This window comes from Lissotriton helveticus, chromosome 4_1 (genome assembly GCF_964261635.1).
Source record: "Lissotriton helveticus chromosome 4_1, aLisHel1.1, whole genome shotgun sequence".
NCBI classification, from domain to species: domain Eukaryota; kingdom Metazoa; phylum Chordata; class Amphibia; order Caudata; family Salamandridae; genus Lissotriton; species Lissotriton helveticus.
In genome coordinates this window covers 1,310,305,061-1,310,593,418 of record NC_136063.1, presented here as the reverse complement: position 1 = coordinate 1,310,593,418, position 288,358 = coordinate 1,310,305,061, and the positions used below count along the sequence as shown (strand labels likewise).

The 288,358-nt window shown below is 45.0% G+C and overlaps 1 protein-coding gene across 1 annotated transcript; it reads right to left on the bottom strand.

The window, feature by feature from the left end:
• Positions 1–104,181: 104,181 nt before the first annotated feature.
• Positions 104,182–249,138, bottom strand: LOC144827504 (uncharacterized). Its single transcript, XM_078685789.1, has 5 exons — positions 248,800–249,138; positions 237,252–237,398; positions 154,110–154,187; positions 123,393–123,506; positions 104,182–105,338 (listed from the first exon to the last, which is right to left on the bottom strand). Exons 1-5 carry the CDS (start codon positions 249,136–249,138, stop codon positions 105,114–105,116), a joined length of 903 nt encoding a protein of 300 aa, XP_078541915.1. The 3' UTR covers positions 104,182–105,113.
• Positions 249,139–288,358: the final 39,220 nt, after the last annotated feature.

The following is a 288,358-nucleotide window of genomic DNA, read 5'->3' as shown; positions in this document are numbered from 1 at the left end:
TCTCGAATATGCATTTTGACCTTCATGAATTTTTCTACTATTCATGAGTTACCTCTTGCATTGATTGTTTTCAATCCAGTTTTTTGGATTGTATTCATTCCTATAACTGTGTATTTTGATATTAGACTGCTAACTATAAGTGTTTATGCAAGTTTTCTTAGTTAAGTTTTGCCTATTTACATTATCTAGTTGCTTTGGATTGCTACTTGTGTCAGTTCTCAATCCCTATTTTACTGTTATCTGCTTGATATGGTTTCCTTTAGGTCACTGTTATTTCGAGTCACTTTTCTCTTTTCCTGACGTTTATATCTTCATATTTACTTTGTTTCTTCTCATATGTGTTGTTTTTCTCTATTTCTTTTATCTTTCTATTTCACTATCTTTCCTCCTTGTTACCTATATATCTCCTCTTCAGAGATATATTGTTTTATATACAGTTATAGTTGGTTTGTTCACTATATTGCTATTTTTAGAATATGCATATTGATCGTCACCCATTTATCTATTGTTCATGAGTTACCCTATGCTTTTGTTGGTTCTCATCAGTTTTTCTGACAGTATTCAATACTATTGATATTTCTATTGATTTTAAATTGCTACCTATCTGTGGTTATACAATTTTATTAGTTACATTAAGCTTATTTGTATTATCTTGAGGTCTTTGCGTTGCTACTTGTGTCTGTTCCCAAGTCCTCTATTACTGCTAGCAGCGTAATATTTTTTTGGGGCTAGTGATATCACTCAATTTTCCTCCTGGTGCGGGTCCCTCATTTGCCCTCTTCCACGTTCTCCCTAGTATGATGGTGGTCTTTTTTAGGCCTCCCCTTCTGCTTCCTCTCTCCTTCCTTTCTTTTTTCTTTTCTTCTTTTCTTCTTTCCTCTTTCTCTTGGATTCCTCACATGGCGTCTCCCTCAATGTTTCTTACGCTTAATGACTGGTTCCCTATTTGTATGCGGCTGCTTCTTTGTTTGTCATCCGTGTCGTCTTTTCTTTATCAATATGTATGTCCATGCCGGGTTTAAATGTTTTATCCCTTAATGTTAAGGGTTTGAATCATCCAGTCAAGAGGTCGAAAGTCTTAGATTACTGCAAATCTTTGTCTTCTGACCTGGTTCTTTTTCAGGAGACCAAGGTCACAAGTAGAGAGGCGCTGTCTTTGAAGAAGGAATGGGTTTCGGATGTCTGCTGTTCTGATGCCTCTGGCAAACGAAATGGGGTTATTACATTGGTTTCAAGAAATTCTGGTTTATCTATCCTTTCTTCTGAGCACGATTCTGAAGGTCGTTGGCTATTATCTAAATTGTCGGATGGTCATCATGATCTATACATGATGAATCTCTATGCTCCCAACGTTGATGATCCGACCTTTTGGAAATCTGTTACCAAAAAATTGCATGACACCCCGCACTCGGGCAATCTTATTGTAGGCGGAGATTTTAATCTACCAATGGACCCTCTTTTAGACAGGAACTCTGCATTTAAGTTTCGTCCTCCTAAATCTCACAAACACCTGCTTACTATGTGTTCCCTTACTCATCTTCAGGATGTATGGCGTCTTCATAATCCCACTGGTAGCGATTTTTCTTTCTTCTCTTCGCCTCATTCTTCCTTCTCTCGTATTGATTATCTCCTGGTTCATTCTTCTCTTGTTTCCTCTTCTTCTTCTCCGCTTATACATCCTATTTTGATTTCGGATCATGCTGCGGTCACTTTTACTTTGTCCTCCTTTGTCCCTCAAACGCGCGCTCGTTCGTGGAGAATGAATACCGAAATCTTGCAGGATGCCTCTCAGGTTGATGAGTTTTCTAACGCTATAGATACCTTTTTTCATGAAAATGAAGGTTCTGTCTCCTCCCCAATCGTTCTATGGGATTCCTTTAAATGCACTTTTCGTGGTCAAGTGATTAGATGTATGTCCAAACGGAATTCGGATATTAAACAGGAGCTTCTAGATTTATCATCTCAAATTAAAACTCTGGAAGCCACTTTTCGACAATCTGAGGATTCCTCTTGTTTACAGCTAATAAAACAACTCAAATACAAATATAATACTATTGTTACTTAAAGAGCTCATATTGGTGTACAGGCACAAAAATCTAAGAAACTGTTGTTAAAAAATCGTGCTGGGAAGATTTTGGCTGCTACATTAAAATGTCAGGATTTCTCTTTTAAGTCCTCGCAAATCTCGTCTATCACTGATCACACGGGTTCTAAAAAGTTCCAAACAGGAGAAATACTTGAAGTTTTTAGGGATTTTTATAATAAACTGTATACTCCCTCTAATGTTTCCTCTTTTGACCAATGTCAGGCTTTTTTACATTCGGTCCCGATTCAGTCGGTCTCTGATGATGATCGTACCTCTTTAAATAAGCCTATCTCTCCCGAAGAAATTGTTTCTGCAATCAAAGCTACTCGATCGGGTAAGGCTCCAGGCCCTGATGGTTATCCAATTTTATTTTATAAAACTTTTCTTCCTAAGATTGTTCCCAAATTACAATCTCTCTTTGATTCTTTTGTTAAGGATGGGTCTGTTTCGGGTACAGCTGCTGAAGCTACCATAGTAGTGATTCCGAAAGAAGGGAAGGATCATTCCGATCCCAAGAACTTCCGTCCTATTTCTCTCCTTAACATGGAAGCTAAGATTTTTGCAAAAATTCTGGCACAAAGATTAGAATCCTTTATCCCTCATCTTGTTCATCCTTCTCAAACTGGTTTTGTGAAAGGTCGGCTTGCGCGAGACAATGTACGCACTTTTTGTCATATTCTTGGTGCTGCCAAAAGATCTCAACTTCCTGCCGCGGCCCTAGCCCTTGATGCGGAAAAGGCCTTTGACAAGGTATCGTGGCCATTTCTTCATGCTGTTTTATGCTCGCACAACCTTGGCGGCTCTTTTATTAATATGGTAATGTCCCTATATTCTCAACCTAAAGCTAACATTAGAGTGAATGGTGCTACGTCGTCGTTTTTTAATCTTCGTCAGGGTACTAGGCAGGGATGCCCTTTATCCCCACTTTTATTCTTATTATCTATTGATCCTCTTCTTCGATTGATTGAGTTACACCCTGATATTAAGGGTTTTTCTTTCGGACCTCACTGTATCAAAACTGCTGCATATGCAGATGATGTTCTTATTTTTTCAGACGATATTGCCCTAGCAATTCCTGCTATTTCAAGTACCATTTCCCTTTTTTCATCGGTTTCCGGTTATACCTTAAATAAGGATAAGACGGAATTGTTTCCTTTGAATGCCTATTGTTTCCCTGCTCATATTGGTTCAGCGGGATTTAAATGGCAGTCTACACACCTGAAATACTTAGGAATTTATTTCTGTTCTACTCTTTATGCCACCACTGCCTATAATGAATCTCAGACTCTCCTGAAAGTCCGACGTCTTTTGGATACATGGTCTCCGAAGCATATTTCATGGTGGGGTCGACTCCAGACTCTTAAAATGATGATCACGCCGATTGTTAATTTTCTCTCATCTATGCTTCCGGTTAAACTATCAGACTCCTTTTTTCGTGAAATTGATGCTCTGACTTCTAAATTTCTGTGGAATGACAGACGTGCTAGAATGGCATACAAATTTTTGCGTCGTCCTTGCGACATGGGGGGTTGCAATTTTCCTGATTGGGAACAATATCAAACTGCCTTTTTGGCCTCTCAAGGTGCTTTATGGTTCTGTCCTCCGTCTCTTCATGTCCCTTCTTGGTTGCTCATAGAACAGGAACTTGCATCCCCTTTCCCTACTGCTTCTTTTTGCACGGCATCTACTTTACATATCCTGTTTTCTCGCTCTATCATTCTGGATACAATAGCAGCGGTCAGGAAATTAGACAAGAAGATGGCAATCCCTTTACATAAAAGTAAGTGGTCATCTATCTGGCGGAATTCCAAAATTAAACTCACCATTACTCCTAACCTCATGTCTTATTGGGCAGGTAAAGGAATCTCTCTTGTTAAACATTTGTATGATACTTCTGATGAGCCCTTACCTTTTTCACCTTGGCTCAACAGCATTCTTTAACAAATCTTGACTTTTATACCTTTCTTAAAATCAAAGTGGCCCTTGCCAAGGTTCGTCTTCATCCTACCTCTACTACCATTTCACTTTTTCATATTTGGATTAAATCTGGTCATGTTGCCTCCAAAATTTATAAATTTCTGTCCTCCTCTTCTCTACCTGCACAGACGGTTACCCAACAAAAATGGTTACGTCATTTTGATCCTGCCATCACGGATCATATTTCACCTGAGACTTGGCAATTAATTGGTAAATTTTCTCTTCGTAATAAAATTGCACCTTCTGTAATGCAATCTAAGTTTTTCTCTATGAATCTCCTCCATTGGACGCCTGTACGTCTTCACTCGCTAAGTCTTAAAGATGACAACCTTTGCTGGAGTTGTGGTCTGCTGCCAGGTGACTTCCATCATATGTTTTTTGGATGCTCTTTGCTTCAATCTTTTTGGAACCTAATTCATAAACATCTTTCTCTTATTTTTGGTATTGAGTTCCAACTCTCTTTTCCTTTAATTTTACTGGGCCCGCTGGCTGCCCCTACTCCTCTTCCATTAGATCCAATGGAATTACAGTTGTTGGATCTTCTTCTTTCTATTGCGGTGAAAATCATTCTTATGGAGTGGAAATCCTTCTCGTTGGTTTCCTATCATACATGGTGGGCTTGGGTTTCCTTTTTACGCAGTGCTCACACGTCGGTTGCTCGTGCTCAGATTTCTCCATCTATATCTAGTGGGGTTTGGAAAGCTTTGGATGATTATATGGAGTTGTCCTCCAAAGGGTTGGTTCCTCAGTTTCCTTTTGGTCTGTCTGTCTGAATGTTGTCTTCCAAGTTTCTGGGTTGATTAGTCCTGTGAGTATCCTTTCTCTTTTTCTTCTTCACTCTCTCTTTCTCTTTTCTCTTTCCTGTCCCCTACCCCCTTTCAGCTTTTCTCTGCTCTTTCTCTGCTCTTTCTCTTCTTTCCTCTCTTCTTTTATTCTCTTTCCTCCCCTGCCCCCACTTACACATTTGATAGTGATACGGTTGTTTAGTGCATTGATAGTCACTTTATTTAATCGGACTCTATGCTCTATAACAGGCTACCTTTCATTCTTTATGCATTTACTTTGTTTATTTCTCGAATTTGGCCCCTGATTGTATAGTTCTCGTCCATGAATTGTATCACTTGCATTGTATTTTGTTTCCTTCTACTCTTTATCAATACTTTCTAAATAAAATTTTCTTGAACACAAAAAAAAAGACTTAGGGCTAATTATTGTGTCAGGTGGAAGGCCCCCGACAGTTCGTCGGTGGCAGTCAGCCCGGCATCTGAGGCATCAGTATGACTGACATATTATAATACAGGCGAGGGGATTCCGCTCCAACTCTGAGAGGCTCAAGAAGCCCGTCGAGGCGGAGGGCGAATTGTAATCCCCAAAATGGAGGCGATGCTTGCTCAGTCACCACCGTGGGGATTATGATACACCTTTCTGACAGCCTTTTCATGTTGGCTCTGTCATGAAAAGGCTGTCAGAAAGGGTCTTTGGGGCCCCTCTCAGGGCACCTGTTCCCTGCAGCCTCCACTGTGAGGCCTGGGGGCACAGGTTCCTCCCCCAAACATCCATGCACCATGTGGCAGACACCCCATGGTGCCTGCCACACTGTGCATGGATGTTTAAAAAGTGTATTTTTGCTACTGCGGCTTGTGCTGCAGCCCACAGCACAAGCCACAATAGGAAATATACACTTTCTGGCCCCCATGAAGACAGTTGCATCTTAATTTGGGGAGCGAGACCGACGACTCCTTGTCAGGCAGTCCTGTTTCCGACATGATGCTGGTCAGACGCTCGTCTGACAGGCATCGTAAAGAGGCCCTTTTTCGAATGTTTCATGGTTCCAACATACTTTGGATTGCTTCAAGGGATTTGTATTGAATGCATTTTAACTCTGCATTTTTTGGGGGGCTTTTTGGACAATATTTTTGCCGTTATTGGTGGATGACTATTTTGGATACAGAGAAAGATCTGCAGCTACAGGACAGGTAGTTTTATTTATTTTAATTATTTTGGGTTGGAAATGTAATATTATATTGTTTGCGTAAATATTATTTGATTGTTCTTTGGAATTGTTTGTTTTTAATGTGTTGTAATTAATTCATAGAATGAATTGAGTTTGCTTTTAGTTTCTTGGTTTGCGATGTTTACATGTTTTTAAGAATAATTTATATAATATTTTATTTTTTTCAGTCTCCATTAATTTAAGAAAGTATATTTAAATCTTTGACTGATGTAATAACATATTATATTTGTTATTTTAAAAAATTATTTGTTATCTTGGTTCACATTTTGTCATAATGTTTGGGACTTTGGTTGGTTATTATTTATTTTCTCATATGCTTTTGGCTACTACTTCTAAGTAATCTATTCCTTTGTTATTTATGAAGATTTTGACTTTACATTGTAGCATTCCATAAATTCTTTTGGTTTCTTTGCTAAGTGTAGGGGCAATTTGGCTACCTGATTGCTCCATTCATACTTGTTGGTAGCTTTGCTCTTTTTGCCATACTTCTATAAATGTATAGGGTGTAGGTTGGATTCTGCCTAGTGTGGAGTGGAAGGCATTGTGCCATCTTTCCACTGCATTGTTTGTTTTGGCTTCCTGTACCAAGGTGCTGTCATAGACATTCCGGCATGGAATTTGGGTTGGCGTCTGTGTCTGGAACGATGCAGCCTGCCTACCCAAGTTTATTCGAAATAATCCATTAGGGAGCTTAGTTTGTTTTCTTTATATTAGTTTGTCTTCATTTTGCTGGTATTAAGGGCTTTATATTAGTAAATTGTAGCAGTTGGCTACCTCTGTGACTGGGACATAGGCTATCACTATCATTTTGTTTATTTGAAATGCAAATTGACTGTTTGTACAATATTCTACACTTAGGGGTCGATTAGGATGGCGGACGGAAATGGCTACTGTCCGCCATGGTGGGGGAAATTTTACTCCCGGCCGCGCCGCGGAGATTCCGCGTTTGGGATTAGGATATTCATGTCACGAAACTCCGACCGCGGCGGACGGATCATAACAAACACCGTCCGTGGTGGACGGAACACATCCAACTCCGTCCGCGGCGGACGGAGTCCAATGAACAACCACTGGCGCGGACGGAAATGACAGCGGAAAATAACACATGTACCGCCATACCTGTGAATACTCCGTGGCCGCAATTAGGATTAATCCGCCCGGTCCACGGAACTCACAGCCATCCACGTCCGCGGCGGAAAGAATGCTACGATCACCACAGCACCACTGCGGAAGGCCAACACGCACAACATCCCTAGCGGCAAACAAATGTCAGGAAGCCGACCGCTAGTCCAAAGCAAACATACCAACATTGACAAGGCCCCCCCCCCCAACATCAAGCACAAGCCGCCATGACACGTCCCAATTATCCAATAATGCACACTAGTCAACACGCCCACCTACCACCTGACTGCCAACAACCATTGAGACACGACTATAAAATGACACACACACGCTACCACAATCCTTTGCATCACAGCATTGCTGCTAGCAAGAGGCCAACATCGAGATACTGCAAACTCACATAGAAGACACACAACCACCACCCTACCACACCCACCACACAAACACCCACCACACAAATCCTACACATCACACACCACACACCTGCACCCCCCAACTCACTCAACTCACACACTGAGCACCACACACCATGGCACCCAAAAAAAAAACCAAATTCACGGAGACAGAGTTGAGGGTAATGGTAGATGAAATACTCCGTGTTGAGCCCCACATCTTCGGGGCCCAAGTCCAGCAGACGTCCGTGGCGCAAAAGAACCACATGTGGGACAGGATCGTCACTCGGGTGAATGCCTCGGGGACTGTGCCGAGGACGAAGCATGACATCCAGAGGCGGTGGCATGACCTGAAGACCAGGGTCAAGGGCATCCGAGCCAAAAACTTTGCCCGAGCAAATCATACTGGCGGTGGCACACCCCCGGAGCCCATACCCTACACCGATTGGGAGGAGAAGGTGCTGGTGATACTACACCCAGAGAGCCTAGACGGACTTGACGAAGGAGAAGAGACTGGTGAGTACAAACCAAGCACCACGATCAGCACGACATGGTCAGGCTAACACAACTGAGAAGAAACATCTCCTATGCCCCAACCCATGCAGGTTGGACACCAACTCACTAACATGTCCATGGCTCCCAACAGGCCCCCATGCTCACGGGGTGGGTGGTGGTGGTGGTGGAGGGCGGGGTGTGTGAGAGGCCCAAACTACAACTCCCAACAGGCCCCCATGCTCACGGGGTGGGTGGTGGTGGTGGTGGAGGGTGGGGTGTGTGAGAGGCCCAAATTACAACTCCCAACAGGCCCCCATGCTCACGGGGTGGGTGGTGGTGGTGGTGGAGGGCGGGGTGTGTGAGAGGCCCAAACTACAACTCCCAACAGGCCCCCATGCTCACGGGGTGGGTGGTGGTGGTGGTGGAGGGCGGGGTGTGTGAGAGGCCCAAACTACAACTCCCAACAGGCCCCCATGCTCACGGGGTGGGTGGTGGTGGTGGTGGAGGGCGGGGTGTGTGAGAGGCCCAAACTACAACTCCCAACAGGCCCCCATGCTCACGGGGTGGGTGGTGGTGGTGGTGGAGGGCGGGGTGTGTGAGCGGCCCAAACTACAACTCCCAACAGGCCCCCATGCTCACGGGGTGGGTGGTGGTGGTGGTGGAGGGCGGGGTGTGTTAGAGGCCCAAACTACAACTCACAACAGGCCCCCATGCTCACGGGGAGGGTGGTGGTGGTGGTGGTGGTGGTGGTGGTGGAGGGTGGGGTGTGTGCGACAGGAAACAGAAATGTCTACAAATGTACATAACCATGTAATGTCCACATCACTGACCAGCTCTATCTTGTCCCTCAGGTGATCGTCAACTGACTGGGGAAACCAGTACCCGGCCGCCAGCCTCGCCTCCCACACCTACAGGACTCTCTGCTGACGAGGACACAGGCAGCTCCGGTTCGGAGGATGGAGCGGGACCAAGCACGCAGCCAGGGCCATCTGGCTCACAGGGACTCCCGGGACCGACCAACGTCGCAAGTGTCACACCAGCGACACCTGTCTCTGTGATCTGCACAGTCCCCACCACCACCAGTACCACCAGTACCACCAGTACCACCAGCACCACCAGCACCACCACTCCTGCCGGTGCCACCCAGCATAACCCAGCACACAACGCTGGTCCATCGGCCCCACACACAAGCAGGGTGAGTGGGCCACAGGCAACGGGACATCAGCCAATCAGGCGAGCCACACACCGCCGTGCAGAGGAAGCACAGCTACCCCAGCCAGTGGCACAGTCCCTACAAGCCCTTGCCAGGTGCCAGGCGTCATACGACCGGTCCCAGGCAAACGCAGATCGTGCGCACCAGGACTCGGTGGACAACAACAACATCCAGCGCGAAATCTGTGGCATCCTTGGCCAGATGTTGCAGATCATGGGGCAGCAGGCAACGATGTGGAGGGAATGGGTTGCCCGGAACAACCCCCCCCCTCCACCAAGTGTCGTAGCGCCACCGCCACCGTCACCTCCGCCTCCACCGCCACCTCCGCCTCCACCGCCACCGTCACCTCCGCCTCCACCGCCGCCACCACCACCTGTGCCCCTGGCGACGGATGTGGCCCTTCAACAACCTGCCCTCCCAGCTGACTCTGTACCACCTCAGAGACGGAGGGGCCGGCCGAGGCAGGAAGTGGCTGAGAGCAGTGTTGGAGCGCCATCCACACGCTCCAAGAGGGGACGACCATTACAATGTCACCGCCTGTGCCAGACATACACCCAGCTAAGTATCCTGTCCCACAGACCATCATTCCAACTGGTCTGCTGGACTACCCTGACACCCCCCAATGTGGTGTCAGCACGGACATTTCATCTGCCATTACCTTCAACTCAAACTCCCTCCACCCCACTTACTTGTAAATATTCACCAGCACAGAAGCACAACCTGTAAATAAATAGCACTTACTCACACAATGATGTTTTGCCTCCATGTTTATTCACATGATTGCCTTCAGAAACAGACCTAAACAGGTTCAGGGATGACAGTCGTACATGATCATGGCGCTGCGGGAGTGACCTAGAGAAAATCAGAGACAGCAAACACACGTCAGGAAACAGATTCACACACATCACAACACAATGCACAGCAACATTACACAAACGACAACCATCACAAAAGCATGGGATGAGAGCACACACATCATGGAGACTTGTATGTCCAAAGAAATGAAGACACACATAAGCAACCATCACAAACAAGAACACCCAGCTGATTAACCCCACATCCACACAACACCAGCAAACATACATGAGGCATTGTCAACCGCCACTAGAGGTAGTAACTCACATTCAAGGGAAGTAGCGATCTATGAGCTGGCGCCTCTGGTCCACACCTTCCTCCTCACCACTATCCTCATCAGTCGACATGGGTGGGATGGGGGGCCGAGGAACTCCTTCGTCTTCAGGGTCCAATAGCAGTTCTATGTCATTGCGTACTGCCAGGTTGTGGAGCATGCAGCAGGCAATCACGATCCTGCATACTTTTCCTGGTGAGTAAGGCAGGGCCCCTCCGGTCTTATCGAGGCACCGAAACCGAGACTTTAGCAGTCCAAAGGTACGTTCGATGACTCTCCGTGTCCTTCCATGTGCATCATTGTACCGCATTTCACCCGCTGTTCTCGGATTACGTAGGGGACTGAGGAGCCAGGGCCGGTTTGGGTAAGCCGAGTCGCCTATGTAGGGGGATGACAGAGACAAACATCACAACAAGATATGGTGGGTACCCCATGCAACACAGAGATCACAAGAGTCCCCACTGCACACTCACCAACAAGCCACGCTTGACCGGGTCGCAGATTAGCCATGAGTCGTGGGACATTGCTGCTCCGCATGATGTGGGCGTCATGTGCAGATCCAGGAAATCTTGCACACACATGTGAGATGATGTTGTTTGCCAGGCACACCACCTGCACGTTCAGCGAATGGAAATGTTTGCGATTCCTGAACACTTGTTCCCGTGCCCGTGGTGGAATGATTGCGATGTGTGTGCCATCAATTGAGCCCACAACGTGAGGTATGTGGCCCAGGGCATAGAAATCAGCTTTGACAGCTGGCAACTCTTCCGGACGTGGGAAATGGATGTACTCATCCTTGTACAGCATCATAGCTGTTAAGACATCCCGAAGAACCGTGCTGAACATGGCCTGTGACATCCCCCCGGCATGTCCAACTGTATACTGAAATGTGCCAGTAGCAAAGAAATGGAGTACCGCCATGACCTTTGCAGTGGGTGTAATCGACCCAGGATACGTCCTACGTGGCTGCAGATGAGGAGACAATTGAGCCACAAGCTCCAGCAACCGACGTCGATCCAGCCGGAATTTCCGAATCACCTCCTCGTCAACCATATCCTCCAGCACAGTGTATGGCCGATGCACATTTGGAGCCCTCCTGTGTGGGAGAGAGATGTAACTTAGGTCAACTTGCAAACGACGCATACGTGTACAACTCCATCACATGTGAACCTTACTGACAATACTTCAGTCTGCACCCTAATGTTTAGTAGCCACATCACAGACACACATGCAACTGCATGCACACAAACGATAATTATACACACGCCATGTCATCAAGCACACATGCCAACACCAAGAATGATGTACATACGGTAATTACATGCATGGTGACACAACGTACAAAACACATACACGGAATGCATGTGTACCACCACCACTGCAGTCACCTCGCCAGAACAAGACACAGACAACAGATGCATAATTTGGCCACACAGCCGTGATGTACTGTGTAGTTGTGAAGATGTAAGAGCGTATGTAGGGTCACACCCGACGTCAACACGTACAAATGCACATCTGTTGCCCATTGTGTGCCCACCGATGGGCATTGCATGGACACACATGCTACATTGTATGACATATGACCTTTCCCTATCACGCTCACATCCCTCATGACGCAACTGCACACAACACATCACGGTGCAGCGTCTGACAAGATAACATAATTGGCGCCGCCATGGCGGTGCTCAACTTCCGCTACTTCCCAAAGGCCAGACGCGGCCAGCGGCCCTCTTCCCATTGGCTGCATGTGCGGGGACCGTCACGGGCACACATCGGCAACCGCACGTGCAAGCCTCAGGCACGGATGCTTCAGTTGCAACAATGTTCTATCACTGGCGCCTCCATGGCGGTGCACGTACTCAGCGGGGGAGGTGCAGGCCTATTCACCCTTTAGATGTACTCAATGGACATGCCAGTTCATGCCCCCCTTACAGTCACATTGCATCATCCACCGTACACCGGCCGGAGCGGCCGGGCCTAGGACGGCCGTGGCCGGCCATGTCCACAACCGCCGTGCCCGGCCATGAACACAACCGCCGTGCCCGGCCATGTCCACAACCGCCGTGCCCGGCCATGAACACAACCGCCGTGCCCGGCCATGTCCACAACCGCCGTGCCCGGCCATGTCCACAACCGCCGTGCCCGGCCATGTCCACAACTGCCATGCCCGGCCATGTCCACAACCGCCGTGCCCGGCCATGAACACAACCGCATGGCGGGCACGGCGGTTGTGTTCATGGCCGGCCACGGCGGTTGTGTTCATGGCCGGGCACGGCGGTTGTGGACATGGCCGGGCACGGCGGTTGTGGACATGGCCGGGCACGGCGGTTGTGGACATGGCCGGGCACGGCGGTTGTGGACATGGCCGGGCACGGCGGTTGTGGACATGGCCGGGCACGGCGGTTGTGGACATGGCCGGGCACGGCGGTTGTGGACATGCCGGCCACGGCCGTCCTAGGCCCGGCCGCTCCGGCCGGTGTACGGTGGATGATGCAATGTGACTGTAAGGGGGGCATGAACTGGCATGTCCATTGAGTACATCTAAAGGGTGAATAGGCCTGCACCTTCCCCGCTGAGTACGTGCACCGCCATGGAGGCGCCAGTGATAGAACATTGTTGCAACTGAAGCATCCGTGCCTGAGGCTTGCACGTGCGGTTGCCGATGTGTGCCCGTGACGGTCCCCGCACATGCAGCCAATGGGAAGAGGGACGCTGGCCGCATATGGCCAATCGCAAGTAGCGGAAGCTGGGCACCGCAACAACAGGGCCAGTAATTGGCCCATCTCACGATCACGCTTCCAGGGCTGACCAATTGCTGGCGACGTATGCCACTGACACGTGCTGAGGGCCCTATATATGTGTGTTGGGCAAAATGACACTTCCTACCCTGGGGACCAGTGCTGCCTGTTCACCTCGACCTGCTGCTGCTGCTGAGCTGACCACCGACTGCTGCCTGTGACCATCACCTCGACCTGCTGGTGCTGCTGAGCTGACCACCGACTGCTGCCTGTGACCATCACCTCGACCTGCTGCTGCTGCTGAGCTGACCACCGACTGCTGCCTGTGACCATCACCTCGACCTGCTGCTGCTGCTGAGCTGACCACCGACTGCTGCTCTAGTGCCATACTCCGTGATCTTGCCATGTTGAGAGGCAAAGAGATCCGGTCTCGACCCTTCACCGCCGCGGAGCTTGATGTCCTCGTGGACGGTGTACTCCGCAACTATGGACGCCTCTACGGCGCACCAGGACGGGTGGTAAGTGCAGTGTGGGACATGTTGGTGTGCATGAGGGGGCCAAATAATCAGGCCTATTTCTATCTTAGCTGTGTAGTGTGGGCTAGACATATGTTCATGATTGTGCATGGCTGCTGACAGTTACGTCTTGCCCCTATGTGTGTGACAGGCCACCTGTCCACTGACTGAATCCCTTTTGTCTCCCATCATGGTAGGTCAAGCTGCACCTTCGCAAGGACCTGTGGAGGAGCATAGCACGGGAAGTACGGGCATTGGGGGTGTGCAACAGACGACATACACACTGCCACAAACGCTGGGACGACATTTCCAGGCTAAGCAAGAATGTAGCGGAAGTAACACTGGGCCTGATTCCAAGGACGCCCCGTCTGGCCCGACGCTCCATGACCCCTCTCATGCACCGTATCATTGCAGTGACGCATCCTGAACTGGCCGAACGTCTGAGTGCCGATCAACAGCAAACTAGCGGTGAGCAAACTGTCTGTGTAGGAAACCTGTGAGTGCTATGCATGTATTGGTGCACAGAGACACTATTGAGTTCCGTGTTGCGTATGTATGTCTGTGATGCCATTTTGGTCCCATTGGTTGGTTCTCATTTGACATCCAGGTCCGCCATGTTGACACGCCACTTGCTTAGTAGTTGAGTGTTGAGGCACATCCCCTAGTGGTCCATGGCCCCATGGCAGAAAATGTGAGGATGACTGGTAGAGGTGGGCCATGTGCAGGATGAGGGCTACAAAATCTTTGTCAGCTATGTAATTTGCCAATCCTGTTCCTTCTGTACGTCAGTCTGCCCATGACTCACACATCTTTTATGTGCATTTCAGGTATGACAGAGGACACTCAGCCACAGACGGCGGAGAGTAGTCGAGGAAATGAGTCCGGCTCAGACTTCGCACACACGCAGACTGACACAGAGGAGGCCAGCGCCGGAGAGGGGGACAGGACCGTCCCTGAGGACTCGCATGTGGAGACACCATCGTCCTCCTCGTCGGACACTCTTGGTGAGCCTGCACTGTTGTCACAGACTGGGAGTGGGCACTCTTCACCTTCTGTCGGAAGTAAGCACACAGGGCCCACACTTCCACAAACTGCACCATGTACTGTTCGTGGCCGGAGGAGTAGGGGGAGCAGAGTGGCGTTCGGTGCAGGCACCGCTGCCCCTGCCACGGTGAGCCAAAATGCACTGTGTGCTGAGGCCGTTGATCTGCTGCGACAGCTGTGTGTGGGGCAGACCAATATGACAAATGCTTTCCAGGACCATGATAGGAAGTTGGGGCAGGTGGTGGCTTTCATGGAAGGGATGCATGGCGATCTTGCAGGTCTACACAGGACAGTGCAGTCATTGGCAAGCAGTGTGTCGTCTGCAATAGTACAGTCGCATGAACAGGGTGCTACTTCGGTTTCCCCATCTACACCACTGGATGTCTCAGGGGGTAGTGATTATTCAGAGCAGGACTCAAATACAGGTTATTGCACTAGAAGCAGCGTCAGACAGCACGTCAGGGCACGCAGGGCACAGACCCCATCCCCTAGATCAGCTAAATCTGTTCAATTAGACAACGTCAGATACACTGGAGTACACACACAGGATCCGCAAGTGTTGTTGGGGGACATGCCTTCAGGAGCTACACAGGCATTCAACACAAAAGGTACTCCCAAGGCAAGGGATACTCACATGTCCATGGACTGTACCTTGGACAAGGCCAGTCAGAAGACAAAGGCACCTACTAGGAGCAGGGAGACTCCCAAGGGCAGGCCCACAGCAGAGGAAAGGGACACTCCCAGGGACAGTGACAAGACAAAGGCACCTCCTAAGAGCAGGGAGACTCCCAAGGGCAGGCCCACAGCAGAGGAAAGGGACACTCCCAGGGACAGTGACAAGACAAAGCCACCTCCTAAGAGCGGGGAGACTCCCAAGGGCAGGCCCACAGCAGAGGAAAGGGACACTCCCAGGGACAGTGACAAGACAAAGGCACCTCCTAAGAGCAGGGAGACTCCCAAGGGCAGGCCCACAGCAGAGGAAAGGGACACTCCCAGGGACAGTGACAAGACAAAGCCACCTCCTAAGAGCAGGGAGACTCCCAAGGGCAGGGACACACACAGAGAGCAGGTGTCTACTGGAGACAGGTGCACCACAGACGACAAGTCTGCTGGCAGGAACAGGGCGGCGACCAGGGCACAGGCTACATCCAGAGACAACACTCCACCTAAGGATAAGGCACATCCTACGGACAAGGCATCTAGCATGGACAATGGCGCAATCAAGGACAGGCATACTTCACCCCTGGCTGCACTGAGGCTGATGTTTTCTACTAAACGCCAAACTGATGTCTCCGCCGCGGAGTCCCCCCATACCTCCACTCCCATCCAGGCCAGTCAGAAGCAGAGGAGGGTGTCCCCTGTTCTTGCATCCCCCATTACACATGATTCCGAGTCCAGGCGGCAGGCACAGAGCAAATGACAAGCAGGCTCCCGCACGTCCCCAGAAACCAGATCCCCGGCAGCAGATGCTCCACCTATGGTGGGTGGTGATTGTTTGGCGTCCCCACCACTTGCCAGTCCTGTCCTGTCCAGGGTGCACACACACATCCCTAAGAAACGCAGACACACACCATTGACACCTGGCAACCCCGATTTGGCTCTAGGTCAGCTATCCCCAGCTCCCAGGCCCACCCTGCCTCCAGGCCCATACAGCCCTGTGGCTCATCATTTCAGTTGTCACAGTGGCGCTGGTGCAGTTGACTCTCATGTATCAGATGGTGGCACAGTGTCAGTTGTGCCCTCTCCTGTTGCAGGTCCTGGCAGTGTATCTGGGTCTATGGCTCATGTGTCAGTTAGAAGATCTGTGGCTGTGTTGCACACTCCTGTTTCTGGTGCTGGCAGTCTGTCTGGGTCAGTGGCTCACGTGTCAGTGACTACATCTGTGGCTGTGTGTCACACTCCTGTTGCTGGTGCTGCCAGTGTGTCTGGGTCCGTGGCCCATGTGTGTGTCACTCGGGCTGTGGCTGTGTCTCACACTCCTGTTGCTGGTGCTGCCAGTGTGTCTGGGTCCGTGGCCCATGTGTGTGTCACTCGGGCTGTGGCTGTGTCTCACACTCCTGTTGCTGGTGCTGCCAGTGTGTCTGGGTCCGTGGCCCATGTGTGTGTCACTCGAGCTGTGGCTGTGTGTCACACTCCTGTTGCTGGTGCTGCCAGTGTGTCTGGGTCCGTGGCCCATGTGTGTGTCACTCGGTCTGTGGCTGTGTCTCACACTCCTGTTGCTGGTGCTGCCAGTGTGTCCGAGGCAGGTAGTTCACGCAGTCCCCCTGATTCTGTGATGTGAGGTGCTGAAGACTTCACTCAAATGTTATTTCACATGGTGTGTCCATTGAGAACTGCGTGGCACTGTTGTGGTTCCTGTGACGGGTTGGTAGGGACACGTACTTGTGCAGCCTATGATGTACCTGCTCTGTACTCTACAATGCCCTGTTGATGCTCTGATACTGCATACTGCCCTCTCGTTACCTGCCTATGATGTACCTGCTCTGTACTCTACAATGCCCTGTTGATGCTCTGATACTGCATACTGCCCTCTCGTTACCTGCCTATGATGTACCTGCTCTGTACTCTACAATGCCCTGTTGATGCTCTGATACTGCATACTGCCCTCTCGTTACCTGCCTATGATGTACCTGCTCTGTACTGCGCATTGCCCTGTTGATGCTCTGTTACTGCATTCTGCACTCTCACGTGCTGCCTCTGATGGAGCTGTTCTGTGCAATGGACTGTTGATGCACTTGGCCCCTCTCACGTGCTGCCTCTGATGGAGCTGTTCTGTGCAATGGACTGTTGATGCACTTGGCCCCTCTCATATGTTGCCTCTGATGGAGCTGTTCTGTGCAATGGACTGTTGATGCACTTGGCCCCTCTCACGTGCTGCCTCTGATGGAGCTGTTCTGTGCAATGGACTGTTGATGCACTTGGCCCCTCTCACGTGCTGCCTCTGATGGAGCTGTTCTGTGCAATGGACTGTTGATGCACTTGGCCCCTCTCACGTGCTGCCTCTGATGGAGCTGTTCTGTGCAATGGACTGTTGATGCACTTGGCCCCTCTCACGTGCTGCCTCTGATGGAGCTGTTCTGTGCAATGGACTGTTGATGCACTTGGCCCCTCTCACGTGCTGCCTCTGATGGAGCTGTTCTGTGCAATGGACTGTTGATGCACTTGGCCCCTCTCACGTGCTGCCTCTGATGGAGCTGTTCTGTGCAATGGACTGTTGATGCACTTGGCCCCTCTCACGTGCTGCCTCTGATGGAGCTGTTCTGTGCAATGGACTGTTGATGCACTTGGCCCCTCTCATATGTTGCCTCTGATGTACCTGCTCTGTTGCCCACACTGCCCTGTTGGTGCTCTGATACTGCATTCTGCCCTCTCGTTACCTGCCTATGATGTACCTGCTCTGTACTCTACAATGCCCTGTTGATGCTCTGATACTGCATACTGCCCTCTCGTTACCTGCCTATGATGTACCTGCTCTGTACTGCGCATTGCCCTGTTGATGCTCTGTTACTGCATACTGCCCTCTCGTTACCTGCCTATGATGTACCTGCTCTGTACTCTACAATGCCCTGTTGGTGCTCTGAGACTGCATTCTGCCCTCTCGTTACCTGCCTATGATGTCGCTGCTCTGGTGCCCACTTTGCCCATGCTCACGCATACACTGTGATTATTCCCCTATTTTGTACAATAAAGGTAGTCTATCAAGTCTCGTGGTCTGTCGTTGTCATTCCTGCTTGCGTACTACAAATGTGTATTCGTATATGCTTCTCATCAGTGGTGTCGGTAACATGACACTCCCCCTCCCTACGTCACGTCCCTTGCTGGTATTCCCCTCCAGACAGCCAATGGTTTGTGCCTTACCTGCGTCGTCGTCCATAGTGGGCCATGACTAGGACGTGGTGGATCGCGAAGAGCATCGGGAATGCGTGTAGCGCTGGGTCCATGGTGGTGGTCAGCTTGCGGTGGGTATCTCTGCTACGTCACCTATGTTCGCTGTTTGGATTCCGCCGTGTTCAGTCAGGTTGTTTTTCCGCTGCGGTTTTATGTGGAGTTTCCGCCATCTTGATTTGGGGGACGGTCTTAGACGTCAGTACGTACGGCGGGGCCTCCGGGATTGTTCCGTCCGCCACGTGGTCGTGTGTAGTTCGGCGGCGGTGCGTCCTTTTCCGTCGCGGACGGAAACTTGACACGTTTTCCTATCCTGATATGGCGGACGGAGTATCCGCGGCTGGCGGACACGGAAAGGGCTTTTTCCGCCTACTCCAGGGCCGCGGTGGCTCTTCCGTCCGCCATCCTAATGAGCCCCTTAGTGCAGATTTTTGGGGGTGTCTCCATATGCTTTGATTGAAATGATAGTGACAGCCTTGTATTGCTGTGTGGGGTAAATTTTTTAAATGGTTTGAATCATGGCTTGTTCAAAGTCTATGATTATTTTTTGGGGTTATAGTTATTTGCTTTTTGTTTAATGTAGTTCAAGAGGTCTTGGTAAGTTCTGCTTGGTTTGGAATACATTCTGAAGGTCCCATTCATCATCCACGTTTGACAATGTCTAAGTATTTGGGCCATATTGCAAATTTGGCAGTCTTGGAGCAGTCCGCCATGCCAGCATCCTGCTCCAAGATGTCAAACCCGCAGTCAGTCTGCCTGCTGGATTAAGAGTTGTAATCCTGGCAGGCAGACCTATGGCAGTGCCTTTCTAAAGGCCCATAGGAGAGCCTTGCAAAGGCACCACCGTGGGACCGACGCAGCACGTTCCTGCATGGACAGAAATGCACAATGTTGTGCATTTCTACATTTGCTGGAGCAGGGGGAGCAAAAATACAGAGGACACACCATGTGCCCTCCTGCATGCACCCCGTGCTCAGAGGCAACAGGGGGCCTGCAGGGCCCCCTTCCATTCCTCACCACCACAGTTTTCATTGCAGGCTCTATGCCAGGAAAACTGTGCTGGTGAGGAAACTCGTAATATGCTTGGCGGTGCTGCCACAGCACCACCAGCATATTGAGGGCCTCAGACCGCTGCAAGACCACCAGGGATAGCAGTTCCCTGGTGGTTGCAGTGGTACTATGGAGGTCCGACTGCCTAACTTGTAATAAGGCAGTCGGACCTCTAGTGCAGCTGTAGCCTCTAAGCCACCTTGGGTTTGGCGGCCCACCGGACCACCAAAATATTAATAAGGCCCCCAGTAAGTTATATTCTGTAGATAATATTATTATTCATTTATCATTATTTAGGTTATCATGTAAATGGAAAGGTTCTTAATGTTGTGTCATTGTTAAATGTTCAGGAATTACTTTGTCCTGATGTCTTCTGGGGGCAGGAGTAGTATTGCTGGTGGCTCTTTTAGTTCATGCAATTAAACATTTTAAATGGTAGTTGGCCTGTGATGTGTTCAGGATCTTTAGGCAGTATGGCCCTAATTGCAATGGCGGTTGGACGAGCATCCGAACCACCATTGCCCAATTACGACAGGACCACCTTGCAGGCAGTCGTAAAATGCTATTTTCTACTGCAGCTTGAGCTGTGACCCAGGAAATAGGCCGCAGCAGAAGCCGCAGTAGAGAAAGGCAGTTGTGCACATCCATGCACCGTGTGCCAGGCACCATGTGGTGCATGGCACAAGGTGCATGGATAAGTGGGAGGCACTACATGTGCCCCCTAGGTCACTAAGCAGTGGCCCACGGGGGATGGGGGCCCTATTGGATACCAAAGTCCCTTTCTGGCTGCCTTTCCGTGGCAGTCTTACTGCCATAAAAAGGCAGTCAGAAAGGGACATTCTAATCCCTACCGTGGTTCCTGCGCATGCACTGCCTCCATTCTAGTGATGGGATTCCTACCGCTGCCCGATGGGCTCCTTGAGCCTGTTGGAGGTGGCGGTCTTCACCCCCAACCGCTGGGCTCCAACCGCTGGTATTGTAATCTGGCGGTCGAACCACTGCCCTGGATGTCAGTGGGACTGCCACCGATGGCAGTCCCACCGACAGCCAAATTAGGCCCTTGATCTTTCAGGATTTTGCATGTGGGTTCCTGGGAACTAGTGCTTGCCTCTCCCATGTATTCTAATACTTCCATTAGTTCTATTTCTGTCACATTTGGGGGGTGGTTGTTCTCTCTTACATGAATTACAACATCATTGTTTGTAGTTGCCCTCTCATAGCATGTACTGGAATACTATTTGGTACATTTCCAATATATATTTTCTGTTGAAGCACTTTCTTTGGCTATAAGTGTAGGTCATGTGATTTAGTAACTGCTTTCCTTTCTGAGTGGTGATGTATTTTGCTGACAGTCATTATATCTGAAAGTAGTATAATATTATAAATATATGCAATAATTTAAGGTTTGTACATTTGTTAAATACATGTAAAATTATGCAATCACCTCAGTTTTGTATACTTACATGTATGTTCAGTTAATATGTTTTACACAGTTTTGCAGCCTTTCTATTGGGGGAGTTCTAATGTGAAGCAGGTGTTTTCTTTTCTATTGGATAAAAAAACATTAGTTTAATTTTAAATGTTAATATGTTTTACACAGTTTTGCAGCCTTTCTATTGGGGGAGTTCTAATGTGAAGCAGGTGTTTTCTTTTCTATTGGATAAATAAACATTAGTTTAATTTTAAATGTTAATTTGGTGGTAGTTTGCAGAGGTTCAGGTCGTTAGGTTAATTTTTACTCGTTATTCGGGTAAGTTGACAATTTTTCAATAATTTATGTATACTTACTTTATTTTGTCATTTTGTTGGTTTGTGGTAGTGATTTTTTTCTAGCAGATTATTGATTTTTCTAGTCGTAGTTTTGTCTTGTAGAAAGTATGTAACGAGATGGAAGTTTGAGAGTATTTTATTCATTAATTGTTATTTTATATTTGTAAGTTTATTAACAAGTAAGTTTTCGGTTAAATTTAAGTTTTACCTACTTGGGGCCTGACTACGAGTTTGGCGGTCTTCAAGCGGGCCGCCACGCCAGCGTCCCACCTGAAGACCGCCAAACTCATTCGCATGTCGCCTGCCAGATTACGAGTTTATTCGTGGTCGGGCAGGCGGTGCTTTCGAAGTCCCGTGGAGCTGCCTTTCTAAGGCACATATGTCATCCTTAGAAAGGCAGTGCCACAGGACCACCAAAGTGCATTCCTTCACGGCATGAACAATGCTTTAATGCAAAAAAAGATAAAACAAGATGAGTCCATGTGCATTATTTTTGCTGCATGCGTAAAAGTAGATGAGACAAATAATGTTTGCACCACGGCAAGCATGGGACAGACACATTTCCTACTCTTTCCTAATATTGCCAATTAATGTTGCAGTGTTTAAATAAAAAGTGGAGAAAAATAATTTTCTCTTCTTTTCAAGTGTTGCTGGGAAATACCATTTTGAATAGAATATTCTAAATGTGCATTGCTTTGTTTAAGAAATGTACAAATCTTTTGCCAATATTGACATTTTGAATCACTATGGTACCCATTACGATGGCGGTCGGACAAGTGTCCGCCCGCCATTCCTGCGGGCAGGTGTCCATCTAACAATGATTCGGCAGTCCCACCTACCCGATTAGGTAAAGACCGCCATGCAGGCGGTCATGAAATGCTTTTTTTGTTAAACATATCTTTATTGGCGTTCAGCATATACTTCGTATAGTACATCAAAAGCAGTATCCAAGCCATAATACAAAGCATTGCATCGTTAGAAATAACAAAGTTGAATTCATATATTCAGTCCAAGCCCAAGCCTTCTTGTGTAACAAACCTAGAGGAACAAGTACAGTGCCTGGTAATATAAAGGCATGGGGTGTCCCCACCTTAAGGATGTATATGTTCAACCCGTCTTTTTTTTGCGACAGGATTTTACTCTAAACCTTCCAACTAGAAAGGTACCCCAAAAACAAAAACCCACCCCCTCCCAATAAACAATGTGGGTGGTGATGGCGGCGTGTAATCGCGGAGTTTTATGGTCTATTCAGGCGGTATACATTTAAAATTGAAAGAGATGCATCCCCCTAACTGAGGGCGGACAGACAGCCAGAGGCAACCCTCATGTAAAAAAGGCAACCAGAGCTCCCCACGTGTATTCAAAACTTTTATAATCATCGCAGAAGATATCTGTCTTTCTCTTGAGACAGAGTAGTTTCCAGAGCCGGGAATGCCATAGTGACAGAGTGGGAGCTGCCTTTTTCTTCCATGCAGCCGCGGTTGTTACTTTCGCGGCCCCTATGCATGTCCACATAATGGCCATATCTGCCTAGGTTTGGTGTTCGAGAGCTGCATCACGGATGCCTAGGAGGACCCTTCTATGGTAGTTGGTATGGGATAGCCCAAGATGCTCTTAATTTGTGCTAGGATTTCCTCCCAAAATGGTCTTATTGTGGGACCGTCCCACCAAATATGTTGGAAATCGCCTAGTAATCCGCAGCCCCTCCAGCATCTATCAGATGTATTCAGAAAGATTTTTTAAAGCTTAGTTGGGTAGAGGCACCAAGCCATCAATGTTTTCAAGCGGGCTTCCCTGAGCTCCTGAGAGTGATTACATTTTGTTATATTTGTCCACAACCCGGCCCCTTCCTTATCGTGTATGTCCCTTTGTATTACCCCCTCCCACATAGCCATGTACCTAGGACATGGAGAGTGTGTGGATGACAGAAGAAAATTGTATAGGAATGAAATCACCCCTCTCATAAAACCTACCTTCTGCACAAATATCTCAAAACGTGTTCTCTCTCTTGTAGTCTGTTTGCGAATGGGAAAGGTAAGGGCCCAGTGTTGTAAAAAACTGTTTGCTACTGCGGCTCGTGCTGGAGATCAGGAAAAAGGCCACAGCACAAGCTGCAGTAGAAAAAGGCACTTTGCGCACATTCATGCACCATGTTCCAGGCACATATGGTGCCTGGAACGAAGTGCATGGATGTGTGAGGGGGCACTAGATGTGCCACCCAGGCCCTTTAGCAGTGGCCCATGGAGGACGGGGCCCTGCTTGGGGCTTCCAAAGTCTGTTTCTCTCTGCCTGTTCATGGCAGTATGACCGTCATGAACAGGCAGTTGGAAAGGGATACCCTAATCCTGAGCAGGCACCACCTCCATTGTAGGGTTAGAAATCTGCCCATCATCATGATGGGACCGCTGCAGTCCAACTGGCTGCTTCTCATGCAACGGTTGGACCGCTGCTTTGGATGGTGGGCAGACCTCCACCAACAGCCTGTTGGTTGCAGTTTACCCACCATCATAATGAGGAGCTATGTGTCTTACTAATCAAAATAGTGGCAGAGAATATGCAGTATAATTTTTCTTTCTTGCCTAATAAGCCACCTTTTCTTGAAACATAATTTAGTCATCCCTGCTGCATAATTGGGGCCTCCACTGCTTTATAATTCCAGTGGCCCAGCTCATATGAAACAGACTCGTCATTTGGTTTCATAACCTGTTTACTCTATTTTTGCTTTAGCGCAAAAGTTTCTCAGGGATAAAAGCTTCATAGTAATCTGTTTGTCCCCTTCAGTATTACATAAGCACACAATAAATGGTGCAAATGGATTGACCTGTTTTTCAAGCAGTGCACAGTTCCTGTATCCTTTATTCTGGACTTGAACAGTTTCATAAAGGCCTGAAGATATATATCCCTTTCACACCACTAGAGGTTAATTTGTTTACAGAAATACTAATTATGAGTATCCATACATGGTCCGCTAGTGCTTCTATATATTGCTCAACTTCGAATTATTTCTCTATCTTACTGTATGTTCACACTCTGTCTAAACTTTATAACAGGTTATGCATGTATCATGCCTTTATTTTTCATGATTCCACCGCATCCAATCGCCATGGTGACAACAGGGAGGGCTTTATACATGTTATAAATAAATAGACTAAAAATAAGTGGAGGAAATGAGCATGTGCTAAGAATGGTACTTAATTTTCTTGTACTGAACTTTTATAAATAAATAAATGGGTATTATAAAGATGTATTTTGTAGTTAAAATTTCGGTCAGATCACATAGTCTAGAATCATATCTTCAAGTTTTCTAAATAAATGTGTCTCTGCTGCTGTAAAGGAACAATGTAGGGTGAGGTATACTATTTCATTTCTTAAGGAACACATATTTAGAAATCACCATACCTCTTTTTTATTTGAATACTTTTTTTTAACTGTTAATGAAAAGATCAGAATAGCAATTATAGGAAAGAATCATAAGTTTAAAAATCATAAATATATGTCTTCAATAGGATTGTTTATCACAAGACAACTTATAATTTTTTTCACATTTCTTGCAGTATCTACAGTATAAGGATTTAGGGCCAAATTATGATGTCAGACTGACATATGTCCGCTCAACACTGCAATTACAATGCAACTGCACATTGTGCAGTCGCATACCCCCATTTGTTTATGGAAGCTTGAGACAAGCTCCCATAGAAAAATGGGAGAATCTGTTCATCCCTGCACAGCGTGGCAGGCATATCACAGTGCATGCCACACGGTGCAGGTATTAACAGGGGGCCCCCAACCGGAGGCCGCAGGATGAATGGGGCCCTGCTAGGAGCCTCTAATGTCACTTTCCGACAGGCTTTCTATGTCGGAAAGCCCGACATGGAAAGCCTGTCGGAAACTGACATTGTAATCCCTACGGTGGAAACGCCGTCCATAGGGATTACGTGCCGATCTCCAACTGGCTGACAGGCTCCTTGAGCCTGTCGGAATCCAGCCAGAATGACCGTCCGGTTTCAGTTTCGACCGCCTGCATTGTAATGTAGCAGTCGAAACTGAAACCGCAATGAGGCTCAGAAAGCCTCCGATCTGTAGTCAAAGGCTTTTCAACCCACATCGTAATGAGAACCTAAAGAGTGATTTCTGCCCAATGATTGTTGTTCCATTCTCCACAATACTGTAACCTAGTATTGCATTTCTTACCTTCATTACTCCAATTCCATTTTACTTCATACCAGTCTTTATATAGGTTTGGTGGAAGCCACTGACATCTCCCTTTTCCTGGTTAGTAGCTTGCTGTCTCAGGCTCTCAAGAGCAGGACAGCTCTTCCCTAGAGGGTCCCCCTGAACCTAGTAGCTCTGCCAGGTCTGCCCAAGTTTCTGGGGTTCAGTTCCCTATGGAGATGACAGGTCTTCTGCCCTGAGGAGAGGAGACCTTTGCTTGTGGCTGATTTGAAGTTCTTTTCCCATACGTCTTGCCTTTTTTTCATGGAGGGTTGGGGAATTATTCCAGGCTCCAACTCCTATTTTTCACTCTGTGCTTTTCACTATGCTCTTGTTTTTACACTCACCCATTCAAGTATACCCAGCATAGCTGCAAGGGTTTTTCTTCAACCTTAGCTCAGGCTGAGGACACCAGAGCATTTCCTAGCAGACAGGCTACAGGAATTGCAGGGGATACCACCACCTCCATATGGCCAGTAACACCTCCCCATTCTAAGGAGACCATTGCCAGGGGATGGACCTTATTCTGGTTGTCTGCATTGAGGACTGTGAATGTCTCAATAGTCAGATACTGTCCTGGAGACATCAGTTTTTCAGTCACCATAGGGACACTTGCATCTGTATCCCTCAGTCCTTCAACTTCAACCACATTAAAATGTGGCTGTTGTCTGCATTTCTCCAGGTTACTGGGTGGGACAGCCAGGGTAGCTACATTCACTCCACCCTCTGAGACTAGAGTTGGTTCATTGTACTCTTGGACATGGTCTTGGTTACCCTAGTCTTAAAACAGTGGTCTGCCTTCTTTGCTAATTCTTGGGGAGAAATTGGACCTTAGTTTACCAGGTACTGATGCATTTTTTCAGGAACACAGTTACTTAACAGATTCTCTTTCATAATAAGATTTTAAGGCCCATCATAGTCTTGCAAAATGTTACCTTTTACCCAGCCAACTAGTGATTTGACTGAGAAGTCAACAAAATCTACCCAGGACTGACTCAAGGTTTTGCGAGTTTCCCTGAACCTGATCTTAGACTCCTAAGTGGTAAGTCCAAAGCCCTCAATCTGGGTGTCCTTCGTGAGGTCATAGGACTCAGCATCCACTGTCAGGAGCCTATCCATGCACTTTCCTCAAAACAATTCCCAGAGTGAGTAGAGAGCCACAATACTTCTGACTGAGTTTTCTCAATGTACATGCCATCTCAAAGGCTGTAAATCATTTGCTGATATCATCACCCTCTACATATTTGAGGACAACTCCTTTGGGGACCTAAGGGTCAAAAGCTTCATCTTTCTCCCTATGCAAACATTTGCTGCCACCAGAGGTGGGTCCCAGGCCCTTCTCAGCTCTTTCCTTTGCTATAGCCAAGAGTTTAGCTTCTAAGGCTATCCTCTTGGCTAGATTTTGAAGATCAGCATCTTCACTATCTACCAGTAGGACTCCCAGCGGTGTTGCTATCAGTAGGGTCGCTGATGGAATCATTATCCTCTTCAGCATCCACCTCCCCTGACTCATTAGGGGTTTCTTTCCATGGCATGGTTCTATCATTTTTTGCAAGCAACTCTTGCAGATGTGCTTTAAGTGGGTTTAGACCCCATGGCAAGGTTCCATGCTTGGCAGACAAACTTTTGTAAGTGCCCAGGTTGAGCTCCTGAGAGAAACCTGCTGCCTCAGTCATGGTATTATAGTAGTTGAGAAATTAACAAAAGTTCTAAGTAGACTTTACAAAGGGCCTAACTAACTAAACACTTTAATTCTAAACAGTGTGGAATGGGGGACTTAACACAAGTCCCTAATAGTTACATTAAACAATTTAGAAAAAATCAAAATTGACAAGAAATATTTTTACCGAAAGACCATTTTGGATTCCTTAGTGGAATCACTTATTAACCAAGGGGTTCAGCAAATGTCAAATCCTGTATCCCGACCACTGCACCACCAATGTAGGACCCAGACCCTTTATATAGTGTACCAAAAAGAGGTATGCTGTGCAAAGAATCCAGGAATCACTTATTAGTGGAAAGAGGCTTATAAGTGGGCAGGGGCTTGTCCACTTTTAAGGGATACCTGTACGTTAACTTTATTACTAGTAAGTTTACTAGTAGTACACATACTAGTAGTAGATTACTTTTGTGAATACCAAAAAGTAGTAATATTAGACTTTTGGTCTAAGTTAGACTTTAGGTCTAAACTTAAACTTCAGGTCTAAAGTTAGATTTTAGGTCTAAACTTAGACTTCAGGTCTAAACTTAGACTTTTGGTCTAAATTTACCTTTATGAATCGGACACTAAGGGGTCACTTACGATCTCGGTCAGAAAGCATTCCGATGGAATCGGTCTTGGAATGCTTTCCGACCGAATCAGATCCTGGGAGTCTGACCGTCCAATTACGATGCATCTGTAGTCTTCCGGATGGAAATTGGTCAGAATCCTATTGAATTCAATGGGAGCCTGTGTTCCGAACAAATACAGAGGCTCCCATTGAAGAATGGGGTGGCTGGGGAAAATTGTGCACCCTGTGGCAGGCACCCCTTGGTACCTGCCACACTGTGCATGGTTAGAAAGGGTGGTCCCTTGGGCAACCCCACGGGACCGAATTGGAAGGCCCCGGGTGAATGGGGGCCTGCTACAGGCACCCAAAGCCAGCTTCTGACAGCAGATATGAGTCCGAAAATTCAATTTGGAAGGGCTGTCCGAATCTGCTATCGTAATCGCTGGTTCGGAAAGCTTATGAGTCGCTCGGAAACGCGGCCCGTAGAAACACACGTTTCGGCTCCGAACGACTCGAACTTTCTGAATGCCATTCTGTTTGGATTCGGAACTGATTCGGAAAGTCCGAACATCGTAATCTCTCAGTCAGAATGGTTTCCAAATAGATCGGAAACAAGTCTTCCGAATGCGATTCAGAGGCCTTCCGAATGGCATCGTAATCGACCCCTAGTTGTACAAAATAAGCACCTTCCAAACATAATGGGGCCTATTAGGAAGCTGCATTTCATAGTATGTTTTTTAATACTACAGTATTTTTACAAATGTTCTAGAAAATGCTATTCTAAATCTACCAGTGGAGTTTTAGTCTCAGCCTCTAATATCTTTTTCTGTGCAGAGATCTCCATCCAAATGCAGAGTCTCTGCACACATAAGTATACGTTTTAGTAGTAAATGTAGAAAGGACAAAAGAGTGGTTAGAAAATGGGGAATACTTACAACTAAGTGGGAGGGGTTTGGGAGGTCTATGGAGGGGTTTAGAGTGGGACGTGTTACAACCCACAAAGAAGAAATCCCATTGGTATTCCCAAACTGCCTTTCTGAAGGTACTAAAGCTAAAAAGGAACCCAGAATTACTCCAGGTCAGAGCTGAAGTAAGCCCAGCACCGCACAAGGCTAACCACTGATATTGCAACACCCACCCATGGAAAATAATTGGGGTAAGGACACAAAATAAAACCCAATAGTAAATTATGCTAAATTAAAATAAATTATGTTAAATAGTTTTTTTAATTTATTTATTTATTTATTTATTTATTTAAAGCTTTATTTATCATTTTCCAAATAAGAAAAAGCAACACAAGGAGTGGATCACATTCGCGGTGTGAGTCATACAATGAAACATATTCATTACAGCGAAAAGAGAACATGGCATGCATATCATATCTATCACAGACAACATGGCAAAGTAGGGTGATAAACGATATGGTTATACAATAATGTTTCAATTACGAAGAAAAGACAAGTATCTATAAGGATGAACGACTGGATCAAATAGCGAAGGAAACAGGCCAGAGTACAGGGGCCCGGGGACCGGTCTCGATACTCAAGTGTTCATGAGTGCATTTCAATAATGAGAGCAATCAATATCAGGGGATCGTGTCCAGGTCCAGTGGCGGCCTGGCAGCATGCACGTGTCGGGTAAGGTAGGCAGCGTCCCTCAGCCCACCCCCGTTGGAACCACCTGGCTCCCCAATTGGGACTGGCGATCAGCAGTGACCTTATCTATGTAGGTGTGAAAAGGGCCCCAGATGTCCAAAGGGCGTGAAGGGGCAGGGACCATAGTCGAGTACTCCACACAGTTAATGTTACAACTAGCCATGCTCCGGAGACAGAAGTTCAAGCTGGGGGATCGTCTGGCGCACCAAAGCAGAGAGACCTCTAGCAGAAAACCCAGAGCCGCCAGTTTGCGTATAGGACGTGGGAAATTAGCAACGTACCCCAGCAGCGCTATTTCGGGGGTGGGAGTCAGGTGAACCCCTAGTATTTGACTGAATGTAAGATGTACCTGGGACCAGTACTCGCTCCGCAAGGGACATGTCCAAGCAAGGTGGGCAAAATCGGCGTGAGGAGCCCTGCATTTGGGACATTGGTGTGGACGGTCAGGGTCTATCCTGTGGGCTAACGCAGGAGTGTGATAGAGCCGGCATAGGAATTTAAAGTGAATGAGTTTGTGTCTGCTATTTATCAAGACTTCTCGTGTAGCTCTGCAACACTGGGACCACTGGTCATATGCTATCGGTTTACCCAGATCACTCTCCCACGCCGTGCGAACCCTGGCGTCCAGTGCAGGAAGAGCAGCACTGCATAATCTGTATAGTCTAGCTACTAAATGTGTACCCGAGGGGTGCTGGACGACAAGCAAGAGAAGGGAAGCAATACAAACACCGCGGATTGTTGCTTCTGTGGGGAACGCAGCGCGCATCATGGATAACAGTCTGGTTAGCACAAAGGAGTCTATGAAGGAGCGGTCAGTAAAACGGAGATCGTCAGCTATAATGAAGGCATGACCATCAGGGAAGAGATCGCCGATAGTGCAGATGTTGAATTTGGATAGAGTCTGTTTGACAACAGCTTCCCCAGTTATAGGGAGCCAGTGCGCATTAGGAAGGGGGAGAGAGGGAGAATACAATATTTTCAGACCAAGAAGTCTACGTATCTTGTCCCATGCCCAACAAGTGGATGAGACTGTTTGTATGTCCTGGGGGCCTCAGGGAACCCCCCTGGGAAGAACTGTGGATAGCGGAGTTGGGAGTACCAGGTTGGCTCAGGCTTTAGATATAATATGCGGGCATCAGGGTGGAACCAGGAATACGTAAAGGAACACTACGCGACCAGGAAATACAAATAAAAGTCGGAAACGCCTAGGCCGCCTCTTTCACACGGGAATGTGAGCACTTGCCAGGACACACGCGGATTCTTGTCGCCCCAAACCAACCGCAAGAGTAGGGAACGCAGCTGGGAAAAAAAGGTCTTAGTTAGGGGGATAGGAATGTTATTAAAAAGGTATAAAAACCGGGGAAGCACGACCATTTTGATAATGGCGATCCTACCCGCCATGGACACCGGGAGGCGTATCCAGCGGTTGATCTGATCCTCTAGGAAGTCCAAGGCTCTACCATAATTTAGCCTGATAATGGCTACGGTATCAAGGTGTATATGGATCCCTAGGTATTTGACAGAGTCGCTGCACCATTCCAGTGGGAACGGGCAGTCCCATTTGGCGGTGCAAGGGGTAAGAGGAAAGATTAGAGATTTATGCCAATTTATGCGGAGACCAGAAAACCTGCAGAATCGGGCAATTTCCAAGAGTAGAGGTTCCAAATTGATGTGGGGCATTCTAACATAGAGAATCGTGTCATCAGCGTACAACGACATCAGGTGCGGGCCCGTACGAAACTGGAGGCCTCGGAACAGATGTTTTTCTTGGAAGTGTCGGACCAATGAGTCAATTGCTAATATAAAAAGCAACGGGAACAGAGGGCATCCCTTGCGTGTGCCGCGCGATAAGGGGAATTGTTCTGTAATGGTGCCGTTCAGGCAAAGCCGAGCTGGGGGAAGGGTGTACAATAGAGTAACTGCAGCCACGAAGCATTCTGAAATACCCATACGCCTCATGACGGACAAAAAAAATGGGCAATCTAGTGAATCGAAGGCCTTCTCGGCATCTAGCAAAATAGCGGCGGCCGGGGTAGCAGGGTCGATGCGGTGTAAGACCGAGAACAGGGTCCTTAAATTCAGGGAAGTGGAGCGATGAGGGACAAACCCGGACTGCACCGGCGATATTATGGATTCCATAAGGAGAGAAAGTCGTATGGCGATAACTTTGGCTAAGATCTTGTAATCGAGGTTCAGTAATGACAGGGGCATATATGAGCTGCACAAGGTGGTGTCCTTACCCGGTTTGGGGAGCAGAATTATTACTGCCTCTCTAAATGTAGGGGGCAGATACCCACGTTCAAGTGCCTCCGCATAAACCTCGACCAAACGGGGGACAAGCTCCTCTTTATAAGCCTTGTAAAAGTCGGCTGAGAAGCCATCTAGGCCGGGAGCCGACGAGCCCCTCAGTGCGTCAATGGCCTCGATTATACTGTCAGAGGTGATTGGTAGCGCCAAGAACTCCTGCATGTGTTTCTCAAGGTATACCATAGCAATCTCATTCAGATATGTGCCCTGGTCTTCTAGATCTCCAGACGCGGTAGATTTGTATAGAGTCTTGTAATAGGATAAAAATGTGTCGCATATCTCTGGTGTGGAGTGTAGTATGTCCCCCGTCTGACCTGTGATTGCCGTGACATAGGGTGAATGGTGCGGGGGCCTAAGTAGCTGCGCCAACAATTTACCGGGTCTATCTCCCTCACCGTATTGCCTCGCCGTGTATTGCCTGGACAGAAACTTCAGTTCCCTATCAGCCGCTTCCCGGAACTCAACCAACAATGCCAATCGCTGTGCCTCACTATCCGTGGAACGGTTGTGAAGTAGTTCGTCTTCTAGGGCTGCAATGTCTTTTTCAATGCGGGAAAGGGTGGACCTAATGTCCCGCAGGACTCCCACATGCGTGGCAATACAAACACCGCGGATTGTTGCTTTAAACCCCTTCCACAAGGTCGCCCAGGTCTCTACAGATCCCGTATTTAATTCGAAATAGTCCTCTATGGCCTGTCTGATTTACTCCGTGAACACCGGGTCCGCCAAAGCCCTCCCAGGAAACCGCCATTGCCTCTCGTATCCGCCTAATCTGGGAATCCCCAGCTGCAATATCACAGGTGAATGATCTGAGAGAGTGCGTGGCAGGGTAAGCAGGTTCTCAACCCATCCCGCGACCCCAGGTGAGATGAGCCAGTAGTCAAGTCTAGTCCATGTATTGTGGAATCCGGAGTGGTGTGTGTATTCCGGATTATTCGTATGTAACCGTGCCTCTAAATCTATAAGGGAAAAGTGATTGCATAGATCGAGCAGAATGGGACGTGATCTAGTTTTCATGTCAGGGGAGGAGGAGGTACTGTCTCTAGGGGGATTCATTAAAAGGTTGAAATCTCCGCCGACAATCAGATGGCCAGGGTCTATCGTTAGGAGCTTCAATAGGAGGTCGTGGAAAAAGGAGGGGGTATCGATGTTGGGACCATAGATTCCCACCAGAGTGACCCTGTATCCCAAGTGGGAGCCCAAAACAATCAGGAATCGGCCCCCATTATCCACTATAGAGGAGGATAACACAAATGGGACTCTCTTGTGTATAATAATAGCAACCCCTCTGGAGTATCTACTGTAGTGCGAGAAATACCGATGCGGGCCCCAATTCCTGGCGAGTGACTGTGAATCCAAGGGGCGTAAATGTGTCTCCTGTAGGAAGGCAACATCTACCCGTGACTAGACATATAATTAAAAACCTGTCTGCGTTTCAGAGTATCGTTAAGCCCTCTAACGTTCCAGGACATCAGAGACAGCCTGGACGGGCCTGTCTGAAGACCTAATCTGGCCATCTGGGGAACCACGACTCTTCTGTTTTAGAATGCATGCCAATAATGTGTAACTCAGGTGTATAACGTGATCCGCAATCATGAGAATAAACATTAATAAAAAAAAAAACACCCACCACCCCCCACCCAGCCTCACTTCCACCCCACAGAGGCATACCCCAAATGATTTCAACCATGTATAAGTAAAGAAAATCAGCGTGGAATTGACGTAGAGAACATACTGCATTATCAGAAGAAGCTCCATGAACAGAACTATAGCGGCATTCGCCATGGGGGGGGAGGCAATGCAGTGCAGAACGGGTAAGCCCGTCCATCAAGACATACAAATATCAAAAATAAAAATGAACAATCCTGCAAGCGTCAGAGAGAAACCAAAGGATGTTCGTTGAAGCAAGTTCAGCCAGACCCAGTCTCCGTAAAGAGTTCAACTCTACCATTGACGTCTATCTTAAGGCGTGCTGGATGGTGCATACCATACTTGAGGCCCAGGCTCCGAAGTGTAGCCTTGACACCATTATAATTCCTTCGGGCCTCCTGGACAATAAAGGTGAAGTCTGGGAGGAAAGATAAAGTGCTGCCCTGCCATGTCAACACACTCTTCTCTCGTGCCGCCCTAAGGGCAGAATCTCGGTCTCTGAAGTTCATGAGACGGGCGATGATGGGGCGAGGAGGCAGACCAGGGCGAGGTCGAGGCCCAAGAGATCTGTGGGCACGCTCCACTACAAATCCCTGAGTGAATATCTCCCTTCCAAACAGTTCTACCCGCAATTTTTCAACAAATTCGTCCATGCGTCCCGTCGATGTCGTCTCCGCAACACCAAGAATACGTATGTTGTTGTTTCGTCGACTACGTGCTTCGAGGTCTTCGTTCTTCACCGCCACCTCCTTGAGAATCTTTTCAACCCGTTTAAGCCTCTTCAGTGCCTTGGAAGCATTGTCCTCAGCGTCGGAGACCCTAGACTCGACCACGTCTAACCGACAGTCGTGGGCCTGAATCTTGGAGCCCATGTCCGCCATTTTCTGCTCCAGACTGTCGAAACAGCCATCTAATGCCTTAAAGCTCACCCTCATTTCCGTCATCATGGCCGTAACCAAGGAGGTGGTGTCCTCGCGGTCCGAGCCCTCCGCTGCACCTGAAGAGGAACCCTGGGGGGGGGGTCCGTGGAAAGCATGGATGTCTTATCAAAGCTGAGTTTACGCTGGTTAGGGTCTCTTTTCCCCATGATGGCAACAGGTGGGTGAATGGCGAGCAGAGGCTGTGTGATTAGAGGTAAGTGCACAAGAAGCCCAAGAGGGTATAGAGGCAGTGGGAAAGGCGGCTCGGAGCTATGGAATCCGAGATCAGGGCAGGCACTGCTGCTGGAAGGTTATTTCCAGTGTCGGCGGAGGACGTCGGCCCTAGCGCAGTAACAGCAAGGGGGTCACGAGCCCCTCCCGTGCGGGATTATAGCAGGCTCTCAGGCCCCTGAGTCCCCAATGAAGTGGGGCAGTATCCAGCGCAGAGTCGCAGGGCATGCTGTAGTAGAAGGCCCAGGGCAGCAAAATGGCACCGGTAAGTAAGAACAGCCGATGGTCAAGGCCCCAGGTGTCGTGAGAAGGCTCCAACAGCTCAAATATACACGGTGCGGCAAGGTGATTAGTCCCCAGTTGTAGACCGCCGGAGATTGTGGCTAACTTCCCAGCCACGCAAGGCCGCTGGCTGCACCAAGGCCCAGCCGATATCAGGGCGGGGCCGCCCTAAAGCCAGTGGGGTGCCGGCATCCGCAGCGCCCACCATCTCCCCCAGGCCACCCCCGCAGCGCACAGAATGCCCAGCACCGCACCCGGGCCCCAGCGGCCACAGCCGCAACTCCAGGCCCCAGCCCACCGTGCCGTCCAAGGCCTGAGGGCCGCAACCGCGTCCCCGGGACCCCGAACCGCAACGCTGCGGTGCCGGACATAGAGAGGGCGAGGGCCGGGGGAAGGGCGCCGAGATGAACGCGCCGACTGCTGCAGCAATAGGTGCCGGGAGCCACAGGGGCGCAGCAAGCGTGACGCACACTCACCAGCCGGGCGCAGTCAGGGAGGCCTCACGCAAGAGCCTCGGCTCACGCTCCCCTCCGCCCTATCTTCGGTGTCCTGCGGCAGCGGAGGCCAAAATTTCACACGCCGACGAGGAGCAGGATCGGCTGCAGGATGGTGTGTCGTGGTCCTCTCAAAATTGAATATTTACATAAGTAGCGCTGGAAACGGGCACCCGGTCGGCGGAGCTTCAAACAGAGGCGGCCATCTTAGTCGCCTCCGTGGCCACGCCCCCTTATGTTAAATAGTTAAAAATATAAGTACATATAATTTAATGTTAAGAAAAATATATAAAATGAACACATATTATTTATTTATTTTTGATCAAATTTATTTTATTGAGTTCAGAAATGCAATACATAATAGCATTTGTACAGATATAACGTTGCGGGTGACTTCCAATCCCAGTTGCTGCATATGCGTTAGATATCTGAGCATTGGGGACGGATGCCATGTGTCCATGTGAGCTCGTGAGATAGAAATCTGTCAAGACAATGCAAGCTAGAATTCCTGTACCCATACCTCCCTCGTGGCCCTCCCTAACCCCAACGGCCTCCTACCCCATGTGCCCTCCCCCCATTCTTCCCCCCTCCCTCCGGAGTGTTCTGATGAGTCGTCGGTGGGTGACTGAATGGACCTGATTTAAACAGTGCGCCCCGTATGGTCCGTCGTTTTGTGGAATTCATCCGCTAATCTGAGGACCCTTAGGTATTTTGGGCACGTAAGCTCGTTAAATTCTTGGGTTAGCAGGGAGACTAATGGCAGCCATGTTTCTTTAAAAGTGTCTGATGTTTGTGTGAGTGAGGCTTGTATCCTCTCCATCCCCATTATGTACCATAGCCGGTGAAGCCCCCCTGTGTGTGTAGGCTTTCGTGAGGTGCCCCAGAGTGATGTGTTGCGCTGCTGCCCCTATAGCCAGTTCTATCTGTTTCCCCCGTAGTGATTTGAGCGGGATCGTGAGTTTGTTAGGGAGACCTAGTATCGTGTATGCCTGGAAACGGGGTATCTCCGTCTCAAAGTAGGCGTCCCGGAGCACCACCTCCCAGTATTCCTGTACCTCTGCGCAATCCCAAAGTATGTGGAGCATGGTCCACGTGTGTCCGCATCCCCTCCAGCACGTGGGGTCTTTTCGTGGGTTACTCTGGTGCAGACGCTCCGGTGTCAGGTGCCAGTAATAGGCCACCTTTACCGCCGATTCTCTACTGGCTGTATTTCTAGCGGTGTGGTGCACCCGATAGAAGATGTCGTGCCATTCTTTGTCCGAGAGCGTGCGTCCCAGTTCTCGCTCCCATCGCCTCTGACCTGCTGACCGCGTCGTGGGTGGGGGGGAGCCAGCAGTTTATATAATTCTGTGATTGTCGGTGAATCTGTGGATTTGGTAAGAAGCCATTTCTCATACGGGGTGAGGGGGCAGCTCACGTGAGGTACAATGTCCTTGTGCGTAAGCCAGTGCCTGAGCTGAAAGTACTGAAAGCGTTGCGGTTTGTCAATCGCATACATGTCCCTTACTGTGTCCAATGTCATGAAGCCCTGTAGATCGAACAAGTGCCCCGCTGAGAAACACTCTATCTGCCGCCACTGTGGGAAGGAGCCTGGGAGCGTCCCAGGCGGGAATGCCGGGTTAATCAGTAGAGGTGTCATCGGTGATGGAAAGGATGTAAGGCCCTTAGGGACCACCACTGCATCCCATACCCGGAGAAGCGTCCTGGTAATGCGTGGTTTTTTGATGTAGGCCGGCCTATCTGGACGTGCCAGGAATGGGACTCTCCAGAGTGGCATGCCCGCCATGGCCCTGTCTTGGAATAGCCAGTGTTTCTCCGAAAGTGGCCGGGACCATTCTAAAAGGTATCGCATCTGCGATGCCTGGAAGTAGCGCTGTAGGTCTGGCACGCCTATCCCCCCTCCGCCGTCACCCGTGTGATCAAATCACGCCTCAGTCGAGGGCGTTTACCGGCCCAGATGTATTGTTGCATGGTGTCTTGCAACTTCTTGATCATGACTAGAGGAGGGGTGACCGGGATGGTCTGGAAAAGGTAAAGCCCCCTTGGCAATAGGGACATTTTGACAGCAGCCACCCGTCCTAGCCACGAGAGAAGTTGTTGTCGCCATCTCAAAATATCCCCTTGGATGCGCACCAGAAGTTTGGAGTAGTTCAGTTCAACTGTCTGGGCTGTTGTGGGTGTCAACTCAATCCCCAGGTACTGCAGTGCCATTTGTACGGCTAGCCCCCCCATCTGTAGCGATCCCCTGTTGGCCTGACGGGTGTTGCTTCCCAGGGGAAGAATTACAGACTTCCCTACGTTCATTTTGAAGCCCGATACCTTCCCGTACATCTCCATCTCCTTCAGAAATGCTGGAATCGATACCCTAGGATTGTCCACGGCGACAAGAATGTCGTCCGCGTAGAGGTTGATGGTCTGTTCCTCACCTCCAAATTTAATGCCCGTGATGTCTCGGTTGTCTCGAATGTGTTGGGCGAAGGGTTCGATGTAGATGGCGAACAGTAGTGGCGAGAGCAGGCAGCCCTGCCTCGTGCCTCATCTAATGTCGAACGGCTTGGAGCTTATCCCATTCACTTTGATCGTCGCCTAGGGTGACGCATAACAGCTGGCCACCCAGGCTCGGAATCTGTCCCCCACGCCAAACCTCGCTAGCGTTTTATCCAGATGTTTCCAATCAACCCTGTCTAACGCTTTTTTGGCGTCGACTGATAGCAGGGCCGCGTCTGAGGCGTTGAAGTGTGCATTGTCAATTACATGCATCAGGCGTTTGGTGTTGTCTGCACACTGCCGGGAGGGTACAAAGCCCGCTTGGTCTGGTTCTATTATGCATGGAAGACATGGGCCTAACCGCACAGCCAGAATCCCTGTAAATAACTTTAAGTCTAGGTTGAGGAGCGAAATCGGCCTATAGACCGCACACAGTGTCGGGTCTTTGCCTGGCTTCGGTAGGACTATGACGTCTGCCTCCAGCATCTCCCGTGGGATCGAGCCTGGGCCCTGGAAGGAGTTGAATAATTTCGTTAGTACCGGCACCAGGAGGGGGCAGAACGTTTTATAAAAGCCCGCGGAGAATCCGTTTGGGCCCGGCGCCTTCAGCGGTTTGAGTCTGGCAATCGCCGAAATCACCTCTTCCACGCGTATGGGGGCATCTAAAGCTAGGGCATTCGCTTCATTGAGGGCCGTGACGTCTACGGCATCTAGATACGTTGTCCCCACCTCTTCATCCAATGCTGGGTCAGCATAAAATGCCCTAAACGTTTCCGCAATGCGGTCGTCTTCTCGAATGTCTCCTCCCCCTTCTGCGCGGATGACCGGGATTTTGAAACGGACAATTTTTGCTTTGAGCTTACTGGCCAGCAGGCGGCTGGTCTTGTCCCCCCCCCACGTAGTACGTATGACGAAGGCGCAGTGCCGCATATTCTGCCCGATCTAAATCAAGGCTCGCGAGCTGCGCTCTGGCCGCTTTCAACTTGCGCCATATTCTGGGGGCCCCTGTCCGACAGTGAACCCTCTCCAGCTCTAGCACTTGATCCGCCAGCTCTTGGCGTCGTTCTTTCTGTTCTCTATTGTCTGCTGCCACGATCGCCAGTATTTCTCCTCGGACAACCGCCTTGAGCGCCCCCCAAACCGCCGTCAAGGCCACCTCCCCCGTGCCATTTCGGCTTAAATAATCTGTGATGCTCTGGGAAAGTTGCTGTGTGATCCCCTTGCGGGAAAGCAAATTCTCTCTGAGGCGCCATTTACCCCTATGCGACTGTGTACGTGGGACTATCAAGTGAAGGACCATCGCGTCATGGTCCGACAGGGCCGCTGGGGTGACTTCTACGTCTCGGACCATGGGGGCCAGTTCTGCGGAGCCAATAAAGTGATCTATCCTGGCGTACGTGCGGTGCACATGGGAATAAAAAGTGTACCCTGGGGTGTTGTGATGAATCTCTCTCCATGCGTCTACAAACCCCCTATCGGCCAGCCATTGCTTCCCTGCAGTGGAGAGAGCCCCTGAATCGACAAACCTCTGCCCTGATCTATCTCTCTCATTGTCCATGACCAAATTTATGTCCCCCCCTATCAAGATGTGTCTTGCTTCATTACCCATCACATCTGATAGCGCCCCTTTGAGGAAGGCCTCTTGTTTGGTGTTGGGAGCGTAGATAGACCCCACTGTGAACGACAGATTTCCAATAAAGATAGTGTGCGCCAGGAGTCTGCCTTTGATTTCTGCCACCTTATCTCCCACCCGTCCTTTGGAGTGTCTGGCGAATAAAAGGGCCACAAAATAGAATAGAATAGGGACCCCCTCTCAAATTCACTTCAGGTCAGGGAGTAGAGGGCGAGAACACACCATAACAAGAAAAAACTCCCTCACGACCTATAAATGCTTTATATCACAGGGGATACCTCCGATCACAAAGGCATACACAAAACATGTCAATACTCTTTTTTTTAAAATTTTACTCATTTATTTTATAAAGTCTTTTTTTCATTTCTTTATATTATTTCTTTTGGTACAAAAATTCGTTGGATATGTATTACACAAAAATTCATAAACAATATCTATCATTGAGTTCGAATCATCAGTATATATCCAGTACATAAAATCCACAAATGTATAAAAAAGCTACAAAAACAGTTCTAATACGCCAGGTAAAGAGCCATAACACACATACTCACACATGCATTCTAACCATACAACACATAAAAAAACAGACATTAAATCATCCTGTTGCATCGTATCTGTTGTCCAATATGTGACCATAGTCATTTGATCTAAATATGAAGAAAATGGTCAATGCGTTTCGGTGGAAGTACAGCAATGGAGACCACCTTCATCAGGACCCGCCAGAAACAATTCAATAAAAGGGCCACCCCTGCTTTCTTCTCTGTGGTGGAGGAGTAAAATTGATTCGGGAAGGCTCTGGATTCCATGCGGTGCCAATCTTTAGCCAGTAGGTGTGTCTCCTGGAGCAGACATATGGCCGCCCCAGAGTTTTCTAAGAAGGAGAGCACTGCCCTCCTCTTGACTGGATTGTTGAGCCCTTTTACGTTAAGGGTAAGTACCTGGATGGGCTCGTCATCCATACGGTGGTGTGTGCCCTGCCCCTCCATGTCCCGGTCCGATGCCACCTCTCGCCCCTGTGCCTACTGCCTGAATGAACTGAACACACCGGAACCCTCCCCCCTCCTTTGTCCCCAACTCCCTCTCCTGAACCCCCTCGTCGCATACCTCAAAGAACATCCCCTTACCCGCTCCCTCCCGCCCCTCCCATCCCTCCCCAACCGCAACTATGAATCCCCAACTGGTGAACATTGTCCCAGGCCTATGCAACAGCAGTCCAGGCCTGTGGTGGAGTTTCGAGTGAAGGGAAAATGTGGCAGTGGCGGCCTCAAGGCCCCCCTTCCGGCCCCCCCAACTCATCGCTATGTCCATGCATGATAACACCCCCGCTTATGTTCTCTCATGACCCGTCGTTCGTGTCTCTAGAAACTTCTTCTATCGCCGCTGCATGTTCTTGCACCATGGTCTCTTGGTCCGGTTTAAGGCCTTTTCTAGATGGGCGTCCACGCCTCACTTTCTGCCAGCCATCTCTTATTGTCGGCGGGGATTTCGATTGGGAGGGACGGACCCCCGAGTCGTTGCTCGTTGTGTCCCCTTCCAGGGGAATGCCCAGTAGGTTGCAAGTGTCTCGCAGGGACCGAAGCTGGTGGAGGGCCCCTTTCCATTTGAAAATAAGTCGAAATGGGTGCCCCAGGAATACGGGATCTCTTTGTCTCGTAGGAAGGTGGTAGCCACTTTGAATGCCCGTCGTTTCTGTAGGGTGATGGCTGACAAGTCTTGAAATAATTCCACAGTGTGGCCTTTAAAGTTAATGGGTTGCTTTTGGCGCGCCGCCTTCAGAATGCGCTCCTTAAGGGGATAATCTGGTAAGAAGGCTAAAATGTCGGGGGGGGTAGCTGGCGCTCGTCTTGCTATGCCCACTCTGCGGGCCCTGTCGATTCAGATCACATAGCCCTCGTCCTCCCCCAAAATGTCTCGGAATAGGTCCTGTAGTTAGGCCATGTGTCTTCTCCTTCCGCCTTGGATGGCACATTTCTGACCCGAATGTTGTTGCGTCTTGAGCGATTCTCCAGATCTTCCGTGTGTGCCTGCAGATCTGTTTACTGTTCATGGAGCCTGATAATTTCCTGCTGCAGGAGTTCCACCTCCTCGCTTCTGGCATGCCCGGTGTTCTCAACCTCTGCCACCCGTTCACCCAGGCCATCTATGTCTCGGCGCAGCTCTTTGTACCCTCCCGCCATGTCTTGCTTGAGGGTTTGAATGTCCTCTCGAAGAGAGTTGAATAAGGCCTCCATGAACGATTTTGTGGCTGGGGTCTCTCCTTCATCCCGCCCCTTCTCTTGAAGTTGAGTCGATGGCGTTGACTTATCGGGGCTCTTTTCCCCCTTGGATGCACCCTTTGCCAGCATTTCTGCGATGGTGCGGCCACCTCGGCGATGATTGGAGGACATGATATACCTCCCGTTCTGTTTCGGTGATGCCCCGTTTGTCCGTTATGACTCTCGGTATATCCTGGGTCTTGGCTGGTCTAAGAGGGGGGGCTGGGTGCCAGCGATATGGGTCTCGTTGTGATTCGGCGGGCCCCTCGGTTCACCGGCCTGAGATTCGTATTAGGGCTAACTGGGAACTTTCTGGTCCGGCCGCTATCAGTGCTGGGCCCGTAGATATACCCGTCTGACTGGCTCGCCGCCTGTCCGTTGATTGGTGAACCTCCGGTCGCCCGGGGCTCGATGGGTGCCCCTCAACCACATGCCCTTGCCCCTCTGGCCTGCTTAGTGTCCGCCCTGCGATGTTACTCCCCTCTAGCCCGGGTATGGTCTTGTGGGCGTGCAGTGTGTGCCGGACCCCGGACCTGCCTCTCGGTGCTGCCCGCTGTCGCACGGCCTGGTGCTAATGGGTCTCAACTTCTGGGTCCGGACCGGTTGCGCGCCGGGGGCTCGATTACCCGCCCCCGAGTTCTGTGTCCCGGGTATCTCTCCGGCCCGCTCCTCACCTCTGCACGGGGGTGCTGTCTGCCACCCGAAGTGGGCTTGTCCTCACCGGCGGGGCAGGCCCAAGCCGGGGCCTCTAGTAGTGCCGGGCCCCGGACCCGCCTCGCGGTGCTGCCCTCGGTTGGGGGGTCTAGCGCAAGAGAGCCTTAACCCCTAGGCCCCGACCTATTTCTCGCCGGGGGCTCGAGTACCTGCCCCTAGAGTGCTGTCCTCTGGGTGCCTCTCCGGCTCGCTCCTCACCTCTGCGCGGGGGTGCTGACTGCCCCCCGAAGTGGGCTTTTCTTCTCCGGCTGTGTAGGCCCAAGCCGGGGCCTCGAGTAATGCCGGGCCCCGGACCTGCCTCGTGGTGCTGCCTTCGGTTGCAGGGCTTGGCGCAAGGGAGCCTTGCCTGCTCCTCACCTCAGCGTGGAGCGCCGCCTGCTTCTCGAGGGTCGCTTCTTCTCCGGGCGTGAAGGCCCAAGCCGGGGCCTCGAGTGGTGCCTGTCGCCGCCCGGGCCGTCTCTTCGTCCCGCGGACCTCTCCCGGGCCGGTTAGCTGTCGGGCCTTTGCTCCTTTCGTCCCGTCCCTACTCCCAGGGACGCGGGTCGACTGTGCTGTGGCGACGCCGGTCGATCCGTCGCAGAGAGCCCCACCGGCTGCTATCGCCCGGCGGGCCGGGCCGCTATGATCCTTTCCGGGGCCGGGGACAGCCTTCTCCGCCGCCGCAGGGCCCGCACCTCCACTACCGGTGCGTGTAGGATCGTCTGGGCCCCTGGCAAGCAGCCCTCTCAAAGCAGACCGCCGGTGGAGCATTTCAGGGGGTGAAATATATTGCGTTAATGGTGTGTTGGGGGTTTGGGACGAGGAGCCTCTTCAAGACGCGTCCTCTCAGGCCGCCATCTTAGCCACGCCCTGCAAATTTGTAATGATATTATTTATTTTTAAATATGTTAGCATGCTAATTTGTAATAACATATTAATCTAAGTGAAGTTTTTAATAAAAGTTAAATAAAATATTTTAACTAATTCTATACATCGATTCTATTAATGTTTAATGCGTATAAAGATTTATTTTCCTTATTTGGTAATTTTAGTTTAAATGAAACTTCTGAAAAAAATAAAGAAGATAACTTAAGATAATTACAGACATTAAATATTTATTTTTCATTTAAGTTAATTCTGCTGTTTCATTTGTTTTCTTTTGTTCTACACTTATTTGTTAATTTTATTTTAACTTTTATTAATTGTTTTTGCTCAATAACAAAACAGACAGCCAAACATCAATAGATCAGCTCATCAGTTACAATAATATTTTACAGCAAAATGGAATGGAATGGAATGGAAATAGATTTGTAAAGCGCATGGTTACCCGGAGACGTCCCAGCGCTATAGAGCAGTCATTACAGAGGAGGAAGTGCTGAGTTAAGGGCCCGGTGGGAAAAGGAAGGTTTTGAGAAGCTTACGAAACCGCAGGTAGCTGGGTTCAGTACGCAACACAAGCGGGAGTGAGTTCCACTAGGTCGCTGCGTTAATGGAGAAGCGACGGCCTCCTGATTGCGCCCTTTTCACTCTGGGAACTTTGGCCAGACGCCCGTGGTTAGAGCGAAGGGTCCTATTGGCTTTATAGGGACATACTAAACCTCTCAGAATAGGCGATCCTTTACCCTGTAGAGATTTGTGGGCAATACACAAAGATTTAAATGTTATCCTCTCACGAATAGGGAGCTAATGGAGAGACCTTAGGGCTGGTCTAGCAGAGGAACGTGCCGATGAACCTGTGAGTAGCCTAGCTGCTGAGTTTTGGATACATTGTAGTTTGTTAAGGGTAGCTTCTGGAGCGCCCAGATAGAGGGCGTTGCTGTAATCTAGTCTTAAGAGGATTAATCCCTGAATGAGAAGCTTCCTTGAATGGGGAGGTAGGAGGGGGAGGACTTTTCGGGCGGAGCGAAGTAGGCCAAAGCATACGCCAGCCGTTTTTTTGGCTTGAGCTTTAAATGAAAGGTCTTGTTTGAGCCAAACCCCTAAGCTTTCAAATTTCATTTTTTGGAGGGGAAAAAGCCCCCATGCAGACGAGCCAAATGGAGTCAGATAAGGATGGCGGCTTATGTCCTAGGACCATAAGCTCGGTTTTGGCTCCATTTAATTTCAACAGGGATTTACTCATCCAGGCATGTATCTCGGAGAGACAGGAGAGAAGGTTTCCAGAGCATTGGTCCAGTTGAGTGAGCAAGACGACAAGTTGTGTGTCATCTGCGTAGGTGGCTACTTTAATCCCAAACAGGGTGACAACGTCTTCCAGTGGGGACATGTACACGTTGAACAAGGAAGGGCTCAGCGAGGAGCCCTGCGGTACGCCACACTGGAGGGGGATTGAGTTGGACCAAGCGCTACCTTCCCAAACCTGGAACGACCGATTTTTTAAAAAAGATGTTAGCCATGACAGGGCTGAGCCCGTGACTCCCATATTGGAGAGGCGCTGAATTTGGATACGGTGATTGACCGTATCAAAAGCTGCACTTAGATCCAGGAGGATCACAACTGCTGATCCTCCTGAATCCATGATACACCTAGCCTCCTCGATGACTGCTATTAGGGCAGTGTCTGTGCCCTGGCCTGGGCGAAAGCCTGTCTGAGAGCTACGTAATAGCTCATTGGTTTCCAGATAGGATGACAGTTGCTGGTTGACCATTTTCTCTGCAATTTTGCTAAGTCCAGGTAGCAGCGAGATGGGACGAAAGTTGGTAAAATCGGAAGGGTCCAGCTGAGGCTTTTTTAATAGTGCTTTTACAATGGCTTCTTTCCAGCTCGGGGGAACGATGCCTTGACAAAGAGAGGTATTAATTAAGTCAGTGGCCAGGGGAGAAATGGTGGAATCGATGCGTTTAAGAATGTACATAGGGGCGGGATCGCTAGGAGAGCCACTTTTCATTACCGCCAGGACTTTTCGAAATTCTTCCCCATAGACTGGAGCAAAGGTGTCCAAGTGGGGGGCAGGTGGAGGGGGCACAGGACTGTAGGGATCGAAAATGCAGTCCGTTTGGGGCAGGGTTTTTAAGATGTTCTGAATTTTACTGTCAAAAAAGTCCGCAAGCTGATTACATTTAACCCCTGAGATGTCCGGGACAGGCAGGGAGGGGGGGGGGGTTAGGAACCTTCAGGAGCTCCCTCACTATCCGAAAAGTTTCTCTCGAGGAGTTGGCCGAGGTTCTAATTTTCTCATCATAGAACGGCGCCTGGGCAGTCTTGAGTGAAGCTTTATAGGCCCTAATAGCTGAGCGATAGGCAGCTTTGTTATGGCTGGCCCAGTCTTTCCTCCAGGCGCGCTCTAGTTTTTTACACCCTTTCCTTTGGTCTCTGAGTTCAGAGGAGTAACAAGGAGATTTAAAAACTCTGCTCTTCTTGTCGACTCTTTTCCTCGGAAGGACAAAGTCGAGTGAGCTATCAAGCCACCTTGTGAAGTTATTGTCAGCCACCACAGGATCAGGATCGGGTAGGGGGGCAGTCTGCTCCAGTCTAAGGGTCCAGTTATCAAGGGGAAGCTTGGCCCAGGCTCTTTCCAGATTACGAGAAACCGGGGCTGAAGATGCGACAGGACCGACTTGCCAGGAGAATGGGACCAAAAAGTGGTCGGACCAGGGGAACGGAACAGGGGGGCTGGATTCAAGGAGGGGAATGTTAGAAAAAATTGGGTCCAACAGGTGTCCTTTATTGTGGGTGGCGTCTGTATTAATGAGTCCCAGCTTATAAGATTTGAGGTCAAGCTGAAGTTCCGCTGCCACTTTGTCAACGGGATCCTTTAAATGAAAATGTAGGTCTCCTAATAAAATTAAGTTAGCCATGATAGAGGCAGAGGCAATAACTGTTTCTAGTAGAGAACTACCGAAGTGCCCTGGGTTGCCCAGAGGGCGGTATACCAATAGGCCTGATAGGGATTGAGTACGGGAAAGTTGTATGAAAAAATGGGAGCTCTCGCAGGCGGCGATGCCGCTGTCCGTCATCCTACAGGTGATGAGATTTCTATAAATTATAGCTAACCCGCCCCCTTTGCCGATGGGCCTATTCTGAAATTGGATGAGATATCCGTGAGAGAGCGCACTAACATTGTCTGCCTCCGAATTTGGGGACAGCCATGTCTCCGTGAGGAACAGTACGTCAAGTTTATGGTCCTGGATCAGAAGATTGATCGCCAGGGCGTGTTTCAGCAGTGACCTGCAATTCAGTAGGGCCATGCGTGAGTGAGTCATGGGTGTTTTGGGAAGATTTTTACCCTGTAGAAAATGGGTACAACGGCCACACTGAGTATATGGGCCGTCTAGTCTATGTAGGAAGTGGCATGCCGGATTTTTCCTAGGTCTTAATTGCAGGAGGGCCTCGCGCGAGAAATTGATGGGGCACTTAGGAGAAACAAGCAGAGTTTTTTGCCCTAGGCCCGGCTGGGCGCGGACGGGCGCATACGGGCTTGCTTCTGGTGCACCCCCGCTGCGCGGACGGGAGGCGTAGTTCATTATATAGTACCGGGCTGAACTCGCCCACAGCACTAGCCCGCCAACCTCAGCCTCGACCTCCTCCCAAGATGGCGCCCGTCAGAGTGCGCCAGGGGGTCAGAGCCCGCGACCAGTGAGAGCCCTAAATCGGCCCCTGGAAGCGAGGGTGAGCCCCTAAACGACTGCAGGTGACGTGAGTGGGGGAAACAAAGTGGAAATTAAATATTGGTAATATTGCTTTTAATAAAATTAACTTTTTACTTTTCACTATAGTTTACCATAGGCAGAATCTGCAAATATAAAGTTTTTTAATGATTGCACTTGGGGAATGTTTGTTTGTTCAACTTTGGTATTTTTTATGAGAACTGATTGTTGGAACAAACATTACAGCATACCTGGTAATGAATTGAGTGAACGCGCCACTCAATTCAACAAAAATGAATCACAGCCAAATAAGAAAACCCACACACTAAACCTCTTTTCCAGCCTTCGTTATGTTGGAGATTGTGTTTGTAGGGTTTTTTCTTCTTTTGAGGAGGAGTATTATAGAGGAGGAGAAAGAGGGTTTACAGGCTAGAGATCAACATTTGTATGTCATTGCCAGATACCACTTCTCACCTCAAGTGATCCTGGACATGGTTGTTGAACGGGGCAGGAGTGAATTGCATCAACAGAAGAGTGCATCAACTCCACCACAGTTGCTCGCGGGAAGGCAAAGGGTGGCAAGGAATTCTATGCCGTTGTCCACTTTCCTTGTTGTGCCACGTGCAATTGACTTTGCCATATAGTACATCAGCCACCTTCCCACACAGCACATGTATTCTGCAACAGACACCTCTGGCAATCCATCAACATGCAGGCTCTCTGTGTTGCCAGGGGCTACCTCACTAATGTTTAAATTGCCTTTACTGGAAGCAGACATGACAACTACATTTTCCGACAGTCACCTCTTGCACATTGTTTGGCTACTGAGAATTTCGTTGACATGTAGCTCACTGGTAAGTAACAACACTTCACACTAGGCCTACATTCGTATCTGGAAGTGGCATCTCAAACATAATCAATAATCACTACAACACAATGCACACACTTTATCCTGACACACACTGCATGTAGGTAAGCATAATGTAGTACAATTATAATAGATGCCCCTCTGATGTAAAATCATGTTTCTTTTTTGTAGGTGATAGCAGGAATGTTCGCTAGCTCCATCTCTTCACGCCCTACAGACGTCCAGCCACAGTATCGCAGAAGAGGTGCAATAAGGCAAACATATGTTTATAAGCCATTATTAAATGCACTTTCGGTGACCACAAGTTGCTATTCAGAGTCTTGACCGTACAGGGGATGGGGTGCTGGTATCCGCCCCAGAAGTTGTGTTCAAAATTGATTTAGCCTGTTGTGTGTTGAACAACATCGCCATACAATGGGACTTACATATAAATGGTGGCCCTGATGTACAGCCAAATCCAGATACCTGGAGTTGGATACAGAACAGAGGTCATGTGAGGGATCGTATGGGCAATTAATTTTGTCCTTGAGCTGCTAGTTTAATTTCTGCATTATGTGGATGGACAGTCTTTTGTCAATGATAAATGGTGGCCATCTAACCTGTTCATTCATACCACCCTCAGAAAACTCTTTTTACTTCACATAATGTCTGTAACTAATATGTGTGCTTAAGTTTAAGAAAATGTGCACTTTTCATTTTCTCAAATATTGTAATACCTATCAAGACCAACACACGTCCACAATATCTCACATACTGAACTCATGGTTTAGGGCAAACATTCTGAAATGATAACCTAACACATATGCTAGACCTGGCCTTTCTGCAGGGTTATCCACAAAGGTTTTGCTGAATTTAGGATTGTGGGCACTTGTACACTGCTAACCGGTGCTAAAGTGCATATGTTCTGTACTCTAAACATTGTAACATTGGCTTATCCACAATTGGCATATTTAATTTTCCTGTAAGTACCTTGTACAGTGCACTGTGTGTGCCCAGGGCCTGAAAATTAAATGCTACTAGTGGGCCTGCAGCACTGATTGTGCCCCCCACTCAGTAGCCTTTTAACCATGGCTCAGGCCTTCCACTACAGAGCCTGTTGTTCGGTTCTAAACTGCCATTTCAACCTGGCCTGCTAACCTGCTTGCCAGGCCCAAACCTTCCTTTTTATTAAATCATCCCTTCTCAGATAACAAATCTGTGGAACCTGTATTACCAACCCTTTCACCTCCTTTGAATAGCTGATTCTGCAGATAAATTGTGAATTTTAAGTGTGAAGGAGGTGGAATTACCAACATTTTGAGTACAAAAGCGCGATAGTGAGATGTTTGTTAAAGTCTCCACATTGGCAGCATATGTACCAAAGGACAAGGTATTGCTAATTGGTAACAATCGGCCAGATTCACAAAAGTAGTCTGAGACAAAAACCTAACTTTACGACTTTCGGTATTCACAAAGGGCATTTCGGAGTAGTAAAGTTAGGAATCCTAACTTTAGTACTCCTAGATGTCCTTTGTGAATACCGAAAGTCTTAAAGTTAGGAGTTACATTTAAGTTTAAGAGACCAAAACTTAAGTTTAACTGGGACAAAATCCTAACGTTATGACTTTTGGTATTCACAAAGGGCATTCAGGAGTAGTGAAGTTAGGATTCCTAGCTTTACTACTCCTAAATGCCCTTGGTGAATTCCTAAAGTCATAAAGTTAGGATTTTGTCTCAGATTACATTTGTGAATTGGGCCCAATATGTAGATATACCTCATTTACCCATTGATTTAACAAAGTCTCTCTTTTTCACATTCCTTTTCAGCAGACCGGGGTGGGTAACAACCATCAGAGCTGGACCAGGGGCCAGAAGAGAGATCCTGAACTCAAAGGCTGGCGTGACCACTTGACACCACCATCAACTAACAAAACCTGATGCCAAGAGACTCTGGTAAGAGGATTAACAGTCACATGGGTAGCAGAGAACATGGGCACCACCAGCCAGGGAGAATATGTTCTTGGTTCTGCTACTGCCCTTGAGCAAGACCAACTTGTGGTGTCACTGCAACTTTTCAGACATTCACCCCAAGTTACAGATCTGGGTTGATTCCATCATGGAGCTTCGTTAGCCGTAAATTGGCAGGGTATGCCCAGACTGGGTCCCCTGCTCACTTTGCCACTGGAGTCAAGCTAGCCTTGCTGATGAGGGGTGTTACCCCAAAAACAGTCCCAGGATGCTTGATTCTGGTCCAGGGAAGACCTGGCTTGGCAGGTCGTGCTGGACTGTTCCCAGGAGGAACAGGGTCAAGACTGATTTGTATATGGCTGTGTCTGAACTGGTGTTGCAAAGTGAGCTAATGAATGAAGATGGATTATACTCAGATCTGTGACTGGGGTGAGTGTCTGAAAAGTTTCAGTGCTTCGTCCATCATCTCTTTGTGTTTGCTTTATCTCTAAATAATCTACTGCATCTGAGGGAGTCCTTTAAGTGAGTCAGCAATCTCAAGCAGGGTAGCCCACATAGCTCAAATATCCTGCCAAACATTACTTTGTTTGTTGTAAAAATGGTCCTCCAGTGGCCAGATTCAACCCATGCTGCCCCATGCATGGCCATCTGACATGGCCAGCAGGTTGACCAGTACTTTCAGGATTGGCAGCTTGAAGGTTGTAGGAGGGAGATTCATGAATGAGGATACTTGCTCTTTGCATTCACTCCCTGCTCTGGCTGCTGGTCAGGAAGCATGCGACTTTCAAAGACCTCTATCTTGTTCACACTGCCCTCCATCAGCAGCGGCCGATGCACTTGATAACAACCTGCCACTGGTATATCCCTAATAGTCAGCTGAGGTCTGTCTCTCTTAGGAAGGTGGAGGTACTGAGATTTGAAAAAAACAGGTCGGGTGGTACTTTCGGGTGGCTGCTGGCAAACCATGGAGCACCCTACCTGCCCACATTTCAAGTCTATCCTCCTATGCTGCTTTTCATAAGCATTTGAAAACTTGCCTCTTCTCCCTTCTATGATGGATAGGTTTGGTTGCCTCTACTGTAGTTGCTCTTTGCTCTGCTAGGGCTTTGACACCCTTGGGTATAATGTGCTCTACAAATTTTCAAAATACAAATACAATACTAAGGGCCTGATTCTGATGCGGGTTGGAAAGCTTCCCCACCTAGGGCCTGAATCTGATGCGGTTAGGAAGACCTCCTAATGGCATTTGCTCCTTCCAAATCGGATCGGGAACGACCCCGGGCCCAATTATGATGCAGTTAGGAACATATGCTCCAATTGAAGTCAATGGGAGTCCAACCAAATCGTATCGGGAAGCATCCGGATGCATTGTACTCCGTCGGTCGGACTGTCCCGATCCCAGTGGGTTGGAAATCATTTCCAACCCAATTCATTCGGGAAGCATTTCCAACCCGCATCAGAATCAGCCCCTAGGAGTGTGCTGTTCCTCAGATGATTGAGGGAAGAATGGAGAGGCACTTTCATGGGAGAATTTGTAGGAGATTGCATAGGGAAACTTATGATTTGAGGGATGTATAGAGATGACTACTGCGTAGGCAGAAGTAGCATTCCTGGAGACATCCTTTACAACGCAGGCGTTACAACGCAATGCCTTTACAATGCAACTATTAAAACGCAGATACATTTTCATTGCATGATTTTACAACGCTGCCCTTACAACGCATGTACAAGTACAACGCATGCTTTTACAAAGCATTGGTAAGTATTGTATGGGGAGTGTTTGTTTAACATTTTGAGAATGCATGTTTGAAAATATAGCAAATATTAATTTACAAATATTGCTTTTATTATGAATGTTATTATTATGTAGGTATTAATATTGTTATTAAATAGTTAATATTTCTGATTATGAGAATAATATATTTTCATAAATGGAATAGGTATAATTTCAGGCAAATTAATACTCAGGTATTAATATTCATACCAACTTTTTATTAATATTTAGGTATTAATGCTGTTAAATAGTTAATATTTCAGATTTTTTAGACTAATAATTGTTTTAATGGCATAGGTTTATTTTCCCCTAAATTAATACTCAGGTATTAATGTTAGCACCTTAGGAGCTTCGTAAACAAACCTCCCCAGTGCTGCGCTGTCCATTATCCAGTGCTGAACTGGACGTCCAGCGGTCGCACGCAGCACTGGGGAGGTAGTGCCCGTGACGACCGTTGGCCGACGGCAGCACTTAAGGGGTTATTACTAACATGTTATTAATTAGGGAAACGTTGTTAGAAAATATAAGTTTTATTTTTAGGAAAAAGATTAATACTCAGGTATTTATTTGGGTATTAAATAGCTTTTATATATGATAATAATGCTACTAATTATTTCATGGATTAGGTATAATTTTTGTAAAGTTAATATTCAGGAATTAATATTAATTGTAAGTAGTTATTTGTCAGGTAACAATGAATAGACATTTATTTATTAGTTATAAAAACAATAATATTGAAACATTGGTCATGAAAATATAGGTATTGAAATATTTTATTATTATGATGGGTACATTTTTTATGGGAAATTAATTGTATATTCTTTATTTTATTTTTTTAAATATAATACATTACATTATATTTATATGTGTAATTTAAAAAAAGATTATTTAGCAATTTTAATTTGTTTGGGATATAAATAAAATGTATACACAAATAGAACACATGTAATGTATTTATAACTATTTTAAAATTAGTTTTACATATTTATAATTATTGAAATAAATTAAGAAAAATATATTAAAAAAATACAGTACAAATATACATATATTTTATAAAAATAAAATTTGTATTTTATTATGTTTTGAAAAAGTAGAAATATATTTATTGTTAGTACATTGAAAGTTTTTTTAAATTATTTGTCCGAAATATAATAATATAGTTTTGGTTAAGGAACAACAGTTTGAGGCTTTATAATTGGCCAACAGTTTTTCATTTTTCATTGAAGAAATACTTTTGTGCTTATTTGTCTACATTTATTTAATCACGTTTTAACTATCTATTTAACTGTTCTATGTCTTTTTCTGTGGAAGAAAAAAATAATTCTTTATAATAATAGAAGTACAATGTTTACTTGTTTTTTGTTGTATATATATAGGGAAATTACCTTGCAATATGCTTTTCTCAACTTTTTGTGGTTAATTCGATATGTATTCTCTTGAGAATATTCTGGGTATTTTGTTTTTGGATGTTGTAGTAACCTGTTGGTGTATAAAAAAGAAGTATAAATATGTTTATTTTGTAAAAACATTTTTCATGTAGTTGGAAAATACAACATAATGTTTTACTGAGATACGTTGATGTTTTAGTCGGATAAGCAATTTATTTTTCATCAATATACAGTATTTTTACAGAGTTAGAAATTCTTTATATTAGAAATATTAGTTTTATCTTAATCTGTATTTGGTATCATTTTTGAGGGGTGCATGCTTTAGGGTAGGAATGGAAATATTAACCACACCTCTATCCAGCTTTTTCTCAGTGGCAAGCACCCTTTGGAGTAGGAATAGTAATTTTAACATACCAGTATCCTGCACCTTTCTTGAAGTAAGCAATTTTTGGAGTTGGAATAGTAATTTTAACCCCATTAGTATCCACTTTTTTCTGTGACTTAAGCATCCTTTGGAGTGGGAATAGTAATTTTAACATGCCATTATCCTGCACCTTTCATGAAACAAGCAACTTTTGGAGTTGGAATAGTAATGTAAACCCCATCACTATCCAGTGTTTTCTCTGAGGCAAGCACCTTTTGGAGTTGGAATGGTAATTTTACCCCACCAAATTCCAGCTTTTTCTGTGATTTAAGTATCCTTTGGAGTGGGGATAGTAATTTTAACATGTCACTAACCTGCAACTTTCCTGAAGCAAGCACCTTTTGGAGTTGGAATAGTAATTTAAACCCCATCACTATCCAGTGATTTCTCTGAGGCAAGCACTTTTTGGAGTTGGAATAGTAATTTTATGCACAACACTATCCAGCTTTTTCTGTGATTAAAGCATCCTTTGGAGTGGGAATAGTATTTTAACATATCACTATTCTGCACCTTTCCTGAAGCAAGCATCTTTTGGAATTGGAATAGTAATTTAAATGCCATCACTATCCAGGGTTTTCTCTAAGGCAAGCACCTTTTGGAGTTGGAATAGTAATTTTATGTACAACACTATCCAGCATTTTACAGGAGGCAAACACCCTTTAGAGTAGAAATAGTATTTTTAACATACCACTATCCTGCACCTTTCTTGAAGTAAACAATTTTGGAGTTGGAATAGTAATTTTAACCCCATTAGTATCCAGTTTTTTCTGTGACTTAAGCATCCTTTGGAGTGGGAATAGTAATTTTAACATGCCATTATCCTGCACCTTTGATGAAGCAAGCAACTTTTGGAGTTGGAATAGTAATGTAAACTCCATCACTATCCAGTGTTTTCTCTGAGGCAAGCACCTTTTGGAGTTGGAATAGTAATTTTACCCCACCAATTTCCAGGTTTTTCTGTGATTTAAGTATCCTTTGGAGTGGGAATAGTAATTTTAACATGTCACTACCTTGCACCTTTCCTGAAGCAAGCTCCTTTTGGAGTTGGAATAGTAATTTAAACCCCATCACTATCCAGTGTTTTCTCTGAGGCAAGCACTTTGTGGAGTTGGAATAGTAATTTTATGCACAACACTATCCAGCTTTTTCTGTGATTAAAGCATCCTTTGGAGTGGGAATAGTATTTTAACATATAACTATTCTGCACCTTTCCTGAAGCAAGCATCTTTTGGAGTTGGAATAGTAATTTAAACCCCATCACTATCCAGGGTTTTCTCTAAGGCAAGCACCTTTTGGAGTTGGAATAGTAATTTTATGTCCAACCCTATCGAGCATTTTACAGAAGGCAAACACTCTTTGGAGTAGAAATAGTAATTTTAACATACCACTATCCTGCACCTTTCTTGAAGCAAGCACCCTTTGGAGTTGGAATAGTAATTTAAACCCCACCACTTTCCAGCGTTTTCCTTGAGGTAAGCATGTTTTGGAGTTGGAATAGTTATTTTAAATTAACCACTATCCAGCATTTTATAGGAGATGTACACCGTTTGGAGTAGGAATTGTAATTTAAACATACCACTATCCTGCACTTTTTCAGAATCAAGCACCTTTTGGAGTTGGAATAGTATTTTCAACCCCATTACTATCCAGGTTTTTCTGTGACTTAAGCATCCTTTGAAGTGGGAATAGTCATTTTAAATACCACTATCCTGCACCTTTCATGACGCAAGCACCTTTTGGAGTTGGAATAGTAATTTTAAACCCACCACTATCTAGCGTTTTCTCTGAGGCAAGCATGTTTTGGAGTTGGAATAGTAATTTTATACACAACACTATCCAGCATTTTACAGAAGGCAAATACACTTTGGAGTAGGAATAGTAATTATAGCATACCACTATCCTGCACCTTATTTGAAATAAGAACCTTTTAGACCTGTAATAGTAATTTTAACTCCGCCACTATCCAGCATTATCTTGGAGGGAAACACTATTTGGAGTAGGAAGGGTTATTTTCAATTATTTCATATTTTGCATCATTTCAGAGGCAAGCATCTTATGGTATAGTAATAGTAATTTTAGCATACCACAATCCTGCATCTTTCCTAAGGATAGTATATTTTGGAGTTGGAATAGTAATTTTAACCTAATCATTAATTTGCATTTTTTGAGAGGGAAGCAGCTTTTGGATTTGGAATGGTAATTTTAAATCAACCACTATGCAGCTTTTTATTGGACAAAAACAGTATTTTGAGTAGGATTAGTTATTTTAACATACCACTATCCTGCACTTTGCTTTAGGCAAGAATATTTTTATTCGGAATAGCATACTTTATTTTCAGATTTTTTTATAAACATTACTATACATTTATTTAAAAACATAAAAAAAATATGTATAGTTCTAGTTACTTACTTTATATATATTGTCCAAAATAGAGTATTTTGCAATGTTTAGTTGGATTTTGAAAGTTTTCGAATCAACTGAAAAAAGTTAAAATACTTTATTTTAGTATTTTGGCTTATCTAGAAGTTGTTAAGTAGTTCAACATTTTTAGAGTTTGTACTTACTTCGTGTTTTAGAAGGCTTGCTTCGATGTTTGTCGTTCGCAGCAGTAAAACGTGTGTGCAGTCTCTGGTAATCAGGTAACTACAGTTTTTAAAATGGTGGTCAGCTTCTTTTATACGTTTTGTTGTGTTGCATGTAATTTGAAAGGAAAATATGTTTTGTGTGCAATTTTTCTTTGTGTTCTTAATGTGTGAGGATGTAAATAATTATTCTGTTATGTTAGTTTTCGTAATATATTTTTTTTATGTTATAACGCTTGTTTTGAGTATTTCCGGGTCAAAGTAATTTCACTGAAAGAGTTGTAAGACTTTTGTTTTTCGGAATTTAAAATCGGACGTTTTCTTTTTTGTGTTGATAGAAATTGTGTGTTATAGTGTTTTTGTTATGTGGACCTTTAAGATTTACTAGTGGTAGTTTGTTTTGTTTTATTATATGTATTAATGTTTGTTCATTTGTTTTGTGTTTATATAGTACATTTTTTAAAATGTTGGTTAAATGTATGTTATGTTAAAATATCGTACATAAATTATCTTGTTACTTTCAGTTTCATATTCATTTTATATGTGTTTTATATATTTTAGTAATGTTTAGTAAAAAATATTTTAAAAAACAAAACATTGGGGGGAAATAGTACTCGAATATTAACTTTATTACTCGAGTATTTTTTTAAAGAAGTGATTAATTTAATACACTATTGTGTTAAAAGTTTTAAATAAATGTATATAATTTTATTATTTATTATTTTTTTTATCGAGTATTAATTTCAATACTCACGTATTAATTTGCATGCCTATGTATTAATTCCCAATATCAACATTTTAATACATTTCCCCACCTAAAACCCCTATTTTCCCTGCATCCCGCTGCAGGAGTTTATTATACAAAAAAAGAATATATATTGCGTAGTAAAGTAAAGTCCACATTTGTAAAGCGCACAATCACCCGTAAGGGTCTCTAGGCGCTGGGGGGCCGTCGGGAAGATTAAGCGAGCTATTGCCCAGAGTCACATGGTGCTGGGCTGACCTGCCGCCGGAGCCGGGGATCGAACCGTGGTCCCCAGATTCCAGCGTCAGTCGCCCTGGCCGCGGCGCCACACCTCTTAGTAAAAGTATGCATTGTAAAAACGTGATGTAATGTCACTTTTGTTGTAAAAGTTGCATTGTATAAGCATGCGCTGTATTTGTTTGCATTGTAACGTCATATATTCTAGCATTCCTGGCTGCTCAGGCAATGGCTGTGGACATGCAATCCTAAGAGGTGGTTTTGGTGGAGCACTCCTGCTCAGTTACGAAATGGCCTTCATGGAGATTTGATGTGTTGTAGAACATTGTCCCACTCTTCGTTCAGGTCTCCTTCTCATTGACCAACTCCTGCTCTTGCTCCTTTTCTTCTTCGTGAGCAGTTCTGCCCACAGTTATTGCTGCTTGAAGGAGGATCCTATTCTCTCCTAAGACCACTCTCCATGTCCCGCCTGTTGATGGTTTAGCATTGTTGTCAGGCTCAATGTCCCTTGTACCAGGAAGAAGATAAAACACATCAAATCCGATTGTGTGTTTAGTTGTCAACACAGCCCTTTAAAAAACATTGTTATGTAAATAATGAATAAAGTTAGTATTGTGTGAGTCTAACTCAACATATGCTATTAAGGGTTGATCGATGATGAGATTATTACATTCAACAATGTTGGTGATTCCCTGTGCGGGCCCCCAAGGACTCCGGGGGGTAGGGGTGCACATGGCAGTTCCATGGACAACATGGCAGGCACTGCGCGGTGCCTGCCATGTTGTGCATGGAAGTGCACAGCATGCCTTCTTGCCATTGTGCTGAGTGCACCGCCCGCCACAATGGTAGTAATGCTGGATGTGCCCGCCATTGTGGCAGGCGCATCCTAATGCCAACATCGGGACCCCCGCCCTTATGGGGGGGGTCCCTTTTTCCGATGGGATGGCGGGCGGAAAAAGTCCGCCCGTCATCCTAATAGGGGCCTAGGTGTTTATTGTACTCATTTTATCGACCTCAGAAACATGAACGTCTGAGTGGGCCTGCTGGGTTTTGAACCTATGGTTATGAGGCCAAACACAGGGTTCTAGAGTGCATTAGTCCACGTACCCTATATTCTGAGACATTTCCCACATAATTATGGAATTCAACTTACATTTCATCATCTGATTAATACGATATAGATATCAACAACAAAAAAGTGTTTCTAGCTCAAATGAATCACTGTCTAGTTTTAAAAAACACAACATATAGCTCCCTGAAGTAGCAGACCTTTTGTTAAGGTCAACTGGCTAATTTTCAGTTGTTGATTGCTGTAGTCAGGTGTGTAACTGATACTAATGACTTCAAACTTTTGCTCAATCTGTATTGTCATGGTTTGGGTGGCAAAATAGTGAAATGATTCTGCTACAGAATGTGTTACATAACACTTCAGAATGTGCCTTTTCATACCACATAATTTGGTGTTCCACTGCTTCATAATTCCAATGGCCCTCACTATAGCCCTTATCTTAGAGAGATATGAGCTCATAGCACAATGTATCTTAATAGCTCAGTGGAGATAATATAACGATTATACTTCAGCACTCATAATATTTACTCCTTCATTCTTAATTCAATTTAAAGCAAAAATACAACAGGCATTTTTGGTAGCTCAAATCACAGGAGACACCGATAGTTAGGTTGTACTTGAAAGGTCTCAGATGAATAATTTATACGTTATTGGTTAGTTCACAGTGTTTTTACAAATACAATGTTTCTGATATGGTGCTTTGTATACATGAGCTAGACATTCTTCAAGGTAAAGTATTCATACATTGGTTATAAGTGCTAAACAATAAAATGTTATTCCATATGATAGTGATAGTCCAATTCTTGTTAATGTAGAAACAAAACAGCCTGGTGATAGAGAAACGTAACAGCCGACGTGTTTCGTTACATCCGTAACTTTTTCAAGGCTTAAATAGGTAAAAACAATGAATCCTCAAGATTTTTAGGAATTCTGGGGACTCGACAGGTGTCGCCGTTGTGTCGTGAAATCTAATGCTTTTTAGAGAAGCAGTAACAAGATGGTCTCCAAACTGGTGGCCGGGAGACCTGGGCCCCCAAACCGGTGGTAAAGAACCTAGGGGTAAAAATTGGCCAGAAATTTAACCTCGAGGAGCACGCCACCACAACCGCCAAGACCTGCTTTCATGTACTACGTTTGCTTCGCAGAGTTTTCCCCTTACTCCCGTTATCCACAAGGAAAACTCTGACTCAAGCATTGGTCACAAGTCATCTGGACTACTGCAATGCTCTGCTGATTTCCGCTAAAGAATCCTCCATCAATAGATTGCAAGTGGTCCAAAACACAGCTGCTCGACTGGTGACCAATGCTCCCCCAGAACACCCTCACTCCCTCTACTCCGCAAACTACACTGGTTACCGATTTGGAAAAGGATACATTTCAAGATCTGCTGTATGGTACACAAAGCCCTGAATAACGTAGGACCCAACTATATCGCAGATAAATTGACCCATTACAACCCCTCCAAGACCCTACACTCTGGGTCCAAAGAGCTTCTTTTTGTGCCTCGCATAAAATAAACCTGGCTGGGGGTGCATCCTTCTCCTATGTTGCACCATCTCTCTGGAATCAACTCCCCATACACATTCGACTTTCCTCCTGCTACTTATCTTTCAGAAGGCAATTAAAAACCTCGCTGTTCTAATTACTGGGCTTAGTTGTCTACAGCCGTCATAGCGTGGAGATACCCCGGTTGGTGTGATTCATGCGCTCTGTAACTGACATAAATAAATAAATAAAATAAATTTGCAAAATGATCGTCGCTATAAACAAAAATACAAAATAGTATCTTATTTGTGCTAGTAGTATCATTGGATATCTGTCAAAGTTCTGCAAACTTAGTGGACCAGTCCGAAAAAGAGGTGTGGGAGGCGACATAATAGAAGGTTTCTCGAGTCGAAGTTCTTGTCAGAGGTGGTTTAATCGATATGCAGGTAGCCGTAGGATCACAAAAATTGTGGCTTACCATGGGCTACGAAATGCCACTGTAAAGCGAAAAGTAATGTCAACTTGTGGTTAAGCGTTTTTAAACTCTGGGCTGTAATATGCCCCTGTAAGTAACTGGTGATGGTCTTGAAGTGTCCATCAAATGCGATTGGCTAGCTATTGGTGGGCTGTAGTATGCCCTTCCAAGTTTTAGTTAAGCATTATGGATTCTGGGATGTAATATGTATGCCTCTGTATATTCTGTTCACCACTCCGCTTCCTCACTCCACTCTGGTCCGTGTAAAGAGCATAAGCTCAGTGGAGTCCCTGTTTCACTGTGTCAAACTTTAGTTCCCCCCGGAAAAGGTTCATAGCGAGCCACTAACTGATGCTTGCCATTTTTCCTATCAAATTTGTTCATATCACGTGATCCCTATCAGTGCTAAATGACATCGGATGCATAGTTTGGGCTACATCTCATAGAATGAAATATTTGTGCCATCCCGTGTTCTGAAAGGTAAAATTGTGCAGACAAGTAGGTCTATTTAAGGAAGGAATTCCCACCACGTTTTTAAATTTCGATCCCACGCCTAATTGCATGTGAAATAGTTTTGTTTGAATCTGTCTGTGTTTTAATTGCAGCTGATGACGAATAAACATACAGTTAGTTAGACTTGCAGTTCCTATCACAAAGCAAATAAAATATTTGGAGGAGGGCGGCCGACTCTCTATTTTCCCATGAGTCACTGTATTATTTCCAACCTGTTACAAAAAATGTCTTGGTAGACTGAAGTAATGCCTCTTACAAAAACCTCTCTTCTAATTCGAAGACTTGCCTAAAATGATTGGAAAATGTGGCGTTTCTTTTCATGCCCTATTTTCTTCCTGTGTGAAATGTGCGTCCGCCAATAAATTGTTGTTGCATCCACAGAAGCCATTTGAAGAATGAAGAGGCATATTCATCATACTTTCACACAGCTCAATGCAGCAAGCCCCCTTGTGTGAAAGGGCAGGTATGTATTTAATACCATGCAGGTGCATTCCTGTCCTTTCCTTGTGCTGCCTCACTTTTGGCTGCCTACTGCCAATGCGGGCACCCTTGTGCCATGGTGCAAGGGTGCCTGCACTGGAAGCAGGGTTGTTTTGTGTAGAAATGTACACCTTCCTGCACAAAAACAATCATGAGAGACATTCTGCAGCAAACATAGAAAGAGGAAATAACAAGGAGAAATAAAATATATTTCTCCGTGTTAAGTCTCCCCTGGGGAGTCGTAGCATTTTGATGCAATGTACACCTTCCTGCACAAAAACAATCATGAGATACATTCTGCAGCAAACATAGAAAGAGGAAATAACGAGGAGAAATAAAATATATTTCTCCGTGTTAAGTCTCCCCTGGGGAGGTGTAGCATTTTGATGCATTCCCAGGTCTCCCACTAATGGTAAATCTGGGAATGCGCCATACTCCATGGATGGATGTGTGGGAACATCCACCAATGGAACGCCTCCCTGGGGCAGAGTAACTCAACGCAGTGATTTGCGCTGCGTTGCGTTACTCTAGAATAATCAAGTCATTTAGGGCCACGCAGGGTGGCCTAGCGTGGCTTGATAAATTAGACTCAGTAGCAGCATTGCGCTTGCACCCCCATGCGTGGTGCAAGGGCCACGCAACTCACTAATAAATGAGTGCCAAAATTGGTCCTGCAGAACTCATTACTTCCTGAACGCCTTCGCTCTGGAGGTTGAGCAGTGCCTGGGCCGAGCCGTTGAGAACCAGTAATTGCCTGTTGCCTGTTTTAGTCTTCATGACAGGTGTGCCAAGTTAAGTAAACCTCTAACAATGGTGCAAACACCGGAACATCCTTTTGGTTTTCAAATCAATGAAGGGAATCACAGCAAACTCCTGGAATTTAAGTTCCGCTGTTATGTCATTTCAATTCATTCTTCAATAATTAATGGAAACGTACAGTATGGAATGCATGTGCACTGATGTGCTTCGACCAGAACAAACTGGAAACTCTGAAGACAACAACGTGTTATTTTGCAGTTTTTCCAAAGTTGTTTTAACCAAGCGTGGGTTAAGACATGTTGTGAAAGCATTCTTTGCTCAAGGAAGCGGTGTGACTTAAACACTTTTTGGGGGGAGGGCAATTTACTTAAGAATATAGGGAACTTAGGGCCAGATGTACAAAGATATTGCATAGCAATTTCCAAATAGCCAATCATTGCGAATTGGTTGTTGGAAATCACAGATCAGTATGTACATATGATTTTACCCCCTCAATTTGTGGCTTGCAACTCGGTCACATCGTAATTTTGGAAATTGGTATTAGTGATTTCCAAAATTGCGACTGAGGTCGCAAATTGCGAACGCTATCGCAAATAGAGGAACAACACTTCATGGTGCTGTATAATCACCTCTGAATCAGGAAGTGCTTCACATAACATGCCTGAAGAGCAGCCTGAGTGAATGTGGAGTGGAGGTGGAAAGCAGCTGACATTTCATATTTTAATTTTGACTTCAACCCAAGCCTCATTAACACCAATGGGCAACCAAAAGTGCTGAGAAGGAGGCAGGAGACAGAAAGAGAAAACTAAAGTCGTCTGATAAGGAGCTAAAGATACTGATTCAAGATTGCTGACAAAATCATGAAGTGCTGTTTGGAAGGGCCTCCATGTCTGTCCAGGAGTCCCAAAAATATCAAATTTGGCCGGATATGCAACACAGAATCAATGCAGTTGGAGTAACCCACAGCTTCATTGATGAGATTAGAAATAGGCCTCGAACAAAGGAGAAGGTGGTGATGTGACTGTCTGAGTCCCGAGCAACAGGAGGCGGCCCCCCAACTGTACCGCCCCCCCCCTGCTCTGAAGTCCATGGTTGAGAATACCCTAGAAACTGAGGCTGACGTGAAATATGGAAACATTGAATCCTCTACACCTGGAACATCACAAAGTAAGTGTCAAATATTTACTATTTTCACTGTTGTAGCTTAAATCTATGTCTACCATTCATTAAAAATGTAGCATACATCAGGAGGGTGTTTTGTAAGGTACTAAAAAATGTTCCGTCATAGTGCATTATTGGCCGTAGAGTCAAAAATTAAGCATTGCAGTCAGTATTAGACATGTATTATTCTATTGCTACAGAAACTTAAACATTGATATGTCATCATATCAGTGATTACATAAAATGTAACTGTTTGCACAGATCTTCCTGGGGAACATATTGATGACACCAATGCAGAGGGAGTCAAGGACTCAAAGATGACGGTTGAAGAAACCATAACCATAGCCAGTCAACCAAGTACACTTCCTGCTCACTGTAGCATTGCTTCATTTTCACCACTGGCACCACTAATGAAAGATGACAATGTCACTCTGCCTAATAGTCCCACCCTACAGCCAGGTTTGAGGCAACAACAGCAGTGTGTCCCAGTGAATGTGGGCAGTTGCCACTGTGAGGCAAAACATGCCATAGATCCTGAAACAAATGGCCCGATGCTCAGAGGCCTTCAGGACTTTATGATCCAAATTCAGAGTCTGCAACATAAAACTAATGAACAAAAGAAGAATAACATTCAACAATGCATGTCATTTGGATTTCACACTTTTGGCATCCAATTGGTAACCATGAACACAAAATGTAAGTAAGCACATGGTGGATGATTATGGCTATCAAAGGTGTTGAGATCGAAGCACTGAAGTTAGAATTGATGGGTTAACCTGTTCCATTGGTAGATCGGCAAATGCCACTTCAACCTTATCCAGGCGAACAGTAACCCTGCAGTGGAAATTGGTCACTTTAGCGGGACTGTTGTAAGGGACTTAGGTAAGATAACTTCTGCAGTCGAGGTGCTACAAAATTCACAAATAGCAAGTGGGGTTGCAGATGCCCCTCAAGATAGTGAGGATATGTCAAGTGTAAGCAGCATCTCTGCTACTTATGCACATGTCCAGCGACGCAACAGCAGCCGTACTCCTGCTGGAGAAAAAGTTGATTCAAGCCATTTGAGACGTAGCTGCAAGAATCATTGAAGGACACAGATTAGTGTGTTTAATTATTTCTATATAATTGTCATTTTGGCGTTGCAGTCTACATTGCATTTGTACCTTTCTAACCAGTAGGATGTGATACTGTTAAAAATATTTTTGCAGTTCAAATATTTGCCTCCCAATAAAGATTGCTTTACTTTGCTGCATTGAGTCTGCTTTCATCATTTAATTGAGTGTACTGTCACATACAGTGGTGGCTGCTGCCATTTAAAGTGGGGGGGGGGGGAAGGGGAAATAATAAAAATTAAAAAGACTTACCAGACTCTGCTGTCGGCCATGGTGGTCCTCTGCCGGCTGCCTCAGTGCTCCTCTGCCATGCAGCACACAGAACAGACACAGATTCCCAATCCCAACGCTGCTCTCAAGCTATACCAAGCATGAGAGAAATGCCAGGATTGGCCTGAGCAGGCTGGTTTGACTCTCGCTCAGGCATAGGGAGTCTGTGCCGTTTCTCCACCAGCTGGGTTGGAGAAGCTAAAGCATTCATGTCTTTTTACAGGCCTAAGACTGTCCCAAACTGACATGCACACTTATGAGTGTGCACCACTCCTCCTCCCTGCCATGGCCCGGCCCCACTGTCGACTAGCATAGGCTCAGCCAGTAAAATAAAATGATAATAAATGTCTTTTAATTATCATTTTATTTTTGCTGGCTCGCAGTGAGGCAACGCTCCTCCGCCATTACGGAGGAGCCGCCGCTGGTCACATATCTTTTACCTTGATAAGTACTTTGCTGCAATGTGGTTCCATCTGCACCTCTCCTCCACTGCTGTGCTCTGCTCTTGAGGCAGCCGAAGAGGTGGCTCAGGATCCTAATCTTCATAATCAGTGACACTCATAGTGATCGGGGTACCTCACTTGGTAGCTAAGTTATACAATATGGCACTTGTTGTCACAATTTTGCAGGCTGTCTCAGGAGCATTTTGTTGAGTGCCTCCACTTGTGTGAAGGCAACAAAATCTAGATTTCAGCATGCCAAATGTGTGTTCTATCAGAGCCTTTATGGTCCATTGCAATATTTTAATGTTGTGTTTTGGATTTCCTCAGCATTCCTGGGTAGGTAAATGGACCTGTTAATAGTTTGGAGCATGGTATGTAGAAAAATCCTATAAAAACCTAAGGGTGCACTTTGGGGCACCCCGCCATCAACAGCAATTATACTCTGGTAACTGCAAGAGACCAAAAGGTGTAAAGAGCACAATGTAATAAAAAAGAACTGGCTCGTAGTTTGAAGCCTCAAGTTTGTGTTTGTGAGAAACCAATAGGTTTCTTGAGAAAACTCTCACCCACCAACCTAGTTCGTGGCATGCTTCATCATCGGGTCCCACCCAAGGTGCCGAGTGCACCATGGGTGTGCTGCGATGACTAAACTACAGTAGAGCGGGTTTTTTTGTGTAGTGTGGTACAGGAAATGTGGTGTTAAAACTATCTATAGGGTCCCTTTTATGAATTAATTTTAATAGTGAGCCCTATGACAGGGTTAAAAATAAAAAGATGCGGATATGTGTAGAGCTTTAGGTTTGGACTCAAATATCCTAAGGGTAGGTCTACATGTTTCACCCAGTCTATTTAGTATGCTGGGTTTCGGCAGGACCAGTGTGAAAAAGTGTATAAACCGGTCAAGATTGAGTCTTCCAGACTGAATTACGTAAAAAGTGTTGCACGTGCTAAGGTGCGGTTAAAAAAGTGGAGGGAATCCAGTTGTTTCCTCCTAATAATCCTTAGAGTGTGCCGTAGTGATCTGCAAAGGAAGTAAGACAAAACACAAACACAGACACATAAAACATATAGTTGTTTAAACATCAGAAATTCATGCACTCATGTGTGCCACATGCAGTGTCAGACTTGATCCTTAGATGCTCAAAGCGCTGGTGACAAAATGTTACACCCATGCGGTTTATTATCGGGTTGCATGCGCTACAGTGAGCTAATTTGCGGCATGGTGTATGGCGTCAGAAATTGTTAGATAATGCCATAGATGACATGAAACCCGCAAGGGGGCAGTGCCTGTAGTCACACGCTGAAATTCGAAAGTAAAGGGTTACTAGGTAAGTTCCCGGTTCTGTTTTCGGCATATCGCGCTTCCCGGTAAGTGAGCCTGGGCGCTCCACTTACTTTATCAAGGTCCACTGCCCTCTGCCAATACCTGTTGCACCTTGGTCCGGGATTCCGAGGATGCTTGGCCACTCCGGAGACCCACCTTAAATGTGCAGTCTTCCGCGCTCCATTCCCCATGTGCGCATGATCCCCTTGTGATGACGCGATCACGCACACACGGGGAATGGAGTGCGGAAGACTGCACATTTTCACTGTAGCGGATACAACCCGATAATAAACTGCGATGCACGCATGGGTGTAAAAGTTTGTGACCACTGCATAGATCGACTGAGGATCAAGTCAGACACTGCGTGTGACACATGAGTGCATGAATTTCTCATGTTTAAACAACTATGTTTTACGTATCTGTGCAGATCACTACGGCACAATCTAAGGAGTATTAGGAGGAAACAACTGGTTTCCCTCCACCTTTTTAACTGCGCACCTTAGCGCCTGCTACACTTTTTATGCAATCCGGTCTGGAAGAATCAACCTTGACTGGTTTATACACTTTTTCATACTGGTCCTGACAAAAGCCAGCATACTAAATAGACAGGCTGAAACTTGTAGACATACCCTTAGGATATTTGAGTCCAAACCTAAAGCTCTACACATATCCGCATCTCTTTATTTGTAACCATGTCATAGGGCCCTCTATTAAAATTAATTCATAAAAGGGACTCTATAGATAGTTTTAAAACCACATTCCTCTGTAGTTCAGGCATTGCAGCACACCCAGGGTGCACTCAGCACCTTGATGAAGCATGCCAGCAACTACGTTGGTGGGTGAGGGTTTTCTTAAGAAACCTATTGGTTTATCACAAACACAAACTTGAGGCTTCAAACTATGAGCCAGTTCTTTTTGATTACATTTATTCATATAGGGGAAATGAACTAGCTCCTCTTGACACTTCCTCTCTCTCATATTGATTTGCGTAAAGAGCACAATACCTGCACATGAGTGGGGATGGAATTGCTGTACAGAGTGCTGCTTTCCGGATGTGGTTTTAACATTTCAATTACATCTAATATCACTGCATTAATTAGACTGTATTTCACAAGTATTTTCTCCTCTGTCTTTTGGAAAATGGTAAGCCTGGCTCGGAATATCCTTTCCTGTCTCCTCCTCTGCTGAGAAGTCAGTAGTCCTACCCTCCTCGCAATCACATACAGAGCAGCTATTGCAGAAACCCCTGATGCATTCTTTGCCAGCTTTTACAGTTTGCACGCAGTTAACACCTGGAACTAATTGATGTTAAATTGCATGTGCAAAAGGACGTTTTTGTGGCTAGTCGGCAATCGCGACAGTCTCGAACATAAGCTTTGTGAGTCGCAATTATCGAATAGGTAATTGCAACTCACAAATTTAATTTGCAAAAAATACCGAGTGTCCAATTCAAAAAGCGAAAGTCTAACTTTACAACTTTTAGTATTCACAAAGGGCATTTACTACTCGTAAATGCCCTTTTCTGAATACCAAAAGTTGAACTTTATGACTTTCGGTATTCACAAAGTGCATTTACGAGTAGGAAATGCTCTTTGTGAATACCGAAAGTCGTAAAGTTACACTTTCGTCTCCCTTTACCTTTTTGAATCGAGCCCAGAGTCGCTAAACAGTCACATTGCTAAATACAATTTGCTAATGGCTTTTGTACAGCCAAAAAGTCACTTCTTCTGTCGCTAACCTATTTGCAACCAATTTGCGAGTCGCAAATCCTTTGTACATCTGGCCTCTACTCGTTTGCATTTACTTGCTATAAAAATAAGTACCTCGTCACTTCATCTGTGAGTAACAAACGATACATTATCCCTACATTTCTGGTCCTCATCCCATTAATTACTTTTGAGGTGATTACAGCCTTAGCGCAGCAGAAAATAACTGGATGTATGATGGAAGCTAAACTGCCCACCCATCTAAGCGCCATAAAAAGTGCAGTGTATGCAGCATTATTCCTGTTTGTTCTTCCTTGCTCATGCCTGAAGAAGGGCTGCTATCTGGCCGGTTTAATACTGGCATGACTGGCACTTTAATGCCCTCGCCAGTACAAAATTAGAAAAAACTCCTAAAGCTGACTTTTTTTCCTCATTATCAATACATACTTTAAACAGTAAATGTAAGAAGAAAACATTAGGTGGAGGAGGTGTAGTGAGATGAGTTTTTTCATGAACCGTTTTCACCAGGGATACATCACACTGGATGAATGGCTTGGGTTTTTTGTAGTTGTATTTGTACATTGTTGATTTATAATTTTACTCACTTCATAAGGTCCAATAAACTTTAATGAAACGGTGTGCACTTTCACTCTTGCCTTTGGAATGTATTTTTTCTGCCCACCCGAAAGTTGCACACACTGATGACTAGGATTAAAAGGATTTAAATGGACAGTCACATAAGAGAACTGCCTACCTCACAAGGGGGAGTTTTTTTTAACTGCCCCTGTGTAAAAAACATGACTGATGATGTTGTTTTAAGTTCAGCAAAAGGACAGCAGGCGATAAACGGTGGAATTAATTACAGACATTTCATCGTATAATTTGCCATTAAGTTATATTCCATGATTGACGTAATGATTAACATTCTTAGGGAGGGCAGTGTAATCGCGAAAATGGACCTGTTATTTCGGGGGGGGGTCCACGTGGCATAAACAAGTGATATACTTTAATTCAAGTGGCATGGCTTTCTTGCCTGTTAAAGCTGAGTATTCAAATACAGTGGGTTATGGGAAATGTAGGAACAAGACGGATGGCGGTACATACAATAGGTTACCGAGTAGGGGAGGGGTTACACCTGGCGAGTTTAAAAGGGAAGTGAGGGTTAGCGAGTTGTTGAATGATTGGTGAAAGTATAGAACGGGAAGGAAATGACGTGGCCATGCACTGCAGGTATAGCAGAACTTCATCGAAACTTTTGTTTATGGGGCTGGTCGTATTGGAGTAGAGTAAGAGTAGAGAAAGGCTTTGTATGCAGATTTGCATTAGAGCGTGGAATTCACGATTAATGAGGGGGAAGAATGGTCTGGGAAAAAGCCATGCGTTTCCAACAAAATCTTAATACTTCTGGGGGACATTGGGGAACTGGGATGCCCAAATGTCTAGGACACTCCACCTTTGTTACATTTCGGAATGGGTAGTGCAGGAAAGCTAAAAACACTGGCATTACATGGATCAAGCAGCGGCCTGTCACCCACTACCATGGCTGCCCCAGCATGAGCGACCCAAAAGCATCTACATCGCCACCCTAACTAAGGTAGTCTTAGGTGTATGGGACCATATAGCTCTCAAACGAGGTCTCAGAACCTTCCAGATCACTCACAACTAATCGCGCGTAACCCAGAACTCACCCCAGTGCTGCACCCCACTGCATTTCTTGATTGGGAAAAGGGAGAATGTAGAACTCTGTGAGATCTTGTGACCAGGGGACGGAGGGGGGTTCTCCCACGTATGCACCCCCTCGACCTCCTGTCCCCTCTGTTTCTCCACTGCAGCGCCCAGAAGACTGGAAAGGGGAGTCTCCATGTGCGTCAACGGCCAGATACGAAAGCAAAGGGGACTGTTACTTTAATTGGGCCGAGCTAGAGTATGGACACCCCCCCTGGTCAGCTGGTTCGGAGGCAGAAGTAACTACCGGCTGCCCCGGATCTCCTGTGTATTCGGTACCCGGAAAGGAAGAAGAAGCGTGGAGCAGAGGTGGAGACGAAGAGAGGAGAGAAGGCACGGAAGGCGCGCAGCAAGAGACCGCCAGAGAAGCGAACGAGGAGGTGAAACCACCGACTGGAGAGCCGGGAGGCCAACGTCAAGGCGCTTCGCCCAGCCACGCTTCAAGGGAAGTGTGGCTCTGCCAGGTACGTGAATGTGTCCTGGGTTGGGCGGGGAGGAGAGGTCTTAATCCTCCTTAGAGCACCCGACGGCGAATTCCCTGCACTGTTCCCCGATCCTCACAAACGCACCTCCGGCACGACGCAGGGCTCAGATGCACGTGTGTTTTCCTCACTCCCTTTCCCTGTGCACGTTATAAGACCGTGAACGCTATACTAAAGCGGGTCTCTTCTTTTGTTTGTTTCCCGAGACCCAGCGACCACGACGGACTCAAGAGTGACCACAACTCCCAGAAGTCCACGGGAGGGAGGCAGAACCGGCGTGGACCACCGTAAAGAAAGAAGTTCCCCGGCGCGTAGAGACTCAGAGCCTCCTTTACCCTACTATCGCAATGTCACGCCGCGAAGGCGATTACTGAAATCAATAAAGCCTCTGTTACCCAGACCTAAAGCACTTGTGTCCTCATCCATCCCGCTACAGATCTGTTCTCAGGAGACAGAGTAAAGTCGTATGAGCAATCTACACAAGACCATCACATATCTGAGAAAAACAATAACCAGTAGTACCAGCTCAGAGAAAAGGCATTAATCCAACCAACACCGCAGCAGCCACTAGACCATTCGCACACTTTGAAAAACGGATGAAGACTTACGAAGGAATAAGAGGACTAATCTCCAAAACATGCTACTCAGGACTCTAAACCCTGGACCGCCCTCAACCTACCAAACTGAATGGTTGGCGGACTTTGAAAAAATACATCCCCAAAGGACTGAGATCTCTTGTTGAAGGAACAAGGCTTTCAGTACAAAAACATTCAAAGACTGGTACCTGTGTATGTGAATGCATGTGTGCAAGTGAGTGTTTATTTAAAAAAAATTGTAAAAAAAATAAAAACAACATTGACAAAGCCAAAAGTCTGGTAGCCAGTGCCTTAACCATTGGCTTTTTCAATTTTTTTTCTCTTTCTCAATGTTCATTCATTTCCTTTGTGAGGCTGTTCATCAATCTTTTGTTTTACATATATTCTTCTACATGGTCTAGCTTAGCATGTTTAATTTATTATTGTTTAATCCATTTTTTTTCATTACCCTAAAAGAAGTCCTTATTTATGTAATTTATAGTTTTTTACATAAGGTGATAAAATGTGTTTTACCACATCACCTTCAGAAAATATACACAAAGGCCACTAGACGTCAAGGGATTTTATGGATCATCCAAGACTGAGGGTTGTATGAGGTTGAAAGCTGTCATCCTTGATGCAGATGAATGAGGGAATAGTGGTGTATGAGGGGGCATGTTTGTGAACCAGAGTGATCTTGGGCACTATGGTAGGAGAGATATGGAGAAAGAAAGAACTGCATGGTGGAACCTTTTGAGTTGCTCATTCCTCTTTATGCCATGGTAGAACCTTAGGCATGTTCACTGGGTGTGTCGTTGATATTAGGCTGGTTGCAATTCACACTGCTATACCTGGACACCTGTCGATAGTCATCATTAATGTATTCACAAGACTTTGCAGCCATGGTGGTTCTGATTCCAGCATGTCATTGGGATAGATCCCTGCTAGAAAAATGGTGGCCAGTTCTTAACATCTAGATCTTGTACTGGTAGTAAAAAATATTCATATTCCTGAGCCTACTAAGTGCAGGCTTATCCATGTATAGCTTGTAGCACAATAGTTCTACCCATGAAAAATCCCACATTATATTTTTGGACAGCTGCAATGGTGTGGCTCCCTCTAATGGAGCCGTAACCACCGCAATGTTCTGTATAGAACTGATTTGAGTAAGTTAATTACTCTGATCTACAAGGTGGCATATCAGAAGCCCCAGGAGCTAATTGGCCATCCTAGGAATATTAAGCATTTCTTGCCTCAGTTGTGGTTGCTCTGTGCAATCCTACCCAAAATGGCAGGAATGCAGCACAGGGGTGTGGAAGGCAGTGTACATGTTGCTTTTGGTGACACAAAGGCTTAATTACAAGGGTTATTGATTTTTGGTGCAGAGATACAGAAGGGCCAGAGTCCCCTCAGGCGTTTAGGGCAGGCTTTAGTCTGTCTCTGGGGAGCACCGGCTGATAAACCTGTGCTGCTGCAGGGGTCAGGAAGTGGGCTTACTGTGCTGCTGTCCACGGGCCCTGCCTAGGCAACATGCAATTGTGTCTCTGGACTGGAATAATCAGGGTAGAACTTTGGGGACCCAATAATTTCAGGATCCGGGGACACTTGGATTTGCAGATTACATTTTGCCACTCGTATTCGGAACCTAGGGGGTGGAGGAATGATGTGGGTGATTAGGGTAGGTGGATGCCCGCCCAGTCATATGAAACTCCACCTCCCTGATGCTTTCCCAGACAGAGTGGAAAGCGAGTTTGCTGCGGAAAATTTCAGACCCTGGCTGCTATGCAAACTCACTCAGAAAATGCCTCAAGATCTGGGATGCTGGGATGTGCTGGCAAAAACAGTGGTCATCCGCTGAGTATCCTTTTGGTGCTGCTGAAGAACACATCTAGTCAGGAGGCCTCAGGTGCAGGGCAGGAAGATAAGCTCTGGCCTCTGCAGTGAAGCTGCTACTAAGGAGGAAGGAGTAGTGGTGTAAGTAACTGAAGCTGCTGTCAAGAAAGAAAGAACAGAAGTCAGCAGCTATTAAGAGGTAGAAGAAAGTTTCTCATTAAAATATCCGTGTCAGGTGGCCTTTGGAATGAAACCTACCCAATACCAGATCCTGGATATTCGATAGGACCTTCAAAATATGTCCCAAACCATTCACTCATACACAATACATGGAGCATATGAAAACACAAATATCCCTTTCGTACAAGCTTTACTACCAAACAAACAAAGTAGTACCTATTACGAACACCTAAATAATATTAAGCAACATGTAAATAACTACTACCCTCACAAAATAATCATAGACTTTTAGCAAGCTTAATTCAAAAATTCTGAAAATATTATTCCCCCACACAGCCATACAAGGTAGATACTATCCTTTTAATTAAAGTATATGGCGACACCTCGAAAAATATACACTAAGGGCCTGATTATGAGTTTGTCAGTCCGTGAACCGTCCTGGCCGCAGTCTGACCGTCACAAGCTCGGCGGTCCTACCGGCGTATTACAAGATTGTCTAATTGCTTTTGCAAAGACCCTGGTTGAATCACCGACACCGCCATCCGCAGACCGCTGTGGCCAGGGAAATTCAGCTGCCATATGGCGGTACAGAGGAGTCTCACCATAGTCCATATTATGAGTTGGGTTTCTGGTATGTCGACCGTGGTGGTAGGACCGCCGCCTTCAGGGCTCTGGAAACGAAGGATTTGGGGTGCATACTCACCTCTTTTTAGGTTTCGACCTGGCGATCTGCGCAAGCAGTTCGCGCAGGTGAAATCTTTTGTTTACCATATTGGCTATTGGAACGTCCCCCACCTCCCATTGGCTAGCTCCATAAATGGAGGCTAGCCATTGGGAGCCGGATCTGTCCGTCAAGGCCGGACCAGATTCGGGGGCGTTCCCGCGATTTTTTCCCTCTCCGCCTCTGCGATGTCGTCATCGCGGCGGTGGGCGGAGCTTCGTTTTTTTCCTTCTGTGTTTGTTTTGGTCATTCCATGCGAGGAAGCCCAGGTGAGTGCTTGTTTTTTAGTGGTGGAGCACGTGAATTCAGTGTACGTTAGTTAAAAATACATGATGAAGACACAGGCCACGATCTGGCTGTTCATCAAGTGCATGGGCGCTAAAACTAATTTTTGCCCCTTTATTTGTAGTGAGGACTACGCAGTGGTTTGTCTGATGTGAAATTGCTCGGCTGATCCCCTTTGTTGCAGCATGCATAACTTTTCATTCTTTCAGTTCGACTTTACAGTCCGTTTTAATAATGTCCTTAAAACTGCGGGTGTTCAGTACCCAAACGGCCTAAATAGACTCGTATGGGCTAAGCATCTCGTGCCCCTCGTGAGACACTTGTAAAACTGCTCATAAGATGTGCAACAGGGAGTTTTTTCATGGTTTGGCATTTTTCGTAATGCATTACAGTTGAATTTATATAGCGCTTCATATCCTAACCGCACTGCAAAGCGCTGAAGAGCATCATAGAGAGTGCAGAGTGGAGAGTGCATAGAGAGTGCATAGGGAGTGGAGAGTGCATAGGGAGTGGAGAGTGCATAGGGAGTGGAGAGTGCATAGGGAGTGGAGAGTGCATAGGGAGTGCATAGAGAGTGCAGAGTGGAGAGTGCATAGGGAGTGCATAGGGAGTGGAGAGTGCATAGGGAGTGGAGAGTGCATAGGGAGTGGAGAGTGCATAGGGAGTGCAGAGTGGAGAGTGCATAGGGAGTGCAGAGTGGAGAGTGCATAGGGAGTGCAGAGTGCATGGAGAGTGCATAGGGAGTGGAGAGTGCATAGGGAGTGGAGAGTGCATAGGGAGTGGAGAGTGCATAGGGAGTGGAGAGTGCATAGGGAATGGAGAGTGCATAGAGAGTGGAGAGTGCATAGAGAGTGCAGAGTGGAGAGTGCATAGAGAGTGCAGAGTGGAGAGTGCATAGGGAGTGGAGAGTGCATAGGGAGTGGAGAGTGCATAGGGAGTGGAGAGTGCATAGGGAGTGGAGAGTGCATAGGGAGTGGAGAGTGCATAGGGAGTGGAGAGTGCATAGGGAGTGGAGAGTGCATAGAGAGTGGAGAGTGCATAGAGAGTGCATAGGGAGTGGAGAGTGCATAGGGAGTGGAGAGTGCATAGAGAGTGCAGCGTGGAGAGTGCATAGGGAGTGGAGAGTGCATAGGGAGTGGAGAGGGCATAGGGAGTGGAGAGTGCATAGGGAGTGGAGAGTGCATAGGGAGTGGAGAGTGGAGAGTGCATAGGGAGTGGAGAGTGCATAGAGAGTGGAGAGTGCATAGGGAGTGGAGAGTGCATAGAGAGTGGAGAGTGGAGAGTGCATAGAGAGTGGAGAGTGGAGAGTGCATAGGGAGTGGAGAGTGGAGAGTGCATAGGGAGTGGAGAGTGCATAGGGAGTGGAGCGTGCATAGGGAGTGCAGAGTGGAGAGTGCATAGGGAGTGGAGAGTGGAGAGTGCATAGGGAGTGGAGAGTGCATAGGGAGTGGAGAGTGCATAGGGAATGGAGAGTGCATAGAGAGTGGAGAGTGCATAGAGAGTGCAGAGTGGAGAGTGCATAGGGAGTGGAGAGTGCATAGGGAGTGGAGAGTGCATAGAGAGTGGAGAGTGCATAGAGAGTGCAGAGTGGAGAGTGCATAGGGAGTGGAGAGTGCATAGAGAGTGCAGCGTGGAGAGTGCATAGGGAGTGGAGAGTGCATAGGGAGTGGAGAGTGCATAGGGAGTGGAGAGTGCATAGGGAGTGGAGCGTGCATAGGGAGTGGAGCGTGCATAGGGAGTGGAGAGTGCATAGGGAATGGAGAGTGCATAGAGAGTGGAGAGTGCATAGAGAGTGCAGAGTGGAGAGTGCATAGGGAGTGGAGAGTGGAGAGTGCATAGGGAGTGCAGAGTGCATAGGGAGTGCATAGGGAGTGGAGAGTGCATAGGGAGTGGAGAGTGCATAGGGAATGGAGAGTGCATAGGGAATGGAGAGTGCATAGAGAGTGGAGAGTGCATAGAGAGTGCAGAGTGGAGAGTGCATAGGGAATGGAGAGTGCATAGGGAGTGGAGAGTGCATAGGGAGTGGAGAGTGCATAGGGAGTGGAGAGTGCATAGGGAGTGGAGAGTGCATAGGGAGTGGAGAGTGCATAGGGAGTGGAGAGTGCATAGAGAGTGCATAGGGAGAGCAGAGTGGAGAGTGCATAGGGAGTGCAGAGTGGAGAGTGCATAGGGAGTGCAGAGTGCATAGGGAGTGCATAGGGAGTGCATAGGGAGTGGAGAGTGCATAGGGAGTGGAGAGTGCATAGGGAATGGAGAGTGCATAGGGAATGGAGAGTGCATAGAGAGTGGAGAGTGCATAGAGAGTGCAGAGTGGAGAGTGCATAGGGAGTGGAGAGTGCATAGGGAGTGGAGAGTGCATAGGGAGTGGAGAGTGCATAGGGAGTGGAGAGTGCATAGGGAGTGGAGAGTGCATAGGGAGTGGAGAGTGCATAGAGAGTGGAGAGTGCATAGAGAGTGCAGAGTGGAGAGTGCATAGGGAGTGGAGAGTGCATAGAGAGTGCAGCGTGGAGAGTGCATAGGGAGTGGAGAGTGCATAGGGAGTGGAGAGTGCATAGGGAGTGGAGAGTGCATAGGGAGTGGAGAGTGCATAGGGAGTGGAGCGTGCATAGGGAGTGGAGAGTGCATAGGGAGTGGAGAGTGCATAGGGAATGGAGAGTGCATAGAGAGTGGAGAGTGCATAGAGAGTGCAGAGTGGAGAGTGCATAGGGAGTGGAGAGTGCATAGGGAGTGGAGAGTGCATAGGGAGTGGAGAGTGCATAGGGAGTGGAGAGTGCATAGGGAGTGGAGAGTGCATAGGGACTGCAGAGTGGGGAGTGGAGAGTGCATAGGGACTGCAGAGTGGGGAGTGGAGAGTGCATAGGGAGTGCAGAGTGGAGAGTGCATAGGGAGTGCAGAGTGGAGAGTGCATAGGGAGTGCAGAGTGGAGAGTGCATAGGGAGTGCAGAGTGCATAGGGAGTGCATCGGGAGTGCATAGGGAGTGCAGAGTGCATAGGGAGTGCAGAGTGCATAGGGAGTGCAGAGTGCATAGGGAGTGGAGCGTGCATAGGGAGTGGAGAGTGCATAGGGAGTGGAGAGTGCATAGGGAATGGAGAGTGCATAGAGAGTGGAGAGTGCATAGAGAGTGCAGAGTGGAGAGTGCATAGGGAGTGGAGAGTGCATAGGGAGTGGAGAGTGCATAGGGAGTGGAGAGTGCATAGGGAGTGGAGAGTGCATAGGGAGTGGAGAGTGCATAGGGAGTGGAGAGTGCATAGGGAGTGGAGAGTGCATAGGGAGTGGAGAGTGCATAGAGAGTGGAGAGTGCATAGAGAGTGCAGAGTGGAGAGTGCATAGGGAGTGGAGAGTGCATAGAGAGTGCAGCGTGGAGAGTGCATAGGGAGTGGAGAGTGCATAGGGAGTGGAGAGTGCATAGGGAGTGGAGAGTGCATAGGGAGTGGAGCGTGCATAGGGAGTGGAGAGTGCATAGGGAGTGGAGAGTGCATAGGGAATGGAGAGTGCATAGAGAGTGGAGAGTGCATAGAGAGTGCAGAGTGGAGAGTGCATAGGGAGTGGAGAGTGGAGAGTGCATAGGGAGTGCAGAGTGCATAGGGAGTGCATAGGGAGTGCATAGGGAGTGGAGAGTGCATAGGGAGTGGAGAGTGCATAGGGAATGGAGAGTGCATAGGGAATGGAGAGTGCATAGAGAGTGGAGAGTGCATAGAGAGTGCAGAGTGGAGAGTGCATAGGGAATGGAGAGTGCATAGGGAGTGGAGAGTGCATAGGGAGTGGAGAGTGCATAGGGAGTGGAGAGTGCATAGGGAGTGGAGAGTGCATAGGGAGTGGAGAGTGCATAGGGAGTGGAGAGTGCATAGGGAGTGCAGAGTGGAGAGTGCATAGGGAGTGCAGAGTGGAGAGTGCATAGGGAGTGCAGAGTGCATAGGGAGTGCATAGGGAGTGCATAGGGAGTGGAGAGTGCATAGGGAGTGGAGAGTGCATAGGGAATGGAGAGTGCATAGGGAATGGAGAGTGCATAGAGAGTGGAGAGTGCATAGAGAGTGCAGAGTGGAGAGTGCATAGGGAATGGAGAGTGTATAGGGAGTGGAGAGTGCATAGGGAGTGGAGAGTGCATAGGGAGTGGAGAGTGCATAGGGAGTGGAGAGTGCATAGGGAGTGGAGAGTGCATAGGGAGTGGAGAGTGCATAGAGAGTGGAGAGTGCATAGAGAGTGCAGAGTGGAGAGTGCATAGGGAGTGGAGAGTGCATAGAGAGTGCAGCGTGGAGAGTGCATAGGGAGTGGAGAGTGCATAGGAAGTGGAGAGTGCATAGGGAGTGGAGAGTGCATAGGGAGTGGAGAGTGCATAGGGAGTGGAGCGTGCATAGGGAGTGGAGAGTGCATAGGGAGTGGAGAGTGCATAGGGAATGGAGAGTGCATAGAGAGTGGAGAGTGCATAGAGAGTGCAGAGTGGAGAGTGCATAGGGAGTGGAGAGTGCATAGGGAGTGGAGAGTGCATAGGGAGTGGAGAGTGCATAGGGAGTGGAGAGTGCATAGGGAGTGGAGAGTGCATAGGGACTGCAGAGTGGGGAGTGGAGAGTGCATAGGGACTGCAGAGTGGGGAGTGGAGAGTGCATAGGGAGTGCAGAGTGGAGAGTGCATAGGGAGTGCAGAGTGGAGAGTGCATAGGGAGTGCAGAGTGCAGAGTGCATAGGGAGTGCATAGTGCATAGGGAGTGCAGAGTGCATAGGGAGTGCAGAGTGCATAGGGAGTGCAGAGTGCATAGGGAGTGCAGAGTGCATAGGGAGTGCAGAGTGCATAGGGAGTGCAGAGTGCATAGGGAGTGCAGAGTGCATAGGGAGTGGAGAGTGCATAGGGAGTGGAGAGTGCATAGGGAGTGGAGAGTGCATAGGGAGTGGAGAGTGGAGAGTGCATAGTGCATAGGGACTGCAGAGTGCATAGGGAGTGCAGAGTGGGGAGTGGAGAGTAGGGAGTGGAGAGTGCATAGGGAGTGGAGAGTGCATAGGGAGTGGAGAGTGGAGAGTGCATAGGGAGTGGAGAGTGGAGAGTGCATAGGGAGTGAAGAGTGCATAGGTAGTGCATAGGGACTGCAGAGTGCATAGGGAGTGGGGAGTGGAGAGTAGGGAGTGGAGAGTAGGGAGTGGAGAGTAGGGAGTGGAGAGTGCATAGGGAGTGGAGAGTGCATAGGGAGTGCAGAGTGGAGAGTGCATAGGGAGTGCAGAGTGGAGAGTGCATAGGGAGTGCAGAGTGCATAGGGAGTGGAGAGTGCATAGGGAGTGCATAGGGAGTGCAGAGTGCATAGGGAGTGCATAGGGAGTGGAGAGTGGAGAGTGCATAGGGAGTGCAGAGTGGAGAGTGCATAGGGAGTGCAGAGTGGAGAGTGCATAGGGAGTGCAGAGTGGAGAGTGCATAGGGAGTGCAGAGTGGAGAGTGCATAGGGAGTGAAGAGTGGAGAGTGCATAGGGAGTGAAGAGTGGAGAGTGCATAGGGAGTGAAGAGTGCATAGGGAGTGCATAGGGAGTGCAGAGTGCATAGGGAGTGCAGAGTGCATAGGGAGTGCAGAGTGCATAGGGAGTGGAGAGTGCATAGGGAGTGCAGAGTGGAGAGTGCATAGGGAATGCAGAGTGGAGAGTGCATAGGGAGTGCAGAGTGGAGAGTGCATAGGAAGTGGAGAGTGCATAGGGAGTGGAGAGTGCATAGGGAGTGGAGAGTGCATAGGGAGTGGAGAGTGCATAGGGAGTGGAGAGTGCATAGCGAGTGGAGAGTGCATAGGGAGTGGAGAGTGCATAGGGAGTGGAGAGTGGAGAGTGCATAGGGAGTGGAGAGTGCATAGGGAGTGGAGAGTGGATAGAGAGTGGAGAGTGGATAGGGAGTGGAGAGTGGATAGGGAGTGGAGAGTGCATAGGGAGTGGAGAGTGCATAGGGAGTGGAGAGTGCATATGGAGTGGAGAGTGCATAGGGAGTGGAGAGTGCATAGGGAGTGGAGAGTGCATAGGGAGTGGAGAGTGGAGAGTGCATAGGGAGTGGAGAGTGGAGAGTGCATAGGGAGTGCAGAGTGGAGAGTGCATAGGGAGTGAAGAGTGCATAGGGAGTGCATAGGGAGTGAAGAGTGCATAGGGAGTGAAGAGTGCATAGGGAGTGGAGAGTGCATAGGGAGTGGAGAGTGCATAGGGAGTGGAGAGTGCATAGGGAGTGGAGAGTGCATAGGGAGTGGAGAGTGCATAGGGAGTGGAGAGTGCATAGGGAGTGGAGAGTGCATAGGGAGTGGAGAGTGCATAGGGAGTGGAGAGTGGAGAGTGCATGGAGATTGGAGAGTGCGTGGAGAGTGGAGAGTGCATGGAGAGTGGAGAGTGCATGGAGAGTGGAGAGTGCATGGAGAGTGGAGAGTGCATAGGGAGTGGAGAGTGCATAGGGAGTGGAGAGTGCATAGGGAGTGGAGAGTGCATAGGGAGTGGAGAGTGCATAGGGAGTGGAGAGTGCATAGGGAGTGGAGAGTGCATAGGGAGTGGAGAGTGGAGAGTGCATAGGGAGTGGAGAGTGGAGAGTGCATAGAGAGTGGAGAGTGTATAGGGAGTGGAGAGTGGAGAGTGCATAGGGAGTGGAGAATGCATAGGGAGTGCAGAGTGGGGAGTGGAGAGTGCATGGGGAGTGGAGAGTGCATGGGGAGTGGAGAGTGCATGGGGAGTGGAGAGTGCATAGGGAGTGGAGAGTGCATAGGGAGTGGAGAGTGCATAGGGAGTGGAGAGTGCATAGGGAGTGGAGAGTGCATAGGGAGTGGAGAGTGCATAGGGAGTGGAGAGTGCATAGGGAGTGGAGAGTGCATAGGGAGTGGAGAGTGGAGAGTGCATAGGGAGTGGAGAGTGGAGAGTGCATAGGGAGTGGAGAGTGGAGAGTGCATAGGGAGTGGAGAGTGGAGAGTGCATAGGGAGTGCAGAGTGGAGAGTGCATAGGGAGTGCAGAGTGCAGAGTGGATAGGGAGTGCAGAGTGGATAGGGAGTGCAGAGTGGATAGGGAGTGCAGAGTGGATAGGGAGTGCAGAGTGGATAGGGAGTGCAGAGTGCATAGGGAGTAGAGAGTGGAGAGTGCATCCCCTCTACTTCTCTTCTATGGACACTTGTACTTCTTCTACTTCTCCACCAGCACAGTGTGTGTTTCCACTCGCCCGTGGCACTGGAGACTGAAGCACATCCTTCTTAGGGTGACAACCGTCTAGCTGGTCATTATGGACACTCTTTCCAGTTCTGTACTTTTATGTGATCACACTATGCATTATGGGGGGTGTAGTGTTGTTTTGATTCCATTAGAACACAGCTGAAAACAATGATTTGTAGATAAAAACTCTAGTCCCACTAAATCTTGGAAGTGCTTATTCACACACACACATGCATGCACGCACGCACATATGCAAACACACTCTCTCTCCCTCAACAGGTGCACTACCTCCTCACAAGCACGGACAGCAAGCGTCGCCTTAATGTGCCACCCCAGCACGGTTTAACCCCCTCATCTGTCAATTGGCCGTCTGTCACGTGACACCTGCAGACCAGACTCTGAATTTCTTCAGTGAAATCCAGTAGGGTACAATAGGTCTTACATTTGCAAGAGATTAAGCTGTTGGCAATGTAAATGACAATGCCATTTATTTATCTGTTTTCAAAACCAACACATAAATAAAAATGTTGTCATTTACAATGCCAATAGCTCTAACTTTGGCAAAGGCGAAACCGTTGCATTGTAAAGGCTTGTTTTGTTATTCCCATCAGAGTTTGACGTGGATCCCTTTCTCCAGGTCCCCACTTCACAGCAGCATCTTCACCTCTCTGCTGTGAAATACATGTATGTGCTTTTTGTACCATATACCCATTGCCTGAACTGTCCACATATGGGTCAAACTCCAGCAATGGGTAGGTGGTATTTTTCAACATGGATTATGCATATGTGTGCAATCCACACATATGCAGTCGAAATGCTCACACAGGCATCGATATGCATGGAAAACCATTCACCACCACCACTAGACATCTGCTGCCACAGCACGGACACCACGATCAACTTGTAATACAGCGGTCGGAAAACGGCCGGCACTCCAGTCTTCTAGAGGATGCAGCAGCAGTGTTCTGGTGGTCGGACCGTGAAACTCATAATCAGGCCCTTAGTGTAGAATACTCTACTAACATCTAATGCGCTTTAGAAATATACAATTTTAAAAATTATAGCACTAGCCTATGTCTCTCTCACAGGGATAGTCACCCACTGTAATTTACAAATAGAAAGCGCTTACCTACCAAAAACTACAACAAACTGTAATCTAACAAATTGAATCCTTTATCTTTTTTTTTAAATATTAACATAAATATTGAATTGCATCAGTGAAACAATTATATAAAATCACCAAGATATTAAACACTGATATAATTAAATATATAAAAAATATGTAGCAATACACTACAGACTAACATAAACAAATTGAATACATAACATCAAATCAATACAACACATATTGACAACGATTACACATAATAATAACATACACATAGCATAAACAATATATTATCACATTTCCCACCCACACAAAAAAAGTAAGAAGAACAACTTTCTGTTTTGTGGCTGCAGACCTTTCTCCATCCCCACATAACCAAAATAGGAATTCACAAAAAAGATACAAATCCGAAAGCAAAAAGCCCCAAAAAATTACAAACATATACACAACCCAATTCAAATCCCTCGTCGAGGCAGTCCAAAATCTGCAGGCTCCATACTAAACACAACAAAAAAATAAATCTTAGAAAAACTGTCAGTTTATAATAAACCAAAAACAGATTTAATTTAAAACAAAAAATACCTTAAAAATCCCATAGAAATCATTAGGGATTAAAAACCTGTGAAATGAACATTAAAGACCACCCGCATAATAGATTCTAGTCACAAATATACAAATACTCAAAACATGGGGTCTAATTACGAGTCTGAAAGTCGACGGACCGCCAGACTCATGAGGGCGCGGCAGCAGCGGTCTCCCAACCGCCCTATTATAATTAGGATGGTTGGACCACCATTTCCCCACTGGTGCCGCCAGGGAACTGCCGTTCCTTGGCAGTGGTGTAGAGGCAGTAATATACTTGACAGGACCGCCTAGGTCCCGGCAAGCTTATTAAAGGTTTCCTCTCTGTCACAGTTCCTCCTGTTTTCGTTTCCTGTGTCAGAGAGGAAACAAAGGGGGCCCTACAAGGCCCCCTGGTGCCTCACACCATGTGAATGCACACAAGGAGGCACGATATGTGCCCCCTGTGTCCTGCACACCAGTTCATGCCATGCAGGAACTATTTATGGCGTTTCCATTGCAGTGCCCATTTTTAGAGGCACCGCCGTGGGAACGCCAAAACAAGCACACCACACAGGAGGAAACTCCAAATCTGGTGTGCGGCCCGAACACGGCTTTCAACGGGCGGCAGTGGCGGGACGACCCGGCACCACACCGCCAAAGTTGTAATCAGGCTCTTAATCATCAAAATATCAATAACATCACAAAATTTACCATAAAACATTCATGCACTTACATCACATTTAAAAAAACAAAAATTGACAAAACAGTGCATAAAAAAACTCATCTATAAAAACAAAACATACTAAAACAACCCTATACCCCACTTTAAAACATGCATCCTAAATCCCTTTTGAAAAATCCTTAAAAATGGACATACCTGTTCGGATGAACATCAGCACCTTACTGCAACTTGGTTCCCTGGAAAAATAACCTAATTAACACAAATAGACTACAAAATAGAAGATAGTAATAAAAAAAATGTTTGGCAAATAAAAACCAAAACATTTCTATCTCCCTGTAGAAATCAATGGGAAATATAGTAAAAATGTTGAAACAAAAGTAATACATTTTTTAAAATGTTAAACTTGTCAGACAATATTGTAAAAATGTTTTAAAAATTGTATTGTTTAACTTAAATAATAGTATTAAATATATACAACTATTTAATATATACTAATTAAAAAAGTTAAAACATTGCAAAAAAATTCATTAAAAAGGTAATAAATGTGTAAAAATTGTGAGCAATGAAAATAAAAATTAAAAATGTACATTATACAAATATATTAAACATAATGTACTTCTGATTTTTACAGTTAAAAATTAGCAAAAGGATTTTTTACTTCACTTTGTAATCATTTGTATTTTACTATAAAATATATCTGTTAAAATGTAAAACTGAATAATAAGTTGCAAACTATAACAAAATAATAAATGTAAGCTATGTGTGACTACTTTTTATTATACTAAATGTTTTTTAAAAAGGCTTTACACTAAAGGGGTGACATTTACTATTCCCCCACCAATTTAAACCAACCTGAAAAAAGTGTTGGGCACTAAAGGGGTGACATTTGCTCTGCATCCTGACGCTTGACATGCACACTGGGAATGCCGGCACTGCCATGCCCTCCCATACAGTATTTGCTACAGAGGAGATCGCCAACAAGTTGGAGCCGGAGTAAAGCTCTTAATTAAAAATACAATTGCCCCTCCTAAGTACCCTATGCATTTGGAGGGGCTTTTGAGGTGGGATGGTTGGACCAGCACCCTGGTGACAGTCTTGTGCCTCACTGAGCCTCCGGAGCATGATGTGCTGCTCACCACAGGAATTTGTGAAGAGTTTGGGGCACGGCAGTGCCAGCACACAGCTTGTAGGGGACATAGCAGGCACTGGTAAATGGCACCTATTATGTGGACAACAAAAGGGGAGTGCAAATAAGGTCCCTAGCTCAATGACACAGAACTGTGAGGAAAGTGCACTGAAGGAGGTAATGGGTGGAGGCGGTGGGAGCGATTCAGCGTCACAGCGTGCAGAGGTAAGTGACATTTTCAGAAACAAGGATTTAAATGAATCGAATATACTAAACTTAATTTTGTATGTGCCAGCTAACTCAGAGGTCACTAGAAACTTTCTCGAATACACACGAAGGGATTCGTTTCTGCCAACAGTATAAACATGACAACTTATTTTCCCAAGAATAAGAATATATATATATATATATATCTATATCTTTCAGAGTCACGGAAACAATAGAAAAGTATTTCACTCAGTCAATCGTGCGTGCTTCGTTTCAACAGAGTTGCAGAGAAATAGAGAGACGGGTGTTTTCAATAAAAAGGTTTATTGAACAGTCTTCATTCTCATGCAAGAGAAGTGAACTGCTACAATCGTTATGCAGACTGCAAAGTATAATGTGTACAGCGAGAATAGTATTATAAAATAAAAGAATGGGGGTGGGGAGCACACTGCCTCACAGTCCCAGCACAGTTTGCCCCTTTGCATCCTGGTACATGCAGTACACAGTTTAAACTTACTTCAAAATTAGCTGGGGTTTCTCACCAAAGTTGGTGCAGACATTGCTGTATATCTCTAGACACGTGTTTCTGGGTTGAGCCCGTCTTCAGTAGAGAGCAGCAGTATTAGAGAGCAAAGAAAAATCATCTGGGGTTGCTAAGGGGCGAACTGTGCTGGGAGTTGAAGCAGTGTGCTCCCACCCCTTCCTGTCCAGTATTATAAAATAATACTGTAATAGCTTTGTATGATTTCTAAGCCATATCAAAACACATACATAAATAACATTGACTAAAATACTCAACTGGTGCTTCTAAAATAGGCCTACCCCAATGTACCTAACCTAAGTCTAGTACGCGGGAAGAAGTAAGTATTGTGTAGCATAGGTTTAGTTGTTTTTGCCAAGCATGTAAATGTAAATGTAAATGCACAGGAATTTATATAGCGCAAATCACCAAGCGGTTTCTAAGCGCTTGCTTAGGGAACCCGTCCTGGTATTCCCCTGTGAGATAACCCCGGCAGGGTATCTGCAAGGCGAAAGCCAGGCATCCCGCCGCAAGGGGCCTTTGTGGAGATTAAGCAAGCTATTGCCCAGAGTCGCAGAGTGTGAACCCGTGAATCCAGTAGGCACCGGAGCGAGAATTGTCGAGTCCATGGACATTTTAGGACTCAAGACCCCGCCGAGCCGGGAATTGAACCCTGGTCCCGGGCTGACCTCTGCTTCCAGGTCTGCCTCCTCTAACCAGTGAGCCACATTTCTACCAAAGGTTTCTCTAGGTTCTAATCAGTTCCATACCTTGGTCAGAATGAAGGAGGTCTGGTATCTCTGTCTCAGGACTCGATTTCCCAACACCACGCAAGGGGAGCCGGAAACACTGGAGCTGGATTCTCAGCAGGAGAAAGGCAGCCTCTTGATCAATGCGTCAGCTGGAGAGTTGGCTTCCTTCGGCACTTGCTGTAGCGAGCTGCATCGGGCAAGTAGATAGTCGAACTGCTCCGAACCACCGTGTCTTGCTAGAGCAAGTGAAGGTATATTTATACCTTGATAGTGTTTATGAATGCCATAGTTTGACGTAAAGTCGGACATATGAACATCAAGAAAGAACCCCTAGGGAATAGTTGTTCTTTGTAAAGTAACTGAGTTCTTGGACAAATCAATATTCAAGCAAGGGGAAGTTCCCTAACTGCTTGAGCCGGTTTTCCAAGAAGTCATTGTGACGTTTGGTATGGGTGGTAGTAGCCATGCCTGTATTTGGGTAGCATGGGCTATGCCTAAATAAGGGAATGATTTCTATGCCTATATAAGGGCAATGTGAATTGTACCTGAATAAGGGCATGAATCAGGAAAATTCACTCGGAGCTTAAAACGCCACACAACAGAAGTCTGATTGGAAAAGTGCAAAGAAGCACAATCGCTATAAAAGCCCCACACTGCATGATACAGGTGGCTCGTCATTCTCTAAATCAATCAAGGACTTTGTGGACAAACATTTCTTAAAAAGGCAAGCTCAACCTGAGGCTCCAGTCTCTAGAGAAATGACATCAAGTGGTACAAGGAATGATTGTTATCAGATTTCAGAATTAACGCCTTAACCGCGGCGGCAATTCCGCCGCGGTGGGGGCGGTCTAAAGGGTTGGCGGGGCTGCGACGGATCAACGGTCCATTGCAGCACCAGGGAAGGAGTGCTCCCTTTGCCATTGGTAGACAGGAGCACGGAAGGGGTTAAGACCTCCGCAAACAATCCAGATACAATGGACTGTAACAAGTTCACTTTACAATAAAGGTTGTCCTCTTCACCTCGGCTTTTCTCCCTATTAGATAATTGGGTGAAGCAAGAAGGGGTGGGGGCAGATGGTGGGTTGAATGAAGGTAAAGGTAAAGGGACTGCAAAAGAAAGTAGGGAGGAGCTCGAAAACACAGAAGATCAGCTCATGCCAGCAGTAACGAGGAAACTTGTGGATTTGTGCAAAATTCAATTCTAAATCTTGAGATTTTAGCGTCACCATCGGCCTCAATGCTGGACAAAATGCTGATCCTACAAAATCTTGCAAGGATTACTGGAGGTGACGGTGATGAACAATGACATTTTAAAATCACAGAAGGCATATTATAAATCATCGCAGGGGAATTAAAGCAAATAAAGGCCGATATGCCAACCGTAGGAAGGCCTGTCGATGAAAATAAGCAATTCTTGAGTAACGAAGACCGCAGGGTGGCGGAAGCGGCTATTTCCTAGTTGGATGGTGCTCCAAGTGTTATGTGTCCAAACATCCAATGTTGATAAAGAAACTGGGAGAACTAACTATATATAGGCAGTACATCCCTCGTACAATAGTTTTAGAAAAGGTCCAGGGAAGGGTACGAGGGAAGGGAAAAATGAGAAAGTGGCCATAAACACATTAAGAGAGTCAAAACAAAAAGCCAAAGATCTAAATAAGAAACCACATGGAGCCATTCTTAAGGGATCTAGTAACGCACACAAGGAGAAGAGGTTGGAAGGGGAAACTCAAGGAGTGTTTTGTGGAGCAACTCCCAACCTTCAAGCAAGAAAGAACCTGGAAATAACAAGGGGGCAATAAGTGCTGGAAATGGAGGCTCTGGTGAACTAGGGTGGGGAAGTAATGCAAATAAAGTAAAAAGGAATATTAGCAGGGTAGATGTAATTGAAAAAACCACAGTAGCAAAGGGAGGAGAAGTAAATAAGCTATGGGTTTATCTTGAACCTATACCAAAAGGGGGAAAAAGGAAAGAGAGTAAGGAAGTTAGTCCCCCTGAATCATGCTCATTTATTATACTCCTTCTCAAAATGCCCAAGTCTGAAAGCAGTAGGGTCAAAGGACCTCAGACAAATAGGGTTAATAAACAATTCAATTTCAAAGCTTTATTCGACTTCAGTCATAAAAGCATTTCCACCTAACACTATACAATAAATACTAAATCTAATACACAAAATATTTAATAAGTATTAAACAAGAAATCCGTCGAATACATTAGCTATTTATAGCATTTTTAAGAACCACCCTGGCTCATGCTCACAAGTCAAGGCATTAAAAACATAATAAACGAGATACCTCACAACATTTTTCCTACTAAGGTACGTGTGCGAATCACCCAGGCCCAGGCTAAAAACTTTGCAACAGCAATTGCAAACTGTGGAGTACAGTCAGTTTCCAGAATTCTAAGTGCAACAGCTTGGCTACGCGTCCCCAGGTTAAGACATACAGGTCTAATCCATTTGTGACGCGGGTTGGCATATAAAGGGCAGCAAAACAATATGTGTGAGACATGCTCAACTTTATCTTTACAGTGATAACAATGCCCGTCCCAAGATATAGATCATTTCTTTTTAAACGCATTTACTGGGAGTGATCCAGCTCTGAATTGAAAGTACAGCTTCCTGTCGTACGGCTTCTCGATCAAGTCCCAGTACGCTTCATACAAAGGAGCCATTTTTAAGTCCAGGAAGCGCCTCGTCAGCGAGGTGTTAGTCCCATTAGAAAAAGTTCTAAGGTTCACCATCTCCCAGTACATTTGTTTCAGCCTGATCTTTGAAGGGAAACAAGACACATCAGTATTACACCATAAGTGATCTAATTTTAACTGTTGCAATACCCCCCGTAGGTCTTTCAACCAGGCAATTTTATGGAATCGGTCTAATAGAACAATATCAGTCAATGCTGAAGCGTAGTGTGCTAGCTCTGGGGTCACCATTAAGCGTCTCCAATATAACAGTGGACGCAACCTTGCTAAATCTGCAATACTTTTCCTGCCAAGGTCTAATTTTAGACGGATGGTTGGCGTACTTTGTGGTACCCCTGCTAGCCCACGAAGGAACTTGTTTTCTGCAGTAGTCAGGTTTGTTAAATCACTAAGGCCCCATAGCTCTGAGCCATATAAGCTAGCACTTTCATCTGGTAGATTTCAAGAACACAGTTTACCGGCTTAGTCAGAGAAGCTCTATGTTTTAAGGATAATGCTCCTGCTAATTGTCTGAACTTCAATACAGCAGTGTCTATGTGTGTCTTCCATTTCAAATTCCCCTGAATTGTTATTCCAAGGTAGGTGAAAGCCTCTACCTGCTCAAGGGGGATACCTTTGAAAGTGATGACGCCTTTAAACAATGAATGATGGTTCATACACATAAATTTTGTCTTACTAGTATTCAGTTCTAGAGCTCGAGAATCACAAAACTCACCAAATGCGTTCACCGCCTTTTGGAGACCACTAGGTGTACGCGATAGTATAAGCGTATCGTCCACAAACATTAGTAGGGGAACATGTGATCCAGCTATTTTGGGGGCATCAGATGGGGACCTTTTCAGGAATTCTACAATACCATTTATGTATATCGAGAATAGTGTAGGTGCTAGAACGCAACCTTGCCTCACCCCACGCTCTACGGGGAAAGGCTCAGTTACTTCTCCCTGTGAGCCCCATCTAATTTTGGCGTAATTATTTTCATGCAGTCGCATCAAGAGCGTGAGAAGTTCTTGGCTTATCCCTGCGTCAGCTAGGACCCTCCAGAGCTTGTCCCTGGGAACCAAGTCAAAAGCTGACTTCAGGTCCACAAAGACAGCATATAGAGGGCTATTATTTAAAATGACGTTTCTCCAGTACAGGGAAATGAAGTAGAAAACCTGGTCAATAGAACTTGTCAGGGGACGGAACCCCGCTTGGAGTGGTGACAAGATATTATTTTCCTCTATCCATACTTGGAGCTTATTTTGCACCATTCGTCCCATCAGTTTCTGGGCTGAATCAATGAGACTGATGGGTCTGTAATTACTGGGGAGGGATTTGTCACCTTTTTTAAAAACTGGGATAATTTCCGCCCCTTTCCAGGACAAAGGTACTTCACCGCCCATCGCCACTGCATTTGCAAGCCACGCAAAATATGTACACCATATATTCCGATCATTTAGATAGACGTCTGCTGGTATTCCGTCCATACCTGGCGCTCTTCCCCTCGTTACACAGTCAAGGGCTGCGTTTACATCATTTTCATTAAACACTTCATGTTTATAGAAAACAGCCGGCGGCAGAGTAACGGGAACATGCAACTGATTTCGAGCATATTGGGGTTTAAAGAATTCTATCCAGTTATTAATGGCAACATTGTTTTGAGGGGGTGCGGGCAACCCTCCCCGATCCCACTTCACTATGGACCAGAATAACTTCGAATCTTTGGCTGCACATGCAGTTTTAAGTTCACCCCATAGTTCCTCATCCCATAACCTCTTAGCCTGTTTTTGTGTGCATCTGTATATGTCCCTTGCTTTCCTAATTGTGTCGGCGTTTCCTAGTTGAAGTTCTCTACTAAGATTCTGACGTGCCAGTCTACAACTTTTTCCATACCATCCCTGTTTACTTTGATGTTTTTTGCCTTTGTTATGGCCTGCTGGTTTTAGGAAAATGTTTGCAGTCTACAGAAAAGTTTTTTATGAGCCTCCATCAAAATGTCTCTGAAGTTAGAGTTGTTTGTGAGTAGTTTTAGGTTATTTACTTCCTCTCCTACTACTCTCTTAAGTTCATCTAGCTTCCCCTCGTCCTCTACTAGCTTTCCCCATTTTAGTTGCCGCTGATTGTTTGTACAGACTAGATCCAAGGTCACCCTCTCTTCCTCTAAGCCTATCACCCTTTCCTCTAAATAAGACTTGAAGGCCATACACAATGGATTATGATCGCTTTCCATTCTTTTTACTACAGTCATATAAACAATAACAAAGGGAATGAAGTAACATCGGTACTGTACTGTATTTGGGTCTGTTCAAGACAGTGCTTGAAATGGCAGAAAGTGAGGTATTAAAGGAAGGGATTAAATTCATACCAGAAACAGAAATACCATAAGCTGGCTACTCTAACAAAGCCTTTTCTGAGGTATCATGTAGCGTTGGTTCCAAGGCAGGTCATGCTGATTGAACAAGGGTACATGAATATTAGACAGTCAGATGGTAGCAAGAAGGAAGACCTAAAAATAATGTCCCCAAACACCAGCTCAGAAGGAACTTGGGGTGTCCGAAGATGTGAGAATAGATACGCGTTACTTTCTTCCAGAGCATATAGTGAGGACGGATGGTAGAGCGATATCGAGTAGGATGAAGAGTGGTTGCATACCCTGAGTGTCCTCTCAGGTATTATTTATAAGATTTTCAAAAATGTTATGCTCTGAAAGGTTTAAAGAGGTAATGGTTTGATATGAGATTGTATGTTTACAGGAAACCTGGCTGTGCGACGAGACATCGACAATTGATTGGTTTGTGCAGGTAAATAGAACAGCAAAGAAGAGGCAGCAGGGGCGCCCATCCGGGGGGTTATTTGTTTTTACATCTACCAAGATTGCAAAAAAGGTAATGCCAATAGGAGTAAAATGTGATTGGGTGGTGACCTGCAGAGTTCATCTTTATAATCCAGACAAGAGATATGATTGTATGCTAATAAATAATATCTACATACAGGTGGGGGAGTGCGAAGAGTGTGGGTCTAAACTTAGGGGATTTAAAGGAGGATGTGGAATATATGTGTTCTAATTTTCATAAAGATATTGCTATATTGATGGGTGATTATAACCATAAATTGGACTCAACAATATGTGAGCCCTTGTTTAAGGAGATATTGCTGTCTTTTAATATTAATACTGCTAGCTACCTCGCTAGTATGTTAGCTATGCGTGACATCGCATAAGGAAAATTCTTGGGCTCAAAGGGATTATTATATGTTAATGGGGGCAGGGATCCCAACTGGCCTGCATTCCAGACATTTAAAAATGCGTTGCCCCTTTACCCAATTGATTACATCTTTTTGCATGCCTGGTTCTTTGATAAAATTGGGAGTTTCCAGGTATTGCAAGTTGAGAGAAGCGACCATTATCCCCTGAAACTGGAAATAAGCATGGGGGTAACTAGGATTAGAGAAATGGTTTTACGCCTATAGATAGATCACCCAAAGCACCTCACCACCAGAATCATGGAGGAATGTCTGATGAAATTAGTTAATTTTCAACAGAGACAAGTGCTAATAAAAGCCCCCGTAAATTGAATAAAATGGTATGAAAAAAACAATTAGTCAGGTTGGTCATTGCTTAAGGGTAGATTTAAATTCTAACAGGAAGATGAAGAAAAGGGCCTGTGCCGGCACGAGGAAAGCTAATGATTGGTTAGACTGGGATTGTAGAAAGTTAAAGTCAGAAACGGAGTAAAAATCCTCAACACAAAGTTTGACCATGAGCTCTACGTCAGCCTCCAGAACACCAAAGAAGTATATAAAAACTTGTCAGAGATTGGAAAAAAGTATATAAGTAGAGCGGCTGGAGAAATTTGCTATAGAAACTAAAAAAGGTTAAAGGTTTTGGAAGCTCTTGCATCTGGGCTCAGGCAAAGAGATGGGGGCATTTAAATGTGTGATGGAAGGAGCAGCATCGGTTGAATATTTAAAAGACATCTATGGATCAGAGTTTGAGAGTACAAGTTCAAAAGAATGGAATGGGGTGAGTGAGGATATTAGAACCCAGTTTACTGTGGCCAATATTAAAAACACCACCTTAACACTGGTCCTGACTAGCGCGGCAGATAACCTCCTTGCCATTATAGTTAAAACTAGGGCAGACTGGTGGGAAAATTCTGTCACCAGAGGTTCCAAGGAATTTGAGCCAAGTGCCAGTTTACAGACAATTGGAAAGGGATTATCATTAGACTGATACACAAGAGGTGTAAAAAAAGGGCACTAAAGTGTACAGGCTGATTAACCTTCTGGATGGGGGGGGGGGGAATGTGCGCAAAAATAATCCTAGAGAGTCCTAAGGAATGGGCTAAATTATACCATATTGTACTCCCAGAACAAAGGGGCTTTAAGGAAGACCACTCCACAATAGATAACTGCTTCTGCTTATGTTCCCTTTGCTCTGAATTCTATGGAGCAAAGGGGCAGCTTATTTTGCTGCTTCATAGACCTCTGTGCAGACTTTGACTTAGTGGACCGGAATGGTTTATGGGAGACATTGGCAAAACAAGATATCTCCAAGAACCTTCTGGCACTTATAAAGGGGCTGCACTCACACAACCGGGCTCAGATAATTACGGACGCTGATAGGACTTTGACCCAGAAAATCCCAATCAACAATGGGCTGAGACATGGATGTGACTTGGCCCCCTTACTCTTCTGCTTGTTTATAGCAGACCTACCCTCAGCTTTAGCAGTTGCAAAGGGTGTAAGTGCCAAAATAGATGGAAAGCATATAGCATGCCTCCTGTATGCAGATGATCTTGTTATTATGGATCAGACGGAGATAGGCTTACAAAGGAAGCTGGATGTGTTCACAGAATATTGAAACAACCAAAAACTAGTGGAAAACTTGGAGAAGACTGAGGTATTTGGTTTTGGCAAAAGAAAATGCAAATTTTGGGTGGTACTTCGGATCCACGTGAAGTTGGTTTGTGAAGAGGTTACTGTGGAACGATAATATTGAATCACTTAAAACGAGAACCCTAGCATCAGTAAGTGGTCTAATAAAATGTAAAAGATATTATGGGGATATGTCCCTAAGGCCAGTTGCAACAGCCTAGGACCTGCCCTCAATTTCAGTATGAACTCGAGTTGTTAAGCTTAAGCACCAAAAGGAATTGGGAATCTGAGGAGGGGAAATATCTGAAAAGTTTATTGTCCCTGCAGAGGTCCTCAATGATCCAGACAATAAGAATGAAAATAGGTACTACGTCATGTAGTTATCTGCCACGGGCAGATGCAGTCAGATTCTAGCTACATTTCAATACAGGAGATGGGCAAAAGATATCTTTATGGTGTAAGAATGAGATTACACATAGTGAATTGAAGTGGGCTAAGTGTGTCAGGAGAAACCTAGAGGACATATGTAGGATAATGAGTCATAGGATGGGCTCCCAGAATCAGCATATAGAAACCACAAAAGTGAACTCCACATCTTTACAAAGAATATTGCCAGAGAACATGATAGGTGGTACTTAAAAAGTAAGCTTTCAGTCAAATTTATGCTTAACTCATGACAGAATCAGGAGCGGTTCCCTCTTGTGGATTCACTGCCTAACCTTCATCTCAGATATGAATTGTTAAGGCTGAGAATAGATATTAATCTGTGTTATAGCAGTGACAAGGCAAAAATGGTGATGATGGATGTATTGTGTAAATGTACCTGTGACTTGAATGTACAATGCAATAATCTACATAGCCTCTTGGATTGTTTAAAAGTACAGACCCTTCAACAAACTACTTTAAGACTGTTTAAAAAAAAGTATGGCACCCGTGATCATGCGCAAGCAGTGACACATTTAAAGGATATGCCCTATCTGGATTTTTCTTGTGCCCTAGGGAGGTTTGTGGGTGCTGTTAAAAGGCTTTTATTGATTTTTTAAGGAAAACAGCCTTTACAAAGAGCTTTTTACCACACTGTGCCTTTACTTCGCATTTTTTACCACGCATGTTTTTACAACGTTTATGTCTTTAAAACTCATGCCTTTACCACACATTTAAGGTAAGTTTGGAGGTGTGGGGGCTCTCCCCCACTAATACATTATATATATAAACAATGCATGGTTAAGGCATATGTTGTAAAAGTATATGCGTTCTAAAAAACGCGGGGTAGAAAATGTGATGAAAGGCATCCAAAGTATTTCCCTGCGTTGTTCTGTCATACAACTATTTGTTAGAGGGTCTGCCATTTTTAAGCTGGTTTTAACTTCTTTATGTAGAAATGGCAGTGTTTGCTATGTAAGCCTAGGATAAGATTGTATTCACATATATTGTTATGATTATGTTTTAATGAATTATATGAGAAGATTTTAATGGCTTATATAAGTGTTTCTGATGTCTAATTGTATATTCACATTTTTATGACAACAAATTTTGTGAGGTTTTATGCAGTGTAAAGGCCAATTCTTTTTGACTAACTGACTGATAGCTACTATTCCCACTCCAATCTAAGCCAACTAGAAGAAGGTGTTGGTCACTAAAGGGGTGACATTTACCATTCCCAATCCAATTTAAACTAACTTGAAGAAGGTGTTGGACACTAAAGGGATGACATTTACTAATCCCACTTTAATCTCAACCAATTGGTAGAAAGCTTTGGACACGAAAGGGGTGACATTTACTATTCCCACTCCAATATAAACCAACTTAGGGAAAGTGTTGGACATTAAAGGGGTGACCTTTACTATTCCCACTCCAATCTAAACCAACTCAATGAAAGGATTGGACACTAAAGGGGTGACATTTACTATTCCCACTCCAATCTAATGGAATTGAATTGAATTGAAAGTTTATTGAGGTTCAATTATTTAAAATCATTACATCCTGAGCACAGCAAGGATGGGACATAAATACAAAGTAAAAACCTGCAACTGTGCAGTAGGCTGAAAGCATTGCCCTACAAAGTAAAACTCACTGTAGTGTGGCCCTGTATGTGCAATCATCTATGACTCAGGAAAGGGCATTGTGCTTTCATTAGTAAAACCTGGGTTAAGACACAAGTCTATAATTCATCTTACTTTAAAATGCATATTCTCTTTTTTTTGTTTAACTAAAATGTCCACCTCAATATCAGTCAATCTTTTGCGGTGATTCTTGCCGCGTATAATTGATTTTCATGTAGGTACTGGCATCAATATATTTCTGGAATTCAGTACTCATCATGGATTTTTTTGGCTTTCCTGTTACTAATTTCATGAATTTCATAAAGCGTCAAACTAACTGGTATGATTCTCCTTGTAGAAAGGTAAATACAGCCCCCTCACATGATCTTACGTTTAAAATTCGAAATATTGGTCAGAGCCAGTAGCACCTTTGGGATTTCAGGATTTCACATATTCAGGTTACATGCATTAGAGTCTCTTATTATGCTGCACCATCTGCATTGTGTGTTGGCTACCCCCTCGCTTCGCCCGTACCAGTAACATCCTAGGGAGATCTGCCTGAAACGCATAATCATAAAGCCATACTTAGTGTGATAGGGGAGCGGCGAGCATAGATAGTCGGGAGGGGTGCCAAGATGATAACATTTTTCAGCCCAACTGCCAGGGTGTTTACATTTTAAATCCATTAAGTCCAGTTCCCCTGAAATTATCTTGGCTTGCTTTAAAAGCAGTTTTGCGATTGTAAAATAGCAGTTTTGCAATCATTAGCCAAGCTAAAGCATCTTAAATATGGTGTTGAATACTAAAGGGGTGACATTTACTATTCCCTCGCCAATCTAAATCAACTTAGGGAAAATGTTGGATGCTATAGGGATGATATTTACCATTCCCTCTCCAATCTAAACCAATTTGTGAAAGTTGTTGGACACTAAAAGGGTAAGCTTTGCCATCCCCACTCAAATCTAATCCAACTCAATGAAAGTGTCGAACACTAAAGGGATGACATTTACTATTCCCACTCCAATCTAAACCAACTTGTGGAAAATGTTGGACACTATAGGGGAGACATTTACTATTCCAAATGCAACCTAAACCAACTTGGAAAAAGTGTTTCACACTAAAGGGGTGACATTTGCTAATCCCAATCCAATCTAACCCAATTTGAGGAAGGTGTTGGACAAATAAGCGAGGACATTTACTATTTCCACTCCAATCAAAACCAACTTGTGGAAAGTGGTGGAACTAAAAGGGTGTCATTTGCTATTCCCACTCCAATATAAACCAATTTAGGGAAAGTGTTGGACACTAAAGGGGTGAAAATTAGTATTCCCACTCCAATCTAACCCAATTTATGGAAACTGTTGAACACTAAAGGGGGGAAATGTACTATTCCCACTCCAATCTAAACCAGCTTAAATAATATGTTGGACACTAAAGGGTGATATTTGCTATTCCCACTCCAATCTAAACCAACCTGGGGAAAGTGTTTGACACTAAAGTCATGACACTTACTATCCTCTCTCTAATCTAAACCAATTTGTGGAAGATGTTGGACGCTAAAGAGGTGACCTTTACGATTCCCACTCCAATCTAAACCAACTCAATTAAAGTGTTAGACACTAAAGGGGTTACAGTTCCTATTGCTACAGCAATCCAAACCAACTTGAGGAAAATGTTAGACACTAAAGGGGTGACAGTTCCTATTCCCACTGTAACCTAGACTAACTTGGAGTAAGTGTTTGACACCAAAGGGGTGACAGTTACTATTCCCATTCCACCTAAACCAATTTAAGGAAAGTGTTGTACACTTTTCTATTCCCATTCATAAATAAACCAACTTGTGGAAAATATTGGGCGCTAAGTAGTAAGATTTACTGTTCCCACTCCAATCTATACTAATTTGTGAAAAGAGGTTGGATTCAAAATTCTTCAAATTTTATACGTCCAATTCACATTAAATTTTATGTAAACAAAATATAATAAACTGAAATAAAAAATACAAAATTACTACTACACATTATAACATTTCATTAAATAAAAAAATATTGAAACACTCTATTGTAAACTACTAACCTTTATATAAAAAGTTTTATCTGAAATATTTAATCTTTATGTTATAAATTTGATGTCAAATCTCAATATTTATTTTACGATTTCGTACCATTCATACACTTAAAAACTACAATTACATGAATTTCAAATTACAACATTATCAATACAATTGTTTTTTTATTATGATATTTTTAAATATTAGATTTAAAAAGTTGTTTACAATATCGAAATGTTTGTAATTTTTTTATAATTATTTAAATTTAATAAATGTATTTTTCAAATTTTTATTTAAACATCAAAAACAAATTAAATTAAAGTCAAATTAAATACATTTATATTTATATATATTATTTAGTATAACATTACTTTATTGTATTAAATACTATTATAATAAAATAAAAGTTAAAATTCATTTTTTTTTACATATCTTTAACATTATTACATTACAATTTTAAATTTAAAGATATATTTTTTAAACTCCCTAACTGTATCCCTTAACAACCCAACATCCCACTACTATAAATATATTTCAATATTTATTTAAAAACATTAATACATTAGAATTTTTTTATTACTTTAAAATTTTTTTAAACTTAGCAAAAATAAAAGAAAATTAACAAAATCAGAAACACATATAATAAAAATAAATTTGGTACAGTACATCCTAATTAACAATACAAAAATAATATTATATACAATGATGTTTCCTACATTGATGTTTTTAACAATGATACAACACTAAAACGAATATTTTTCCTTTCGGTATTCCTGTCCACGATATATTTGAAGTCATAATATTCTTTACATCATATTTCTGTATCTCGATATTTAAGAACCGATATTTTGTTTAAACACCGTGAAAAATACCACAAAATGCAGTTTGTGGAAAGGCACGTAAGGTGGGTGCTTATGTGTGGCTCCAGTGAAGCTGGCAAATGTGTCCTGAGGCAAGGGAGCAGCTGACAGCGTCATCCCATCTTCGCTGTGATGGACTGCAGTGAAGGTAATGTCCTCTGGACGTGTGCATCAGGAAGGAGATCCCCAGCATGATCCCACACTTGAGAAGTCTAGGTTCAATCTTCACAGACGAGAGGAACCTGTTCTCCCAGGACAGCCCCAACTGTATGTAGCTTTCCACTCTTCTGATAAAGGCCCTAAGCAGGCAGAGGAGGCTTAGGCTACCCCGGTCCATTATAGAAAAGCCTACCGCCTCTGGCTGATCAGACTGCACACACTCATCCCCGCACAAATACTCTGCCACATAATAGTATGGCTGCTAGTGATTTGTGGGAGAGAGTGAACGAAAGGGAAGAGAGAGTGGCAGGCTTCCCTACCCCACCTGCAATAGTGAGTGCCCTGCATTGGGTTGATCATGACGGGGGAAACAATAGGCGGTGGAAAGAGGCACCCAGGAGTAAAAAGAAAGCATATGCAGGGGGTTAAAGAGAGGGAAACAAACACAAAACAGTGCAGGGCAAGTACAGGAGGGATTGGGTCACACGCCACTTCATGACGGGGTAGCAACAATCTGTTGGGTAGCCATCTCAGGGCAAAGGCATACCCCGCATGGACCCACAACAAAATACATTTGTGAAACTAAGTTTCTCTGAAGTGAGAAAGTGGGTGGCCATCAAGGGGAGCTACCCCCTTGTGTTCTGAGGTAGGAGTGGTTGCTAGACAGCTTAGCAAGCAAAATAGAAGTGGTTAGGTTTGCTCTAAATGTGTCTTAGGTCTCCTTAAGAGATTACTTTATGTTTTGATAACACCTATAGTCTTGGTTTTATTCACTGCAAAATGTATTTGGGCTTGATTTAGATTTAGGCAGACAGGTTACTCTGTCACAACGGTCACAGATGTCCCGTTGGCCAAAATATAAATCTAAATACTATGGGATTCATATTTATGTGGTCGGGATATCTGTCACTGTTTTGCTGGAGTAACCCATTTGCCAAAATCTAAATCAGCCCTTTGGTATTGTCAAAAGTCGCCTGCTGCTGCATTTAGGGTATTGCTAATTTTAGGTTTAAGGCCTTGGTAACTCGCAAATAACTGGAACAGTGTATATTTGCGGAGTTAATTGCCCATGGTGACATTCCTTTAGGGTGCATGATCTGCACCCTGGTTAGCCTACAAGGCCTCTTTAGGATGGGCTTCCTACGTGTCATTCCACCCGAAAACCTACAAGTATTAGCAAGTTTGTGCATGGTATTAGTTGTATGTGCATTAAAATTCCTCATTAGAGAAAGGACTAAGGGCCTTATTACAAGTTTGGGGGTTTATGGACCGCGGTACCCGTGGTGGAGGTCTGAACACCGCCACAATGCGGACCCACCCACAGTTCTATGAGTGTGGAGATCGGACCGCCACAGGACTGCTGCTACCACCAGGGATCAAGGATCCTACAGCAGTCTGGAGCACTAATATATTAGGAATTGCCTGTCCACTGCCCTTTTCATGGCAGTGGGCATGCCATGAAAAGGCTTGCGGAGAGGCAACACCTGACCGTCCTCGACCTGGGGTGCATGGGGGGCACATGCAGTGCCCCCAGTTCATGCATGGTGTGGCATGCATGCCACACTGTCTGGGAAGGTGCAGTCGGCACTCTGAGAGTGGCGGTCTACATGTTAGGCTTCTCTATGAGCCTAACAGACCACCACAGGACCACCCCCAGACCAGGATTTAACTCCTAATCTGTTGGGCGGTCACCTGGACACTTGAAATTGCATTGTGAAATGCAGACTTAAATCCTGCTCCTGAGTAAAACATGTAGATGTACTCAGTAATGCTATTTCCACCATTGGATGTCATAAGAAACATGGCATTTTGTTGCTTTTTCAAATGGCTGGACAGTTATTCAGAACATAGTTTTGATTAGCAAATATTTTGGGGGGATCCTTAATCTGTTTTATTGTGTCCATCCATGGGTTTGAGAGCTATACATATTGTTGCATATTCCACTCAATAGGAAATATAAGCACTGATCTGACCTTGTGAATATGATATTACACAGTACGATGGATATTACATTTATTATTATTGCTATTATTATCGTTATCATCATATCTGTGGTCTCCAGGTTGTCATGGCATGAAAGGTTTTTATTCAAACTTCTGACATGAGTTTTCTCAAATCTGCAGTGGTACACAAACTCGAGAGATCATTAACACATATCTGCTTCTATAATACTCTAACAAGTTACTCATATTTCATTTGATAAATGATTTGTATCTCCAGTGTTTCATGAATGTCTCATATCGCAAGTCTAATTTACTTCCATGTTTTAAAAGTTTTCATATTCCCCCATATAGTAAGGCTGAAAAATACCTTTAAATCCTTAAATTTGCATGGCTCACAAAGCTGGTGTATTTCACCACTTCACCATCTTGGGTGATTTCAATTTCCACCTCGAAGCCTCAGATGATCCGGATACTGTAACTCTAATCAATGACCTAGAGGCAGCTGGTCTTCTACAAATAGTTAAACAGCCCACACATGAAGCGGGACACACACTGGACGGACTTTTTACTAGTAACTTAAAGATTGCCATCACCAAGGTCATTCCTCTAGTTTGGACAGATCACGCGGCCTTATGTTTTTCCATTCCAACCAACTCTAACAATCCCCAGTCTATACCTTCTATACCCATGAATTTTAGAGATTGGAAAAACATTAATCTGGACCTTCTCGCACAGATAATGCGAGAGAGCCCTATGCCAAATGAACAAGATCCCGTAGTAGCCTCCGCTAACTACCTGAACAATCTAAAGGCAGCCTGTAATAAGCTAGCACCTAGCAAAATTTCTCACAGAAATAGAAAACTCCCTTCGGCTCCTTGGTTCACCGAGCCTCTCCGACTGCAGAGACAATACTGCAGGAATCTAGAAAGGCAGTGGCGTCGCCATTTCAATCCCTGCGATAAGACCACATACAAAAATGCTTTATCAAATTACAAAAAACTTATAATAGCAGAGAAAACCACTTACTACACCAACCAAATCAATCAGGCTAAAAACAGTACAGGCAAACTATTTCAGGTAGTTAACTACCTATCCAACCCCCTTGCACCTCGCCCAGAAGGATCACAGGCTCTCTCAGATGCCTTGGCCAATTTCTTTGAAGATAAAGTTAGAACTATCTTCACTACTTTCTTCCCGGACTCATCACTCACCTTCACTCCGCAAGATACCACCGAAACTGACCCAGTTTTTTCAATTTTTCAAGCCACCACGCAAGAACTTGTTCAACCCTTAATAGCCCAAACCAAATCGGGTTCACCCTTTGATCCTTGCCCTCCGGGCATTTGTAATCTCATTTCTGAAGCCATTGCCCCGTCACTATCCACCATCTGTAACGCAATGTTCACAACGGGCATTTACCCTTCTGTATGGAAGGAAGCTACCATCAAACCTCTTTTAAAAAAACCTACCCTAGACCCCCTTCTTCCTGCTAGCTACAGGCCCATCGCATGTCTCCCGTTCCCTGCCAAGATTTTTGAAAAAATCATGAACATCCAGTTGTCAACTTACATACATAAAAACAACTTGCTGGACGACACCCAGTTTGGGTTTCGACAGGGCCACGGAACAGAGACTGCACTCCTAAAAGCAGCGGATGAGATAAGGTCCACCATGGACAACGGAGGCTGAGCAATTCTGATACTCCTAGATCTCTCCGCAGCGTTCGACACGGTCGATCACGTCACCTTGATCGACCGTGTCGCGGCCATAGGAATAAAGGACAAGGCTAAAGATCTTCTTGCCTCATTTCTGTCCAACCGCCCACAAACAGTGAAGATGGGCAACTATACCTCTCAGACTTTTTCTTTACCTTGTGGAGTACCGCAGGGATCCTCGCTAAGCCCGACACTTTTCAATATATATGTGTCGGACTTGGCGAGGGTCATAAAATCCCACGGAATCTCACTTACTACATATGCTGACGACACACAATTAGTGTTGTCTGTATATAATGACGGCACTTCTGTAGCAGCCAATTTCCAAAACGGAATGAACGCAATAAGCTCCTGGATGTCATCCAACTGTCTAAAACTGAATTCTGATAAAACAGAAGTGATGACATTCGGGAGGCTGCAACCTACATGGTCTCCGCAATGGTGGCCGTCTCAAATGGGACAACCTCCTGAACCAGTGATCAAGGTACGAAACTTAGGCGTCATCTTCGACAACAAGATGTCCTTCCAGCAACATGCTAATGCAGTGGTCTCCTCTTCCTTTTACACCCTAAAAAAAATTTAAAAACTAATCCCTTATCTCCCTCCATCAGTAGGCAAAACCTTAGTCAGTACACTAGTCTTTTCTAAAATAGACTATTGCAATGCCCTCCTACTGAACGCACAACAAAGGGTTCTCAACAGACTGCAAACGGTGCAAAACGCAGCAGCCAGGACACTGCTATCCATCCCTAAGTTTGCATCTATCTCCCCTTACATCAAACAATTACACTGGCTACCTGTGAGAAGCAGGATTAAATTCAAGGCTCTATGCATAGCATACAAAGCTATCCACAACCAAGGCCCTCTATTCTTAAGACAAGCCTTCCGGCCGCTCGAACACCTCAGAACCTTACGCTCATCCACAGCCCATCTACTAAGAGTTCCTCGAACCCGAAGAGCTAATTGGGGAGACAAACGTTTCTCTGTCGCTACAGCCAAGTTGTGGAACACGCTCCCCTTCCACATTAAAACCGCGCCGACACTCCTCAACTTCAGGAAAAAACTAAAAACGTGGTTGTTCCCAGCCTGAATACTCCCCGATCCATTGGAAGTTCTGCAACTACAGCGCCGAGACACCCTTGAGGTATTTGCGCGCTCTAAAAATTGCTCAAATAAATAAATAAATAAAAGGAGGGAATGTTTTTTACCACATTTGGCATCAGAGCCGCCAATGTCATGCAATCCACTTGGGATCCCCGTTGGACCACTACCCACACTTTGCCTTCACAAAAGAACTAAAGCCCATCTGCACTGCCATCATTCACCCTGATCCTCAAAGATTCACTAACAACTGATAACTTCCTGGACCCCTTGAAACACGCCACCATCTTGCCGCTAATTAAGACACTCACTGCAGACCTATCCTCACCTGCCAACTACAGACCAATCGTACTGCTTTCCTACCCAGTAAAAGTCTTGGAGAAACTGATCAACAGGAGACTAACAAACCACATGGAAGGCAACCACCTCCTGCACAAAAACAATCATAAGAGGCTATTTCCTCTTTCTATGTGTGCTGCAGAATGCCTTATGGAGGCATACGTTTTTGGCACTGCCTCAGACTTACGATTTCACGTAAATCTGGGGCAGTGTCAAAAAGCCATGGATGTTGCTGGGAAAGCCCCCAGCAACACCCATGGAACACCCTTTTCACGCAGTTTTCTGCATGAAAGGGGCACCTATTTATAAGGTCATAAAAAGACATGTAACGTGGCTTTAAGTGGCCTAATAAATATGCCAGCCGCACATTGCGCCACCGGAATGCCAAAAAAGTGACGTTCCGGCGACGCAAAAGTGCCAGTAGAGCCTCATAAATTAGGCCCCTAGTATCAACCCTCGTTATGGCAATAATATATTTTCGGAAGTTAGACCCTGTGCCATCATTAGTCAGTGCGTAGTTTTTCAGTTGAGCTGAATATAAGTACAACTTTGTGTTGCTGTCTATATTAGTAATGGGCTCCCAGCTGTGCAACGAGGGCTTGGACTCTGAAGTCAAATATTTGATATGTGTTATCAGGCCAGAATATGGGGTTCTGATATTAAGTTTTTATTTTGAGGAGGCATGTGTAGTAGCAAAACAAACAGAATTTTCATTCATAGAAATCAATACAATTTGAAACACAGCTTTTGCTGACAAAAGCATAGAAAAATAACAATGTGTGCATGTACCACATGATGAAGAAAAATAACTCAGTGAGTGCATTTGTATCCTTTCATCATTCTCCTGCATGTACAGCATTTTTCCAGCAAGCACTTGATAATTGTCCCATAACTCCAGGAAAATCCCCTTCTCTGGTCTACAATCAGGACCAGACTTGGAACACAAACAAGCCCTGCAATTCAGTCGGACTGGCCCCGGAAGTGTGGGGTGGCGGGGAGTGCTAGAGTAAAGCACTGCTGTTGCTTTTGTTATAGGTGGCCAATATTGCAGCACGGCTTCTAAAACTGGTACCCTGTAAATAAAACGGACTCCACTACTCCAAAACCGGCGCCCACCCTTCCAGCCCACCGAGAAAATGCCCGATGCTCGCTACTGCCATTCCGGCCCTGTCTACAATACACGCAAACACACAGTTGCAGTTACTAGTCTTTATCTTATGCTAAAACAATGGTTCTGTGGCAAGCCAATATGAGGCCTTTACTACCAAGTTAGGTGAAGGTTAATTAATTAATCTGCACAAATAAAGAAATGTTCTTAAAACAGCAGTGCATCCACCACACCATATCTTTCTGTCTCAGTTGTCAAATTTGCATATTTCCTTTTGGAAAATAGTTGCTCTTCACTGTGGAAGAAGAAACTAGTCACTAGTCTGGTAGCAGCAAATTAACAGACAAGGTGAATATGGAAGGTTGCTTCGCTTTCTTTGCTGTCTCTTCTCATTTTGAGCACTGAAATCTCTTTAGATCATTTAGGCCTGCTGTACTTTTTAAGGTCCTTAAAAAGAAATTGAAAATATTTCAAAGCAGTTTCTTCCGGGTATTGCTGCGTTCCAAGGACTTCTCCAGCAGCCTGCTCCAGTCTTCTGTCAGAGGCAGTTTTAGTGGAACATCTTTCTCATTCGCATGTGGAGAAGTTGGAATTAAGATCCCGCGGCAGATTCGTGGAAATTGCCTTGGCAATAGCGTCTTTGAAGCTCTTATGAACATCAGGCGGTCTTCAAACGTCACTGGCTCTTTGTCTTCCTAGGGAGTAAAAAAATATAGTTTTTGTGTGAACCTTAGTTATTTACAGGCCCTGGCTACTTTTTCCCAGATTCTCTTTACTTCTGTTAGTGACTTTAAAGTTATCAATTTAAGAATGTAATGTATTGTGTATTATATATACGTAATATATGTTATGAGTAATGTCCCTAAAATTATAATCTGATATAGGAATGTGTAAACCCAGCATGCCAGATAACAAAGAATGTGATGGAAATGTTACAGATTTGGGCAGTGGAAAAAGGAAAAATAAAATGATAACGTAACGTTATTATCATTTTATTTTTCCGTACTGAGGTAGGTTTACGAGGCGGGGCAGGGCTGGGCTGTAGTCACAGCCAGCAGGGGAGTAGTGGTTGGGCCACTTAAGTGCGCATGACAATTTGGCCGGCCGTCTTGGGCAGGCCAAACAGTCATGCGCACTTTACATGTTTTCAACCAGCTGTATTGTACAGTCTGGATGGAGAACATGCACAGGCTGTCAGTCTCCATCTGAGCGCCAACCAATCACGGCGCTGCTGTCATGGTGACAACACAATCGTGATTGGCTTAGGGGAGGCAGCCGGCAGCCAGGTAAATAATTTTATATATTTTTCTACCCACTCCACCCATCCGTACTTTTCAGTGGCAGCTGCCATTGTGTTTGAAGCAAACACTCATTGTTATGGACAGCCTTTTGCAGCTATAGTAGTATTTTGCACAAAAATAATTGTATTTGACATAAATAATAATAATCCTGCTACATTATGGATAAATCCGTTAGCAGCCTTTAGAATACTTTGTACTTATGATCTGCGTTGTGTCTCTTCCTGTACTTATTTGTTATATCAGAAGTCAAGGTCCTGCTATAATTGTTTTTTTGCACCTAAACAATTACATTTTGCACAAATAATATGGATATTGTCATACGATAGTTAATTTCTGTTGTTTTTTTTTTTAGAAAATTTTGAACTGAAGGTTAGCGTATTTTTCACCTTAATAATTGTATTTTTAACAGAATACTGTCTTATTATAGGTAAACTCGTGATAGTGATTTTTAGAATACTTTGTACCTATGATCTGCATTTTAAATATTTAGTTGTTTATAGGGGCGACGAAATTCATTTATGATGTATCGAGGTTTTAACAAGTATGTTGTTTTGTTTGTTTTTTGAAAAACTTTTTATTGATAAACAGACATCAGCAGTACAATCACATTTCAAAGGAAGTAGTACTTCAGGCTTCACGGGAATAGTAGGTGATTCACGTTATACAGAATAAATTAGGGAAGGTCTAGGGTGAAGGGGGATCTTAGTTGCTGGAAAAAAAGGGAGGTTGACATATATCTCCTCGATAGGAGTTCCACAAGCCCCAAACACGGGTCTATTTCTTGGGACATCCACGGGCCACATATACCGTTTTTTCCCAAAACATTGCCCAATCCAAGTCTTTTTCCCAGTCCCGCACCATAGGAGGAAGCGACGCTCCCCATCGCTGGTCAATGTGTCTCTTGGCGAGCATTAGTCCCAAAGTGACCCACAGTGTCAGGCAGACATTCAAATCTGTTGGCCCCCAAATGTTTCATAAGCACCTGCGGGCTTCCATACTGAGTTGTACGGATAAGACAGTATTAATAATATCGTGAATGTTACGCCAATAGGGTTGGATCAGCTCACACTCCCGAACGATGTGAATAAAAGGACCCAACTGGCCACATCCTCGTCTACAGTCTCCCCCGTCAGCCCTCCCCATCCGTACCAGTTGAAGCCCATTACATATATACTGTGTAGGAATTTTAGTTGGACAAGTCGGAGACAAGCTGGTATTGCCACTACTTTAGGCGAGGAGACAGCCTCCTGCCACTCCTCATCGTCCATCTCAATGCCATCCCTGGCCCACTTCTCTCGAAGGGCCCGGAGGGGATCCGACATGTTGTTGACCAGCTTTTTCTATATCAATGAATTGGTACTGTCAGAAATATGGCCATCCAGTATTCTATCCTCTAGCGGGGAAGATTCAGGTGGTGTGGCCCTGGGCTGTAGATGAGTACGTAATGCATGTCTGACCTGTGTGTAGCGAAAGAGTTCCGAGTCGGCCAATTTGCATTGTTGCAGCAATACGGCGAATGACTTAATGTCTGATTTGTCCCACAGATCACATATATGGGAAATGCCTATTAGATCCCACTTGTGGAACCCCTTACTCTTCAAACAAATTACCTAGTTATTCGGAATCCCATAATGGTGTTGCAAGTGTAAGCTTCCGCCCCCAACCAAGGCATCTAGTGGCAGTGTACCAGACATGTACTGCGTGTTTAGTGGGACCCGTAAGTGTGTAGCGCCGGGGCTTAGAGTAGAGGGCTCTGTTGAAGTTCCCCCCAGAAAGGAGCCATCTATCCATACTGTAACCCGGGTCTCCTGGTTGGGCATAAGTACAGTGGTTGATAGAGGACAAGTGGGCCGCCCAGTAGTACAGTTTGATATTAGGAAGGCTGATGCCTTCGTCATACCAGTTCAAGGAAAGCTTACCGAGAGCGATATATGGTTTGCCATTCCACAATAGATCCCGTTGGAGGCCTTCCACTTCTCTAAAATAGGACGCAGGTATCGGGTCTGAAGAGTTTTGCACGGCATACAAAAACCGGGATGGAGAACATGCACAGGCTGTCAGTCCCCGTCTGACATCATTTTAAAAAGGGCAGCCTTCCCCAACAGGGAAAGGGGGAGCGATTTCCATCTGTCAATATCTTTACGCAGCCTGAGTAAGGGGGGACGCAAGTTAAGAGTGTAGCGGAGGGAGGGGTCTAATGAAAGAAAAATACCCAGATATTTGAAGCCTTCGGTGCATATTTGTATAGGACACCGCCGCGGTGGGATCGGCGGCTCTCCCGGCACTACGAACAGGAGGGACTTGCTCCAATTTATGGAGTAACCGGAGTATCTAGCAAAGATCGTGAGGATATCTAGGACCACGGTTAAAGATCTCCTCGGATAGGTCAAATAAAGGAGGATATCGTCAGCGTAAAGGGAGATACCGTCCTCTCATTCCAGAAACCAGCGCATGCCCTGAATCATCGGGTCTCTGTGTACCCAAGACGCCAATGGCTCCAATGCCAAGGCAAATAAAAGAGGGGATAGGGGGCAACCCTGCCTGGTCCACCTACCCAACTCAAAGGTGGATGATTTTTTATTGTTGACCACAACCTGGGCCAGAGGTTTGGAATATAATAGCTGCACCCATTGTATATATTTCGGGCCGAATCCCATTTTCTCCAACACTGCCCACAAATAAGGCCATTCAATTGTATCAAAAGTCATGGCGGCGTCTAAGGAAACTATGACTGCCGGCTCCAGGATAGAGCCTGCTCTGCCCAAGACACCATGCACCCTACGCAAGTAGAGTGCAGTATTGCGATGCGGAATAAAACCAGACTTATCTGGATGAACCAGGGTCTCAACCACCGTCAAAAGCCGGTTGGCCAAGAGCTTAGCCAGAATCTTGGGTTATGGGTTTAATAGGGATATCGGCCTATATGATCTGCAATCGGGTTTAGACTTCCCATCCTTGTGGATTGTCACAATAGTGGCCGTCCTTTGGTCTAGGGACAGGAGCCCTGTATTTCTAGAATCGTCATACAGGGCCCGATTCACAGAACTAACTTAAGACAAAATCCTAAACTTACTACCATTTTGGTATTCACAGAAGGCACTTACTCATTTTGGTATTCACAGAAGACACTTACTCATTTCGGTATTCACAGAAGTTAGGACTCCTAACTTTAGGACTCCTAAATGCCTTCTGTGAATACCGAAAGTCTTACAATTAGGATTTTTCTCAGTTTAGTAGTAGTAAAGTTAGGACTCCTAACTTTAGGACTCCTAAATGCCTTCTGTGAATACCGAAAGTCTTAAAATTAGGATTTTTCTCAATTTAGTAGTAGTAAAGTTAGGACTCCTAACTTTAGGACTCCTAAATGCCTTCTGTGAATACTGAAAGTCTTAAAATTAGGATTTTTCTCAGTTTAGTAGTAGTAAAGTTAGGACTCCTAACTTTAGGACTCCTAAATGCCTTCTGTGAATACCGAAAGTCTTGAAATTAGGATTTTTCTAACTTTAGTAGTAGTAAAGTTAGGACTCCTAACTTTAGGACTCCTAAATGCCTTCTGTGAATACCGAAAGTCTTAAAAGTAGGATTTTTCTCAGTTTCGTAGTAGTAAAGTTGAGAAAAATCCTAATTTTAAGACATTCGGTATTCACAGAAGGCATTTAGGAGTTCAAAAGTTAGGAGTCCTAACTTTACTACTACTAAATTAAGAAAAATCCTAATTTTAAGACTTTCGGTATTCACAGAAGGCATTTAAGAGTTCCAAAGTTAGGAGTCCTAACTTTACTACTACTAAACTGAGAAAAATCCTAATTTTAAGACTTTCGGTATTCACAGAAGGCATTTAGGAGTCCGAAAGTTAGGAGTCCTAACTTTACTACTACTAAATTGAGAAAAATCCTAATTTTAAGACTTTCGGTATTCACAGAAGGCATTTAAGAGTTCTAAAGTTAGGAGTCCTAACTTTACTACTACTAAACTGAGAAAAATCCTAATTTTAAGACTTTCGGTATTCACAGAAGGCATTTAGGAGTCCTAAAGTTAGAAGCCCTAACTTTACTACTACTAAATTGAGAAAAATCCTAACTTTTAGACTTTCGGTATTCACAGAAGGCATTTAGGAGTCCTAAAGTTAGGACTCCTAACTTCTGTGAATACCGAAATGAGTAAGTGCCTTCTGTGAATACCAAAATGAGTAAGTGCCTTCTGTTAATACCGAAAGTCTTAAAAGTAGGATTTTTCTCAGTTTCGTAGTAGTAAAGTTGAGAAAAATCCTAATTTTAAGACTTTCGGTATTCACAGAAGGCATTTAGGAGTTCAAAAGTTAGGAGTCCTAACTTTACTACTACTAAATTGAGAAAAATCCTAATTTTAAGACTTTCGGTATTCACAGAAGGCATTTAAGAGTTCTAAAGTTAGGAGTCCTAACTTTACTACTACTAAACTGAGAAAAATCCTAATTTTAAGACTTTCGGTATTCACAGAAGGCATTTAGGAGTCTGAAAGTTAGGAGTCCTAACTTTACTACTACTAAATTGAGAAAAATCCTAATTTTAAGACTTTCGGTATTCACAGAAGGCATTTAGGAGTCCTAAAGTTAGAAGCCCTAACTTTACTACTACTAAATTGAGAAAAATCCTAACTTTAAGACTTTCGGTATTCACAGAAGGCATTTAGGAGTCCTAAAGTTAGGACTCCTAACTTCTGTGAATACCGAAATGAGTAAGTGCCTTCTGTGAATACCAAAATGAGTAAGTGCCTTCTGTTAATACCAAAATGGTAGTAAGTTTAGGGTTTTGTCTTAAGTTAGCAATTAGATGAGTTTCCTGCAGTAGGATAACATCAGGGGCCTGGTGCTTTATGTATTGAAGGACCACACTACGTTTGATCTTGTCCGCCAGTCCACTGACATTGCAACTCAACAGTTTAATCCCACCGTCCCAACTTGTTGCCATTGCAAGTTATACAGTTCTCCATACCTGTTGCTGAGAATGCAGTACATGTTTCTACTTCCCCCAACCAATGATGCAATAGTATTCGCTGATGTAATAAATGCCATATAAACATAACAAAGCACCCCCTCCCAACAACCCCCCACCCCACTGCCCTGCACTCTGGGCCTCAAACTGCCCATTGAAAACTTGCAGATTGCCTGTCGCCCCAGAAAAGGTTCAAGAAAGAGAAGAGAGGGTGCGTGGCAAAGCACGGGGCCAAAGAGGGTCGTGCCATAGAGGTGCTCCGCCGACTGTCATAGCCCGCGACTATCCTATCTTTGATCCGCTTAAACCCTTGACAGTTTTGGAAACCGGAATACCAGTGGAGCCCATCCCGGCGGCTCCGGTGCTCGCAGCTCACCGCACTGCGGAGAAATTTGCCCCGGCAGTGGAAAGCCCAGCCGTGCCTGCCGCCACCCGGAGGTGGCACCGCGACGTGTGTGCTGGGGCGAGGTTCTTGCTCCCGAGCTGATTGAGGGATCTTCCAGCGTATACATGGAACGGCAGCACTCGTGCCCGGGGAGCGGTGACTGAGCTCCGGAGAGGCGCTGGAGTACTCAGATTGAGGCATGATAGGGCGTGTCCGCTGCGAGGAGGAAGATGGCGGCGGCGCAACCCTGATGAGGGGTGCCTCCTGTTGTTCCCTCAGTATTGGAAACTCTGTTTGCCCCAGGACTGCTGATACTCCACTTGGGGCCCGCGGCTCACACCCTCTGCTGGCTGTGGCCCCCCCGGTGAGATGCCTTTGGCTTCCCCCTCCTGCGGAGTGGTGGCGCAATAGTTTTACATTCCACTGTGTGCTGAGGCTATTGGAGGGTTGGCCGCGAGAGGCTGCTTGCAGACCCAGTACATCGGCCATTGACCTGTTGGGGGCCCCCGGGACACCGACACCCTCACCCCAACCTCTGTATCCTAAACCAGCGGAACACTGAGATCCAGCAAGTCGGTGCGGCTCTGTGCAGCCAGTAGCGTTTGCCCACGCGTCCTTAGCACAGCCTGGACAAGTGGCCCACTTCCTTGTTGGGGGATCGGCCCGGGGTGTGGAGCGTGCGCTGGCCCCCCCTTCTTTGATGGGGGGTGTCTGATGGTGCCCGGGGAGAGCTAGACACGTCCCTGTATCTACCCCCTTCCTGCCTTGACCTGCGATGATATTGCAGTTCGACGTGGTGGCTGGGGCATAGCTTCGGATTCCTCACTGGACTAATCGCTGAGGAGCAGGTGTCTGGCACCCCCGGGAGGGATTCCTGGGTCTGGTGGCGGCAGAGAAGTCGGGACCCTGTTGGGACATGCAGGAGCAGTAGTGGGGTGCATGGAGATTTACATGGTGGACATATTAGCCGTGTGGTGGTCACGGGGGAGGAGTGGCCCTGCGGGTGAAGGGTGTCCTCCGCCGGCCCTGTCTCCGCCGTCCTTGCCCACCTGCAGAAAGGACCTTGGTGGCCCTACCTGGAGACATCTCGCCGCCTTTTGTGACTTCTCTGCTAGAGCGGTGTGGAGCAGTCCAAGATGGAGCGCAACAAGACCATGGAGGCCCGCGGTCCCAAGACAACACAGTTAAACAAGCTGGACCGCTATACAGTCCCTAAGGAAAAGCAACAGGTCCGAGCGCCCAGAGACTCCGGAACCGGGGGACTAGGTGAGGAGGAGCAAGAAATCTTGCTCAAAGATGTTATGGCCGCCATCACTGGAGTCAAGACTTCTCTGGACACTGTGACAATTGAGGTTAACCTCATCAGGGCTGATATGGGCAAACTAAACGAAAAAGGTCAAACAGGTGGAACTCACGACAGTCAGCCTGGTGGATGATGTCTCGCAGCACCAGGGGGCGGTTAAGGAACTTCAGGACTTCCGTAAATTTACCGACCTCAAGCTGGAAACTACGAAGGCCGCCTGCATCGAAACAACCTGCACATCCTTGGGGTTCCGGAGAAATCGGAGGGGCAAGCACCGGACCTTTTCATCGAGGACTTCATCCTCAAACATCTGCAACCTACGGGCCTCAGTAAGTTCTTTGCGGTTGAGCGCGCCCACAAGATCCCGGGCAGCCGTCCGAGACCAGGCGCTCCCCCGCGGCCCATGTTGGCACGGGTTTTGAACTTCCGAGACGGATGTTATCTTCCAAAACTCCAGGGCCGGCGCCCCCCTGCGCTATGAGAATTCTGCCATTTCCTTCTTTCCGGACTTTACTCAATGTGTACAGCGACAAAGACGATAATTTATGTAAATCAAGCGCGTCCTTAGGGACCAGGGTATGAAGTATTCCATGCTGTTCCCTGCCCGTTTCCGGATTGAAGCGGACGGGCGAGTGTGGTTTTTTGATCATCCCAAGGCGGTGGCGGACTGGATCGAGAGCAGGGGAGCGAGAAGCCCGGCTGATCAAGGTGGAGGTGGCACTGACAATAGTCAACCGGCCTGAGAGGTCCCCGTCCGGTGATTGGGCTAGTACATTTTGCATTGTGCGGTGGGTGGAGGGAAAGGGTGTGGGGCTGTCAGTTTTCCTTGCCAACTGGTAAGTGGACTTACTTGAACGGATTTATTTGTCTTCTGTGGGTATGTGGTAGGTCTGTTTGGCTGAGACGGGCGGACTCTGTCTCACCCCCCTCCTAGGTTTTTCTTTCTTTATTGAACTTTTTTAGGGCGATAGGCACTCTGCAAGTTTTTCCTTTTTTTTCATGGGCAGTTCTAGGCCCAGAAGGCAGGGCAGCGGGGTGGGGGGAAGCTGGATGGGGTTGTTGACATTTTTGTTTGTGGTTTTGACTGCATCTGCAACTGTTATTGACACATTGATTGGGGACATGGCATGGCATTCAATGACATTCGTAATATTTGGATATGGCTTCAGTTGGGGAGAGGGGGGTTAAACTGTTGAGTTGGAATTTCAACGGGCTGGGGGACAAGATTAAACGTAGCGTGGTTCTCCGGTATATTGAACGACAAGCTCCGGACATTGTCCTACTGCAAGAAACCCATCTAGTGGGAAATACATGTAGAGCATTACATAGAGGGGGCTACGTCTTACTTGCACATGCGGGGTTCACCACGGACTCCCGGGGGGTTGGCATATTGATGACAAAATCATTTCCCCTGGTGGTGCAGGACACTTGGTCAGATTCTAGAGGACAGTATGTTGGAATCGCTGGCAAATGGGAGGGTCACCCCGTCACCTTCCTTTCAATTTATGTACCCCCGGGTCTTCAGGCAACCACGTTCAGGGATTTGAGTATACTGCTGCTAGGGGTCCCGGAGGGCCTCCTGGTCCTGGAAGGGGACCTGAATTCGGTGGTCTCTGGGGACCTAGATCGGCACCCTCCGCATGATCTCCCTCGATCGCAACATTGGCTGCCTGATTTCCTAGACTCCTTGGGACTGGTAGATGGGTGGAGATTTTTTCACCCAGACACATCTCAGTATACTTTCCACTCCGGGGCTCACGGGAGCTCATCCAGAATTGACTATTTTCTCTTACCCGCATCCCAAGTTTCACAGGTCCGGGAGGTCAAACACCTAGCTAGGGGCATCTCAGACCACTCGTCGGTGTGGCTTCAGCTGATGTTTGGTCACCCAACAGGTGGGACGGGTGGCCCCCATCAATCCATGGTATCTGTGTGATCCCCGATTTCAGCGAGAACTCATTTTGGCCATTGATAATTATTTTAATGAAAATGTTGGCTTGGTGGAATCCCCTCAGGTGCTATGCAAAGCATTTAAGACAGTGATACGGGGCCAGGCCCTTTCCTTAATTTCTGGGGAAAAGAATGAACAGCGCAGTGAGTTGGTGGCACTGGAGGCGGAGGTGGGGAGACTTAAAGCAGAGTTAGAAGTGGACGTCACTCCCGACAAGCTCCACCTTCTCAAGCTCAAACAACAGGACTACAGGGCGCTGGCGACAGACCAAGCAAAGATCATAGGTAGAGTGGTTCAGGGACTACTGTACGAGGTGGGCGACAAAGCAGGGAAACTCCAGGCCTGATTGGATAAGAAAGAGTGGGCAAACAGATTAGTGCCTGAACTCCGAGGGCCAGAGGGCAACTCCCTGACTGATCCGCAAGCTATTGTGGACTGTTTTGCGGCCCGCTTTAGGGATGTTTACACCTCGGTGGCTGTACCCCATAGATGATTCCCGCCAGATGCTTACCGATATTGCTCTACCTAAGCTGTCAGAGGTTGAACACGACCTCATAGACAGCGGCATGTCTAATGATGAAATAGCGGCGGCAATACGGTCGCTCAAGCCGGGTAAAGCCATTGGCCTAAATGGGCTACCCATCGAGATGAACAAGTTGAATCCAGACAAATTGGCCTCATACCTGAGAGCCATGTACGAGGACTCAAGACAAGTGGCTGCCATTAGATCAGCGTACTACCACTATAGTCACTATTCACAAGGAGGGAAAGCCCAGGACCGACTGTGGTTCTTACCGACCAATATCCCTGTTGAATGCAGAGCCCAAGATCCTAGCCAAGCTCCTTGCTACTCGCCTCTTAACAGTGATCGGGACCTTGGTCCACCCGGACCAATCCGGTTTCATATCACACCGTAACACAGCACTGAACCTGCGCAGGGTCCATGGGGTCTTGGGCAGGGTAGCTTCTATATTGGAACCGGCGGTTATAGTCTTTCTGGATGCAGCCATGGCCTTTGACACCATCGAATGGCCGTACCTATGGGCGGTTTTGTAAAAGCTTGGGTTTGGTCCCAAGTTCATTCAATGGGTGCAGTTACTATATTCCCAGCCTATGGCCCAAGTGGTGGTCAATAACAAGAAGTCGCCGCTTTTGGGCTGGGCAGGGGGACCCGCCAAGGCTGCCCCTTGTCCCCATTGCTGTTTGCCCTTACGCTCTTCTTCGGATCATCTGCTGGTGGTACCGAGATTCCAGAGAGTGAGGATGGGGGGCCGTTTGTTCAGTGTCGCGGCGGCCAAGCTCTGGAACTCGCTACCACCATCCTTAAGAAGCCAAAGGGACTTCCTCCCGTTTAGAAAAGCCCTGAAAACCCATCTCTTCCCCAGGGTTGTCTGAGCAGCGTTGTGGTGATACAGTTGATTTCAAGCGCCTGGATGCCCTTGGGGTGACAGGACTGCGCTATAAAAGTATACATACATACATACATACATACATACATACATACGTTAGAGCCACTGGCAGCTTGGATACGTCAAGACCTAATGATATGGGGTTTGCGTTGGTCTTCAAACTGGGCAGACCGGATTTCCCTTTATGCGGACGATATCCTTCTATATTTGTCCTCTCCTAGGAGATCCTTGTTAATAGTTTTGGATATCTTCACAATCTTTGGACGATACTCTGGTTATTCCATTAACTAGAGCAAATCCCTCTTGTTTGTGGTGGCGGGCGAGCCTCCGATCCCGCGCCGCAGGTGCCAACTAAAAACTTGTGTCGAAGGGTTTACATATTTGGGAATTTTCCTCTCTCTGGATCCCTCTCTTCGCTATTCCCGTAATCTCCAGCCCCAGCTAGTCCAGCTGCGCAAGGATATCGTCAGGTGGAAGTCGCTTCCCCTTTCCATGTTAGGTAAGGCGGCCCTCTTTAAAATGATGTCCCTGCCCCAGTTCCTGTACACCCTTCAGAACTCTATGGATCCAATACTTGAGTCCTATTTCTGAAAGGTCGAAAGTCTCCAACGAGACCTACTGTGGGACACATGTTTGGCATGCAGCTACTGCTCGCCTAGGCTGGAGACGAAAACTAACGCTCGCAACGCCACTATGGGATTCCGAGCAACTGGGTGACCTGAGAAAAATAAGGGGTTCGATAAATGGGATCTCATAGGTATTACCTGTATAGGGGATCTGTGGGACAAAGCTGACATCAAGTCTTTTACAGCACTGCAGCAACAATATAACATGGCTGAATCGGAGCGCATCCGCTACACACAGGTTCAACACGCACTTTGTCCTCACTTGCAGCCCGGGACCACACTGCTGGAATCAGCTCCATTGGAGGATTGAGTGCTGGATGGTCACCTCCCTGACAGCACTATTTCCCTGATATATAAAAAGTTGGTCAACAATCTCTCGGATCCTCTCCTGGCCGTCCGAGAGAAGTGGACTAGGGACGGCATAGAAATGGATGATGAGGAGTGGCAGGAGGCGATCTCTTCTCTCAGAGTCGTAGCAATTCCTGCCCGCCTTCACCTGGCCCAACTAAAAATCCCCCACCGTATCTATGTAACGGGCCCCCAACTGGTGCGAATGGGAAGGGTTGAGGAGGGTGCCTGCAGGTGGGGTTGTGGCCAGATGGGGACCTTCTTTTACATAGTTTGGGAATGTGCACCGATTCAGCCCTATTGGCGAGACATCCATGACATCATCAATACTGTTCTGTCAGTGCGGCTCCGTGTGGAGGCTCGTCGGTGACTCCTCAACATTTGGGAACCGACTGATTTGAATGTTTGCTTGACCCAGTGGGTAACACTGGGGCTAATGCTGGCCAAGAGGAATATTGCCCAGCGGTGGGGGGCTCAGGACCCGCCCACGGTACAGAATTGGGAAAAATACTTGGGTTGGGCAGTGTTTAGAGAAAAGACTGTTTATGTAGCACGTGGATGTCCCAAAAAATGGACTTGTGTGTGGGGCCCGTGGAATTCCTATCGTGGGGAAATATGTCAGCCTCCCCTGGATGACCCCCCGTCGCCCTAAGCCTTCCATCATGTATAATTGTATTTTGTAGTCTTACCTATCATGCCACTGATGCATGTCACAATGCTTTCTCTGTTTTACCATGCTAATGCTGATGCTTTATTTTTCTAAATAAAAAATGTTTACAAAGAAAAAAGAAAGAGAAGAGAAGAGAAAGGGGGAAATTAAAGCACTCCATATCCCGACCCCGAAAAGGTCAAATGTGATCCCACATAAGAGCATATACCTCAGGTCCAATTGAGTCCACGACCCCAACAATACAAAAACAGTAACCCCCCACCCAGGCCCACCCCCTTACAAGCCTCATTTACTCAGTTCAAACACCGCTGCCAAACAGATCACCATCTCAGGCTGGTCGACTGTCTGCATTCTCACCACCGCAGTGATTGGTTGGGCTCCTCACTCCACGACGTTCGAGCCATTCTGCTGCGACCTCAGGATGCTCAAAAAACCACGCTCTCCCCTCCGCCTCGATCCGAAGATGTCCCGGGAACAGCATGGAATATTTCAGTCCCCGCTCTCTGAGGTCACGTTTGACCAATAGAAACGACCGTCTCTGATGTTGCACCCTCTGTGTAAAATCCGGAAAAAAGGAAATATCTGCGTTTTTGTACCGGAGGGGCGTGCCCGCCATGGAATTTTGAAGGATAATGTCTCTGTCGCGATAGATCAAGACCCGTGCCATCATGGGCCGTAGAGGAGCGCCCGGTTTGGGACGGCCGCCCGGGATCCTATGGACGCGTTCAATAACAAAGAACTTACTGATGCCCTTGGGCTGCAAATGCTTCAGAATAAGGTCCTCCGTCCTGCGTTTCTTTAGAGACAGTATAGCGGTCAAATTTGTTAGTTTGCATAGCCTTCAATCGATGGGCCCCTGCGGTCTTACTGCGCTCCATCGCGACACCCTCCATGTACTACCAGCCTGCCCACGGGCACCCCGGCAAAGCAGCCACACCGTTGCCGACAACGAGCCAAGAGCTGGCAGATAATGAGGGTGCCAGTGTGCCCCTGTGTGTGGTCAATTGGCCCGCTCCAGGCCCACTATCAGCTAGTAAGAGATCCGCCCCTGTGCTGGTCGTAGAGGAGGTGGCGGCACCAGGGACTGTACTAATAGTCCCAGGTTAGTGTATTGGCAATGGGTCCTGTGGCTGGTTGCGGGCCTCTTCCTCACTGATGCAATAGGCCCCGCTACTCCTTTGATGGCAATGCAAGGGTCCTGCAGCCCCGACCCTGCACCCTCAAAGATATCGGGGCACCGCAGGACACCATGCCAGTGCAGCCGAGGGACCCCAGGAGGCAGCGTGGGGCCGAGGGGGCCTCAGTCTCTAGATGTAGAAGCGATCCTCTTCTCCCGACGGCTTCGCCCTCCAGACACGGCGCCACCGCGTGTGCAGGCCAGATCATCCGGAGCCCTGTCCCGGCCCCACGCAGCACTGTGGGTCCTGGCGTGAGCCCCCTGGCAGGCCCTACCTCCGCAGCGGCCGTATCTTCGGTCTCCGATGTCAGAGACCGACCGGAGTTGGCAGGTTCGTGTCCGCTATCATTCCGACAAGTAAAATTGCTGTTGGGCGGGCTGGATCATTTACAGGATAGTCATGAGGACGGGGTTGGTCCCGGAGCTGCGCTTTACGCGGCCATCTTGCCTCACTGCCTTGCCACGCCCCCCCAAGTATGTTGTTTTTATTTTAATTTTAATACATATCAAACTGTTAAACAAACAAAAGTTATAGTCAGGCCTCCGCCACTTTTTCTCCAATCATCCACTGGCATGCTAGAAGGGGCGCTTTCATGATGGCACTTTTGAGGGGCAGATGGAGCAGGCATGAGCTGGCGGAGGAGTGGGAGTGAGCTGGTACGATGTGGCTCATGCGTAATATTTGCCCTCTCCTCCACAGCACTGGGAGAGCATGGGGCAAAAAATAAAATCAGAAGTCCCTTTTCTGTTTCAGCATGCATGCAGCTCTTCGTGTTTCTGGCGCAATGGCGCTGCTCATTTCCTTGACCTTGCTTGCTGCCTCCCTCAGGCCGTCCAATGTCTCTACAAGCAAGGATTAAAAAATTCATGAAGACAATTTGAACCTCATCCATAGGGTCCGCCATAAAAGGGTTTTTTTAAGCAAAAAAAATAGTTTGCATTTTTTCCAAAGAAAAACAAAGGAGCCAGTTCTCTAAATGTTTGCCCTGGATTTTAGTAATTTCTAGCTGAGACATCAGGCAGGGCCAGGGAAGGTGGCAAGTAGGGACTTGAAATGCTGCGGTTGTATGACGTAACAACGCATGGAAATACTCTGCATGCCTTTACCACAAACTTTCTACCCTGCATTTTTTTGGAACATATATGCTTTTTTAACGTATGCCTTTGCCACACATTGTTTATATATTTATATATGTATTCATATATATATACAATGTATTTGTGGGGAGAAACCCACCAAACCCCCAAACTTACCTTAAATACGTGGTAAAGGCATACCCTGTAAAAGCATATGTGTTCTAAAAACATTTGTGGTAAAGGTACAACGTGGTAAAAACCAGGTTGTAAAGGCTGTTTCCCAAACCAGCAAGTGTTGTCCATCAGCTGCGAGCTGCAGAAGCTGTGGCACCAGGCAGCCCAGGAAACAAATGAGAGCAGACAAATATGTGACACAAGTCAATGTGGGACTGATTTTAGTGCTTTCCTTTCCTGCAAAAACAAATATAATTTCACGCCAGCATTGGGGGGGCTCTCAAGAGGGCAAAAGGAGGCAGTGCCATAACAGCATAAGGACAGAGAGACAGGACGGTTTGAACTAAATGACTGAAAAAAGGATTACCTCAATCTCATTACCAACTGCAGCTGCACTAAAGAATTTCAGCTACAACTGCACATCCACCAAATCCTGGGGGCTGATCCAAAATATGATGGACAGCCCATCGAGCCAGTGCTTGACAGAAACCAATGACTTAAGAGGCTGACACCATGGCCATTTCTGTATTTTATGACTATATGTTCTGTGCTGACATTAGGCCGTGTCACAACACTAAAGCTGTCTGGAGAAGGGCCTAAAACAGGATAGTGTGAGAGAACAGAGGTAGGAGAGGCAGGAAGAAGGGAGATAGCAAAGGTGATGGGTAAGAGGGCAAAGGAGAATTAGGGCCCGATGTAGGTCACCACATACCGGTCGGTAACGGCCGATTTCGGCCGTTACCGACCAGTATTTGGTGATTGAGATGTAGGGGGCCTATATTTTACAGAATCTGTAAATTTACCGATTCGGTAAATTTACCGATTCTGTAAAATACCTATTCGGTAAATTTACCGAATCCGTAAATCTATATGTAGGTGGCACAGGAAACAGTGCCACAGGCCCCTAAGAATTCTTTATTTACCATGTAATACTATTGCATGGTAAATAACGAATTCCTGTGTACATGCACATCTTTGCATGTACACCTGTGCCATGTGGCACACATACATGCCCTGAGGGCATGTTTGTGTGTCACACGGCACACAAGCCTGAATCAGGGGTGCAACAGGGTGTCAAAGTGACACCCTGTCCCCCTTGTCGATTCGGTAATTTTACAGAATCGGTATTTACCGATTCGGTAATTGCCATAGGTTCCTATGGGCCTCAAGGCCCATAGGAATCAATGGCAATTACCGAATTGGTAAATAACGATTCGGTAATTACCGAATATTCCTGAATCGGTAATTGATTCGGTAAAAATACATACATCCCGATTGCCAGTTCTTAAATACCGAATCGGTGTGATTCGGTATTTAAGAATCAGTAATCTGGGATTACCTACATCTGGCCCCTAGTGAGGTAAGGCAGAGGACTAAAATGTAATGGAAGAAGTGGGAAAGTGGGAGAGGGGTATTAATAGCAACGCCAAGAAAGTGGGAGAAAGGTAATAGAGTAACAATAATAATAATGAACAATTTATACCATATGTCAAACATTTCAAATGCTATAAATCCGAGATGTTAGTATTACCCAATTTCATGGTCGTAAAGGAGAGAAGACTGATCCTGGAATTAAGAGGGGAATCAGAAATGATTGAGAACGCTTGGGTCAGGAATACTATAGGAAACACACTTCAGATGTAAGAAAAGGGGTTGGAAAAAAGATAAAAGAAATAATGAGAGAAATAAGATAAATAGTAGAGGAGGGGATGAAAGGTGGGATACAGCTGGGACAGAGGCAGAAGGGAATTGAGTAGTAGGACAGAAGAAAAAAACACAAAGGCTCACTTTCAGAGATTGTTAGGAGGTATATCATTTCACGGTAAATATGTGGCAAGTGGTTTTCTGGGATTTGGATATGATTTTTGTATTTAGTGAACAGTGATTGATTCGGCTGCATTAGGAAATGAGGTAATAACATTTCTCTGCATGGGAAATCAATGCGTGTCTGCAACCAGCAAAATCTCGACGATAGCACTGCACCTTAAAATGCAAAGAAAATGTGGAAGCTCTGTCTCGTAGATTACTCTCCATTGAATTCTAAATTTGCAGTTATGTTGCACATTCTATTTGTGTGTGGGAATATTACTGCTAATGGACAAGCTCCCACTTATTGGGGGACAAAGTTGAGTCATTTAAAAGGAGCCAAAATAAGCATTTAAAAAATAAAAATACAATTTAAATGTCACACAGTCTGTGAATAAAATGGCACAAAAAGCAACAATGGCCGCAGAGTTCAGAATAGTGAAAACTTCAATGCCGAATTTCAGCAGCATTTTAAACAGCTGAAAATCTACTGTGAACTTATGAAAATTATTAAAGAGAAAATGATCACCATTGATCTTCATTATCAACACTTTAATTTGCACACAGAACTGACACTAGCACAACCATTCATGTCACAGATGCAGAGGTCAAAACAGGTTGCGATCCATAAGGGACAGTCGAAGGATGTTCAACATTCGTCTAGATTAAGGTCCTGAGTACGTTTGGCTGTCCATCGGACCTCGGAACCTGTGGTGGAGGTGCGGTGGTGGCTGGGATCCACCGCAACAGTGGTCCGGCCGTCATACTACGAGTACGGCGGTCGGACCATGATGGGACTGTTGCAACCACCAGGGATCCCTGATCCCGGGCAGTGGTGTGGTGCTGTGAGGTCACAATATGTTTGGTGGTGCTGCTGCGGCACCGCCCAGCATATTACGAGTTTCCTCGCTGCAACCCTATCCACGGCGATGAGCCCCCCATGGAAAGGGTGGTGATGAGGATACTCTGGGGGCCCTTACAGAGCCCTCTAGTGCCTCTGTCCAGGGGGTGGATGCAGGTGGGCACATGTTGTGCCATCCTGTATGATTACACCCCCAGTTCCTGCATGCTATGAAATGCATAACATTGTGTATGTGTATTTTGGTCCTTGCAGGAATGAGCTTTGACACTCCCATTGCGGTGCCTTTTTGAAAGGCACTGCCATGGGAATGGCAAAAAACTGATCGCCAGACCACGAGGAAAGTCGTAATCTGGTGAGCGACCCTGTTTGGCAGTCTCACTACCAAACTCGTAATCGGGCCCTAAAACTGACTCGCCCTTGAGAAAAGGAAAAAGCGGGCTCTCAGGTCATTTCTGAATCCTGGCTGTAACGATATTTAAACCATGTCACCAAACATAAGAACAGATTACCCCATCACTGGGTGGAGAGGCTGTATGACAGGTACGTTTTGCCAACAGTGAAGAACAGACAGGCACTGATCAACCACTTGGGGGAGGGCATCAGACCAAAATAGTGTCAGAGCTATAGAAAATTGACCTTTACCCAAGGATCTCTTCCAAAAGCAGCACAGATGTGTTTTCTACTCACAATATATCTAAGGCATCCACGGCGCAACTCTTGCAGTCCACTTTCCACTTCATGAGGACTCAACGTCTCTGGCATGGGTGGACCGTTCCTTCCAACCACTGACAACCAATTAGCCTGGAAAATGCAAACAAATAAAGAGATACGAATGTTTAGTCACATGATTACCAAGATAGGGGACTAGTTAGAGAGCTAGTGTTTTTTAGCCCAAGCCCTCATGGTTCAAAAGCAAGTTTGAGTTCCTTAATTGTTCTACACACAGAATTCTAGGCCAGTAATACGGGCATGTAGAGCACTAAAACAATGCCTGCAGTAAGCAGTTTATTACCAATTGATTGCTTGCAGCAGGTGAAATCTCCAGGTGCAATTCCACTGACCTGTGGTGCCCCTACTGAACACATAGGGGCATATTTACTATTGTTTCATGCAAAGCACGGCAGCAAGCAAAGCTGCTGCACTGCGTGGAACAAAGGCAACAGAAATGGAACACATCTACTAAGGGCTTGATTATGACTTTGGAGGTGTGGGGGCAGGGCTGCCACGCTGCCGGCCTGGTCCCACACCGCTGAAGTCAGTCCACAGCTGGCTGCCCACCAGATTACGAGATTTCTCGTTGTCTGGCAGGCAGTCCTTTGGCGGTCCCACGGCAGCGCCTTTGAAAGAGGGAGCGCCAAAGCCTGTTCCTGCAAGGCATGGACTCTGCAGTCCATGCTGTGCAGGACAGGGGGTGCATTCACACAGGGGGCACAACATGTTCCCCCTGCATGCATCTCTGTGGCCTGATGCACCAGGGGGTCCTGCAGGGCCCCTTAGTTCCCTCACGGCCAGCATTTTCATGGGGGGCTAATCGCCATGAAAAGGCTGGCAGTGAGGAAAATCATAATATTCTTAGCAGTGCCGCAACTTCACTGTCTAAAAACAAAGAACAAGGTGACCCTTATAGTCAGAAGGGACCAAGGGTAGTAATAAGTTATTAGAGACAGCGGTCCCTTTCAAGAGAAATAAATAGATATAGCCACAATACTACAATCAGGATTGGGTCTGCTCATGTACAAATGACTGATATTTAGAATTTATTTACAGACGTTAGAGCTAAACAATACATGAAAAAATTAAACGAGCAAAATGTGACGGGGATTTCCTTACCACAGGCATGTGACTTAAAAGTGACTCTTGGTGAAAGTACGAAATAACAATAGTCACAATTACAGAAGCATCTTATACTCCGTAAAATTATCAAATAAAGGTTGGATACCGGTAAGCATAAACAGAGCTTATGATTTAAAAGTGTGCACGCCTGGGCTGTATATTTATTACTGTATATAAAATGGAGAACATATGCTGTGCTTGTACAGTGTTAGAGTATGAAAGTAGCACCAGATGTATATAATAGGATGTGAGTGTGACTTAGAGAGTGAAGAAGTCTCAGGACACTTGCAGGTGTGAATCGAGGATGGTAAATTGTGTCCACGAGCATGGACAGAAACGTCTTGGTGGCCCAGATTTTAAGCACGTAGGACTAGCTTCTCAAAGGGCAAACTGTATGAAAGACTGTGCACACAGGAGGACTACGGTAGATGCGCTAGTAGCTGAGTACCAAGCAACTCACATACATGGAGGGGTGAGAGGAAGCTACCACTGTATCTCCTTCAGGAAAGAGAATAATGCAAGAACTAATAAGATAATAAGTTCTTAAGTGACTTTGGGGAGTGATGTCCTTTGTTTGGCTGATACTGTGCGCATGGGAGTACATAAAAGAGTATAACTTTCCAGTGAGGAGTTGTTATTCAGAGTTGGAGCTGAGAGCTGGTCTCTGAGCAGAGAGATGATCGTGTGCCGGAAGTGGTAGAACCCTGCAGTGCTTCTGCTCTGTATTGCACTGCATGGGTGGCAGGGAGTTGTCATCACTCCTGTTGGGAGTGACCCCGATAGGTCAAGGCCTCCAGTCTACAAAATGGGTCTGATCTGCGGGTGCCGAAGAGCTGGACGCCAATGTGCAAGGTCTAATCAAGCAAATTGAGGGCTATTTACCAGAGACAATCTGAGCCAAGCAAGTTGTCCCCAGAAGTTGCAACGTTCAGTGAGTAGCTGCTGGACCTGCTGTTCCAGGTGGGCAGGGCCTGCGGCCGCTGCAGGTAAGAGAGGCGGGGCGGCTGGAGGGTATTTCGAGAGACGACCATGAGAGGAAATTAAATAAATAATTCGAAATCCCCCCCAGCCAGCCCCACCGCCACACCGCTCTTACCTGCAGCAGCTGTGGCTAGCTGGACAGTAAGTTTGGTCAAGCAGCAAGTCACAGGGAAGGGTGGTAATATTACTAAAGATATGTAACTAGGTACAGTGATCTCCTTCGCACAGACACCGTCACATTTTTTGTACTTCTCTATTTAGAATCACAACCATAAGCTGATATCTAGGGAGAGTTGAGAAAGACTTTATTAGGAAGCTGCCCCACATTTGCCCTCAGGATTAGTTGTTGTCCCCTGACTTATCTGTTCGTCCAGCCACAGTACAAGGAAGACATATCTAGTATCTATAATGACATGAGGGATGGGTGATGTGCCCTCACATGAGTGTGTAAGCCACAGGTCAGACAGAGGGAGGAACAGAAAAGAGGTATAGTTTTTTCTCTAAGCATATGGAGTACTTGGATTTCCAGAAGCAGTGATTGGTCCCTTACATTTTGCATTGTGGTTACTGGGATCCTGTAAAACAATTTCTGCTGTATGGCACCATGCAAGATTGTGAGTGTGATTCTTTTTAGGAGTACTTTTGTGGATGTACATTCGCATAATAGAGGCATTGAATGAAAGTATTGTAATTGCATTTATATAGCGCTTACGACCCCTGACGAGGCGTCCAATCGCTTTTTCGGCGAGTAGCACGCTACTCCGGGACCCATAGAGGATTAGTGTTGAATTAGTATAGTGAAACATGCAAGTATATTTTAAGGGGTGGATAGGTTAGTCAGTTATTTGGCTTTGGAATCATAGCAAAAGGATAGAGGAGGAAAAAGGTTTGTATTTATATAACGCTTGTTACCCCTGATGGGGTGTTGAAGCACGCTACTCCGGAAGCCCATAAAGGATTAGTGGTGAATTAGTATGGTGAAATATGAAAGTAATGACAGTGGTGGATATTAGTCAGTCATCACACAATACACACTATGCCCAACATGCATGCATTTTAACAATTGACTTATAATCAGACACCTTACGCAAGACAAAACCCCCAGAAAGGCTATAGAAACGTCACCAGTATACATATTACACCCGACAATTTCCTATACTATAGGACATGCAGATTAGGCAAAAGTGATTTTGTACGGAAAAAAATTAATTCTACGGGACACTAGACAAGACCCCCAAATTACAAAGACTCTAAGTTACAAAATAAGTACAAAAAAGTGAGTTCAGCAGACTTGAAATAGAAACAAATATTCATGATCAAAAGTTACTTTAACCCCTGCCTCCAATGCTCTATTAACTGTGTATCCAACCTCAGGAAAAGGTGTTCCTGGTCCACCGTTACTTTATACCAAAGGCTCCCTAATTTTGAATTTTTGCAGATACAGACAGAAAACTATTTTAAGCCTATTTTTAAATGTGGATAAAAACAGATTCTGGATTCTTTGGAGTGATTCTAAATACTGTCCATCATGACTGATTGGCCAGTAGCTGTGCAGATTGACAGGTAGGGGGTTAAAAAAAGAATTTTCAGTAGATATGCACAACCTTGATACTAAAATGTTCATGTTTTCATATACGTGCATTGATTTATCATCTGTGGGTGGTCATATCATTAAAGCATGATGGCGCATTTATTGGTTACATAAATGTGGAAATATACTACTTTCAACTTCATTTCTTCGCAAAACCCAAATTAAATATGGATAAATATATATATCATTAGCAAAACCAAATACGTAGAAATAGAAATAGAAATGGCAAGAACAAAATACCATAACTGGGAACCCCAATTATACCTGAAAGTCATACACTGGACAAATATCAAAAGATGCATCCCATCTATGTTTGCACCACAATGTCAATGTAAATATCGGTGGAAAGGGATGGTACCCAGGGCAACTCTAATGATACGATTCTGAGGCAGTGCAGTTTCCTGCACAATTATGGGTTTGCCTCATTTGCCACATAACGCATCATCTGCTGCACAATATGCAGAAGTGAAGGTTCTAGCTGAAACAGATCAAATGTTACTAGAAGAAAAAAACGCTGCAGCAACTGTTGCTGCGAATTAGAAGGCCCTTTTCAAATGTTAACTGGGCTCTTTGTTGCTTATGGCTGTACTCACGTGCTAAACTGGTACTAATGGTGTAAAGTCCAACAAAAAGGAGGGGGAGATAGGGATCGTTATGATCCAGAGGGCTTAAATTACCACTCAAAGGGTGAGTGGGAGGTCCAGCCACAGACGGAGCCCTCGACAATGAGGAAAATAAAGGAAGACTGGGCCGTTCCTGGGGGGTCAGACGGTCACTGAGGTGCAGGGGGGAGTGCTCATTGGAGAACTACCCCAGGGTATCCATCATGTTGGATATAATGGCCTCACACACCCTTGCGAGTGTCATGCTTCATCATAGGCAATGCTCCTCGTTGGGTAGGCAGTGCAATTCCCAACGGGCAACACCTCTAGGAGGGGCTCTTTGGCGGAGATCTTTTTATCCAACTGCCTATGGGTGAAGTGGGGGTGTGGGGCCAAGGCAGTGTAGACGGTGAGGGTAAAATGAGGCAAGAGGTACCGGAAAACAACTTTATTCAGGTGGTCCTTTGCCTCAATTAAAATAAGGATTAGTCTGTACTCGCTGGAACTTAGGTTTCCACGTACGAGACAGTACTAAGGTGTAAAAGGTATGGTCAACATGTTTTTCGCTATACGTTCCTTGACATGCGATTCTTGTTTAACACTTTTTCTTGCCTAAAATGGGAGACAAATGAGACCGTTACTACAGGTACGTGACAAAATACATTCCTCATAGTGACCGTGAGCACACTGTGACATGGTGACATACTAGTGAATGTGCAGCTAGTATGTGAATAAAACCAAAGGTGGGTACTCAAAGTGCATAACAGGTAACTAGCCCCTTGCATGAGTATCTAAAGAACAATAAAAACATTTTAAAAACATTTGCAAGCAGCCGCATTCGCTCAAGGTAGGATACTAGAGCATCGAGTGAGACCAATGTACGATTTGACTCACCTTATAGTCAGAGTTTATATGTGTCAACAGTGCCCAGCGGGTCAGACATCAGGGGTGAAGTCAACTGATTATCTGTGTACTGCAAACAAATCACTGGTAGTTTCGGGGAGTCCAGCACAGTTTAGGGCACTCTCAGTATAAGGGTCGGGTGCCAGTATATATTCAGTGTGTGCCGCTTGTGAAGCGTGCGTATAGCAGGTGTCGGGCGGCGGAGTCTGTTCACGTAGCCTAATGGTGTAAAACCTTAGTCCATGCAGTATTAACGTGTAAAAATGACAAACTAATGAAGCAATACCATCACAAAGTGCACCGCATTATGATGCATAACGTGCCTTGTAGTGCTCCATAATTTAGTCAATCCTGCAACATAATTGGCTCCATTCCTGTTGCATAATTCAAGTGGACTTGCAGGTACCATATTGCTCCAACATCACTACGGGATTATTGGGGAGACTTAACCGTCCCAAATGTAATGGTAACTACGTGACGTGCACTGCCATACTTAAGTAAATACATTATCGCATGAACAAACTAAGGGGCATACACTACAGCAGGCCCAAGTCTGAATAATCACTAAGCTACGTGCACTATGTACAGCAGCGCCACATGCACTACTCGCACAGAAAAGGACTTTCCTCTGCCCAACAACTGAATCTGATCCCACTTCTTGCACCCAGCAAGACTTCTACTCATGCCTTACTTCCAAGAACCACATAAAACACACAAAGCCCGCAGCCTGCTCCAGAACCCTTAAGTCGGCTGAGAACCGAAAAAGAAAGGGAGTTAGGAGAACATATGGTAAAACCGCCAATCTCGAGACCAACACCTTCCACACAGCAACCCAATCCCAAGATACACAAGGTTCCCAATCTCCAAAGCACCCCTCGAGACCACAACTTACAACACCCCGCAGCATTCTTACACAGTTTCTGCTCCTTTCACCAGGTCACACCTTAAGCGCTCGCTTCCTTAACACCCACAATGTTCCTGCAACCACGAAGACCCTAAACAGCCATACTCCAAGCTCCGTACTCGCTGCTACCAGTAAGTACACCAAGCTTACACTTGGCAGTCTGCTAAACGCGGCGATCCTTCTTATCCTTAAAGCAAAGAGACTGTCCCTCATCAAACACAGTGCCTCCATTCTGCACAGCTACCCCTCACACACAAGTAAAGTCCCTGCCCACTCTGCATCCCACAACGCGACAAACCCCGCGTGATTCCCTACTGCCGCGTGCACCGACCAAAGGATACCAGCACCAACGCTTGAGCTGCTTCTTCTTCTTCGGCCTCATGTCGTCCACGCGCCGAGGGCCGCGTACTGCAGAGAAGGGGCAAACACAGAGCAGGCAAGACAGGGAGAAGGAACTGTGTCTGCTCCTGCACAGGTTAGCACCAACCAGAGCCACATAAGTAGGAATACCACCCCAGAGTTGATGCAGTGCACAAGTGTAGAAACTAGGGTTATTCTGACAACAGAAAAAACGTAATTGTGTCTCCAACTTTAAAGACAGTGCTGTTCACATTTATGTTACAATCAAATATATGCTATCTGTGTGTCATACAGATTTTTTAGAGTGGAAGTTTGTGTTAAAGGCTTTGAAGGTATTTTACATGTCACTATGCATATGTTCCCCTGAGATCATTTCCAGCGCTTTCTCCTCGGGTATCCGGAACTAAGTTCTAACATTTCAGTAGTCTGCCAGCTTTTACCTGATGCCACCTAAAAAGACAATCACTGGCAAAGCCAAGAGGTCTGCCCTTTGTTGACCAGCTGTAGAGCAATTGGGTTTGCCAATTCATGTTTCCTTTGGCATACTTTAATATTAGTGTACATTCGAGGTGGACAGCAGACGTTGGGGGCTCAAAGAGTTCCTAGGGATGGCAGGCACAGCGATAGAGATACAAGACAGTTCGAAAGCAAATGCAAAAACCTGTACGTTAGAGCTTTTTTTATCATCTGTGCACAGAGAAATAATGCACCTTCTTGAAGATCTCTCCAGATGCTGATAGGGCGGCTCAGTTGGTAAAATCACTGGGGCAGACAGTTTCAGTGCTCAGCAGGGCCACCTTACCCATCATCTGAGGTAAGAAGAATAGGGTGTGATACTAGTCTGGGGTTTGTGGAAGGATGATTATGAGACTAGGAAAGCGGAGCATATAGGTAGTCTATGGGGTGGGGGTATGCGGGGCAAGAAGCTGGTAACACACCCCCCGATGGGGCACTAAGAAAGCAGGAAGAGGAGAGAATCAGGAGTGAAAGAGAGCTATCCACCCTGGAAAACAATAGAAGGCAGCACTGCGGGTTGAAAGAAGAAGGAGGAAGCAAGGCATCATTTCTTCCTTATTTTACCTAGTGTGGCCTGGAGTCAGTGCACTCTCCATAAGCCGAACATGAGAAGCAGAGTATGAGAGAGGGGGTGACAATGAAGGAGAGGAGAGAACACAAAACACAACAGCAGAGTGAATAAAGGGAAGGGAGTGAAAGGAAAGAAGAGAGGATTGAACAAATGGAGATAGACAAAATCAGATAGAGGGATGTGGGGACAGACAGATGGATACAGAGACAAATAGAAAGGTACACAGATGGGTAAAAAGACAGAGGCGTGAGAATTGAAGAGTGAAAACATTGTGAGTGAGGGTTTACCCTGGGATTTTTCAGCTGCTCTCTGACAGAGTTCCTCATAATAATTATTCTCGAAGTCATAGTCTGTAGCCCAAGAAATGGAGAGTACTTGATAATAACAGAGCAGGATCTAGGCAGTGTAAAATCCATGCTAAATGCTGAACTACTCAGGTCTGATACAAGTAGAATGCTGTGTGACAGCTCTTTCTCCCCACCCCTTCCCATTAATCTTCAAACTGATTCACTAGTATAAAGCTGCATAAAGTAGTCCTTGTTCCGCGCATACAGCTGCATACATTTCAGGTTTTTGAATGTAAAACTGGTTCCAATGGCAGATTAGGAGGAATCCTTGCTATGGACGGCATGCATGACCTTTGCACAAGCAATGTCGCAGTCTACTCTCTGGTCTTCGCTCTGGTGTATTTACTATATGAGAAACCACACATGTGGCCTATACAGCTCCTGCTTCAGCACCAAGACCCCTCCCAGCTGAGTTGTGTGCTATACAAATACACATCGATACAAAAGGGGATGATGGACGGAGCGTTTGAACAAATCAAACACTCACCCCCAGTCAACTGATCTGGGTTTAATCCATCACCATTCTTTAGTTCACTCAGCCACCCCAGTTCAAACATGGCTATATGCAAATCAGTCTGACCCTGTGCCTCATGGGAACAGTACAGCCCGAACTGCCAAGCCATGACTTCCCTGGACCGGAAACAAGCATCCTGGGACCGGTTTCGGATTCATAATCCTCATCAGCCAGGCCATCTTGAATCCAGTGGCCAAGCGAACAAGGGACTCACGTCTGAGCATACCCTGCCACACTTAGGGCGAACAAAGCGATACAAAAGGGGATGATGGACGGAGCGTTTGAACAAATCAAACACTCACCCCCAGTCAACTGATCTGGGTTTAATCCATCACCATTCTTTAGTTCACTCAGCCACCCCAGTTCAGACATGGCTATATGCAAATCAGTCTGACCCTGTGCCTCATGGGAACAGTACAGCCCGAACAGCCAAGCCATGTCTTCCCTGGACCGGAAACAAGCATCCTGGGACCGGTTTCGGATTCATAATCCTCATCAGCCAGGCTATCTTGAATCCAGTGGCCAAGTGAACAAGGGACTCACGTCTGAGCATACCCTGCCTCACTTAGGGCGAACAAAGCGATACAAAAGGGGATGATGGACGGAGCGTTTGAACAAATCAAACACTCACCCCCAGTCAACTGATCTGGGTTTAATCCATCACCATTCTTTAGTTCACTCAGCCACCCCAGTTCAGACATGGCTATATGCAAATCAGTCTGACCCTGTGCCTCATGGGAACAGTACAGCCCGAACTGCCAAGCCATGTCTTCCCTGGACCGGAAACAAGCATCCTGGGACCGGTTTCGGATTCATAATCCTCATCAGCCAGGCTATCTTGAATCCAGTGGCCAAGTGAACAAGGGACTCACGTCTGAGCATACCCTGCCACACTTAGGGCGAACAAAGCGATACAAAAGGGGGGATGATGGACGGAGCGTTTGAACAAATCAAACACTCAACCCCAGTCAACTGATCTGGGTTTAATCCATCACCATTCTTTAGTTCACTCAGCCACCCCAGTTCAGACATGGCTATATGCAAATCAGTCTGACCCTGTGCCTCATGGGAACAGTACAGCCCGAACTGCCAAGCCATGTCTTCCCTGGACCGGAAACAAGCATCCTGGGACCGGTTTCGGATTCATAATCCTCATCAGCCAGGCTATCTTGAATCCAGTGGCCAAGTGAACAAGGGACTCACGTCTGAGCATACCCTGCCACACTTAGGGCAAACAAAGCGATACAAAAGGGGATGATGGACGGAGCGTTTGAACAAATCAAACACTCACCCCCAGTCAACTGATCTGGGTTTAATCCATCACCATTCTTTAGTTCACTCAGCCACCCCAGTTCAGACATGGCTATATGCAAATCAGTCTGACCCTGTGCCTCATGGGAACAGTACAGCCCGAACTGCCAAACCATGTCTTCCCTGGACCGGAAACAAGCATCCTGGGACCGGTTTCGGATTCATAATCCTCATCAGCCAGGCTATCTTGAATCCAGTGGCCAAGTGAACAAGGGACGCACGTCTGAGCATACCCTGCCACACTTAGGGCGAACAAAGCGATACAAAAGGGGATGATGGACGGAGCGTTTGAACAAATCAAACACTCACCCCCAGTCAACTGATCTGGGTTTAATCCATCACCATACTTTAGTTCACTCAGCCACCCCAGTTCAGACATGGCTATATGCAAATCAGTCTGACCCTGTGCCTCATGGGAACAGTACAGCCCGAACTGCCAAGCCATGTCTTCCCTGGACCGGAAACAAGCATCCTGGGACCGGTTTCGGATTCATAATCCTCATCAGCCAGGCTATCTTGAATCCAGTGGCCAAATGAACAAGGGACTCACGTCTGAGCATACCCTGCCACACTTAGGGCGAACAAAGCGATACAAAAGGGGATGATGGACGGAGCGTTTGACGAAATCAAACACTCACCCCCAGTCAACTGATCTGGGTTTAATCCATCACAATTCTTTAGTTCACTCAGCCACCCCAGTTCAGACATGGCTATATGCAAATCAGTCTGACCCTGTGCCTCATGGGAACAGTACAGCCCGAACTGCCAAGCCATGTCTTCCCTGGACCGGAAACAAGCATCCTGGGACCGGTTTCGGATTCATAATTCTCATCAGCCAGGCTATCTTGAATCCAGTGGCCAAGTGAACAAGGGACTCACGTCTGAGCATACCCTGCCACACTTAGGGCGAACAAAGCGATACAAAAGGGGATGATGGACGGAGCGTTTGAACAAATCAAACACTCACCCCCAGTCAACTGATCTGGGTTTAATCCATCACCATTCTTTAGTTCACTCAGCCACCCCAGTTCAGACATGGCTATATGCAAATCAGTCTGACCCTGTGCCTCATGGGAACAGTACAGCCCGAACTGCCAAGCCATGTCTTCCCTGGACCGGAAACAAGCATCCTGGGACCAGTTTCGGATTCATAATCCTCATCAGCCAGGCTATCTTGAATCCAGTGGCCAAGTGAACAAGGGACTCACGTCTGAGCATACCCTGCCACACTTAGGGCGAACAAAGCGATACAAAAGGGGATGATGGACGGAGCGTTTGAACAAATCAAACACTCACCCCCAGTCAACTGATCTGGGTTTAATCCATCACCATTCTTTAGTTCACTCAGCCACCCCAGTTCAGACATGGCTATATGCAAATCAGTCTGACCCTGTGCCTCATGGGAACAGTACAGCCCGAACTGCCAAGCCATGTCTTTCCTGGACCGGAAACAAGCATCCTGGGACCGGTTTCGGATTCATAATCCTCATCAGCCAGGCTATCTTGAATCCAGTGGCCAAGTGAACAAGGGACTGACGTCTGAGCATACCCTGCCACACTTAGGGCGAACAAAGCGATACAAAAGGGGATGATGGACGGAGCGTTTGAACAAATCAAACACTCACCCCCAGTCAACTGATCTGGGTTTAATCCATCACCATTCTTTAGTTCACTCAGCCACCCCAGTTCAGACATGGCTATATGCAAATCAGTCTGACCCTGTGCCTCATGGGAACAGTACAGCCCGAACTGCCAAGCCATGTCTTCCCTGGACCGGAAACAAGCATCCTGGGACCGGTTTCGGATTCATAATCCTCATCAGCCAGGCTATCTTGAATCCAGTGGCCAAGTGAACAAGGGACTCATGTCTGAGCATACCCTGCCAAACTTAGGGCGAACAAAGCGATACAAAAGGGGATGATGGACGGAGCGTTTGAACAAATCAAACACTCACCCCCAGTCAACTGATCTGGGTTTAATCCATCACCATTCTTTAGTTCACTCAGCCACCCCAGTTCAGACATGGCTATATGCAAATCAGTCTGACCCTGTGCCTCATGGGAACAGTACAGCCCGAACTGCCAAGCCATGTCTTCCCTGGACCGGAAACAAGCATCCTGGGACCGGTTTCGGATTCATAATCCTCATCAGCCAGGCTATCTTGAATACACATAACATAATTTTCATGACACACAGCATACAATAAGCAGGCAATCCTGAGAAAAGGACTCCGTGCGATATGCATCTGATGATTACTAGAGAGAAATGATCCGAAGTCACCAGCAAGTTACCTTGTGTCACTCTCCTCGTGTTTGCATTATTTTGATGAAAAGTTAACTAATTTTATACAGAAAGTAATGCTGTTGTCATGAAGGGGACAGGGCACTAGGACCCTGCAGACTCTGGAGAATTGGACATCACTTCCGTGAAGCTCATAGGCGAGGGAGAGGAGTTGGCCTAACAGCTAGGGCGGTCAACCTCGAATCTAAGGAACTGGGTTTGAGTATCGACAATGACGCTGAACACCCTGTGATTCTGGGCAAATCACTTAATCTCACTGTGTCTAACAAAAATGAATGTGTCCTCATGTAATGCAACTGGTGCTATGTAAAGCGCTCTGATACCCGATTCGGGTCAAGTTGGCGCTATATAAAACTCTGTCAAAAAAAAAAAATAGGAGGGCCAGGAAGTGGTGGAAACACACACTTGGGTCTGGTATCCCAGAATAAGAAGAGCGCCAAAGTTCAGGTCAGCCTGTGCTCCCTGTATGATGCACATGTAAATAAAAGTGGTTTCTGTGCGCCTCACTGATCTGTGTCTGATTCTAATTCCCCCACACTGTCTCAGGAAACGACAAAACAACTGACAATCAGTAATGGGATTCTGATCCACGTGTGCCAAAGGAAGCAGCCCACCTGTGTCAAAGTACTCCAAACACCAGCAATGATAAAGGAAGAAGTGAGCGCTCCATAGCATAGCTCGAGTGTCAGCACAGGCCCATATGGCAAGAAACAAAGCATATACACCTGCAAGTCCAAGCCACAGCACCAAACGTGAGCTTGAATGTAGTTTATTTCCCCGCAGTAAGAAGCAGTGAAAGAACGTCCCACAAGCCCATGCGGCCACTGTAAACATTAGCCATTTACAGAATGTGTCAAGAAAAAAGGACACAGACGTGAGGTCTCACAAGAAAGATCGCGTGAGACTAAGGGGTATATTTATAAAAAAAATCATGCAGCGCCCCTTGCTGGGCTGCACTATGTGATAGGGTTAGGGCAGGAATGCACCCTATTTAACACTATACTGTGCATTCCTATCAATTATCTGTACGGGTGCACAATGTGCTGCCTAGCACCAATGCAGGCACCCTTGCACCATGGTGCAAGGGTGCCTGCGTTGTAGGTAGGATTGTTTCTATGCAGGAAGGGACCCCTACCGGCACAAAAGCAATCTCCTGAGGTATTCTCCTCTTTCTATATGTGCTGTAGAATGCACCAGTGTCGAGTAGTCGAGGAGGTGCCAAGTCGTCATCGATCCGTGGATGGATGCGAGAGTCGGCGCCAATCCGTGCCGTCGATGAAAGCTTCAGTGTTGAACCACTTTGCAATGCAGGCGCTGTGTCGATGTCGAGCTGCGCTGTCTGTTGGCGTGGAGCAGCGCTGGCTGTAGAATTTCTGTCATCCAGCAACCGCTGCTTTGGCATTGAAGGTGATGTGTCGGTTCCAATCGGCGCAAAGGCACTGCTGTGGCGACGTTCATGTGGAAAAACTGCCAGAACTGACTTCTGAGGCCCAGCACTTGGAGGGGGCACTTCAAGCAAGGGTAGGAGTCAAAGAAGGCAGAGTCCAGCAGCACCAGCAGAATTGTAGAAGTATTGTGTGTCCATGAGACTTCAGAAAACAGGATGCAAGCCAGCAAGCCCTTGGAGATCATTTGGAGGGAAAGCAGAGTCCTTCCAGTAGAGTCAGGGAGCAGCAGGCAAAAGGGCAACAAGCAGAAAAGCAGTCCTTCCAGAAAAGCAGCGCAGTTGAGTCCTTCAGGCAGCACAGTAGTCCTTCTGACAGAGGGTCAGTTCAAGATCCAGAAGTGGCTGACTTTAGGGGGTCAGAGATCCAGTACTTATACCCAAAAGTGCCTTTGATGTAGGGGGTGACTTCAAAGGGGGGGGGCACATCTGCGCTTTGTGTGTGGACAGGACACTTCTTATTGAAGTGTATGTGTCAGCGCCTCCCATTCCTCCCTACCCAGGAAGACCCATCAGAATGCAGATAAGTGCTCAGAATGCATATGAGGCTCACCTTCCTGTGTTTGTGGTTGTCTAGAGGGAATGAACAAAGTGTAGCCGTCCCCCAACCCAGACGTGTATTAGAGACAGGCTGTCAGGCACAAAGAGCAATAAGTACTGAGAAATGTCCACTTTCTAAAACAGTAATGTTAAATCCAACTTTACCAGTAAGGAGGATTTATCATTACCATTCCATACTTATGAAACATCAAAAAGCTACTCCTCTCTGATCAGCTTAAAAGTGTATTAAGGAATTCCCAATGCTGGCCTATGAGAGAGGCAGTCCTTACAGTAGTGAACAACTAAATAGGCTGTTTGTCACTATCAGGACATGCAAACATAAAGGTACGTGCCCTACCTTGTATAGCACCCTTCCCCTAGGGTTACTTAGGGCCTACCTTTGGGGTGACTTATATGTAATAAAAGGGGAGTTTAAGGATTGGCAAGTAGTTTTAAATGCCAAGTCGAAGTTGCAGTAAATTGCACACACAGGCACTGCAGTAGAAGGCCTGAGACAGCTTTGAAAGACTTCTTTTGTGTGTGGCACAAAGAGTGCCTCGGCCCCACTAGTAGCATTCGAAGTACTGGCCCTGAGCGTATGGTATACCACTTTACAAGGGACTTTTAGGGGGCAAGCACTTTAGCACTGGTTAGCAGGGGTAAAGTGCTCAGGTTCCTAAGTCTAACAAAAATAATCAGCAAAAATGAGAGGGAAAAAGTGGAGGGAAAGACCACTCTAAGGATGACAGGTCTAGCAGCAACATTTAAACTGGTGATTACCGCATGCTTTTGCACCCTTGGTCTTGTGCACGGAGGAGGAGGAGTCGCGTTAGTGGTTCACGGATCACAGCAGCTCATTAGCAGCTCGTTAGCAGTCCCGGGAGTACTGGGAGCCGTGGTAGATGCGGCTATCGCAGAAAGGAACACGGTTAAGTGCGGAAGAAAGCCTCGAAGCCGCAACAGTATACAACAGTATACTGACAAAAGCGGAGAGAGAAAAAAAACAACAAAAAAAACAGACGGACTTTCGATCTGCCGATCCGCCGCGACGCTGAGACGCTGTGCAGGAGGAAGAGCGAGTGAGCAGCGGCGGCAAAACAGCGAAGCAGCAGCGGCAGTGAGCGGCACCAGTGTTGGTCCAGGCTCTGGTCACTCACATTACCGCCTTACTGCCTGGGGTTTCACTATATCGCCGTGCCATGTAAACCTCTGCACGCCACTATAACCCCTGCACGCCTAGCAAGCTCTGCATAGCCGGGGACTATTGATAAACATTACCTGCCTCCACGATCTCCACGATCCTGAGGCTGCAAGAGGTGACCCCGCCCTGCCCGGATCTGCCGGAACACGGGAATACGGCCTTTGGCTCTTGGCCCACGGACCCCACGGAGCAAGACGTGCGAGTGCGAGTGCGAGGCGAGAGCCGTGAGGCCAGCGGCATTCAATCGGACTGCAATCAGCAACCAGTTCCCTGAGCCCCCGGTGAGAGGGGGGGCCTCGGAAGTTTTCAAGTTGCCAAGGTGCTAAGCTGCCAAGCCGCCGAGAGTCCGCTGAGGCTGCTGAAAGATTTACTGGAGCCTCCTCTGTGTCCTGGTGTCCTGGAGCTGTACCAAGCCAGACCACAGAGCCATAAGGAGAGGTGAGTCCTGGGTTTTGGGACCGCGAGCGCGGCTGCCGTTAGAGGCGGCTGCCAAGTAAGAGCCGGAGGGCGGTGAGTCAGACAGGGCTGACTAGGTCAGACTCTGCCCGAGACCCGCCCTTGTGCGCTCCGCTCGCCCGCACTTCGTTTTGCCTCTGCGGTTTGCCAGCGCTACCTCCGCTAGAAGGGCTGGAAGGGCCTGGTCTTTCACAAAAGTTTCTTTGCAAAAGCTTCTTTTTAAAGCCTCCGAGCACCAGAGTAACAGAAAATCACAGAAAATCACTAGCAACCATCAAAAATCACCGGAAATTTCTAAAACTGCGGGCAGTAACAAGATTTCAAACTCATTAATCACCTCTTCTACACCTTCAACAACTAGAAGTGGCACCCGCTCCCTCTTCTCTCAGTAATGATGCGCACTAGGAGCAGCCTTCAACTACAAAATACTCACGTCCCCATAAGTCCGCCAAGCGCCAGAAGTCTAAGCTGCTATATCCACAAGAGGCAGGACGGGGCCCTCAATCTCCTTCCCGCCAATTGCATCTTGAGCGAACAGAAGAGGTGGGTGAGAGCCCCTCAAAGCCCTCACCGGGGCCTCAGAAGGGTGATAAAATGTCAATTACTTATACGCAACCTGCTTGTCCTCAAAATCTCCCAAAAATAAAAATAAAAAATAATAGCTCTGTCGATATTAGAGAGCACTTTTTTCGGATTAGCAAACTAAATCAATCTGTTCCTCACTTTCTACGTGACACGAATGCAGCATCCCCCCAACAATCAACAACCTAGTCAGCCACCCCTAACCTGATCTCGCTCTATCCCGAAATAATTATTCAATGCAAGATCCCAATCATTCCCACCGCTTCTGAGCTGGAAAAATCAACATTAAGACGCTCTGACCCTGATCCGACATTATCTCTGCTCCCCTCAGAGCTCCAACCCCCCAGCTAAGCATCACCAAATCACCGAAAAACTTCGCCCCTTGGCAGCGCCAGCTCTTTTTGCTCTGCCGTCCACTAAGAGCCGAGCCAGAGTCTCAGAGCCTGAGAAAGAATGTCCTACTCCAGAACTAGAAAATGGAAACTGTAAACATAATGACCAAAGCGTGGCACGTGGTAATGATGACTCTATAATCTGGGTCTCATCAACTAGCCCTATAACCAGGGCCTTAAGAATTTCACCATTGAAACTCGGACTAGAGCGTGAAGACGCAACAAGCCCATTGAAGGGCCTTTTGAATGCCTCTCCACAAACACGCAGTTTCGATCTTCCATTCACAAACATCTACTCCATTTCTTAGTGGGGTACCAGACTTTGCTTTTCTAAGAAACAATGTTCTGCCCGAGGGGGTCCACACAACGAGCTCCCTAAAAGTGCCATCAGTAACTAGCAGCGGCCGCAACGCCGCCTCCAAAGACTGTAGTTTCCCCTTAAGCCTTAATAAAAACAATTCAAAGGAACAAATTAACACATTCATCAACTCACCCCTGGATCATAATTATCCCATTGGAAAAAATCTACATGCAATGGATCCCGGGTACGAGGTCTCCCAATCCAATCCAGGAATGCTCAAAATTGAAGGACTTCTGGCAGCTACTAATAGAGCTCTGAGCGTAATGAACAGTGTTGCTCACATGCACGCCGATAAACTCGATACCCAGATATCCATTTTACAATTAGTCGCCGACTCTATAATGGGAATAGATTCAAAATTAGATCAACTAAACTCGCTAATACGAAGAGCGCAAAAAAACGTGGCCCACAATCATGCCCTTGACGCGAATCCGAGCATGGAACCAACTGCAAATGCAACTGCTCACTTAAATCACGTTCAAAGTAGCTGCATATGCGAGCCTCTATTAAAAAAACTTGAAACATTACCCAAAATTATGTCCACACTAATAGAAGACCTGAGGCTAAAGACCCAACCCAGATCACAGAGTCTTAGTACTCCCTCCATCCAATTCCGGATACCCCTAGACTGCCAGAACCTATCTCCAATGACTAAGGGCCCGATGTAGGTAGCCCTTTACCGATCGGAATCGGCCGAAAATACCGATTTTCGGCCGTTTCCGATCGGTAAAGGGCTATCGAGATGTAGGGGCACATTTTCGGTAATTTTACCGAATCGTTATCATTTCCGAATCGGTAAAGTTACCCAATCGGTAATATTTACCAATTCGGTAATGATGACGATTCGGTAGAACTACCGAAAATGCAATGTAGGTAGCCAATGTTCCATCAGCACATGGCCTACAGAATCGGTATTTTACCATGGAATACAAATCCATGGTAAAAAACCGATTCCTGTGTACATGCACATCTGTGCATGTACACATGTGCCATGTGACAGACAGGCGTGCCCTTAGGGCATGTCTGTGTGCCACATTGCACACATGCCCGTTTTGGGGGTGCTAGAGGGTGTCAAAGTGACACCCCCTGCACCCTTGTGAATTCTTTAATTACCGATTCGGTAAATACCGAATCGGTAATGCCTAATCATTCCTATGGGCTTCAAAGCCCATAGGAATGAATGGGCATTACCGATTCGGTATTTACCGAATCGGTAATTAAAGAATTGTTAAGGATTCGGTAACGAATCCAGATGTTGGGACCTACATCCCATTTACCGATTTTTGAATACCGATTCGGTAGGATTCGGTATTTCAAAATCGGTAAATGGGATTTACCTACATCGGGCCCTAAAACTGTCTCAATAACAATAGCATCGGCTCAAAATTGGAACAACTTCCGCTTAAAGCCGTATTTAATAATCATCTTGAACAGCCCTCCCAAGTACCTATGGATTCTGCTACCAATCCTCCTCCACAAACATTGAACGCTGCAAAAACAACTACGCAACCCAATATTGAAGCATGTCCATCTACTTCACCAAGCCATCAAATTTCTATAAGCAAGATCAATCAAGATCCACAGGCAGGAATCTTCCTATCCAGAAAGAACAAGAAGAAACTGAAGAAACTAAACAAAGCAAAGAAAAAGGGTAATGCGCTAACACAATGGCTCAGAACAAACACGGGCGAATCACCCACCGACCTGACTAATCAGGCCGAAAAACCAGCTGCACCCCAAAAAGACAAAACTAAAAACCAGGAAATCCCATCAACTTATGCGCAGCAAATAGTAGACTGCAAGTCTCCCGGCAATCGCCTGAAGCAATCTGAAAATTCCATTAAACCTTCTGATAAAAGTCCTCTCCTCACAGTTACTGAAACACACAATCTTGCTCCCCACGAGTCAAATCTAAAAGCAAGAATAACCATCGAGGAAATCTCATTGCCACGATCAGAAGAGGAAGAGAATTGCCATACAGCAAGCATGGGCATGGTTAGTATTGGTAATACGACCTTCTCCCCCCAAGAACCTCTAAAGGGAAGAGACTCATTAAGAGGGGCCTGCCCGTGAATTACAAAATCAAGCACACAAAACAACCTGGAGCTCCCGGCAACGACCCCGCGGTACCCAGTATTAATCAGGCTCCTTCGCAACAAGTCCCCTGTCCCGGACAACAACAGCATAGAAAAATACTGCTATATCCGGAGTATGAATCCCAGGGACAATGGGACATTTTAAATAGGGATAATATCCTAAAGTTATGCTCTAACCTGCCAGGCTTAGAAAGCGTGAACTCTATGGACATTGAGACAGTGGCCTTTATAGACCCCGCTCTGGGACAAAGAAACGAGTCTACATTGGTAACCTTCTTCAATCCAGAATGGGGGGAAACACTGATGAAGAACACAAAACAACTGAACGAATGGGGCATTCAAGCTAGCCCCTATATTGTTACCAATTACCCGTCTTTTTTAAAAATCTCACCTGAGATTACAATGACTACTAAAATCAGACAAGATTTAAAACAAGAAAAGCACTTAACACAGCCACCCCCGATGTTGCGGGGCCTACGACAGGAGCCAAAAACAGCTTTATGGATTGGGAATTCACTTCAAGTAACTGCCTCTACATCAGTGGGTTCACGCAAATGCATATTAAAACCGCAAAAATCTCAAGATTGGTCTTGGCTTTGCCAGGCGTTAGGGTAGTGTGCCGCCTCCTACCCATGATGACAACCTCTCTCACGAGAAAGTTCATCACTTAAACATACGCTCCGAGAACACCCGGGGTCCAACTAAGGAGAAAATAGAACGCTTAACTTCGGGCCTGCAGAAGACTCACGATGAGAAGGTTCACCATTTAAACATATGCTGTTGGAACATCCGGGGTCTAACAAAGGAGAAAATAGAACGCCTAACCTTAGGCTTGCAAAAGACCCATGACATCTTTGCTATCCAAGAGACTTGGGCCTTGGAAAATACCATCTGGGAGGATTTCACCGTAATAGAATCTACCACTACTCCATCTAAAGCAGGCGGTCATGCATCTGGGGGTGTGCTGATCGCCGTAAATAACTCACTGACAGCGAAGATAGAAACTCTCCACAGCGGAGCTGGTGATTATATTTTCATCAGAACTGAGATCGAGAGCCAAGTAAATGGGAACTCCAAGCAAAAATTGATCCTTGGATGTATCTATCTACACCCAACAAAAATGAGACGAGAGTCCACTTTGAATAACATATTACCACTAATGAATAATCTTGAAGTCCTATACCCAAATGATCTGTGGTTAATAATGGGCGACTTTAATGCAAATTTGATGGAAACCGATCTCACCCAATCCTCTCAAATAACATCACTTAACGTAATGTGGGCAATCCCGGAGATAAAATCCCAGTACCACCGAAAGGATGTCAACGGAATGAAACTAGCAACAAAGTTGAATCATCTCGGTTTGCGCATCCTTAATGGAAGGATCGTCACAGACCAACCGGCCGCATATTCTCATGTATCCTTTTCTCGAATGGCCACCCTAGACTACATATGGATATCGCTTATGGCTTTCCATCTGGTATGCCATTTCGCGGTAACACCGTCTCCTGATAGCGACCATGCTATTTTAACATGTAGTATTGCGCTTCGCACACTACACCGTCCAAACACAAATCCGATACGGTCAGCATCTAGTCTGCAGAATGTAAGAAAACTCCGATGGTCAGAAAGTAACCGGGATGCAATTGAAAAGGAGGTAGACAAGCTTATGACCGGATGGCCCCCGGCTGGTACTAGCCACGCGACAGTTCCCAGTTGGGAAATTATACTGACCAACTTTAGAGAACATTTTACTTCAAAACCCATAAATAATCCTTCAAAGGACATTTCAACTATGACAATCTTGTCAGTGCAAAAACAGAACACAATCATTGCAAAGAGTAAATTAAATAAGTTACAACGAACAAAGGATAATAATGAAAATGAACATAAACCTTTGAAGGAGGCCATTATGGCCACGCGAAAAACCTATAGGAAGGCTCGATTTTCCTTAAATAAACTGGAAGAAGAGCGGCATTGGGTAACAGCTTTTGAGATTATAAAATCTAAAGACCAAAGGAAATTTTGGAACTAGGTCAACAAGGCCAGTAAAGCTACTAAACCCCCTACCGCAACAAATATTAGCCCCGAGGACTGGGAGACCTATGTCAAAAGGCTCTACACAGCGCCGCATGACCAGATCTTCAATAGTACGGCCTCCCTTGATCATCTAGTCATTCAGGACGGAACCTTCCCCACCGCCAATATATTAACAGACGACATAACAAGAATAATAAAGAACATGCGCTCGGGCGGCACCCCTGGCCCTAACGGTATTCCGACCCAAGTATTTAAAGCCTCTGCTGGAAAATGGGCTCAGATACTGACCCCTCTTTTTGAAGCCGCAATATTGGACGGCCCCATACCGGTGTCTTGGCAAGGCTCACTTCTTGTTCCCTTCCATAAGAAAGGCTTGCGCACCAATCCCGACAATTATCGGATGATATCCCTTCTAGATGTGGACGGGAAGGCATACGCCAGCATTCTCCTAACTGCGCTCACTAGGTGGGTGGAAACTAGCAATCTAGTCCCCTTCACCCAAACCGGCTTTCAAAAAGGGTGCCACATCGAAGACAATATGATCTGTATTGCTCACCTGATGGAAACCAACCTAGTTGCAAAAGGGAAATCGCTACATCTTGGATTCATTGACTTTCGTAAAGCATTTGACAGCGTAAGCCGGCCAAAACTTTGGGAAAAACTTGCAAGATGGGGCATTCCGCAGTCACTACTGAAAGCATTAATTGCTTTATGCACTGACACCTGGGTCAAAGTGAGGGTTACATCAAGATGGTCCACCTCTAACAAAATCTATACCACCAGAGGTTTAAAACAAGGGTGCACACTTGCTCCAATGCTTTTCAACTTGTACCTCGCAGACCTCCCCGAATGGTTGTCACGCACCCGTGCTTTCCCTCCGGGAATAGAATCAAGGAAGATTCAAACTCTACAATACGCGGATGACACCATCCTGTTAGTTCAAACTCAGGTGGGCCTCCAAAGACTGTTTAATTCCCTCGCCCAGTATTGCAATATGAATACACTTGAAATAAATGTCAGCAAAACTAAAGCAATGATAATATCCAAGGGAAAAACCAAAAAGAACACGTGGTTTTTTGAAGGGAAGAGACTGGAAACTGTCACCGCTTATAAGTACTTAGGCGTGTGGATCGATCATAAAGGGAGATCCTCTGTGCACATAACTGAAATGCAGGCTGTTGCTCGAAGCTTAGAAGGGGCCTTCATAAGAACAAAAAGCACTTTGCACTCCCAGGACTTAGTACCATTAATAAAACTGATTACTGCAAAACTACTCCCCACAATCTCCATTGGCGCAATAATCTTCAAGGATAAAATGAATATTTGGCTGGACAGAGCGCAATCGTCTTGCTACCGCAGGGTTTTCCGACTGCCTAATTCAACTGCTCATGCCCAAATTAGAAAAGAATTCTTGCTATCCTCTCAGCGATGGATTATGAGTGCACGCTTCATTAGTTACTGTCTAAAAACGAAACATGCCAGCCTTCATACCGTAAAGAGATCCTTATAGTTGGTCTTCAGTAATCCAAAAACATCCTGGAATAAATACTTAATGTTATGCCTCGAATCCCTTAAAGCAAAAGACACATGGCTATCCTCATTGTCCATCGAGGCGAAAACAAAACTTTTAACAAAGCAAGCAAAAATTCTTTCACATGATCTTGATGAGCAACGGGTCAACCAGCTCTTCCATGGCTCCTGGGCCGCCAAACTATACACCTCGAAAACCCTTCCGTCGTACCTTGCTTCATCAGTGAAAGTTCATATAAAACTCCAATTAATGAGACTACGCTTCGGATTAATCCCGCTGATGGCATACATGTTTGGCCAAGGTTACAGGAAAGAAGGCCTTACACAATGCCGCTTCTGCAAACAGGACGAGGAAAATCTTATTCATATCCTGTGCATTTGCCGAAAACTCCGAGCCCAAAGAAACTTCTGGCTGCGTCCAATTTGGCTTTTACTAAACATCAGGACTTGTCAGGAAGCACTAGACGCATGCATGAGGGGAGACTCACCGCAGTTGGCAGCTCGTTTTGTTAAGTTTATCACAGAAATCAACTCCCCGAATTTTCCTTCTGTTAAAGCTTGAGCTCCCTTCTCCCCTATGACTTTCCTGCGTTTTTTTAACTTCATTTGCATTCTCTGTTTTAAATTGATTTTTATATTGCTCCCTTTTTAAACTTTTAACCCTCAAAAGTTATTTCCCTACTGTGTATCGTGCAATGATTTTAATTAATTGTGCAAATAAAATTTACTTACTTACTACCGCATGAAAGCGTAGTAAATTTGCCCTTTTGTTTCTACAGGCCAAGCCTGTCCTGAGCTTAAGAAGACACCACAGCTCCATCTTCTGATGTTCCCTAGTATTTGATAGCAAGTGATGAGACTAAAAAAGCTGGTAACTACTGCAAATTCCAAAAATTCAACAATGAAGAAGCAATACAACTGCGAATCATGAAGGGGGCTATTCAATAGTCTTTCGAACCAAGATCCTCACATAAACACGGAATATTATCAGAAAAGACGCTAGAGCGTCTTTTGCAGAATCATGGGAGGAATCAAATAGCTGCATAGACAAATGCTGACAACAAACAAAAATGACAAAACATGCTACCAGTGCAGACTGCCAACCCACAAACTGGCACCTGCCCAGCCATAGATCAAACATGTTGAGACTGCAACGAAGATAATCACTTTGTAAGCGTTTGCAGAATAAGGTGGATGAAATCAGAAAGAGGTTGACCTGAAAAGCCAAGAAAGAAGTCACACTGTCATGCAAGACAAATACAAGCACACCAATGCAGGACCAGGGACAGACTAATTTGCATATAGCCAGGTTCTGAGCTGGGATGGGGCAGTGAGCTAAATAACGGTGATGGATCAAGCCCTGATCTTTGGACTGGGTAAGAGTGGTCTGCTTAATTCAGACACTCTGTTCATCACCACCCCCTTTTCTGAATCGTTTTTGGCCACTATAGGTGTGGCAGGGTATACTCAGACATGAGTCCCTTGCTCACTGCTCCATCAGGATTCAAGCAAGCCGGGCAGACGAGGCTGAAATGCCAGAAACCGGTCCCCGGTAGCTTGTCTCCTTTCTGGTGAAGAATTGGCTTGGTAGTTTGGTCTGCCCTGTTCCCATGATGCACTGGGCCAGGGACAGACTAATTTGCATATAGCCAGGTTCTGAGCTGGGATGGGGCAGTGAGCTAAATAACGGTGATGGATCAAGCCCTGATCTTTGGACTGGGTAAGAGTGGTCTGCTTAATTCAGACACTCTGTTCATCACCACCCCCTTTTCTGAATCAATGCAGGACCTCAGCAGAATTATCACCAGAAGGAGAGAATGGCGAGCAGGGGTACCTCATGACTAGCTGCAGCACTAGACAGACAGCTAGAACACATTCAGATGTTGGAAAAAAGGAGATAATGAAATCAGTGACAATGCAGTTTTTCGTGGAAAAGCATAAAGCCAAGTTTGTGTTAAATAGTAGAGCCGTATGGAACATTATGCGTTCATCCAAGTGTGAAAAATGGATCACAAACGCGTAAAAATTGCCTAAACTACAGCAATGATATCCTAGTGTTTGGCCACACAAAAGAAGAACAGGACAAAAGAATGAGGCTCATGTTTATCATTTTTTGGCACAGCACAACACAGCAAGCCACCTTGCTGCTCTGTGTGAAAAGAAAAGGGCAGGGATGCCCCGTATTTAACATTGTAGAGTCCATTCCTGTCCTTTCCTAGTGCTGCGGCAATTTGGGCTGCCTAGCACCAATGCAGGCACCCTTGCATCCTGGTGCATGGGCGCCTGCATTGTAGTCAGGATTGTTTTGTGCAGGAAGGTAGACCTTCCTGCACAAAAACAATCCTGAGAAGTATTTTCCTCTCAGGAAAGAGGAAAAATGAGGAGAAATAAAGACACCTCTCCTCGTTACACCTCACTTAGGGAGGTGTAGCATTTTGACGCGTTTCCAGGTCTTCCATTAATGGCAAATCTGGGATTGCACCCCTAGCAATCGATGGGTGAATGCGTCGGAACACCCATGTTCCACCTATGGAACGCCTCCCTGGGGCAGAGTAGGGCATGGCAGTGATTTGCCATGCAGGGCCGAGCAAGGTGGCCTTGTGTGGCTTGAAAAAATTCACTCAGGTTTGACGTCGCCCTTGCGTAGCATAAGTGTGACGCACAACCATGATAATTTGACCCTAAATGAGTGCAAATGGGAGCCTAAAAAGGATAAACTCATTTTCTTTGGGTAAATATTTTCCCACAAAGGAATGCAACAAGATCCAACCAAGGTTGAGACACTCAACAAAATGAAAGCAACAGTGGAAGTAGCTGGTGTAAGTTCATTCCTGGACCTGGTGAGCTTCTACTCCCTCTACATCAAAGACTTTGCCACAGTACATACACCACTAAGAGAGCTTACACAGCAAGGCAAACAATTTGTGTGGACCTCAAAATGTGAAGAAGCATTGGCAAGCATACAGGATGAAGTAACATCCATGGATCACTCAGTTTACTTTGATGCCTTCCTATGCACAGATTTAACAATTGATGCCAGCCCAGTAGGACAAGCAGCCATCCTAGCTCGGCCGATATTCTTTAAAATAAATAATTGCATTATCATGCAGAAGCCTAACCGAGGTGGAAGAAGCTTCTTTGCCACTGGAGAAAGAACCTTTGGCCTTCATGGGGGCATACAAACATCACCAAATGTTCCTGTATGGAAAACGATTCATGATCATAATGAACCATCCAGCACTGGTAACTATCTACAGCCAACGATTCCACCACGAAAGAAAGGTGGTGAATATGATTAATGGACTACAATGTAAAAATCTTGACAAACAAGAGAAATAACACAACTCTGAAGACTCTAGGTCTCCAGACACCCTGTTCAGAGTGCCAGCCATGCACCATCACTGGCAGAGGAGTACATCAACTTTGTACTATGTCAGAGCACCCCAGTACAAATAACACTAGAGGAGCTGGTGAGAGAATCATGCAAATATAGCGCCATGGAAGAAGTAACAGCCATGATGAGAAGACAATTATTGAGGCACACCACCAACAACAGTCAGTACAAGATAGGGGTCAACAAAGATGAGATACTTGTATCCAAGAACGTGCAAGAGAAGCTGTCGGACACGGAGCAAGGGATACTCATCTATGGCACCAGGATAGTTATACTGCAGACATTATGTTGGTGAACTGTCAACCTTACACATAGGAGTCACAGATGGATGGTAGCAACCAAGAAGACACCCAGACAGAAGGTAAGGTTCCCAGGACTGGATCGCCAGGTAGAAGAAATGGTTCAAACCTGACAAAGCACAGGGAAGCCTTTAAGACTGGAGCAGTTACAAATATCTGATCTCCCTATGCAGTGTGGTCGATGTTGGCAACTGAATTCTATGGATTCTTGGACACTGGTTGTCATCAATGAAAAATCTTGTTTACCTCTAGAGCGTCAACTGCCTTTACATCAGAGGCAGCCATGCTGCCCATCCTGAATGACATTTTTGCAGCCTGCGGTATCCCACTCATCATCAAGACAAACAATGCGACCCCTTTCTCAGGAAAACAGTTACTCAAATTAATGACGGATGTATGACGTTACAACGCATACTTTTACTCCGCAGACCGTTACAACGCGACTTTTACACCGCATACCGTTACAACGCATAGCGCTTAGAGGTGCTGGATAGTGGTAAGTATAATTTACTATTCTAACTCCAGTCCCCGTGGACCCTAGGGAAGGTGTTGGATAGTAAATTATACTTATTCCCTATCCTAGAGCGCCCCCCAGCGCAATGCGTTGTAATGGTATGCGGAGTAAAAGTCGCGTTGTAATGGTAGTGCGGAGTAAAAAATGCGTTGTAACAGGTGTATACCATTAATGACATATCTGGGAATACATCATTGGAAAAAAACACAGCTATGGCCTCCAGCCAATGGAATGGCAGAATGATGTGATGGAGCAGGAATGAAATAACCACCACCACTGGTCATATGGACCTTTGCTCGTCGATAAAGACAGTTTAAATGAAGCAATCAATTTCATCAACCTTCTAGTATCAATAATTAATTTTGACATTTGTAAAGTCAATAAAGAGAATTTGAGCGAGTTAAAGGGTTTTTATAATAATTTTGTAAGTTCAATACATTTTATTTAGAAACAAATATTCTTTAGTTAATGTTCTTACAAATTCAAATAATCCATTAGTTGATATTTCAAAACAAGATGAATTACAATATTAGTGCAAATTATAGACACAATAGTAATAATGCAGCAAGTGTGTTCCATAAAGGAATTTCCCTGATCTAAATTAAGTTGAGAATAAGGTATCAGTTCAGAAACCCATAAAGAGTTCAGATGAGAGAATAGAATGCATAGGCATGACGTCTTTGCGCTTCAAATATAAGATATTTGTTAAGCTGGAAAGTGTTCTCAGCTATAAATCAGCAGACATCTAGCAAATAGGAATAGGCTTAAAACGTGATCTTTCATGAAGAGAGATATGGTCTCAAGAAACTCACAGAAAGGATCTCCAGAATGTGACGACCTACTCTAGAAACCCACACTAACATAAACACAGTGACTTATGAATTGAAACAAGTATCACATTTTCCATTCACAGCATCCAATAGGATTTCAGTAAACTCCTGGGAGTAGGTAAACTCCCCAGTTTCTCACGTCTTCAAAATAGGCCACAGATACAAGTCCTTGAAAGGATACTTCATCTACATTTTGCAGTTCAGTCTTCCGATGAATCATACTTCCGGTTGTCTCCTCCCCTCCCAGTGAGAAACTCATTATCAGTTGCCTAATACAAAACATTCATTAACTAACAAAAGGCTTCTGGAAAGTTATAGCATCTGCAGTGGAACGAAAATTACCTCATGCTAACAACAATTCTGCATGAAAACAGGCTTTTCAATGTTAGGATATAAATCTCTGTTAATATGGAATCAACTGTTAGACTAATTTTTAAGTCAGTATGTTATTATTTCTTTTGTATGCTTATAATGCTTAAGTATGATTGCCTTCTGCAAAATGAATAATAAGTATATTATTTAGCATAGACTTTTGCACTTTTCTGTTAAATGTTTTTAAGTTTGCAATATGAAGAAATTTGCTTCATCAGATTCATATCCACCATCAAGGAAGCAGTGCAAAGGGCCAAGCTGAAGCAAATATTAATCGGCCATGCTCTATGCAAAGATCTTTGTGACTGTTGCAACACACCTCACAACAGGGAGGTGCCCATCCAAACTAATACTGGGGACAAAAAGTAGGACGTGACTGCCACAAATAGAGGACAATGTCCCACCAGACCATGATGTTTTAGCAGTTCACAACCAGGAAGCTAAAGCAAAAATGAGACAGTATTAGAAAGCTGAGCAACCACATCTTCACTCAAACTGGTTGGCTTGGTGCTGGTACAGTTCTGATCAAGCTCCTATCAATTACAAGTGTCAAAGACTCCATGGTGACGGCCATGAATGGACCCTAATCCATAACTTGGAACAATTATCACTTCAAAAAGTCCCACATGTCCAAAGAAGAATGGCATGAACGTGAATACACCTGAGTGAGTGACAGACACAAAATTGACCAAGGAAAGAGTGAGAGAAACCGGTCCAGCGAAGCATGTATTCGCCGTAGGGAAGAGTCAGAACGAGTGACTGGAGATGACTTGCATCCAACGCGTCTCATCAGAAAGCCAAATTGGCTTATCTAAGAAATGCCAACAATGCAGCAACGAAAACCAGTCTGATTTTAATAAGGCATTCTTTACTTTCCCATCTCTCTCTCTCTTCTTTTCTGCATCTTTATTCTGTTGTAAAGGGGCAAAGATGTCATGGAGGCGACAAGAAACAGACTCTGGAGAACTGTACACCACTTCCATGCAGCTGGTGTGAGGGAAGAAGTGGGGGAAAGCCACACACTTAAAGCCAGGATCCCAGACGAAGAGGAGGGTCAAAGTTCAGCTCTGCCTGCACCGTCCTATGCTGCAAATCGAGATAAAAGAGGTTCCTCCACATCACCCTGACCTGTGTGTGGTTCTTCTTCATCTAAGCCTTCTTGTTGAGCAACAACACAACAGCTGTGAGGTGGGATTTGATGGCAGTTCTAATGAACGCAGCATGAGAGAGGGGCACAAGGACATTTTATGGCTGGGTTACTTCCGGACAGTGACGAAATGTGGAGCCCCCTGTATTGGCTGTGATGCACTGTTTTGATGATGATGGCACGCACACAGAGAAAAGTCTCCGCGTAATGAAAGACAACAGCCATATTAGAACAGTTGCTAACTTACAGGACTGAAAGTAACATTTAATATTTGTAAAGGAAAAACACACTTTCAAGGCCAAGAAAAATGATGTCAGCATATTTCTACATGCAAACTATAGACTTTACATAGTAAAATAATATTGGCGTTTATGCAATTTACAATTGGACCTGATAAGATTACAAGTGTACTGTTGAATTCTCACTAAAAGTTACAAAACCATCACAGTATCTCTTTGATGTTGTCAGAAAAATCTGAAAATACAACTCCCTCAGCTACCAGCAACGGCTTTGCCGAACAAGAACCCGTAGGCTTGGGAAAAAAATGTATGCCCCTGTGCTAGCCATTTTGGATATGCCGTTTTCACTTTCTACTAAACTGAAGTTATGATGCTCATACAACCCTCTTCTATTTCCACATCTTTCTCCTCACTGCCTGCTCTACAAACAGGGTTTGTGTGGGATGTAAAACGAAATGTAGCACCACAAGCCCAGACACAGAAGTGCATTATTTAGGTGGTGAGGACTGTTGCGCACAAGCAAAATGCTATCACTCGCATGTATAGTCATTATTTGAAGTAGCCTCACCCACTGCCAAGATGCTGTACACTGGGGTGGGCAGAAACCAAAGGTGAAATACAGGTAAAGTAAATAATAGATGAAGAAGAGTGCTGACCCTGAATGTATCACACACACGCACACACACACACACACACACACATATAATTATATTTGTTTTGTTTTAAAGATTTTTTAAAGAAAATTCAAGTGTGGAGAAACAGTCTCAGCTTTCTCAAAGGCTAGACCTAAAAAGTAGCATAATATGTTTTTGTCTTCCATTTTCTTTTTCTAATTAGGATTTTTTTTTTTAATCCCTTATACATTGCTGCACATTTACAAATATCTAAATCTGTGTTCCCACCCTAAACAATGTGCTCTTGCACCGTGTAGCTTGCAAATGGCTTGCTAATATAACCGGTTTGCAAGCGGAAAGAGTACTTCTGGGTTTATGGTGAGAATTACAAGCAATGATGCCCAACCGACTAATGTCTCAAAAAATTCATTAGAATGCTACTAATACTTTCGGGATTTGGGTTTTGTGTACAAAAGGAAGTCATTTTCTTAATCACGGCAGCATATCGGAGAAGCAAAACATTTCTCTAGGTTAATATGGCAAGTATGAGGACAATTGACAAAAAAATCCCAGGCACAGCCAGCGACTTTCATTCAGTCTGCTGCAATGTCCTGTTTACCTTGCTTGTTATGACTGGCACGTGCTCAATTTCCCACTGAACGTCGGCTCCTAGTTCACTCAGGCATTCTAGAACTTTCTGCCAAGAGAAAACACATTTTCAGAAATAATTTTCAATCATACTCAGAATGTTGCTATGTACTGTTTTTATTACAAACAATGCAAATATTTTAATTGCGGAACAAAAGATTACATCAGAAATTCTTTGTCTGCAAAATATTATAAAGAAAATAAAGTGCGTTGGTTATGAAGAGGAAGTCTATTGGATTGCAGTGACAAAACATTCTTGGACAGTTATTCGCAAAATTATGGATGCCTTATTTTTAACCATTTCTAGGGCTCTGAACAATTGCCCTAAAGACTTCCTTCTATAGCAAGTCTAGGCACACGGCGTTTACGTTTGTTTAGGGGACAAGGGCTGATTTTAGCACCAAGACGCTAGAACGAAGAAAAGAGGCTTTTTAGAAAGCACGATTTAAGGTCCACAAACAAGAACTGGGACAGTGTTTGATCTTCAGTGAGTAAGGATGCCCTAAACACTGTCCGTTTTGTAGTACAGTTGCACTAAGTAATGTGTTATTGGGTCGCACTTACAGCTAGATGCATCAAACAAAAATCTGCTTGCAAAGGGGCAGATTCTCAGAATCTGCCCCTTTGCGACCGGTATTTTTGCATTTGGGATGCATCATCCCAAATGCAAAAATCGCAAATAGAGAAATCGCTAAATTGCGATTATTTGCATTTAAGGAATCTAAAATTGAGATTCCTTAAATGCAATGCATGAAAGTTTTAATAATAGCGAATACGCTAATAGGGCACACAAATTACCATGAAGTACAACTTCATGGTCATTTGCAAAAACTTTGAAAAATGCACTAAAGTGCATTTTTCAAAGTTTCATGTTGCGCACACACATGCCCTAAGGGCATGTGTGTGCGCAACATATGTGCACAGATCAATTTCAGGGGTGCAACACGGTGTCCTTTGGACACCCCTGCACCGTTGAAATCGGAATCTCAATTTGCGATTCGCTAATTGCGAATCGCAAATTGAGATTGTCTTCCCATTCATTCCTATGGGCCTCTAGGCCCATAGGAATGAATGGGGAGGTATTCCTTAATTGCGACTCGCAATTTGCGAGTCGCAATTAAGAAATTCTAAGAACGCGCTTTTTTTTAGTGATTTCTTGATGCATTCCATTTTGCTCTTCCTTAATAGCGAATCGGTATTTTTCGCTATTAAGGAATTGCAAATTGGGTTTTTGATGCATCTGGGGGTTAGTTCCCTATTTATCAGGAAGTTGCACCGCATGTGCAGCACCCAATGGGCTGCATGTGTGACACAACCACTAAACACGATTTATCAAGCCACGCACGGTCACTTTGCGTGGCGCGGAGTGGCTTGATAAATCTGGAGTAACTCAATGCATCGCAAATCGCTGCATTGTATTACTCTGCCCCAGGGAAGCAAAATATGTTTATTTCTCCTAATTTTTTCCTGTTTCTATGTATGCTGAATTCTGCTCAGGGGATTATTTTTGTGCAGATCCCCTCCTGCACAAGATAAATCCTTCTTGCAACCCAGGCACCCTTGCACCATTGTGCACCAATGCTGGGAAAAGGCACAAATGTGCTGCATTATGATAGATATGGGGCATTCCTGCCCTTTCCCTGTCACATATTAAAGGAAGGTGGCTTGCTGCACTGCATGACATATTGAAAAAAAGCTCCTTACTTTAACTTCATGGCATCTATCTACCTTTTATTTTTTTAAGCAAATTTCGCTTTATATTTGCATCCGCTCCCCCTTTTTTTAAAAATACCCTGTGATAATCATTTGACACGTAAACTTACATTTTTCCAGAGACAAATTTAGGTTGTATAATCAGGGCCATTGGACTTATGCATCAGGGGAGAACTAACTTATGTGGCAGGGTTGGCAAAATTATGCAAAAAGAAAACACAAACTAGGCGCCATAATTCAGCACATTTTATGGATTTATTACTGGCTTATTTTGTCATTTTTACACAGGCTAACACTGTCTGGGCAAAGGTTTCAACTCACCACTTTAACACCCAATACCAGCAATAAGCAACAGAAAGAAGACTAGTCAAGGTTTGCAAAGGGTCTTCGACTGTGTGACAACATGGTTTATAGCGTTTTTGGTAACTTTTGATCGTTTGAGTTACAAACAATTTTCTTGTTAAAATCTACAGTTTATGCAGCAAATAATAGACTATGTGTCACATTCAGCAAATCCATAACAATGCGCAAAACGCCACATTCACAAAATTGCATAATTCTAACGGCCCTGTGTATGACAGGAGGTTTAGGTTGCAGTCGAGGGGACAGCATTACTGATACAGTATACTGTACCCCTCTGCACCACGCGCTTCCTTAAGTGTGTGAACCCGGTGCAGAGTGGGGCAGTGTGCCATATCACAGCAGGCACACAGTTCCAAGTGATGGTGCAAACCCGCAGCTAGGAGTAGTGCGTTAATGAAAGGCTGATGAGCTTTTTGAACTCTTAGGTCTGTCTTTCATTGCAGACGGCAAACAAGCCTCACATTGAAAGGGGCGCAAGGATCCTCCTGCCAGCTGGTGCAGTGGGTGACTGCTCCCACCTGCAGGGCCATGCCTAGATTGCCATGGGGAAACCCACATGCATCCATCCTATAGGGTGCTCTGAAGGGGTACACTGACTGTGCAGCACTTCAATATGGAGTAGTCAATTCTCCAACTCACTTGCTCTCTCCCTCTGCTTCCTCAGCTATCATGTGGCATGGATGTAAAGCATTTCCTCATTTGCTTGCGACCATGCATCCATGCAAATGAAGGCACACCACTTCAAGATTGCATCAGCACACACTTCATGTCAGAGTAATCTGTATTACAGAAGAGGCAGCACAAGCCTCAGTGGTCGCTTCTTTAATCCCGTTACTTCGGCAAGGGCACGTGATCAGGGAACATGGCGGCTGGCTGACGCCAGTCGGGAGACACCCTGTGTGAGGAGGAGAGCCTGGCCCTAGTTACGCGCTATCAAATGATGAAATGGGAGTTTTAGGTCTGCGTGGTTGCCGCCGCTAGTCTCTTAGTCCGTGACCTCCACCCTGAGGGATACTGCGTGGTTGCGGTTCGGCGGCTCCGTCTGGATCAATTTCATAAAAATGTACAACTTTGGATAAAGCCCCCTGTAGTCCCCCATAGCCCTTGAGACTGTGCGGTTAACTTGGTCTTTGGACGCTGTTTTATACCCCAATCATAAGGTAAGGCTGTATGGGTCCCAGTCCCGGGAATTTCTTTCTTACACCGACTGCTGAGCGAATTGGCTCCGCACCTTTTGGGCGTTGGAGCCGGGCGGCAGAGAGTTGGAAGAGACTTCGTATTACTGCCTTGTATGCGTGTAAGCGAGGCGTCCTAGCTAATCAGCAGTGGGAGAGAGAAGCAGAGTCTGTAACCTGGGGCTATTTAGAGAGTCCGGGTTGCAGGAACAATATGTTTGTTTGCTGAGTGTCCAGTGGAAAAACCTCAAAAGGGTAATGTCTCCTCAGTGGGTAGTAGTAGTAGTATGTACTTTATTCGATAAAATGTTATCATAAAAGTATAGACATCCTTTACAGTATAAAAAGAACCACCAATCCATTCGTACATACAACTGTGCGTTAAAATTACAAAAATATACTTTAAAAAATAATATATACAATAAAAGCAGAAATACATAACCACATAAAAACAGCGTACCATAAATCCATATAAAATCATCTATCCGGGGGTTTGCTTTATCCTTCGCATGTGAGTGTGCCAAGCACTGCCCAGGAATTTTGCTACCCCACAGACCATAACTAGGGAAGACGTATCAGTAATAAAAACCCGCAAGGCCATCTTATGACACCAAAGGCCCAGCTCCTTACATATTGGTTTTAACCATGACTTTCTTGCACCCCTGTATGCTGGACATGCAAAGAGGAGATGAGCCACAGACTCCTTAGGGGCTGCACACCCCGGGCAAGATTTTGCTGGAGAACTTGAATTATTCCACCCTGCAGTAATTTCGTTCACCGGGAGGGTCCCAAGCCTTAGTTTTAAATAGAGTGATCTATCCAGGGTTTTTTGTATAAAGTCAAGGAACGGTTCGAGTTTCCTTACGGGTTTGAACTCCAAGTACCGCTCTGTAAGGATACCCCCTTTGCCTCTACATATGTCCTCCTCCTGTACCCAGTCCCAGTATAGTTTCTTCATTACTTGCTTTGGGGGTGGTGTTTGGCTAGTCCATATTTCATTCAAACCTAGTTTTAAAACCAGCTGTCTAAGGTTACTCAACCACTTAATCTTGTAACCCGAGTTGAGTGAGATTAGTTCATCCAGAACAGCCGCATAGTTTGAAAGTTCTGGGGTCCTCCTAAGACGTACCCAGAAGAGTAGCGGGCGCAGATAAACTATGTCTTTTAATGAGCGCCTGCCCATATCTTGTCGTAATGGTTTTACCGGAGTAGATGTGGGGAGTGACACCAATTCTCTCAGGAACTTATTTTCTGATCTCACTAGGTCGGTTGTATTCTCGAACCCCCACAACTTGGATACATAGAGTGCCGAGGGCAGTGCTTGACCTTCATACACAGAGAGAGCCGGGGCTACAGGTTTGCTCGTAGACTCTCGCTGCTCCCGCAGGATCGCTCCAGATACTCGTTTGTGATTTAAAAGCATTTTGGCCAAATGGTCCTTCCAATTCATCCGACTAGTAACCCTTACCCCCAAATAGTCGAATGAGTCTACCAACTCCAATGGGGTACCATTAAGGGAGACATTATTCTTAAATCTCTTTGAAGGTGAAATGGCCATAAGCTTTGTCTTGAAAGTATTGATGGTAAGACCTCTATCCTCACAAAACGAGCTAAAGCAATCCAACAGCTTTTGAAGGCCAGAAGGGGTTTTAGAGATCAGGAGGGTGTCGTCTGCAAAGAGCAGGGTAGGTGTTTTTCCCCCGCCAGGGATTGGGCGTCAGCTGGGTCTTCCCTCAAATGGTCCACCACCCCATTCACAAAGAGGGAGAACAGAGTCGGCGCCATTACACATCCCTGACGGACTACTCTCCTTACGGCCACCCTCTCTGTCAGCTGGCCCTGAGTACCCCATCTAATCCTTGCATAATTCCCCTCATGTAATTTCTTGATAAATTCAAGGAGGGTAATGGGGAGGCTCATCTTTTGTAATACATTCCATAATCTAGAGCGTGGCACTAGATCAAAAGCAGTTTTAAGATCTATAAACGCAAAATACAAGCTGCCCTTCCCGATGGTCACGGCCTTCCAATAAATAGCAAAGAATCGAAAGACTTGGTCCATCGTGCCCACCTTCTGCCTAAATCCCGCTTGGAAATGGGAAAGGATGTTCTCCTCTTCTATCCAGAACCCCACCCTAGAGATAATGACCCTGCCAACCACCTTCTGGACCACGTCTATCAGACTGATCGGTCTGTAGTTGGCAGGGTCATCTCTCGCCCCCTTTTTGTACACTGTTACCACCTCCACCCCCTTCCAAGATTCCGGAACTGGGTGGCCCCTTGAGATCAGGTTTATTATTAGGGAGATGAGGTTTGCCCAGGTTGCAGGGTCGTTTAGGAGGAGATTACCAGGAAGCCTATCCATCAGGACCTGCCGCCTTTCCCGGGGTCAGGTGTTTAATGGCCGTTTTTACCTCAGTGATGGAAAAGGGGTCTTCGAGAACCATAAGTACTCTACCATCACTATCAAGTACTAGAGGAGGGGGACATAGCTCAACGACGCCACAATATAGATCATAAAAATGTGAGTGCCATTGTTGTTCCGTTATGTGATTAGTGATAGGTTCCGATCCCCCTCTCCTGGCTTTATTGATTAAATCCCAGAATAGGGAGGAGTTCTTCCTCTGGGATGCGGATTTAAGATCCTGCCAATGTTGTTCTTCCCATTCGCATTTAGCTAGCACTAGTGACCTAGCATAATCCTTCCTAGCCGCTCTAACTAGTGAAGGATTCTTTTTGAGCAAGGCTGCACTTAGCGCCTTCCATTTGCCTTTACATTGAGCCGTATACCAGGGGTTACTTGATTTTACCTGAGTATGGTTCTGTCTACCACTACTACCCTGTATAATAAAATATTGGCCCACTTTCTCTATTGCGTTTTTGTAAACTAAAGGGAAGGAAAGGCCCTGAGAACTGTCTGTCACAGCTGCAAGTTGCTCTAGGTCTACTATCATCTCTGCTAGGTGCTCACTAATCTTACTTAGGTTCCCTTCCTGGGATTGAACCCTATCCAATTTCAGTCGGCGGTTGGATTTGAAAGGAACAACCTCCTTAGTTTGCATTAAAGGGGCTTTGGTTCTGTTTTCATTTTTTGTTCCCCGCCTTAACTTTATACACAAGTGGTTATGATCACTATCCTGGGATGATATTACCTCCATATCAATGAAATCTCGCCACAGGTTAATGTCCAGTAAAATGTAATCTATTCTTGACGGGCCATTAAACCTGTTGAAGGTATTTGCCCCGTCTGGATCAGAGCTTGTCCTGCCATTTAGCGCTCTCAGGTTATGTTCCAGGGTCAGGGCATTGATCTGAATTGCCCTCGGCGACCATTTTCTAATTGGTGCTAACGTCAAGGCCGTTATGGACCATCTGGAATCTTCCTCCTCAATTCCCAGGGAATCTTCCCTGCTTAGAGGTTCAAAGGTGCAATTAAAATCACCTCCTACAATGGTTTTAGAAAGCGGGGGACTGTTAGCTATTTCTAACTCTAAAGCTGCTATTGTGTTTGACATTTGGGCCCCAACAGACCCTCTTGCATAAACATTATATAGGTCTATCTTACTGTCCCTATCTTGCCCTTGGATTTAAAGATGTAAAATGTCCTCAGCCACTGATTTATGGACAGTAATGTCCCAGTTTAATGTAATCTTGATCCAGACATGGAGGCCCCCTGCTGGTCTGCCCTTACCAGAACTTGTTGCGGGGGCATAAAAAGTTGAATACCCAGATTTATATACAGGAAGCAAACTCCATGTCTCTTCGAACATGCAGATGTCAAATTTATCGATGAAGTTATTCCAGTCTGGTATGACCATCTTTTTTTGTAACCCAGCAGTGTTCCAAGAGAGCAATTGTATCACCTTCCGGTTCATTACCGGGACAGCTGTTATAACTCCCTTATTCCCATCCCTCGCACAAGGGTTTAGCTCTATACTATCTGCGCTAAAACTTGTTAGCTTCTGAGGGGTACTACTGTCCCCATTACCCACCGATTGCCCTGTTAACATACTCAGACCGCTACATTTTTGGGGTAAGGAGCGCAGCCACACCGGGCGTCATTCAACCTGTTCCAACATACTGTACCTATTTCTTTGTGGGAATTGTGAAAGTAAGGGGGGGTACGGCTGGTAGACCTCCCAAGATGTTATTCCCTGTTGAGTTTTTGATGGCAAAATGTTCTGACCCTCCTCCTGTCGGATACCTCTATTCTGTCCAAATCTCCGATGGGGAGTGAGGTAGAAATATGATAGGTGCAGAGGGAAAATTTGGGTGTTTGACCAAGATGGCGACCTGCTGCAGATATATTCTACAAAAAACACAGTTGATGGACAGAATGTAGAACAATGTCATACATTCACCCCAGTACAAAGATCGGGGCCTAAATCCATCGGTTTTTTTGGACTCCACACCACCCTGGGTTAGACACTGGCTATATGCAAATCAGCTCTGACCCTGGGCCTCATGGGAACAGTCCAGTCCGAACTACCAAGCCACGTCTTTCCCAGACCGGAATCAAGCATCCAAGGACCGGTTTCTGGCTATCAGCCTTCATTCAGCCTGGATAGCTTGACTCCAGTTGTGTGGAGAGCCTGGGACTCACGTCTGAGCATACCCAGCCCACTCGGGGTGAAAATTGCAAAAAACACAGTTGATGGACAGAATGTGGAACAATGTCATACATTCACCCCAGTACAAAGATCTGGGCCTAAATCCATCGTTTTTTTTGCACTCCACACCACCCTGGGTTAGACACTGGCTATATGCAAATCAGCTCTGACCCTGTGCCCCATGGGAACAGTCCAGTCCGAACTACCAAGTCATGTCTTTCCCAGACCGGAATCAAGCATCCAAGGACCGGTTTCTGGCTATCAGCCTTCATTCAGCCTGGATAGCTTGACTCCAGTGGTGTGGAGAGCCTGGGACTCACGTCTGAGCATACCCAGCCCACTAGGGGTGAAAATTGCAAAAAACACAGTTGATGGACAGAATGTAGAACAATGTCATACATTCACCCCAGTACAAAGATCTGGGCCTAAATCCATCGTTTTTTTTGCACTCCACACCACCCTGGGATAGACACTGGCTATATGCAAATCAGCTCTGACCCTGTGCCTCATGGGAACAGTCCAGTCCGAACTACCAAGCCATGTCTTTCCCAGACCGGAATCAAGCATCCAAGGACCGGTTTCTGGCTATCAGCCTTCATTCAGCCTGGATAGCTTGACTCCAGTGGTGTGGAGAGCCTGGGACTCACGTCTGAGCATACCCAGCCCACTCGGGGTGAAAATTGCAAAAAACACAGTTGATGGACAGAATGTAGAACAATGTCATACATTCACCCCAGTACAAAGATCTGGGCCTAAATCCATCGTTTTTTTTGCACACCACACCACCCTGGGTTAGACACTGGCTATATGCAAATCAGCTCTGACCCTGTGCCTCATGGGAACAGTCCAGTCCGAACTACCAAGCCATGTCTTTCCCAGACCGGAATCAAGCATCCAAGGACCGGTTTCTGGCTATCAGCCTTCATTCAGCCTGGATAGCTTGACTCCAGTGGTGTGGAGAGCCTGGGACTCACGTCTGAGCATACCCAGCCCACTCGGGGTGAAAATTGCAAAAAACACAGTTGATGGACAGAATGTAGAACAATGTCATACATTCACCCCAGTACAAAGATCTGGGCCTAAATCCATCGGTTTTTTTTGCACTCCACACCACCCTGGGTTAGACACTGGCTATATGCAAATCAGCTCTGACCCTGTGCCTCATGGGAACAGTCCAGTCCGAACTACCAAGCCATGTCTTTCCCAGACCGGAATCAAGCATCCAAGGACCGGTTTCTGGCTATCAGCCTTCATTCAGCCTGGATAGCTTGACTCCAGTGGTGTGGAGAGCCTGGGACTCACGTCTGAGCATACCCAGCCCACTCGGGGTGAAAATTGCAAAAAACACAGTTGATGGACAGAATGTAGAACAATGTCATACATTCACCCCAGTACAAAGATCTGGGCCTAAATCCATCGTTTTTTTTGCACTCCACACCACCCTGGGTTAGACACTGGCTATATGCAAATCAGCTCTGACCCTGTGCCTCATGGGAACAGTCCAGTCCGAACTACCAAGCCATGTCTTTCCCAGACCGGAATCAAGCACCCAAGGACCGGTTTCTGGCTATCAGCCTTCATTCAGCCTGGATAGCTTGACTCCAGTGGTGTGGAGAGCCTGGGACTCACGTCTGAGCATACCCAGCCCACTCGGGGTGAAAATTGCAAAAAACACAGTTGATGGACAGAATGTAGAACAATGTCATACATTCACCCCAGTACAAAGATCTGGGCCTAAATCCATCGTTTTTTTTGCACTCCACACCACTCTGGGTTAGACACTGGCTATATGCAAATCAGCTCTGACCCTGTGCCTCATGGGAACAGTCCAGTCCGAACTACCAAGCCATGTCTTTCCCAGACCGGAATCAAGCATCCAAGGACCGGTTTCTGGCTATCAGCCTTCATTCAGCCTGGATAGCTTACTCCAGTGGTGTGGAGAGCCTGGGACTGACGTCTGAGCATACCCAGCCCACTCGGGGTGAAAATTGCAAAAAACACAGTTGATGGACAGAATGTAGAACAATGTCATACATTCACCCCAGTAAAAAGATCTGGGCCTAAATCCATCGTTTTTTTTGCACTCCACACCACCCTGGGTTAGACAATGACTATATGCAAATCAGCTCTGACCCTGTGCTTCATGGAAACAGTCCAGTCCGAACTACCAAGCCATGTCTTTCCCAGACCGGAATCAAGCATCCAAGGACCGGTTTCTGGCTATCAGCCTTCATTCAGCCTGGATAGCTTGACTCCAGTGGTGTGGAGAGCCTGGGACTCACGTCTGAGCATACCCAGCCCACTCGGGGTGAAAATTGCAAAAAACACAGTTGATGGACAGAATGTAGAACAATGTCATACATTCACCCCAGTACAAAGATCTGGGCCTAAATCCATCGGTCTGGGAAAGACATGGCTTGGTAGTTCGGACTGGACTGTTCCCATGAGGCACAGGGTCAGAGCTGATTTGCATATAGCCAGTGTCTAACCCAGGGTGGTGTGGAGTGCAAAAAAACGATGGATTTAGGCCCAGATCCTTGTACTGGGGTGAATGTATGACATTGTTCTACATTCTGTCCATCAACTGTGTTTTTTGCAATTTCACCCCGAGTGGGCTGGGGATGCTCAGACGTGAGTCCCAGGCTCTCCACACCACTGGAGTCAAGCTATCCAGGCTGATGAAGGCTGATAGCCAGAAACCGGTCCTTGGATGCTTGATTCCGGTCTGGGAAAGACATGGCTTGGTAGTTCGGACTGGACTGTTCCCATGAGGCACAGGGTCAGAGCTGATTTGCATATAGCCAGTGTCTAACCCAGGGTGGTGTGGAGTGCAAAAAAACGATGGATTTAGGCCCAGATCCTTGTACTGGGGTGAATGTATGACATTGTTCTACATTCTGTCCATCAACTGTGTTTTTTGCAATTTCACCCCGAGTGGGCTGGGGATGCTCAGACGTGAGTCCCAGGCTCTCCACACCACTGGAGTCAAGCTATCCAGGCTGATGAAGGCTGATAGCCAGAAACCGGTCCTTGGATGCTTGATTCCGGTCTGGGAAAGACATGGCTTGGTAGTTCGGACTGGACTGTTCCCATGAGGCACAGGGTCAGAGCTGATTTGCATATAGCCAGTGTCTAACCCAGGGTGGTGTGGAGTGCAAAAAAACGATGGATTTAGGCCCAGATCCTTGTACTGGGGTGAATGTATGACATTGTTCTACATTCTGTCCATCAACTGTGTTTTTTGCAATTTCACCCCGAGTGGGCTGGGGATGCTCAGACGTGAGTCCCAGGCTCTCCACACCACTGGAGTCAAGCTATCCAGGCTGATGAAGGCTGATAGCCAGAAACCGGTCCTTGGATGCTTGATTCCGGTCTGGGAAAGACATGGCTTGGTAGTTCGGACTGGACTGTTCCCATGAGGCACAGGGTCAGAGCTGATTTGCATATAGCCAGTGTCTAACCCAGGGTGGTGTGGAGTGCAAAAAAACGATGGATTTAGGCCCAGATCCTTGTACTGGGGTGAATGTATGACATTGTTCTACATTCTGTCCATCAACTGTGTTTTTTGCAGATATATTCTACTGCACGGGTGCTCCTAAAATGAATCACTACGCAGTTTCCCGCGATAGTTTTAGGCCCAGTCCCGATCCAGTCTACCCTTCTTACACACAGTATTTCACCAGAGGAGTTGGGAGGAAGAGGCCTGTTTGAGGTAAGCCATTGTATGCATTTATTTTTTAATTCAAAGTCATCCTCACTTTTTCCCTGACTTAGTGGGGGGACCCCAACAAGAACCACAACATATGTTAAGGACTCAGTCGGAAGATCAAGGGTGGGCAAAACTGATGGAGTCCCCTCCTCCGAACTATTTCTACTAGCTCGGGGTTGGCGGCTCGATGAATCTGGTCTGGTTTCAGTGGATCCCCTCAACACTGTGGTTTTTCCAACATCTGCTGTACCAGCCCTAGGCGGAGGTAGAACAGAGTCAGGGGAAGGATTTGCAGTTACCTGAGTCGATACAGCTGGAATATTTTTGCCGACTAGTGGAATTTTAGGGTCGGCAATAAAAATAGGCTTAACAGTGATAGGGTTCCCTGATGGACTGATCGACTGAGATCTCCCTAGGCCTGAGTTATTAATCGTGGGGATCAATCTATCAAGCCTAGATGTCAATGGTTTGAAATGAGAGCCAATAATCTGTTCAATATGAGCTTCAAAATCAGATAAGAGGTGTGTGACCCAAACAGGAGTTCCCAGATTGTGCAGAGGAGGTCCAGCGGCAACCTGCACACCATCAGGTGAAGTTGTGAATTTTTTAGCTAGTTTTTTATTTTTACTTTTCTTGCTTCTCAAGAGGGGTTTAGGAGCTTTTCTAGCTACAGAATGTGGAGGGGAATTAGAAACCTCTGGGATGTCAATTACATCTTGTGCAATTTGTGTACAGGGCAACTCTGCAAAAGAGCACATAAGTGAAGAACTAAAGTCAGGGGGATTAACAGTGCCAACAGAAAAATCCCCTACAGACTGGAGAGGAGGGATAGCCGGAGTGATAGATAATCGCTTCTCCGTATTCTCTATTGCAGATGCCACAACCCCAATCGTCTTCTGTAGCATCTTATCGATGGCGGTAGGGCTTGGGAGAGGTTGTGCTATGGCAGCCTGGAGCCTAGTAATGTGGCGAGAGGAAGCGGGCTTAGACATTTTGCCCTTGTCACTCATTAATACACTTGTGTTAGTAGGTCCCGCAATACACTATGCTTAATACTTCCCCCCCAAATATTCAAGAAAATCTGAAAACAAAATTAAGTTATTGGGATTAATGGTCCTACTACGAAAGATATTGAATAATTAAATCAATTTTCCAAGATGTTGTGGTTTTAAAAGTACCTTTACATATGGAACAGTTCCAGAAGAAAGTGGCAAGATGTTAAGGGGGTGGCCCAGCCCAGCCTCCTTCGGCCTCTGACAGCCCGCCCTTTTCCCCGGGCTTAGTCGGCGCGACCCGTGCGCGATCCCGTGACGCGGGGGTTGTCCGTGATTGTATACGCCTCCTGGCGCGGATGTTGGCAGCTTCCGGCCGCAAAGGCACCTGGGCGTTGTAGGCCCCGCGGTCCCCCCCCCACTGCGGCCGCGCTCTCGCTCTGATGGTGAGGAGCTGCGGCGGCTGGGGGAGACCGTGTACAACAATGCTGGCTCGGCGGGGAGGAGAACGGGCTTCTGCCTCTGCCTCCAGCAATGTCAATCCTCAGCATAGCACAACACACAAGCAAGGTAGGTAGGGTCAGAACTTAAATAATGACTTTCAAAAAGTGCCTTTTTAAAGTGTCCTGCAAATTATACTCTGCACATCACCCAAACAGATGCCAGCCGGGGTTAAAAATAAACAAATGTTCAATCAAACCGGTCCCCTCGAAGAAACCTGCTGACTCCGGGTCGCTCACCTCTCTGTTGGTCCTTAAATGAGAAGCACCTCGAGCCCCTTGTCCCATGCACCAGAGTACTCAGCAGGCTTTCTCACATGCTACACGTTTTCAGGTTTCCTGCTACACAGGATTGCAGACTGGTGACGTTTGGGATTCTCAAAGCCTTTCCATATTATTAGCGGAAAGCTTTTGCTAGCCACAGCTTCTCTTTTCCAAACGAGCCCCGCAATCCCTGGTGCCAGCATAAACCCAGGCATTAATCCAGAAAATGCCAATGAGTAGCAATCTTATTTTCCTTAAGTAAATAAAAAGAACCTCTGTGTTATCGGCTCCAAACTGCAGCCTCACGGCGTCTCAGCGTCTCCCAGCTCAGCTGCTGCATCAGTGATCGGCCCTGAAGTCTAACTCAGAAGAGAGTCGGAGCCAAGAGTTATTTTCTAAGTGAGGAAGGCTGAATGGAGAGTGAATTTCAGTCTTGGGTGGTAGTATCCAGGGTACATCACTGTGCAAGTTCGCCTTAGAAGGAGAGAGAGGTACCTGCGTCTGTTTGTTTCCCATCTGATGACTTAAAACTTAACAAGTGGGACACGAGTTCCAATACAAGAAGTGGAAGATCCTCGGCAGTAAGGAGCAGATATCAACTCCGGTCAGATATGGATAAAATTAAGAAAGGGAATACTAAGGAGAAAGGCAATGATTCTCCCCGAGTGGTGACGCCAAAAACCCCGCTTAAAAAGAACACTAAAAAATTGCCTATTAGAAAGTGTGGATTGAATAAACTGCATACAGCCTCTAAGCCAATACCCTACTCTCTAAGGTCGTATTTTAAGATAATGGGGCAGGTTGCTGGTTCTCAATTGACAGAGGAAAGGAAGGGAGGATCAGGTGGAGTTCATAAAACTGTATTAAACTTCGTAGGAAAAGCTGGTTCCTGTGACCAGTTGGGGATCCCACTAGGGCTGGAAAATCGTTTTTCTGCCCTTATGGAGGGTCAAGAGAATGTAGTGGAGATACTTCAGGCGTCTCCAGAAAAAAGATGTTAATGAGCTTAATGTGATTAATGGGGTTAATCCTGATTGCGCTGTAAGTACTGCCACTGTTGCCACTGCTCCCGCTGCGTCGTATTCCATTCAAGATGAAAGCAATATAGATGTTCCTGGTGGTCAATTAGGGGCCTTTTTGGCCATTTTCAGAGACGAAATCCTAGCCAAATTTGAGACTTCTGAAAATAATCAGGAAGAGATTCAGGTAATGGGGGAGATCCTGGAGCAGAGGATCGACGGCTTGGCTAAGCGAACTGAGAATCTCGATGAGGAGGGGAAAGCTTTGGGTGAGACCACTGCTTCTAATCTCAGAGAGATCGAGAAGTTAAAACAAGGGAACAAGGAGCTACAGCAGGATATGGAAAGGCTTGAACTCCAGGCTAGGAGAAACTTTATGCGCATCCTGGGAATTAATGAGAATGCTGAAGGGGCAGACGTAAAGGGTTATTGGGGGAGCTGCTCTCAGATAGAGAGGATATTGATTGGGCGAACGAACTCCAGAGGGTGCCTAGAGACCCATATAGGTTGCAGCCGGGAAGGAAAGCCCCGAGGAAGATTCTTGTCTGTTTCCATACCTATAAAATTAAGGAGCTTGTTTTAACTAGGGCATTAAAAGAAAGGTCATTAACATTTGGGGATTGTACATATTCAACTCGTTCGGATATGGGTAAAAGAACAGCGGAGCACCAGTGGCTGTTAGGCTCAAAGATGAATGAACTTAGGCTTAAGGGAGCGCAAGTGCATATGAAGTTTCCCGTGATGTTGAAAGTCATGTGGAACAACAAAATGTATAACTTTCAGGAACCGGAGGAAGTGGATGCCTTGTTAAAAATAGATGGGAGGAGCAGATTAGAGGGGAGTTTCCCTCAGGTTCTCATGAAGATAGAACTTGATAAATTACAGATAGGACGTAGTTGAGCTTTGTTGGCAAGTACAATTTTGTGATAGGTTAGGACAATGAACTAAGTCATTAGAGTAATAAGTAACCCATACTAAAATGCCGCAATTCACAACAATACGTAATATAAGCAATAGTGCCTAGTTGTGTAAACATGTAACTATGTAGATATGTGATTGTTAATCTTGAGCTAGGTAGACGGGCTCACCTTGTTAGCATAGGGGCATCTCGAAGGCGCTTGCGCCCTAATAGATAGTGGGGGGGTTCCCTGGTGGGGAGGGGCACTGTGTGTTGGGAGCATTTGGAAAAAAGAGAAAAAAGTAGGGTCCTCTACCTGTCGTCTTGTGTATATATATATATGTTAAACTCTTATGTCTTATGGTGAGAGGGTGGGAGTTTCTCCAATTAATAAATGAGTGAGAATTTAGTACATCTCATCTCATGGAATGTGAATGGGGCGAGGTCCATGTAAAAATTGGCTCGTATTATGGAGTTTCTCAAAAAATCTGAGGATAATATCATTCTTCTACAGGAGACTCATTAAGAAGAGGATGAATGTTTAAATATGTTTAAAATGGTCTTGGGTTCAGGACATTGTTAGCTCAAATCAGAGGGGTAGTACAAGAGGGGCTGCCATTATTATAAGATCTAACAGTGGTATTAAATTGGAAAGTCATTCTACAGACCCCTCCGGGAGGTGGATAATTGCCAATATTAAAATGCAGAATAGGGCAATGGCATGCGTGAGCTATTATGGCCCAAATCTAGATAATCCAGACCCTTTGATTAAATTTGAGGCCGCCCTCTTGTTAGTTAATGCCCCAGTGGTTATTGGAGGCGACTTTAATTTAGTTCAAAGTCCAGATTTAGACAGGACCTCAAGGAGAAAGTATAACATCCCTTTAAATTCAATGACTGTACTTAAAACTTTGAAGCAGGAATTAAATTTAGTCAATGTGTGGAGAGCTAAAAAAGGGAACGATAAGGGATACACCTTTTATAGCAAGAAATATGGCCATCACTCCTGCATAGACTACTTTTAATCGATCAGGGTTTATATAGAGAAGTTGAAAGGGTTGAGCATTTACCTGCTATCCTCTCTGATCATTCTGCTGTCTCACTCTCTTTGAGATTACAAGAAAAGAGAGGAGTTATGAAATGGACATTAGATCGGACTATCTTACTCGATCAAGCGGTTCAATCAAAGTTGCGGGAAGAGGCTATGATCTTTTTCCAGGTTAATATGGTTTCAGCAAAGATTCAGGTCCTTTGGGATGCCTTTAAGGCATTCTTAAGGGCGGAGATTACATCCGCTATGATTGGGAAGAATCGTAATTCTAGAAAGAGAGAAGGAGGATCTTCTTGAAAATATTCAAAGTAAGGAGCAGGAATTACAAAGGGCTTCCATAGAGTCCTTCTGCAGGGTTCCACTCCTTACTAAGGAACTTGAGAGTCTTCAAGCAGAATATAAGTGCGTCCTGGATAATATCTCATTAAGCAGATGGAAGGTTAGCAAACTTCCGAATTTTTCATATGGGGAGAGAAGTGGCAGGCTTTTAGCCTGGAAGGCTAAAACGGATAGAGTCCGAAATCAATTTTGCAGCCTGAGAGAGAGAGTTTCACTGGTCAGATTTTAGTCACCAATGTAGAAACTGGAGCAGAAATACGGGGATATATGGCCAAACTATATAGTGAGGAGATTGAGCCTGGGGTGGAAAAAATCAAGGACTTCTTGGAAAGTGTGGAGCTCCCATCTCTCAATGGGGATCAGAGTCTCTTTTTAACCTCTGGAATAAGCTAGGAAGAAATTCCAGTACAGCTGAGAAGGATCGCAAGAGGAAAAGCGGCGGGTCCAGATGGCCTCCCGATAGAGCTATATTTATTGTTAGAGGATAACATAATACCAGTGTTCAAGGAACTTTTTGACAGTATATTGAGGGATGGGGATGATTCCCCGGCATCATGGGATGAGGCTACAATAGTTTTAATTTTAAAACCAAATAAGGATCCGCTTGCTGCTGAATCTTATAGGCCTATATCCCTTTTAAACTCGGACTATAAGGTGTTCACGGGATATTGGCGACTAGGGTAGCAAAAATCATAAAAAGTCTTATTCATACTGATCAGAGGGGTTTCATTCCTGGAAGGCAGCTCAATGAGCTTACTGGTATAATGTTGGGGATAGTGGATTTGGCAGAATGCTATAATCTCCCAGTAACTATGGTGGCAGTTGACGCTGCTCAAGCGTTTGACCAAGTCCACTGGCCATATTTATGGGAGTCTTTGGAAAAATTTGGTTTCCCTGAGAATCTAATAAAAGCTCTACAGGCACTCTACAGAGTACCTAGAGCCAGAGTGTTAGTCAACGGGGAACTAACTGAGGGGTTCAAGATTATGCGAGGCACAAGGCAGTGGTGTCCGTTGTCGCCATTGTTTTTTAATATCTATATTGAACCTTTGGCGGCATCGATTAGACAAGACCCTACTATTTCCCCGTTCAAATATAATAACTTCGAAGCTAAATTAGCATTATATGCAGACGATTTAATCTTATATACACAGAATCCTGCAGTCTCTATCCCTAAGCTGTTGGCTAGAGCAGAGTCCATCGGGAACGTCTCTGGATATAGTGTGATTAGAGACAAAACTGAGGTATTGGAGTGGAATCAAACATCTGAGACCCCGGGGGTTAAATCCCAAATGTGATATCTGGGCATTCTAATTACTCAAAACTTAGCAAACTTTCCTATTGTTAATTGGAGAAAGATCAGCCATGAGGTGGGGAAATTATTGAATAGATGGGCAAATCTCCCTCTCAACGTATATGGTATGGTCAATTTGATTAAAAGGATTATCCTTCCAAAACGAACCTTTCTTTTTAATAATATACCTCTTCCATTTGATAAGATTGAGGTCGCAAAGATGCAGGGCAAGATTGGTAGCTTCGTTTGGGCATCAAAGGGTGCCCGTATCTCATGGAAAAGGCTTAGGAGGAGGCTAGAGAAGAGGGCCTGGCGCTACCTGATTTATGGGTTTATGTACATGTTTTTAATTTCAAAATTTCAGGATGCTATTAAATAAGCCAGATGATTCTGCTTTGGGCCTTATCTATGGAGCAATGTTGAGTGAAATAGGGGATGAGCAGGGGCAATTCTTTTTTAAATTCGGGGATCCAAAATGTTTCAAAAAGGGTAGATTTAAGATCTTGTTACAGGCAGTGAAAAATTAGGTCTATATACGAAATAAAATGGGAGTTTCTTATTATTCCGACTATTCTCAGATTTGGGGTTCCCCAGGTACCCCAGAATGTTTGGATGATGTGCTCAGTTTACCATTGATTCAAGCAGGTTTTTCTTGTTGGGGAGATTTAAAATCGGGTGTTGATTTGATAACGTGTGAATCTTCGACTTTATGTACTCAAGGAAAATTAACCCGATTTAAGTACTATCAACTTTCAGCTTGGTGGGTCAGACAGCAGTGGGTAGAGCATGAGGATGATACCTGGTTAACTCAGGCCATGAAGATGGGAAAAATTAACAAAGAGGTAGCTTTGTAGTAGTAGATTTTTAATCGAAGCAGAGGATTATATAAATGATGATATCCAAAAGCTATGGCAAAATGTTTTAGAAAATATAAACTTGAGTGAGGTTTGGCTGACTTCTTTTTCATTGCTGCGTGAGATAGTTAAACCTGCTTATTTCAAGCGTAATCATCTTTTTACTCTTTATCATGTCTATTGACCCCTGCGAAATTGACAACATTCTCTGGAACTCAGTATGTATGCTCGAGGTGCCAAGAACCCCAGGCAAATGACTGCCATATGTTTTTAACTTGTCCAGTGATCGCTAAATTTTGGATTGACATTGTTGAATTTTTGAAGCATGATACAGGATTTCGGCTAGAAATCACACGGTTACTTATTTTCTTTGGTTTATGCCAAGATAATATATTGGCTTCAAACAAAAGGGTCGCTGGATTAATTTTCTATGTTGTTTTATTGGGCAGGCGAGAAATATGTAAAACTTGGAAGTTGGCTGGCCCACCCCTTTTCTCTGAGTGTAAAAACAATATCATACAAACTAGTCAATCAGATATAGTATGTGACTCTAGAAGTCAGGAAAAGGTTTGGGTTTTGTTGGTTGACTGGTGTCAGAGGAACAGGATCCAATGATTAAGTCAATTATAGTTGTCGGTCCCGATCCCCCTCATGCGTTGTGTGTGAGGGGTGGGAGTAGAAGCAGCTATTTCTTGTGCGGAAAGACTCTATTTTTATCCTGCCCACAGATTGGGAAATGGAATATAGCTACAAGTTAATTGACAGGATGAGGACCACAAAAAATATATTTTTTTTTTAAATGAAATCCCGGTCCTTGCATTCCCCGTGCTTAATTTGAGCTGGTGGTTGCAATTGCTCAGCACCAGCAGTGAATTGCCAACACCAGCAATTATGACAGTCTGCCACATGATTGCACTGTTTGTTTTATTTAGAGAAAAACACAAGCTTTATTTAATAATCCAGTATACATTAAAATTGACTAATACCTGCCACCCAAGACATTTGTATAGTTTTGGGGCCCTAGAATATTCTGGAGTGCTGCATTTGTGGGAATGTGATGTTAGTAGTTGTGTTTGTACTGTCACCAGCACCGCTGGCCGGGGCAATGGGTAGTGCGAACTGCAATGACCTCCTGATGAGGGCCATGGCACTTATTTCTTTTGTAAATTAAGCACTGGCACTTTCTATTTAAGGACCCCGGGTTAGCAAGCGAATATTCATTGCGTAGGCCATGAGGTTGAGGGAGCAAGATTGTCACAAAGATACATATCTTTTTAGCAGGGTTCACAGCCTTGGTGTGGTAGTTATAAGGTGGAAGGAGAATGCTTTCAAGTTTGTCTAAAGAGGAGTTTAAGTTGTGCTCTAAAGTGAAAGATTATTACAGAGAATTGATAGTAAATTGCTTTTCTCTACACTGGAAGAAGAAGGGACTAGAACAGTGAGTACATTCAGTTTGGTCTGTCTTGGAGGTCAGTTAGGTTTGTGCAGTTTAATAGTGTCACATTTAGTGAACATGAGCAGCATTAAAGAGGCATTTATTTGGGAGGAAAATGATCCTGTACTGGGTTCTCACTTTGGCTGGTAGTAAACGTGTTTTATTTTCTAATCATAATATGAGTCTGATTTTGACATTCAGGACCTATTACAGCCAGGTAACATGGTACACTCTGAGGTTTCTGTAAAGGGTTTTAGTCTATTAACTTGATTACATGACTAGACTAATTTGGGTAAGTCGTGTTGGAAGATACAATCAAGTTTTTTTTTAAAGTATCTATATTTAGATATAGAGGGGCTTATTTACAAGCCCCTTGCGCCGCCAATACGTGCTTTTTCCCATATTAAAAGTGACGCACCGGCGGCGCAAGGGGCTTGCAAATAAGCCACAGAGTTGGCATGGGAATGAAGATTTAGGGAATAATTTAGATCTTGGCGGACGGGTTACCCTGTCACAACAGTGACGGATATCCCGTCCCCAAAATATAAATCCCATAGGATGTAATGGAATGTATATTTCGGCGGACGGGATATTTGACACGGTTGTGACGGAGTAACCCATCCGCAGAGATCTAAACCAGGCCCTACATCTTATTGAAGAGGAATGCAGGGTTTTTGGCCTGGTGGTCAAGAAGCAGGATGGGGAAAAACAGTGGGTCGAAATGAACAAAGATCCGTGGGTGAGATCTGATGTTTTGCCGATTTATCGAATCTTCATTTCTCTGGGGCTTTCAAATGGTCGGACTTGGCGCAGAATGGATCTTGAAAGCTGCTGATCTTTAGGTAGATTTGTTTAGCTCTATTAAAATGTTCCTTATTTTGTCCTGACCACTTGTTAGGTTTAGGTCTGCATTGTACTGCAGTGCACACAGAAAGAAATGAATAGATTTTTGGTTGAGCCTTTCCATTTGGGCAGTGTTTGAGTGAACCAGGAGCAGTTACATATTGCAAACATATTTTGTTCGGAGTGGCTGGCACTCTTCACTGCATAGTAAAATCCCATGCACCCCATGCATGATCAATAGTTTTAAGACAATATCAACAGATGCCAAGCACACCCCCTGCCCTTAAACATGGCATGTGTTTAGGTATATATCGCACATATACAGTTAAATATGTTTTTGAAAGTTTTCTGTCAGCTTTGTTGCATTTCTGGCACGCTACACTACACTTTCCTCCTCGTTCTTAGTAATGTCTTAGCCTGGTCATAAAGGCTCTAGTCACTAATTTCAAAAAGATTACCACTTTGAGTGTACCTCGATCATAAAACAGAGTCTATCAGGTATGCTACTCCAAAAGATTGTAGCACTCCTTTGCTCAATAATATACAAAATTACTGAAGGGCATGCATCATGAGACTTACTGCATGGGTCTCCCAGAACAATAAAATAAGAGAGTTGTCTCATGGACACACCGCCAGGGAGAATTGTCTCTTTAACTGCTAATTTAATTTAATTAGATTTAAGGTTACGGGTAAGACTAGCATTAGTGTTAGTTTAATTATATCTATTTAATTTATTTAATTTTATTATAATTTTAATGTGATTCGGTGTTGGGCTTGGTGTGATAATAATGCTATTGTAACCAATTGGCCATATTTTAATTTAAAGAAAATGATTTACGAAAAGAGTGGCACCGTGGTTAACCTTAAGGTTATTTAATTTAAATTACATTTATAAATAAAGTGATGTATCAACATTATTGTGAAGTTAAGGATATTATTTAATATTATAAAATAAAAGACTAATAAAGGACTGGGGTTAGAGGTAATATTAGTGTTAATTATTTCAATTAAATAAACAGTGTAAGTCTGGCTTTAGCCTTAGGTTAAGGTTACTTTTTATTTAAAGTCATTAACATTAAAAATAATTTAGGAATAGTGTTGATTTGTGGTTAGCAATTACATAAAATTTCATTTACTTTGATTGAATTATAGGGATACACTTCTTATGTGATGGGTAGTTAAATGATCAAATAAAATAAAATGTACACTTATTAAAGATCAAAGTAGAGATAGGTTTGAGGTACTGGGATCGAGGTAATAGTAAATTACATATAAAACTTAACTTGCTTATGTAATTGTACAGATGTAGTTTCTTCAATGCAGCAGTTACTCCAGTTACTAACACACAGACAATGAGCCTGTTTAAAGCGTTGACAAGTCTTAATCAGCTACTTTCACTTTTTCATTTACCTTTACTATTATTTTATCTCAATTAGTTTTGATCTAAGCAATCAGCACATGGGAATTTAATATTGTTTTACCAGATTTTAATTACAGGGCACAACAGATGTACACAGATTTGCACTTTTGATCGGGCAAAATAAGCAATAGATTCAATGGCTGAAGTGGGCTGACTCATTGTCCCGTGCTGTATGCCATCTTGGGCAGAAGCTAAATGTGAATGACACTTGAAGAGGGCTGACCCAAAGATCCAGAATGTATGTGCATATATGTATGTTTATAATTTTTTTAATCAATTTGTTTATTAGCAAAGTTTGACAGGCAACTAAACCGTTCAGTTATCCTAGCAGAGAATAGGTCTGACACCGTGAACATTTTCTATACTCAGGTTCAGTTATAGGAGGCAATCAATGCTAAAATTCTTCCCTACTAGGGTAATCTGTGAAATTCCATGTAACAAAATACATGTTTACATGTCACAGGTTTATACCAATCCATCCTTAAAGGCCTATTTACATAAGCATTTCATAAAAAAGAAATCAGGCCTACTGCCTATTTTGTAACTTTAAAAAAATAAAACAGATCAGACCTACAGCATCTGCCATAACTTTTCTTGATGAAGCAATCCGGCATATAGTCTTCATCACTGGATCATCACTATACCCAACTCAGGCCTATGTTATTGAGAATAAACTTTTCTATAGGGCAGTCATAGGCTATACAGTGAAAAAATTAAAAATATGTTCAAAACTACAGTTGGTTAAACAATATCCAAACCCATCTAAAAGGGGTTAACAGTCATCATCAGAATACAAATTGTCTATGCCCGGGGATTGCCAGAGAAGGTGGCTAACATTAAATGACTTGCCTACACCAGTAATTTGTGACATTCCATGCAACACAATACTTTGTCTGTGCCGTGTAACAACAATCCATCCTAAAAGGTTTATAGGCTTTAACATATGCTTTTCACAATAAATAAGCCAGGGTTGTTGTTTTTGTTCTAACTTTTCATAGTAAACCGATTTGACCAATGCTATCTGACATTCATTTTCCGAATGAGCTATTCAGGCCTACAGCCTTTATCATTGCCTAGACACTGTAACTATTTCAGGCCTACTGTAGTGACAACAAGCTTTCCCATGGGACAACAATCAGGTTTACAGTTATAAAATTACAAAATTGCGAAAAAAGAGAGTTGGAAAAAGTATATACAACCTTTCCTAGGAGTCCCTAACAAACATTCTCAGAGTGCAAATCTTTTACAGGATTTTCTACTGGAATAACCAACACCACAACTCTTGCCTACTGTTATTAAATGTGGGATCCCATAGAACAAAATACATTCTACAGGCTTTAAAACAGTGTAATAACAAACCACCCTTAATTGCCTTTTGGCAGTAACAAATTGTTTTATTTTTTGGAATAAATAAATCAGGCCTACTGGATTTAAAAAAATGTTCATAATAAACTGATCAGGTCTATAGCTTTGATCATTGACGTGTCACCATAAGCAGCTCACTCCTGATTTATTTAGCATCAGCTTTCTCACAGGGTAAAAAATGCAGTGCAAGCAGGGGCGTAACACAGGCCCACGCAGCCCCCCCGGTACGGGAGGGCCTCTAGCTCCAAGGGACCCCCTCGGCACTGCAATGTAGCCAGAGAGCTCCTGATTGAGCCCGGAGGGGGCCCCGCTAAGTACCGTGCAGGGAGGCCCCCTCACTTTTCGTTACTCCAGTGAGTGCAAGCATAATATCAGTGGAAGCACACAACTTCTATCCAATAAAATTTTGCACTCAAGGCAATCAACATGTGGGCAGAACTTTAGGAAAAAAGCATACCGCATAATTTGAGACACCCCAAAATGTACCTCAATCAGTCCCCCCACGATATACTGGATCGGAGGCGGCGTCAACCTCAATTTCACGCAATGTGTTCCCTCATTTGGACCCACTAAATACCTGGGTTCTAGATCAATGAAAAGTTCAGGAGTTTTATTTTAAAAAATTCAAAATAAACGGTAGAAAATTAATGCCACGAAGGCTCTCAAGTGCTGAGTTGTACAGAATAAGTCAAAATCAGAAAATATTATAAGTTTTAATAGGCACAAAATCAGAAAGGAATCTGTAGTGTCCCTATTAGAACAGATACGTCTTCTGGCTCACTCTTAAAATCGAAGGTTTTTATACACAATTCTTGCATAGAAAATTATAACTTTTGTAGAATCGTGTATCATTTATTCAGCAAATCAGAGTACACGAAAAATAACCGCCATTAGCTTAAAACCTACGAGCTAACCCACTCCATGAATAATTATTCAGCACCCTTTATGCTAATATCACCCAGAAATGTTCAAACAAAACAAGATACATTTATTTATTTATTTATTTATTTTAGGTTTTTATAGAGCGCGTAGTCACCCAACGGGTATCCCAGCGCTGAACCTCATGGTCCTGAAGGATGGAAGTGCGGGAGAGAGAGTGAATTAAGGGAAAAGGAGGGTTTTGAGAGATTTCCTGAAGCGCAGGAGGTTGGGTTCTGATCTGAGTTTCAAGGGGAGCGCGTTCCATTGTTGCGCTGTGTGGACCGAGAAGCGGCGGCCTCCTGTGCGGGCCTTTTTCACCCTGGGGACCACAATAAGGTTTTCATGGTCCGATCGAAGCGCTCTGGTAGGTTTGTAGGGTGTGATCCAGTTGCTTAGGATTGGTGGACCTACGTTGTGCAGTACTTTGTGAGCCAGGCACAGGGCCTTGAATATGACTCTTTCCCTGATCGGTAACCAGTGTAGTTTTTTCAGTGCGGGTTTGGCTGAAGTTCTGGCTGGGGTATTCGTGAGCAGCCGGGCAGCGGCATTCTGGGTTTTCTGTAGTATTTGGAGAGTGGCTTCCGGGGCTCCTAAGTAAATGGCGTTGCAGTAGTCCAGCCTGGACACAACTAGACCTTGGATCAGTAGTAGTCGGGACTGGAAAGGGAGTAGGGAAAGCACCTTTCTGCATGATCTAAGTAAGCCGTAGCAAGTGCCCGCCATTTTCCTTGCCTGCGTTCTAAAGGTGAGATCTTTCTCTAACCATACTCCCAAACTCTTAACTTCCATCTTAGGGGCAGGGGGTTCACCCATACAGATAGGCCAGATGTTTGGTGGAAGATTCTGTGTTTTATGCCCTAGGAGGAGAATCTCCGTTTTTGACCCATTTAATTTCAGGTCGGAGTCGCTCATCCATTGATGGATATTGGAGAGGCAGTCATGGAGATTGGAAGGCTCTAGCTTGGGGTGAGATAGAGTTACCACCAGCTGAGTGTCGTCAGCATAACTGACGATGGTGACTCCAAAAGGGGAGACCACCTCCTCCAGTGGGGCCATATACACGTTAAACAACGTGGGGCTTAATGAAGAGCCCTGTGGCACACCACACCGGAGGGGGATGGAGGAGGAGCGGCTTTCACCTTCCCAGACTTGGAAAGAGCGTTGGTGAAGAAAGGATGCGAGCCATTTCAGTGCTGTGTCTTTCACTCCGATGTTTTCTAGGCGTTGGGTTAGGACCTGGTGGCTGACAGTGTCGAAGGCCGCGCTCAGATCCAGGAGGACTACTGCCACTGATCCTCCTGAATCGAGACTTTCTCTGGTCTTCTCCACTGCCGCGAGGAGCGCGGTGTCAGTGCCCTGGCCTGGTCGAAAACCCGTCTGAGAGTTCTTGAGGAGACGGTTGGATTCCAGGAAATGAGACAGCTTTTTATTTACAAGTTTCTCTGCGACCTTGCCTATCCAGGGGAGGAGAGAGATAGGTCTATAGTTAGAGAGGTTCTCTGGGTCTAGTGATGGTTTCTTAAGAAGCCCTTTCACGACCGCCTCCTTCCAACTCATAGGGACTTCGCCTTGGGCTAAAGAGGTGTTAATAAGGGCGGTCAGCGGGGGTACAATGGTATGGGTGATGTCTTTGAGAAATCTTATGGGTACTCGGTCGCTGGGGGCTCTCCCCCATATAAATCAGTAGGCCTCAGTGAGGAAACAGAAGATGTGGATCCATGTTGTCAGTTATATGAAACCAGAGAAAGATCACCATGAATAGAACAAGATTTACTGTGGAAATATCTCAGTAAACTGCAGCTTGTGTACTGTGGAGCTTGTGGGGCAATAATGGGTGAAGAAGGGTAGCACAGGCACAGAGCGAGTGGCACAGATGACTTTCATGTGGCCTAGCTAAAACACATTAGAAAATGCACTTTTACACATCATAGAAATCTTGTTTCAGAAGCACTGGTAAAAAATCAGTTTGTACTTATGAAATTATGGATATGATTGCATACTGCACATTAGTGATGATGAACGAAAATGTAAATCCATAAAACTCTCTTACAGAACCAATACCCCTGACTCAATAGTACTTCCTATAGGATTTTTCTGTTGATCACATAAAGTTTGGTAACAGCTGTATTGTCAAACCAGACCTCAAAGTGGGCTATTCATGCTACTTTACCACATGATCATGTCTTCAAAATGTATTGCTCACTTTTTGAAACACTTTAATGCAACATATGTATAGCTGTGATGGAGGATGTTGGTATGTTAGGTAGGAAGGTTTTGGAATGGAGAAGTGAGTTAGATGCTGCAGAGGGTGAGAATTAGAGAAGAGGGAGTAATGATGGTGGCAAAGACAACTGACTGACACCACAATAGAAATAACAGAATGCAAAGGAAGAGATGATCATGTGGTAAAGAAGAGGTGCAGATTGAGAAACAGAAAAACTTGCAGGGATTTTGCTGAACACTATGAGATTCTGAAAGATATCTTGGGAAGGTAGAAAGCGATTCAGCTATGCAAAATGCTAATATTATCAATGGAGGTAGGTGTTATGAGTAGGATTGTATGGCTTCCTGTGTGGTTCAAAGCTGGCCTCTAGGTAATAACATGTTCAGAGTACTTTGATTTCCTCCATTTCTTAAGTAAGAAGGACATGCAGATTTGTAGGGTGCATATTTATTATGTAATTTATCATTGAGATTGGTGATGTGTGGGATATGAAACTATAAAGTATGTATTATGAATAAATGTATAAGTACAAAGAAGTAATTAAATACATCAATAGTGGCCTTACTATGCAGAGGGGGGAAATCACAGTGAATGTGGTGATAGAAGCATTTAAAGGGAATTTTATGGAAGCTATGGGAGAAGTGTTACTCTGTGTGGTGATCCAAATAGCGGTTCCCTGCCCGCAATTGACTTTTGCTGTCACAAGTGCTGGGGAGGGTCTGCGCCCCCCCCCCGCAACCTCATTCCTGATAGGGGCGGGCCGGAGCCAGTCAGAAATGCGCCATAAGACACGCCTGCAGCGCTCAACGTGGGCGATTCAACTAGTGGTTCCCTGACCACGATGGACTTTTGCTGCCACAAGTGCTGGGGTGGGACTACGTCACCCAGCGACCTCATGCCTAAAAGAGGCAGGGCCGGAGCCGGTCAGAAACACACTATAAGCACACCTGCAGCCTACAGCATGGGTGATTCAACTAGCGGTTCCCTGCTCGCAACTTACTTTTGCTGCCACAAGTGCTGGGGTGGGGCTACATCCCCCAGTGACCTCTTTCCTGAGAGGGGCAGGGCGGAGCCAGACAGAAACATGATATGAGCTAGGCCCACAGAATGGGACACGCCCGGGCGTGCGCCAAGGTGAAGACCAGGCCAAGACTGGCCCGTCTTCACCCAAGAAGGAGCCACCCCCCCCCATGTCTCCTTTGTCTGTCACATTTCTTCTGATGAGTCCTTTTTTGTTTTTTTTAGCTATAGCCAAGTGCAAATTGGCCGCAGGGAAGAACAGTGCCACTGTTAATCCTCAAGCTGGCACAGCGTTGCACTCTTTTCTGGCAGTACATGTAGTCAACAAGGAAACAGAACAGGCAGGGAGTCATCTGTCCCTTGAAATGGGGGAAATTCCTAGGTTTTTTTTAATCGAGTATGGACTTACTACAGTCTGGTACCACAGAGGTAGCCCCTTTAACTGTTCCAGCCTAACCCTTCTTGAGGCTCCAAGGTATGCTTCCCTGACGATCTTGGATAGGGAGCCAGCTATGGATGTGCTTGACTTACGTGTGACCGCTAGCTTTTGCGAACCATATGCTAGGAAGAAGAGGAAAACAAAAACGGTGTCTATCCCCGGTAACTCTATGAAACTGGGGCCTACAGCCCGCTCCTGTGCTAGTGCATGGAAATTTACTGACCCTAGTCTTCTGCAGGTGGAATTGGCAGAACTTACTAATCCTAATGCGAAAGAAGGGGGCCTAAATTATCTTGTGCGAACTGTTCTGGACCAAGTAAAAACCATAGTGGCATCCGCGATCACTCCCCTTGCGATCAGGAAAAGCTCCTTGGAAGGAGTTATCTGGGAATTGTCCTCCAAACTAAATCATTTACCATCACTTGCAGTACAAATGCAATCTCATGATCAACTACCTCAAAACAATGGACCTATCACCATTAACACTAGCTGCAATACAGATTAGTGGATCATGGAATCACCTGCTTCAACTGCAAACTCGCATTCTTTAGTACCAGGGGCAGAGGCTATGCCCACAACATGTTGTAACACAGCTGTTCCTAGGTAAATAAGGCTAGATGGGGCTAAAATTGCAAACAGACCTCAATCCCAGCCCCATTCAACACAAGTCCAGCCTTCTTTGAACCTGCCGATGTAATATCCCGACATGTGCTGGGCACTAGGACCAGCGCATGAGATTAGAAAGTGGGAGGGGAGCGGAGGACGGAAAGGGAGGAGTGAGGGGGCGTGTAGGGGAAGAGGCAGTGCAGGGTAGGAGTTAAGAGAAGAGGAAGAAAGAAATAAAGCTCCTGTCCTTTACCTATTGGTGTCCGTGTCATTGATGCTTGAGAAAAGACACTACAGCTGGTGATGAGGGAAGTGAATCCCTGTGTGCTGTCTGCCTGCACTCCAGCGTGTGTTCCGCTGTTAGGGGCCACGCTGAGCTGCGAGCCGGGTGCCTACCCCGGTCGCAGCATATTCGCCACGTCTGGCGCCTGCTCCGCTGCCCCGGAGCCCTGGTACATGCTGCTCGCGCTGGGAGCCCACCCCAGCTGCGCGTGCCTTGAGGGTGCATTGCTGCCGTCGTGACCCGGGAGCCCACCCCGGGCGCGTGATTTTGAGGGAGCTTGGTGTGGCTACGACGAATACCGGGAGCCCACTCCGGTGTATCCGCGTGACTGATGCGGTTCGTGGCTGTTCCTCATGTCTGCCGCCTGCGTGTGCCTCCAATGCCAGGTCTGGATTCCCTCACTGATTCTTTGTGCTAGTCGGTGCCTCTTTGCTTAACTGGCACTCGAAGTCTCGTTGCACACGAGATCTCGCCGGCTTACATCTTTAAGTCAGGCACCTCAATCAATCCCCTGCGAGCTAGGCCCGGCGGCCATTTTGAAGTCAGGCAGTGTTCATACAAATCCATCAAGCATTGGCAAATGCAACTGGGGAATGTCCAAACAACGCTCTACGGCCGCGGAAGGCCACATTTGAAGCTGGTAGATGGCCTGGTTGTCTGCAACTGAAAGTTCTACTCACTTACGTACATTGCCTCATTTCCTGTCTACAGAGATCTGTTGGGTGCAGGTGTTTTCGTTCTCTTGATTGGAGCTCAGCAAGTGACTGCAGTGTCTTGCAATGTCTGGATCGCCAACGTCTCGTCAGCGTCATGCCTCGGCTAACGCCTCCACAACGCAGCCGTCGTCCACATCTACTGGACACATGGGCGGACCCCATATTGGACTACTGGGGGTCTCCTTTCTACACCCACCGGAACCTCCGGTCCTCATTTCGGGAGGAGGTATGGGTGTTCGCTGGCAGGAATGGTTAGAAGACTTCGAAGATTTTCTGAAAGGGTCTCACGTGACCGACGAGGAACAACGGCTGATTGCTTTACATAACCTAATCGGAAAGGATGTTGGCCAGATCCTAAAGGAGCTCCCAGCTGACGCTGCCTCATCCTATGTCAATGTGCGGGATGCACTAAACCGGTAATTTCTTCACAAATGGAATGTTGACTATGAAAGATATACCTTTAACTTAGCTGCTCAAGAAAAAGATGAGCCCATGACACCTTCATCACGCGACTGAGGCGTTTGGCCTGCTACTGTGAATAAGACTCGTTTTCAACGGAAGACGCCCTGCGTCTGAGAATCATAGAAGGGTGTCAGTCTGAGTCGCTGCGCAGACGCCTACTAAAGAAAAGCTATTCCCTGGATGAAATAGAAGAAGTGACTCGAGTACATGATCATTATTAACAACAAGGGGTGGTGATGGACAGAGTCTCTGAATTAAGCAGAATACTCTCACCCAGTCAAGAGATCAGGGCTAGATCCAACACCGTTTTTTAGCTCATTGCACCATCCCAGTTTCAGAACCTTGCTGTATGCAAATTAGTCTGTCCCTGGCCCAGTGCATCATGGGAACAGGGCAGACCAGACTACAAAAGCCAATTCTTACACTGGGAAGGAAACAAGCTTCCGGGGACCGGTTTCTGGCATTTCAGCCGTCTTCGGCCCGGCTTGCTTGAATCCTGATGGTGCAATGAGCAAGGGACTCACATCTGAGCATACCCTTCCACGCTTAGGGTGGACAAAATTATTAACAACAAGGGGTGGTGATGGACAGAGTCTCTGAATTAAGCAGAATACTCTCACCCAGTCAAGAGATCAGGGCTAGATCCAACACCGTTTTTTAGCTCATTGCACCATCCCAGTTTCAGAACCTGGCTGTATGCAAATTAGTCTGTCCCTGGCCCAGTGCATCATGGGAACAGGGCAGACCAGACTACAAAAGCCAATTCTTACACTGGGAAGGAAACAAGCTTCCGGGGACCGGTTTCTGGCATTTCAGCCGTCTTCGGCCCGGCTTGCTTGAATCCTGATGGTGTAATGAGCAAGGGACTCACATCTGAGCATACCCTTCCACGCTTAGGGTGGACAAAATTATTAACAACAAGGGGTGGTGATGGACAGAGTCTCTGAATTAAGCAGAATACTCTCACCCAGTCAAGAGATCAGGGCTAGATCCAACACCGTTTTTTAGCTCATTGCACCATCCCAGTTTCAGAACCTGGCTGTATGCAAATTAGTCTGTCCCTGGCCCAGTGCATCATGGGAACAGGGCAGACCAGACTACAAAAGCCAATTCTTACACTGGGAAGGAAACAAGCTTCCGGGGACCGGTTTCTGGCATTTCAGCCGTTTTCGGCCCGGCTTGCTTGAATCCTGATGGTGTAATGAGCAAGGGACTCACATCTGAGCATACCCTTCCACGCTTAGGGTGGACAAAATTATTAACAACAAGGGGTGGTGATGGACAGAGTCTCTGAATTAAGCAGAATACTCTCACCCAGTCAAGAGATCAGGGCTAGATCCAACACCGTTTTTTAGCTCATTGCACCATCCCAGTTTCAGAACCTGGCTGTATGCAAATTAGTCTGTCCCTGGCCCAGTGCATCATGGGAACAGGGCAGACCAGACTACAAAAGCCAATTCTTACACTGGGAAGGAAACAAGCTTCCGGGGACCGGTTTCTGGCATTTCAGCCGTCTTTGGCCCGGCTTGCTTGAATCCTGATGGTGCAATGAGCAAGGGACTCACATCTGAGCATACGCTTCCACGCTTAGGGTGGACAAAATTATTAACAACAAGGGGTGGTGATGGACAGAGTCTCTGAATTATGCAGAATACTCTCACCCAGTCAAGAGATCAGGGCTAGATCCAACACCGTTTTTTAGCTCATTGCACCATCCCAGTTTCAGAACCTGGCTGTATGCAAATTAGTCTGTCCCTGGCCCAGTGCATCATGGGAACAGGGCAGACCAGACTACAAAAGCCAATTCTTACACTGGGAAGGAAACAAGCTTCCGGGGACCGGTTTCTAGCATTTCAGCCGTCTTCGGCCCGGCTTGCTTGAATCCTGATGGTGCAATGAGCAAGGGACTCACATCTGAGCATACCCTTCCACGCTTAGGGTGGACAAAATTATTAACAACAAGGGGTGGTGATGGACAGAGTCTCTGAATTAAGCAGAATACTCTCACCCAGTCAAGAGATCAGGGCTAGATCCAACACCGTTTTTTAGCTCATTGCACCATCCCAGTTTCAGAACCTGGCTGTATGCAAATTAGTCTGTCCCTGGCCCAGTGCATCATGGGAACAGGGCAGACCAGACTACAAAAGCCAATTCTTACACTGGGAAGGAAACAAGCTTCCGGGGACCGGTTTCTGGCATTTCAGCCGTCTTCGGCCCGGCTTGCTTGAATCCTGATGGTGCAATGAGCAAGGGACTCACATCTGAGCATACGCTTCCACGCTTAGGGTGGACAAAATTATTAACAACAAGGGGTGGTGATGGACAGAGTCTCTGAATTAAGCAGAATACTCTCACCCAGTCAAGAGATCAGGGCTAGATCCAACACCGTTTTTTAGCTCATTGCACCATCCCAGTTTCAGAACCTGGCTGTATGCAAATTAGTCTGTCCCTGGCCCAGTGCATCATGGGAACAGGGCAGACCAGACTACAAAAGCCAATTCTTACACTGGGAAGGAAACAAGCTTCCGGGGACCGGTTTCTGGCATTTCAGCCGTCTTCGGCCCGGCTTGCTTGAATCCTGATGGTGCAATGAGCAAGGGACTCACATCTGAGCATACCCTTCCACGCTTAGGGTGGACAAAATTATTAACAACAAGGGGTGGTGATGGACAGAGTCTCTGAATTAAGCAGAATACTCTCACCCAGTCAAGAGATCAGGGCTAGATCCAACACCGTTTTTTAGCTCATTGCACCATCCCAGTTTCAGAACCTGGCTGTATGCAAATTAGTCTGTCCCTGGCCCAGTGCATCATGGGAACAGGGCAGACCAGACTACAAAAGCCAATTCTTACACTGGGAAGGAAACAAGCTTCCGGGGACCGGTTTCTGGCATTTCAGCCGTCTTCGGCCCGGCTTGCTTGAATCCTGATGGTGCAATGAGCAAGGGACTCACATCTGAGCATACCCTTCCACGCTTAGGGTGGACAAAATTATTAACAACAAGGGGTGGTGATGGACAGAGTCTCTGAATTAAGCAGAATACTCTCACCCAGTCAAGAGATCAGGGCTAGATCCAACACCGTTTTTTAGCTCATTGCACCATCCCAGTTTCAGAACCTGGCTGTATGCAAATTAGTCTGTCCCTGGCCCAGTGCATCATGGGAACAGGGCAGACCAGACTACAAAAGCCAATTCTTACACTGGGAAGGAAACAAGCTTCCGTGGACCGGTTTCTGGCATTTCAGCCGTCTTCGGCCCGGCTTGCTTGAATCCTGATGGTGCAATGAGCAAGGGACTCACATCTGAGCATACCCTTCCACGCTTAGGGTGGACAAAATTATTAACAACAAGGGGTGGTGATGGACAGAGTCTCTGAATTAAGCAGAATACTCTCACCCAGTCAAGAGATCAGGGCCAGATCCAACACCGTTTTTTAGCTCATTGCACCATCCCAGTTTCAGAACCTGGCTGTATGCAAATTAGTCTGTCCCTGGCCCAGTGCATCATGGGAACAGGGCAGACCAGACTACAAAAGCCAATTCTTACACTGGGAAGGAAACAAGCTTCCGGGGACCGGTTTCTGGCATTTCAGCCGTCTTCGGCCCGGCTTGCTTGAATCCTGATGGTGCAATGGGCAAGGGACTCACATCTGACCATACCCTTCCACGCTTGGGGTGGACAAAATTATTAACAACAAGGGGTGGTGATGGACAGAGTCTCTGAATTAAGTAGAATACTCTCACCCAGTCAAGAGATCAGGGCTAGATCCAACACCGTTTTTTAGCTCATTGCACCATCCCAGTTTCAGAACCTGGCTGTATGCAAATTAGTCTGTCCCTGGCCCAGTGCATCATGGGAACAGGGCAGATCAGACTACAAAGGCCAATTCTTACACTGGGAAGGAAACAAGCTTCCGGGGACCGGTTTCTGGCATTTCAGCCGTCTTCGGCCCGGCTTGCTTGAATCCTGATGGTGCAATGAGCAAGGGACTCACATCTGAGCATACCCTTCCACGCTTAGGGTGGACAAAATTATTAACAACAAGGGGTGGTGATGGACAGAGTCTCTGAATTAAGCAGAATACTCTCACCCAGTCAAGAGATCAGGGCTAGATCCAACACCGTTTTTTAGCTCATTGCACCATCCCAGTTTCAGAACCTGGCTGTATGCAAATTAGTCTGTCCCTGGCCCAGTGCATCATGGGAACAGGGCAGACCAGACTACAAAAGCCAATTCTTACACTGGGAAGGAAACAAGCTTCCGGGGACCGGTTTCTGGCATTTCAGCCGTCTTCGGCCCGGCTTGCTTGAATCCTGATGGTGCAATGAGCAAGGGACTCACATCTGAGCATACCCTTCCACGCTTAGGGTGGACAAAATTATTACAACAAGGGGTGGTGATGGACAGAGTCTTTGAATTAAGCAGAATACTCTCACCCAGTCAAGAGATCAGGGCTAGATCCAACACCGTTTTTTAGCTCATTGCACCATCCCAGTTTCAGAACCTGGCTGTATGCAAATTAGTCTGTCCCTGGCACTGGGCCAGGGACAGACTCATTTGCATGTAGCCAGGTTCTGAACTGGGATGGTGCAGTGAGCTAAAAAAACGGTGATGGATCAAGCCCTGATCTGTTGACTGGGTAGGAGTGTTCTGATTAACTCAGATACTCTGTCCATCACCACCCCCTTTTTGAAATTATTTTGGCCACCATAAGTGTGGAAGGGTATGCTCAGACATGAGTCCCTTGCTCACTGCACCATCAGGATTCAAGCAAGCCGGGCCGAAGACGGCTGTAATGCCAGAAACCGGTCCCCGGAAGCTTGTTTCCTTTCCAGTGAAGAATTGGCTTGGTAGTTTGGTCTGCCCTGTTCCCATGATGCACTGGGCCAGGGACAGACTCATTTGCATGTAGCCAGGTTCTAAACTGGGATGGTGCAGTGAGCTAAAAAACGGTGATGGATCAAGCCCTGATCTGTTGACTGGGTAGGAGTGTTCTGATTAACTCAGATACTCTGTCCATCACCACCCCCTTTTTGAAATTATTTTGGCCACCATAAGTGTGGAAGGGTATGCTCAGACATGAGTCCCTTGCTCACTGCACCATCAGGATTCAAGCAAGCCGGGCCGAAGACGGCTGTAATGCCAGAAACCGGTCCCCGGAAGCTTGTTTCCTTTCCAGTGAAGAATTGGCTTGGTAGTTTGGTCTGCCCTGTTCCCATGATGCACTGGGCCAGGGACAGACTCATTTGCATGTAGCCAGGTTCTGAACTGGGATGGTGCAGTGAGCTAAAAAACGGTGATGGATCAAGCCCTGATCTGTTGACTGGGTAGGAGTGTTCTGATTAACTCAGATACTCTGTCCATCACCACCCCCTTTTTGAAATTATTTTGGCCACCATAAGTGTGGAAGGGTATGCTCAGACATGAGTCCCTTGCTCACTGCACCATCAGGATTCAAGCAAGCCAGGCCGAAGACGGCTGTAATGCCAGAAACCGGTCCCCGGAAGCTTGTTTCCTTTCCAGTGAATTATTGGCTTGGTAGTTTGGTCTGCCCTGTTCCCATGATGCACTGGGCCAGGGACAGACTCATTTGCATGTAGCCAGGTTCTGAACTGGGATGGTGCAGTGAGCTAAAAAACGGTGATGGATCAAGCCCTGATCTGTTGACTGGGTAGGAGTGTTCTGATTAACTCAGATACTCTGTCCATCACCACCCCCTTTTTGAAATTATTTTGGCCACCATAAGTGTGGAAGGGTATGCTCAGACATGAGTCCCTTGCTCACTGCACCATCAGGATTCAAGCAAGCCGGGCCGAAGACGGCTGTAATGCCAGAAACCGGTCCCCGGAAGCTTGTTTCCTTTCCAGTGAAGAATTGGCTTGGTAGTTTGGTCTGCCCTGTTCCCATGATGCACTGGGCCAGGGACAGACTCATTTGCATGTAGCCAGGTTCTGAACTGGGATGGTGCAGTGAGCTAAAAAACGGTGATGGATCAAGCCCTGATCTGTTGACTGGGTAGGAGTGTTCTGATTAACTCAGATACTCTGTCCATCACCACCCCCTTTTTGAAATTATTTTGGCCACCATAAGTGTGGAAGGGTATGCTCAGACATGAGTCCCTTGCTCACTGCACCATCAGGATTCAAGCAAGCCGGGCCGAAGACGGCTGTAATGCCAGAAACCGGTCCCCAGAAGCTTGTTTCCTTTCCAGTGAAGAATTGGCTTGGTAGTTTGGTCTGCCCTGTTCCCATGATGCACTGGGCCAGGGACAGACTCATTTGCATGTAGCCAGGTTCTGAACTGGGATGGTGCAGTGAGCTAAAAAACGGTGATGGATCAAGCCCTGATCTGTTGACTGGGTAGGAGTGTTCTGATTAACTCAGATACTCTGTCCATCACCACCCCCTTTTTGAAATTATTTTGGCCACCATAAGTGTGGAAGGGTATGCTCAGACATGAGTCCCTTGCTCACTGCACCATCAGGATTCAAGCAAGCCGGGCCGAAGACGGCTGTAATGCCAGAAACCGGTCCCCGGAAGCTTGTTTCCTTTCCAGTGAAGAATTGGCTTGGTAGTTTGGTCTGCCCTGTTCCCATGATGCACTGGGCCAGGGACAGACTCATTTGCATGTAGCCAGGTTGTGAACTGGGATGGTGCAGTGAGCTAAAAAACGGTGATGGATCAAGCCCTGATCTGTTGACTGGGTAGGAGTGTTCTGATTAACTCAGATACTCTGTCCATCACCACCCCCTTTTTGAAATTATTCGAGTACATGATCAGGCAGAAGAACACACCAAAAAGATGGAAGCTGGAAGAGGTGAATAACGAGAACAAGCATTTCGGCTCCAATCACGAACCAATAACAAGTCATTCCCTGCACGACAGCGCTCATCCAGATCCAAAGTCTCTTCTCAACATGCAAATTGACAACTTCGCAACTTAAGCCGATCAGACAAACGACAAGAGAATCAACTCAAATGTTATCGCTGCGGATATGATTTCCCTCACACAGAGATGTGTCCTGCAGTGGGTCAAAAATGCAGAAAGTGCGTGCGTGAGAACCATTTTGAAAATGTTTGTTGAGCTTCTCGGACAGATACCCGCAGAGACAATTACAGACAACGCAAGCAGACCAACACTCGTCACCATGCCAAAGCAGTGTGGGACTATAGAGATTCCTCAGCAGGCTCGTCGCAATCCAGCCGACAATCTCGTGAGACGTACCAATCTCGACGATCACACTCCAGTGAGTCAAGGTCGCTGTCAACGATATCTCAAGATAGTGATGAGTACGTGTGTATGGTTGCAGATCCGGACCGGCTGAAGAAATACCCCGACTAGATCTGAAAATTGACACTCATGGTGCCAATTTTGTCCTTGATAGCGGAGCATCTCTCAACTATATCTCTGTCGCATAGTACAAGACGATGAAAACACCACCAAGACTACATAAAGCCAACGTACGTGTGTACACATGGATGTCAAAGAAACCTCTTCCATGTCTGGGATATTTCCCAACCAACCTCACATATAAAGATAGAACTATTCAAGCTTACATCCACGTCATTGATGGTCCGGAAGCAGACTGTCTCCTTAGCCTGCCCACAGCAGAAAGACTCCGACTAGTAGACATCTTATACAAAGTTGATGATGAACCAGACATTGTGCACCAATTTACGAAATTATTCACAGGGCTCGGAAAACTGACTCATTGCAAAGTTCGATTACACATCAATGAAAGAGTAACTCCGGTTGCCCAACATCACAGGAAAATCCCATCTCACCTTCAACAGGCTGTAGAAGAGGAACTGCAAGACCTTCTCCAGGCTGACATCATTGAAAGAACATCTGGACCCACTCCATGGGTCTCTCCGGTGGTCGTTATACCCCAGAAAGGATCAACTAACAAAGTGCGCCTCTGTGTGGACATGAGAGCGCCCAACACCGCCATTGAGAGAGAAAGACACCCGGGACCTCACATTAGTGATATGATTGCGTCGCTCAATGGGGCACAGATATTTTCTAAATTGGATCTCAACAAATGATACCACCAACTGGAACTTCATGAAGAGTCGAGATACATCACCACTTTTTCGACCCATCAAGGTTTGTTCAGATACAGGAGACTCAGTTTTGGTGTTTCTTCGGCCCCTGAGATCTTTCAGGGTGCAGTTAGAAAAGTGATCCATCATGTGCCCATCACTTTAAATTACAGTGACGACATATTAGTTTATGGAGCCACCATGCAGGAACATGACACTGCGCTCGATCGAGTATGTCACACTTTATTGGAAGCCAATCTCACGTTAAATAAGGACAAGTGTGAATTTCACAAATCTACGCTGAAGTTCTTCAGACACATCTTCTCAGGTGCTGGAATGAAGCCTGACCCAGAAAAAATTGACGCACTGAATGACACACCGAGACCTAGAGATGCGGGGGACGTGCGGTCCTTTCTAGGCATGGCCAGCTATTGTGCACGCTACATTAAGGATTATGCCACCATTAGCTACCCATTGAGGAAATTGACCAAGCAAGGCTATCCCTTTCAATTGACCACAAGATGTGATGAAGCATTCCAAGCCATCAAAGGGGCAGTTGAATCTGCCAACAACCTAGCATATTTTAATCCCAAACGAAAGACGGAAATCACGGTGGACGCGAGTCCCGTTGGGCTGGGAGCCATATTAGCTCAGTACGACCACGGCAGTGACCAACGGTATATTGTTGCGTATGCCAGTCGAAGCCTTACGGACACAGAGCGTGCATATTCTCAACCGGAAAAAGAAAGCCTGGCGGTTGTCTGGGCCTGTGAACACTTCCATATCTTCATATATGGGAAACATTTCACACTGAATACGGATCACCAGGCATTGATAACGACCTTTGGGAATCCCCGAGCCAAAATGCCTCCCAGAATAGAACGCTGGGGTATTCGCCTTCAAGAATACACCTACACAATTATTCACAAACCGGGAAAGGCTGCTAATCCTGCGGACTACATGTCACGACATCCAAAGGTGACATGTGCATCCAATCCATCTCTCGCTGAGGAATACATTCATTTTGTTGTGGCTCAAGCCAGACCACCGGCAGTCCCCATTGAAGCCATTTGTGATGCCACAGATAATGATACCACTCTGCAATGAGTCAAACAGCTCATCCAGACAAACAACTGGAGACAATTGGACGAGTTTCGACCGAATAAACAGAATTATGATCATGAACTGTTGTCCTTCAGACACGTAAAAGATGAGTTGTCCCTCACCTCAGATGGCCTCATACTGAGAGACAAAAGGATTGTCATCCCGAAGCAGCTGCGACAAGGAGTTATCAATCTAGTGCACGAAGGGCACAGAGGCATAGTAGCCACGAAGAGGGCCTTGCGAGAACGAGTCTGGTTCCCCATGTTAGATCAGATGGTGGAACTAACACTGAAAGACTGCGCATCGTGCCAGCTAGTAAGTCGAGAAAATTCACCGGCTCAACTTAAAATGTCTGAACTGCCGGAGGGTGTCTGGCAACATGTTGAAATGGATTTCTTCGGACCGTTACAATCTGGCAAGTATGTCCTGGTCATAATGGACAAATACTCTCGCTTCCCAATTGCACACCTCACAACGTCAACTAGAGCGTCCACGGTTATACCCATACTTGATGAGGTCTTTGCAGCATAGGGCATACCCAAGGTAGTAAAAACAGATAATGGACCCCCATTCAATGGACAAGACTTTGCTGAGTTTGCCAAACATGTCAATTTTAGACACTGCAAAATCACTCCCCTGTGGCCCCAGGCGAACGGAATGGTCAAAAGGTTTATGGCCACGCTAAAGAAAACCATCCAGCAGGCTGAGCAGTCAAAGCGTGATGTGCAAGTAGCTCTAAATGAGGTGCTAAGGGCCTATAGAACCACCCCACACAGTACCGCTGGCAAATGTCTGGCAACACTAATGCTAGGCCGCACTGTGCGCACTCGGATACCTGCGTGGGAAGATGCAGCGAGTGACATGTCACCCGATTCTGAGCATGAAGATCTAGTGGGAACGGACAAACGGAAAAAGGAAAAGATTAAGGAATATGCCGACCGACAGAGAAAAGCGGCTAAGCCCTCCATCCACGAAGGAGACTGGGTGGTAGTACGACAGGACCAACAAAGGAAAGCAGACTGTCGATATCATCCATGTCCGCTGCTAGTGACAAAGCAAAAAGGACTATGATTACAGCTGAAGCAGAAAACAAAAGAGTCACTAGGAACGTGACGCATTTCCAGAAATGCACACCCAATGTGCGGGAATCATTGACGGCACCCCACAGCTTAGAGCCAGGAGATGCACCTGAATCAACTAGTGGATTCGACCTCCCATAGTTCTTGAGGTCAGAGATCAGGCGTCTCAAGATGTCCCTCTCCGACCACAACGGACAATTCAAAGACCAGCTCGACTAATTGAAGAACTGTAACTATGATGCTTATTTCACTGTTAACTTAGCACGCCTAGACATGGTTAAACAGTCAAAAATTTGTTAAGAAAGGGGGAGATGTAATATCCCGACATGTCTGGGCACTAAGACCAGCGCATGAGATTACAAAGTGGGAGGGGAGCGGAGGACGGAAAGGGAGGAGTGAGGGGGCGTGTAGGGGAAGAGGCAGTGCAGGGTAGAAGTTAAGAGAAGAGGAAGAAAGAAATAAAGCTCCTGTACTTTACCTCTTGGTGTCCTTGTCATCGATGCTTGAGAAAGGACACTACAGCCACCAGAATGTTGTCTGTATGTGGCGGTTCTGGCTGGAGTACAGTCTCTTTTATCCACTAGGAAGGAATAATATTTGGAACTAAAAAATAAAATACACCATTGGCTCTCACAGAACACTGCATTTGTCATTTCTGAGTATGATGATATACTATTGGTGGGGAGAATTGGATGGATTGGCCATTTATCTAAATCAATAGAGGGGGGGCTGTGTTGTCATAAACTGCAGGCACCATGAATGCCTATTTAAAACTAGTTGTAGGCCTGGCAATATAGGAGTAACTGGAAGCATTGTTCCATTGGGTTATTTTTGCAGGCCTCCCCTCCCAGCCCCCCTGGCCAGCTGACAAGGAGGAGAATACCTCACCATTGAACAGAAGCATTGAGTGTCTCTGCTGTCCCCAACCATAACAGATATCTGCACTTTCAGAACTGGATGCTAATGACTGACTTGTTCAATCCCCGGACCGACAGAGAGCCCCTTGTTTATTAAGTGTTAAGGAAGCAGGAATTAGTTCTACATTTATCTCGCACCTCGAAGCTGTTGACCTTCCACACCCTCTACCTGAAGTTCTTAACCTCTACTTTGATAATATGTTGCAATTACCTGTATCTGATTGCCTCTAATTCATTGTAATTTTTGCTCCTTGCGTGATCATTACTGTAAACTTTGTACTTGTGTAGCGCACTTATACCCTGAGGCATCTAGGCGCTGTACGCATACCGCTGTGGAACCCCGCCTGGCTTTTCCCTGTGAAGTGTCCACTCCTGGGCACCCCCAAGGTGAAGCCAGGCATCCCAGCGCTGTTGGGGCCGTTGTGGAGATTAAGCAAGCTGTTGCCCAGAGTTGCAGAGTGGGACCCATGATTAGATTAGGCACTGAGGCGAGAATTTATCAGGTCCGAGGAAATTGAGCCCAAGACCCGCAGAGGCGGGAATTGAACCCTGGTCCTGGGCCATACCTCTGCATCAGGGTCTGCCGCTCTAACCATTGAGCCACACTTCTCCACATTACCAGTGATCCCTTGTCAATCTTCTTATTAGGCTTGTCTCCTGGAATCTTGCCTCTCGAACAAACCGGCATGTCTTGATTGGTGATTGGTGTAGATTTGACATATGTATGTACCAGGAGACTTGAGCTATCACCCCCCCCCCCCCCCCCCCCCCCCAATTCCGATCTGTCTTTGCTTGTTTTGATCACCTGCATTTTCCTCTGGAACAAGGCCGGCCGTCTGGGGCCTTGCAATTTGGTTGAAAACCACCTTGGTATGTTCATCTAAAGTTATTGACATAGATTCTCCAGATATATTGTGTGTAATCTTCCAATTTTCTGAAGGGGGTTTGTTATGTTTATTCAACGTATACTGCAGGCACAAAGCTAGCAAGACCAACTTAGCTGCTATTGATGGTAATTAATGCCCACCTGCCATCTCTCCCAGCTGGTGTACTTTTGTGGCGGGTGGTTTAAGTTGCAATTTTGAACCCCTTGGCATTGCTACCGACATACTTAGTGGGCAAGAGGATGAAGTGTGCGCAGTCCCTGAGCTATCGCTCTAACTGGTTAAATATGGTCTGTTGTTGCTCTACAATTAAACAATTTCACTCTTAACAATGGCCTGAGAGCATGCAATGGGAGAACCCTAACAGACAGAGACGGGAAGAATACCCTTAACTGACAAGGAGGCACCAGCTGTATATATTACGTATTGATGCATATTAGGTTGTAGCCACAAGTAGTTGGCATGGAGGTGGTTTCCCAGCAGGATAGTGACCACACTGCTCTTGACCTCTCCCTGAGTGCACTGGGGACTAGTATTCAATAGGAGGCTATTACCAACTAGCAACTGCCGTAGACTGAAATGGAGTGTTATTGATGCCACACTGACTATCCAGACACAGCTATATGTGGTACTTGCCACAGCCTTGGAAGCAGTATTGGGCCTGTGAGGGAGCACTCTTTTAGTGGCCTCGTGAAAGAATTACACAGCCATTCATAACTCTCTGTTCTTCTCCCTAGAGGAGCTTTTCATGGTGAAGCCTAGGGCTCTCCCCAAATGAGTCCAAGTGGCCCAATAGTACAATGAGGTATGCAGGCACTCCCTGACAGTTGCTATTAAAGGTGGGACTAGAGTCTCAATCCAGGAAGCCAGGGCTTCTTACAAAGCCACACTAGCCAAGGCCAAGCGAGATTATGAAATGACCAAATGGGAGTCGTTACTGCTGGCAGTAAAAGGGGAAGACCACTGCTCATTTTGGCAGATTTTGGCTAACAGGTGCCCAGAACCTGCAGGCTCATTGTCTAATAATATAATGTCTGTCTGAGTTGATCATTTCACAGGTCGTTATGCCTGTGACTTGAGGTTGAATGAGTAGGACTATTTACTAGTTGCTGGAACTGCAGTGAGTCCAGTTAGTGGGGGCGTCAATTATCCACTGTACCATCTAGGGCAGCTTCGCTCAGTCAGGTTGATTGTGTTATTTTCCCCATCACTGTGAGCGAAGTTACCAATGCCGTTGGCTGGATTACCCCAGGGAAAGCACCAGAACTGGGCAAGGTACTAGGTGATCTGCTTAAAGCTGCAAAGGAGATTTGAAGTCCCTATTTTACCCTGTACTTCAGTAGCATTATGAATGGGCTATCAATGCCAGAGACATTGGCAGGGGCTGAGATCATCCCAATCTATAAAAAAGGCTCAAGGTCCCTTCCTTCCAACTATCAGCCAATTAGTCTCATCAACAACTCTCAGAAGCTCTTAAGTCGAATTCTGTTGAGCAGGCTACAAGACTGGATGGAGGATGCAGGCATGCTGACGCCCTTGAAAATGAAGTTTAGGGCATGGACTAGTACTACTGACCAAGCACTCTAATTGCAACTAATCTACTCAAAATACGTTACATTGGGGGGAGGTTGCCTCTATGTAATCTTTGTAAACCTTTGGTCAGCATTTGATATTGTTCCAAGGCAGGGCCTGTGGAAAGATCTAACTGATTTGGGTGTCCATTCCATATTCTCTGGGTGTAAGACAAGGGTGCGTTTTAGCTTCCACCCAGTTTTTGCTATTCATAAATTGCCTGGTGGCCCATTTCGAGCAATGCAACCATGATTCCGAGTCTGGTCAATAGGAAAGTCCCAGCTCTCCTGTTTGCGGAGGACACCTTGCTGGTCTCGCAATCCTGCATGGGCATCCAAACTTATTGGCCCAGTTTAGTGTCTTCTGCAGGCAGAGAGGGTTGGAGATCAACCTTAATAAAGCCAAGTACATTGTCCTGAACACATTACTTGATCACACGCAGTCTTCAACGGCATCCCCTTGGAGAGGGTCTGTAGATTTGAATATCTGCTGTACACTCTTAATGAGCATTTCGGATGGTCTCCCTAGATTCTGAAGTGCAAACATAGGACGGAGCATTGCACAGGAGGTATCGAGGGGCCTGCAGGGCTCCCTATTACGCCCAATAACCCCTGCACTATAAAATTACAATCTACAAGCTCTGGGGGGAGGGCATTATAAGTCGGGGAACTTTGGGGGCCTGAGAATGCAAGTGACATGGAGCTGGTGGAGAATTGTTTCATTCGACTGCTCACCAACCTCCTTGCTAACACCCCACGTGTCCCTCTCCAGCTAGATCTAAGTTTTAGAACCCTTGTCCACAGAGTAAGACTCAGACCATTGTTGTACTAGAGGAGAAGCCGGTCCTCTGCATATTTAGTGCCCTATCAGATGGGTTTAGATGACATCTTAAAACTCCCTGGGGCCATTAAGATCCCTTGGTTGGGGCACATCAAATGCTGTTTAACAGAGATTGGGTGTGAAAGTCTGAACTCAGAGACTGCGTGTAGTGTATCAAAGCCCTCACTCCAAGGCATGTACTGTAGATATGTGGATGGAGGGCTCTATAGGTCCAGGAGGGTGGGCTCTCTGACCTCTGCCTTTCTAGAGTTTAAAGAAGTTCACTCTTTGGAAGAGTACATGGATGCATTTGAGCTCCCGGTTGCTAGAACTCTGTGTATTAATTTTCGGATTGGGATGTTGCCACTTCGAACATTTACTGCAAAATGGTAATGCCCCCCTTCCGATTTAGACATGAGTTGCCCCTACTGCTCTGAGACAAATAAATGTGTAGATCATGTCCTGTTTTTTTTACCATATTATCATGCCTACAAGAGGATATGGATCGTGCTGCTATGTTGCAACTTGGGTGTTAGGGACTACTGAATTGTATCAAGGATATTCAGATCAAACACAGCTCAACCAATTTTATTTGCTGTTCCCTTTTCCTACTACACTTGTGGATATGTAGACAGAAAAGTAATGCTCTGGTGCCACTAGACAAGTCTTAGGGGGATTTGCACAAATTTTATATCTGTTTTATACAATTGGTTGCTATCACATACATTTTATGTTGTCATTTCACTATGGATTTAGACTATTTGCAAAATGCATGAACTTTATGTATTTTATTTTTCTTAGCACCTGAATGATTGCTTCTTATATGCTGCCAATTCCTGCGTCTCACGTGTTTTTTTTTTTTAACATTCTTTATTGAGATGATTTTAGTAGTTATATTGTATTGACATATCTTATCCTAGGTGCTTTTATGGCAATTGCAGAAATAAAGAGATTGGTTGATTGTTAATCTGAGGGGGTCGTACTTTTATTATTGCATTAAAGGTATCGGAAGTTGATAGATCAACAATGAGGTGAGTGGGTTAGTGAATTTGTTAGCAGAATTCAGTCAAGTCCACTTCTGCCAGTGTGAGTGTTCAACAAGGAATGACCCTTGAGAAGCTGGTTCAAGAGAGTGTTACTTTCTTTTATTTAGATTTATGTTCAGCTACCAGCAAAAATGATGAACATTTGATGGGTGAAGTCAATAATGGCATCTGCATTATCAAATAAATATTACATCCTAGATGATATTTACTGCTAGGAACTGAGATTGACAGGATCTACGTACAATGATAGCCGTATTGGCATTGAGTCTTTCCTGAGCTGCCACTCTGAAGTTATAGTTAGGATTCCTAGGTACAGGAATTCCTTGGATTTTTGCCGGTTAATGACTTTACCCCAGATTGGATAATCTCCACAATACTTTCCAGACCTATAGCTTTTCCTTCATTAGCATAGGATGCAAAGTTTTGTGATGATTGGTCAAAGGGGTACAAAGTTAAGGGGGGGGGGTGCGTTTTCCACCAATGCATTTTCAATAGACTTATTTATCAAACGTAGAGCAAAAACTGCTGAACGGATTTCCATGGAATTTGGAAGAATTATACATATGGTATACAGATGATCCTTTTTAGGTGCTGCAGGTAGGTAGGATAAGCATGTTTTAAAATATAAGACATTTTAATTTACTGACATCCATGGCTGCAGTAATTTCACAAAACATTTCGGTATTTAGCTAAACTCAGTGATACATAGCAATGACAAGGCATTATGTGATTTGCTAATGACCGCCTTTACAAAAGTTAAAGACAGCCATGTTGTTTTTAGTACACTTTGGCTGTGTTCTGGCTTACGCCCTTAGGTATAGGTAATTATTACGTGTTATATGTTTTCCCTACCTATTACCACTTTAGAGAAAATTATTTCTATTTTTAGGTCTCGTCCTTTACCATTCCCAAGGAATGGGAAATGGGGAGAATTCAAGTGCTCGAACTGATTGTCAAACCACCTTTTTTTCGTGGCGTTTTCTTCGAGTGCACGTACAGGCACGCGCTTTTGGCCCATACACTTTCATGGCCATCTGTTCCTGTTCCTCAATGTCCCTCCCACCCTTCGTTTGATCTTGCCGCGAGTTCAGGCTAATGGCCCTCCCCCAGCACAGAGCGCGCATCGTGGCCGCACAGCACATCAAAGGGCTTCTCCCAGCGTGTGCTGTGCGGCTTCTCCTCCCCTAATTATGTGGCCGGACGTACTTGTGTTTCCTGGCCGCTTCCCGGCCGCTCTTGTATTTAATTAGCAGCAGCAGCATTTCTCCTGCGCCAGGCCACATCAAAGGCTCTGTGCCACTTTCACCCACACAGCAACACTTACAGACACGCAAGCCCACTCACACCCACGCAAGCCCACTATCATCCACGCAACACCACACTCACCCACGCAACGCCACTCACCCAAGCAACACCACTCACACACGCAACCCCACTCATCCACGCAACCCCACTCATCCATGCAACACCACTCATCCACGCAACCCCACTCATCCACGCAACGCCACTCATCCACGCAACCCCACTCATCCACGCAACGCCACTCATCCACGCAACGCCACTCATCCACGCAACACCACTCACACATGCAACACCACTCACCCACGCAACCCCACTCATCCACGCAACGCCACTCATCCACGCAACGCCACTCATCCACGCAACGCCACTCACACATGCAACGCCACTCACCCACGCAACACCACTCACCCACGCAACACCACTCACCCATGCAACACCACTCACACACGCAACGCCACTCACCCACGCAACGCCACTCACCCACGCAACGCCACTCACACACGCAACGCCACTCACACACGCAACGCCACTCACACACGCAACGCCACTCACATGCGCAACGCCACTCACACGCGCAACGCCACTCACACGCGCAACGCCACTCACGCGCGCAACGCCACTCACATACGCAACGCCTCTCACACGCCCAACGCGACTCACACACGCAACGCCACTCACACACGCAACGCAACTCACACGCGCAACGCGACTCACACGCGCAACGCCACTCACACGTGCAACGCCACTCACACGCGCAACGCCACTCACACGCGCAACGCCACTGACACGCGCCACGCCACTCACACGCGCAACTCCACTCACACGCGCAACTCCACTCACACGCGCAATGCCACTCACACACGCAACGCCACTCACACGCGCAACGCCACTCACACGCGCAACGCCACTCACACGCGCAACGCCACTCACACGCGCAACGCCACTCACACGCGCAACGCCACTCACACGCGCAACGCCACTCACACGCGCAACGCCACTCGCACGCGCAACGCCACTCGCACGCGCAACGCCACTCGCACGCGCAACGCCACTCGCACACGCAACGCCACTCGCACACGCAACGCCATTCGCACACGCAACGCCACTGACACACGCAACGCCACTCACACAGGCAACGCCACTCACACAGGCAACGCCACTCACACAGGCAACGCCACTCACACACGCAACGCCACTCACACATTGTGGGTGCAGATTGTGGGTGCAGATTGTGGGTGCAGATTGTGGGTGCAGATTCAGAGAAAACTCAGCAGCACCACCACCATTGCAATGCAATAGGTCTCGTTTTAACGCAAATTTAAGCTATAGGCCTTGTAAATGGCAAAGCCTTTTATTTATGTTCCAAAAACCAGAACGCAAAAATAAAGGGCATAATCATTTACAATGCTAATAGTTCAGACTCGCGTTATTGCGAGACCTATTGCATTTTCAATGCTTGTTTTAAATACAGTTAAAACAAAAAATATATATATGTTAAAAATACAGTGTACTGCACTATATTTTAAAAATATAGTGTACTGCAGCATATTTCCAATGTTTTACATATTTAATTCTTAATAAAAAAAATTCAACAGAGTAGCGTGGTAATAACTGCGAATTACTGCGCTATGTACATTTTGTTTTAAAGCGCAGTTCTCAATGAAGTGCTGTAAAAATATATAGAAAAATATAAATACATTTATCTACCTTTTACCACTTCAATAAAGTGGTAATAGGTACGGAACAATAAAGCCTATGGCACACCTACATCTGAAGACCCAACCCAGAACACAGTGAAAGTGTGCTGAAAACTACAGGGATGCCTTTTAGATTTTGTGAAGACAGCCATTAGCAAATCAGATACTACCTTCTCATTGTCATATACCGCGGTATACCACAAAGTTCCCACAGTATTCCGCAGCACAATATATAAGTATTTTAATACTTATAACTTTAACAACACCTACACTATTTACACCTACTACCACAAAATACCATTTACACCTCATAATCTATATTCTAGCCACATTACATCTACATCCGTTTACTCATTTTCGTTCAAAGACTCTTTCAAGTAACACACTTCACTCTATGCCACTCTACTATAAACCATTACACTGTATGCCACTGCACTCTACGTCACTCCACTGTACAACACTCCATGCAAATCCACTGTATATTACTCAACTCTATACCACTCCACACCACCTTACTTCTCGCTATTACACTCTACGCCATTCCATTCTACAACACTGTAGTCTGCGTCACTCCACTGTATACCTCTCCACTTTACGCCACTCTACTCTATTTCACTATACTCATCTCCATTCTATGATACTACACTTTACGCCATTCCACGCTATGCCACTTCACTTTATGCCTCTCCAGTGTATGCCACTTCACTGTACAATATTTTACTGTACGCCACTCAACCCTATGTCACTCCACTCTATGCCAGTCCACTCTACATCACTCCAGTACATGCTATTACACTGTACACCACACCACTCTATGCCACTTCTATGTATGCCACTCGACTTTACGCTACTACACTCCACTCTACTCTATTCCACTACATAACACTCCACTTTATTTCATTCCACTCAACGTTATTCCACTTTACTTTACTCTACTGTATTCCTCTCCACTCTGCAGCACTCCATCGTATGCTTTTCCACTCTACGCCACTCCACTCTACACCACGCCTCTGTACGCTATTACACTGTGCACCACTACAGTCTCCCCACAACACTCTAGTACACTACACTCTACAGTATTCCACTCTGCACCACTCCACTCTATGCAACTCCACTGTACACCACTCCACTGTATGCTATTCCCCTCTTCACCACTCCACTGTACGTCACTCTAGTCTATGCTATTCCACTGTACACCACTACACTGTATGCCACTCTACTTTACACCATGCTACTCCATGCTACACCACGTCACTCTACTGTACACTACTACTCAGTACACCACTCCATTCTACCACAATCCAATTTAAGCCACTGCACTCTGGACCACACTACTTTGTAACTATTCCACTGTTCGCTACTACACTCTATACCACTCCAGTCTATGCCACTCCACTGTAAGCCACTCCACTCTATGCCACGCCACTCCATGCTATTCCAATGTACGCAACTCCATGGTAGCCACTCTACTCTATGCTATTCCACTCTATGCCGCCTCACTATACCATATTCCACTCTTTCAAAGCGAATACTATGCACCAACAGCAGCACTGGATAAAAACGAAGAAAAAATCCCAGTGGTTCAGGGTCACAGTTTTTCTGGAATACATATTCCAAACACTACACCCTGCTTGAAGGCTTGTCTTTAAAAGAAAGATTCTGACCGGCCGCCATGCCAACATTGCATGGTTGATTGCCTGGCATTATTACATTTTTTTCAATTGCTCCCGCCATGTCGGTGGGCGCAGCTTGAGTAAGAAAAGGCTGCCAAACCAGTGGCAACTTTTTAGATTTGGCAGACAGTTGTGGTGGCAGGGGTGGTGCCTCTGCTACCTCAACTTCTTTGCAGCCACTCGCCAACTATAAGCAGGCTCCAAGCCTTCTCTGGATGGGATGTAAAATCCCGAAGCATGTACTTATGCTGAAAAGAACCCACCTAGTAGTAGAAGAGAGCCTGAAGTGACGAAGTTATTGATCTTTTTTAAAACAACTACATCTACACACATAACTGCAAAGTCACACTATTCTAAAATGTGTTAATGCCCATTTTGCAAATAAACATTGCATTCGTTGTCACCACTACGGTGGGATTTCATATGCAAAACTTAATAAAAAGATTTGAAATAAGTAAATTAAATAAACATTTAATTGCACTCACATTCCCCCCCAGCATAGCATAAGTCGTGAAAGAGGGTAGGTTTGAAAATATTTGTTGCAAGAGATATGAATCTTTCCTTCCCCTTTACTTAGTATGTGCTTGAAGAGATCTCCAACTCATGAAGTGTAAATGGCTCCCACAAGCCCTCAGTTGCCCTCTTCCTGTACTTTATCCAGCAGTGATTGTGCAGTCTTGTGAGAAGAGAAAAATCTTAACCCCATACTGCACCCACGGTTTTGCAAGATGCCAGTTTAGTACTGTGACCCTTAGTTCAGCGAGAGAACTCTCAGTGGCCTGCAGCTATTTCCTCTTTGTTGAGATTCTGGGTAGAGTTCAGGGTAACCCAACAACTTGGCAAGTAATAATTTCTTCTGAGTCGCCACTTTCTTTAACATTCTCCAGCATGACCATCACCACCCTACTTCCTGCCATCCACTGATCTGGTGGGAAGGTTAAATGCGTTCCTATATATACAATAACTCCAAGACACTGAATATGTAGTTTGGTGGATAGAAAGTCTTCTATTAAGCCCCCTAAATGGCCCCCTTCAATCAGGGGTGACTGCAACAGGATGTGTAGGCTGGCTATACTCCAGGTATTCTCTGAAAATATTTTATATTGTCATCTCAAGGTGATGCACATCAATGGCAAATCACTGCTGTTGAAACGTAGAGACATCCACTGTGTTTCTATATCACTTATTCTGTCTTGTTCTCAATTACCCTAAGCTTCATGCTTATAACCTCCAGCTTGTTCTCAGCTCACTCCATCCTAGACCTTATGGCTTCACCTTCCTTTGGCATAGCCTATTTGAGATTCACGGCACTCCACTCTACGACACTCCAGTTCATGCTATTACTCTATACACCACTCCACTCTACGCCACTCTACGCCACTCCAGTGTATGCCACTCCACTCTACACCACTCCACTCTACGCTATTCCACTGAATGACACTCCACTCTACTCTACTCCACTATATGGCACTCCAGTTTACTTCACTCCACTGCATGCCACTACACTCAACGTTATTCCACTCTACACCACTCCAGAGATTCACTTCCCTTTGGCATAGCCTACTTGGCCTAAAATGGGAACTTAAGTGGAAAGGGATAACAACGTGGCTCTCTTACAACGGAAGAACTCATTTTATCTAATCACATGGATCCCCTATTCAGTTTACAGGTAGAGAAGGGAGTAGGAAGCTCAACAGGTGTATCTCGTTGGACTGCATATGCAGTCTATCAACTCATTAGGAAAACCATGTGTCTCGTGTTTCTCTCAATATCATTCCCCACATAGTGGCAGGGGTCTCTTTCTGTGGATGCCATGTGGAGCTGTCAGGGGTCACTTTACACAAAGTGGCTGTGTTGGTTGACGTGTTTCGTTTTGTCTTTGCTTATTTTTCTGTTGAATTATAGAGAAACAAATTACATATTCATGAGTGCTATTCATTCCTTTTGGTGGCAGTCAGTTTTGTTTTGCATCAGCAAAATTAATGCTCATGTTCCTTTCTATAACAAAACATATTAACTCTGATACTTGTTGCATAGCAGAACTTGTCTAAAAGAGAGCCATCTTGTTTACATTTGGCTCCTTATGCTAGACAACTTGTTTGCGATTCTGAAGGGGGAAGGTGGAAGGCATCCCATCCAAATTGTTAAGACATGGGGTGAAAGAAATTAAGGAAAATACTCGACTTAGCCTTAGGGCATCTAGATTCAGCACACCCTTCTAGGTCAAATATACAGAACAGCATTTTCGTAGGCTAAACATCCCACAGCAAAAGCACTGGTCTATGTTTCCAGGCCCAGTTGAAGAGTAAGGTTCTCAACCCCCCTAACCACCCTGCAGTAATAACACATTGAAAAAGCAGCTAAAGATTACATGGAGTTATTATAATAATAAACTCTGAGGTTAGGGATCTTGACCACACGTGAACATGGTCCTGTTTGGGTGGTGAATGCAAAATGGATGCCTGTTCTTCTTGCCCCCCACCCCTCTGTTGACAGTGTCAAATGACCTAGAAAGGGATAGGGTAACTTACAGATTTCCCCTGTTAGCAGGACCATCGTTAAGTCCAGGTCCTGGCTGCCAAAGGACAAGGTGCCATCGTGATACACTGTTTACCTATGTGTTTTTTTGTTTTTCATTTTCTTTTTTGATTCTTGTTGGAAGATTGAACCATGGATCAGATGGTCACGAATATAACTAGTGCGGTGACAAAAACATACATTTTCTTGTCCGTGTTGTATAAAACACAGCCTGTGCTGCTGAAAGTTGATTAGAAAAACGTACCCCTGCAACCAACTCTCGTGTGAAAATCTTGGGCTGGAAGTTAACATAGCCAAAACAAAATTAATGAGTTTTAACCCACATAGAACATTCAAACGGAGAGTAGAACTGAGTAACAACTACCTGGATCAAGTGAAATAAGTTCGTCTATTTGGGAGTTTGATTTATAAATACCCTATCTTGGTCACCACAAATATCCAAAAGCCAGATGGTACTGCAACACACAGGTTTAAACATATATAAAAGGTTGAGTACCTCACGGTTCAGACTGCATTTCGACTCGTGGCTTTCTGGTCCAGAATATAGACTAATGTTTCACCTCTCATGCTGCGTCAGTCATTCCGTGAGCTTATTATGCTTGATTCAAAGTCAGCAAGGGACTAAAGTTAGTGCTCTTAATGCCCCCCCAGCAAATACCAACAGCTGCAATATCGGAACCAAAGTTCGTAGCTTCCACCAAGATGCAAATAAAAATTCCCAAAAGAATCAAACATTAAGCAATTCAGATATCAACGCACTTTCAGCCCACTTCTACTTCCCTGAAAAAAAACACTCCCCAATAGAACTTAGGCAAGGGGACCCGCATGACATTCCAGTAATGCTCAAGGTCGAGGCTCTTCTCTCAGTTACCAATCAAGCCCTGAACTCAATGGCCAATGCTGCTCATATGCATGCAGACAAACTGGACGTTCAGATTAATATCCTGCATTCAGTAGCAGACTCAATAATGGGAATAGACTCAAAGCTCAAGCAATTAAACTCCCTAATACGTAGAGTTCAAAACAATGTGGAACAAAATCAAATCCCCAGCCTGAATCCAAGCTCGGATTCAAACGAAAATACAAACCTAAACTTAAATCAAAAACATAATGGCTGCAATTGCGATCCATTATTAAAAAAATTACTATCACTTCCGGAAATAATGTCCACTTTAATCGAAGACCTGAGGAAAGAGGCCCAGACCAGGCCTCAGAAAACACCTATTTCCCCACTCCCTCAAATTCAGAACAAGTTTACTATAACAAAAACATGCTCATACAGTGCAGAGCGTTCAACTTGTAATAAGAGTGGTACGAGAACGAATCAACAATCTCACGATGTTAAGTCAAGTAACCAACGATAACAGCCCCCCATCGCCGCTCAAGAGCACGTACCAGACACTCAATGAAGAGTCGATTACTCTGACAACGTATCGATTCTAAATTCCCTACCATCGAACGCCCAAGAAAAAATGACTTTACTTAACACTGAAACTGTGTTAGCCAACTCGTTGAGTCTTGCTAGGCCCCCAAACACGACCATATAAACCCCGATGGAAGGAAACCCCTTGTCCAGGAAGAACAAGAAGAAATTAAATAAAGCCAAAAAAGAGGGCAATGCACTACTACAGTGGCTAGGAACAAATAAGAGTGAACCAACAACTAACTCAATTCCGTCATCTGTAAAACTTGTCCATCACCATCAAGAAATTACGGAAAAATCGGATGCGACTTTAACTAAGGCCAACAATGATCATAATAACCCGCCAGATCAAGTGCAGAATTTAATGAATCCAATGGAAAAAAAAGAAATCACAAAGAGCAATAAAAATAAAAAATCTCACAGTAATTCCACCAAGATCAATGAAAATTCTATTAAACCGCTCAACAAAAGTTCTCTCCTCAACCAAGGTGTAAAAAAACCTACCGATCAGGACCTAAAGCATAAAGCAACAAATTACTATGATGTAATTCACTTGCCTAAAATAGAGGAGGAAACACCAAATACTGAAATACTCACAGAAGTGCCATCAACATGAGCTAAAACGTGGGACGAGTATGAAAAAAAACTAATAGACAAACCCCGGTCTCCCATGGAAAGATCCGAACACATGACGCAGTCCCCTCAAGAAATAGCGAGAGAAAGCGACCTCCTCACAGACGTTTGCCTCTCGAGTCTTAAATCAAACAACCAAGGCAACTTAGAGTATCCAGTTAACGAAAAGTCTCACACCGAGTCATTAGTGTCATGCCCTAAACAGCAACCTCTGAATAAATCAAAACCAAACTTTCGAGAGTTACCTTCCCTGCCTCAACAATACAAAAAAATACTACTGCACCCAGAATACGTATCTCAAGGAAAATGGGATATTTTAATGGGAGGAAACATTTTAAAGTTATGCTCGCAGCTCCCCGGACTAGAAAATGTAAAATCAACGGATATCGAAAGTGTGGCTTTCCTTGACCCTGAACAGGGCCAGAAAAACTAATAGACCGTGGTAATTTTCTACAATAAAGACCAGGCCCCAATCCTAATGAATAACAAAAAACAACTGAGCGACTGGGGCGTTCGGGTCAGTTTCCTTACCAACACTAAATACCCAGATTTCCTAAAAGAAAACATATGCAACTCTCCAACGGTCGGTAACAACAAACTAGTATTAAAACAGGACAAGAACATTCAGCAGCCCTCCTCAATATTATGTGGCCCTCGACCAGGAACAAAAACAGTGCCCTGGATAGAGAACCCACTCCAAATAATAGCATCAAAAGCGGGTGGACCATGCAAATGTGTACTCATGCCTCACAAATCTCAAGATTGGTCTTGGCTTTCCAAGGCCTTAGGGTAAAACACAGAAAACATTGAACGAAGAACAAACCAACTACGATGCAGCACACTAACTTAACATTTGCTCTTGGAATATTCAAGGGTTAACAAAAGAGAAAACTGAATGGCTAACCACGGGCCTCCAGAAGACCCAGGACATATTTGCTCTTCAAGAAACTTGGGCCCTGGAAAACACCGTCTGGGAGGATTTCACTGTTATTGAATCTCATGCTATTCCATCTGTTGCAGGTGGCCATGCCTCCGGAGGTGTGCTGATCCCCATGAAGAATACTCTGGTCGCAAAGCTATCACTGCTCTCTAAAGGCCAGGGCGATTATATTTTTATCAGCATCGAGATTTAGTGTCACGAAAAGGAAAAATTAAGACAACAAAAAATTATCCTCGGCTGTGTCTACTTGCATCCCTCTAAAATAAGAGGAGAGGCTACACTGAGAAAAATGATCCCCAACATAAACAATCTCGATGCTCATTTTCCAAATGATATATGGCTGATAATGGGCGACTTTAACACCAACCTAATGGAGGCCGGCTCCATCCTAACTTTTCAACCATCTTCAGTCAACGAAATGTGGGCTATCCCTGAGATAAAATCTCAGTTCCAACGGAAGGAAGCCAAAGGGATAAAATTGGCAACACAGTTAAACCAACTAGGCCTTCGCATTCTTAATGGAAGAATCGATTCAGATCAACCAGCGGCATATACTCATGTATCTTCCTCTCGAATGGCCACTCTGGACTACATATGGATATCAGTTATAAGTCTGGGCGAATTTTGCGAATCAGCGGTCCGCAAATTCGCGCGAAATTGAAAAAATCCGTGGATTTTCCCGCAAAAACGCTAATTTTTTTGCGATTTGCACCATACTTAAGTGGAGTACTTTCTAATGGCTAATCAGTAAGTGCTACTTCGTTGGGTAAATGTATCGTGCTTTTCCTACACTACAGCTGCGTAAAGGCCCAGAAGAGTTGTCTCCAGTGACCCTGTGTGTCTGTAACTTTGCCAACGCGCCCATAGGCGCCGAGGTCCCTCGAGTGAGCTGTCCATCACAGTGGGGGAAAGGGTGGTGAGAGGTTGCATAGCCTAGTGTGTGTGGGCTGGGGCCGGGCTTCTGTGTGAGTTCACATGCCTCTCGTTTAAAGGGTCAGAGGCCGATCAGTGCAGTAAATGAGGAGAAAGCAGTAAGTGCTACCTCGTTGGGTAAATGTATTGTGCTTTTCCTTCACTACAGCTGTGTAAAGGCCCAGAAGAGTTGTCTCCAGTGACCAGGTGTGTCTGTAACTTTGCCACCGCGCCCATAGGCGCCGAGGTCCCTCAAGTGAGCTGTCCATCACAGTGGGGGAAAGGGCGGGAAGAGGTTGCAAAGCCTAGTGTGTGTGGGCTGGGGCCGGGCTTCTGTGCGAGTTCACATGCCTCTCGTTTAAAGGGTCACAGGCCGATCAGCGCAGCAAATGAGGAGACAGCAGTAAGTGCTACCTCGTTGGGTAAATGTATTGTGCTTTTCCTTCACTACAGTTGTGTAAAGGCCCAGAAGAGTTGTCTCCAGTGACCCCGTGTGTCTGTAACTTTGCCACCACGCCCATAGGCGCCGAGGTCCCTCGAGTGAGCTGTCCATCACAGTGGGGGAAAGGGCGGGAAGAGGTTGCAAAGCCTAGTGTGTGTGGGCCGGGGCCGGGCTTCTGTGCGAGTTCACATGCCTCTCGTTTAAAGGGTCAGAGGCCGATCAGCGCAGCAAATGAGGAGAAAGCAGTGAGTGCTACCTCGTTGGGTAAATGCATTGTGCTTTTCCTTCACTACAGCTGTGTAAAGGCCCAGAAGAGTTGACTCCAGTGATCCCGTGTGTCTGTAACTTTGCCACCGCGCCCATAGGCGCCGAGGTCCCTCGAGTGATCTGTCCATCACAGTGGGGGAAAGGGCGGGAAGAGGTTGCAAAGCCTAGTGTGTGTGGGCTGGGGCCGGGCTTCTGTACGAGTTCACATGCCTCTCATTTAAAGGGTCAGAGGCCGATCAGCGCAGCAGAAGAGGAGAAAGCAGTAAGTGCTACCTCGTTGGGTAAATGTATTGTGCTTTTCCTTCACTACAGCTGTGTAAAGGCCTAGAAGAGTTGTCTCCCGTGACCCCGTATGTCTGTAACTTTGCCACCGCGCCCATAGGCGCCGAGGTCCCTCGAGTGAGCTGTCCATCACAGTGGGGGAAAGGGCGGGAAGAGGTTGCAAAGCCTAGTGTGTGTGGGCTGAGGCCGGGCTTCTGTGCGAGTTCACCTGCCTCTCGTTTAAAGGGTCCGAGGCCGATCAGCGCAGCAGATGAGGAGAAAGCAGCCTCCTGGTCACTGGAAGTACAGGGGTATTGCGCTCGAGAAACTCGTGGATGCCTAGACCCCCATCACGGATTAAAGCTAATTGTAGACGGTAGATCTGGGGAAAAAGCACACCTGCCTAGCATCGACCGTGCTCACTAGATTCTTGGGCTGATTATAACCTCTTCCATGCTCATGACGGCCGGGGGCCATCATGAGTCAAGGTGGGTGTGTGCGCATGACGGCCAGGGGCCGTCCGAGCTTCGCCCGAGATTGGAATGTCCCAGCACTGCTGCGGAATTCGCACCGCAGCAAAGGTGATAATGCGTGACTGAATTTGAGTTTCAACTCGGGCACCTGTTATCTGTAAGTGCTTCCTGCTGAGGTTTAATTTTAGTGACAGGAGCCTCGTTGCCTAATTGTAACTATTCTCTGACCCTTCTTCGAGGGTCAGAGCAGGGTCAGAGAATAGTTGCAAGTAGGCAACGAGGCGCCGCTCAGGAAGCACTTACAGGGTTACAGCAGGTGCCCAAGTTGAAGTTAATTTCTTTGTAACCATTTTGTAAATGGTTACAAAGAAATTAGGGCACCTCCTTTAACCCTGTAAGTGCTTCCTGAGCAAAATTCATCCCGCTCGCGGATTCGCGGATTTTGCCGCGATTTCATGCGATTCGCGGATCGCGATGTTGCGGAAAATCCGCGAGCGGAACGAATTTTACGCCCATGCTTAATCAGTTACTCACTTTCAGTTGGTACAACAGTTTTTGGTAACTCCATCATTAGAAAGTGATCATGCAATTTTAACGTGCAAAATTGATCTTTGGCACTCCCATCGCCCGAAAATTCCCTTGATTGGAAACGAATCCAACCTAGAGATCATAAGAAAATTGAGATGGTCCGAGGACAATCGGGAAATAATAGAAGCGAAGGTGGACGGCCTTTTGACCAAATGGGAACCGGTCTGTAGTAGTCATTTGACAGCATCTTCATGGGAAATTATTGTGGCCGATTTCAGAGAACAACTAGCCTTAAAGTCAACAAAAAGTCTAGACAAAGACCTTCCGGTCTCATCTACCCTCTCAGAGCAAAAGCAACTCATAATTAACACCAAATATAAGCTAAATAGGCTACAGCAAAATCATGCTAATAATGAAAGTGCATATAAATCTCTGCGGGGTGAAATATCAGCCACTCGAAAAGAATATAGGAAGGCCAGTTTATCCTTAAGAGTTTGGAAGAAGAACATCACTGGGCTGCTGCCCACAAGATTATAAAATCAAAGGACCAAAGAAAATTTTGGAGTTGGATAAACAAGGCTACTAAAATCGCTAAACCACCCGGTGCAACAAACATCTCTCCTGCCGACTGGGAGGCTTACATCAAAGTACTTTATACAGATTCGAATGGCACTAACTGCAATAGCCTTCCCATCCCTAATCACACTTATTTCCACGATGATACGATGCCAATTGCTAAGATAACCCCAAATCAAGTAGCGCTCATAATAAAGAAAATGCGTTCAGGGGGTGCTCCAGGACCAAACGGTATCCCCACCCAAGTATATAAAGCCTCTGCCCAGAAATGGGCCTCGATGCTGGCTCCTCTTTTTGAGACACCAATACTGGGTGGATCTATCCCGGTTTCCTGGCGAGGATTGTTACTCGTTCCCATTCACAAAAAAGGCTCACGGTCCAGCCCCGATAATTATCGGATGATAGCCCTCCTCAACGTAGACGGGAAGGCATATGCAGGTGTCCATCTATCAGAAAATTGCAATTTAATTCCCTTTACAAAAACCGGCTTCCGAAAGGGCTGCCACATTAAAGATAATTTGATCTGCTTAGCCCATATGATCGAGACCACACTAGCCACGAAAGGTAAATCACTATATTTGGGCTTTATTGACTTTCGGAAGGCTTTCGATAGTGTGATTCGCCCCAAACTCTGGGGAAAATTGGCAAAAGGGGCCATCCCTCAGCCTTTACTGAAAGCTCTTATAGCTCTACATACAGATACCTGGGTGAAAATAAGAGTCACCTCGAGATGGTCATCAACTAATAAAATCTTTACCAACAGAGGCCTAAAGCAAGGATGAATCCTTGCACCCTTATTCTTCAACTTGTATCTTGCAGACCTCCCTGAGTGGTTAGCCCGCTGTCGAGCCTTCCCCCCGAGAATTGAACTAACAAAAATCCAAACCTTGCAATATGCTGACCACACTATTTTACTCGATCAAACCCAGGTGGGCCTTCAAAGACTATTCGACTCCCTCGTCTTGTATTGCAATACCAACACACTGGAGATCAACACCACTAAAACCAAAGGGATGACAGTTTCTTCCTCGAAAACAAGAAAGAGCACTTGGTTCATTGAGGGGAAGGCATTGGAATTAGTCACCGTATATAAATACCTGGGTGTCTGGATAGATCGCAAAGGGAGACCGACCGCGCACATAACCGCAATGCAGGGTGTTGCTCGTAGTTTGGAGGGGGCTTTCATAAGAACAAAGAGAGCCCTCCATTCCCCGGATTTTGCCCCGCTAATAAGATTGATAGGCGCAAAACTCCTGCCGACAATAGCCTTTGGTGCTATAACCTATAAAGTCAAAATGTCCATCTGGCTAGATAAAGCTCAGTCAGCATGCTTTCGCAGAGTGTTTCAACTACCAAACTCGACTTCACACGCCCAAATCCGAAAGGAATTTTCCCTGTCTTCCCAACACTGGATTATGAGTGCAAGATTTATTGCTTATAGTCTAAAAACAAAACTAGCTAGTCTACACACTCTAAAGAGCTGTATATGGTCATCGTTTAGCAATCTCGACACATCTTGGAATAAATACTTGACCTTTTGCTTGGAAACTGTAAAGGCACAGGATATATGGTCAACTTCGATACCCATAGAGGCGAAATCCAAACTTTTGACCAAACAAGCAAAAATACTTTCCTATGAACATGACGCACAATCAGTGTTAAAGCTCTTTCACGGCAGTTGGGCTTCTAAACTCTACGCTCCAAAATCACTACCGCTCTATCTTTCATCGCCTATGAAACCTCATGTAAAACACCAACTAATGAGATTACGTTTTGGCTTAATCCCATTGATGGCATATAAATTCGGTCAAGGATATAAGAAAGCTGCCGCCACACAATGCCGCTTCTGCAAACAAGAGGAAGAAAACCGAATTCAAATCTTGTGCATTTGTAGTCGTTTACTAGCCCAACAAACTTTTTGGCTTCTTCCGATTTGGCTTTCTCTTAACATCAGGACATGCCAAGAAGCACTAGAAGTATGCATAAGGGGCAATTCATCTCAGATGGCTACTCGCTTTGTCAAATTTATGTCTGAAATTAACCTTTTGCTACCACTAGATGACCAAGAATGGATTCTAATTTTCAAAACTAATTTTCCCTTTCTTATGTGCTTACTGTTTTTACTAGAACTCGATTAGTGCTTTTTAAGTTTTAACCAGTGCCTGTACGAATTGCAATGATTTTAAATAATTATGCAAATAAAATTCTTAATCTTACTCTTACTCTTGATTCTAATGGAACTATACCTTGGCTACAGTACATCAGATGATGGTTAACTACACTAGGGAATACTGATTTATAGTCCAACCCCGAGAATATACAAAAAAAAACTAAACTGTGCAAATAGGAGATATTGGGACCATATAAATTCTCAGTGGTTAGGCTGTACCACTGTAGCGGAGCTAACTGGTAGAATTTTGGACTTAAAGGATACATTAAAAGGTGAAGAATTCCTGAATTGAATTAAACCCCCACCCCAGGCTAAAACTCTGTACCTAAAATGTAGGTACGGTACCCTATCAGTGAACGCGTTGCGCAGTGAATGGACGGGCTGCAATACTTCTTGAAACTGTCCCGCTTGTTTGACTGATTGTGAAACACTAGATAATGGTCCCAAGTACTCTGCTATCAGGAAGACCTGGCAAATACAAATCTGCTGCATATTAGCAACTAAGCACTTAAAGTATATTCTTAGAATCCTTGAGAGGTAAAGTACTGAGTGGCTGGTGTTTGCGTTGTCTAGATACTTATTGTATGCTTTGTGGCAGGGAGGCAAATGTAGAAAACACATTCTTATTATGCGACATGTTTAGTCTGGTCGTGAAGCCATTTGTTCCCTGCCAAGGGAAATATAATGTCTGAAGCTTTTGTAATACTAGTAGGGGTTATCCTACTGTTGATCATCTTCACAACTACCCGTTATGCATTTTTTAGTGTTAAAGTGAATATTCTGATGACTTTGCACAATGTTGTAGGCCTGTAGATTAACTGATTACGTTGCTCTGATTTTTATTACTGTTTTTATATTAATAAAAATGCATCTTTTGCACAAAGGTGGTTGACACAGAAATATGAAACAAGTATACAGACTGCTAGGGGCATATTATCAAGGGATTTATCTCCGCTTTTTTGGCTTTAAAAGCCAAGAAAGCAGAGATAAAATTATCTCCCTATCAGCAACAGGGTGCTAACACGCAAATTTGCATGTTAGCACCCCTTTTCTCTACGCTTCCCCTTGCATCTCTAATGAGATGCAAAGGGGGGATTCCAGAGAAAAATAATAGGAGAAATGTTGTTAAGCGACATTTCTCCTATTATCAAGGATGTCGCTAACCCTGTTCGTGATAAAAAAAGCAGCGCTAACAGCGGTTAGCACTGCTTTTTTTACACCTGGCTTTTTCCTGATTTAGCCATGATATCCTATGGAAGGTGGATATCATGGCTAAGCTTGTGAGCCCCTATCATCAAGCTAACGCCAAACTTCGAGAGATTATCGTTGGTTTTCATGCGATAATCTCTCATTTGGCAGATTTTTATCACTTCTGAGATAAACCTTGTTAATAGCAAGTTATCTCTGCGATAATTTCCGGCGATGCTTAGCATTAAACAATGTGTTGCTAATCCTCGTTAGCGATAAATATCGGTAATTGTTGGTAATATGCCCCCTAGTTATTTTAAGTTTCTCGATTGTTTCTGACGTATTTATTCTGGTGTACTTTCATGGTTTCTATTTTAACACCGAAAAAAGAAATACTACTACTACTTCTCAATAATACTTTAAATGCAAAATTACTGGCCCTTCTCAGTAGCAGTCATGTTCTCTGGAGGAGCGAGCATCCACATTCTATATTTTCATTGGAATCCCTTGGGTAGGCCAAGCTCTGCAGACCTGTTTGATACTTCAATGTCTGCAGAGATGGGAGTTTTGCTTACGGTGCTTTAATCCGCGTTGCCCTTTGTTGATGATGCTACGTCGTCAATGTTACTGTATATGACAACGCCATTTTCCTTAACCCTGCCTGAAGCCTTCCCACCTGAAAACTATGACGATAAACGTCAGGCGACTGCGTGGGCACGCTATTGAAATGACAATCTTTTTGTGCACTATGCCTCTAGGCCTTCTTGGTTACTAAAACGGTCTGCCCCTGGCGACGGCATCGGAAATATCTGTCACTATTTGCTGTGCCTAAGAACATTTCGTTTTCAGCTCCCATAAGTTGGAGTTGCACTTTCTCTCCACTGGCACTTTAGCATTCTCAGTGATTGTGCCTTACAGGCCCCAAATGACAGATCTTAGATTTGGAGAAGTTTCTGCAGGTGCAATTTCAGGAGGAGCTTTACAAATTAAATCCCAACTGGTACTGGATTTCATTGTTCGTGTTAAGGTTTTAAAGCTTTCACAAACCCAGCTTCTGCTAATTAATATGGAATCATTTGATCTTCAGCATTTAGTCATAGGCATCCTACAAATAAAAGTGGTCATAAACTAAAATTGATTTTTGAGAATCTTAAAAGAATTAAGTTAGACTGCCCCTGAATTGGAGAGGTCATTACACAGACCTTTGTAAAATTCCTGCGCCGACTATCTTGGGAACAGGTTTTTCTTAGAAGGCCTACATTTGGCACTTGACTCTGGGGGAAAAAAATCTTCTTTCTCATTAACACTCTTATTTCTTTGCTTACATGTATCTTTGGAAGACTGAAAAGAGCTATGTAGGATTTAAAACCCTGCCATCAAAAAGAACTGCAAAAATGGTATGCTCCAACTTTGCAATATATCAAAACTTCTATTTGCCTCCCTAAAGGGGGGTGACAGGTAATGGTATGATCCTGCCAATTATAACTGCTTATTTAGCGCCAAGTTATGCTCCCAAAGACACAAATACAAACTACGATTACTTCGTATTAAGGAAGACATACAATGCTAATTGAAAATAACTTTAAATGCTTTCAACATACACAGGGAATTACTCAAGATAACTTATGAGGATATATGTACTTTTAATAATCTTACCCACTACCCTCAGATTTGGAATTAACATCAAAACCTTTATGGATCCTTTCTCACTTTAAACCCATATCTAAAGGGATGTTATGCATCTTACTGAGGAAATCTGCAGTGCCACCTTTCCCTATACACACTCGTAAAGGGAATGGTCTCACATCTTGGTGAAGCCTTTATGCCCTTAGCACTTCCAGTTGAATCTCCTCTACTTATCAAAACAAGCATTGGCAAAGCTAGTATTTCTGGCATTTGTTATCAGCATTTTGTCTTTGAAAATGCTTGTTTTATTATCAGTTATGTAAAAATGTTTTGTAAAACTTTATTGTTGCAGGATATGGTTGGGCTCTCGCTATTTTAAAAGAAAGAGCACTGGCAAAGCCAATAGGTTTGGTGTTGACTGCTAGCTGTTTGGCTTTGTCAATGTTTGTTTTATCATAGTTTTTGTAAAATTATTGCTGGGGAGCTGCTTGCCCCCCACAAATAAACAAACACACATTACCATAGTTGTCCTTAGCACTGAAAGGAACCACTTTGTGTGTTTATGCGTAAAATGTATTGTAAAACGTTATTGTTGCAGGATATGATTGTTCTCACCATTATTTTAATTTAAAGCATCAGTAAAGCCAACAGGTCCGGCGTTAACAGCTAGCCATCTGGCTTTGTCAATGTTTGTTTTATCGCCGTTTTAGTAAAACTTTATTGTTAGAGGAGCTGCTGGCCCCCCACCAATTCCAAACACACATTACCATACTTGTCATTAGCACTGAAAGGAATCGCTTTGTGTGTTGATGTGTGCTTCTTGTGAAAGAGTAGAATACTGCCCCTCACACTGAAGTTAGTTAACGGGTTGGGTGGGATGGTCCATGGCATTACGCTGTACACTGTAGTGGGCGGGTGAAAATGTGAATGACGCAACAACAGACCAATGGATGAAGAGGACTAGCTGAAAACCCTTACAAATAAGTATACTAATAAATATATAACTTTAGTAAAATCAAAAGGTAGTGCCAGATCCAGGAGAACACTGTCTAAAACCAAAACACATTGCCATAGTAATTCCTGGCATTCCAGGGAGGGACTTTATGTGTGAATGTCCTCCTTGTGAAAGGACAGAATGCTGTCACACACAGTGAAGTTAACCACTAGCTGATATGGGCTGACCCATTGCCCCATCACATATGCTGTAGTGGGAGGAAGAAAAGTGAATGTCGCAACAACAGCCCAATGGCTGAATAGAGTAGGCTGAAATTCCCTAGAATTATATTATATATAGTTTTAGTAAAAATCAAAAGGTCCTGGCCAGCACCAGACCTAAAAACAGATCACTCAAATGTGATCCTCTCAATTAGTTGCTGTCCCATTTTGAAACTGCCCTTTCCTGGTAAGCATTGTGGCAGCTGGTTACAACTGCAGTACAAACCTTATTCAAGAGCAAACAATTTACCAATCTCCATTGGCAGGATTCTTTCCTGCTTCCATTGCTGAGTCCATTGTGATGTGATGATATTTATTTGGCGAGTCTTACTGGTGTCAGCACTCAGATTATTTTGGACCAGTCAATATCATTAGATGTGTTGACTACACTGCCCTACAACATACTGGCTTTACTGGGCATGCCCTTGACTATATCCATTCTTTTCTAGCAAGCCAACCTCAAGGGGTGGCTTTTCCACCACTTACCTCCTACTTTGTGCCTCTGTATTTGGGAGCCCAAGCATGGGTTCTCCCTCCCTCATTACGTTTGTAGGCCATTTTCTGTTCCCTAGGAGCTTTAAATGCTTATTTTACTCTTAATTTATGTGCGTAACCTGATGGCATAACAGATCATAGCAGAAGATGTGGTCAACAAGAAGTGATCTACCTACATTTGAACCGATTAGCTTGAGTTAAATGTGGCATGGGTAGCACTAATCTATTCCGGGGTAGGAAAGCACATTTGAGGTCTTCACCTGTCGCTCAGCTGCATGCCAGTGTTTTACCTCTACCAGATGTTTAAAGATCTGAACACTGGGCTGACCCTGTTTCCAGGGTTGAATTTTCAGGTCAAGACAATTTTTTATACATATTCCTGAGGAATATATCCTTCTGTATGCCCAATTATTTCAGGTAGCATCTATGAATCTTTTTTCCTCTACAAAGATTGATTATGGCAATGTGATATAAATGGGCTGGCCATCATATTCCTGAACCGGTCCATCAAATCTAGGCTACACAGGTTGCCTTCCCTCTCGACTTTGAAAGACAGATCACCTGTTACTAGCTCTGATTGCAGTGCACTGGTTTTTCTTTAAAGAGAGGGACACATTTGTATGGTGCATGAAGGCAGCTATCATTTAGTGTTTTTGATTCTTACTGTATATTTAAGTATTCGATCTCCCAATACAACTCTCTGTCCAAGTCTCTACTCTCTCAGGCTAATCATCAGCCCAGAATTCCACCAAATTAGCAAAGGGGTTTGTTCATTTTCGCAGCAAGCAGCCCCCTCTAGAATTCTTATCTCTATTCATCTAAGAAATTAAAGGTTTTGCCTATTATTGAATCAATGAAGCTCTTCAACTTGCCAAGATTTCACCCTTGTCAAGGAAGTAACTTCAACAAGGACCTAAGGGCAGTTGTGTCCTATACAAGAGACACAACAAAAGAGTCAGTGAAAGCTATCCATTTGGCACACTGCTCTTCTCAAACAAATGCAGAAAGAATTGGTTCGAATCACAAGGACCATCACAGGGAAATAACCCATCTCTTCTCCTTAACCTTTAACTTCCACTGATGGCTGTATTTCTTGATGCTATGCTTGGTAAAATGCATACATTTAGAGATGTCAATGTATCTGCTTGAGAGCCCCAACATGTTTGATTTCAGACCTGATGCATGAGGTGTGTCTAATATATCTTGGAGATTACCGATAAAATACTGCTTTTGTGTTAACTCAGTGCATCCAAAGCAAAACTAGACACTGCAAGATACGTGATAAGTTTTTAATTAATTCAAGATTATGAGAAAAGGTCTGTCATTGTCAAAGGCATGATTACCTACTATAGAACGCCCATCAAACACTCTCACGCACAGGTGAAACAAACCTTCAAGTAAATATATGGATAACAAATATTAGCAAAATACTTGTTACCCATTCTATTATGCTTCTGGGCCTGATGACGTATGGAAGAATGACCTCTTGTGAAATGTGTTTACTCAACACATATTTCCTTGCAGTGCGCATATACCTTTAATTGATATCACTGACCTCTTCCTGGGAGAAGTGAAGATAATGTTAGAAGGTTTGTTTGTCTTTGTATTAATGTTACACTAAGTCCAATGTCTCAAAAAACCCCTCTTCATGTGGCTACGGTACCAGTGCACAAGTTTTGTTTTGGCATCCACGTGAATTTTATTCAATAATTGTGTAACTTTTTATTTAGCGAAGGCCACATTCCAAATTCTAGACACGCTGGCACAGATATCGCAAATTCACTCTTCACATTGCCCTTCTATTAACATCATTACTGAGCTCCTGCATGCAATCAATATTCCAATTGGTGCAATGAGTGAAGCAATATTTGGAAAGCTCTGCCTGATTGGTGTACGTTTCTGTATAAATCAATTATGTTTAAGGCCATGAAAAAGGGCAGAATAGCGCCCATGCAAAAATGTCACACAGAAAGTTAAAATCTCGTGGGAGTTTGAAAACCCTTCGCATGGTATTTGCTATCCAGGACCCACATAGGAATGTACTCCTGCAAACGAGCGCAGTGTCTTTTCGGAGTGGGACAAGCACATGAAAAAGTGCTGCATTTTAAAGAGGTGTACGGGAAGAGCTTTTTTCAGATAAAAATAATTTCCCTGTGAAGAAAAACAAGCTGGGTGCCTGCTGACAATCCACAAGCTTACGCCTGAAATTGTGCAATTCGGCCACTTCCTGCGTAATCATCTGGTGAATTATGAATAGCAATGCAAGAGTAGGGCTTGGTCAAACATACACTTATTTATTTATTCACCCGTAGATTTACTTTTTCATTTGTGATTCGGCCCCTTAATACTAATCACCGCTGCAGTCAAGCTAGTACTTACGAACTGGAAGGATACCTCTAAAACGGCATACAAAGGGTGGCTCAACTGGATCACCTACCTAAGAGGAGCGGACACTCTGGCACTAAGATATTCGCCCTGGAAAGTCTCCTCTAGGAGCCTATGGGAAACCTAGGACAAGAACTTGATCCCATATGAACCACCGTAGGATAACGGGCACCAGAACGGGGGTATACCCCTAAGAACACAGTGGTGAGGGAAAATCCGGCACAGTTAAATGGAACTGTAATGACTGAAGAAACTATGTACCAATAGGCTATATGCAACCTTCATCATGTCTGTTAGGTAATGTCTGATTTGCTTCTGTCCTATCCTTCTTCTACACTTATTCATACTCTCATCTCCCCCTCTCTCTATCCTTATCCTACCACCAACGTATAACCAACAAAAGGGAAACTAGCCGAGATGTTTGCCATGAACTCCATACCTTGTATTCTCAGAGGCTGGTAGCCCATATAACGATTCCCATCTGTATTGTATGTATACAAATAGCATAAATAAATAATTAAAAATAAATAAATTATGTGAGTGAAAAATAAAAATAAACAATATATATATATATACACATGAAATTTTGATTTGTGAACCTTTCCTGAGAGAACCCATATATGGAATATTATGAATTATCAGGTTAGAAGGCACTTAAGGCGTAATCAGACCCTGTGCATGTGAATGCACATCATATCATAAGTTAAAATGCATTTGCAGAGAATGAACCAGTATTGAAAAAATTCTTTAATTTGATTTGTAAATAGTGTGAATATAACTTTCATATAATCTAAGTGTTATTATTATACACTTGCATTCAATATATTGTGGGTATTGATTTATACTTTGGTTCTATACATTTTGTTGTTACCATTATAAGATGGCCGCCGTGTAATTATTGGTGAATACTATGTGCCTTCTTCTATGTTGCTTAATGGTCAACACGTGACAGATGGTCACTGTGCTGGTGTTTAAATAATGTTGAAATGCCAACACTCGCTTACACTGACGAAGGCGGTAACGCCGAAACGCGTATGTAAGCTTATATTTTTTGCAGAGAATGAATTTGAATAAATAACTTGGCTAAACCACGAGATACTGGCTCTGAGTGCTCTCGATTAAGGTGTATCCCGAGGACTGGGGGATTCCGGTGTTTATAATATATATATATATTACCTACTGGCGGTCGCCAGTAGGTATATATAGTTAGGATTTTTTCTCTATGGGTTTTTTGAAAATTCTATGTCTAATAACTTTGGCGTTTGTGGACGGAATTGGCTGAAATTTTCAGGAAAATGGCACATTTTGTTTCTGAGCAGCCCTTGAAAATTTGGGGGGGGTTCGTCCAGTGGGGGCCGAGAAAAAAGGGGGGTCCCAAAACGTGTTTTTAACATTGAGTTTTCCATAGGGCGGTTGGCCTCACTTTTAGCCCGAACGGCTGAATGGATTTGCACGAAACTTGGCAAAATTGTAGGGACTGGTAGCCCGATGTGCCTTTTGTAGGTCTCAATATATGTGCTCCAGTGGATTTTGAGAAATTAACGTTTAAAAAAAGATATATATCTGTAACAGCGGACCGGGCAGCGGCCCAGGACGTGTACTTTTCGCGCAACGGAGCTTTGTGAAGCGAAGCTGATTGGTTCTCTGGCGTCTGTCAACATTCCAAACAGTCCGTAGCGGCCGCCATCTTGTCTCTCGGTAGGATCGAGAGACAAGAGGAGGCCAAAGCGAAGGGGCAAATGACCATAAGGGGGAATAGTAGATCCTCGCTGACCCCCTAGGTTTGATGTGGAGGTTTTAAAAGGGCCCCGCGGGGCAAAAAAAAAAAATAATAATAATAATCGAACGGCTGAATGGATTTGCACGAAACTTGGCAAAATTGTAGGGACTGGTAGCCCGATGTGCCTTTGCTAGGTCTCAATATATGTGCTCCAGTGGATTTTGAGAAATTAACGTTCAAAAAAAGATATATATCTGTAACAGCGCTCCGCCTCGCGTAACGGAGGTTTGCGAAGCGGATTGGTCATTCTGTCACTGGGCTATAGTTGGGCTACATCTGGCTGATATTTGGGCTACATTTGTTTTTTTGTGTGTCTGGCGGCCATCTTTGGGCTACATTGGGCTACATTGGGCTTCATTGGGCTACATTGGGCTACATTTGGGCTCCAACATATATATAGGCCAATGTAGCCCAATATATATTTTTCAAAGTTAATTTTCGTAAAAACCACTGGAGCATATATCTTGAGACATAGCAAAGGCACATCGGGCTACCAGTCCCTACAATTTTGCCAAGTTTCGTGCAAATCCATTCAGCCGTTCGAGCTAAAAGTGAGTCCAACCGCCCTATGGAAATGAAGGAAATGAATGTGTAATTTGTAATTAGCAAATAGCTAATCGCAAATTAGGAATGGTAAAGAATCGCTATTTATTCCTTAAAGTTCGCTATTTAGGAAATGCAAAAAACTTTGATGATACATATGGCGGTTCATCTCTAACAAGATAAGAAGCATAGGGATACATTTATGATGACTGGCGCATCACCAGGGATGTGTTAGTCATTCTGTGCCACTGTTCCGTCACCTATGGTGTGCTGCATTTACAATGCGGCGCATCATGGGGCAAAAACAGCACAGATGCGTGATGTATCTGTGCCGTAAAGGTGGCGCATTGCTGGAGTTGTATCGCAAGTGTGATGAAGCTCCAGCAAGGGTCGGGGGTGCCCCTGTCGCAGGGTTTCTGTTCTCACACAGAACTGTGGACAGAGGATTGGAACCTCGGCGAATTAGGGTGTCCCAAAACTCACGTTAGTAATCAAAAACTCCTTAGCAAGCTAGGTACAGTGTCACATTGGATATAACAAACTCTCAATGTTTAGACAATCCAGAATATGAACTTATAGTACCTCAGGATACGTGGAACTCATGAACAGTCGGTCGTTATATATTTCTTAGAAACCAGAACATGGAGTTAAGAAGAACACATGTGTATTTGAAATGTTTATTTACTAATGCCGTCTTCTGAGGCGTAGTATCTTAGTTATACAAGTACACATATTATCAGTAGCAAAATTACCAGCATAGTCAGTAGTACATAAAAAGCGAATGGTGACAGTATGTTAACATGCTGTAAATGAATAAGAGTTAGCAACACTTATAAGCAGCCGCGGGCCGTGGAGGGAGTTACGGTGAGGCAGGGAGGCGGGGAGGGGGAGAAGCAGGGTGGAGAATACAAGTACACATATTATCAGTAGCAAAATTACCAGCATAGTTACTAGTACATAAAAAGCGAATGGTGACAGTATGTTAACATGCTGTAAATGAATAAGAGTTAGCAACACTTATAAGCAGCCGCGGGCCGTGGAGGGAGTTACGGTGGGGCAGGGAGGCGGGGAGGGGGAGGGGCAAGGTAGAGAGGGCTCCACCCTGCTTCTCCCCCTCCCCGCCTCCCTGCCTCACCGTAACTCCCTCCACGGCCCGCGCCTGCTTATATCTCACCCTCCCTAATACACATATTATATTATTTGCTAAGAAGGTCTCTTTGTGTTGGTTTAGGGCGTGCCCATACTTTAGTGTCTTAGATTTGAAGGAATCACATCAGCATACACCAGCTCTCTCTTCATGTGAACCGCATCAACTGTTGTGTATGTGTGTTCGGCAAAGCAATATAAAACCCGCCTCATGCCCAGAATTGGCAGAAGTTGCACTTATGTTATGAGTATGAAGTCGTGGAGATCAGACCTCATAACAATTCTGTATCGTGTTGTTCTTGAAACTTTAGCACTCGCTGTACAGATATAGTTTAACAAGCAAAGCAGATAGTAGAGCAATAACATATTATTCTCATGTAAACCACGATGAACTACTAGGTGGAAAGCTAAAGCAACAACTAAGTGTCGTGTGCAGAAGTTGCAAAAAAGGAAAAATGGCGTTTAAACCGGTAATGAGCCCATGCTAACTTAACACGGTGTAAAGATATCCAGGACCTAGATGACACCTCCCCATGATCCGGAAACGAACTGAATAAGATAATAGAAGTGCCATCTCATGAGAGTAGATTGCAAGTTTATATGTGGACGGTCCGCAAGGTAAAGCATTAAAAACTAGGAAAATTTAATGCTAAAGAAAAATAAAACAGCCAAGTACTTTATCGAGTCTTAAGCCAATAGGCAAGGTAAATAATAAAAACTTGACAAATAAGTCAATGAATTGTCAATGAAATGCTAGTACTCAGCATATCAAACATGAAAAAGGTCTATGACATAACTGTGTATGCAAAATAAGCTGCAACAGCCTCCAATAGGAAGTCACCGTCTTCATCCGAAAACAGTTCAGCCATCCAATTTAAAAGCGGAAAAGAACATACGTGCTCTCCCAGCACCGGATCCTCTATCACCATCAGAGGACAGCTCGGTGGGTTTTCAAGAAAGCTCTGTTCCAAGAAAGACTGTGCTGCCGCCAGTAAATTCCAGGGACCAAGTAGTCCATGCATCAATGCCACAGCCATAATCCTTTCGCCAGGACAAACCAACTCGTGAGTAATGATAGGAGTCATCAGCTGATTAAAGTCGACGTCAGGAGAAACCGGTCCGCAGAGACACAAATCAATGGCCCAATCGAAATCACAGGTCAGGCAGTGAAATACAGGCTGGACACAGGTGAAGTAGGAGAATCGAAAAGATAATCCATATGCCGTGCTTAATATCGCCAACGGCATTGTGCCATAATATTCTAGCATGCGATTGCGGAACAGTGTCAGCAGCTGCAGGGTGGGAGGTTGCATAGGAGGGACATCCATATTTAAAAATGTAAAAAAGCACAAGAGCGTCCGCTGGTAATGCAAGTAAAAATGCCAATCCACGAACCAGAGTGGAGAAAATAGAATGAAAGGAAGCAGGGATGACTCCAAAGATTTTCTCAAATGAAGTCACGAGACCACTGGTAACAACTTTAAAAAAGTGCGCCAGGGTCTTTGTGGAGGATGCGTTAAAGATAGTCGGAACCATCTTGCTGAAATTGAAAGGCAAATCTGAATTAAAAGTATTCCTTTTATCGTAACAGTAAGTGAACGGGTTATTTGCTGCAGAAATGTTCTATTTCCTCCCACACATGAACATAGGGAGTTTTCAATCTGGCCACAAATACCAACCTTGGGACAGATTTCAACGGCATGGCAAGAATAAGAGCTCTTTTGTCTCAGAGAGAGGTGGCCTTGAGTTCGGCCCGTGAAACTTTCGTGCTTCACATAGCGAACACCCGTACAGAGGTGCAGACCCTTTTCAATTAACTCAGAACAATCTTCATTATTGAGCATCAAATAACTACCATTTTCCAACAACTTGAATGTGGGGATGATAGCAGGAACTGGCGTGCCTTGCAACACGCAAGCCATATTTGGTCGGTGTTTGTTGCATGAACCGTGTAACTGTATGTGCCTACACATTAGTGAATGATCTGGCGTCTCAGTGCATTCCTCTCCATTCAGATAAACTTCTTGATCATCTTTGAAACATCTGTATGTGTATGGAAGCGACCAGACCTCATGAAGAAAAGCACTACCTAAAGGTTCATAACGACCTATTGGTATATATTTCATACAATTTGAAAACTTATATAAAGCAAAAGGCAGCGTTATTAAACCGTGGATAAGGCACGTTGCCAAAAAACCCGCAATCCTCTGCTGATGATGTCACTGAGCATGTCATGAATGATGTAATATGTGACATCATCAGCAGTGGATTACGGGTAATAGTATCTCTAGTTTACTCCCCTATAGCTGTCTTTCTTTTAACATAAGTGTCTGTTTCCTTCCCTTATACTTACTGTTTTTGGTTCGCTTCTAGTTCGCGTACCGGCGAGCGAACTGGGAAGCGAACTAAGAAAAATAGAGGTTGGCACAGTTCCAAATATTGTACCAATTTTTTAATAACGGGGAGGTAGTTCTGAAAAGAACTTTTTTTTTTATTGTTTTTGTTGTTTTATATTTTTTTTATTATTTTTCGGAACATTTTTTTACTTTTTTTGAATTTTTCTGAGGTTTTATATTTTTTGGGGTTTTTCTTGGAGGGGGCAATGAAAACGATTCATTGTAAAGGGCTCAACAGGAGCAACAAAACAAAAAAAGAAGTATTTATTATTTTGGGCGTTTCGTACAAACTTGCATATGATAGTCAATAGCTCTGTTGATCAGAGTGATGCTTTTTTCTCCGTAGGAAATGAATCCATCGCAAAATACGCAGGTGTGTTTTACTTCACCAAATTTCCTTTGTATATTTGGCACCATCTCCCTGCCCTCTGGTCCTGTTACTTCCGGTACAACAGATCTTCTGGCCATAATAGGGAGATTATCTAGGTCGTTCCGAAACTGTGCAGCACTGTAGTTGTTAGGATGCCACCTAGTCATATGGCGATGCATTGTGTAGTTTCCGAAACTGTATTTTTTCTCGGTTCCTCTGGACAGTCTATCTTGACATATAAGGCAAGTTACGTATCTTGCATTTACTTTTTTCTGACCTTTGGGAATTTAAAAAAATTGCCAAATGAAGTTTTCTTTCCGGTGAGACGTCTTGGGCTGCTCAGGCAAAAACTGCCTCTCTTCGTGCTCGTCGTCCTGTTCCTCTTCTTCCTCTTCTTGTTGAATTATAACTTGAGCAGGTGGTCCACTCTTCCTTGGATGTGGTGGAGGTGGTGGGGAAGCACCAGCTGAAGCTACTAAAGAAGCCATTGCTCAGTGATCACAAAGGGTCTTTCTCTCACAATGATGAAAGTCAGAGTGAGGAAAGAAGGAGGGATTTTCATCATTTGGGAAAAACAAGAGTTCTCAACCAATCAAAAGTGTTCATTTTAGATTATATGACCTAGTCTTACATCATTAGGAAACCAAAAGTGAAATGAACCAATGAAAAGTGTTATTACCAAGTCACATGACTTGCTGTGTTTACGTTAAGCGCTTTGCAGGGCCTCACGGTTTGCTTCCAGAAACCTGCGCTTTGCGACTCGCTTCGCGTACCAGTTCGCTAACGTAGCACGTCATATGACGTATCACGCGACAACGTGGAACGTCATGCGGACGGGAGGCGTCACGATGTTGTTTTCTAACGCGGCACTTGCGGTAAAGAAACGTTTACCGGCTCGCGGTCTATTTCGCGGCATCAAGGTCAGCTAACGGGAAGCTTCCCGATTCGCGAAGCGGGAACGTAGAAAAAAAAATATTAAAAAAAAAAATTATTCATAAACATATAAAATATATTTTTGGATTTAAAGAAGAATACATTTTACAGCTACAGATATTAGCTGTTAAAAAACCAATGAAATTCACAGAAAAAACCATAGGTTATAGACCATATATAGTTAGGAATTAGCATTTACAAAACCTTGAAAATTCACTGAAAAAACCATAGGTTATAGACCATATATAGTTAGGAATTAGCATTTAGAAAACCTTATTTTACTCACACAAAACCATTGAAATTCCATATATAGTTAGTTGCACTAACTATATATCGCGCACCCGCAATCCACTGCTGATGATGTCACATATTACATCATTCATGACATGGTCAGTGACATCACTGATGACATCACTGATGACATCTCAAATGACATCACTGATGATATCTCATTTGACATCAATGGTCACATCAATGATGATATCATTAATGTGACAATACAATGCATCTCCTCACACTTTAATATAACCTCTGTTACACCCAGTGTTAAATACAGAGTATAATTTTTGAAACCATTGACACACCAATACTAGTTACTACATACGCACTCACTGATTCCTACGTCTACACACACATTCACTCATTCACCCATACAATCATTCATACATACAATCACTCATCTTTACAACACTATCATATGCACTCATACACCTATACAGACACTCACACTCTGCCACTCATCCATGGAGTTACTCACACACCTAGTCAGTCCTGTAAAGAATCAATCACAGTTCCATTTTCTAATCTACACAGTTAAACATAGAGTACCTTACATTTTCAAACATATACTAACACATACTTACTCTCTTATAGAATCACTGATACAAGTACACATTGATCTGCACAGAGTCACACACCTCCCAGCCAGCCATACACACACTCAGTCTCCCATACAAATACTTGTGCAACCAATCAATAACCCATATAGCTACTTATATAGCTACTGATCAACACATGCAGCAGCTTGCACAACAACAGACATGCTGATGCACACTTTCAGACAGTTTAGTCACTAACCCGTGCATTTAGTAAGACGCATTTAATCACTCACTCATACAGTCAATCACGCACCTACTAAAACCTTCATTCAGACACTTATACATCCACTCATTCTTCAATATGTAAAACATATTTAAACTTTACAGAAACACATAATCACTGGATGTTGTCATCAGTGATGTCATTTGAGATGTCATCAGTGATGTCATCAGTGATGTCATCAGTGATGTCACTGACCATGTCATGAATGATGTAATATGTGACATCATCAGCAGTGGATTGCGGGTGCGCGATATATAGTTAGTGCAACTAACTATATATGGAATTTCAATGGTTTTGTGTGAGTAAAATAAGGTTTTCTAAATGCTAATTCCTAACTATATATGGTCTATAACCTATGGTTTTTTCAGTGAATATATATATATATATATATATATCACAGCTCCAAACATCCACAAACGATCAGTTTGTATAGAAAGCAGCACACGCAGGGGGTGGTTCCTCAAAAGATTTTAATGGGGAACCTCACAGCATATGCATATGCTGACCAAGAACCTGATTAGAACCTGATTAATAATACAACTGAAACATGAGTAAAATGACATTTTTAAAATATTAGATGAAGATTTATGTCATGGACTATGGAAAGGCACTTACATGGGTCTACCGATATACCTTTTTAGGAGATTCCAAGTGGTGCAGAATGCGGCAGTCAGACTAATTCTTACCCTTGCTCCTAGAACTCACATGACCCCACATCTAAAATTGCTCCACCGGATCCCTATTAAAAAAAAGGATTCTCTTTAACACAATGATCCTAGCTCAAAAAGCCCTTCATGAGAATGTAGCAGTGGACTTGAGGAAGAGGACTTGTGCATCTGGCCCTCCCAAGAACCTACAGTCAACGTATGGCTTCTTAGCCAAAGTTCCCAAAATACGCCGGAACAGAACTGGAGGCAGATCCTTTTCCTACCTTGGCTCGTTGGCATGGCCCTTGGAGCTTCGGTCCATCTCTAAGCTATCCGTCTTCAAGAGAAAATTAAAGACCTGGCTCTTTCAACATGATGGAAGGGACGTTCAGTAAAAGCTCAGCATGCAAACTTACAAATTAGCGCCAGAACACTCCTTGGAGTATGTGTGTGCTTTACAAATGCCTTTTCATTCATTCATCATTGAAAAATACATTGAGTTAAGCATAAATTAAGAAAGAAGGAGATTAAAACGAGAGAGGAGTAAGTAAGGAATGAGAAAGGAAAGAAATAGTCATATACAAATTGAGAATGTAAAGAGTGACAGTCAATATATTCTGGTTTTGTGTGAACCACAACACCTTTACCACAACTTGCACCAAAAAATAAAGAACTATTTTCTGACGTTGTGGGACATAGTACTGGATTTCTTTACAAAAGGAGTGAGAGATGTGACAGAAAACAAAACTTTAAGACGTTATAAATACTTCCACCACATGATCCCTTTTAGACTAAGAGTTATTTTTTATGAACGTTACTAATTGCAATTCCACAAAGGTTGTGCCCATTAGCCGGGTTAGGAAGTGGTCTCCGTTTAATCTACCTCAGAGGGTACATAATGAGTCTCGGTTGTTGGGGGTAGAGGGAGAGGGTTACGCTGGTACTTGTTACCTCACACAGGGCCTCATTTACTATATTTTAATGCCCGGCAGCACAGCAAACCTTACTGATGCGCTGCTGTGTATCAAAATAGAAGGTCAGGAATGGGCTGTAAAAAAAAGATATGGCACATTCCTGTCATTCTGTCCTGCGCCGGTGCACAAACAGCAGCTGTGTGCCAATGCAGAAACCCTTGTATCATGTTGCAAGGGTGCCTGCGTTGCGGGGATGATTGTTTTTGTGCAGGAAGGGACTCCTTCCTGCACAAAAACATAATTGATAGCATTTTCCTCTTTCTATGCGTGCTGCAGAATGCAGCACATATAGAAAGAGGATAAAGCGATGAGACAAAAAGTATTTCCCCTCATTGTCCCACTCTAATGCCTCTCCTGGGGAGGTGTAGGATTCTGACACATTCCTAGCTTTACAAAACATAGTATGTCTGGAAATGCGTCACATTTCATGGATGTTGCGTGAAAACACCCACAGCAACACCTATGGACCGCCCCTTCCACGCAGAGTAATGTGTGAAAGGGGTCCATATTTACAAGACTATAAAAAGTCACGCTGGGTGACTTTATGTGGCCTTCTAAATATGGGCGAGTCCATTGCACTGCCAGTGCATCACAAAAAGTGATGCACTGGCGGAGCAATGGGCTTGAAAATGAAGCCCACAGTTTGGCTTTATGTGGACAGAACAGCCACCACAAGGCAGCCATGTTTGCTGACTGCTATAAACTGAACGGTTGGACGGTAGTGTATAAATTATATTTCTCCCACCATGAGCTCCCCCTGCTCAGAATCATTTACCTGCTTTATGTGAGCACCGAATAATTCCCTGACACAGGATGCTGTTCGCTTTTAAATAGGACTTCTGGTTTCAACAGGAAATCCTTGCCGCTAGCAGAAAAAGTCAGGAAACCTTGGTTACTTTCGTTAAGAGAGGAATTGCCTGATTTTCACCTTCTTTGGGTGATGTAATTAGCATTGCCCCCCACTAATGGATACTTCATTCTGCATATGTACTAAGACTAAGTCATTCAGCTAAGCTGCATCAACAATTTGCTCATATTCCAAGGCACCACAAGTAATATCAAAGAACAGAAATGTCTCCCAATTGGCCTAAATCGTCCCAGAACAATGGCATTTTCCACACCTCAGTAGTAGGAACTTTAAAAGGATTATCGAATCCACAAAAGATTCCAGGAGAGCTGAACACTGCGTCATTCATAAAGGGGAAACAATAGCTGTTTATGATGCTTCCTATAATAAAAAGCATTAAGAATAGTAGAATAGGCAGACCAATAAGAACTAGGGATACTTCCTATCCTATGGTCTGGAGGCTAATTTGTGTTGTCATTTGGGAAATGGTTAAGGCACACACCAGTCATTGGCAAAGGGATCTGTTGGAACTGCAGCACCTTTTAAATAGGCTTCTAAAGCAGGGAGAAAATTTTCTGTGCTAGTCGCAAATTCCTGGAATGTGATCCCTGTGGAATGTCAGGGTTACCAACTTCAGGACACTGGTGTCTCGTGTTTTGTACGTTTTCTACTCTGGTCATCCGTGCCAGCAGGTCCAACTTTGGGCATGTGTGCTACACAAGTGTTCCTAGTCCCAGTTTTCAACAGCAACCCCTTGTAAACTGGGTTTAGAGGAAAGAAGCACAAATCTCTCATATAGGAAGATCCCACTGGAGTGTCAGAGTATGGAAACCAATCCTATAAAAGCTGATTTAAAAATACTCTGATCATTCTAATGAATTCCACCCTGCTGTCATTCTACCCATCATAGGCACCCAGTCTGACAGGAGATGTGGTGATCCAGATATTACTGCAACAATCCTGTGTGAGGCCTGCCTGCACTTTTCAGTTTGGTGTCTCTGGTGCGGATTATATAACTCAGTGCAAAGTGTATCTGTTCACAGAAGAATGCAGCAGTGTGCTGTGATTCTGGCTAACTATTTTATGGCAAATGATCTGAACAACAGTATTTGCCATTTCATAGAAAGACCTGACCAGTGCCTTGACTATTACCCCAACGAATGTGCGGACGTGCCTGGAACACACTTCCCGTACCACAATACAAGCATGTGAAAAAGTCTTAGAATTCTTTATAAACATCTCAATTATGGTCAGAAGTATCACAGCCATTTCACTCATTCTGTAGTAAAGACACCACTGTAATTCTCTTCCACTTTTCTAAGATATGCACTCATCCTGGAATATCTGGGGTCCTGTGGCCTCCGAAATACCAACTAAAATGACTCAAGAACAGTATCCTGCATAAAGTATGATCAACTATTCTCATTGACTCCCTCTGAGATAAAACAATCCTGGCAAGGACTCTTAAATCATCACTCAAGACCATTTTTAGATGTTAATGGTGAAGACCTCGGACCACCACATTATGACCTTGGCGGTCGTGCCACCCAGGAACCGCTGACTCCACCACGTAACTGCCGTTACCTGTCGGTGGCGCGGCGGTCTTGAGGCAGTAATATGCTTGGCAGGACCACCGCTATTCCGCTACGCATATTACGACTTTCCTCACTGCCACTGATTTCATGGAGTTCTTTCCTCCATGAAAACAGTGGCAGTGAGGAAAGAAAGGCGGCACCACAGGGCCCCCTTGTGCCTCACTCCATGTGGATGCACACAGGGGGGCACCACATGTGCCCCCCTGTGTGCATGCACCACCAGTTCAAGCACTTCATGGACTTAACAGTCCATGCAGTATTAAACTTTCATAGGCACTGCTGTGAGAACGCCAAAGGAACCGTCCGCCAGTGACTAAAAAAGTCATACTATGATGGCCACTTCAAACGTGGGTTTGGCAGTGAGGTGGGCAGGCGGTCCCACTGCCGCCCTGCCAAACTTGTAATCCCGCCCTAAGAGATTTACTGTGAATTCCAAGCACTTCATGCTTTCAAATGGGATTGTAGCACTTCTTTGCCACTTAAGAAAGAAGACAGAATCTTGGAGTAGAAGTATTGTGTGTACAACCCATTATAATTCAAACATTATTATTTTTATTAAAAAAATGTAATTATTATTCAAACATTATTATTCTTATTTAGCAGACAGGCACACGGTCATCCATAACTGGATAAAACATAGACATGAATTTACCTTTTCACAATTCTCTCTGAATAACTTATTTCATGGATTGATGAAAGAGCAGACGAGGAAGAGGATTGCTCATATTTATTATATAGGACCACCAATTCTGGGTTCTCCAATGTAACAGGCAAGCCAACATTACCCTAACTTGAGGTAGAATACTCACTTTCTTTTTTAGCATAAAACAATAAGCAATGTTTGACTTCTACAGGTCTTCTTCCATTCATCTAGGAGAAGAGAATCTGCCTGACTCTTTTTGTAATGCGCGTGTCACAGCAGCTTATATCATCACCTCCCAGTCTCCTCCTCTCTCATGCCTGAAGGAAAAAACTCCATCTATACACTCTGTTGGGGAATGTCCTGGTCTTCATTGAAAGACCTGGAAAGCCATCTGACATGATGCAGACAAATGAGCAGGAAGCGAACTGGGTAGGAATCATTATATGAGTTTCAGCCAGGGAATGTGTAAATTGGGAAGAGTAATTAACATAGAAGGAAGACTATAGTACAAGCAAAGGGATTTTGTGTGGCAACATCTGATGAATAGAGGCAAAGACCTCACTAATAGGTAATGGTACAAGACAGAAGAGATAAGTGTGTTTCCAGGATGGGAATAAGTCAGAGGATACCTCCAAATTTCACTTTGGTATTTTGGAACAGGTTTCTCCATAGGAAAAGTTAAGAATACTTTTAGAAAGCTAGAGTTTCTTAATCCAAGAAATTAAGAAATGTACTCCAAACATAGGAGGAAATCTTCTAGAGTAGAGATCTGACTTTCTAAAGAAGCGCTTTGTGGGTGGGCACTACATGAAATAATTAATCATAGTTGAAGTGAACGATTGATATAACAGCTCTTTGGTAATCAGATACTTATGTAAAGGGCTGTAAATTGAGGTTTAATCAAATCTTTTTTGAGAAGAGCATCTTGCATACAGGGAATTGTTCAGATGGCAAAATGTGAACATTTTCAGTTTTACCTGACAGTATGGTTTGAAAGTTATTGCAAAAGAACAGCAAGAATAATATAGGAATAAGGGTGCAAAATATATAGGTATTGCGAGAATCTAATAATGTTTTTACCTGAATTCAGAAAATCTACATAGCTGCTTTCTGAGTGCTTTATGAACTAACGCGGTCAACTGTCAAACACAATCATTGATGAAGTCTTACATAAATAAATCTTAATAAAACCATGTTTTAACTGAGGAGTCCTACTTTTACTTTTTCAAAAGAGCAAAAGTGGTGCCTGCAGGTAAGGAAATGGGTATGCTGTTATAAATAGTTAAGGATGAGAACTCAAAAGAAGGATTGTATTGATTGTCAATATTTGATTATAACTGATTTTGCAAACTTTGGGAGCTTAACTGTTTTAAAAATCATTCAGCTCACAGAATACAGGGAAAAATTAAATGTTGTACCATGTAGGGATAGTCTTCCTCTGCCAACTTCTTCCTCGCTTTCTCAAAAAACGGTAATGTTACCATAGATCCTGGCCGATGAACAAGCAGCATTTCTCCGAGGTCCTCCAGGCCACTGAAGATTTCTCGCACCAGCCCAATTGCATTCTAAAAAGATAAATTCATGAAAACAAAATAGATGATTATTTAAAATTACAGGTGGATTTGGGTAAAATATAGAGAACTGGTTAGATGAATTTGATCCTGACATTCTAACTAATATGCAAAACCATCAGTATAATGATGTGAAGCCAGTTAGACTTTTCTACATTTTACTGTTTGTTCGAGTCATTTGTGTTATTGAAAATCCTAAATTTGAAGAGCTGCCAATATCTATTGACATCACTAAAACGCAGATATTCAAGGACAGTTTGTTTGAAGGTACGCTCAAAGATTTTAACCATAGGACCTTACTTGTCAAATTATTAGGTAATCTTACCCCCATTAATGTGGTATTTAACTCAAGTAATTTCCAGATCATGACCATATCATCCTAGAGCAAGACTGAAAATTACTTAGCGATTGGCACAATATATGTATGCGTAAATTACTATAAAGGCAGATAGACTCTTGTAGTTCTCTTTATCTGTGGGGTGAAGGAAATGGTTGAGTCACACAAAGAGCAAGGATAAAAAAAACTAGATCTCATGTTTTTTCTATGTCATCCAGGAAATAATTATTAGTTATCCTCCTCTAAATCCATTTATAGCTCCTTATTTGTCTGGTATATAATATAAAGCTCTATCCTTCCTATTTTGTCAATCATTTAAAATGTCACTCTTTTTGACATCAATGACAGCAACCCAGCTTCCCAATTCATGTGGAGACAACTCTGCTGTGGTACAGTTCCACTGAAAACATGGCACCCGGGGTGGAACACAGTCTGAATTTCATATTTAGCAATACCCCACTGTGTCTTTGCATTTAAATGGCTCTCATTTTTAAGCAAGACTTTTTAGCTGTTGGGATACACCCCAGAGACAAGTAGGGTGTCATCCATCTAACATGGGGCATGGGTTACAAATAGATTTATCTTTCAAACACTAAGGTCTGGAGTTTGAATCCTCAACCCTTCAAGAGACAGTCAACAGTTTACAGTTGTGTAAAATATGCCTGCTTTACAAATCTGTGAGTTTTGGGACAGAACATTTCTCTGCATAGGAACAGACGTGCACCCCTGCCCTGAGTACCCAACTATACTGATGTCTAAATCCCAAAAGCAGACTTTTGTTGTCATAGGCAAACACGAATCACACGTGTGCACCATGATATAGGCCTGTCTCACGGACTGCAGTCATGTTCGACTAAGAAGGGCACTCAAAGCGCTACCCTCATAGTGGTGGCAAGCTACTGCCTTCACCAGGAGCTAAGCAGCACGAGCACGGTGGTGGCATCATACCATGTAGTGATCAGTAGGAGTGAACAGGTCCTTTTTATTTCACCTGTGCCACTGAAATGAGGCCTACAGGCTCACTCACTTTTAAAGTTCTGCAGCTGTGTGCTTAACTCATCCTTGACCTACAAAAGCATTTTGACGCCTCGTCAGGGGTAGTAAGCGCTATATACATGTAATTACAAGAAAATGCAATACATGAGACTGGTGTAATGTGATTTGCAACGCAGAGGTGATGTATCTGCAATGAATGTATGCACGCCTGGAAAGGGTACAATACAGGAAAAATGCAATACTAAGCAGTGCATGCATGGTGAATCGTGTGCTGGATGTACATTTGCCTATAAGTTGTAAAGTACCTGAAGGATGCCATACTGTGCAGTGAATGCAGGACAAATGCATGTGCTGGGTGTATTTATAGCTGGGAATGGTACAATACAGGAAGAGTACCATGTATGCATGTTAAATGCATATTGTTAGACCTGGCATCCTTGGCGTAATTTCCCCTGACTTTTTGTCTCCTTGCCTGCTTTTTTGCAGACTTCATTTTTGCTGGTTTTAGTATTCTGGGCACTTTACCACTTGTATCCAGTGCTGAAGAGCATAGGCTCTGTGCTAAACATGGTATCATTGACTTATCCACAATTGGCATATTTCATTTACTTATAAGTGTCCAAGGCCTGTAAACTAAATGCTACATGGGGACTTGCAGCACTGATTATGCCACCCACTCAGTAACCTTTAAGCATGGCTCAAGCCTGCCATTGCAGAGACTGTGTGTGCAGTTTTAAACAAACACTTCAACCTGACAAATTAAACTAATTGCCAGACCCAAACCTTCCTCTTATTACATATAAGACAACCCTATGGTAGGCCCTAGGAAGTCCTAAGGGCTGGGAGCAGTGCATTTAAAAGTTAGGACATGTACTTTTGAGTTGTACCTGTCCTGGTAGTGAAAAACTGCTAAATTTGTTTTTCACTACTGCAAGGCCTCTATCTTTCCTATAGTTTAACATGGTATTGCCTTGAAACATATTTTACGTGTAATTTCCCTTTTGGAGCAGATAGAAAATTGGAGTTTGGTCTCTCTGGACTCACAATATAAAAGCACACCTTTTAGTAAAGTTGTTTTTTAAGTTGCTGGTCTGAAAATGCCCCTTTTAGAAACCACCCTGTGCCTCTGCCTGTCTCTGAATACATGTCTGAGTTAGGTTGACAGCTGGGCTTTGTGCATTCCCTCTAGACAGTCACACAAATAATGCTGGGGTGTGACATTTGCATCCTGATGGGTCATCACCAGGTTTATGGGCGTTCCTGAGGTACATGGGGAGGGAGTAGCTGACACTTGCACCTGAATAGGGCTATGCCTGTCCCCACACAAAGAGCTGCATACTCCCATGCAGTGCATCTGGAGCCAGAGAATGAACAGCCGGGACCTAGCTAAATTTGTGTTTCACTACTGCAAGGCCTCTATCTTTCTTATAGTTTAACATGGTATTGCCTTGAAACATATTTTACGTGTAATTTCCCTTTTGGAGCAGATAGAAAATTGGAGTTTGGTCTCTCTGGACTCACAATATAAAAGCACACCTTTTAGTAAAGTTGTTTTTTAAGTTGCTGGTCTGAAAATGCCCCTTTTAGAAACCATCCTGTGCCTCTGCCTGTCTCTTAATACATGTCTGAGTTAGGTTGACAGCTGGGCTTTGTGCATTCCCTCTAGACAGTCACACAAATAATGCTGGGGTGTGACATTTGCATCTTGATGGCTCATCATCAGGTTTATGGGCCTTCCTGCGGTACATTGGGAGGGAGTAGCTGACACTTGCACCTGAATAGGGCTATGCCTGTCCCCACACAAAGAGCTGCATACTCCCATGCAGTGCATCTGGAGCCAGAGAATGAACAGCCGGGACCTAGTGATGTTTCCCCAACTTCAAAGGCACATTTGGGAATATGTCCTTGACCCTTGACACCCCCACTTCAGTTAACTTTGGGGTCCTGAGGACACTCTGCAATGAGGAGGAGATGTGCTGCTAGGAGAGACTTCCACTTTAATACTTGCTTTGCTGTGTTGGATTGCTGCCTGCTGATTGCTGTGTTGCCAGGAGGGACTGCCACTTTGCAACTTGCTCTACTGTGTGGGCCTGCTGCCTCTTGCAGTGAGGGAGGATTGAAACTGCCCTCTACAACCTTTAAACCCAAGAACTCCAAGGGCTTATTGGCTTGCTCCCTGTTTTTCAAAGTCTCAGGGCCATCAAAGACTTCGCCGGCACCCACACCGCAGTAGTTGCCTTTAAGATTCAGCACTTACAACTTTTTCTGATCAACACGTGCTCTGAGGTGCAGGTGAGCCCTGCACTCCGTGCTTGGTTGCCCAGATGGCACGCACCTGTATTCTGGGCTGTCTTACCACTGGTGCACAGGAATTCCTGGAGCACGCTTGCAGCCGCTGGCTCTGCCACTGGGAGCACCAGCGCACCATCACCCAGGTAAGGGACCCCAGACAGGATTGTCAAAGCCAACCAGTCTTGAGACAACCAAACACTTACTTTTCTCTGGAGGAGCCCCAGAGATCCTCCTGTCACTTCAATAGCGCAACTGTGAGCGAGAGACTCTTCACCCACTGAGTGCTGCAGCCAGGGCCGCATGCGGCCTACTCACCTGAACTGCACTGCATCCGCTGTAAGCGCCCATGGGCAGGGCGTTCTCAGGAACTCTGAATTCTTCACACTAGTCAATGCAGGTAAGACTGAGGTCAGGCCTATCTGCCCTCAGGAAACTTGCTGCTAAAATTAGCACGGTGGCACTAGAGCACTATTGACTTTAAGTTAGAAACATAGTGGAATTTTGAGACTTGGACTACTAGTGGGGCATATGCCTAATGTTACCAATAATGAAAGGGGAATAACAACGATGGCCAATACCAGGAGTGAGTGGGACATGAAAGCACAAAAGAAACACTAGAACCCTGATCTTGAGGGACAACTATGTAGTTGTTTGTAGATTTTAGTATATTTCCTTTGTGTGGATAGCAGTAGAAAAGAAAAGAATTCTCTTTTTTTCATAAAAGCGAGTATTTTGCTGGACAATGATTTATTGCTGCTGCACACATGTTGAGTTGTGAGCCTGTGTTCACTATGCTAGAGTCACCTCCCCCGAGAAGGGAGTCTCGGACTGCTCGGACCACACTATCTTGAGAGTCAAGTGCAGAAGGGAAACTTGGCCCAGTAGCTCAGAAGCTATTGTAGGTACAGCCCTGGGACATCAGGAGTAAAAGCCTCAACATCCACGAATGGGCCCAGTAGACCCTCCGTGCCCAGTGGTCCTCTAAAAGTAGTTCTGATAGTAAGCATCTTGTTGATCTCAAAATGTAAGCCCTACTTACTGAGGAAATGTATTGTACTCACAGGCAGCAAGAAGTAAAGAAAAAACAGTATTATTATTGTTATTGTTATTATCTCCTCATTTCTTCCTCACTCTTACTCTTGAGGAGCCCGTCATCTCCCACAGATTCCCATTTGTTAGTCCTCTTACTCTTTGTAGCCCAATAAGAAAGAGAATGCCTACAACATATAGAGCTCCTCTTACTCTCCATGAATTCTGTTTTGTGAGTCTGTTTCATAGGCTGTGCTCTAAGTCCGCGAAACTCCAAATCTACTGTATTACAAGAATAAGCGAGCATTGTATTTCCAGAGGGCCTTGTTTCAGAGCAGGAGGTCCGTCTGAGCTTGTCGCCTCATCCAGTTAGCATGAATCAGGACAGGGCAGGAAGCAGTGCAGGTGGAATGCCAATGCTACTTTGCATGCTGTTTCAGGTGAGGGCTGGATCACTCTAGTCTGCTTTCCTGAGCGTCTACAGTGGAGATATCTGGGACACAATGAAAGTCACCGGTGAAGGAGGAAGATTTACACATGGGTAGTTAAGCACAAGACTATGCTTCAAGCAACATTTTATAGTAGAGTGCCACCTATGGGCATAAGCATAGCAGCATCCTGTTTAAAAGGGATATTGCTTGGGGAATATTTTGTCTGTTATACATCTTTTGGTTATAGTGTTCTAAAGTGGTGCTGTCTCATTCACATGACGGAGGGGAAGAGAGCATCAAAGAGGAGACATATTATCTCATCACCATTTGATAATGAGACTGTTGAGAGGTCCAGCAGGTATCTAAGTAGGAGGTCTGTTCACTTGCAAGATGCGGATTAGGCTTATAGAAAGTGTGAGGTGGAGAATATGATTAAAAAGCTGTTGAAGGTGACTGAGGAAGCAAAGCAGAGGTACCAAGGGAGAGAGTGCCTCTTCTTCTCGTTTGTCTTCTCCGGAGCCAGGGCCTACTGCTATCGGAAAATAAATGAGAAGAGAACAAGAGGGGAAATTCGGTCTCATTAGTGGAGTAATTTGGATTTTTTGTCGATGCAGAAGATCAGGATGTTTTCCTCTATGTGACAAGCAATCTAGGCCTGCCAACCCTTTGTATGAAAAAGTAAAGTTCTTAACTTTAAGGAGTGGAAGGATCTTGATCACCTGATGATATCTTAGGTCATGGAAAAATGATACCTACTCGAAGCCATAGGTTAAACTTTATGTCATGCTGTGAAAGTGGACGCAATGCTGGCAATGCTACAAGGGAAATCATCTGTAAGTCCTGATTCTTTTCTGTCTGGTATTGTAGACAAGAAGACGGATGTGTCATTCAAAAACACTTATTCAGCTATAAATGTTGCCATGAGAGCAGGCCTTTATTTGGTGTATGTTGTCCAGTCTACAGTTTAAGACACTGCAGCTCTAGCTGCAGATTGTAGCAGATTGTTCAGAAAATGTTAGCCAGCATGATCCAACAATCCAGGTTCCTTTCTGATGCCATTCTGGTCTTGGGGCAATGTCCTTGACACCTGGTGTTGGGATGCGGCTTGGCCAGGCAGCAGCTTTGATTGAGAGACTGGAAAGCAAATATATCTGAGAAAGCTGTGGTATTGAAAATACCCTTTTCAAGAGAAAAAGTGTTTGGGGATCAATTAAAAATATGGCCTCACAGGCCTACATGGATAAGAAGTATGCATTTCCTTATAAAGGGATGAATCGAACTTCAGTTTCTAACTTCTCATTCTAGGATAACTGTAGGCAAGCAAAGATTAAATGTTTTCTTCGAAAAATATTTCTTCCTCTTCGTATCAATCATGTCAAAAGAACCTGCACTACTGACTATATGTCAGTCGAAGCATCAGAAAGTCCAGTTGGAGGACGAACGCAAGAGTTCCTTCATTCTTGGATAGAGGGCTTCACAGTATCAACAGTGTCGAGTATAGCGTCAAATTCCATCCAGGAATCATTGGCATCCAGGCCTCCAGAACCAGTATTTAACCCTTCACCTGTTCCAAAGAATGACAACAAATAAGAAGTACTATGGAAAGGAATCAGTATTGTTGTCAAACAAGCCTTTGGTCCAAGTGCCAATGTTGAGCTAGGGTAGGGTTCATCTCAATTCTGGTTCTGGTGGAGAAGGCGTCAGGGGGATATCGAGCAAGAAAAGGGGGGGCCTCAATAAGAACCTATATTTCTTTTTAGAAGAGTAAATCAAAACTATTTAAGACAAAGATGCCATATAGAGACAAGATTTAGATTATTTTTCAAACATATAGGTTTATTTAAATATTTTTATCGTTTTTTCTCAAGATTTTTTAAAGATATATTTGTACACTTATACATAACATTGTCAATGTTTCAGGGAATGCCCTCTGTTGGCAGTGGGTAACAGTTAATCTCGCTAATCAAACATACTACCATTCATGCTTCCTTTCATACTTATCTTACTGGTTTTTAAAAGGAGAGGAAAACATACTAAACAATATAAACACTACATCAAAAGAAAATTTTACAAAAAACAAACTAATACAAGTGGCAACTCAGAGGTGTACTTATTGGGATACTTGTAATGGGGTGGTTGGGAACATTCAACTAGTTAAGGTGGAAATAACCAGTTCGTATCCGAGAACAAAAAATGTTATATACCTTATCACTTGTCCTTGTGACATAGGATATATAGGTGAAACATCCAGAGAATTCCGGACTAGACTGTCGGAACACAAATCTGCCATTAGGACACAGAAGACCAATGCCCCCATGGTATCTCATTTTGTCCAATATGATCACAGTGAGAGAGACCTGCGATGGCAAATTCTAGAACGTGTACAAACACCTCCTGGGAAAGACCCTACAATCTATCGGAAAAAACGAGAAACTTTCTGGATCCATTTTTTGGACACTGTGCGATTCGGGCATAATGAGGAAATTTCATGGATAGTCACCCTTTAAGGACACAGCTGCCCCAGAAACTAAATATATCTTTAAAAAATCTTGAGAAAAAACGATAAAAATATTTAAATAAACCTATATGTTTGAAAAATAATCTAAATCTTGTCTCTATATGGCATCTTTGTCTTAAATAGTTTTGATTTACTCTTCTAAAAAGAAATATAGGTTCTTATTGAGGCCCCCCCTTTTCTTGCTTGGTTTACTGTCTCCCCCCTCTGGACCTAAAAGTATTTGGGAGAACTCTTTCTTTGTAGTCAGGGGGATATCGACCAGTGCTGGATTTCAAGAGGGTAAACAAACAGGTAAAAACAACTCATGTCAAGATGAATTCTGTGTAAACCATTAACCTTCTTCATCAGCCAGGAGAATTCATGGTGAAACTCACTGGGGTGCCGAAGTGAGCTACAGAACGATGATGGATTCAGCCCAGATCTGTAACTGGGGGTGAGTGTCTGAAAAGTTTCAGCGCTCCGTCCATCATCTCCTTGTGTTTTCTTTATTCACCCTAAGTTGACTGGGTATGCCTAGACGTGGGTCCCTTGCTCATTTTGCCACTGGATTATCGCTAGCCTGGCTGATGAGGAGTGTTACCCCGAAACCAGTCCAGGATGCTTGTTTCCGGCCTTGGGAAAACCTGGCTTGCCAGTTCGGGCTAGGCTGTTCCCATGAGGAGCAGGGTCAAGACTGATTTGCATATGGCTGGGTCTGAACTGGGGTGGCGAAGTGAGCTAAAGAACGATGATGGATTCATCTCAGATCTGTTACTGGGGATGAGTGTCTGAAAAGTTTCAGTTCTCCGTCCTTTGTTTCCTTGTATTTGCTTTATTCACCTTATGTTGGCAGGGTACGCCCTGACGTGGGTCCCTTGCTTACTTTGCCACTAGATTCAAGCTAGCCTGGCTGATGAGGCGTATAACCCAGAAACTAGTCCCAGCATGCTTATTTATGGTCCAGGGAAGACCTGGCTTGGTAGCTCTGGCTGAACTGTTCCAATGAGGTACTGGGTCATGACTGATTTGAATATGGCCAGGTCTGAACTGGGGTGGCGAAGTGAGCTAAAGAATGATGATGGATTCAACCCAGAACCTTGTGTTTGCTAGAAAATGTTGTGACCCTGTCTCAAGTAGTGAGGTAAAGATTTAAGATTTCTTTCAGAAGGGGTTTATGTTGTGTTCGTCTGTGTCACCCTAAAAATCCAATGGTCGGCAATTACAGCATTCAGGGAGCCATGGGCTGGGTCTGAAGATTGGAGTCTTATGTCCGTAGAATGTTGAGATGTTTTTCCTTAGATAGACCACCAGCGAGGAAGATGGTAACAGTTTGGAATTAATTATTGGTTTTAGCTTCTATCCAGAAGCAGCTAATTAAGCTTTTGAGTATGGTGCCCTTAGACTTTTTGGCCTGGAAATTGTTTTTTTCCTGGTGGCAATTACATCTGTGACAAGCTGGTCTTTACTATGGGACCTTTTTTCCTCTCCAAAGTTAGCTCACAGTTGTCTGTTTCTTTTGGCCTAGTCCATCGAGGTAATTACATCATTGACACCCTCCCTAAGGATGTGAGAGAGACAGGTCATTACGTTAGGAAATGCACTAAAGGAATTGCAGGTTCCAGGGGGCATATAAGGAAGGCTGACAAGGGGAGTGGCTACATCATGGGCTCAAGCAAATGGTGTTCCTCTGGATGAAATGTGTAGGATGGCCACATGAGTTTCCACAAATTAACTTGTCAAATACTATTGGTTGGAGTTTGGAGATACGATCGATCAATCAATCAAGAAGGATTAATTAAGAGTGACTAATCATCCACCAGGATATTTAGAAACTGAAGTCCAAGCTGCTCTGTGCATCAGTTGAATAGCCAGATCTTGAGTCCTGTTCTGAACTCCTGAAGAGAGGGTGACGTCTGGAAATGGAGGGGGTGGCTGTTCCAGGACTTTGCAGCGAAGTGTGGGAGAAAAAGCGTCCTCCACTGTTGTTTTGATGTGAGGAGTGTGAGCTAGGGTGAGGGAGGCCGATAGCAGGAGTCTGGTGGGCTTGTGGAAGATCAATCGGTGGTTGGTGTGTGCTGGTCTTTGTTGTGCAGAGCTTTGTAGGCGTGAGCCAGAATCTTGAATAGGCATCTCTTGTGGACGGGGAGCCAGTGAAGTTTCTTCAGATAAGGGGTGATGTTGGCGCGATACATTTTTATTCAAAAGTGTTAAAAAATCTGCTACACTTGACCTTAGTCCTCCCCGTCGCAGTCAGCATTACTTCCCTCTCTCCCTACAATGGGTCCTTTCCTTTATTTCTCAAGGGATTCAGCTTCAGTATGAAGCAGGATCTTGAGGAAGTGAGTCCAGCTATGTGGCGAAGGGGAGGGCAGAGGATGAAAGAGAGACTTTCATTTCACAGTACACATTGGAACAGCTGTCTCCGGAGGCAGAACTGCCCAAATAGTTCAGACTGAGATTGGGAAGACGGGTCTCGGACTAATGAATGTTGTAGACATTCAAGGACCTTGCAGTGACATACCTTACCCACAGCCAGCTCGGAGGAGTGCAGTGCTGCGTCTTACACACAGGCCAGAGGTGTGCAATAGACATGCCAGCAAACTCAGACCAGGACAAAGAGTTAACTCCACCAATATCAATAATATGACAACTAAACTAAGGGGGAGATTCTCAAACATTTTGCGCTGGCATAGTGTCACAAAAGTGAAGCTAACCAGCACAAATATTTTTTCCTGATTCACATCATAGTGCAAAACGCTGCTTTTCATTACTTTGCATCAAGGGGCGTTACAGCGGTAGTACATGGGCATCCCATGCAACCGCCCATGCGTTTTTTACACTAGACCCTATCACCTAACATTAGTAGACAGGGTTCAGCACCCAAAATTTGTGCCACTGAAAAGCTGGCGTTAAAAGGAGGAAAGCTTGTTTCACTTGTCTAGTCATGGTATTTTGCACTGGAAGTGTATTAAATCCTATGGTAGACTCAGGCACGCACCCTAGCACTATGGCGCTAAGGTGTGTCCCTGGAAAAGGGAAGCTGAAATCAGCTTTGGCGCGAGGGAGAGGGGAGGAGAGAGCCACATCTCTGTGAACATGGGGCTCTCCTGCTCTCTCCCTGTCATGCAACGCAGCGCGCCACTTTTGGCTGCTGCGCTGGGTCCCGTGACACCTTTGAGAACCTGGGCCTAAGTTTGATCTCAATTCAGAGCCCAACTGGCAGGTTGAGAGCTTTATCAACCAAACAAAGGAATCCCTTTAAAAGTAGCAGGCCCATTGAAATGGAAGGTGGAGTCCGTCAGGAGATGGCAGTAGGTTTGTTTCTCATCCACCATTGGGAGGATACATTTTGAAGCTCGTGGGCAGGAGGCATGAGAGCCAATTCCACATCTGGGCCTCGCTTGATGGGCACGCATAAGGATATCGTATTTAAAAGCTATAGACTTCTACAAACGAACACATTTGAGAAAATGACAGTGAAAGAAAATTAGGATGTCACGACAGATGCAGCAGAAGTTGCAGTGGTGGATTTAGTGAATACGAAAGAGGTAAGAACAGTGATCAAACGGTTTGTCTGGATTTTCTTGAAGGATAGAGAAAAGAAATGACTTTACAGCGTGATCCACAGAGGACAAAAAGAGGTCAGAAGTGGGGTCGACTCTGCAAGTGACGTTGGACGGTTAACCAACCTCCAGCATCCGATGCTCAAAGCCACGATTTCTCGTTGCAGATCAGGTGAAAATGCCTTTTCACAAAGCTACGGAAACTGTATACCTGTCTCCTCCCTCCTCCCTCGTCGTCTCACTTACCTACCTGGTGATGGGCGTGAGAGGGATGCAGAAGCAGGGCCCGCTGGCAGGGGGGCGGCTGGTCCGGCTGCTCGTCCCACAGTACAGGGGGCTGGAGGAGGCTGCAGGCCCGCCGGAGGGCGGCGGCCACCGGTGCCGCGTCCCGCCCCAGGCAGAGCAGCAGGTGCCGGGGCTCCAGTTGCAGGCGCTGGCGGAACAGCCCCAGCAGCGCCGCCCGGTACTGGGGGCCGAATCCCGGCCACAATGTCTCCTCCCGCTCCGCCTCGTCTGTCTGCGGTGCGGTTCCACCGCCGAGGAGGCCGTGTGACTGCACCGCACCACACAGCCCGAGCCTGGCTGCCATCTCCCGCACAGAACACTGCAGGCAGGAGACGGTGACATGGGCTGGCTGTGCCCTACTCCAGCAGGCAGCGTCATGTCACTAGGAGACGGCGAGAGGGGAGGGAAGGGCCGAAGGGCCCCAGGGCAGGAGCCGTGGTGAATCATGCACAGCTCACCACGGGCACCACACACAGCTCACGGGTCTATGGACATTTCTTTCCCGGCTCACACAAAAGCCACAAAGCGGTCTGCTGAGCCTTACTTAGTTTCTACACAGTCCAAGCTTCACGCATATTTTGTTCTTCCAGAAACCAATCTCTGGATGACAAAAGTTTCATTCTAAGACATTGGCAGTGCTTTAAATGGGCAGGTCCTGGCAAGTACTGAATTGCCTGCACTTGTTGTATTTTAAAAGAGTGCCTGTACTCGTCAACTGAGGTCCATCCAGTACTTTTAATAGGAGAGTACTGGCGCTTCTAAGTAGTAAAAAAAAGAAATACTCTGGGTTAGTGAATATAGAGCTGATTAGAGGGTAGCAACAATTTTGTATGTGTCTCCGTTGCAATCACTAGACATATAAAAGCCTCTGATGAAATCAGAACCATCATGGACCAGGGAGGAACGGCCATTTTAATTCTTCTGGATCTATCCGCTGCATTTGACACGGTCGACCATGCTATTTTGGTCGACCGTGTCACAGCTCTGGGGATTGACGGTTCGGCTAGAGACCTTATCTTATCTTTTCTGGCCGACCGCACTCAGACAGTTAAGTTGGGTAATTTCTACTCTCCCGTCTCTGCACTACCATGTGGAGTACCACAGGGCTCCTCGCTAAGTCCCACGTTATTTAACATCTACGTAGCGGACTTAGCGAGGGTAATAAAGGCCTATGGGGTGCGATTAACCTCCTACGCAGATGATACCCAACTGGTGCTGGCGATCCACAAGAATGGCACAGCAGTGGCAGCCAATTTTCAGGAAGCAATGCTTGCTGTCAGTACGTGGATGTCCTCCAATTGCCTACGGCTCAACTCGGATAAAACCGAGGTTATGACCTTTGGCAACCTCGCCCCAGAATGGTCCTCCATCTGGTGGCCCAAACAATTGGGCTCCCCACCTGTCCCAGTGGCGAAAGCGAGGAACTTGGGAGTCATCTTCGATAGCAAACTAACCTTCAACCTTCATGTTAACAAGGTTGTCTCCTCTGCCTTCTTCATGCTAAAGAAAATAAAGAAACTGCTGCCTTATCTCCCCTCCTCCGCCGGGAAGACCTTAGTTACCACTCTGGTATTTTCCAAAATGGATTATGGAAACGCCCTCTTCCTTAATACCCAGAAATCTGTGCTGTCAAAGTTACAGTCGGTACAGAATGCGGCTGCTAGAACTCTTTTAAACATCCCTCGCCGCCAGCCTACTACTCTTGCCATCCGCCAGCTTCACTGGCTCAGAGTAGAGAGCCGTATTAAGTTCAAGGCCCTCTGCATTGCCTACAAGGCAGTGCATGGAACAGGACCCAAATTCCTGACTGAGGCACTCCAGCTGTACACCCCCAAAAGACTGTTGAGATCTGCCAACACTTGCCTTCTTCCTGTACCTCGCACCAGAACGGCAACTTGGGGAGACCGTCGCTTTTTAGTGGCCACACCAAAACTCTGGAACCTTCTTCCATTAAATATCAAAAATGCCCCCAACCTGATGAGCTTCCGGAGGCTCGTAAAGACATGGTTATTTGACCAGTGAATTCTATTATTATGGTCCTGTTAGCTCACACATGCGCCGAGACACCCCAGGGTATTTGTTTGCGCAATAAAAATCACAAAAAATAAAAAATAAAATAAATAAAACATCCCTACACATGCACTAATTTGTTGAGGCTTGACAGCGCCTTAAGGTGACCAGATTTTTAAAAGTAATAAAAACTGGGACAGGCGAACAAGCCAAACATAGAAGTAGGACTAAAGGTATGGGTGTATCTTACTCTCTCTCTCTCTCTTTAGTGTGTGTGTGTGAGTGTGTATATATATACATATATATTCACTGAAAAACCCATAGGTTTCAGGGACATTATAGTTAGTTGACCATTTCACTCTTACAAAACCATAGAAATTCCCCAGTTATAGTTAGTTCAGCCAACTATAACTCACGCCCTCACAATGCACTGCTGATGACATCACATATTACATCATTCATGACATGGTCAGTGACATCCCTGATGACATCATCCAGTGACTATGTGTTTCTTTAAAATGTAAATATGTTTTATCTATATATGCCATGGTGTATTGAAGAATGAATGAGTGTATAAGAGTCAGGATGCATGATTAAGTATGTGGGTGACTGACTGTATAAGTGAGTGATTAATTGTGTCTTACTTAATGCATGTGTTAACGATTGATACAGACATTCACACAGTTTAGGTTGTCAGATGGTGTGTAAGTGGTTCCATGGTTTGGTTAGCAGCTAAATGAGGGTCTATATGGGCTATTGATTGCTTGTCTGAGTATCTGTATGGGGGCCTGAGTGTCTGTGTGCGTGGGTGGGGGCTGTGACTCTGTGCATAAATGTGTGAGTGGATAATTCACTGCGTATATGTGTTCAAGTCTGTATCTGTGAACGGCTGTATGGCTGGGTGAGTTTGTGTATGGATGTTTTGTTGAGTGAATGGCTGCCTCAGTGGTACATGTGTGAGTAACTGCATATGTCAAAGGCAGTATATGTGAGTGTTGGACTGTATAACTGACTATATGTGAGAGTGAGTGATTATGAGAGTGCCTGTATGGACCAGTGTGTGCTTGTATTAGTTATTGTATTAGAGTGAAAGTATGTGTTAGTATATGTTTAAATACGTGAGGTGGTATGTGTATAACTGTACAGGTGAGTAAATAAAAGTGTGATTCATTATTTCCATTACTAACTAGGTGTGTGAATAACTCTATGAATTAGAGTCGGTGGTGAGTGTCTGTACAGATGTGTGAGTGGATATGATAATGTTGTATTGATAGCTGACTGTATGTATGAGTGACTGTATGGGTGAATGAATTGATGTGTGTGTAGACATTGGAATTAGTAAGTGGATATGTACTAACTGGTATTGGTATGTTCATGGTTTCTAAAATTGTAGTCCGTATTTTACAGTGGGTGTATCAAGAGTTATATAGGAGTCTGATGAGGGGCATCAGATTGTCACATGGATGATGTCATCAGTGATGTTACTGACCATGTCATGAATGATGTAATATGTGACGTCATCAGCAGTGGATTGAATGGGCGCGAGTTATAGTTAGCTGAACTAACTATAACAGGGGAATTTCGTTGTGTATGAGTGAAATGTCCAACTAACTATAACATCCCTGAAACCTATGTTTTTTTCAGTGAATTTCTAAGGTTTATTAAATGCTAATTCCTAACTATAATGTCTATAAAACCTATGGTTTTTCAGTGAATTTCGAAGGTTTTTTAAATGTTAATTTAATATTTTAATATTTATAAAAACCTATAACTTTTCTAAATTTTATACAATATTTTGCAACTTTATTATCCTTTTTTAACTTTTAAAATTATGTAATATTTTATATCTTCCCCCAAAAATATGTATATCATTTTTTCATTTTTTTTTAGAAAACTAAAGTCCTGTACCGGTAGTCTACCAAGCTCCTTCAGCAAGCAAATCTTATCCACCATATTGAAATGATGCGCATTTCGTATCCGATGGGTTCGCGTAACAACATATTTACGTTTGAGGTCGTGCCAGCTGCTAGTTTGGTATGCGACGGGTACGCAGTACCAAGCCGCGCATTACGTCATCTACGTATGGGGTCACGCCCTCTGAACATTGCATATGCGATGAGTGCACCCTGCCAGGCCATGTCTTACGTCATAGACGTACTGTGTCACGCCAGGTACGCCATTCCCTCATTTTTCTTTACTGTCTCAAAGTATATGTAAATAACTTTAAAGTGTCTATGAGACCAAGTGATAATCTAAAATATATTAAACATTTATATATTTCTAACTGTAATAAACTTATATTATAGTTAATATATTGTCTCAAAATCGCGCCGGGTGTTGTCTCCTTGCGCACTGAGTGCGCAATTGTCATGTGACATTGAAAAAAAGCATTTCATTAGTTCATAACATTTCCCATTGTAGCAGTTCCAAAACGCCACCCATTTTTAGTCATTCTCTCTACAGGATTTGATGAGACACACCTCTCCTGCTTAGAGAGATTTTTTGAAACTTTTTGCTATGTACACATATCTTACACTACACACAACATGCAACCACCATCTTCATCAATATTCATCATCTGTAAAGTAGCCTTCCACCTGTGACAGCCATACACCTACAAATTACTTTACCGGAGTTTTCCCCACTACCAGAGGTAACATGCTTGCATACGCTGTCTACAGCACAATGTAATGTATTACGGCCCAGGGGCAGTATCATGCATAGATAATGAACACACGGACACAGATAGATAGTGGAAGTGGGTACGGGCACGTGCGCTCGACACCTTTTCATTACCAGGGTCACATATCCAGTGACTTCTGTGGTGGATGCGTGTGGAGTGAGTGTAAACCAGAGCTCAGGGAATGGTTGCTGCTACCATCAACTACAACAGTAATCATTGGACCACACACAGACATTCAATAATAAAAAATCAATAGTTTGTGCTGCAGTAAAGTAGGGACAGTACATGTGAAATAATACAGAAAAATATTCTATGGTAAAAGAATCACAACTTGTGGTATACTGAGACACAATCAATAGATCTGAAATAATACACAAAAATATTGTATCATAAAGGGTCCATCAGTTCTAGTGCACTCAGATAGCCACATCAAAAGCATTCAGCCTGTGCACAGCCAGCGATGATGCGTGCTGCGGGCGGGCCGTACTAGGAGTAATGTCTGTTACCATCAATACAGCATCATCTGCAATAGCGACTTGATCTGAATTGTGAACCATGCTGTTTGCAGTGTAGGCCAGAGAGAACGGTCAGCAAGGGCCCACAGCAACGTAAAATGGACTTGAGCTGTCCAGTTTGTAATAAGCGAAGCAAAAAAAAGCATGTGCGGAGCCTGGAATGATACATATGTATGGTGCAGACAGAGCGCACTGGAGCAATGTCTTTTTCTACAGGACTGCGCCAACTACAATAGCGACTCGATCTCAAATATGAACCCTGCTGTCTGCAGTGTAGGCCAGAGAGAAGGGTCAGCAAGGGCCCACAGCAACGTAAAGTGGACTTGAGCTGCCCAGTTTGTAATACACGAAGCAAAAAAAAGCGTTTGCGGAGCCTGTAATGATACGTATGCATGGTGCAGACAGAGAGCACTGGAGCAATATCTTTTCCTACAGGACTGCGTCATCTACAATAGCGACTCAATCTGAATTGTGATCACTGCTGTCTGCAGTGTTAATTGAAGGCAGTACTCACACAGACAACCATGAATACTTTTTCTCACTTCCTCTTCACAAAATACAACAACATACATTACAGAAAACTCTGCAATAAATAAATCAAAAAATTTGAATTCCGATTTCTGCTGTCCACAGTGTAGACTATTCAGTGTTCCTTTGGACTTGCAAGATGAATTTGGTCATTGTAGTAAACCTATAAGTCATCTAAAAAAAATTCTTCAAGCAAGTATATTAAAAGGATATTGTGTATATTTCAATAGACATTCTAGTTACTTGACTACTGGATTCTGTATTTAAACAATCACCACTCGATCTCAATTGTGAGCCCTGCTGACCGCAGTGTAGGCCAAAGGCACTATTCATTAACGTCTCACAGTCACATACCGTTGAATTCGAAAGCATGGAGTTGGTTGTACCAGATCGGAGGGGGTACACAGAAATAATCACAGACTTTAACTTCTGACTTCACTGATCGGATCTGCTGTACCGCGGTGTACTCCACCGACTGGTGTCAACTAAGCACAATAATCATGTGCAACAGTTAGCTACGCAAGCACATAGTCTGATGCACCTCAACGGAGGGAGTTCTATGAAAACCAAGCAGCAGGTAATATATGACATCGTCAATTGTGGGATCAAGACACCGTTCCACTGTTGGGACCTAGAGTTGGTTGCACCTGGTCAGAGGTGGTACACAGAAATAATCACAGACATTAACTTCTGACATCCTCAATCATAGAATCAAGACCCCGTTTCACTGTTCAGACCTGCTGTACCGCGGTGTACTCCACCGACTAGTGTCAACCAAGCACAATAATCATGTGCAACAGTTAGCTACGGAAGCAGAGTGTGATGCACCTCAACCAAGGGAGTTCTGTGAAAAGCAAGCAGCAGGTAATATCGGACATCGTCCATTGTGGGATTAAGACTCCGTTCCACTGTTGGGACCTAGAGTTGGTTGCACCTGGTTGAAGGGAGTACCTACATCTCCACTCTCAGATGCAGTTCTAACATCGTCCCTTGTGGGATCAAGACACCGTTCCACTGTTGGTACCTGTTCGACTACTCTATTAGTAGTATACAGAGCACTGTACGCTGCTGGGCCGCAGGCTGGGCGCTGTGTACTTGTGTCATGGTAGCCAGCATTGATCGCAGGAGCCTCTCGAGCTTTCAAACCTCGGCCCAAGTGCTTCCGCCGGCAGCGGTGGGCCCTTTTTCACATACGGCGGTGTCGAAAGGTGAACTGTGGGGCATATGTGCGTAGCAGCGGCCATGACGGTTTCTGAGTACCAGCAGGCTGAGAGCATCATTCACGCAGCCACCTTCGCTCACAGCATCAGCCTCGTGGCAGTGTAAGCTGCGCAGACGTGGCAGACACATTCGCCATTCCATAAGAGAACCACACCCAGAGAAACATGCCTTTTATTCATACCTCTACGCTAGCCTTGCGTACGCCGAGCCAGCCCACTATGCTAAAGATATGGGGGGAGGGGCACGTACGCGCTATGTTTCCGTAATCTTCCCTGCTGACTGCACTATCATGGTAGCATCCACTTTTCACTTCCTTCAATACACCATCAGTGTATGTTGACATGTACCTGTCTGTGCTCTGCATACTCAAGTCTGTCCGGCACATCCCCTCAACACTTTGCATTGTATACTTTTATAATCGAGAATCACTTGCCACCTTCGCGCATACTTTGCTCCCATCTCTCCCCGCATTCTGCATTGAGTGGCAGAGGTGCCATGCCATGTTTGCTTTGTACATGGCTAGCCACGGTTCCCACAGTATGTATTGTTGTTGTGTCTGCTAGGTGTACATGTTGTTTGTCATGTTGTATGTGAATATACAAGGTAGCACGATTATACACGAGAATGGTTTCTCCCATTTACATATCGCTGTCTTAAAGAGCATACAGAAGTTTTTTCTCACAGGTAAAAACTGCGACCACAATGGCAGTCATTCATTGCTATCCAAGAATGTCCAACTGCACAACGCCTCTAAGCTTACAGCCCTCATTCTTGCGTGCTTTCTTAAAAGCATGCCAATTCCCACAATTAGACCAACATTCACACAGCTTTCTAACGGCAGTTATATACTTCTCAATAACATTCACTCCTACGAAATGTGAGCTGGCATACCCTATGTCCTTACTGGTTCAAACCAAGTAACTTCCTGTGGCAATGTCTATTCCCACCCACGCAAAGTAACTCCCAAACTTCAACTTGGCCTTCAATCCCTACTTTGAAAACAGATTTCATTAAACTAACCAAACTGAAAACGCTTTTGTTCAGAAAAGAAGAGTCCCTCACATCTGCAAAAGAAATGTATCGACTGCAGATAGCACAAACTTCAATGACATCCTTATGTACATATCTGATCTCCGCAGGCCGCTGACTCCGTTATTCGAGACATATCGGCACTTTACACTCCTGTCGGGACTAGCTTTAAATACCACCAAAACGCATTTATTTTTCTTCATGGATCAGGGGGGCACTACTGACGTGGAAGTTGGGGGCACCAATATTCAAGTTACTCAGTCGATATTTCGGTATCTAGGCATTCAAATCTGAAGACATGCTAGAAGGTAACTTGAACAAAGCAATCAGGTCTTTGAGGTCTAGTGTCATTTTTCGGACAGTGCTACCAGTCTCTGTCACTGGCAGAGGAGCCATAGCAAAAATTGTTCTTTTACCACGTCTACTGTATTATTTTGTGAATTTGCCGCTACTGGTGCCACAAAATACTTTTGAATTGCTAAACTCTTTGGTCAGGGACCTTATCTGGGGGAAGGGCAAGCGACGCATTAGTCTTAAGAAACTACAAGTGGGTACCCGGACGGGAGGCCTAGGAGTACCAGATTTTCGTGCTTATTACTACACTTGTCAATTGCAATGGTTATCATATTGGACGGCGGGACGTAATTTGCAGGAAATTGATTACGCAGACACAGACATTGATAGCGGGGTATTACATGCTTTACTACTTCCGGGCAGTAGGACCCCAAAGGACCTCCCCCTCTTACTACAAACTGCGCTAAGAGGCTGGAAAGCGGTGCTGCAGTACACAAATACAGCACAGGTATATGCAGGCAACATACCATTATTAGGTATTCCACTAACCAGCGGTAGGCTCACAAAACTCAAGCTGACGCCCTGGTTGGATGTGGGTATCAGTACCGTGGCGGAATTGTTCAGAGAGGAGATGTTGATGGATCACGACACGTTTATAAACGAGACTGGCGCCCTGGCACATTTGTACCTAATGCACGCAGCACTCACTAGATGCATTAAAACACACTGGGCCCCACAGAGGAGACCACCCCCCGACAATGAATTGATCAAAATGGTGTATTATATGGGTAGAGGACGCCACTTGATTAAGTGGGTGTATGCTGGTATTAGCTCCCACACGAGAGCACCCTTGCATGCGCTGAAGAATTTTGGGAATTATACATGGGGACAGGCCTGTCGGATAAAGAATGGTCTATAATACTGGAACACACCCGATAAGTCCCGAGGAATGCCAAGTTCAAATTTATCCAAACAATGGTGTTACATCGTGCATACTTAACGCCGAACAGGCTGGATAAGATGTTTCCCCAAACACAGCATTTATGTCCGAGATGTATGTAAGAAGGGGCGTGCTTCATACACATGGTATGGGAATGCCCAAAGATACGGGGATACTGGGATGCGGTTCGGAGACTGACTGGTGCGGCTGCACATCTCGCTATTACTGACACACTGGGGGAGTGCATTTTGGGTCTTCATACTCACGTATCTACACACAAGGTACAATACAGATTCATAAACCTTGGACTTACATTGGCTATTCGTAACATCACCATGCGATGGAAATCACGTAAACCCTCTGAAGTGTGTGCTTGGAACACAGAATTACTGCGCTGGGGCGGAGCAGAAGGCACTGCACTGCGTAGAGAAGAGATTAGAGGTCTACGTAAGACACAGATTTCTCTTGAATGGGAAGTCATGTTGGAGGGGTTGAGGTCCCATAACTCGGACTCAGAAGAATAAAATGTGGGATACTTTATCGACGTCGAGGCCCATACCACGCGTATGCTACGGGACTTATGGTTTTTTCTTTTTCTTTCCTCCTCTTTTGTCACACCTTTGTATGCGCAGAATATATACAGATAACTGTGGGACTGGCCAATGTGCGTTTATATGTATATGTAATGGACGGTTGGAGATTGAGACCTTGGGGTGGGGGGTAGTTGGGGAATTGTTAGCAGATTAGGTATATACAATGCTGTGCACTATGGGACTGGAAACATACTGTGGAGGAAGATGTACAATAAGTGTTGTGAAGCAGAAATATGATTTTGAATTTGTGTAATGCGATATTTTACATTATGTACAACATTGATTACTATAATACAAATCATATGCTGGGGCATAACTATGTATGTCCATGAAAGAAACTCCAATAAAATATGTTTAAAAAATAAAAAAAACATTTGAGGAACATTACTGTCCCTTTGAGGATATGAATTGGATCTCTTCACTTTTCTCACACGATGGCAACAATGACCTCTTGGAACATTACGCATCTCAAGCCAATGAAGAACTTCCGGACTGCAATCTCCAAGACTTGTAAGAAACTCACATTATTCTTGGATTGATTTTTTAAATCTTTTTTGGCTTTTTCCTTAAATTTTTTTTAATACACTTCAATTGTACTACTTTCATATAATAACTTTCTAAGTATGCTCACGCATTTGAACTCTGTTTTCATTATTGCCCCTTACGTCTCCACTCTAACCAGGGATGGGTGATGTATGGCCTATGCAAATACGCTATTTACTTGCTAAATTAGCCTATAGCTGACATCCATTTTGAAACTGTGTCTATTCTTTGTGCATATGTCTCTCTGCCTGCCTGTTATCCAGAAAGCCCTTTCACACAAATTTACTCTTCCTCAGCCTGTGCTCACAAGCTGCAGAGGAAGATAAAAAAACACGACATTCTTTAGGAGCTGGTTGGCACAGTGTGATAATCGTATCCTACCTTTATTTTCATTATACAATTTAGTCATTCATGTCTAATAGCTATTGTTCATGTCGCATGGAACTGTAACATGTAATGTGGAATTCACTGATGGAGGAGCTTCAGTTTGAATACAGCAGAAGCGGTTGGAGTTTGCCTCAGCTCGATGCCTTAGCTCTTTGCACCAGAATGTTTTTTTTAAACAGCTGAAGACAATAATGTACGGTTTGATCAGAAGGGTACCGAATGTGCTTCTCAGAAGCCCAATGTTTGTATGCCTCCTTTAAAGTTCCAATGTGGGTAGAACTATTACCAATTCTGACACACACCAGATTGAATGTACTGTACAACGGATTCCTGACTGTTCTACTGTTGATAAATTTGTGTTACAAAAAAGCAGTACCAGGGTACCTAAAAAGTTTGATGATTACATTTTGGAAATTCTTTTTTTTCTTTGTTTTCTTAAAGGATACATGTGGTAATTGTATTCTACCTTTATTTTTCTTTTAGAATTTAGAGTCATTTAAGTCTAATAGGTATTGTTTATGTCACATGGATCTGTAACGTAATGTGGAATTCACTGATACAGGAGCTTACGTTTGAATCCAGCAGAACAGGTTGGAGTTTGCATCAGCTGGATGCCTTAGCTCTTGCACCAGTGGGTCCATTTATGGAACTTAGATAAAAACGCTTTTTATATAACTTTCAAACTCCATCGCTTTATTACACACAGCCACGTTCTTAGACACACCTGATTTCACTATTTGTCTGCTGTGGCATGGCAACATTCTGCATTATATTCTTCACGATTATTTCTTTATTCCTGCTTGATAAAACACTACCTTCGAGTCTTCTGACCTGTAGAGGTGAGTAGTTTGCGTCCCACTTCCTGTATAGTACAAATCATACTAACACTACTTACACAGGTATGCTACAGCGACCAATATCCTACAACGCCCACAGCTCATCACTTTACAGCAATCAGCTCACGGCTTAGGCTCACGGTTTCATCCCCGAGTCTTCAGACCGGTACCAGTGAGTAGTTTGCTTCCCTCTCCCGCTATACTCTAAACGCATACTAACACCACCTGCATAGCTATGCTACAGCGCCCATTATGCTACAGCGCCCAGAGCACATCAGTGTACAGCACTCAGCTCATGCTTTAGGTGCACGCTTTCATCCCCGAGTGTACCGGCCCCTCACCGCAGCACCATCTCACAGTGGGCAAAACAGCACTTTCACACCGGTACGGGTAAATACTTCCCTCCTGCCAGTATGCTAGAGCGCCCAGAGCACATCAGTTTACAGCACTCAGCTGACGGTTTAGGCGCACGCTTTCATCCCCAAGTGTACTGGCACCTCACCTCAGCACCATCTCACAGTGGGCAAAACAGCACTTTCCCACCGGTAGGGGTAAATACTTCGCTTTCGCCAGTACGCTTCAGCGCCCAGAGCACATCAGTTTACAGCCCTCATCTCATGGTTTAGACTAAAGCTTTCATCCCCGGTAGGGGTAAATACTTCACTACCATCCAAGCAGACTGATTGGGTCACATTACCAGGGTATGCGGCAGCTTTTCATGCTTTTCTTACACACTCAATCTGCTCCCATTCTGAAAGCACTCTAAGGCCACAAATAGCCATCATTTAAAATAAAAATAAAAATACATTATGTGACGATTTGTGTGAGCATCCATATGTAATCAGAGGAGCAGCAAACAACAGGAGAGATTCCATGGTGGAAAGTTTGAGTATACAAGACAGTGGAAGTCTTTTATTTCATAAATATATACTCAATTGCTACTCCTGTAATTTCTCTTTACATATACTCTTCCCACTCATTGACACTTTCTTTCACTAACATACTCAGTATGGTATGCTCTCCCAATAGCTGGTGTTCCAATGAGAATTAAATAAATCACTGCAAAATATCATCAAGGTTTGCGATGTTCACCGAAATGCTTTATGTAGAAGTTCAATGTGCAGAGTATGTATTGGTAGTGGCCAGACCTGCCAACTCACACAGTGCTGCCATATGTCACATGATATAGGCTCCCTTCACACAGTCTACTGATGAGGAGCCGAAAACACATGGTGGCAGGCAAGGCGAGAGAGAAACCACTGCAGAAAGTGGATTATCAGCTCATCTTTTGAGACTGAAAGCAGGCAATGTCCATTAAGGGGTGTGAAAACACCCCAGGACATCACCAGCAGCCTCAACAACCTTTATATCTCAACTTGGGGGAGAGTAAGGGTATTCAGCCCTGAGGACACAGCTCACGGTATACAACGGTTAGCACGCATTTTTTACAACGCGGTACTGTTACCACGCTACTTTTACCACGCAAGTCGGTACAACGACTTGCGCTGGGGGCGCTCCAGGATAGTAAATAGTTTAATTTACTATCCAACTCCTTTCCCTAGAGTCCACGGGGACTGGAGTTGGAATAGTAAATTAAAAAATTTACTATCCGGCGCCCCTCCACGCAAGTCGTTGTAACGACTTGCATGGTAAAAGTAGCGTTGTAACGGTACGTGTTGTAAAAGTACGCGTGGTACCGTCATACATCCCAGCTCACAAATATTATAGCATATTGTATTAGTGCAGTGCTAAAAAAAGAAGGGATGTCATCCCTGAACCCCTTAACACAGAGGTAAACTACTTGAAAACAGGCCCCTAGCATACGCAATAACAGATAAAAACAAATGGGTCATCCAATAAAATATGCTCAGTATCACAAATATGCGAAGGCAGGTTCTCCACATATGGTTGTAAAAATGAATCTACATATTCGGAAAGTCTCTCTGTTGGTCTCCTAATACCGGATACAATGGGTCTTCCCTGGGGGAAAGGTAGATTTCTTGCGAATCTTTGGAAGTGTGACAGACATGGGTATCATGCACTATCAAGTAGCTTTAATATGAGTGTTTCAATGGATCGGGAAATATCGCAGAATTGTTTAAAAACCTTAAGATGAATAGTAGTAGGGGGTGCGACAAAGAGGGAAAGTATGTGACATCATTTGTATTTGCATTTTATGCACTTTTGTAGGGGGTGCGAACATTAACCAAACATTTCCTAGGGATGTGGGGCATAGAAAAGGTTGGGAACCCCTGGTCTAGTGACTGACTAGAATGGCTGAGTGAGCAAAACAATTGGATTGGAAAGGAATCCAGCCAATTACCAGCAGCTGAGATTAGTTCAGACATTCAATTGAACGGATGAGACATTGAGGTAATTAAACTAAGTTCATTACTCCACCACCAACCGCCAGGTCCCGACAGCAACTGCCTAACCAGGAACCTTACGTACATTCCATCTCCAAAATACATGCATAACATTATATAGCCCAACATACTTCCATTTCTTCACAATTTAAAATAATCAAACTTTGATAACCTGAAAATCGTAACAACATTTTAGACATATAATCACAAAATGAACATGCTAAAAAAATCAAACCACAATAATTAACGTGCACCCTACAACCCTTCAAACCCAATCCTGATGGGAGTATATATGTCAAATAATGTGAAATCAATTATTACATAACATAATTTTGAAATTTTATTGAACTGGTTCTAACTCTATGAGAAAACCTTATTTGACTCTGGTTGCAACTTTTCCCATCATAATTCCATGGTTGACTTTGGTCAGAACCCTTATCATCATGCTTCTCTGTGCTCACACCCACCTTCTCACACACATACATGAACATGACGTTATGCACCAATCACACTAAGCTCTTGTTCCACACTTTTTCATTTTTTTTTTTAAACTCTTTTTATTAACAAGCTCGAGAGACCATGCCATACATAAGCAATTGCCACATGTACATCAGGTAACAAATACAGAGAACTGGAGACAACACATTCAAATACAGAGGTATCAGGTGTGCTTACCCCCATCACATTGCTAATCCCCCACACCCAGCCCTCTATACGTCCACACGGCGACCACACTTTTTTCAATTTTTTGGCACAACCCCAACTTTTATACACTGTTTCCTCGGCCCTCTGGCACCAATCAAAATCTTGTTTCCATTCCTCCATCTGCGGGTGTGAGGGTGCCCCCTAATTCCTTGCGATATTTCGCTTCGCTATGCCCGCCGACAAAGCCAACCATAGTCCCACGTATCTGGACCGGTCTGCCTCAACTCTGATCATTAATAGATGCCATTTCAGGTCTAGTGGCACAAACTTCCCTACAACCTCTGACATCATCTCCGTGACTCCCCTCCAAAACCGGGACACCTCAGGACAGCTCCACAATATGTGTATAAAGGTCCCTTCCTCCCCGCATCCCCTCAGCATAGCGCTGTGAGTGCCCTGCCCTAGGAGAAAAGGTGAGTGTGCTGTAGTACGTGCGATGAAGGATCTTAAGCTGCACAAGACAAAATCTGGAGTGCATGGCAACCTCTCTAGGGCTCTGAATCACCTCCTGCCAGTCCTCATCATCCTTGTCCCCAGGTCTTTAACCCATGCTTCCCTGAGAGCAGTCAGGGGATCAGGTATGTTGTTTATCAATTTTCAATAAATCGTGGATGTTGACTTGCCCTGAATAGGCTCCAACAGCAACCTGTCTTCTAACGGGGAGTAGTCTGGGATGGAAGCCCTCTTTGGATACGTGTGCGCAGAGCATGCAGGAGTCGCAGCTGCGGGTATCGTGGTGAGCTACGCAAATCATATTCGTCTTGGAAATATTCAAACGTGCGAGGAGAGTCCCCCTTCCACACATCTCCCAGGTATTCTATCCCTATTAATTTCCATCCCTTAAAACCTGACATTGTGGCCCTTCCCTCAAAGGATCCCCCACCCACAGCAGGGTCTTCCTTGTCAGTTTCCCAGCCCAGCACAACAGTTTATTGGCTTCCCTCCAGCACGGGATCACCACTTTGGTGTGCTCCGGCCATTCCGGTCACGATCGACCAGAGTACAAGAGGGGTTCACAATTTTCTTTGGGCATGACTGCTCTATCCACTCTATAGGCCGGCTCCTCCACCCCCACATACACCCAGTTGTTAACGACCTGCAAATGAGAGGCGCAATAATACAGCCTAACGTCTGGCACCACTATACCTCCGTCGCAAACTCCTCTTTGCAGCTTATGCAGCGCGATTCTCGACGTCCCTCCCTCCCATAGAAGCGTCGGCAATTCCAGTGATAAGCGCTTGAAGATAGTCATCTGGACCGGAAAAGGGGTGTTTTGCAGAGTGTAGAGGAGCCGTGGTAGCGTCATCATTTTAAAAAGGGCAGCCCTACCCATAAGAGAGAGAGGGAGCGTGCGCCAGTGACTGATATCTGTGGACAAGAGAGTTATTTGAGGGCCCAGATTTCTGTCTAGGAAGTCCTTCTGGTGCCTCGTGATGTGTCTCCCCAAGTATTTAAAGCCCTCTAGCACCACTAGCGCCGAGCACCCACATGCTTTCATTCTTGAGAACCACTACAAGTTCCTTCTATTACTTCAACTGAAAGGGTGATGAAAAGCAGGAAAAATGTTTTGAATATGACCAGGTTTCTTGATTCTTGTCCTGTTTCCTGCTTTCACAGGCAATTCATTGTAACCTCTGACAGTACTATATCTCTTTTGTACTTCACATCTCCCATCCACCACATTGCTAGTCTTTGCAGCATCAACACACTTCTTGTCCATCCATTCTTTGTTCAGTTTGGACCTGGCAACCCTTCCTCTTAACAAAGTAAAGGTGACATTTCTGTGCTAATATGAGGTGTAGTCCTCATGGCCCAAATCATATCCCTCACTGCAGACTTCCATTCCAATCCATTCACCAATGCCAACTGCTGTTGATCTTTAATGATGCAAATAATCATCCCCAATAGACTGTTGCTACGGGCATGATACAAAGATGTTCTTATGTGTTCGATGTCTAACAAAGGGAGGGACTGAGAGTGCATCAAGGTCCAGCATACTTGCTCCAAATAATCTAATAAATGTCTGTGGGGTGTGCAGTTACTGAATAAGAATGAGTGTCTATGTGGGTCAACGACTATTCCGTAGAGTATATAGTGAGCGTGACCCTGCAAGAATCTAATGTCCTCACACACCTGGATAGGTGCCATGCGTCATCATAGGGCGTTTGCTTCTCGCCGGGCTGGGGCTGCAATGCCCGACGGGCACCCTCAATGGGGGCTCTTTGTTGGAGATCTTCTTGTCCGCTGTTTGGTGAAATGCAGGTGTGGGGGCTTAAGGAGTAGATTGGTGTTGAGGTGTGAAGGTGTGAGGTTAAAAATAGGGAAAGAGGTACTTCTCAGGAAAAACCTTAATGAACAAGTTCTCCTACCTATATTGCAAATGTGTGGTGCTATCTATTGGACTTTAGTGGGCCAAATTCTCGGTGGAGGATTTTAATCAAGCCCTAAGTAGGGATGGTCAGCCTGGGGGCGAAGACATAGAAACAGCGGTCTTCAACCTGAATCAGCGCATCACTGAAGCGCTTGACCAGACAGCCCCACTCTGCCGCACATCCACATGTGATCGGAAAGACCGTTCAGCCCCATGGTTCAGTGCTGAGCTGAGGTTAACAAAGGCGGATTGTAGGCGGGCAGAAAAAGTCTGGAGGGTGTCTTATGATAACATGGCTAGGGAATTGTTTCTGGAAAAAAGGCGCCTTCACCATAGGCTGATAAAAAAGTCTAAGGCAGCCTACTATGCTGGACAAATCCAGGGGGCGGAAAATTCCGCCAAGGAACTCTTCGGCATCTATAAATCCTTGACCTCGGTTAATGTACCTACAGAGCCGGAGAGTTGTTCAACGGAGTCATGTGATCGGATCGCCGAATATTTCTCCGCTAAAGTAGAGAAGATCTACTCGACTTTCCCTAATCCACCGACAGGGTCTGACCTTGAGGTAGCACTGGGGGACACGGAGACGGCGGGGCATATCACATACTTCCGCACTCCTCCTCTGGAGGAATTAGTAGTGATGTGCCGCTCTGTCAAATCAGGGTCCCCGTGGGACCCGGTGTCGCCAAAACGCTTGGCAGATAGTCTGGTAGTCCTGGAGCCTTATATAAGGCACGTCCTCGACGTCTCTTTCGGATCAGGAAAGCTGCCTGAGGGGTGGAAACAGGCGGTGGTGCTCCCGCTCCGGAAGATACCCCACTTAGGCTTCGAGGTACTAGAGAATCTGAGGCCCATCTCCCTCCTGCCTTTTCTATCCAAAGTGGCGGAAAAGGTGGTCAATACCCAAATAATGAAGCACATGGAAGAGAGGGGACTGCTCCATGCGACGCAGTTTGGTTTTAGGCCACGACACTCTACCGAGTCCGCCCTTCTTATGGCTACGGAACATCTGAGAGAGGGTGTGGATGCAGGCCAAACTATGGCCTTGATCCTGCTGGACCTCAGCGCGGCGTTCGACACTGTAGCGCATAACATCTTGCTACAGTGTCTGAACAGAGGTGGCATCTCTGGCACCGCGCTGAGATGGATCCATGATTTCCTCAATGGGAGAAGCTTTCGAGTCAGGCAGGGAGACTGCTATTCAAGGGGGGTGCCTCTGGGCCAGGGCGTACCGCAGGGCTCGTCATTGAGCCCAACCCTCTTTAATATGTATGTCGCGCCTGTTGCCTCGATTGTGGAGAGCCATGGCCTCCAACTGGTCTCTTACGCCGACGATACGCAGTTGGTGATCTCCCTGTCGCACGCGCCCTGTCTTGCCGCCGATGGCTTCCGTTCGTGCATGAAAGATCTTGCCGAATGGATGGCCATCAATTGTCTGAAGCTGAACGGCAGCAAGACAGAGGTGCTGGTGGTGGGGAGAGCCCAGTCTGCCTGGTCGTCGGCATGGTGGCCATCCTGCCTTGGACCAACCCCAACCCCCTGCCAAGAGGCACGCAATTTGGGGGTGTGGTTTGATGCGGGTCTTACTTTTGGCCCCCAGATAAATAGGGTGGTGGGAGTCTGTTTCGGGATTCTGAAGAAGTTGAGGAAAGTCCTTGACTTACTCCTGATTGAAGCCCGTCAAACCCTGGTTCATGCTCTGGTGACAGCCAGGGCGGACTATGGGAACCTGTTGTACCTGGGGGCTCCAGAAAAAAGCATGGCTCGCCTGCAAGTGCTGCAGAATGCAGCAGCGCGCTTGATTCTTAGACTGCCTAAAAGGGCGCCTTCTAAGGCGGCCCTTCAGCAGCTACACTGGCTCCCTGTGAGGAGGAGAGTGGAATACAAAGCCCTCTGCACCTGTCATCGCATCTTGAATGGCAGGGCACCCGACCCTCTGACTAAATTGATCGAAGTGTACAATCCTACACGTGCGCTTAGATCCACAGGGGGCGGCCTACTGAGGATCCCGAGAATCAAGAAAGCCCGCATGGGAGGTAGGTCCTTTAGATGCCTAGCGGCAACTAACTGGAATAAACTGCCAATGGACCTGCGCCTGGAACCGGAGGAGGCTAGGTTCCGAGCGAAACTTAAAACATTTCTCTACACTAAATAATTGTCCGCTCAGTTTCTGTGTCCCCTGTTAGCTGCCTCTCCCACTTTTAGCGCGTGGACACGCCGGTGTGCGTAATCGCAGCGCTCTACAAATGTCCCAATAATAATAATAATAATAATAATTAGATAGCTATAGGTCAATATGTTTCTAGCTTCCATGTAGTCATAACAATGATCTAGTAGCTATTCATCAGGACCATTATCAACTCAATCTACTTAGTGATTGGAGTTTTAATATATGGGTTCATTGATTTGTTCCCAATCACACATACCTTTGTTTCGATACTGATTTGTGATTTATTTAGTGATGACATGTAGTTCAAAGACACATTGTACACAGTAAAAATACAATTCAACATTTCCAATTCATTATTTCCAATGTTGATTCTGATTCAAAAATTGTGAAACACATGCTTATTTAGCTACACCAAACGTATACTTATTTGTTTGCATCACTCGCATGCTTCCATAAATTCCAAAAATGCTCTTATCTCTCTCAACACTAACTGGGTACCACTGTCAGCCACCAATTCTTTAGGATTCCCTTCCTCAAAAATACTTTCTTGAAGAAATTAATGGCCACACTAAAATTCACACTCTCAACCAATTTGATTTTTTGACACTTGGTAAATCAATTAAAGCACAGGCATATTTCGGCGTGATGCTCAAAACACCTTACGGCCCGGATATGTCAAAAGCTAATTTACGCCATGGTGAATTATCTGTGACTATGCGGGTAACGGGACTGGGCCAAGTCACCTGCGATTTGTCATAACACACACGCACAACAATCTCTGACAAAAAGATCGACAGCCATGTCAACTCCAGGCCACCAAACATCCTCCTGTGCCCTACGCGTCATGGTACGAATTCCAATGTGACCTTCATAAGTTAAAGTTAAAACTTTGTCACGCAATTCTGATGCAACAGCCCACACCTACATAAAACTCCATTGGCAACTGACAACTCAACAAACACTCTTTGATATGGAATTAGGTTCCTTCAAATCTCTTTGGCAGCCGGCCAACGACTGGTGACAAATTCCATAACACTTTGTATTTCGCTGTCACTTGCTAATGCTTCCATCCCTTTTCTTTCAGAGTGGGTTCCACTCATAGCAATTTTGATAGAACTTACTTCACACACCATTTCTAATTCACCGATCATTTCACCATGGGACTCAGACTCATACAATGGCAACCTAGAAAAACAATCTGCAATAAAATTCCTAGCACCAATCACATACACCACAGCTTGTTCTGAAACTCTTGCAGCAGTCTATATTGCCATTTGACAATGCAAGGCGTGGCTCTCTCACCACCACTCGTGCTAAATAGGTCCACCAACGGTTTATAGTCCTTTCTTAATATAAACTCATCACTGCAGACAAAATTTCTGAAATATTGCACACCCCAACACAAACCTAAAGCCTTCTTCTCTATGGTGGAATAAATGGCCACCACTTGCAGCTGACCCCTTGAAGCAAATGCAATGATTTCCTCATAATCAATTCTAAGCCTTTGCTTGAGTACCGCACCAAAGCCCAAATTTCTGTCATCGGTGGAAATTATGCAGATGTCATTCATATCAAATGGGTTGAAAGGGAGAGCTACAATAATTTCATGTTTAATTCAATCAAAATCTCACAAACACTATCTCAACCATACTTTGAGTTTTTCTTGAATAAATCACTTAAATACACTGTTCTACTTACAAATTTGGCATATTATTTTAATAAACTCCAAAAAGATCAAATTTGGCATTTATTAGTGGGTTTAGGCGCCTTCTCAATTGCTTCCAAAGTTTTGACTTTAGGTTCTACCCCTTCTTTAGACACATGGTGTCCTAAATAATCCTCTCTATCCTGCGCGAATGTGCACTTACCCTTCCTTATTGTCAGCCCACTGGATATCAATATGTAAAGAACATACCTTAAGTAATTGTCATGTTCATATCTGTCTTTCCCATAGACCAAAATATCATCTTGAAAATAAATTACTCCTGATATATTCTTGAACTAATTATCCATCAATCTCTTGAGAACTGCTGATGCGGACACCATACCAAATGGCATCCGAATGTAGCGATACACACCTTTGGGTATTACATAGAAAGTGAGATGTCTAGATTCTCGATACAACTCTACCTGGTGGTAAGCAGCTGGCATGCCCAAAAATGTAAAAAACACCTCTCACTTAAGGGTTGCTAACTAATATCGAGCAATTGTTGACGATCAACCCTTATATTAGCATTCAGATCCTTTAAATCACCACACAATCTCAAAGACATGTCAGATTTGTACACCAAGGCAACAGAAGCAAGCTATTCTGAACTTTCTATAGGTTCAATGATGCCCAAATGACACAATTTCTCAGGTTTTGATTTCAGCTCATTCTGTAGCCCCTTGCATGCCTTTTGCACAATTGCTCAGATATTTTCTCTCAAAATAATGCGGTGTTGTAAACCCGTCAGTTTGCCTAAACTTTTTTTTTACAATATCAGGATACTCACTTACCCACTCACTCTCGCACAGCTGACCAACACTCAAATAATTAGGGTCACACACTTTTTTCCTTGAAATTCCCATATCAGGATGATTTGGATCGAACACTATATTCAAATCTCCTTGTTCATTCCCCTCCAATTAATTGGATCCATCTTTCACAACATACACCAGTCCCTTGGTGGAACTGCCTTCAGGCTCCAATGTGGTGTCACATTTATCCTCAACTTCTACTCTCTTTCCCCATAAGCAAATATTCTAATACATAATGCTTGTAATTGTACCCTTTGAAACTCACCAAAATCCTTCACATTAATAAGTGTGAAGGGAGAACATGAATTTGACTTTGATTTTGTCTTTGACAGCAATTTCACACTCAGAAGACCTCCTCCTGCGCAGCTCACTCTTAGTAGATATTTCCACAATTTCGGTACAGCCATGCTCTGGCAATGACAAGATCAGTATACTATTGCTACCTTCACCGGAAAAATATCCTCCTGTGATTTTATTATCACTGAACTATGAGAATTTTCTCATGATGCTTATTTGGACACGCATACAAAATGTCTGTTCTTTCCACACTTAAAGCAGGTCTGATTAAAAGCAGTACAAAACTTGGCACTGCCTAAATGTGATATACTGCCACAACGGAAATATAACATAACATATACTTTTATTTACAGTTACATTTGGTGCTGGCAATAGGCATTTTCTGTGGAAACTTTTCACCCTCTACTTTAGATGACTGTTTATTGGATTGTTTAGAAATTTGTTGAACCTCACAAGGTCTAGCCCTACTGTTAATTTCCTTCCTGCACTGTTTAAAGTGTTCATTATTTCTGGTTAACACCAATGCTGTTTCTAAATTAGGATAATTTGTGGCTAGAAGTCTTTCCTTAAACTTCCTATCAATGGTCCTTTCTATCAACTGGTCATGAATAATTTAATCCTTAAAGTACTGAGATTTGTACGTGGATGCAAACGCGCTCAAAGCGGCTACGAAATTATCAATGGATTCTCCAGGAAGTTGTGAATGTTGTAAAAATGTATGGCGCTCCAGCTGGTATTTTTGGGGGGATTAAATCTCTTATCAAGGGTTTGGAGGATAGATGCACATTCATCCATAACTTCAAGGGCATCCCTTCCCTCACCAGTATTCGTACAAACATTAGCCATCCCTGGTGGTAGTGTTTTCAAAATGTTCCTACCGTCAGGGCCCAAATTGTATACCAACAGTGCTTTTTTATAATTTTTTAGAAGTGGATGTGTCAATTGTTGATTGCCTCCAAATATGCTTCAAACGATTCCCTCCACCATGGCTAAGTGAGTGGGTAGTTCCTGGAACAGGTAAAAATGGTGCAGGAGCTGCAATTTTATCCATGAGCGTGACCTAGCGTGGGTGACTTGCAGCCAATCACTTTGCTATATTATATATGACACTGGTCAAAATCTACTCATCAGGGTGTGGTAACCAAGTTAAGGTGTGCCTTTCACGTTGGATGTGGGCTTAATAGTCATACTTTTTTTTTAAATAAATGGCAAGAAACTGAAACCTGATATCCAGCAAAATCGCAATATTAAAACTAAGCAAGGTGTGCTTATCACTGTAGATGCAGGCTTAGTGTTCACACTTTTTTTTATTGTGGCGAGAAAACAAACTCTGATATCTAGCAAACTCACAGTTTCAAAGCTAAGCAATGAAACACTGCCCAACCCACTAAAATGGCTGCTAAAACATAGAAAACATGAGCTTCTATAGCAGGTAGGGCACAAATTCCATCCCACATCACAAAAGGGGTGCCAAAACGTGACATACCCAAGGACGCGCCTATTTATAATGGAGGTTGGACATGATGCTTACTAACGTAGATCTTCCTGTGATATGCCGCGGGAAGAAAAATATCTTAAATTCACTATGCGTGGTAGCAGAATCAGCGGAACGACATTTGCCAATCTGAAGGGCCAGAGTACACAGTCCACACGGCGCCACATACCCGAATCCTGAACCCAGCCACAGGAAGACACATACAGTGTCAGAACCTCTGCAGGATCACAGAAAATATTGGACACATTGAGGTAAGTAAGCCAAGTTTATTATTCCGCCACTAACGGCCAGGTCCCGGCAGCAACTGCCTAATTATGAACCTTACATACATTCCATCTTCCAATGACATGCATAACATTCTATAACCCAACAACAATCCATTACTTTTTCTCTGAGGGTGCCACATGGGCATTGCTTAGGAAGGGAAATAATGTGGAGCCTTCTGGACCACTGCAGTGGATGTCAGCTGTTCTTGAAAGCATTGGACCCACTTTTATTGAATGCATATGGTTATGCATGAAGGAGGTGAACTATATCAGTGCAGCGCCACTAAACTAAGCTTAAGTGGGCAGCATAGTAATGAGCACCTGGAGGTCAGCGGTCTAAAAGGTGGCAAGATCAAGTAGGATGCACAGTGCACAGGAATATCCTGTTCCTGGGCAGAAAGGAGGTATTTCCTGATTTTTAACAGGGTGGTTTCAGTGTTCCTGTGTGGTGTATATTCAAACTTGAAGCCACTGATGAGATAATTGGACTCCAGGGGGAGGACATTTGGTGGGACAAAATGGTATTGAGCAACTTTGCAGCACATGGAAGGTCCAAGGTCTAACTCTAGTTGGCTAGGAGATCAGAATCTTCTGTAGGTTTGTTTAGAATAGGTCCAATTGTTGCATGTTTGAAAGAAGCCAATCACAAAGTTACTGCTGGTTGGTAAGAGTGCTGGAAGCCCAAGTCTAATGACTTTAGCATTGGTGATATCCCAAGATGGAGATGGCTTCTTGACGAAGTTCGTGATGTTCCAAACTTGGGATTCAGAAGCTGGAAAAACTCACATAGAGTGGTGACACTAGAAGTGTTAGATTCCTGCAGATTATGCGATAAATATCCCTCTGAGGTGCCAGCGATTAGGACTTCAGGGAGTAAAAACTATTTCAGAAGAATGACAGCATGAGGTTAGAGCAGAGATCTGATGAGATCAGGTAAGTTACTCGAGGCTCTTAAACACACCATTTCCTTGAAGGTGCAAAACAGCTCTGATGTAATGATGAACACACATTAAATAGTGTGAAAAGGTGTTTATTGACAACCAACAGGGAGACAAGTTGTTCAAGCAAAGACCAAGTCGTAACTGCTCCAACTCCTCACATCACATTCTACTTCAATGACATAGGTACATTCTAGCAAGGAATGTACATTATTAAAGGAGAAACTACAACATATCTCCCTTATTATAATAACAAAAACAATTTTGAATGAAAACAAGAAACAACATTTTTTAAAAGAACAAAGCAAGAAAATTAGTACTAAAGGACAATTCACTTAGAACAGTAATCCTGAAGATACAAAGGAGATCTTCTAACTCTAGTGCTAGTGTTGCGAAAAGAAACATTCTGAGGTAAGTGATTGGAACTTTTCACTACAAATCCTTCAGTGCCAGATTTTACAATACCATCCCCCTTCGCACACTTTGATAAGCGAGACATGCTCCATATATCTCCACCAGCAAGCATAACTACATTTTTCATGACCTTAATAATGCGCCTAGGCCCAAAATACTTTGATTCACCCTTAGGTGACAAAACTGCTTTTTTAATGTAAACAAAATCACCTACTTTCCAAGAAACACTCTTTGTACTTTTTAAAGAATCAAATCTTTGTTTGTATTTCTCCTGATAGTTCTCCATTCTTTCATCTTTGAGCACACAACCTCTGTCTTTGACCGAAAGCCACAAAGGATTAAGCTTAGAGCCAGCAATTCTACCTTTCAGTTTCTTAAAAGGTGATATACCAGTCACGCTATTAGGGGTGTTTCTGTGCGCCCACAGTTTTTCTCTGAGAATGGGTTTCAGCTGGAGTCTTCTCTCCAAAGCAGTCTGAGCACATGCTCTAATTAACCTATTCATGCTCTCTACTAGGCCATTTGCCTGTGGAGAATAAAGAGCAGTCTTATGATGGGTGATAGACAAATCTCCTAAAAAGTCAGACATTTCCTGGGAGGTGAACTGAACACCGTTATCTGATACTAAGATGTAGGGAACACCTTCACAAGTAAAAGCATCTTTTAAAAATTTGATAACATTCCTACTCAAAACTGAACTCATGCACGAAGCAGATAACCATTTCGAAGTATAGTCAACCAGGACAACCACAAACCTTTCTGAAGGAGCCAAATTCTCAAAAGGTCCAATGATGTCCACAGCCAATTTGGACCAGGGCCGCTCAGGTATAGCAACTGGGGAAAGAGGGGCAGTGCTTACTTTCCTTGACTTATCATTACCAGCACAAATACTGCAGTCCTTGACAACAGTTTCTACCTCTCGGTCTAACTCAGGCCACCAATAGGTTTCCCTGATTCTGGCCTTGGTGAGACTACGACCAAGATGTCCTTCATGTGCCAAATTTATAATCTTCTCCCTCATTCCAAACGGAGGAATCAATCTGTCACCCCTGAACAATTCACCATGGACAATGTTTAATTCATCCTTCACATTCCAGTACCCCTTGGCAGTTTCAGGAACATCCTTCAAAATAGGCCAACCATTGACCGTGGATTCCATTACAAAATTTCTGGCCGGGTCACTCGAAAAACTATCTTTCCATTCCGCTTCGTTTATCGCAGATTCTCTTACCCATGAAACAACAGGAGGCTCAGGATCACACAAGATCAACCTATCAAGGGGTGATCTAGAGAGGAAATCAGCAGGAATGTTTTTGAGTCCTGGTAAATACTCTACACTAAAATTGTACGCCATGAGACCTTCAACCCATCTCTTGATCCTTGGAGTGGTACATTCTACATTCCTACAGGAAAATAATTGTACAAGAGGTTTGTGGTCAGACCTGACAACAAAAGGTAAACCCCATAAGTAGAACCTGAAATGCCTGATAGCCCAAAAACAAGCAAGGGCTTCACGTTCTATAACTGAATAGCGCTCTTCTGCACCCTTCAGAGAGCGTGAGGCGAAACCAATGACCTTCTCTGAACCATCCACCAACTGAGAAAGAACAGCCCCCAAACCACGTAAACTCGCGTCAGTGGACAGAATTGTTTTCCTGTGTACATCAAAATGCCCCAAAGTTGGCATCTTAGCAATCTGAGACTTAACAGTTTCAAAAGCTAATGAGAATTCTTTGTCCCAATTAAAAACCGCGCCCTTCTTTAAAAGCAGTCTAATAGGCTGCATAACACTAGCAAAGTTAGGGATAAATTTAGAGTAATATTCAGACAAACCATTAAAAGATTTCACTTGATCTTTATTAGAAGGGGTTTGAGCATGAAGAATGGCCTCCGCCAGATCAATTTTGGGGCTGATACCTTCCCCAGATATATTGTGCCCTAAATAAGATACCGATTTGACTCTGAACTTGTATTTCTCACGTTTCAAAGTCAGACCAGATTTCTTGAGCCTTGCTAGAACACAAAAAAGAACATCATCATGCCTGCCAATATCACTTCCGTACACAAGAATGTCCTCCTGAAAGAACAAGACAGAATCAATTCCAGATAAAACATTCTTCATGATCATTTGAAAACATGCAGCAGCACTGGCCAGCCCAAAAGGCATCCTGATAAATCTGTAAGCACCAATAGGTGTCACAAACGATGTTAGATGCCTTGATTCTTCATCTAACAAAACTTGGTGATACGCTGCAGACAAGTCCATGACACTAAAAATAGTAGCACCACCCAATTTAGTCAAAATCTCATTAATATTAGGCAAAGGCTGCCTGTCCACCCAAATTGAACCATTTAGACTCCTGAGATCCACACACATCCTAATCTTGGTACCCTTGTCCTTAGGTGTCAAAACAATTGGTGCAAGCCATTCTGAGCATTCAATTTCCTCCACCACACCCAACTTCATCAACCTACGAATTTCATCTTGGAGAGTTTTTATCATAAGATTTGGCACTTTCCGAACCTTGTGCACGACAGGTTTTGCATTCCCTTTCAAAATGATTTTATGCTTGAATCCTTTCAAAAGACCCAAATCATCACTAAACACTTCAGGAAATTTTTCAAAAATGTCAGAAGAATCACCTAGGTGAGAGACCAACATGACTTGTTCAGGAGCATTGGGATTTAAGGTAATACCTAGGTTTCTTTGATGACGCCAGCCCAAAAGATTATCCCCCCTTTTCGCAACATACACTTTACCAACAGTTTCTCTACCCTTAAAAGTAATGGTCTGGATGGAGTAACCAATCAAATCAATCTTTTGTTTAGCATATGCAACAGGATTAATGTCAGGGGACAAAAGCTTTATTTTGTCTTCTTCAAAATTTGAGAACCAGAATTTATCGCTAATAAGGGTGTATAATGAACCAGAATCAGCTAGTACAGGAACAACCTTATTGGCAATGTGAATGTCACAAGAGGGCATGACCACAACATCATCATCAACTTGATTTACTCCGTTAACATCATCTTGTGAATCTGTAATGCAGTGAATAGAATCCTGAGAGTACTCTTCTATATCATCTACAAAATTAACTTTGCTGTTCTTACACATCCTAGCATAATGACCTTTTTTACCACAGTTCCTACAGACAGTACTTCTAGCAAAACAGTTTGGGTAATTTGGTCCATGTTTTTCACTTCCACATCTGGGACATCTAAATTTATTTTCTCTGTTAAAATTGAAATTTTGTTTGGGTTTCTCAGTCTTTAAAGGTGGTTTCTCTAACTTTGAAGGAATTTTACTTACAGCAGCTACACTCATTTCAGGTTGAAAAATTTGTCGATTCTCACTGTTAATATTAGAAACAGGATCAGGACCCTTCCTAATCTCTTTGACCCAAGTAGAAGTATGTTCAACACTTTCAACAATAAGTATGGCCTCCTTCAAATTTGGATTTTTAGATAAAAGTTTTTCCTGAATCTTCAGATCATTAGTGCAACGAACCAGTTGGTCGCGAATGAGAGAATCAGTTAATAGTTCAAATTCACAAGTTTGCGCAAGAGATTTGAGAGCTGCAACGTAGTTTCCAACCCTTTCAGTCTTTCCTTGTGTACGCATAAAAAACTTGTGTCTCTCCATGACAACATTAATTTGTGCACCAAAATGGTTTTTCAAAAGTAGTACACTCATTTCATATACATCAGAAGGTTCACCAGCCCCTCTACCAATAGGTATGGGATCCAAACTATCATAGATGTTTCTTCCTTCAATACCTAAATTGTTCAACAAAACAGCTTGTTTCCTGACCGCAGAAAACTTTTCACCACCTATGGCCAGAAGATAAGAGTCAAAAATTGGCTTCCATTTTTTCCATGGTAAAATTGGTTCACCCTGTTCACTCAAAAACTGAGGCGGTTGGTTCATTCCACTTGCAGAAGAAGACATCCTGAAAAGGAAGAGTTAACTAAACAAGCTAACACAACAAATTAAAATAAGGAAGGACAAATATATTGAAAATAAGGAAATGAAATCTGTTTTATTACTTTTTTTTTAAGGAAATAGTCACAGAATCCACTGTACTCCTTTTTCCAGGTACACAGTATTAATTCCTTCAATATTCAACAAATAAAAAGATAATCTGTATTCCTTTTAGACAACTACCTGGAAGCTATTGATGCTTCTAATTATTCTGCCTCGAGAAAGAGAGCGTTATTATATAATCATTTAGGTAGTGCTGGCCAAGACGTCTTTGACAATTTGCCTGTCGTACCAGCACCATCTGGTGATGACGCTTGGAATATTTATAGGGAGGCATTAGCTAGGCTTGGAAGGAATTATGTTGATGAGCCTTCTGTCATGGTAGAAAGGCATGTTTTTTTCAAGAGAAAGCAAATGCAAGATGAGTCAATAGAGGATTACCTTGCTGTTTTGAGAGTTTTAGCTTCCAAATGTCAGTTTGGTGATTATTTGGATACAGCATTGAGGGATCAATTGGTTTTCAATTGTTTCAACAAAAAAATTCAAGAGCGAATCTTAACCTGTAAAAATCCATCTCTGGATGAGGTTATGGACATCGCTCGTAGTATTGAGAGGTCTGTAGTCTCTTCAAAAATTTTGACACAAGATGCTTCTGGTAAATTCACAACTGTGGATTCTTCCACCAGTATAAAAGGCAATGATTCGACTGTCAATGTTGTGGCTACTAAATCTAAGAACACCAATGTACATTTTGAAAGTAAAGGGTTCTGTTATAGATGTGGTTCTAAATACCATATGGGCAACAATCCTACATGCCCAGCTCATAGAAAAAAATGTATCACCTGCAAGAAAATTGGGCATTTTAATACTATGTGTAGAACTGCAAAGTATAAGAAAAAAGAAAATTCTCTTGAAATAGATGAGGATGAATTGTGCCAAGCTATGAGCAATACTCTATCTACTATAGAGATTAATACTTTGGATAGTGACACGAAAAAGTGTAAGGGTCCTTTGTGCAATATGTTGATTGGAGTAATCAATATTAATGTTATGGCCGATTCGGGTTCTCCAATCACCATCTTGGATCTAAGAACCTTTGAAAAATTTTGGAGCAATGTCTTACTGAAGCCTACTGATGTGAATCCAAAGGCATTTGGTGAATTCGATATCACTATGTGTGGTTATTTTTCGGATTCTATTAATTTCAGAGGGAGACAAATTTGTACAAAAGTATATGTGGCTGTTAACGGTCGTGACATATTGGGCTGGCAGGATCAGGCGAAGTTGGGAATTATGCTGAAACCCGGGCATGCAGATCCAGTTGTTTTGGGTGATCTTCCAATTCTCTCTGTTTTGGATAAGGTTCCTATAACTACTGATAACCCTATTTTATCAGAGTTACTAGGTAAATATGATCCAGTGTTCTCTGATAAAGTTGAATTAGTTAATTGTTTTCAGCACAGCATTGTTCTTAAGGAGAACGCAGTTCCTGTTGTTCAGAAATGTAGACCCATTCCATTATCTGCTCGTGATGATCTTAAAAAAATGCTTTCAGACTTATGTTCTCAAGACATTATTACTCCTGTAGAATCATCTGAGTGGGTTTCTGCTAGTGTCGTAGCACGTAAGAGTTCAGGCGAGATTCGTCTCTGTGCTGATTTGAGGGCACTGAACCGTAATATCCTTATTGATTGCCATCCTTTGCCAAGAATTCAGGAAATGTTAGCGAATTTAGGTGGTAGCAGATATTTTACAACTATTGACTTGAAATCTGCATACCACCAGATTCCCTTAGCTAAAGATTCCCAACATTTAACCACTTTCATTACTCCGTTTGGAGTCTATATGTACAAACGCTTGCCATTCGGACTTGCGTCCGCTGCCAGTGTGTTCCAACGCCTTATGGATCAGTTATTTTCTAATATTGACGGCATACAAGCGTTTCAGGATGATATTTTGGTTCATTCTGTTACTTTAGAATCTCATTACAATCTTCTGGAACGGGTTTTGCAAAAGCTTGAGAGTGTTGGTATGACTGTAAATAAAAACAAATGTAAGTTTATTACTCAAGATGTAGATTACTTGGGTCATAATATTTCTATGCATGGTATAAAACCCACTGTCTCTTATCAATGCCATCATTGTAGAACAGCATGCGCGTCACTATTGGGCATGCGCGTGAAGACAGGAAACGTCGTGTAACGAGCTGTGTGCGCGCCTTCTTCTAGTGCGTCACGAAAACAAAGATTGGGTATGCACGTGAAATCAGGAGACGTCGTATGACGAACTGTGTGCGCGCCCACTTCTCAGCGCGTCACATAAACGAAAACGCTCAGGGCACAGTTCATACAGCTCGCGGAAATGCGCCTGCTTCTCAACACGTCACACCAACAAAGGCGCTCGAGGTACAGTTCATACAGCTCGCGGGGTATTTAAAAAATGCAGCGGAGATGGTAGGCACTTTCAAAGGAAATAATAACTTTGTACTATGTACTTGCCAAAGAGTTGTATCACCGCTTAGTCGCTGCTCCCGCTCCTCTCGTTGTACTAGTTTCTTTTTTTTTTTTTTTTTTTTTTTTTTTTTTTCATGACCAATTTGGATTTTAATTATCCGGTGGCCAGACATTTCTATAATACATATAACAGTGATAGAAAATTGCTTAACTTCTTTGGATTAGATCGCATAATGAAACACATGCAAGGTGGTGACAGAGCGAAACAGTTGCGAATACTTGAATCACGTTATATAATTGATTTTTATACTAGAATGTCATTTGGCATGAATAGGGAGGAGGAACTGGCAACACATATAGGGGTATGATTTACTCCAATGCTCTAAATACCGGGACATCATTGCATTATTAGTAGTATATTTTTTATGGAAACTTATGAGATTATTTATTTATTTTTTTTTTTTATTTATTTTTTTAAAACCTTTATTTGAGCAAGCAAGAAGGTACAAAGATGGGCCTACAACCACACGGGCCAGCCGCTAAAAAGGAGTAGACACATATCATTTATGCCCGCAGAGGTAACAGTCAATCTACAATGCTATACTCCACATTATATACAGAGCAAAAAACAGGTTTTATGTATATAAAAGAACAAACATACAAAAAGGCGAGAGTGTATCACTGAAGGTCAGCCCAAGGGACGCAAGGGGGGGACAGCAAAGGAAGTGCAGTAGCAAAATTCTAAGCACTAAGGAGTTCGGAGGGGGGGGGGGAAGGGGCACAGAGATCAGGAAGAAGAAGGGGGGAGAGCCGGAAGCTCCAGCTCAGTCCCTATATGAAGATTCAGAGAACGCTAGCCTAAGGAGACAGGGTAATCTCAATAGTGTCCACAAGGGGAGGAGTACAAATGTCGCCACGGTATTCATTCCATTGACCCCACACCTTCACCCATGCCCTGGGTCTGCCCCTGGCCACATAGACGGTTTTCTCACGGAACATGGACCAGTCCATGTTATCCTCCCATTGCGAGAGGGCAGGGGGCCTGGAGGCCCCCCAGAGTTGCGCAATATCTCGCTTCGCAATCATATAGCCCAGGGTGGCCCACCTAGTTTGCGCCACCGAATAGTCAGTGGGCTCCCAAACATTCAAAAGACAGCGACGAGGTTCCGGACGCAAGGACACCCCCGTCACCACAGTCATCAAATCAAGCACAGCCACCCAGTAAGCAGCCACCAACGGGCACTCCCAAAGAATATGCAGGAAAGTAGCACGCAAACCACATCCACGCTTACACAGTCCATCGGAGGAAAAGCCCATCACCATCAGTCGCGGTCCCGTCACGTACACCCGATGAAGGATCTTCAATTGGACCAGACGGAGTCGAGCCGGGATAGCCACCTCCTTCGGGGAGGAGAGGGCCGACTGCCAGTCCTCATCATCAAGTTCCAACCCATCTCCCACCCACTGTTCCCGAAGTCGGGCCAATAAGTCAGTCCGATTGTTAATCAACTTCTTATAGATCAGGGAAATAGTGCTATCAGGAAGATATTCGTCAAGGATACGGTCTTCAAGGGGGGAAGAGTCAGGCGGAATCTCACCAGGAGCAAATACCGAAACCAAAGCGTGCCTGACCTGTAAATAACGAAAGAACTCCCGACTACTCAGGCCGTAGTCAGCCTGGAGGGCCTGAAACGGGCGCACAGAACCCTTAGAGTACACATCCCCCACCCTAGAGATCCCAATCAAGTCCCAACGGTCAAAACCCTTGGAGGACCAAAGACCGCCCAGACGTTCTGAAGCATAAAGCGGCGTCGCCAACGTCAAGCGATCCTCCCAGCCCAGGCTTACATTCGCGGCACGCCACACCGACAAAGCAATCAAAGTAGGTCCCACAAGATGGCGCCCAGCGGAGCGAGAATAGAGCACTCTATTAAAGTCACCTCCCGGAAGCTGAAGTTTATCCATCTCAAACGCCGGATTACGACCTGGCGAGAACATAGCGTGATTAATAGCGGACAGATGGGAAGCCCAGTAGTATCTCTTAACGTCGGGGAGCGCCATGCCCCCATCATACCACGGGATGGAAAGTTTCGCGAGAGCAATGCGCGGTCGCCCATCCCAAATAAGTTGCCTCTGAAGGCTCTCAATCTCCCGAAAATAGGCCTTAGGGATAGGATCGTAATAATTCTGGAGAGCGTAGAGAAACCGCGGTAGTGACATCATCTTAAACAGGGCTGCCCGACCCAGGGGAGACAAGGGAAGTTTGCGCCAACGGGCAACGTCCAAACGGAGCCTAAGCAACGGGGGAAGGAGATTACGATCGAAACGAAGGGACGGGTCCAGGGTAACAAAAACCCCCAAGTATTTGAAGCCATCCCGGACCACCTGAAGAGGAAGTCTACTCGGCAACGGAGGCAAGATACCAGATAAAACGTATACACAGGACTTGGACCAGTTGATGACGAGGCCTGAGTTAGCGCCAAAGGATGCAAGAACGTCAAATAAAACAGATAAAGACTTGCGAGGGGAAGTAAGATACAAGAGGATATCGTCCGCATAAAGCGAGACGCGGTCTTCGAAGTCCGGGGCCCAACGAATCCCTTTGAGGGACGGTTCCCAACGGAGCCAGGCCGCCAACGGTTCAAGAGCGAGCGCAAACAACAGAGGGGACAAGGGGCAACCTTGACGGGTACCCCTGCCCAAGGAGAAGGGAGCAGACACTCTACCGTTCACTACAACTTGTGCCAGAGGTTCCGCGTACAATAGTCTAACCCAGCTAATAAACTCGCACCCGAATCCGAATTTCTCAAGAGTCGCCCATAAATAGGGCCATTCCACAGTGTCAAAGGCCATGGAGGCATCCAGGGACGCCAAAATGGCCGGCTCAGTCAAAAGCCCCGCCCTCGCCAGCACGCCGTGGAGGCGACGTAAATTCAGAGCAGTGTTTCGATGCGGGATAAAGCCAGACTGATCCGGATGGACCAAATCCCCAAGAACCGAAAGGAGACGGGTCGCCAAAAGTTTAGCCAACACCTTAGGTTCAACATTTAATAGGGATATGGGCCTATACGAGGAACAGAGGTCACGCGGTTTACCCTCTTTGGGGATGACAACAATCGTCGCCAGACGCTGATCATAAGGAAGTATGTTCCGCTCACGAGATTCTAGAAACATGGCGCGAAGATACGGCGCCACCCTATCGGGGCGCAACTTGTACAACTCAATAGGCAAACCGTTCGGGCCCAATGCTTTGCCCGAACGGAGCGAACGAACTGCAGTGGCTATCTCATCATTCGTAAAAGGGGAGTCCAAAGCAATACGGTCCAAGTCGGTGACACAGGGCAAAGTGATATCACGTAGAAGAAGGCGGGAGTCGGCAACATCCCTTACAGACACGGGAGCATATACCACACGGAAGTATTCCGCAAAACGATCAACAATGGCAGTCGGATCAATCACATTCTCACCACTCGCAGACTGAATCACGGGCACCACACGATTAACTCTTTCTTTCTTGTCCAACCACGCTAGGAGTTTGCCCGCTTTATCACCCACGTCATACAATCTGCCCTGCTGCTCACGAAACATCACCTTCGCAGCGTCAGTGACCAAGGATTTGTATGCAAACTGTTTCAGACCCAGGGCATGGAGTTTCTCAGGCGTGACGCCAGACTCCAACTCGTCCTCCAAAGCAGAAATCTCCCCCTCGAGGTCCACCACCTCCCTCCTCCCAGCCTTTTTAGCCTCAACAATCAAGGAAAGGGCCTGTCCACGAATCACAGTTTTAAATGCCTCCCACAGGGACACAGCCGAAGAGACCGACCCCTCGTTTTCCAGGAAATATGCATCCATGGACTTGAGCAAGAGGGTACGAGTCTCAGGGGAGGAAAGATACCAAGGGTTAATGGGAGCCACTCGGCCCGCCGCCTCTACCCCAACCTCGAAACGAAGCCAGAGCGGCGAGTGATCAGAAATACCCCTTGGCAAATGTAAAATCTCACGAACCGCCGATGAGTGGGCGGCGGGCATCAGGAAATAATCCAGCCGAGACAGACTGCCATGAGCCCCAGAATGGAAGGTGTATTGGAGCTGAGTAGGATGCAACAGTCGCCAGCAGTCCACAAGGCCAAAGGTATCTAGAAACCCACCCAACCACTGCTGAGCCTGCGGGGTATCTCTAGGGGGATGGCGATCGTGAAGGCCGGAAAGCACCGAGTTAAAATCACCGGCCAGAAAGAGAGTACTATCGGGGAGATCTAACAAAACACGGCCCAAATCAGTAAAAGTAGAAGCCTGCAAACCCGGGGGAACATAAACATTGAAGAGAGATAGGGTGCGGCCTTCATATCTACCCACCAAGACAGTATATCTCCCACGATCATCGTGAATCACCTCATCTATCGCCAGGGGAAGGGAGGTTCGAACAAGAATACCCACACCCCTAGATCCGGAGGTGAACCCCGAGTGCGCCACAAGGCGGTAGCCCCATCTATTCATTGCATAACAAACATTACCAATCAAATGGGTTTCCTGCATAAAAACAATGTCCGGTGACAGACGTCGTATACATTTTAAGACAACACTGCGCTTAATACGATCTCCCAGGCCATTAACGTTCCAGGAAAGAAATTTCAACCCTCTACCCCCCATCCCAGCCGCCCGAGCCAAGACCCCTCGTCCATGAGCTAGACATCAGAAACAGCAGCAGACACAGGAGCAACTCGCCTTGAAAACAACACACAGAAAAGAAAAAACTTCCCAACCCCCCTCCCCCAAACTGAAGAGAAACACCCCCCACCCTGCACCCCTGCAAAAAGCTAAAGAGCCACCCCAACCTGCAGTGTGCCTGTCGCCCAAGAACCCCTATTCTACACAAAGACCCCGGAGGAGGAAAGGTCTCCGTTCCACCCTCCCCCCGACCTCAGCAAGAACAAAAATAACTAATGAAAGACAAAATAATCACAATGTAGAGGGACGTCGGCCAACACTCCTGATAGTGTATTCAAAATAAGACATAAGAGCCGAACAGTTAGATCTCCGCACCACCTTCGGCACCACCCGGGTGAGCGGCGGAGTCAGTCTCAGGAGGACGATCAGGCAACGAGTCCAGCCAGTCATTAACAGCATCTGGCCGATCAAAGAAAAGGGTATGTTCATTGTATTCGACCCGAAGTCTGGTGGGGAAGAGCATGGCGTAACGTAGGCCCCGATCCCGAAGACGTTTCTTGGCACCACGAAACTCCATACGTTGTCTCTGAACCTGTTGAGAAAAGTCCGGGTAAAAGTTCACCGTAGCATTCTCAAAGGCCACCGGGCCCTTCACCCGCGAGGCCTGCAGGATAGCGTCCCGGTCTCTATAATGAAAAAGCTTCGCTACAATGGGTCTCGGCGGGGCTCCCGGCTTGACTTTGCCCCCTGGAACACGATGTGCGCGTTCCACCGTGAAAAATTTTGTAAGACCAGAAGGGGCCAGATGGTTCAAGACCAGATCCTCAACCAGGAGATCCACCGAGTGGGGTTCAGGGTTCTCCGGTACACCAACCAGGCGAACATTGCAGCGACGCGCCCTATTTTCAAAATCCTCCAGGCGACGGGTCATGAAGTCGTTCCCCCGACGGAGATTTCCGATCTCCGTCTGGAGCTCCGAGACGTCCTTCGTAAGGCTAGACGATTTAATATCCAATGATTGTACCCTCTCATTCGTCTTGCCGAGATCAGCACAAATCAGATTCACCTCAATAGCCACGGTGTCAAGTTTATGGGCCAAGGCCTCGTACTGTAGGCCGATGGATTCCCTCACACCCGAGATGGCGCCCATGATATCTTGTAGGGAGGGCTCCGCCGACTCTTCCAAAACTCGTTCGGTCGCTATACTGGAACCCGGCAGGGCAGCTCCGGGGGACCCCTTAGAATGGGTATAACGGTCCATGACATTCGATTGAACTGGAGCTCCGCGCAGAGGTGTTTTCGTCTTGCGCGTCTCTCTGTCCCCTCTGCCCGCCATTTTGAAGATGCGTCACAGGACAAGCCACCAGAGTCGACGGGCCCGACACCCAAAGTACAGGATCAAAAGTACACGAAAAAGGGGGCACAACTCGGGTAGAGGTCGCCAGGCCAGCAAATAGGTCGCATGAAAGTCCAACAGCCGATCTGCCTCCAAGTCTCAGCGGCAACACGACATCCACACCCGTGGCCCAAGTCGGAACTGAATCGAAACCGAAACTTAGGAAGGGGGGACCCACAAGGCCAGATCTCCTGCCGTTGTTGTTCAATTGCAGGACGGCTACAGAACCGCACCCCGTCCCGGGCGCACCTCAAGGGCGGAGCCCAAAAGTTCAGAGCATCATTTCTCAGGATTACGAGATCCAAATCAATTTCCGAAAAGTGCCAGGGTAATCAGCCAAACGTCCCCTACACGAATTCTTGCAAGAAATCAGGATTCAGCCAGGATAAAATGCCGGGAGCGGCGAGGGTCCGGAGAGCGCTGTGCTCACGCGGCCATCTCGGATGCCCGCCAAGCTCCTCCTCGTTGTACTAGTTTCAATCGCTAAATCCACTTCAGATTTAGTTTTCTCTCGTTTTCGATAATTCGCCGTTTCAGAAATTCCTTAATATCAAGACACGCAGGGTTCTTCAACACCTGTTGGGTCCATCGTCGCCAGTGATGTAATGATGAACACACATTAAATAGTGTGAAAAGGTGTTTATTGACAACCAACGGGGAGACAAGTTGTTCAAGCAAAGACCAAGTCGTAACTGCTCCAACTCCTCACATCACATTCTACTTCAATGACATAGGTACATTCTAGCAAGGAATGTACATTATTAAAGGAGAAACTACAACAAGCTCCTTGGTGGAGTCGGAAAGTTCAGCAATTTGGGACTAGTAATATTATTTTTCCTTTGCCCTTGCACATGCAGATTTGTAGTTTCTGGTGTAAGCATGGCAGGTTACTCTATTGGAAGGAAGTTACGTTTTCAATCTGCATCTTTCTAGTGCTCTACATTGCTGTTTCAGATGGCACTGGCTGTCAGTACATCTCTTGTTAGGACTTTATTTCTCTTAAGATGAAGGACAGGAGGAATCAAGGTTTTTTATTAACTTTGAGATCATATAATCAAGGATGTAGAAAAGGATCCAGGATACATCTTAGCAACTGGATAAAGGCTTCCTGGTGTAATTTGTTTAGATTACATGGGAAGGAGGAAGGAACCCTGTTAAATGGAGTCATGGAGCCACTATCAGCACATCATCAATAGAGAATTTGGCTAGAAATTGGTCGGACCACAATACCTGATAGATTTAAGGAAACATGGGTTCTGGTGTTGTTTATGCGCAATGGAGGACAAAATAGAGTGGTAGGGTTGACTAAATGAAATGGCAAAGTAAAGGCTAGTTATGTGGTATATTATGTGAGAAATGGTACATTATGCCATACATACAGTAGCATTCGGTTGCTACTTTTAACACGCATTGATAAAAAAAGAATCTAAATGCTATGAAAAATAAGTAGACCCTCTTTTACATATCGACAAATGGGTTATTCCGTCACAACGATGCAGGTAAGAGCGGTGGGGCCAGGTTGGGGGGGAATTTCGGCAGACGACGAGGGAAAATTAAATATTTATTACATTTTCCCTACTGGTCGTCTGTCAGATTCCCCCCAACCCGGCCCCACCGCCCATACCTGCATGGGCCGACGGACATCCAATATTCCTAAATATAAATCCCATTATATTCCATGGGATTTATATTTCGGCATACAGGATATCTGTCACTGTTGTGACTGAGTAACCTGTCTGCCGAAATCTAGGTCAGGCCCATAGGTTTTTTAAGAAAAACTATATTTGGAAAAAAACTAATGATTCTGTCTAATGCGGAAGTACAGGAACACTTTTATTAATCCTATATTTTCTGTCTCCCTTAGTAAAATTGGTTTTTGTAAAGCATATACAGTATTGCATTGC

Coding starts and splice junctions, on each gene's coding strand:
- LOC144827504 (XM_078685789.1), bottom strand. CDS start 249,138: ATGGCAGCCAGGCTCGGGCTGTGTGGTGCGGTGCAGTCACACGGCCTC. Junction 123,507..154,109: donor TGCCAGTCATAACAAGCAAG/GTAAACAGGACA, acceptor TGCATTTTCCAG/GCTAATTGGTTGTCAGTGGT. Junction 105,339..123,392: donor GTGGATGCCTTAGATATATT/GTGAGTAGAAAA, acceptor TTTACTCCCTAG/GAAGACAAAGAGCCAGTGAC.